This window comes from Papio anubis, chromosome 8 (genome assembly GCF_008728515.1).
Source record: "Papio anubis isolate 15944 chromosome 8, Panubis1.0, whole genome shotgun sequence".
NCBI classification, from domain to species: Eukaryota; Metazoa; Chordata; class Mammalia; order Primates; family Cercopithecidae; genus Papio; species Papio anubis.
The window spans coordinates 56151985-56436485 of record NC_044983.1 but is presented as its reverse complement, the minus strand read 5'-3'; the positions used below and the strand labels follow the sequence as shown (position 1 = coordinate 56436485).

The 284501-nt window shown below is 40.7% G+C and overlaps 2 protein-coding genes, 1 long non-coding RNA gene and 1 pseudogene across 7 annotated transcripts; 2 read left to right on the top strand and 2 right to left on the bottom strand.

Annotated features, from left to right (window-relative positions):
- Positions 1-44153: 44153 nt before the first annotated feature.
- Positions 44154-146507, bottom strand: RAB2A (RAB2A, member RAS oncogene family). Of its 2 annotated transcripts, XM_003902796.4 has the most exons (8): positions 146128-146507; positions 106803-106874; positions 93838-93905; positions 81818-81900; positions 81295-81387; positions 74377-74488; positions 47517-47585; positions 44154-45482 (listed from the first exon to the last, which is right to left on the bottom strand). In XM_003902796.4, exons 1-8 carry the CDS (start codon positions 146171-146173, stop codon positions 45387-45389), a joined length of 639 nt encoding a protein of 212 aa, XP_003902845.1. In that variant the 5' UTR covers positions 146174-146507; the 3' UTR covers positions 44154-45386. The 2 variants fall into 2 exon arrangements, with proteins under 2 accessions (XP_003902845.1, XP_021798050.1); XM_021942358.2 differs by lacking the exons at positions 44154-45482; positions 47517-47585 and adding an exon at positions 48211-49407.
- LOC103886832 lies at positions 129118-133222 on the bottom strand (annotated as a pseudogene).
- A 589-nt stretch (positions 146508-147096) lies between the features above and the next one.
- Positions 147097-211329, top strand: LOC110743951. 2 transcript variants are annotated; one of them, XR_002523820.2, is made up of 4 exons: positions 147097-149649; positions 154800-154923; positions 195735-195896; positions 211186-211329. It is a non-coding gene; the product is annotated as an uncharacterized LOC110743951 (long non-coding RNA). The 2 variants fall into 2 exon arrangements; XR_002523821.2 differs by lacking the exon at positions 195735-195896 and having other exon boundaries at positions 147098-149649.
- Positions 211330-260696: 49367 nt separating this feature from the next.
- LOC110743950 lies at positions 260697-272591 on the top strand. 3 transcript variants are annotated; one of them, XR_004185824.1, is made up of 4 exons: positions 260697-261459; positions 264049-264749; positions 264847-264970; positions 272035-272591. XR_004185824.1 is itself a non-coding variant. In XM_021942356.2 (3 exons), exons 1-2 carry the CDS (start codon positions 264329-264331, stop codon positions 264909-264911), a joined length of 486 nt encoding a protein of 161 aa, XP_021798048.2. In that variant the 5' UTR covers positions 263975-264328; the 3' UTR covers positions 264912-264970; positions 272035-272591. The 3 variants fall into 3 exon arrangements, 1 of the variants encoding a protein (XP_021798048.2); XR_002523819.2 differs by lacking the exons at positions 260697-261459; positions 264049-264749 and adding an exon at positions 262564-263965; XM_021942356.2 differs by lacking the exon at positions 260697-261459 and having other exon boundaries at positions 263975-264749.
- Positions 272592-284501: the final 11910 nt, after the last annotated feature.

Genomic DNA, 284501 nt, shown 5'->3' with positions numbered 1-284501 from the left:
AGGGATGGTTGGTCACAAAGCCAATGCCAGGGTAGAGTTTCTGGGGACCAGGCAAGATCAGCTTGAATTGTTACTTGGAGCTATGAAGCTGCCATTATCATGGTCCTTTGTTAAAATATATAACATGAGTTGTATATGAATATATGTAAGATAGGTAGGGATTCCTGGTCATCTCAAATCCTTTTTTTGGAAATAAATGTGTTAGCAACAACAAATAACTAAACATGTCTCCTCTTTCTTCTATTCCATTAAGTCCCTGAATGGCTGGTGTTAATCAGGCCAACAACTGTTTTTGCTCTGATGATCTTGGTAGTGCCAATATATATAGTGGGAAATTAATATTATCACTGCAAGTTTTTGGATAATTGTAGACCAACCTATGCCAAACTTAAAGTTGTACTTTAATACGTTAAGTGAGAATAGGTAATAATTTAAAGTTGCCTAATATCCTATCTTGTGTGCAGACCTCAGAACACTCCTCATTTAACTCTGGTTTAGATACTTTCCAATAACTTGAACTTGGTCTTTGCAGATTATGTACATACAACTCTCATTTTACAGGAGAAGGATGGGAGGCTCAGAGAGGTTGCCCAAGGTCACCCTGCTGTGACAAAGATGGGATCCAAACCCAGATCTTCTAACCCCCTGATCAATGCTTTCCCCAAATGGAAATCTAATAACTGCCAGAAGACGGCTTGCCTTTCTGGTGATCCACTGTGAGCTGAGCTCGTTTACTTCCAATTGTTTATACTTTCCTCTGTTGTGAAAGGGGAAAAGTCACATATGATGGGCAAGTCTGCACTGTGATTGCCACAAGATGTTGCCATAGGCTGCAACTCTAGATAAGATTGACTTGAGAATTATGTAGCCATTTGTGATTAATTCCTTCTCTTGGGTAGAAACACTGACTATTCTCTGGCTAACTGCTTCACACTGAAATACAGCAGTCATGGGTACCCACATGCTCAACACATTTCTCAGATTTGTAAGAGGTTAGTTCAGCCAACACCTAGCACAGAGTCTGACACACAGGTGACACTGCACAAATACTAGTAAATGTGGCGTGAAGGTCTTGGGATGACTGGATACAGAAAGGCAAACATCATTTTTAAAAATATTCTGTGTACTTGAGTCTGAAAGCAGAAACATCCTAATTTTATCTTAATTTGTATTTTAATATAGTTAACTTCCTCCGGAGTAATTACTTTTTAATATGTTTATAATGTGTTTACATGATTGAGCTGCTATACTGAGGCTTTTCATCTAGAAACCTAACAAGAATTCTTACTAGGCCATTTTCTAAGCTCCCCTCTGGAGACTCTCCAGGTATGTCATGCATGCTGCTGCTCTCAGTTCATATGCTAGAGCCCCGTGAGGTCAAAAAGACAGAAGCTGACTTGGCTGCAGAACTGCAAATCCTCCACCCTTTTGGGGGCCAATATAATTACTTGTTACTTGACTATTCACTAATGAAAACTGACAAGTATTTATTTATTAAGCTTTTCCTATGCAGAAGGTACTGTACTGGATTCATGGAAGAATATACGAAACACACATATTTTCTCCACTGCCCTCAGAAAGAGTATATTGAATCCGAGATACAAACCATGATGACATACCTAATCAAATAAACTATGGTTTATCTTTATGATAGGAACTATGCAGGCATTAGAAAGGATGAGGTAGATATTTATGTGCTGATGTGCTGTAATCTTCAAGCTATGCTATTATACAAAAAACAACAAAAAAGTCTAGGCTCAGAAGAGTGTTATATGGTTTGATCATAACCATGGGGAAAAAAGAAAGGATTTACAAATGTACATGCATATACACATATATTTGTACATATGTACATATATATGTATTTTGTTTGCAAATGCATAGTCTATGTCTAAAATTATACACAAAGAACTAGCAATAGTGGTTGCCTCTAGGGTGAAGAATTGTGGATGCAAAAATACTTTTTTCCTGGGCTCCTCTTTTGTATAGTTTAAATTTTCTGTGTGCACATATTACTTTCAAATTTAAATAAAGTTTATAAAACTAACGATAAAAGACTGTGGTAAGCGGCAAATGAATAGCATAAGACAACATGAGAGGCTCTCAGAGGAAGGAAGGCTTGCTATTGGCTAGGGCAGGCAAGCAGTTCACGGAAGAGGAGGGGTTTTCAAATGAGCTCTACAGGATGGCTAGAATTTAGGGACAGAGAGGAGTGGTAGGAGAGCAGGGTGGGACACCAGTGTAATTAGAAAACAAAATATGCAAACATAGTCTTAGGTGAACAATTGACCTTTGCCTGAGGCAAAGGAATGTGGTGGTATTTTATTCACTTAATGTATACACCAGTTCATTCCCAAATGCATATTAAGAAGCTTATAAAGCGGCTGGTGAGGTAGCTCACGCCTGTAATCCAAGATCTTTGGGAGACTGATGCGGGAGGATCACTTGAGGCCAGGAATTTGAGACTAGCCGGCTAACATAGTGAGACCTTATCTCTACAGAAAGAATCTTAAAACATTAGCTGTGTGTGGTGGTGGGTGTCTGTAGTCATAGCTACTCAGGAGGCTGAGGCAGGAGGATCATTTGAGCTCAGGAGTTCAAGGCTACAGTAAGCCATCATCACACCACCGCACTCCAGCCTGGGCAACAGAGTGAGACCCTAAAAGTAGAAAAAAAAAAGTTTATAACATAACTTTTACTATGGACAGAAAGATGGTGTACCAGCTCTTTCGATACTACTTCTTTCTATAACGAAATTTTATAAATGTCATGTGGGAATTCACATAGAAGACAGTGCGTTATGGCACTGGGCAGGATCAATGTGATCCAGGAGAATGCTCAAAAGTGTCTTGGCTGAAGGCCTTTCAGGATGCAGGTGTCTACTGGTCTACTTTACCAGAGTTCTTGGAAGAGTAGCTGAGAATTATTTGTGTTGTTGCATGTTTGTGTGTTGGGTTTGTAATGAGAGACAGAGAGCAGGCGATACGAGGGCAGAGCCTAGGTGGCTGGCATTCTGCATCACAGGTCCATGACAAGTCCCATGTTTTAAGAATCAGACAAACAGGTAGAAGTGTACACATCTTATTATGAAATAATAATAAGAAAAGAAAGTAGCAACCAGTGTTTTACCAGGGTGACAGACAACTTTCCCATCCCCTGGTGTCTCCCGAGACACATCCAGCATTATCCTCAGAGAGAAACTTTGCCTTACTCCAGCACTTGAGTCACTGTTGACTCCAGTATTCAATGCTAAGAGAGAATATCAAATATGACATTGACCTAAGCATGTTCAAGTCTGTCAATTTCCATGACTGTGGAATAAATGTCTAATGCTAAGCAATATGAATTGTGTGGTAGGCTGGAAATGTAGATTAGGACCAGACTATGTTGAACTACTCTTAGTAGTTTACACTTTATTTAATGGGTAATGGGTCACTATTGAAGGTTTGTGAATAAGAAAGCACAGAAGAAGATGCCGCTAATGCAATAGGTGATTTGTCAAGTGGCAGTATATGGGATGGAACTGAGGGAAAAGAGACCAGTGGGAGGTAATTGTAATACTTTTTAATTTAATTTAATTTTGTAGAGACAGGGTCTTGCTATGCTGCCCAAGCTGTTCTTGGACTCCTGAGCTCAAGTGATCCTTCTACCTCAGTCTCCCAAAGTGCTGAGATTACAGGCATAAGTCACAGGCAATTATAATACATTTAGAGCCTGTATTAGGGTAGTGGATGGTAGAATCAAAAGGAGAGGGTTTGAATACTCTAGAAGGAGAACTGGCAGGTCTTTATGACTGAATGTGGGAGTTGAGGGAAAAGGGGAAGATGACTGAGATCTGGACCCCAAAAACAATAGAAATGATAGCAGAAGCAGAGAAGGTGTCAGGAGGGAAAGCTTGTGTGGAAGGAAGATAAATTTGCTTTTACACATGTTAATTTTGAAAGATGGCAGAATATCCAAGTGAAATGATGCAGCATTAGCTGAAGGTAAAAGAATCAACCGAATACCAAGTAAGCAAGTGTAATTTCTTATTTTTTTGTATAAATTTATGGGGTACAAGTGCAATTTTGTAACATGCATAGCTTCCCCAGTGGTGAAATCAGGGTATATCCATCACCTGAGTAGCATACATTGTACCTATTAAGTGATTTCTCATCATCCACCCATCTCACCCTCCCGAGTCTCCAGTGTCTATACTTCCACACCCTATGCCCATGTATACACATTATTTAGCTCCCACTTATGAGTGAGAACATGCAATATTTTTCTTTCTCTGTCTGACTTGGTAAACAGGATTTTTTTTTTTTTTCTAGACAGAGTCTTGTTCTGTCACCCAGGCTGGAGTGCAATAGTGTGATCTCGGCTCACCGCAACCTCTGCCTCCTGAGTTCAAGTGATTCTCCTGCCTCAGCCTCCCAAGTAGCTGGGATTACAGGCAAGCGCCACCATGCCTGGCTAATTTTTGTATTTTTTGTAGAGATGGGGTTTCACTATGTTGGCCAGGCTGGTCTCAAACTCCTGACCTCAGGTGATCCGCCCACCTCGGCCTCCCAAAGTGCTGGGATTATAGGCATGAGCCACCACTCCTGGCCAATTTTTGTATTTTTAATAGATGGGGGTTTCACCATGTTGGCCAGGCTGGTCTTGAACTCCTGACCTCAGGTGATCCACCTGCCTCAGCCTCCCAAAGTGCTGGGATTACAGGTATGAGCCACTGCTTCCGGCTGGTAAACAGGATTTCTAATGGCAGTACCTAGTATTACCTATGAAATCTTGCCAAAAAAAATGAACTTGAATCAGATCAAGCCTCTGAATCTAACTACCAATTCACTGCAAATTTGGGTGAGACAAACGTGTTAACAAAATGGGAAATCAATAAACAAAACCCAGAATGTGGGATATTACACAGAACTACTGATCCGACGTTTTCAACAAATAAATTTCAAGAAAAAAGGAAAAAAGAGGGAAAGAGAATCTAAAGATTAAAAGGCACTTAAAGAGCCACATCAACCAAGTATGACTTATTGGCCTTATTTGAATCCTGATCTAATAAAGCAGCTCTTAGAAAAAAAAAAAAAGTACTACACAACTGAGGAAATTTGATGTCACTGAATATTTACTGACATTAAGAAATTCTTTTTAATTTTTAGATATATTTTCATAATTGTGGTTAGAGTTTTTTTTAATGAGTCTTTATATTTGTAAGATATATACTGAAATCGTTACAGATGAACTGATATGATTTTTGGCATTTGCCTTAAATAATCCAGTGGGATAGGCCAGGCGCGTTGGCTCATGCCTGTAATCCCAGCACTTTAGGATGCTAAGGCAGGTGGATCCCTTGAGCCCAGGAGTTTGAAACCAGTCTGGGCAACATGGCAAAACCCTATCTCTACGAAAAATACAAAAATTAATCGGGTGTGGTGGCATGTACCTGTAGTCCCAGCTGCTCAGGAGGCTGAGGTAGGAGAATGACTTGACCCCTCAACCTCCAGGTCAGGACTGCGGTAAGCTGTGATGGCACCACTGCACACCAGTGTGTGAAACAGAGCAAGACCCTTGTCTCAAAAGTAAATAAATAAATAAACAACCCAATGAGGGTGGGAGATGGGGACAGGTGGGGTATAGAGGAAACAAGAGTGGCCAGAAATTGATGATTGTTGGACTTGGGTGATAGTACCTGGGGAAGGGGGTTGTCATTATACAGTTCTTCCTATTTTTGTGTATGTTTAAATTTTTTCCATAGTGACAAGTTTTTAAAGTAAGTAAAGGAGAGAGTTCACCCCATGAAAGTCAACACTTCCCTGTGAAAGTGAATGTCTATAGACAGGTAAGCAGGTATCCCAAACTGAGTCCTGGGAAAGTTTCATATTTAAAGTGAAATTAGGAAAAGAGGAACTACAGGTTTCCAGAATAGTAGCAATGCGCTCTGCTGGCAAAAAATCAGTGCTTTGGAATTCAGTAAGCCTGGGTTTGATTCCACCTCTCACTCTTACTAGATCTGTCATCTTAAGCACATCACTTAACCTCTGTAAGCCACCAATTCTGTTTTCTTATCTGTAAAGTAGGGATAATAATTTCATCTACCTCATAGAGTTATTTTGAGTTTAAATGAAACATGTGTATACAGCAACTTATATTCTACCTGTCACAAAATAAGTGTTCATTAAATGTTTGCTATATTATTATTTTATTACTGAATACAATGATCATAAAAGGTAAGGAAAGAACCATAATATGTAGTTTGACAGAAAGCAAGATTAAAAAAAAATTTTTTTGAGACAGAGTCATGCTCTGTCACCCAGACTGGATGGCAGTGGTGCAATCATGGCTCACTGCAGCCTCAACCTCCTGGGTTCAAGCAATCCTCCCACCTCAGCCTCATGAGTAGCTGGGAGTACAGGCGTGTGCCACTACACCTGGCTAATTTTTGTATTCTTGTAGTGATAGGGTCTCCCCATGTTGCTGAGGCTGGTCTCGAACTCGTGGGCTCAAGTGATCTGCCTGCCTAAGCCTCCTAAAGTGCTGGGATTACAGGCGTGAGCCACTGCGCCAGCCACAATATAAAATTTTGATGAATGGGCAATGGCAATGGTGCCATGTTACAATCAAATAGTCTGATGCCTTTACCAGATTAGGTAAAATAGAGAATTAGATAATTCGAAGTTTACTGATGATATCATGGTGTTCATTTCATAGAGATGTGTCGAGTACAACTAGGTGACAAAAAATTAAGCTAGGAGTGGTGGGAAGCCATGGGAGCAGCGGGTACTGTGAATGTCCTTATTTGGTGATGAAAGCAGAGAAAGGAACAGAGCAGCAAAGACTCCTTTCAAAGTAAGGAAGCTCTTGCAAGTCTGCAGGAAGAAAGAAAGCGGCTTACAGAGCACCAGAAGATGCTGAGGCAGGAGCGGTGCACCCTCAGCCAAGGAAGAGACAAGGAGGGCTGGTCCTGTTGTGAGGAGGAGATTCAGAGAAGTCGGTTTACAACGGAATAGGTTTGGCGAATAGAAACAGCACAAAGCCAACAGAGGAATCAGCATTTCCGAAGACACCGTGGAAGGAACTGCGAAGAAAAAAAATAATGGAAACAGAAATGATCGGATGGGGAAGGGAGAAGCGCAGAGATGTTTGCCAAAGGGCGAGAAAAGCGTTGAGATTTGGGCTGGGGGCTGAAGGTGGCAAGGGTGGACGGGCTGGCTCTAAACCAAAGCAGACTCTATGGGGTGCAGGCCTGGCTCCCACGCAGCGGCAGCCAGCACTCTGTCCTGCCGTGGAGATTGTTTGTGGCCTGTGAAGCCATCTTCTCTTGGGCGATTGGAGAAGGGCGTCAACTGACACCGGGTAATAAATGTGCGTTCACAGTGGCCCGTGGTGGAACAGAGCCCTCCAGCTGCCCGGGGTGGAACTGCAGGTGCCTGGTGGAGAGCGGAGCACACTCCCCGGAAAGTCCAGGGAAAAACAGTACAAAGCAAATCCAGCCAGTGAGGCTCAGGGGTCATAATCAAAAATGTCAACATGTAAAATCCTTTCTTTGTATATAATTACTGAGCCTTTCACTCTACTTATACCTTTATCTCCACTCCCTTTCAGCTCACATCTATGTCTCATCCCAACAAGATCACAGCGCTGGATTCTTACACTACCTGATAACCCCTGGAAATGCAGTGACTTGCTTGGAGTAAGAACTACTGAGTCTAAATGTCAGACCTTACAACAAAGGAGATTAAGATTGGGTAGGAATACCTTTGAAATCTAGATTCATCTGGATTATGATGCCATAGTTAGATATCTTTTTAAATGTAGATACATATGGCCTAACTCTCTTTTTGTCCTCCAATATTCACTGCTCCTCTTCTCTCACACTATAGAATTTTTAGCTGGAAATTTGGTTTCCCAAAAGAAAGACTGTGTATCTCAGCCTCCCTTGCAGCTAGGTGTGATTAAGTTGGCCCGACAGGATATAAACAAAATATTGTTTGTAAGCTCCTGGGGAGCTTTCTAGAAAGACAGTTGGTGTGAGCCTTCTACCCTTTTTTTATTCCTTCCTCTACCCTGCTGCCTGGAATTTAAGTCTAGTCCCCATCTTGGACACAAAGATAGTGGCACAGCCTCAGGATGGGGAAGCAAAACTGAAAGAGAATTGATCCATAAGACTTGCAGTGAACACATATCAGACCAGCACTGTCTGTCCTTGAAGTTGTACAGGATTAGGATAAAACTTTCATTTTTTTCTTTTTTTTATAGAGACAGGGTCTCACTCTGTTGTCAGACTGGAGTTCAGTGGTATGATGATAGCTCACTACAGCCTCAAACTCCTAGGTTCAAGCAATCCTCCTGCTTCAGCCTCCTGATTATCTACAACTACAGATGCACACTACCACTCCTGCTCATTTTTTAATGTTTATGTAGAGGTGGGGTTTCAATATGTTACCCAAGCTGGTCTGAAACTCCTGCCTCAAGTTATCCTCCCACCTCAGCCTCCCAAAGTACTGGGATTACAGGCATGAGCCACCACACCCAACCTAAAATTTCTATTTTGTTTATGCTAATGTTATTTGGCAATTTTCTGTACTTGCAAACCTAATTCTAACTGATATACTAAGTATTAAACTAGTCAACGGGAAGAAAAAGATAATGCAAAAGGTAATGACTTGATATTAAGAATATCAATAATTAAGAGAAGCAGTATTCTAGGCAGTGGGATTTGTTGGAGCAGATACTTGGGACAGAGGGAGCGTAGCACTTGTTCATGCAGAACAAAACATGACAAAACAGTGCTCTCCTACACAGCATTAGTAGCCAACTAAAGTGTTGTGGAATGAAGCTTAAAGAGTGAAGTTTTAAAGGTTAGAAGAATAAGTCACCAATGGACTGGTAGAAAAGGACTGATAAACCTCACTTTGGGTTGCAGACAATAAAGCAATAGGCAGGGGTCCCAGTAGACATAACTGGGTAACCCCCCAGCAGCATTCATGAGCTCATGCAGAAGACAGGATAGATGAAGAGGAGAGGAGTACACAGTGAGGCATCAGGATGGGGCAGGTACTTGGGGAGAAGCTGAAATAATGGGGGCCTCCATGAGGTTCAAGCAGGTGAAATAAAATCAGTCAGGCAGGAGGGATGGGAAGCTGTGATTACAGGCAGCACATGGATGTACTTCAGAATTGGAGCAGTTCCAGTGATGTCCCCAGTGAACATGGGAGATTGAGACTTGGGGATGGGACAGCAGCTTGAGGGTGGTGGGAAGAAGCTGTGGCAGAGTTTTGCTAGATGAGAGGTAGGGGACTATGGATATTAGACCAGGTCCGGGAGTGTGTATTTGAGGGCAAACGGGGAGCATTGCCTGGAGAGGAGTACAGAGGAGGTCCTGTCTTTCAGGGAGAGACTGAGGCTGGGTCACAACTCAAACAGCTACACAGAAAAATCAGGTGCAAAGGATTAGGCAAATCACTCAAAACATGTCTTCAGCCAGGGTTCCTACCATGGTTTAATATATCTTTTTACTGTGGTAAAATATACATAACATTTACCCTTTTAAATTGTATAGTTCAGTGGTATTAATTATATTCCCATTGTTGTGCAACTATCACCACTATCCATTTCCAGAACGTATCCATCATCCCAAACTGAAACTTTGTACCCATTAAACACTAACTCCCCACTCCCGCCTCTCCCTCATCCCCTGGTAGCCATTAAAATTTTTTTTTATTATTTATTTATTTTGAGATGGAGTCTCGCTCTGTCGCCCAGGCTGGAGTGCAGTGGCACGATCTCGGCTCACTGCAAGCTCCGCCTCCCGGGTTCACACCATTCTCCTGCCTCAGCCTACTGAGTAGCTGGGATTACAGGCACCCACCACTACGCCCGGCTATTTTTTTGTATTTTTAGTAGAGACGGGGTTTCACCGCATTAGCCAGGATGGTCTCAATCTCCTGACCTCGTGATCTGCCCGCCTCAGCCTCCCAAAGTGCTGGGATTACAGGCGTGAGCCACAGCACCCGGTCCCCCCGGCAACCTTTATTCTACTTTCTGTTTCTATGAATTTTGCCTATTCTAAGTACCTCATATGAGTGAAGTCATACAATATTTGTATGACTTTTGCATCTGGCTTATTTCACTTAGCATAATATCCTCAAAGTTCATCTATTGTGTAGCACGTGTCAGAATTTCCTTCCTTTTAAGGCTGAATAATATTTTACTGTGTGTCTATACCACATTTTGTTTATTTATTAATCCATCAATGGACATTCGGGTTGTTTCCACATTTTGGGGGCAGCTAGGATTTATTTATTTATTTATTTATTTATTTATTTATTTATTTGAGTCTCGCTCTGTCACCCAGGCTGGAGTGCAGTGGCAGTGATGTGATCTCTGCTTATTGCAAGCTCCGCCTCCCAGGTTCACGCCATTCTCCTGCCTTAGCCTCCTGAGTAGTTGGGACTACAGGTGCCCGCCACCACACCTGGCTAATTTTTTGTATTTTTAGTAGAGATGGGGTTTTACCGTGTTAGCAGGGATGGTCTTGATCTTCTGACCTCGTGATCTGCTCGCCTCGGCCTCCCAAAGTGCTGGGATTACAGGTGTGAGCCACCGCGCCTGGTCTGGGGGCAGCTAGGATTTTGACCACCTGTGGTACAGGCTTAATTATAGTGAAAGGACTGAGGGGAAAGGGAGATTTCACAGAGAAAGGGAGAAACCCAGAGTGAAAGAGGGAAGTAATACACTGTCTCTTTGTACAAATGTGGAAATGGAAGTTGGAAAAAGCCTGAATGACTCAAAGTCACAGAGAACTCAAGTCTTCCAACGTTGGGACTGCTTTTCCTTCTACTTTACCATCAAACTGGTTGGAACTCAGCTGAACTCCATGACAGGCAAGGAATATGGGTAGGGCCAGAGAAGCAGACCCCAGAACCCTAAGAGCAGAGGCTGGAACCCCAGGCCATGATGCCAGAGCAGCTCAGAAACAGAACTAGAGAGACACTATTCCAAGGCAAAGCCATCAAAGCTTCTTTGAGCTCACCTCACTTGGTCATTGATCCTTTCTGCATCTCTGCCTTTGCTGCTTACTTTCCCTTCTCTGACAGTTCCATCTTGTTCCTTTTCTTGCTCTCTGCAGGATAAGAGCAATCTCTGCTGAGCAGGTAAAAGATTATCTAGGTATCAAAGTACCATCTATACCCCTCCTAGAGAGATTCACATTTTAAGGGGCAACTTTAGAAAATCCAAAACTTTAGGGTCCAAAAGAATCAGCTCTAATGGTAGAATGGCAGAGCATGAGGGTGATGGATTCAGGCCTGAGTCCTCCGCTCCTTGCTGGGAGAGCATGTTAGAAGGGTGCAAAGATGAGCAGCTGGGGGAACTACCCACCCAGCTCTCCTTCCCTTGTGAAGAATAGAGGCTAACTAAAAAATGGACTAGGGTTGGTTTTGTTTGACTTTTCAGAAGCCAATTTTAGCCCCCTTGAGAAAAAAAAAAAAGCATCTTATATTTATTTTACCATTCATGCAGTGTGCACTAAAGCACTCTGCACATAGTAAGTTATCAGTCAAACCTATTATGATGACTAACTGCTGGCCAAATATATCAAACTTGGATGAAGATGTCAGGATAATATAGAAGAATTGCTTTCATTGCTACTTGATCCCTCAGATTTATCATGGGTCAATAATAGCACATAAATATAATCAATGAAGAATATTTTTCTTCTTTCTCAATCTTTGACAGTATTGAACATGATATCCTTCATTAAATACTTGCCCTATTTTGTTTATTTTTTTAGTTTCTTCTTTATATATAAATGTCACCTTGCTTTTATAATACTTAAAGCATAACAAAATCTAGACTGTACCAGATTCCTCTGCAAATACTACAATCTTTTTTTGTCTCTAATAATGAACTCTGTTTTGTCTTTAGTAATCATCTATCACCCATGAGCAAATGCAAGTACATATGAATCCCCCTTAGAGAATCAGAGTTGTGAAAAGGCAACTTATTTCCCTTTCAGATTTCTTTATACTTCTTGTATTATATATGAGAGATATATATGGTTATTATTGTGATTTTCATGAGAACCAAATGTCTCCAAGTCCAAAGTAGAATGTGTACAACAGTATCTGTAACTACTATTTGACCAGTGTCTTAAGGTTTACGGAGTACATTACTCTCCTTTGATCCTCGTATGAGTACTGTGAGGTGGTCAAGATGGCAAATAGTTGCCCAATTTGTAAATGTGGAAACTAAGTCTCAGACATAATTTGCAGAAGGTAAAGCTCGCTGACTTAGTCCTCAGTCTTTTAGTCCCACATCTCACCCTGTTTCTACTCTCCCTTTCTCTAGGCATCGTATCTGCCTATCTCTACTAGGCTGGCAGTGTCTTTTCAATGCCCAATTAATGGGAAATTTCTGCTAAACCAACAAATGCAGCAAATGGCAATAGATCTCATTTTCAGTATGTTTCTTTCAAGTAGTCACCTAATCAGGTTTGGCATGCTTATACATAAGCCTGAAATGTACTGTATTTCCATTATAGATATACTCTTAAAACTAGCTATTAAAAATGTTTCATTATAAACACTTTTTAAAAATCCTTTACCATTCCATCAAGTTTGGAAATAAGATTTTTTAACAGGTTTAAAAAGTGAAAAATGCAGTTAGCTAAAATGTAAGTGAAGTGTAATCTTAGGACTTTTACCAAATTAGAGTATCTAAAATGTTTTCTAAATTCAAAATTATTCAAGTCTACCTCCAAAAGAAAAGCCATTTCTCCAGCATTTATTTTTCTCTTATCATTTGTTTATAATAGTTATTTGACAGGTCCTATAAACAGATAAAATGCATGTTTGGAGAATATTTTTCTATAGAAACAGTAAATAACTATAATGCCTATTTCTTCTGCTTGAAATATTGTTTTCATTAGATAAATTGAGCAATATAAGATCTTATGTTAATTATAGCACAGAGCATAGAAACAAATTTTTCTAACTCAAAGTGCATTATTACTTTATTTCTATATTTCATTTATTTTTTGCTTATTTTATTAAACTCTCCCCACTCATTTTTTATTTTTTATTATTTACTAAGTTCTGCTCCCTTCCACAAAGTGTAACAAAGTAAACAACCTAGTAGTACAGTAATGAAAAAACCAACAAGGATCTCCTTCAGAGTTAGGCTGAAGGGAAACAATTTGCAGTAGTTAAGATTTATTCCCCTATCCTCCCTTCTAAATATTACATAGCTCAACAAAGAATTCTTGTTTAACTTTATTGGAAAGTGTGTAGCAGAACCATGTTTAGAAATACTACAGATCCAAAGGAACATACGTTATCATTGCTAGCTGGGAGGGAGCACTGGGAAAATGAGAATTTCAATTTGTTACACTGACATCTCATATAAATAGAAATATTAACAGTACCAGGAATTGTTTCAAAAGCAATTTCTTAACCTATCGATAATTACTAGCCTACAAATTAATAATAAGCCCAGCTTACTGCTCTTTTCTTCTGGTCCTTCCTTTAATCCTTATTGGGGTAGGAGTTTCAGCTGTTTTAAAGTTTCAGCATTTGAGCTTAAAGTGAACATTTCTGCCCATGTGCATTGAACATCGAGCCTCTGTTCCTGATTTCATTTCATAAACCCACACACTTTCTGCTAAAAGAGATTTGTAATTGTTTGTGGTGTAAAACGTCCTATCAGTTTTAAATTTATATATATATATATATATATTTTAAAAACATGCTATTCTTATAAACTGGAAAATTTTAAAACTGAAAAATACAGCAATATAAAATGAATCAATCAACAAAGATCTCAGGCTACTTGTTTGGTTTTCTGCGCCCATCACTGTGTATCCTAAAAGTGCTCTTGGGCTCTGCCAGTATTGTCAGGACCGTCCTAGAAAATGGGAACAATGCAGCCCACGCTCCAAAGGGCTGGCGTGGGATGCGCCCCCGGTCGGACGGCTGCCCACGGCAGTGCAAGGCTACGGGTGCGCTGCAAAGGAAGGGGTTCCACGGGCGCCCTTAACGCTCACGCTGGGGAAGGAGGTGCAGGAAACGAAGGAAGCGGGGAGGAGACGGAGAAGTGCTGCAGCAGCTTGAGTCGGCAAGCTGAGAGAAGTGAAAGCAGTCCAGGTTGGGCGAAACACGAAGAAGGGCTGGAGTAGCGGCCCAAGGTAAAAAGATCCAGGCCAGACGAAAGCGGAAACTGGATTAGGAGGGCCCTATTAAGCGAATTTAAGGAGATAGGACTTTAGCCCGAGAGCAACAGAGAGCCCATTAAAGATTGTAAACAGGAGTGACACGATCGGATTTACATTAAAATAAAGCATCTGACTGGCTGCTCTGTCGAGACGGGGGAGGGGCAAGGGCGGAGGCGGAGAGAGCTGAGAGCCGTCGCCAGAGGTCCAGGTGGGAGACGCCGCGCCCCGCACCGAGGCATGAGAGCGGCAGCAGCGACAACCAGGCGGCCTGAAGTGCAGACGCAAAGCGGATCCCGGGGCTAGGTGAATTGGGGTAGAAGGATAATGACCAGACTGTAGTGTTGTCTTTGCTGAGTCGGGAAACACGCGAGGCTTGTAGGGAAGGTGCCGAGCTCCGCTGAGAACGCCTAGATTTTGAGATTTCTGTGGCATCCAAGTTAAATATGCCTGGACTTCAGGACACGGGGGTTCCGGAAGCAGGATGACGCGTCAGGAGGGGACGAGACGGTCCAGAGCATGCCCGGGAGAGAGGGCGGCCCAGACGGCGCCCAGGGACCCCCACTCCGCGCCGGCCCGCGCTCCAGCCCTCCCTCCCTCCCTCATACACGCGGAATCTCAAAACATGCGGTGAGACAGGCGGGGTGTTCATTGGTCTAATTTTGCAGGTAGGGAAAATGAGAGCTTGGAGTAGGGGCTTATGCATGACCACCTGGCAGTGAATCTCCCAGGCAATACAAGCCCCACTCTACCCTCCTACAAATTCCGTGCATCCGATTGTTGAAACACATTCGTTCTCAAATTTTTGGTAGAATGCATCACAGAAATGGCTTTTGCTTTATAAATGCCTTTTGTTCCTCTTTCTCCCAATCCCATAATAAAATATCAAGTGACCAACTTTCAATTTTAAATATCACCAGGCATCAGAAATATGTAAGCACTTTTCTCTTAAACCGAACGGAGGAAAATCTTAGAACGTGTGTCCACCAGTCAGTGCATAACTTCTCTAAGTTCTCTGTCCTGCATAAATAAACCTTGACAGCTCTGGCTGTACGCTTATTAGCTCAGCACATCCATCCCCGCTTTTCCCGTCTCCAGGACACGCCAGCCCCTCCCGCCCGCCTCGGGCTGCACCACCTGCTCCGGGCGCCTCCCCGCCCCCGGCCCGCCCGCGCCGGTTCTCACGAGCGGCCAGCGCCCTTCCCCGCCGCTCCCGCCCCTTTCACTTCCGCACAGCTTAGAAGTCGGGGTGAGTGCCTCCGCGCCCACCTTCCCAGCCCCTCCGGCGCTCCCAGTTTTCCACACCCGCCACCAGCCGCCGTGCCCCCCACGAAGTTCTCCCTCCCGTGCCGCCCCCTAAGAGGACTTCAGGGGCGGTCCCGGGACATCTGGCGCTGATTGGCTGATCAGCGGCGCCCCGCCCCCTGGGCACGCGCAGGAGGTGGGGCGGGCCTGAGGAGCGCGCGCCGCGCGGCCCCGCGGGCTGAGCGTTCGTGACCCGCGTGCTGGCCCCGGCGTCCGGATCCCGGAGTCTGCGAGGCTGCGGCGGGTGGCGGCAGATGCCGCGGCCGCCGCGGTGTGACCCTGGGCTTGGGGAAATTTTTTGGCCTAGAGGTCTCCTGTTGTCCGGCGGCGGCGCGCCGGGCGTCCCGCGGGGACTGGGAGCTGCCCGAGGGGCCGCCGCCGTCGCCCGCCCGGTAGCCCGGATGTCGCTGCCCCCTGCGGCGGGGCCGCCAACGCGCTGCTCGGCCCCGGGAGGAGGATCGTCTTAAAGGGACAGCGCCGCGTTCGGGCGGAGGGGGCGGCGCGTCCTGCCCTCCGTGCGCGACCCTGCCCCGGGGGACGCCGCGGCGCCCGCCGCCCAGACCCTTTCCCCGGGCCGGGCGCAGTGGGAGCGCCGCGCGCTCTGCCTGGGTTGGCCGCAGATGGCCGACTGAAGCCAGGTTTTCCTCCGGCCGGAGCGGTGGCCGGTGGCGCCGCGCGGGGCAGGGAGGCGCCGGCCTGTGATTGGCCGAGGCCACGGTGAATGCAGGACATTGTCTGGTCGCGGCCGTCTCAGTCCCTGCCCGGCCGCCCCTCCCTGGATCAAAATGGGTGCGGAGCGAGGGTCTCGGAAAGCCCCGACTGGGGGCCATTCAGTGGTGGGAACACCGTAGGGGAAAATGTAACTTTTTTGAGATTCTGAGACTGGCATAAAGGTGCTGATTTAAAATACAAGCTCAGCTTTAACAAGGAGATAAAATAGTTGGATTTGACATAAAGGTTTCCTTTAAACTAAGATGAAAAATATTAAGGTAGTTGAAAAGGATCAAGTGTTATGAAAGTGACTTGGTTTTGTCTTCAGGATTCCTTTAATTAGGACCTGTGATAAGTCATCTGAATGTCCTTTGTAAAATGTTAAGCAAAAGTAACTATAATATGTATGGTCTTAGTTTCCATGTGTGTAAAGACGCGAGACTGGTTAGCTTTCCCAGTTTGCTTCCATTGTTAAAATACTGATTCTGACTAGAGTTGAAATCTTGATGTGTCCTATGGATTGAATCGTATCTCAAGGCCTTGGAGTAGATGAGACCTTTGAAAGAGCCCTTGAGGTGATGATAGTTCTCCCAAGATTATCTTTGAAAATACCTGGGTGTTATTTAAGTGAGGTTGTAATCTTATAGAGTGTAATTGTGCAGTAAATGAAAATTAGGCTGGGCACAATGCTGTAGTCCCAACTACTTGGGAGGTTCACTTGAGCCCTGGAGTTTGAGTCCAGCCTGGACAACATAGTTAAACCCCTGTCTCTTTTAAAAAAAAAAAAAAAAAAAAGGGAAATTAAAACAGTAGAGGAATATGTGAAGACACCCGCGAAATAAGAGATACACATGATAAATGAGAATTTTGAATAAAGTAAACTTGGTATTTGCTTTAAAAAAACGGGTTAGAAAAAATATTGTAAAGTTAAAAGCAGACATGTAGAGAGATTTTTTAGCATCAGTTTAATATCTTTTTAAAACTAAAACAAACTGATTTTATTTGAATAATCAACAACAATTAAGGACTTAGAAATGACAAATGAAGGAAAGACTTCAGAAAGAAGATAAATTTAATGACATGATTCATTGCAAGAGACATGACCTCATTTCTTATTAGAGTGATTTCCACTAAACCAGATTTGATGTTAATTAAGTTTACAGACTTTCCTCAAATTTATAGTAATGCAATATGTCTTTTTTTTTTTTTTTTTTTGTATGGAAAAGAGAAGAGATATAAGGAAAATTGTAAAAAGTTACAGCTTCCTCAAATGATAGTTTTCTAGACGCCTCACCCTCATCCCTCATAATACAGAAATAAAAGAAGCAGAAATAGCGTGATTTCTGATAGCTGTCCCTGGAAGTGAACCATAAATAGTTGTGTGAGTGAAGCAGATTTAGTTTTATTTAAACTCCTAGCACTTAAATTCTTAATTTTTATAATTAAACTGGTTTTACTTAAAAGGTACTGAGTGATTAAAATTTAGAAATTAAGCTCAGTGAAATAAAAAGTTGTTTATAATAAACCCAAACATTAGGCAATATGTATAGGCTATCAGTTACAAAATGCCTCAAAAAAATAAGTTTGAGACTTTTCCAGCATGTGTTTTCCTTAGGATTTTTGCTTTGGTATTCAATATGTAACTTATATAGAGTGATAATATTTATGGAACACTTGGTATATGCCAAACACCAATCTAAGTATTTTATTTAATCTTCACAAAGATTTTAGGAGGCAGGTACAATTATCCCATTTTAAAGATTTGGAAACCGATGCTCTAGAGGTTAAGTAACTTGCCCAAGGTCTGACGGTCGGTGGATATAGAACTGGGATTCCAGCCTAACTGATTGCTCAAAGCCCTGTGGCTGTGTATTTTCAATCACTCACTAAACAGACTTATAACTATAGATATGAATATTTATTTTTCAACTTAGAGATTATTAATTCGTTTTGATCAGACCTCTTGGACAGTTTACTAATTTAAACATTTTTGCAGTAGCCTTTTCATTCATTTATATTTCAGGTGGCTGTGTGAGTATAAGATGGCCATCTGTTAAGTCAAGCACCTGTGTAATTTTTAACAGTATTATCCCCTCGAATTTTCTTCTTCTATCCTCTCTTACTGATTGATGGATTGATTGAGACAGGGTCTTGCTCTGTCATCCCAGGCTGGAGTGCAGTGTCGTGATCACAGCTCACTGCAGCCTGGACCTCCCAGGCTCAGTTGATCCTCCTGCATCAGCCTCCCAAGTAACTGGGACTACAGGCACACACCACTACACCCAGCTAATTTATTCACTTTTTAAAAGATAGGGCCTTTTCATGTTGCCCAGGCTAAGTCTTGAACTCCTGGGCTCAAGTGATCCTCCCGCCTTGGCCTCCCAATGTGTTGGGATTACAGGCATGAGCCACCACACCCAGCCTTCTGTGCTCTTTTAAACAGACCCTTGGCATGGATAGTGGTGCCTGGGTAAGTCTTTCCACTTCCTGTCTCTCTGTTCCCTTTCCCCCTCTTTTTCTTCCTTCAGACCTATTGCTCCATAGAACTCTATGCCTATTGGCTGTGGTTATGGCATCTAATGTGTCAGTCCCAGAAGAGGTGTTAGCATACTCAGTCACTTAGTTGTTGGCTGAATGCCTACAAGTCACCCAAACCTTCAGAAGATGGAGAAGGGAGGAGGAACCGAGAGGGCAAGAGACAGGAATGTTGGAGGTTCATTAGCATGGCTGAGAGGAAGGACTGTGTTTTTAAAATTTTCTTTTGCCTCTCTTCTTCAGTCTGTACCTTTGGCTAAGACCTGGCACATCACTAATGGCAATCGAGGCTAATGGGTTGCTACCCCTTACAGTTCCTGTGCTCTCTCTTTAGGCACTGGTTCTGTAGTTTTTGACCATTAGAGCGCTCATCTGTAGCTCTGCTGAAGACAGGAGAAAAAAAGAGTGTGGTCAATCTCAGATCAATCCCAGTTGTTGCTTGTTTACAGCGTCTATAAGGTGGGTTAAGAAGTTAGAAATAAAATTATTCTGAAGGGGATCATTTGTGACTTATTAATCCATGTGATTTTCGATGCTCATTATCACTGAAAATTGAGTTGGCTAAGTCTGTTTAACTTTTGTGATTAAGGATCAGTGTGAGGATTTGATGTTCGGGCTGAGAGGGAGAAAAAGATTGTATGCACACATCCTCCCACTTATCACTTAGCTCTCTTTATCTTTGGCCAACAACTGGTTCTCTAGCTCCTGTACAGTGAAGTGACATTTAGGGAACAGCATGGAGGAAGGCACAGCAGCTGGCAAGCCCGACCCATCGAGTCACCCTGCCATCGGGGTGACAGGCATGGCTGTGCCCAGTGTCTTAATACCCGAGGTGCTCCGGGGCAGTGGAGACACCTCTTCAGGCCCTACTAAAGAGAACCACCTGGCCTCTTATTAGCTAATGGGTATGTCTTTTTTTTTTTTTTTCTGGAGTTCCATAATTAAGCTTTTACCATGTGGTATTTCTCAAACCCAGATATTAAAACATATTACAAATATTTAAAAATATTTTAAATCTGATAACAAGCACCTAGTTTCCCAGATCTTTTTTCTAGTATTTCTTAGGGCTCAACAGGTGGCCACTCTTCCTTGCCTCTAGCGCACGGCCTGCCTCTGGCTGTGCCATCATCTCCTCTCAGGCTAAGGGAGGGCCTGGCTTCCCACTGCTACTGGGCCCTGGGAGCCTTGCCGTGTTGATTCCCTTAACTCTGCCCACACTTCTTAAAAGTCTTTACAAAACCCCCTAAGGAATATGCCTTTGATGACCTCCTCAGATGGTGCCCGATTCAGACACCCATCATGATCCAGCCCCTCCTTCACCTCCAGTCTATACTGTGGTCTTTGCTTTCTGCATCCTTGCTTCTGACGCATCAGACTGCTGCCCTAACCCACCCACCACTCTCAACCTTGCATATGCTGTTCTTCTGCCAAGAATACGAAGACTTCCTAGAGCCCCTTCCACGTGGGCTGCCTCTATTATGCCGTTACCGCATTGCATTTTAAAATTATTTTTACATGTCTTTAATTTTTATTTTTTTAGAGCTGGTGTCTTGCTTTGTCACCCATGCAGGAGTGCAGTGGCACAATCGTAGCTCACGGCAACCTCAAACTCCTGGGCGCAAGTGATCCTCCCAGCTCAGCCTCCCAAGTAGCTGGGACTGCAAATGCCTGGCTACCATATTGAATTTTAACTGCTGCCTTGCCTTTCCAGAACGGGAAGTTCATTGAGGTCAAAGATGGTGTCTTACACATCTGTACCTTTTTGGTGCTTAGCACAAAGCCTCACTTATGGTAGAACATGGGAAAGTAATAGCTGAATAATAACTGAAAATAAGTTTCTTTTTCTGTTGATTCTTTTCCTAAATCAGTTTTTAGAGTTTCAAAATTGAAATTTAAAAAATTTCAATCTTGTCAGTATTTATGTACATGAAATTATGTACTTTAATCAATGTGTACATGATAGCATGCTTTTACAATACTGTTTACAGCAGATGTGCTCCTGAAAGTTCCATAGATTAATATTTGAAATTTAAGTGTTTTTAAATGTAATTTGATTTATTAGTGAAGATTTCTTTGTGGATAGTAAAGAATCATTCTGTAAGTTATATGACTTTTTCCTGTATCAGATTTGCCTTAAATAATCCTATGTTGAACTCATTATAAATAGGTTTGACTCAGAAGTATCGTTTTAGTGGTTTTTTGCCTGTGAACAGAAGAATAAGAACCACAGTGTAATCATCATATTTTTCTTCATGGGAATTCCACCATCTGTGTGTTTTGGGCAGTGGGAGAAGGGGAGGACAAACTTCTCCTCGGTCTCTCCCTGTGTTTCTCTAGTTCTAGCAGGGACGTTTCTGTAATTGGTTTTCAACATTTGCTGAGAGTCTGTTTCCTCTTAACATTCAACATGTTTAACAGAAGTCTTGTAATAGTTCCAAAAATAATAAAACCAGTCCCAAGAATAAAATTGATACATTCACAACATATTGGTGTGGTTTTTTTTTTTTTTTTTTTTTTTGTCATGGCTTTGGTTTTGTTAAGTTCTTTTTAATAATTCCTAGTGTCAAATCACGTGAAGAAATAAAAAGGTTTTCTTCACAGTAATAAAGCCCAGTGAAGAAATGCCATCGATGGCTTGTGCAGCGGGGGGAGTTGTTGGCCCAGAGGCAGTCACAGGACTGTGTTGAAGGCACTCCCAGTACAGTGTGGCCATCTCAATGTCTAGCACTTCTCTGCAGTGATGTAAGTGGATGGTTATGGTTACATGTAATGCTGTAGCCTAGGACGAATGAGAGCTGATGCTTCTGATATATCATTAATGCTGCTGTTAATCTGCTGAAATCCATTCCTCACATTGTCAAATATTAACATAAAAAAGCAACACCTACTTATATTTCATCCCACCCCACCATCACCCCTAATACAGCGATTAATGTGTCCCAACAATAAATTTCTCTGCTTTAATAATTAGATGTTTGACAAGTGAAAATAATTGGACTTCCTTTATAATTATTATTTAATTTAACATTATTATTATTATTATTATTATTAAAGCATCTTTAAGTGTTCAGGGCATCTGGACTTAGGAAGAGCTTTAAAATCCCAGAGAGAGATGAGAGGCAGCTGCCAAGCAGGTAACTGGGGAGCTGATAACAAAATCTCTTTGATTTCATGCAAGGCATTTTAATTGTTTCTTCATCAGTAAACTGGAGTCCAAAAGACCTAAGACCTTGGCAATAAAAGCAATAATTCTGGTGAAATGTGGTCCTCTGTGTTGCTGTTAGAGCATGCATCCCAGAGCCAGCAGGATTCACACCATGTTTGGGAAACTTTCGTCCTTTCCCTAAATCTGTCCCTTGCACTCTTCTAAATGAGCCCAGTTTTCCCCGGACCTGGATGGGTTGTGAACAAAAAGCCTTGTCACAAGTGTGGTTTCAAGGCCAGCAGCATCCTCGTGGTTGTACTGGGATCGTCTGACCCAGATCTAAAGACATCTTCAGGGGACTCACATGCACCCCCCATCACAGGAAAAGCTGGGCTGAGAGCAGACCCCAAACGAGACCAACCAGAAGCCCCCATAGCTCTCACAATGGGAACCCCTTTGTGTATTTTGTACGCCATTTTGCAGGTTTCCAGAAAGTGGAAGGATTTGCAGTGGAATGAAAAGGAGTATGCACCTCACAGAGCTCCATCAATACTGCGGTTCTGGCCAGGCGCAGCGGCTCATGCCTGTAATCCCAACACTTTGGAAGGCTGAGGCGGGCAGATGGTTTGAGACCAGACCAGCCTGAACAACATGGTGAAACTTCATCTCTACTAAAAGTACCAAAAAAAAAAAAAAAAAAAAAAGCCGGGCATGGTAGTATGTGCCTGTAATCCCAGCTACTCGGGAGGCTGAGGCACGAGAATAGCTTGAACTCAGGAGGCGGAGGTTGCTGTGAGCCGAGATCGAGCCATGGCACTCCAGACTGGGTGACAGAGTGAGACTCTATCTCAAAACAACAAAAACAAACAAACCAAAAAAACAAAAACAAAAACACCCTGTGGTTCAAATTCAAATTATATCATCGCCAAGGTAAAACCAAAAAAACAAATGGTGGTGGGGGATTGTCATTCAGTGTGTAAGCATTACATTTAAATCTGTGTTTGTTTCTTAGGGCTGCTGTAAAAGTATCACGGACTGGGTGGCGTGAAGCAATGGAACTGTATTCTCTCACAGTTCTAGACAAGAGTGGGAAATCCAGCTACAGGCAGCACTGTGCTTCTTCGGAGCTGCTGGCTAGAAACCTTCCTGGCTCAGCCTAGCTTCCAGGGTTCCTGCAATTGGCATTCTTTGGCTTGCAGCTACAGGGGAAGAGGGCACAGAGCAGAGAGGGACACAGCAGCTTGGGAATGTCTCTTGGAGCGACTTTATAACCAGACTTCAGGCGACTCCCTTCGGACTCTGCGTCCCGGAGCCTGTGTTTGTAACAAGTCCCAAGTGACTCTGCTGCAGGGAGACAGCCTCACTTGCAACCCACCCCACGGCATCAGGATACTGGGGAGGTCTCCCCAACGTTCTGCAGCCCACACCCATGCCCTGCCCAGAGTGCACCCCAAGTGTGCACTTACATGAACAATTGGGAGAAGTGTGAGAATAATGGATCCGAGCTGGAGGAGCCCAGTTCCAGGGAAAGCAATTAGGAGTTTGCTGTGAGAGTATAGTGACAGGTGACAAAGGCCCTCAACAGCGTCATGAACACTTTCATTGTTGTGAAGTCCATACACTAACCCCAAGCCTTGTGAACTAGAGATGGTTCATTCACTTATCAAATATTGGAGTGCCAAATATATGCAAGGCACTATATTCAGTGCTTTGAGATTTGAGAATTTTGCCGTAGTTCTTTTTTAAGCAAATTACATAAATTTAGGAGATTAATATAGAATTGCACGTTTAAAATTTTTATTATGCTAAGTATGGAGATTTTTTGAAAGTGCCATCATAAAAGACTTTTTCATTGTTATTTTATTTTTTATTTGTATTAATTTATTTTTAAATAGGTTAGTATTCAAGAGTCTATTAAACAGGCTGGGTGTGGGTGTGGCTCATGCCTGTTATCACAGGACTTTGGGAGGCCAGGGTGGGTGGTTCACTTGAGGTTAGGAGTTCCAGACCAGCCTGCCCAACGTGGCAAAACCCCATTTCTACTAAAAACACAAAATTAGCCGGATATGGTGGCGTGCACCTATAGTCCCGGCTACTCAGAAGGCTGATGTAGGAGAATCGCTTGAACTCGGGAGGTAGAGGTTGCAGTGAGCTGAGATTGAGCCACTGCACTCCAGCCTGGGTGACAGAGTGCAACTCTGCCTTAAAAAAAAAAAATCTATTAAACAAATTAATAGAGTATTTTTATTTTTTAAATTAACAGGCTATTTTTTTTAGCAACTTATAGAAAAGTTTCCATGTACCGTCTTACGCACCTATTATTAATATCTTGCGTTAGTGTGATAATTTGTTATAATTGGTGAATGCGGATACATTATTACTAACTAAAGTTAGGAATTTACATAAGGGATCATTCTTTGTGTACATTCTATGGGTTTTGATACCTGCAAAATGACATGTATCCACCACTACAGTTTCATACAGAATAGTTTCACTTCGCTCAGGTACAAAGGATGGTGGTGGAAAGTAAATGTCCCTTGCACAGAGGCAACCTGTATTATTATACTAGAAAAAAAAAGCCATTTTAATATAAACAACTTGGAAAAACATAATCTTAGAGAAAAAGAGTTTTTTTCCACAAAAAGAACAGTTGGGAAAACTATGCTTATATATTTTTCCTTTCTTTATTCATTCACTTTGTCATTTACCAATGATTTTTTTATACCCCTATGAATGAGGCGTGATTTCAGATGCAGGAACCAGAGAACAAAGCAGTGAAAAACCCATAGCCTGCCTTCTTGGAGTTGAAGTTCTTGTGGGAGTTGGATCAGAAACTGGGACACCTCGTGGAGGCACATGTGAGCAAATGGGGAATCCCAACAGAAGCCAAGGAAGAGAACAACTACCTGGGCCAAGAGTGAGCTGGGTTTATTCCAGGTACTTAGATACAAAAATGAGCACACGTTTAGAAATTGACCACCTGCCTGGCTGGATGTGGTGGCTCGCGTCTGTAATCCCAGCACTTTGGGAGGCCGAGGTGGGCGGATCACCTGAGGTCAGGTTCGAGACCATCCTGGCTAACACGGTGAAACCCTGTCTCTACTAAAAATACAAAAAATTAGCTGGGCGTGGTGGTGGGTGCCTGTAGTCCCAACTACTCGGGAGGCTGAGGCAGGAGAATGGCATGAACCCGGGAGGCGGAGCTTGCAGTGAGCCGAGATCACGCCACTGAACTCGAGCCTGGGCAACAGAGCGAGACTCTGTCTCAATTTAAAATAAAAATAAAAATAAAGAAATTGACCACCTGCCTTGTCCAAGACTGGTCAGACAGGGCCAGTAGGACAACTAGTCGAACGTCTTGTGTAGGTCTGAACTGGACTCGGGAAACAGAGTCTGACAATAGGGCTTGCTCTTGGCTTGAGTACTAACGCAAGGTGAGGCGGGAATACTAAAGCACTAAAAGGATAGTCGTTTTTTATTTTTTTGTTTTTTTTTTTTTTTTTTGATGAGGGGGTTTCTATTTATGCAAAGAAAGCAGCTGAATCTGCCTGCCGTTTGCATGCTTCTCTGTTCATCTTTCAAGCATCTGGCCTTGCCTCTGATTCCAAGCGGCAATTGAGCTGCACTGAGTTACAGCTCTGCCCACGGCTCTCCCATCTGGAGATCTGTTGGGAAGGGTGAGCCACAGCTTTAAACCTTTACACAAATGAATAGAGTATTCTTTTGATTGTTTTTTGAATGAATAGATTACTTTTTTTTCTTTTTTGAGATGGAGTCTTGCTCTGTTGCCCAGGCTGGAGTGCAGTGGCACGATCTCGGTTCACTGCAACCTCCACTTCCTGGGTTCAAGCAACTCTCTTGCCTCAGCCTGGTGAGTAGCTAGGATTACAGGCATGCGCCACCATGACCAGCTAAGTTTTGTACTTAGTAGAGACGGGGTTTTACCACGTCGGCTAGGCTGGTTTCTAATTCCTGACCTCAAGTGATCCACCTGCCTTGGCCTCCCAAAGTGTTAGGATTACAGGCGTGAGCCACCGCGCCTGGCCTAGATTAGTTTTGTTTTGTTTTGTTTTTTGCAGTTTTAGGTTTATAGAAAAGTTTCCATGTACCTCCTCTGCCACCCTCATTTCCCCTATTATTAACATCTTGCATTCATGTGGTAATTTGTTGTAATTGGTGAATGTGTATTGATACATTATTACTTACTGAAATCAGTAGTTTTAAGCTCATGCCTATATTCCCAGCACTTTGGGAGGCCGAGACGGGCGGATCTCTTGAGGTCAGGAGTTCAAGACTAGCCTGGGCAACATGGCAACACCAAATCTCTACTAAAAATACAAATATTAGCTGGGCGTAGTGGTGGGTGCCTGTAGTCCCAGCTACTCAGGAGGCTGAGGCAGGAGAATTGCTTGAACCTGGGAGGCAGAGGTTGCAGTTAGTGGAGATCACGCCACTGCTCAAGCGTTCCACCCGCCTCAGTCTCTAAAAGTGCTGGGATTACAGGCATGAGCTACCATGCCCTGCCCCTTTATAGGTTTTGATAATTGCAAAATGACATGTATCCATCACTGCAGTATCAAACAGAATAGTTTCACTGCCCTAAAAATCCTCCGTGTTCCACCTATTCATCTCTTCTCATCTCCCCAAAACCCCGAGTAATTATTGCTTTTTTGACTGTCTTTATAGTTTTGCCTTTTCCAGAATGTCATATAGCTGGAATCGTACAGTGGAGAGCCTTTTCAGATGGGTGTCTTTCACCCAGCAATATGTGTGTAAGATCCCTTCGTTTCGTTTTGTGCCCAATAGCTCATTTCTTTTTATTGCTGAATAACATTTCATAGTAGGGATGTACCACCGTTTTTTATCCATTTATCTATTGAAGGACATTCTGGTTGCTTCCAAGTTTTGGCAATTATGAATAAAGCTGCTGTAGATATTCACGTGCAGGCTTTTGTGTGAACATAAGTTTTCAACTCATGTGGGTAAATACCAAGAAACGTTGTTGCAGAATCATTTGATAAGAATATGTTTAACCTTTACGCTTGTTTTTGCAAACAAACTTTTATGTAAAGTGTTTAATGCAGAAAATGTAGCATAACATTTTATTTTAAAACAATATGTTGCATGCAATTTCTTTTTTGACAGGAGTTTGCCAGTTTAGGAATTTGCCACACAAAGCTAAACACTTTAATGTCCAAAACAATATTTGGGACATTTGGTTTTTTAAAATTAGACTTTGTTTTTGAGAGAAATTTTAGTTTCATAGCAAAATTAAGCATAAAGTACAGAGGTTGCCCATATGCCCCTAGCACCGTTTTTTTTTTTTTTTTTGAGACAGAGTGTCACTGTTGTCTAGACTGGAGTGCAGTGGCGTAATCTCAGCTCACTGCAACCTCTGTCTCCTGGGTTCAAGTGATTCTCCTGCCTCAGCCTCCTTACTAGATAGGATTACAGGTGTGTGCCACCACACCCGGCTAGCTTTTGTATTTTTAGTAGAGACAGGATTTCGCCATGTTGGCCAAGCTAGACTTGAACTCCTGACCTCAAGTGATCCATCCACTTCAGTCTCCCAAACTGCTGGGATTACAGGCATGAGCCACTGCGTCTGGCCTAGCACCTACATTTTTACAGTCTATCATTTATGAAAATATAGTTGCATGTGGTTTGGCTAATGAAAATGTTGACTTTAAAAAAAAGCAAAACTTCACAACTTTTAAAATTCAAATGCAATAGAAGCACACAGAAACAAGTACAAGCAAAGCAGACCTGACGAATGTAACCATCAGTTCTGGCCAGGCGTGGTGGCTCATGCCTGCAATCCCAGCACTTTGGGAGGCTGAGGCAGGCAGATCACTTGAGGTCAGGAGTTTGAGACCAGCCTGGGCAACATGGTAAAACCCCATCTCTACAAAAATTACAAAAATTAGCCAGACATGGTGGCGTGCACCTGCAGTCCCAGATACTAGGAGGTTGAGGTGGGAGAATCACTTGAGCCCAGGAGGTGGAGGTTGTACTGAGCCGAGACTGCTCCACTGCACTCCAGCCTAGGCGACAGAGGCCAACTTTGTCGCAAAAACAAACAAAAATATAATTTCTCCTTCTTTCTCACTCCCACCCCCTTGCCTTGGTCACTACTCAATACAATGTGTAAACTTACAGACATAGCTTTTCTGTGCTTCAAAAGTGAAGTTAAGGGTTTTTGTTATTTTTTTTCTCAGTTCACTGGCAGTTTCATTTGTGTTATTATTTTTACAAAAATGGGATTCTACCATAAATATTGTTCTGCAATTTTTTTTCTTTAAATACAGTACAGATGCTTTTTAATTTATGATAGAATTGTGTCCTGATAAACTCATCATAAGCTATCCAATAATTGTTAAGACCTCAGAAAATAAAATAAAGTAAAAAATGTCATTATAAGTTGAAAATATCATGTTAAAAATTCACTTAATACACCTAGCCTACCAAGCATCATAGCTTAGCCTACCCTGCCTTAATCTGCTCAGAACACTTACATCAGCCTACAGTTGAGCAAAATTATCAAACACAGCCTATTTTATAATAAAGTGTTGCATATCTCATTTAATTTATTGAATTCTATATTGAAAATAAAAAACAGAATGATTGCTTGGGTACTTGAAATATGGTTTCTACTAAATGCATATTGCTTTTGACACCATTGTACAGTAAAAAAAATCATTAGGTCAAACCATCGTAAGTTGGAAATTGTCTGTATGAACTTTCCAGCTGAGTGCATAATGATTGCATAGTATTCCACAATCCATTACCCTATGATAGAAATATAAGTAATTTTGTTATTCCAAATCATGCTTAAGTAAACATTCTATACACACATCTTTATGCATTTGTGCTAAAATTTCTGTAAGACGAGGCAGAAGTATAGAATTGGGATTATTGGCTCATTTCATACACACACAGACACACACACATGCACACACATGCACACACATGCACACACACTCTCATCGATTTAAATGGTTCTCTATAAGTTCCAGCAACATAAGTAAATCTCTACATGCTGGATGGTATTTTTTGCCACCTTCAAAGGCAAAAATTGGAATCTCATTATTTCAAGTTATATTTTACTGATCTTGAACATCTTTTCATATGCTTGGAAATCATTTGAATTTCTTTCTTCTGAAATTGTCTCTGTTCATGCTTTTCACCTATTTTTCTTTTAAAATAATTTTCACAAGTAATATACAACAGTTCATATAATACAAGTAATATATTAATGTAATGTCCTTATAAAATTTCAAACAGGGCCAGGTGCAGTGGCTCATGTCTGTGATCCCAGCGTGCTGGGAAGCTACAGTGGAAGCATCACTTGACATCAGGAGCTGGAGACCAGACTGGGCAACATTGTGAGACCTCATCTCTATAAAAAGTAAAAATGAAAAATTAGGTGAGTGTGGTGGTGCATGCCCATAGTCCCAGCTACTCAGGAGGCGAAGGTACGAGGATTGCTTGAGCCCAGGAGTTGAGGTTACAGTGTGTTACGATTGTGCCACTGCACTCTAATCTGGATGACAGAGGGAGACGCCATCTCTTAAAAAATAAGAAATAATTTTAGAAAAGATTTGAACAGCACAGAAGAGTATAGAATTAAAATGTAAAAATTCTGTATCCAGAAATCAGCTACTCTAGTCAAAATTTGGGATGTATTCACCTATAAAGTTTTTTTCTGCATATGTGATACATACATACATGTATACAGACATGTGTATGTGTGTAACTATGATCATAAAAATCTATTATCCTGCATCATGCTTTTTGAACTTAATGGATTTATATATAAATTGTTTTACTTAACAATATGTCATACATAGAGAACCGTGATTTATTTTTATTTATTTATTTATTTTTGAGACAGAGTTTGGCTCTGTCACCCAGGCTGGAGTGCAGTGAAGCAATCTCTGCTCACTGCAACCTCTGCCTCCTGGGTTCAAGCGATTCTCCTGCCTCAGGCTCTTGAGCAGCTGGGACTACAGGCGCCCATCACCACACCAGCTAATTTTTTTTTTTTTTTTTTGTATTTTTAGTAAAGATGGGGTTTCACCATGTTGGCTAGGCTGGTCTCAAACTCCTGACCTGAGGTGATCTGCTCACCTCAGCCTCCCAAAGTGCTGGGATTTACAGGCATGAGCCACTGTGCCTGACCAAGGTTTTTTTTTCCAAATTATTTTATTTTATTTTATTTTATTTATTTTTTTGAGATGGAGTCTTGCTCTGTCGCCCAGGCTAGAGTGCAACGGCGCCATCTCGGCTCACTGCAACCTCCTTCCCCAGGGTTCGAGCGATTCTCTTGCCTCAGTCTCCTGAGTAGCTGGGATTACAGGCACCCACCACCACACCTGGCTAGTTTTTTGTTTGTAGTAGATACAGGGTTTCATCATGTTGGCCAGACTGGCCTCAAATTCCTGACCTCAGATGACCTGCCCACCTCGACCTCCCAAAGTGCTGGGATTACAGGCTTGAGCCACTGTGCCCGGCTTTGGAGAACCCTGATTTTTAAACCATCCTTTAGTATTCCATGTGGTATAGACTGAATGTTTGTGTCCCACCCCCAAATTCATCTGTTGAAACCCAACCCCGAAGTGAGATGGTATTAGGAGATGGGGTCTTTGAGAAGTTAGGTTTGGATGGAGTCCTGAGGGTTGGAGCTCCCATGATGGGATTAATGTCCTTTTAAGAAAACAAAGAAGCTAGAGCTCGAGTTCTTGGCCATCTGAAGGTACAGTGAAAACGAAGCTGTCTCCAGACAACAGATATGCCAATACCTTGATTTAGGACTTCTCGGCCTGTAGAATTGTGAGAAATAAATGTTTGTTGTTTAAGATGTATTTTTGTTATATAGCCAGAACTCACCAGAACATCATTAGATTTTTCTTCCTTTTGTTTCCTTTCTTTTTAATCAACACATACATATTGCAAGTGGATAAGGCATTCTTATAGTGCTTTATAAGTATTAGCCCATTTAATCATCATAACCATCCCATAAACAGGTATTAATTTGATTAAGAAAACTGAGGTATGAAAAGGGTAAGTACCTTGCTCAAAATCACATGCTGGTAAGTTGCAGAATCAATTGAAATTTTACTTTAAAATTACCTTATTGATAAGTTCACGCTGTTTCTAGTTTCCTGCGGTTTCGCATGGTGCTGCAGTGCACATCCCAGGGAACCAGCAAGCAGCCTGGAGAGGAGCAGGGAGTCAGGTTCAGGGGGACTGAGAAGGTCAGAAGCACCAACACAGTTAGGAGAAAGAAGGGCTGAAAGCCTTCTTTCTGAAGTGTGGTATGCGGGTGGCCTGCAGAAAGAACACATTCTCACAGCATCCAGGAGCAGAAAGAACAGACCACGGAGCCAATCAAGGACAATTTATCTTGAGAACAAGGTTAAAGTAAGTCAATAAGGGCCAGCTTGCCGGGCAGGGTTTCAATGTGGAAAAGTTGCTTTATTGAGCCACAAGCTATGATCCTAACAGTCGTTATTGCTCAATGATTTGGATGATATGTATGAAAGAATATTATATTACATTATCAAATAGCACGTAAATATGATTTGATATATTTACCTGGTGAATTTGCTATATTTACTTAGCATTTGAGAATTTTCATTTATATTGAATTGATTCATATGCATATGGAGTGAATATTTGCTGTTTCTTCCTGAATGACATTTTATAGCTAAAATAAGATAAATACTATTTTTATATATTTTTACTTTTTTTGGAGACAGAGTCTCACTCTGTCACTCAGGCTGGAGTGCAGTGGCGTAATCTCAGCTCACTGCAACCTCCGCCTCCTGGGTTCAAGCGATTCTCTTGCCTCAGCTTCCCAAGTAGCTGGAATTACAGATTGCACACTACCATCATCATAACTATCCCATAGAACAGGTATTCCTTTGATTAAGAAAACTGAGGTATGAAAAGATTAAGTTAATTTTTGTTTGTTTGTTTTTTTGTTTGTTTTTTGAGACAGGGTCTCGCTCTGTCACCCAGGCTGGAGTGCAGTGGTGAGATCTCGGGTCATTGCAACCTCCACCTCCCGGGTTCAAGCAATTCTCCTGCCTCAGTCTCCCAAGTAGCTGGGACTACAGGCGCCTGCCACCACGCCCGGCTAATTTTTGTATTTTTAGTAGAGACGGGGCTTCACCATGTTCAGGATGGTCTCGATCTCTTGACCTGCTGATCCGCCCACCTCGGCCTCCCAAAGTGCTGGGATTACAGGCGTGAGCCAATGTGCCTGGCCAAGAAAGGCTATTTTTTAAGATAATAAGCTAAGAGATGTATAGAAAGCAAGAAATTGAAAATAAAAATAGATAAGAACTGATGAAAATCAGAGTTAGTAGAAATTATGGAATATCTTAGATTTGGTCAAACAAAAAATAAAAACAGGCAAGAATTTCCTTCCTAAAATGAACGAAATTTTGAAAATGTAGAAGCAAAACAAATTTTAGATTTTGAAAACAGAGATCATTAAAACAGAAGTGTTTCTGGAATAAATGTCATTATCTCTAAATATTTTTTAAAAGTCCTTGTTGCATGGAGGCGTATCTTGCTCCTGGATGAGAACACTTGCTATTATAACAATATCAGTTTTCCCCAAATTAAACCATACATTTACCTCAACTTTCTAAAATCCCAAGAGAACTATGAGGGTCTCAAGTGGTGGCACTAGCATAGAAATACAGAATCTATGACACAATAAAAACTTGAGAAGCAGGTTCAAATATGCATATAAAAGTTGCCTGAAATTAAAGCATTTAAATGTACTGAGGAAAGGATTAACTGCTTAATAAATGATATTAAAACAAAACACGAGCTCATCAAGTTGCCAAAAATATATTTTTCAAATAAAAATTTCCACTATTGGTAATAGAGTGCAGGAAACAGAACATTCTCATGGTCTGATAGGAGTATAAATCGGCACATTTCCGGAGGGAAATTATACAGATATAAAATCTTCAACAATGTCTCTACTTTATGAACCAGTAATTCAATTTCTAAGAATGCGTTCTAAAGAAATCTAGTATTTTATTTTATTTTATTTTTTACTTTTAGAGATGGGGTCTCACTCTCTCACCCAGACTGGGGTACAGTGGCACAATCATAGCTCACTGCAGTCTGGAACTCCTGGGCTCACGTGAAAGAGTTGTTGATGTGTCCAAAGATGTATCTCTGAAGATAATAACTGAGTGTTGATTGTTTTGCATAAATTATTTGTCAATCTAAATAGTCAATAGGAAGACATGATTAAATAAATTATCGAACACCCTCACAATGAAACCTTCACTCAGTGAACACCGTCACTGTGCAGCCATCAAAATTATATAGCATGACAGTGAGCTAACATCTGTCCAGTGCTTAGCATTTGCCAAGCAGATTTCTAAGAACTTGACGTGCAACAACGTGGTTCACCCTCCGCACACATCTGTATGAGGCCGGGCGATGATTACTTTCATATTATAGCTGAGGAACCCAATGAGGGGGTGCAACTCCTTGCTAGTAAGTGGTAGAGCCCGAATTTGAACACTCCTAATCATTACAACTATGTAACAACGTTGAAAGATTTTATGCAACATAAGTGGGGAAGGAGGCAGTGTGCTCAGTGTGACCTGATTTTGGTGAAAGAAGGCATGTATATGGCCGGGCGTGGTGGCTCAAGCCTGTAATCCCAGCACTTTGGGAGGCCGAGACGGGTGGATCACGAGGTCAGGAGATCGAGACCATTGTGGCTAACACGGTGAAACCCCGTCTCTACTAAAAAATACAAAAAACTAGCCGGGCGAGGTGGCGGGCGCCTGTAGTCCCAGCTACTCGGGAGTCTGAGGCAGGAGAATGGCGTAAACCCGGGAGGCGGAGCTTGCAGTGAGCCGAGATCCGGCCACTGCACTCCAGCCTGGGCGACAGAGCGAGACTCCGTCTCAAAAAAAAAAAAAAAAGAAAGAAAGAAGGCATGTATATATAATCATAGAAGGAAATCAGAATGAAATCCAGAAAGATGCTGAGTGTTTTCTCTGGGGGGTGGGATTCTCAGTCTTTTGAGCAGAGGCTGTTGGTACTCTCGCCCACCCTCGTGTCACCACCTTGAGTGCCCTTATTACAGGCAAGGAGTTTCCTGGTCTCTCTGCCCAAGGGCATCTCTGGCCAGTGCCCAGGGCAGACCAGACTGCTGAGGAGCTGATGTCCCAGGAGTACCCCCTACAGATGACAGAAGGTCCCCTTTGCTGGCTGTGTCCTTCCCACTGTCTCAGAGGGTCCCCAGGAGAATGAGCACCAGGGACCCATAGCAGTAATATTTATAGCAGTGACAACACCTTCGTGAGCTTTATCTGTTCCTCTCCCATCTCATTTCTGCTTTCTTTCGCTGTGCTTCCTGGGATCACCTCCCGGCATATTGGCACACAAATCATCTCAGCGTTGGCTTTGTGGAGAATTCAGACTTGGTGAGTAGTTTTTAAATGTTCTCCTTTCTTCAGGTTTTTGTTTGTTTGTTTGTTTTTCCAGCAAACATGTTGCATTTTAACAAGTTAAAAGGAAAACGAAGTTATTGTTAAAAAGGCATTTACTGGATTTCTAGTTAAACAAGGTGGATTGAACACATGCATTTATCTCCTTCACAAGACTGCAGAAAATGCCATCAAGGGAATATAATATACAAATACACAGGGCAAAGAGAATAGGAGAAGAGATAGCAGTGTACAAGAAATGCCAACAAATATTTGACTTAGCAGAGCAAAATGTCGGTGAACAGAGTTGCAGTCGTGAGGGAAGGTGAGCCAAGGTGTGGGGCTGCCTCTGTGTCTCCTCCAAACACCACACAGCCAGAGATTCAGCCTCCATCCTTCCTCACACGGGAGATGGAGATTGAGTTCGGGTGCCATTGGCTTCGGACAAGGGATGCCTAGTGCCAAGGAAGGAGTGGGTAAGAAACAGGGCTGAGAGCTCTGGGGAGGGAATTGCGAGGTGGGTACAAAATGAGGAGGGGTTGCTTTCTTATTATAAGACTTGTAATACTATCTGGCTTCTAAAAAAACTGTGTGCTTGTATAATGTTCATTTTAAAATAAAATATTGAAGGAATGTTTTTATTTCAATTTAGAAAAATCAGACAAGTGCTATTTAATCCTCAGATGGACACACAGGCACAATGTCTATGGCAGCGCTGGTCACAACAGCCAAAAGGTGGAAATTGCCCAAATGTCCATTGGTGGAAAAATGCATAAGCAACTTGTAGTATAAAATTCAGTTGTAAAAAGGAATGAAGTACACGTACAGCTACAGTGTGGATGAAGCCTGGAAATATGCAAAATGAAAGGAGCCAGGCACAAAATGTCACCTATCATAAGATTTTATTTATATGAAGCATCCGGAACAGGTAGCTCCATAGAGACAGAATGCAGATGGTGGTTGCCTGGGGCTGGGTGGAGGGTACTGGGGCGTAACTTCTGGAATGGGATCCCCTTTGAAACTAGACAGAGGTGGTGGTTGCACACATTGTGCATGTACTAAATGCCACTGAATTGTCCACTTTAAAATGGCTAATTTTACATTTTGTGACTTTCGCCTCAGTTTGAAAAGAAAGAAGGGGACAAAAAAGCATTCAAGACTGATAAAGGACTATGCGCGGTAGCTCATGCCTGTAATCCCAGCACTTTGGAGGCTGAGGCGGGCGGATGGCTTGAGCTCAGGGATTCGAGACCAGCCTGGGCAACATGGCAAAACCCCATCTCTACAAAAAATACAAAAATAAGCTGCATGTGATGGGGTGTGCCTGTAGTCCCAGCTACTCAGAAGGCTGAGGCAGGAGGATTGATTGAGCCCATGAGGTTGAGGCTGCAGTGAGCTGAGATTGCGCATCACTGCACTCCAGCCTGGATGACATAGTGAGACCCTGTCAAAAAAAGGAAAGAAAGAGAGAGAAAGAAGAAAGAAAGCAGCAGGTATAAAAGGAAGAAAGAAAGAAAGAAAGAAAGAAAGAGAGAGAGAGGGAGGGAGGGAGGGAGGGAGGGAGGGAGGGAGGGAGGAAGGAAGGAAGGAAGGAAGGAAGGAAGGAAGGAAGGAAGGAAGGAAGGAAGGAAGGAAGGAAGACAACTAAGTGGGAAGGCAAGAAGAATTAGGAATGCTGGACACTACTGCACTTGCCATGTTTTCAAGAACGTTACTGGGCAGACCAGTGATTCTGCCTCGCAGGATGACATATGGCCCTCGGACCAGGCGACACAGTGGAGACGTGCATGCCAGCCTCGTGAAATCACGGAGGCTCAAGGAGCAAAGGGCTCACATGCCTAATGAGTGTTGAACAGGTGGTAAGACACCCACAGTTAGGAAGGGGATTGATTATTCCACGTGCTGAGCTTTTCTCTAGATTCAGCAGACACAGATGAAAACAAGGAACACGGAGGGAGCATTCTTCAGAATCTCTTTATACCTTGCCTGTTTGTGTCACACATAGTGTTCCCTAAATCCCAGCTTCATCATAAAGACTCCCTGGGCTGAGGAAGGAGCTGAGGGCTTCCCTTTTTAACCCTCTAAAGCTTGTAATCTACAGTCACATTTTTTATGAGTGGAATTGTGCTCCAGCCCAATTCATAATGTTAAACTTCTAAACCCCAGTACCAGAAAATGTGACAGTATTTGGAGATGAGATCTCTACAGTGCAGTCAAGTTAAAATGAGGTGACCAGGGCAGGCCCAACTGCAGTATGACTGGTGTCCTTATAAGAAGGGGACGTTTGAACATAGGGACCCACACAAAGGGAAGATAATGTAACCGGACAGAGACAAAATGGCCATCTACAAGCCAAGGAGAGAGGCCTTAGAGGGAACCAATCCTTCAACACCTTAATCTTGGACTTGCAGCCTCCAGAACTGTAAGACCATACATTTCTGCTGCTAAACTCCCCGAGTCTGTTGTACTTTGTTATGGCTGCCCTAGCCAAGCAATACTACACTGTATAATAATCCCTGCTCTTCAACCTTCAAATGCGTATTACCTGTACAAATATCTCACTCATCTTGTATTGGGTAATCTTGTGAAATAAACTCATGATCATTTTAGATAATAAATTTTTATAGGATAGATCCTAGGGATAAATAATTTTTTGGCTACAGCCTCTAACGGAACCATCGCTGATTACAGTCATTAGTAAATGCTTTTATACTACTAACTGCAAAGAGGATGTTGAGTATCAGTGCTTTAACAGAAATCACCACCTGCTTGAGGAAAAGGTATGACATGAAGCATGGATAACTCACACCTGGGCAGCTCCCAACACAGCACACACACACACAGGCAAAGAGGCGGCACGGGGCTGGCACGGTGGTCATTTACCACGTTCAGTAAATGTGAATTCTGTGCGGCAGCAGCATCTCCTGGGGACTGTAATGTGGCCATTTTAATGCAAAATTAATTGTCAAATATAAGACTGCAGCGGCCTTCTCCCGAGTGATTACCTCACCCTCCAGCAAGTCATCTTCGCTCTTGTCATCGATGCTCCCTACCTTGTTAGCAATATTCAAATGATCACAAATGACTTCAGGATCTCACACATAAAACGCAACACCTCCTGGTCACTCACACCCATTCTAGAATTTGTTCTTACTTGCTTATTTCTACAATAGGAAGGGAATCATTTCTGGAATCTGTGTTATTTCTCCATTGTCATTGTCATCATCATAATCATCGTAAGATGACACTTGTGTACATTTGACCCCTGCTTGAAATTTAGACTGAATTCTGGGCATAAGTCACATTAGAAAATGTGTCTCTAATATTATAGCAATAAAGTCCTATGTGGTACATATGATTTTTTATGGAATCTCTTATGTCCTGATATTTGATATTCTGAATAGCCTCTTGGTATACAGATTATTGTGAGGCTGGAAGATGTAAATATAATACTCCTAGATATTCACTTTGCTTCTGCCAAGTTGAGTTCTACACATGCCAGGCAGTGCAGCAGCTTTACCCTCCCATAGCCCCTGGCTGTGACGTGCCGTTTCACTGCAGGTACGCAGACAGCCCAGCAGAACAAATGTCTTTGTTTGCAGGGTATAAGGGGTGTATTCGTTTCTATGACTGCCATAACAAAGAGACTCTTTGGCTTAAACCAACAGAAATTTATTCTTTTACCATTTTGGAGGCCAGAAGTCAAGGTATCTGCAGGGCCATGCTCCCTGTGAAACCTGGGGAAATCCTTCCTTGCCTCACCCCAACTTGTGGCTGGCAGCCAGCAATCTTCAGCGTTCCTTGGCATGCAGCTGCCTAACTCCAGTCTCTGTGTTGGCCTCACCTGGCGTTCTCCTTGTGTGTCTGTCTTCACCGGGCCATCTTCTTATAAGGAAACAGTTATGTTGGATTGGGGGCCCACCCTACTCCAGTAGGACTTCGTTTTCATTAATTGCATCTTCCATGTTCCTATTTCCAAATACGGTCAGATTCTGAACTACTGGGTGGTTAGATATCATTTCATTTCTTTTTTGTTGTTGTTATCATTGATAGAGACAGGGTCTTGCTATGTTGTTAGGGATGGTCTCAAACTCCTGGCCTCAAGAGATCCTCCTGCCTCAGCCTCCCAAAGTGCTGGGATTACAGGCATGAGCCAAGTTAGAATTTCAACCTATCATCTTTTGTATTCAACCTATCTTTGCATTGTAGACACAATGCAACCCATAAAAGGGGCATGCTACAAACTTCATGCTTTTTAGTTTTGAGGGCAACTTATAAGGCAGCATTTTTGTTTGTTGAATGAACACAAAATCTTATTTATAGGGAAGTGCATAAAACACATAGGTATAGTTTATAGACATATAAAGCAAATATCCATGTAAGTCTTATTCAGGTCATGAAACAGAACATAGCTAGTCCCAGATAATCTCCTTGTGCCCCTCCTATCCTGCTAGAGGTAACCAATATCCTGACTTTTGTGATCATAATTTCCTTGCTTAACTTTAAAGTTGATGAAATGATGCTATATGTATTCTTTTCTGTATATTTTCACTAGCAAAATTCATTCGTTTAAGTAAAATAAGGGTTACTAATTTAAAAATATCATTCATGTTGCTAAATGGTTGCAGTTCAACTCATTTTCATTGCTGTATGTATTATCCCACTATATGAATATACTATGGTTCATCCCTTCTATTGATGCACATCAAGGTTGTTCCCAGGGACTATTACTTATGACACTGAATATTCTGGCAGAAGGATCCTGGTGCACATGTGGATGAATTTCTCTAGGGCATGTTCTGAGAGAAGGGTTTGCAGGCTATTTTCTAAAGTGGTTGCACACATTTGCTCTCCTTCCAGTAGTATATGATATGAGCATTTCCTTTGCTTTACAACCTTGCCAACATCCAAACATTTGATGTCAGACTTTTACATTTTGCCAGCCCATGGATTATAACTCTTTCACTGTGAGCTTTAAAAAAATTATATATATTTAGAAATATAGATAACCACGTTGCAAAATTATTAAGATGGTGTCTTGTTCTGTCACCAAAGCTGGAGTGCAATGCCGTTATCATGGCTTACTGCAGCCTCAACCTCCCAGGCTCAAGCAATCCTTCCACCTCCACCTCCTGAGTAGCTGGGACCATGAGTGCACACCACCACACACGCTAGTTTTTTTGTTTGTACAGATGGGGTCTCCCCGTGTTGCCCAGGTTGGTCTCAAACTACACCAAGTTTCCATATACTTGTCATGCACCTCCCCTAATATTAGCTTTTTTTTTTTTTTTTTAGATGGAGTCTCGCTCTGTCACCAGGCTGGAGTGCAGTAGTGGCACAATCTTGGCTCACTGCAACTTCTGCCTCCTGGGTTCAAGCAATTCTCCTGCCTCAGCCTCCCAAATAGCTGGGACTACAGGTGCATGCCACCACACCCAACTAAGTTTTGTATTTTTAGTAGAGACAGGGTTTCAACCATGTTGGCCAGGATGGTCTCAATCTCTTGACCTTGTGATCCACTTGCCTTGGCCTCCCAAAGTGCTGGGATTATAGGTATGACCCATTGTGCCCAGTCAATATTAGCCTCTTATGTAACCATAGAACAATGATCAGAACCAGGAAATTAACACTGATTAAAATGCTGCTAATGAATCAGCAGACCCTATTCCTGTTTCACCGGTTTTCCCACTAATGCCCTTTCCTGGATCCAGCATCCCACACTGCATTTCGTTGCCATGGCTCCCTATCTCCTCTAGTCTCTGACAGTTCCTCGTTCTTTCTTTAACTTTCATGATGCCCAGTTGTGAAGTGTTGGATACTTTGTAGAATGTTGCTAAATTTGGGTGAAAGGTTTCCTCATGACTGGGTTGAGGTGACCCATTTTTCGCCATGGAATAGTGTTTTTCTCAGGGCATCCCATTGGGAAGTACGTGGCATCCTCACATCTTCCTAATCACTTGATAAGCCATGGTGTCTGCCAGGTCTCTCCACTGTTGTATTTATTCTTTTGCAATAATATTTTGTGAGGAGATACTCAGACTGTATGCATAGCCTTTCTCAGGCTTTTGCCCATGAATTTTAGTATTGATTCCTGCCTTTAACAATGACTGTGTTGTAGATTTTCTGTTTACATCATCCCTTTTCTCTTTACTAACTGGTCGCTAATGTAAGGAAGAGCTGCGTCTTTCCCATCTACTTAATCATTCATATTAATATAAACTTATGGATATTTATCTCACTCCCTGGTTTATGATCCATTACTAGCATGTTAGTTAGTGTCCTTTGGCCTGACTCCCCTCTGCCCCATCATTTTACGAACAATTCCTTACTTTTCTCTGGTATCGCAGGATATTCCAGGCTCATTTTCTAATTTCACTGCCCCAACCCAGGAAATCAATCATTTTTCTTATGAACCCCAGTTTCCTTTATTAGAGAATGCTATTTAGAAACCAGTAATGGGCAGTAGGCATTATGCTCATTGCTACTGGGCCCTCTCAGCAGACAAAGGTGAAGAAACATGTTTACTCACAGTGCATCTGTAAATATAAAATCCACGAGTTCATGATCTCCTCAATTGCAACCTACCACCACAAGGTTCACTCTAGCCTTTCTCAACTTATTTGCAATGCATTTTTGATGAGGAACTTTGCTCTCATTATCCACAATGTATTTACTTATTTGCTCAGTCTATGTGAAAAGTAGCTTTGCATTGTTAACCCATCCCCTTTACTAGCTACAGCCTTTGTGATCGTTCATTTTGTCTTCAGTCTTACAGTAAACAGTGATAATACTATTTTCCAAAGTTATATATGTTGGTTTTCTTCCCTACCCCTTCAGTGTGGTGTTACTCATTTGACAAGTTCATTAATAGTTTGTATTTTACCGAGTTCCTGCACTTCATGGTTGACTTTATGTTTGGGTTATGTGAAACATAACCATAGTTGAGTCAGAGCCATACAAAAAATGTACCCTGAAAGAAGCAACATTCTCTTGTCCCAACCATCCTATTCCCAGCCCTGTTACTTTTCACCCTGTACCCACCCAGTGTTTGTAACTAGTTTTCTAGTGTATTCTAGAGATCTTCTTCCTCATCCTTCTTTATAGCTGTGTAGGACTCCACTGTGTGGATGGACATAGTTCATTGAATCACTATAGTTTACTGAATCACTATAAGTGGAAATGACATGTAACTCATTTCCAATAATTTCTAATTACAACCAATGCTGCAGAAAGTAACCTTGTGCATATGGAGCTTTTGCTTTATTGGAGAATTATCACTTGGGCAGATTCCTACAGGTGGGATTTCTGGGCTAACAGCAAGTGTATATGTAATTTTATTAAGTATTGTCAAGTTCCCCTCCAGAAAGGTAGTTCCAGTTTGCACTTCTACCAGCAACACACAAAGGTGCCTCACCAATACAAGGTGGCATTGTATTTGACATTTCTTCCAGTCTCATAGGTGAGAAATGGCATCTTAGCTTTAATTTGCATGTTTGAATTTTTAAAAGTAAATTTTATTGTGTTTAAAAGTATACAACATGTTATGGGATACACATAAATAGAAGAAGGTTACTAGAGTGAAGCAAATTAATGTATCCATCACTTACATTATGTTTGAATTAACAATGCATTTTAGGGACATTTTATATCTTTTCTTGTAAATTGCTCATTTTCCTCCATTTTTCTATCAGGAGTTTGGCACTTTGTTCTTCAATGTTTAAGAATTGGCCTCATAATTTTGTAAAACTAATTCATACTAATACATAGACTGACACTTAGTTTTTGGCCGGGCGTGGTGGCTCACGCCTGTGATCCCAGCACTTTGGGAGGCTGAGGCGGGCAGATGACCTGAGACAGGAGTTCGAGACCAGCCTGGTCAACACAGCAAAACCTCATTTCTACTAAAAATACGAAAAGTAGCAGAGTGTGGTGGCAGGTTCCTGTAATCCCAGCTACTTGGGAGGTTGAGGCAGGAGACTCACTTGAACCTGGGGAGATGGAGGTCACAGTGAGCCAAGATGGCACCACTGCACTCCAGCCTGGGGGACTAGAGTGACTCTGTCTCCCAAAATAAAATAAACAAAATAAATAAAATGAAGTTCTCTATCATGACTTCAACCAAGAAAGTAATAATACCTGGTCCATCCCAACAGAGGATGAGATGATCTACCGTGGTGTTAGGCTTCATTTTAATGTAAACATAAAGCACACCTAAACTCTTGAGAAACACAGGTAGACACTCTGGTTTACCTATTTGTACAGTCAATTCCTGTTTATTATTAAACAGCTTTATCTCTTTGTGTATCTTTTACTCATATAATCAAACCTCATGCTGCCAACCTCAGGACTAAATAAACTGAGATGCGGCTTTACTATGTATGAGAGAATAAATGTTTAAGGTGTTCCAAAGCCAGATGTGAATCAGTTTTTCTGAGTGATTGGAAACATTTTGGTACGATTTATATCCCAACCCTTTTTGACCATTAGCAGATAAATAGGAACTATTTTCCTGTTAACAGGCTATTTTAAAATATCATTAAAAACAAATTGTATGCAGTTGTATATCCTGTTTCAGTTGTATATCTAATTATATGCCACATTCTTTCAAAAAATTGGCTTTTCATTCGGTTGTCTTAAATTTGGAAGACGAATGGTAACAGTATCTTTATGAAGATCACAATTTTGAAATGTTACATGTTGAGTGAGACACTGAAAGCTGTGTTTATTTTTTCAGTGACTGATTTTCTATGTCCATAGATGCTATAAAAGTTGATCAAAGATCAACTAAAAATTCAATTACAGTATTACAAATTCAACTGCAGGTACCAATATTACATTATTTGACAGGGATAATAAAATGAGCAAAGAGTGGAAATCATAGACAATAACACTGCTTTCTCAATTAACAGAAAGGATTCATAACATATTCCTTAATGGTAGATGCGATTTGTAGAGAATGTGGAAATGAACTATTGAGAAGTCCACCTGCTGCCCCAGACTGAGGCACATTAGGGTGGTTGTGGGAGGAGTTATATTTGAGGGTTCTACTTTTCCTTAGGGTATTAAAATACATGTCCTGGTTTGTTGTTTTTGTCATTAATTTCTCTTCTTCAAATAAAAGAATTAGGGGAGAAAGCATGGAAAAGAAACACATTAAACTTCCGGAAAAGTTAACAGAAGCTTAAAAATAACAATTTCCAAAGAATCATTCTCTTCTTGGTATAGAGCAGAACCTGTCCTAGCTGCCTTAACTTTTTCTACTCATTGGTAAAGAGAGTGATTAGTAAGACCAGTGTATTTGATATGGCCACTTGAAAGAAAAAGGCTGTACTACAAATACCCACCAAAATAGATTTTCTCTCACCTTTCCCTCTGCCCTCAAGGAGATAGTTAAAACAAAACTATGATAGCATTTGGTGATTTCCCACAGGAGTACTGTCAAACTTTTAACAGAGTATTGCTGAATCTTCAGGGAAGACCTGTAGAAAGTTGAAGGCCGTGAGTGAAATGAAAGTAGTTTCAGAATTAGAACTTCTTTATGATTTTTTTCAGGCATAAGTGCTTTTGTGCTGGTTCAAGAGTAGAAAACACTTGCTTATATTGCTTACACCATCAACAAAAAGAATTTCAATATAGTGAGATTTGTCACATTTTAGCAAAATTTTTAAAAAGGGTTGAGTGTTAAAACATTCTGACCCTTTTAAAAAACATGCTTCAACACATGTAAAAGCTGTAAGGGGACTAAAAATACATTAAAAAAGAGGTGGTCATAATAAAAAAAAAAGAACACTTTTATACATAGGATTTTATTTTGCACTGCTATAACAATTTCATTATAGACCAAGGGAGAAAAAGAAAAAAAGGATAAAACCACCACACTGAGTAAATTACTAAAGCTTTTCTACTTTGTAACAGTATTTTTCCATCTGATAGATTTATTGTCATATCCCCTTCAAAACAGACAAGATGCTTACCATATTTAAAGATTATAGAGGTTGCCACCGAAAGAAAAATTTTACACAGTCACTGTACATCAAGGTTGAAAAACTGTCCTGCATGAAAAATATACTTAGAAATCATGTGAATAAAAGAAAAAAGAAAACATTATTGTGTTTAAGGAAAGATTAAAGTCCTCATAATGTGCCATCGAAATGTGGATACTCATTCTTCTTGGAGTCGCTAAGATGTAGGAATTTCTTGCTTCTGCCCTTTTCACTCATTATACTGTGTTTTTCTCCAACAATATTCGTTAAGGCAAACAAATCCTTTTCTGAAGAGGTCTTAAGGAAATTGTGGACAAAGCAAACTTTTGGCATTAAAACAGGTTAACATATACAAAGCCTTTAGTAATATACATTAAGCATATTTCTCTTGGACTAGTGACAAGAAAAGATGAACATGCTTGTTAACAATGTCAAAAAGTTTAAAATTCAGTGTCCAAGCAATTCCTAACAATGCTTCTGTAGCTTTAAGCTCTAAACAGTATAGAATTTATGCAAATGCATTAAAGAATTCAAGCTTGGCAAATTACACCCAAGCAGGTTATTAAACTATATATACAGAAAGTAAATGATAAATACAGAATTAAAAGAGTCCTTCTGTTCCTTATAGCCTTGAAAATTGACAAAGTTTTTGAGGACAGTTCTATAATATTAAACATTAGGTAACCACAGGTGTTGGGAAACCTAACTACACAAACCGATTTAAAATACTCAAGATGACTTTGTAGTGTTTAATACAATTCAGTTCGTAGTTAAGGGCACAAGACAACATTTAACAAAAATAATCACATCAATTGACCTAGAAATCAAATGCAAATAGATATGAATACAATCTCCAAAATCTGTCTTTTAAGTGAACATTAACCATTTATTCAAAGTTATACAAGAATTTGAAGGATTAAAGTCTTCTGTGACATAAAGCCATTTCAAATAGTTTCATGTCTCAGCTGAGCAGGAGGAGAGGGGGTGAAAGAATAAGTGAGTAGGCCCCGTTGGGCAGCTAGACAGTAAAAACAGACTCAACAGCAGCCGCCCCCAGCCTGCTGTCCTCCCTGATTGCCTGCATGTGTTGCATTAGTAGCAGCATGCTGAGGGCCAATTTTAATGCCATTTGCCTGAAATAAAAGAGAACAGAACAATAAATATGACCAGACACAACCAGCGATACAGTTTAACTAGATTCTTAAAAAACTCATTTAATTCTTTATAATACAATTTTATCAAACAACTGAGAAAAATACAGTAAGTAGATTTTAGCAACAATTAAAACAATCTCTCTTAAGGGCTGTTCCTTCCTTTTAAAAACACTGTGGAAATGTTCCTGAAAGTAATTCTTTATCATACCAGGTTCGGGGTAAACAGATATTGGATAATGCTGCTTTTCAGGAAATTCTCGTAATGCAGAAATCGTTTAAAATAATTATTGCAAGTAATCTTTAAAGCATAAAAATATCCAAAGTCCATGCTGCTTTAATACAAGGTAAAATCTTTTCACTAGACAGTGTTTCTGTTCCATGTTGAATCAGCTGTACAGGCTAAGGGCATATGAGTGTTCTGTGTCATCAATAATTTCTATGATCCCCAAAGACATGGCAGCTTGCCAAGAACCCACACACAGAGTAGTTCTTTCATTCATCAAACTCACACTTATGTCTTAACCCTCATTCCCTCAAGTGGATTTTACCTAAAAATACAACACTTTGAGAAAAGTAATACAGTAGCTTCAGAAATTAAGCTCTTAAGGAAACTTTACGTCACAGTAAATCTCAGATTTATAGTGCTTGGCAGTTGTTCTGCAACAGTAGTAGCCTTGGGGTTTCTGGCACTAGCTCAGTATTGACAGCAGCTGATGTGGTTTCTTTTCGCTCTTTTGACTCCTCTTTAATAAAAAGCATGCCCTATGGCTCATTGGTTTTGCCCCCTCTGGGCTGGTAGCAACTTCTTGAGGAGTCAAGGAGTCAGCCTTGGCATTAGGCCAAATAAATAGCACGGCCTGTTGGCTCCTGACAGCACATTACAATCAAAGCTGCATAAGGCACAGTAAAGCAGTCAGCTACTATATGAAACCAGACAGAAACAATGAATGTACTCTTTCAGATAGAGGCCCAATTACTGTTCAATTTATATGGCATTAGTCTCTGAATGGTGTCACCTTTAAACTAACTCAAGAAGTACTATCATATAAGCGCAGAAGATAGGATTGAGAAACTATATTACTCCAAATTAAACAATGAAAAAATCATGTACTTTTTGGAAACCTTAGGCAAACTGCTGTTTGTTTTAGCAGAGACTACTGAAGTAACAGAGAGCCTCATTAATGTGTAGGATGAGACAGACATACATAATGGCTTTCTAACACAATGCTTTTCTAAGTGCAACTGGGGAGAAACCAGGGCTTTTCCTTCAGAAGCCAGAAATCTTAATACAGAATGGCAAAAATATTTATGTGAAAATAATTATGCTACATCCACATAAACATTTTGAAATAAATACAGATAAATGCAGAGTGGGGATGTGGGTCAAGTGATGATCTTTGGTGAACACTGAAATAGATGCTTCAAAGCTTTACATTTTATCCTAATAATGTTGACCAAAACAGTATGAAAATAACATTACAAAAAACCCTATGCCAAATGCCAATTATACACACACACACACACACACACACACACACACACACACACACACAGATATATATATTAATTTAGTCTCCTGAAAACATGCTATACTATATTGGGAGTAATTTCCAAATTTGGTATTTCCCTCTTTCATACCAGATAACAGAAAGCATCTTGCATTAGTACATAGTACATGCATTTATATACCAGAACATTATTCCCAAAGCAGATGACACCATATGGTCATGTGGATAAAAGTGGATTTTCTTTTCTCTTTGGGGGATTTATATTATTTTGCATTGCTTGCAATGAATGGATAGGGTCACTTACTTTAATCCATTTCCATAGATAAACTGTTGTTCTACTAGAACATATTTAACTACTATACCACATATACCAATTTTTCAGTTGGATGATTGTAAACCAATGGTGTTAACTGATTATCATGATTGATTTTAGGATTAAAAAAAATATAAAACAATGAAGTGAATTCTAAATTAATATTGACCAACAATATTTATATGTATATACCTCATTATTAATGTCAAAGACTCCTTCTTGAATTTTTTCATAAATTTCTTTTGCTGTATTAATAAATGCCTGAAATATAGAGAAATTGGTTCATATTATATAAAACCAAAGCAATAAAATAACATTATATATGCTCTATAGAATATCATAATGTTCAACATATGAAAGTCAGTTGATGTAATACATATTCATAAAGAACAAATAAAGATCATATTAATATAACATATTAATAAAGAACAATCAATGTAATACATTATATTAATAAAGAACAAGCCCACATGATCATCAATAGATACAGAGAAAGCATTTGACAAAATCCAACATTTCATGATAAACTCAACTAGAAATAGAAGGGAACTCCTCAACCTGATCTAAAGAATGGCATCTAAGAAAAACTATACCTAACATCATATTCAAAAATGAAGGCTGAAAGCCTTCCCCCTAAGATTAAGAACAAAGGATGTATGCACATGCTAATTAGAATTACAAACAGCATTATTCACAATAACCAACAAGTGCAAACAACAGAAATGTTCATTAGTCAATAAAAAAAAAATTGGGATATTCAATTAGAATATTATTTGGCCATAAAAAGGAATGAAGTACTGATTCATGCTACAATGTGGATGAACCTTGAAAAACTGTGCTAAATGAAAGAAGGCAGACACAAAAGGCAACAATACTACAACTCCATTTATATGAAATGTCTAGAATAGGCAAATCCATGGAGACAGAAAGTAGATTACTGGTTGCCAGAAGCTAGATGGAAGGGAAAATGGGGAGAGAATGCTAATGAGTATGAGGTTTCTTTTTGGGGTAACTAAAATGTTCTGGTATTAGATAGTGGTGATAGTTGCATAACTTTGTGACTAGACTAAAAACCATGGAATTGTTTGTTTATTTATTTATTTATTTATTTATTTATTTTTGAGACAGAGTCTCACTCTGTCACCTAGGATGGAGTGCAGTGACGTGATCTCGGCTCACTGTAACCTCCACCTCCCAGTTAAAGAGATCCTCCTGCTTCAGCCTCCTGAGTAGCTGGGACACAGGTGTGTGCTGCCACACCCAGCTTATGAATTGTATATTTTAAAAGGATCAATTTTATGGTATGTGAATTATATCTCAAAATAAAACATCATGACCATGAGAGGAAAAAAGAATACTGGAATATGAGAACAGCACATAGAGAAAAACACATATGTAAACTGCATAATCCTCCATGTAAAAACTAGCTTACTTTTGGAGAATACAGTTCCACACAGGGCCTTTTTTGCCATGATAATATATTATTTAGTATATAGTTTAAGAGAGCAAAATTAAAGGATGCTTCTGATAAAGAGATAAAAGGCAGCTCAACTTCTTTGCCATTAAATTGTCAAAATAAAAAACTAGTGTTGGAATACTGTAGATCAAATTAAGCCTATAAATACCAAAATTTATACACAAGCATTCTCTATGTAAAATATTTAGAAATTCTATATAAATATTACCAATGCTATAGAAGGCATATACAAACTCTGAATAGGCTCTAAACTATCAGATTTGACAGATCACAGATAACAGTACCAATCAATATAGTAAAGTCCTCTTCAATTAGCATTCTATAAAAATTCACAAAAGAAAGCTATACTCCATTACCACTGATACAGACCTAATTCAAAGTTTAAAAAGTAAACAGGATTCATGGAGAGGAACAAATCATACCTTTCATCTTTTCTACACTGGAAACATTTGACTGCTGAACTTGCCATCAGAGCTTTTGTTTCCTAATTAACAGGACTGATATGTTTTCACCTTTAAAGGCCTTACAGCTCCCCAGAGTAATCAATCTACTGCAGCTCAATTACTGCACCAAGCACACACCAGTCAGTGAAGGAGATTTGAACGTCTGCGGCAGGAGCACAGAGATATGAATATGCATAAACTCTAAGTGGCTGATCGAATCATCACAGAGGGTCATGAGAATTTGCAGCAAAATAATGAGAAGAATTAATCACTACAGATTCACAAGGCACTTAGGATGCAAGTGCGCTTTTCATGTATGTGCTGGAGCTAAACTGAAGAGGGAACTGGCTTTCAGCCAAGTATGAATTGATTCACATTCTTCAAAATTGAGGTTATCCCTATAAATAAGGAAAAACTTAACTTTATTTCCAATAACACGTCAATTACTGTGATGGCTTTAGAAATCAAGCTAACTAAATACTGAAGTCAACAGATACATAAATTCACAGGGCTGGAGGTGCTTCCAGGAGCATCCACATGTGCACATTTCACTACAACATTACATAGAACTACAAGGCCCCATAAGTGAGTTATACTTCATACAAACAAGCACTTTTATACTACAAAAGTTATTATTAAATGTGTCAATTTACATAAAAATTGCATTTTTGCCCATCTGGTAATAAATCACTTTAAAAACGGGCTTAAGAAAGTGATGCTATATAAAATTTCATAAGTCACTACTAATTTTATTACCTAAATAGTAATGAATACTTTATTAAGCACTTTTAAGCATAGTTGTACCAGATGAACTGAGGATGTACATACAGTATTTTTTATCTGAAAGGCATGCAATTAACTTCATTATAACTGAAATATAACAAATAGTAACAAATAATCTTTGGATAATGCTACATTACTTGGTCGTTCAATCTCTGATTACACATTACAGACAGTAAAATCAAATATTTTCTACCTCCTAAGCATATTATAGAGGATACAATACAAATGGGTTTTACATACTTCATGACAAACATTAATATTTAATATATATTACTAAGTGATTAATGACTAATTTTAATGAGTCCTTGGTGTTTGAAACCCAGCCTGACAAATGTAGACATTAATATACCTGTTTTAAAAGTATGTGGCTATTTGTAATAACACTAGGCTTTGCACAAACATACAAACAATAAAATACGTGGCTATGGACTTTGAAACTGCTGAGTTCCTAAATATAATGAACATTAACCAAATACTATCAAGGCTTATGAGGTCAAATAAAAGTTCTAAGGTAAGAGCCTTGGGTATCACAGACAAAATCTCCTCCACTTAAGATGCAAAACATTTCCAAAAAGATGAGAAATATATATGTATACAATACATTGGCTGGGATTTTTAAAAATTGATCATTTCACTGTATTCATTAAATATCAATCCCAAATAAAAACTTTTTAAGGTATGGATGTTTCTAATCCATCTTCAGATCACTGCATTCCATATATATATATAAAGTACAAAAATACATTTTAAGTATTGCTTGGTAAATACCTCAAGGCAGTACTAATGTTCTTCACAGAATTAGTTTAATTTGAATGGTTAAGCTATTCCCTTAAAAATACCTTATCTATAGATATTCAACATATTGTAGTTTTGAATCTCTGGCACAATACCTAAAATAGCATAGGTACTTAAACTGCCTTTGTTAAACTCAATTACCCTTAGCAAGGAAATACCTACAGGGTAAGGTAGGCTTACATGAAATTGCTGGTTTCTTTTTGCTTATGTGCATCTCTTTGGGGGCAAGTTCTTTTAAGACTTCATTAAGGGACAAGCAGGAGGCAAAACTAGTAGGTTTTAGAATAGGAAAAAATATTTGTTGACGAACTGATGTCAAATGACTTCATTTGTTTCAATGATTTCATTGTTTGCACCATGAAACAAACAATGTCTAGGCAGATCCACGATTATGAAGTGTAAACAGATTTCTCTGCAGCCAACTGAATTTCGTGCTCCTCCTGCTTCCCCATGTGGCAGGTGCTCTGTTGCAGTATCAGAAGCCTGCCTCTCTCATTTTATCACTAGCCCTTCATTTTCCCCAGGCTTTAACTGGCACGTTCAGTCCTTTACCTTCCTTTTCTTCATTAGCCATTCATTCTCTTGCTTTCCACCTCAAACACTAATCTTTCAGTGTTTGGCAGCATTTAATCTGAATGATACTGATAATACCTAAACTTATGGCAAAATTTCAGGGACTTCAATAGCACAGTTGAAACAAACGTAACCACAAAGGGCTATAAATGTGTTGTAATTCAAATAAACATTCAGTAAATACACATGTTAATGTGTATCTTGCATATCACTGACATTTAGCCAAGGGCACCTATTAAACTGCTGTCACTGGCCAGGCTCACACCTGTAATCCCAGCACTCTGGAAGGCCTAGGCAAGAAGACTGCTTGAGGTTGGGAGTTTGAGACCAGCCTGGACAATGTAGTTAAGACCCCTGTCTCTATTAAGAAAAAAATTGTTGCTACATATTCAGAACTTCTGTAGGTACCATGGAAGATACAAAGATGAGGAGAACTATTGTTGCTGAACAACAGGAACCATTTAGGTAGGAATAAAACCATTTAGTTGGCAGAATTCTAAGCCCAACGGCTCAGATCTCCATAAAGATGGAAGAAAAAAACTTTCTGCACTGATAGGAGAATGCAGGGCAGGATTAAGGCAGGTCTCATGGATATTGTGCTAACAGGACCTTTAAAATAGACTGGAGAGAATGGAGGCAAAGGAGAACATAAGATACCATTTTATTTTTATTATGGTTGGACAGTTTTTAAGGCAAAATATTGAAAATAAATGGGCTTCAACAGAATATTTAAATTACTTCCTTACGTAACATGCTGCCACCTGGTGGCAAGACAAAAATTAGGTTAAGACCAGTATTTTGGACAGTTTAATTATCTTGAACAGATGCTACATAGCAGGGTATCTTGTAAACAAGTGACTTTTAGTTCTTAGAACTGAGAAATATGAGGTAACTAAAATGTGGTTTAATTTTCTTCTCAACTGCTAAAAGTCAATGCTATGAACATTACAGGTATCCATTTGCCTAAGTTAATAATAATATATACTAAGTACTTACTATGGGACAGTCACTATACTGATTTATGAAGGTTTTCATTATTTCTTAAAAGAAATTCTAAGTATGTAAACAAATAAGAAAACTAATGTTAACTTTCTTTTGCTTTCAAGAAAATCTATAGTTGTGGGATGAAGTTAGACCTTTAAAATGAGCAGAATTACTGAGAGCTCTAGAACCAGGCTCTCCAGGACCAAACCCCAGTGCCACTTCTTACCAGCTGTGTTGCTCTGGAACCAGTGCTTAGCCTCTCTGTAAAATGAGGATGATAATGTGGGAAGTATGTGCTTTTTGTTATGTTCAATTACAACTGCAACATAAACAAAACAAATGAAAATTCCTTTGACTTGTATTAAAGGTAAGTGATCCTAATAAAGGAAAGATAAATGTAGCCTACTTCATAGGATTGTTAGAAGGGTTAATGTAAAGCATTGAAAACCATGCTTGACATGTAGTAAGCACTCAATAGGTGTGTCAGCTGTTGGCATGAACGTTTGGATGCAAAGACACATGGGGAACAACAGGAGAAGGGAGTACGGGTGCTAAATGTGTATGTGCCCTGCAGACACTACAGATTTAAGGAGAGAAATGGTGATCAATGCTCTACAGTCAATTCAAGTATCTTGATTAAATAGAGCTAAACCTTAAAAAAGTGAATTGGCAACATATAATGTACACACTGAGCCCCCCAAAATAAATTTAATAAGACTTAGATATTGGGCAAAAATAGGAGAATCCGGTGAAAAGGACAGCAGACTAGAATTTCATATTAGGGAGTTTAAATAAGAAACTTCTTCAAATTCTGTGACTTCTTCAAATTCTGTGATTCTATCTGATTTAGGGTCAGTGAAGAAAAACTCACACATCATCCAATAGTGGCTTTTAAATCGTATTTCAAGGCAATTCTGCAGGGGCCACCTTTTGGAATGAGATGGGAGTAGGGACAGCCCTGTGGAGGGAGAACCTCTGCCTCTTCCCCACCTTTTTCTATAGCATCACTAGTTCCAAAGTAGAGCTGTTGTGCTGTTACTTCTCTCATACAGTTTCTTTGTGTTTCACTAGAAGGAAAAGGGCCATTGCTAAATCTACAATCTATAATTTTCTCATTTTGTAGACATGACTGAGCGGCAAAAGGAGAAACGACTTGCCCAAGACCACACAAAATTATAGCAGAAGCAGGATTAGAATCTAATATTCTTCTCACTACATATATCTTTGCTTTATTATAATCAGTTATCTTTAATACAAGTCAAAGGAATTTTCATTTGTTTTATGTTGCAGTTAAAATTGAACATAAAAAGCACACACTTCCTATATCCTTTAAAATCCTTTTAGCTAGAAATTATATTGGATTTCTAGGATTATTTTTGGAAGTATATAAAATTTGTATTATTTACATCTTTTGTCTCTTTCCTACCCTTTACAAAAATTAATATCACTAGTATCAATGTTAACTAAAGGAAAGTAGGGAGCCTAAACACATCTTAATTTTAGCAGGGAAATAAAGAGGGGAAGCAACTAGAACTATTTGATTAGAAAGGTTTGGGGAATATGGCATTTAAGAATTTGCTGTTCCTAGAAAACCAAATACCACATGTTCTCACTCACAAGTGGGAGTTACACAATGAGAACACATGGACACAGGGAGGGGAACATCACACACCGGGACCTGTCGGGAGGTTGAAGAAAAGAGGAGAGAGAGCATTAGGACAAATACCTAATGCATGCGGGGCTTAAAATCTAGATGACGGGTTGATAGGTGCAGCAAACCATCATGGCACATGCATACCTATGTAACAAACCTGTATGTTCAGCACATGTATCCCGGAACTCAAAAAAAAAAATAGTTGTTTATTTTAGGGTTTGTTGCTGCAGCATAATATAGCAAAAGCTGAGCAATGCAGATGAGTAATTGGTTTTCTATGTAAACTTAATAGTTTTAAAAATCATAATTATTGCAGCATTTTACTCTTCAGTACTGAGTATACTAAACTAACGATTAACATTTTGTAATTCAAGTGATGGACTTAAACTTAGCTCATGAAGAAAAATTTCACTCCAAGTTATTCTTAGAATGCTTATCTATATTCAAAAGTAAATATTAAAATATCTTCAATTAAAAAAAAGAATTTCCTGTTCCTACTTTCTGTCAGAGGTAACGTAAAAATGTTTGATTCCTTAGCAATTTAGTTCTTCCATTTAATAAGCATTTACTGAGTGCTTGATTTGTACCAGGCACTGAGGACACTCAGGTAAGTATGAATACCTTAAATCTCAAGGATGTGGTATATAGGATAGATATGAATCCAATACGGGAACATAGAAGAAAAACCTTCAGTTGCTTAGATGAGTAAGGTGGCGTGACCACTTCTGAGAGAGGAAAGTCCTTCAAGGGAAGGCCTGAAAGGTAAACTCCAACTCATTCATTAGGAAAATTGAGGGGAAGAAGGGCATTCTGGACAGAGGAGAAGATTTTAAGTTCAATTCTGTTGGAAGCTGGGGATAGCCAGGAATGTGAGACAAAGTTTGAGATGTGGCCCTATAGGCAGAGGAACCCTGAAAAGGTAAAAAGAGCAGGCAAAATGAGAGGAGTTTGGAGAATGAATCACAAGGGGGCGACGCTGGCCACAGGGAGACTGAGGAGTCCAGAGCAATAATCCAAGAAAGAAATGAGGGCCTGACCAATTCAGATGGTGGCAACGAGAATGCATGGCACAGCTCAAACCTAATATCCGTTGTGAAGAAATTAACAGGACTTGGTAAGTGACAGGGTAAAATGGTGATATGTTTATGGATGACTCCGCTTTTGGTTTAAGTGATGAGATAAAAGGGTATACCATGAATTGAGATAAATTAAAAAGGAAGGAAATCAGTTTTCAAGGAAGGAATGAAAAATGTCTTTTAGACATGTGGAATTCTAATACGTTGTACACATGGGAAAGTCTTGGTAGATGGCAATCTATGTAATTGTGCACCTATATGGGGATATAAGCTACAGAAATATGTGAGTGTGTAAGTGTATGACATGCATTTATTAGCATAATTTTCTTGGGTAATGTTTAGCCACCCTGGTTTAGAAGTACAGAAAATAGATGCAACTTTCAAAGTCAGAGTTTGGATCATCTATGAAGTTCCGGGGATGATGGCCAAATTAGAGGTGAAGAAGCTGATGCCAGTCAGCCAAGTCTACCAAAATGTGGAAGAGAGTGGTAAATATTTATTAAACTAAGCTATCCTCAAGGGATACTGGAAAACTGCTGAGGAAGGCCAGGTCAGATTTCCAGTGAAGTCCTGTGGTACGCATTCATGAGCTTAACACTCAGAATCGGTTTAAGGGTGCAACAAAGCCTTCAGTTTACAACCTCATTACAGCTATATAAAAATACTCATTCCACCACTTACAACAAAGCCCAAGACAAGATGGTCCCTCAATGCAAATGAAGTCTACAGACTTTCAAGTACTGAGACAGAATGCAAGTATTAGCAAGGGGCCTTGAAATTGGTAGTCTTCCTAGTTACTAATGTCTTAGTAAGTCACGTGTTCTCTCTGGACATTAAAATTCATCTATCCTGTCAATTTAGGTGGCTTGGTGGGTTACTGCAACCTGTCTTAGGGTTAGCTGGTTGTATTTTCAGCTATTGTCTTGATGGCATCTAGTACTTCAGCAGCATAAGCATAAGGCTTCTGGGAAGGGTGGGGGTTTACCTGGCTTGCCATTATGACATTAACATCTCTCCATCTGAAAAGGCCTTTTCAACCCACAAAGATTCCAGGCAGCTACTGAAGGAAGAAGCACCTGATTAGAGGCCAATTTGCTCATCTGGATTTTTTTTTTTTGGAGACACAGGGTCTCCCTTTGTTGCGCCAGCTGGAGTGCAGGGGCATGATCTCAGTTCACTGAAGCCTTTCCCTCCTGGGCTCAAGTGATCCTCCTACCTCATAGCTGGGAGGACAGCAGGCGTGTCCCACCATGCCTGGCTAATTTTTTATTTTTTTGTAGAGACGGGGTTTTGCCATGCGGGCCAGGCTGGTCTCAAACTCCCGGCCTCAAGTGATCTGCCCACCTTGGCCTCCCTAAGTGCTGAGAGTATAGGTGTGAGCTACCATGCCCAGCCTCATCTGGAGTTTCTAAAATCTCATGTTTTAAAATGCTTGGGCAAAGATAAGGTTTAGGACAGAATTCCACCTACATGTCACAAATGGGACCAAAGCATAATCAGAATGAAAGACTAAAGGAAGAAGAACATCGTTGAAGCAAATATATACTTACTCATCCAAACTTTTGTTATCTAACATGTGGGGGTTGCAGAAATGACAAGAGTCTGTGTCTTTAAAGAACTCAATCCTTATGGTGGGCTGACATGACAAACAAGTGCAATGATATCATGCCAAGGTGAATTCATGCCCAGGATGACACAGGAATGAGTAGAAGAAAAAGTCTGTCAATTCAGATGCTGTGTGTGGTGGCTGGTGGTGGAAGGAAGACACGCTGGTGTCATGGAACACACTCCAGAGAAGGGATCAGACTTGACCATACCCTTGGAGGATCAAGTCGGAAGGAAGGGCATTTCAAGTGCACAGAATACTTTTTTGTGGAGGAGAGAGAACACTGTAAAACTGATCGACTCTTAGTTTACTATGGAGAGCATATGGTGTGAAGGGTTGGCAATCAAAGCATCCTGTATGCCAAGCTAAGGAGTTTGATGCTGAAGCTGTGGGGAACCACTGCATGGTTAATAAAATTGGAGAGAGACATTCAATCTTCATTTTTAACAAGATCCCAGAGGTCACAGGGTAAAAGGACTGAAAAATGAAGACAGGAAGTCCAATTAGGATACAATTATGACAGAGGACAATTTAATAGGAAGAAACAATAACAGGTGAAAAGTGATACGTATTAACTGAATAAATCAATGTGAAGGGGTAAGAGAAAGAACACTATAGAATACAGAAGATTTGCAGACTAGAATAGCGAAGGGCTGTCAGTTCAGTTGGATGTGTTAAATTGGAAAGGTGTGAAGATCACTCAGCACAACTGTCTAGGCAGCAGCTGTCAGGGTGGAGCTGAACATACAGCCTAAAAGGGTACCTGAAGTAACAGACTTAGGTGATATCTCAAAGTGGAAAAAAGAACTGGTAAAGAATATCTGGGGAAGGCCAGTGAGGTGGGGGTAGGGGTAGAGGGACAGAGGGACAGAGGGAGAGAGAGAGAGAGAGAGAGGGGGGAAGGGGGAGGAAGCGAGAGAGAGAAAATGGTGTCATGGAGCTAAGAAAGTTTACTGAAGAGTAGTCAAAAGTATCAAATATTCCCAAAGGACTGTTTAAGCTAAAAACAGAAAAGCAGAAGGAAAAAAAAGCTATAATTCTTGCTTTTTGAGTGCCTATACAGTCATTGCTGTTACATTTTCTTCTAGCCTTTACGTATTATGAATATGTTTTTATTATTCTTTTACTTATTATCTATTTTGCAAGTTTTCTTTCATGCAATTACTTTTTTATAATAAACTTTTTCTAAAAGTAAAAATAAAAACCAAACAAACCCAGAAAAGTATTTGTTACGTGTGGCTTTTAGGAAGACCAGGATGACTCTGGCCATGGTGGAAGAAGTCAGACTATGAAGAGAAGTGTGAAAAAGAACAAGGAAATGGAGACAGCTCTTAATAGAAGCCAGAAGGAAAAACATTCAGGAGAAATGGAGTGAAAGTATTTTATAAGATGGCTGAAACTTAATTACATGCTGGGAGCCAAGAATCAATAGAGAAGGAAAGGGTGAAGATAATGAGATGGCTTGAAGCAATAACATCTCTGAGAAAATGGGAGGAGACAGCACTCCACCTGATTCTTCTGTGACAGAACAGACTGGATTCCTCTACAGCTTCTGTATCTCCTCAGAGTGTGACCCCTGGATCAGCAGGATCTACATTAGTTGAGGGCTGGTTACAAATGCAAGCTCCCAGGCCACAGCACAGATCTACTGAAGCAGAATCTGCATTTTAACAGAATTCTTAGGTGATCTGTATGTACATTAATACTTTGTGACGCTCTGGTCAAAAAGACAACTGACTTAGGTAGGCTGGGCATGGTGGCTCATGCCATAATCCCAGCACTTTGGGAGGCTGAGGTGGGAGAATTGCTTGAACCAAAGAGTTTGAGACAAGCCTGGGCAATATAGAGAGACACTGTCTCTACAAAAAAAAAATCTTAAAAAATAAATAAATAAATAAAAAAGACAACTGACCTGAAAAAAAGAAAAATCTTATGAGGCATTCTTAGTTTAGCTTAAAAAAAAAGTAGTCTCCATGCACCCACCACAAAATATATGTGACCATGAAATAAGAGAGTAAGCAAAATAACACAGACATCAGTCCATGGTATGTTAAGAGGTGTTATGCATCCCCCACAGATTCCAATTTTAGGCATTTCAGAGACTTTACAGGAGCTCTTCCCATCACAGGCCTGGAGGCCTAAGAGGGAAGAATAGTTTTGTAGGTCAGGCCAGGGCCCCACCACCCTGTGTTGCTTCAGGACACCGCTTGTGTATCCTAGCCATTCCAGCTCCAGCTGCAGCTCAGTAGAGCCCAGGTATAGCTTGGGCAACTGTTAGAAAAATTTGCTGACTTTTTAAAATCCAGATTTCCCAAGTATTATTTGTGTATACAATAAATATCTATGTGGTTATATATTAGTGTTATGAATGTAGTATATGATAGTATTCTCTCTATGATCCTGTCTTAAGAAATTCTTCCCTCTAAGTAATACCTAGTTTAGGAAGACTAGGGCATTTTATTTTTATGCTCTTTGGAAATAAACTTCAAAGTGTTGCCTTGGGTGCCATTTTACATTTAAGATACTAGTTCAAGATAGGCAGCATAAATCCAGGTAAGAGCAAAACAGTTGGAATATCAGAGGTATAATTAAAGGATCTGGGTACCAATATCATCTGGACAGATACTAAAACATTTAAGAGTATTCACTGCAGGATTTGCAGGTCAGAGGCAGCTCCAAAGATTAGTACTTCCTAGTCTTTACTTTCTCCTTGCTCAGGGCATCACTGAAACGAAGCGTTTTATATACATGTATTAGTTTCTTTCACCTATGAGTCTTTACTCCTTCCCAGCTCAGGGCGTCACTGAAATGAAGCATTTTGTTTGTTTGTTTGTTTTCTAAGACGGAATCTCTGTCGCCCAGGCTGGAGTGCAGTGGTGCGATTTGAGCTCACTGCAACTTCCACCTCCCTGGTTCACGTAATTCTCCTGTCTCAGCCTCCTGAGTAGCTGGGACTACAGGCACAAGCAACCACGCCTGGCTAATTTTTGCATTTTTAGTAGAGATGGGGTTTCGCCATATTGGTCAAGCTGGTCTTGAACTCCGGACCTCAGGTGATCTGCCTGCCTTGGCTTCCCAAAGTGCTGGGATTATAAGCGTGAGCCACCACCCCCAGCTTGAAACGAAGCATTATATATATATGTATTAGTCCCTTTTGCCTATGAGCCTGTAAAATAAACAGCTAGTTACTTTCAAGATACAATGGGGACACAGGCATTGGGTAAATACTCCCATTCCAAAAAAGAAAAATTGGCCAAAAGAAAGGGGCTACATACAGGTGCTATACAAGTTCAAACCCAGAAGGGCAGTCACCAAATCTTAGAGCTCCAAAATGATCTTTTGACTCCATGTCCTACGTCCAGGGCACAGTGGTGTGAGGGGTGTGTTCCTAAGGCCTTGGGCAGCTCCACCACTGTGGCTTTGCAGGGTTCAGACCCCACTGCTGCTCTCACTGGCTGGCACTGAGTGCCTGTGGCTTTTCCAAGCGATGGGTGCAAACTGTTGGTGTATCTACCATTGTGGGGTCTGGAGGACGTGGTCATCTTCTCATGGCTCCACTAGGTGGTGCCCCAGTGGGGACTCTATGTGGAGCACCAAGCCTACATTTTCCCTCTGCACTGCCCTAGAAGAGGTTCTCTGTGAGGGCTCCACCCCTGCAGCAGGCTTCTGCCTGAACATTCAAGGTTTTCCATACATTCTCTGAAATCTAGGCAGAGGTTCCCAAGCCTCAACTCTTGGACTCTGTGCACCCACAGGCTTCCCACCACATGGAAGCCACCAAGGCTTGTGGCTAGCACCCTCTGAAACAGTGACCTGAACTGTACCTGGGCCCCTCTGAGCCACAGCTGGAACTAAAGTGACTGGGATGCAGGGAGTAGTGTCCCGAGGCTGTGCAGGGTGGTTGGGTCCTGACCCTGGCCCTGACCTACAAAGCCATTCCTCCTTCCTAGGCCTCTGGGCCTGTGAGGTAGGGGCTCCTGTGAAGTCTCTGATAAATGCCTTCCCCCATTGTCATGGCTATTAGCATTTGGTTCCTTTTTACTTATGCAAATTTCTGCAGCCTATCTGAGTTTCTCCTCTGAAATGGGCTTTTCTTTTCTACCACGTGGCCAGTCTACAAATTTATCACCTTTATGCTATACTTCCCTTTCAAGTCTAAGTTCTAGTTTCAGGTCACTTCTCTGCTCACACATATAAGACAGGCTATTAGAAGCAGCCAGGTCGCATCCTGAATGCTTTGTCGCTTGAAAATTTTTCTGCTAGACACCTGAAATCATCATTCTCAAGTTCCAAGTTCCACGGGTCCCTAGGGCAGGAGCACAATGCAGCCAGGTTCTTTGCTAAAGCATAACAAAAGTGACCTTTGCTCCAGTCCCCAGTAATTTTCTCTTCTCCATTTGAGACCTCCTCAGCCTGGACTTCATTGTCCAGATCATCATCAGCATTTTGCTCACAGTTCAAGCAGTCTCTAGGAAGTTCCAAATTTTTCCTCATCTTCTGAGCCCTCCACACTCTTCCAACCTCGTCCCATTACCCAGTTCCAAAGTCATTTCCACATTTTGAGGTATCTTTATAGCAAACCCCCACTTCTCAGTACCAATTTTCTGTATTAGTCCTTTCTTACACTGCTATAAAGAAATACCTGAGACTGGGTAATTTATAAAGAAAAGAGGTTTAATTGTCTCATGGTTCTGCAGGCTGTATAGGAAGCATGATGCTGGTATCTGCTCAGCTTCTGGGGAGGCCTCAGGAAACTTACAATCATGGCACAAGGCAAACGGGGAGCAAGGCACTTCACATGACCAGAGCAGGAGAAAGAGAAAGAGGCGGGAGGCACTACATGCTCTTAAGCAATCAGATCTGGTGAGAACTCACTATCATGAGAACTGCACCAAGCAGTATGGTGTTAAACCATTCATAAGAAACTGCCCCCATGATCTAATCACCTCCCACCAGGCCCCACCTCCAACAATGGGGATTAGAATTCGATATGAGATTTGGGCAGGGACACAGATCCAAACCCTATCTGTCTGTCTGTCTGTTATCAATCAATCATCTATTTTTCTTTCTTCTCTTCCCTCTCCCTCTCTTTCTCTCTTTTTAAATAGAGACACGGTCTTGCTATGTTGGCTAGGCTGGTCTTGAACTCCTGGTGTCAAGCAATCTTCCTGCCTCAGCTTCCCAAAGTACCAGGATTACAGGCATAAGTCATGGCATTTTGAGTCATTTTTAATATTAATATCATAGCATCATCCCTCCTATTACTAAGTGAATAAAGGGGATTCATATATTATGCTGAGTGGGTGCTTCATTTCCTTGAGTTGAACTGTGTTTTATTATTCTAATTCAGTATTTCTCAATCTCAATACTGCTGACATTTTGGACCAGATAATTCTGTGTTATGAGGAGCTATCCTTTGCATTCATTTACCAGGTTGCCTCTTTTCCCCCTCAACAGATCCTTCTTGGATGAAATCATAAAGCTGATTAATAGGAAATCTATAGATTAATAGTAAACTTATTTCCAGCAACAACACAGCTAGTGCTGGAACAAAACAGTTGTTATCTTGTGCTGTAAATTATCCAGTCCCTTATAGGGAACTGTAACAGTTAAACTTCATGGTGTCCACTTGTATTACAGTAACTGGGTCTTGGTTAAAATGTATAAATAGACTACAGCACAACATCAAAAGGAAACAGATCCAATTCTAAACATCATCAATGTGCCATTTATATTTAACCTTAACAAATAATAATAGTCTAAAAAATATTTTAAGAGAGTTCCCTGTGCATTAAAATTTCTCTACACATGGTTGCCAAGGATCAGCTGGGATGTGAATAATTCTCAACAGATTATAAAAAAGAGGATGATGACCTTCCCTGAAAAGTCCAAACACCAACCACCACTGTCACTAGAAAACGGGAATGTGTCATTAGAATACCTGCCTTATTCTTAACCCATCACATGATCGGCTCTCACAGAAGAGAGTCCTCCAGAGAGCAAGCTGAGGATAGATCCTGTCTGAGCCCATATCAGTTTCTACCCACTGTGCTAAACTGCCTCTCCCATACAGCTCTGCTTATTCTCCTAAGGAACAAAAGGATGGCACAGTTAGGCAAATCTGAGTCCTTGAAAAGCAAAAACGTAAGGCACAGCACTTAGAAAAACTTCCCCATAATTACTATAATTGCTGTTTTTTCCAAGTCCAAGGGTCAACCTGATCAAGAATCAATGGGCCATGCATGCCTAACATTTACCTCCTTGGATCTAATTCTGCAGGATAATTCTTGCTTAAATCTCTGAGTTAGTATATTGTAATATGTCAGCTGCATAGTTTGGTCTTGGCTCTCCTGTCATAGGAACTGATGGTGAATGCCTATCAAAAGGCAGATACCAAGTAAGTACTGGTTTAGTTCTCCTCTTTCCTACTTCTCTAAGGAGAAAGAAATCCTTTTGTTAATCTTCCTTGATCCCGAATAAAGAAACTAAATACTTGTTTTCCAACATTACTTGTTGAATGAAATAAAAGGGATGACACTAAGACTTTATATTAGATATTAAGCAATTACTGCTTAGTTATATATGATAATGGTATTGTATTATATTTTTAAAAATTACTTATACTGAAATATTTATAGGTAAAAATATTTCTGGCATTTGCTCAACAGATGGGATATAAGACTCAAATTGTCTACATGGTGATAACCTCTAAAACTAGATGATGTCTATAAAGGTTTAGCTTTTTAAGTGAGAGTACTGATTATGTTAATTTGAAACAGCAGCCTTTCCAGGCACAGTGGCTTGAGCCTGTAATCCCAGGACTTTGGGAGGCTACGATGGGAGGATATCCTGAACCCAGAAGTCTGAGACCAGCCTGGGCAACATGGCAAGACTTTGCCTCACAAAAATACAAAAAAATTAGCTGGGCATGGTGGCACACACCTGTCATCCCAGCTACTTGGGAGGCTGAAGCAGGAGGATCACTTGAGCCCAAGAGGTTGAGGCTACAGTTCAAACCACTGTACCCCAGCCTGGGTAATAAAGCGAGACCCCATCTCAAAAAAACAAAATAAAACAAGGCTTAACGACAGTTCTATCAACTTCATTTTGAGCCTACCAAAATGCTTTGATATATATGATGTAGAAAAATAAGCTAAAGAATAAAAGTGTATTGTCCAAAAAATGCCTTTTACTTAAAAATCTGACACGCAGACATTGTGAATGAATGCGGCTTGTTTTGTTTATCTTCTAACCAGGACTTTCTTATTTCATGTTAGCACAATTTCATCTTTAGCTACTTCTGAGAAATGTTAATTAAGAAAGTCTATGCATAATATGCTGGGCGTGGCAGCTCATGCCTGTAACCCCAGCACTTGGGGAGGCCAAGGCAGGTGGATCACTTAGGAGTTTGAGACCAGCCTGGGCAACATAGTGAAACCCCGTTTCTACTAAAAGTACAAAAAATTAACCAGGCGTGGTGGTGCATGCCTGTAGTCCCAGCTACTCAGGAGGCTGAGGTGGGAGAAGCACTTGAACCTGGGAGGTGGAGACTGCAGTGAGTTGAGATCGTGCCAATGCACTCCCGCCTGGGTGAGAGCAACACTCCATCTCAAAAAGAAAAAAAACCAAAACAGACAATAAAGTCTATGCACCATAAAAATTAATTATTATTTGTTAGGCATGTGCTAAACATATATGGAGGGAACTATTTGTATAAAAATTTGCCCTGTGCAGAAATGCGACATAAAGAGCTCTTGTGAAAAAGTCATATCAGCAAAAATTTAATAATTTGAAAAAGAAAATCAGTATTTCTCAAGAATTCATAAAAATACCAACAAGCTCCTATAGCCATATTCCATATTCTAACATTAGTATTTTATTGTGGTTGGGAGGCTTCTTCCTGATGAATTTTCATTTTTAAAATTGTCATCATGGTATTAAAGGACTGAATTTAATTAGTTTAAGTTGGATGTACACAGTTATTTTTTGATTAAACTTTTTAAGGTAATTATAGATTCACATGCAGGTGTAAGAAATAATACAGAAGAATCCCGTGTAACATTTATGTAGTTTCCCCCAGTGGTGACTTCATATAAAACTATAGTATTAATACATTGTTACAAAAAAATTTTATCATTTCAAGAAAGTTACATAGATGGGATAATACAGGATCAACCTTTTGAGAATGGCTTGATTCATTAAGCACAGTTCTCTCCAGATTTATCCAGATTGCTGTATAGTATCTGTACTTTCCCTCTTCTTATTGTTGAGTAGTATTCCATGGTATAGAGGACCACACTGTAACCACACAGCCACTGAAGTGTCGTTTAACCCAATGTCTCTGGTCTGTTTCCAGTTTTTGGCCATTCTGAATAAAACTACTGTGAACATTTGTGTACAGGTTTTTGAGTCAACCTAAGTCTTCATTTCTCTGGGATAAGTGTCCAGGGGTGCAACTACTAGGATGTATGGTAGTTGCATGTTTAGTGTTTAAAGAAACTGCCCTTTTTCCAGACTGGCTATGTTATTTTACATTCCCACATGCAACGTAAGAGTGATCTGGTTTCTCCACATTCTCTTCAGCATTTGGTGTTCTCAGTATTTTTCATTTTAGCCTTTCTGACATTCTGACAGGTATGTGGTGATAGCTCATTGGGTGTTTTTCTTTCTTTTTTGAGACAGGGTCTGTGTTGCCCAGTCTAGTCTCAAATTCCTGGGTGCAAGTGATCCTCCCGCTGCCTCAGACTCCCCAGTAGCTGGGATTACCGGCTTACACCTACCAGGCCTGGCTCACTGAGGTCTTAATTTCCACTTCCCTAAAGGCTAGTGATTTCAAAGATCTTTTCTAGTGCTTATCTGCCATTTGTAGATCCTTTTCAATGAAATATCTGCTCATATCTCTCTTGCCCATTTTGTAATTGCATTGTTTTTTACTACTGGGTAAAATTACTCAATACTTATGAGAATTTTTACTTCTAGCCACTAGTCTTTTGTTGGGTACTTGGTATGTAAGTATTTTCTCCCAGTCTGAAGATTTGTCTTTCCATCTACTTATACGGAGTCTTTAACAGGGCAAAAGTTTTTGAAGCCGAATTTATCACTTTTTCCTTTTATGAATCATCCTTCTGGTGACACGTATGCCAATGCTCAGATACTGAAATTTTTGGGGTTTTTTCCTCCCCTAAAAGATAAATACGTCAATATTTTACATTTAACTCCAGGATTCATTTTGTGTTAGTTTTTTTAAGGTGTGAGACTTAGGATGAAGTTCATTTATTTTGCCTATGGATTTCTAACTGCTAGAGTTCCATTTGTTGAAAAGGCTATCTTCTTCCATTTAACTATTTCTGAACCTTTGTTAAAAATTAGTTGTGCCTATTTGCATGCATGTTTCCAGGTTATTTATTCTGTTCCATTGATCTATGTGTCTATCCCTTTACTAGTATCACACAGTCCTGATGATTAGCTATGCAAAACTTGAAATCAATGGATGGATTCATCCCATTTTGTTCTCCTTTTCTAAGTTGTGTCAGCTACATTAGTTCTTTTGCCTTTCCATATATATTTTATAATAATATTGTCTATATCTATAAAACATCATACTGGAAATTTGATATGAATTGTGTTAAACATTTATATCAATTTGTGAATAAGTGACATTCTACAAGATTGAATATTCCAAACAGTAGGCATAGTATGCCTCTCCATTTATTTAGATCTTCTTCTACTTCTTTAATCACTGTAACTAGTTCTGCAGTTTTCAGAGTGTATGGCCTGCACATGCTGTTTTTAGATTCACACCTAAGTATTTCATTTTTTGTGTGCTTAAAAATGATGTATTTTGAGTTTTGGCATTCATGTTTTCATTGCTAAAATATAGAAATATGACTGATTTTTATGTCTACCTTGTATCCTGCAACCTTGCTGAACTCACTTATTAGTTCATTTTTTTGTTGTAAATCCCTTGAGATTTCCTACGGAGACAATTACATCATCCACAAATAGAACAGTTTTTATTTCTTCCTTTCTCAGTTGTATGCCTTTTATTTCTTTTTCTTTTTTTTTTTTTTTGCTTTACTGCACTGGCTAGAACTTCCATCAATATGTTGATTAATGGTGAGAACAGACATTCCTGCTTTGTTCCTAATCTGAGGAACAAAGGCTTCAACCTTTTGCCCTTACGTATAACATTAGTTGTGGGGTTTTTTTCGGTGTATGTTTACGTGCTCTTTAACAAGTTGAGGAAGTCCTCTTCAATTCCTATTTTTTGGAGAGTTTTTAAACATGGATGGGTGTTGAATTCTGTCAAATCGTTTTTCTGCATCAACTGCTATAATCACGTGGTTTCTCTTCTTTATCTTACTAAATGGTGGAGTACACTGATTTGTTTCTGAATACAGAGCAAGCCTTGCATCCCTGGAATAAACCCCATTTGGCCATGACGTATACACTTTATACACATACACACACACAATTTCACATATTGTTGAAATTCTATTTTCTGGTATTTTGTGGAGGATTTTTGCTTATATATTTATAAATGCTATTGGTTTGTACTTTTCCTTTTTTTGTATTGTCTTTGGTTTTAGTGTTGGAGTAGTATCAGTTTCATAAAGTAAATAGGGAAGTGTTACATCTATTTTCTGGAAAAGATGGTCTAGAATTGGTGTTCATCCCTTTTTTAAATGTCTGGTAGAATTCTCCAGTGAAACCATTTGGACCTAGAGATTTCTTTTATGGGAGTTTTAAAACTACGAATTCAATTTCCATTAAAGTTTATAGGGCTATGCAATTTTTTTCTTTTGTTTGAGATGTAGTTTTGCTCTTGTCGCCCAGGCTGGAGTGCAACGGTGCATCTTGGCTCACCGCAACCTCTGCCTCCTGGGTTCAAGCAATTCTCCTGCCTCAGCCTCCCGAGTAGCTGGGATTACAGCCTCCTGCTACCATGCCCAGCTAATTTTTGTATTTTCAGTAGAGACAGGGTTTCACCATGTTGGCCAGGCTCAAATTAACTTTTTCATACTGGCTGAGTGTAGCAATTTATGTTTTTGGATAAACTGGTCTATTTCATCTAAGTTGTCATATTTATGTGGGTAGAGCTATTCACAGCATTCCCTAATTACCTCTTTTATATCTGGAGAATCTGTAGTAATAGCTTCTGTTTTGTTACTGACATCGGTAACTTGCACCTTTTCTGTCAGTTTTGCTAGAGGTCAATTTTACTGAAGTTTTTAAAAAAATCCAGCTCTAAGTTTCACTGATTTTTGTTTTCAACTTAATTGATCCCTGCTCTTATCTTTAACATTTCCTCCCTTCAATTTATTTTGGGTTTTTCTTTTTTGGGGTTTATTTTGCTTTGGGTTCTTGAAGTAGGAGTTAAAATTATTTTCAGACTTCTTTTCTTTTTTATTACACTTTAAGTTCTGGGATACATGTGTAGAATGTGCAGATTTGTTACAAAGGTATATACGTGCCATGGTGGTTTGCTGCACCCATCAATCTGTCATTCACATTATGTATTTCTCCTAATGCTATCCCTCCCCTAGCCCCCGGTGTGTGATGTTACCCATCCTGTGTCCATGTGTTCTCATTATTCAACTCCCACTTATGAGTGAGAACATGCGGGGTTTTCTATTTCTGTGTCAGTTTGCTGAGAATGATGGTTTCCAGCTTCATCCACATCCCTGCAAAGGACATGAACGGATCCTTTTTTATGGCTGCATAGTATTCCATGGTGTATATGTGCCACATTTTCTTTATTCAGTCTACCATTGATGGGCATTTGGGTTGGTTCCAAGTCTTTGCTATTGTGAACAGTGATGCAATAAACATATGTGTGCATGTAATTCTATAGAATGATTTATAATCCTTTGGGTATATGCCCAGTAATGGGATTGCTGGGTCAAATGTATTTCTGGTTCTAGATCCTTGAGGAATTGCCACACTGTCTTCTACAATGGTTGAACTAAATCACCCTCCCGCCAACAATGTAAAAGTGTTCCTATTTCTCCACATCCTCTCCAGCATCTGTTGTTTCCTCACTTTTCTTCATTTTTTTTCAGACGAAGTCTTGCTTTGTCGCCCAGGCTGGAGTGCAGTGGCGCAATCTCGGCTCACTGCAAGCTCCGCCTCCCGGGTTCATGCCATTCTCCTGCCTCAGCCTCCCGAGTAGCTGGGACTACAGGAGCCTGCCACCATGCCCAGCTAATTTTTTGTATTTTTATAGAGATGGGGTTTCACCCTGTTAGCCAGGATGGTCTCAATCTCCTGACCTCGTGATCCACGAACCTCAGCCTCCCAAAGTGCTGGGATTACAGGCATGAGCCACCACACTTGGCTAAGTTTCCTCATGTTTTAATGACTGCCATTCTAACTGGCATGAGATGGGATCTCATTGTGGTTTTGATTTGCATTTCTCTAATGACAGTAATGATGAGCTTTTTTCATGTTTGTTGGCCACATAAATGTCTTTTGAGAAGTGTCTGTTCATATCCTTTGCCTACTTTTTGATGGGGTGTTTTTCTTGTAAATTTGTTTAAGTTCTTTGTAGATTCTTGATATTAGCCCTTTGTCAGATGGATAGATTGCAAAATTTTTCTCCCATTCTGTAGGCTGCCTGTTCACTCTGATGATAGTTTCTTTTGGTGTGCAGAAGTTCAGTTTAATTAGATCCCATTTGTCAATTTTGGCTTTTGTTGCCATTGCTTTTGGTGTTTTAATCATGAAGTCTTTGCCCATACCTATGTCCTGAATGGTATTGTCTAGGTTTTCTTCCAGGGTTTTTATGGTTTTAGGTCTTATGTTTAAGTCTTTAATCCATTTTGAGTTAGTTTTTGTATAAGGTATAAGAAAGACTTCTTCTTTTCTATTGTGTGCATTTAATGGTATAAATTTCCCTCTTGTAACACTGTTTTAGCTGTTTTCCACAAATTGGTATGTTGTATTTTCATTTTCATTCAGTTCAATGTATTTTTTGTAATTCAAGACTTGCTCACTGACACACAGAAGCATACTGTTTAGTTTCCAAGTATTTGTAGATTTTCCTATTTTCTGTTAAACTCATTTCTAGTTTAATTCCATTCTGTTTGGAGAATACATTCTGTATGATTTCAATACTTCAAAATCTATCGAGGTTCATTTTATGGCCCAGGACATGGTCTATATCTTGGTACATATTCTGTGGGCACCTAAGGGATGCTGAAGTCTCCAACCATAATTGTGAATTTCTCTATTTCTCCTCCCAGTCTATCAGTGTTTGCTTCACATATCTGGTACACGCACGTTTAGCATTGTTACATCTTTCTGGAGGACTGATTCTTTTATCATTATATAATGTCCCACTCTGATAATTTTTTTTTTTTGCTCTTAAGTTTACTTTATGTGATATTAATGTAGCTACCTATCATTTTCAACCTAACTGTACTATTATATTTGAAGTGAGTTTCTTACAGATACCATATAGCTGAGCCATTGTTTTTAAAATTCTCTCTGCCAATCCCTTTTGATTTGTGTATTTTGACCACCAACATTTAGTTATTGATATATGAGGGCTTACATCTGCCATTTTACTTTTTTTCTATTTTCTTTCTCCTGCCTTCCTGTAGGCTAATCAAATCTCTTGGCATTCCTTTATTCCCATGGCTTATATTATTTCTGGAATACACTGATAATCACATCAGACAGTGTTTGTTTACTTCAAACATCAAACATAATTTGCAAGACTTGAAGAAAAAAGTCTATCATATTTATCCATATTTTTATTTCTTATTTTTCTTCTTTTATGGTTTTCTAAGATTCTTTCTTCAATCATTTCACTTCTATTAGAAAACTTCCTTTAGCCATTCTTTTATGCAAATAATCTGCTACTAACAAAGTCTCGGTTTTTCCTTCTCTAAGAATGTCTTGATTGCACCTTCATTTCTAATTTTTTTTTCTTTGCTTGGTAAAGGATTCTGGGCTGATAGTTCTTTTCTTTCAGCTCTTGAAAAACACTGTGCTACGTAAGTTTATTATGGCACTATTCACAATAGCAAAGACTTGGAACCAACCCAAATGTCCATCAATGGTAGACTGGAATAAGAAAATGTGGCACACATACACCATGGAATACTATGCAGCCATAAAAAAAGATGAGTTCATGTCCTTTGCAGAGATATGGATGAAGCTGGAAATTATAATTGTCAGCAAACTATCACAAGGATGTTCTCACTCATAGGTGGGAAATGAACAATGAGAACACTTGGACATAGGGTGGGGAACATCGCACACCCAGGCCTGTTGGGGGTGGGGATGCTGGGGAGGGATAGCATTAGGAGAAATACCTAATATAAATGACTAGTTGATGGGTGCAGCAAACCAACATGGCACATGTATTCCTATGTAACAAACCTGCACGTTGTGCACATGTACCCTAGAACTTAAAAGTATAATAAAAACAAACAAACAAACAAAAACCACTGTGCTATTTTCTCTGTCCTCCATGGTTTCTGATGATAAATCTGCTATCATTAGAACTGTTTTTCCCCTATAGGTAGGGTGCCATTTTTTTTGCTGCTTTCAAGATTTTTTTTCTGTCTTTCATGTTCAGACATTTGACCATACAGAGGTTTGTCATCACGTGGATTTGTTTGGGTTTAACCTCTTTGGGGCTGTTTTCAATCTGTAGGTTTATATACTTTTTGCCACATTTAAGAATTTTTCAGCCATTACTTCTTTGAGTATTTTTCACAGCCATTCCTTTTTCCTCTCCTTCTAGGACTTATGATGAATCGTATAACATCAGCTTTTGCTATAGTCCTATAGGTCCCTGAGGCAGTGTTCATTTGTTTCCTCAATTTTCTCTCTGCAGTTTAGACTAAGTAGTTACTACTATTGTTCTATTATCCAGTTCACTATTTCTTTCCTTTATCTCCATTCTGCTGTTGAGCCCATTCACTAAGTTTTTTTTTCCAGTGTACAAACAGCTTTGAAAGAGTTTTAAAATTCCTCAATTACTGTATTTTTTCAGTTTTAAAATTCCTATTTGGTTCCTTTTTTCCATTTTGCATTCCTTTTGCTCAAATTGTTTGTTTGCTAAGACTCTTTTGTTTCAAGCATGTTCCTTGTTTGTTGAGGCATTTTCATGATTGCTGTATTGAAATCTTTGTAAGATAATTCGAACATCACTGCCATTTCACTGTTGGCACCTATTACCTTTTTTTTTTCATTCAATTTAAGATCTTCCTGGTTCTAGGTATGATGAATGATTTTCTATTGAAACATGGGTATTTTAGATACTATTTTATGAGACTCTGGGTCTTATTTAAACCACTGCTTTAGTTCGCTTCCTCTGACTCCACTCCAAAAAGGGAAATGGTGGTGGTAGGGTGCTACTTCGTTATTGCCTGGGGATGGTGGAAGCAGAGCCACAATTTTTTTTGTGATGTTTGGCTACAGAATGGTTACTTTCTAAGAGTGTTCTGACTTGTGAACACTGTTTTGACCTGCCTATTTCCTGGTTCTCTGGCTAGAAAACTTTTTTTCTGCGCCTGTCGACCTTTCTAGGTTGCCTGTTTCTCTAGCACCCAGTCTTGGGTATGTGGCAAAAAGAAAACTAAGGGAAATCATCACTATGTCATTCCTCTGGCACCAAGTTCTATAGCTGGTGTGTAGTAGGCTATACCATCTAGGCTTATGTAAGTACACTCTATGATGCTCACATGACAATGAAATCACCTGGTGACATATTTCTCAGAATGTATCCCTGTTGTCAAGCAACGCATGACTGTATAATATTTTACCTAAGAAAGAATTCTTCATTGAAAATATCAATGCTGTAGAATTACTGTGGTCAATTTCTATGTTCAAGGGTTAATCAGAAGAGCTCCAAGTATCATTCTTTTTTTTTTTTTTTTCTTTTTTTCTTTCTTTATTATTATTATTATTATACTTTAAGTTCTAGGGTACATGTGCATAACGTGCAGGTTTGTTACATATGTATACTTGTGCCATGTTGGTGTGCTGCCCCCCTCAACTCGTCAGCACCCATCAACTCGTCATTTATATCAGGTATAACTCCCAGTGCAATCCCTCCCCCCTCCCCTCTCCCCATGATAGGCCCCGGTGTGTGATGTCCCCCTTCCCGAGTCTAAGTGATCTCATTGTTCAGTTCCCACCTATGAGTGAGAACATGCGGTGTTTGGTTTTCTGTTCTTGCGATGGTTTGCTAAGAATGATGGTTTCCAGCTGCATCCATGTCCCTACAAAGGACACAAACTCATCCTTTTTTATGACTGCATAGTATTCCATGGTGTATATGTGCCACATTTTCTTAATCCAGTCTGTCACTGATGGACATTTGGGTTGATTCCAAGTCTTTGCTATTGTGAATAGTGCCGCAATAAACATACGTGTGCATGTGTCTTTATAGCAGCATGATTTATAATCCTTTGGGTATATACCCAGTAATGGGATGGCTGGGTCATATGGTACATCTAGTTCTAGATCCTTGAGGAATCGCCATACTGTTTTCCATAATGGTTGAACTAGTTTACAATCCCACCAACAGTGTAAAAGTGTTCCTATTTCTCCACATCCTCTCCAGCACCTGTTGTTTCCTGACTTAATAAATATTTACTGACTGCTTACTATGTTGAAGGCACATGCTAGCTGTTTCCCAAGACCCTGACCTCTGTTATCCTTACAACAGTGATTCTTAAATCATTTTTCAGAACTACTTTCTCTAGTTGCTCTTATAAGCTGTTCTTATCCAGAAATCGGGAACTAAGCATTACTTTGGATAAACTACGACTTTTCTTAGCTTCATTACCTCTTTTTATAAAATAAGAGTAATACATTTACCTTAGAAAGGATCAACTATGTAATCATCTATTTATAATATGTATAAACACACTGCCTCCAAACACATACAGCATAAAAGAATACACTGTGTTCAGAAAAGTTCCAACAGTTCAGGTTGATCAATGGAAATAATTGAAATAATACAAATTTCATCAATAGATGAAACAGAATTCTCATGCTTTGTAAAATATTACACAGCAATACTATAATACTTTAAGCAGAAGTGGTGATGTGATAATATATTGACAGTTAAAAAAATAAATAAAATTAAAAAAATAAGCAGAAGTGGATATAAATAGCTACAAATGTTCTGGTGTCTTGAAACATTTCCAAATTTCATTAGCGTGTTCTTTATTTCCCTCCCATGCAACACAAAAAAGATTTCCCTACCATGCAACCCAAAGAACTCCAATACCTTATATCTGTGAGTACAGTGGGTTCCCAGAGAAGAAAGCCATTTTGCTCAACGTAATTTGAAAGAACAGAACTACACTATCCTCCTCCATTGGCCAGACTGACTTTATATGAATGTGATTAAAATATAACTCTCGGAAATTATAGGAAATTGTTTAGAAAAAGGGAGGGAGGGAAAATATGTACAAAGATGTAAGAAAGCATTCAGGCTTTAAGAGAAGGCTCAATATGATTTAAGAGTCTGACAGAAGGTAAATGTTGCAAGGCATTTCAAGGGGAAGAAATTTTCCTACTTTATGATGTTCAAAGGCCATCCGACTAAAAACTTAAAATAAATAATAAAATGAAGATATGTAAAACATTTCTATTAATTATAAAGATGAACATTTTAAAGGGCCTCTTATTTACCTCTTCTACATTGGAAGCAGTCTTAGCAGACGTTTCCATGAAGATAAGTCCATGTTCTCGTGCAAAAGCTTCACCTTCTTCTTTTTTTACTTCTCTTCTAGATTCTAAATCACTAAATATGGGAAAGAAAGGGTCACATTATTAATCAACATGGTACAAATAGAAGCATCTGTGGAAAGTGTACCATGGAATTCAAAGTTGTGATGACCATTCTTTTAATTAATTTTTAACATACTAACTGTATTATTTAGGGTATTATGAGGGTTAGTATTTAGAACACTGTCTAGTTTCTTAAGAACAATCCAACAGAAGAAAGAGTCTGTGTTAGAGTTCTAGAATGTTAGAACTAGCTGTAACTTAAGGGAGCCTCTAGTCTAATACCTTGTATCTTTGAGTACAGTGCGTTCCCAGAGAAGAAAGCCATTTTGCTCGACATAATTTGAAAGAGCAGGACTATACTATCCTCCTCCATTGGCCAGACTGACTGAGTTTCTATGAATGTGATTAAAATATAACTCTCAGAAACTATAGGAAATTAGTAAAATCCAAAGTACTAAAGATACATTACATCATTGATCCCAGTTTGTTTAATTCCCAGTTTCTTCTTAAAGCAAAATTGATATAGACAGAGAGGGAGAAGGAGGGACGAAGGACTAGAGAGAGAAAAGGAGAAAGGGAGGGAGAGAGCAAGTATAAGCTAGAAATTTCCGATGAAAGCAGGGTATTCATTTTTATCATACTAGAATTGTATTAGTGAGGTGGGGCGGGGGGGGGGGGGGAAGTAGCAGTCGCTTTTAAAGCATGTTTTATTTTAAAAGTTAAAAAACTTTACCATTTATTTCTTTTTACATAGTATTTACTATTACATGTTTATACATGAAAAAAGATGTATGATAATATCCACATACTTCCAGCTAGTCTTGACATATTATTTGCTAGATTTCAGGTTTCTTTCCCCTTAAGAAATAAAATCAGCAGAATCATCACCTGTGTGTCTCTGATCCCACTCTCCTCCCTCTTACCCTAAAGGTAACCATTACCTGAATTTGGTGTTTTCATTCTCATGCATGTTTTTGCATTTATACTCATGTTTATAACCATAAATGGTATATCTTTTTCATGTCTTTAAAAATTCAGATGTAGCTACTGTTTTACAACTTGTTAACTTTGGTCAACGTTATGTTTTTCAAATTTATCCATATAACACATGTAGATCTAGTTTATTTTTTAACTGGTGTATTATAGTCTACTGAATGATGCAATACAACTTAAATTCTCTATGAGACAAAGTTATTTAAAATTTTTCATTATTACAAACAATGTTACAATAAGCATTTTATATATATATTTTTTGTGTATACATGTGCCAAGGCTTTTCCAGGGCAGTTTTTAAAAATTTTTTCAGAGACAAAGTCTCACTATGTGGCTCAGACTGGTCTTGAACTCCTGGACTCAAGTGATCCTCCCACTTTGGCCTTCCCAATTGCTAGGATTACAGGACTGAGCCACTGTGCTAAGCCTGGGTAGGATTTTTCAAACTGTGTCATGACTCAATGAATCGTAAAAATCACTCAGTAGGAAATAATCAGAATTTTTTTAAAAAAAGAAACAATAGGCCAGGTGCAGTGGCTCACACCTGTAATCCCTGCACTTTGGGAGGCTGAGGCGGGAGGGTCACCTCAGGTTAGGAGTTCAAAACCAGCCTGGCCAACATGGTGAAATCCCTTCTCTACAAAATACAAAAATTAGCTGGGTATGAGGGCGGGTGCCTGTAATCCCAGCTACTCAGGAGGATGAGGCGGGAGAATTGCTTGAACCTGGGAGGCGGAGGCTGCAGTGAGCAGAGATCATGCCACTGCATGTACTGTTTCATGGAACTTATGTATAAAGGTATAATTTATGAATATTTCGTTTTATGTGTAGGTGTATACACAATTTATTTACTAGGTCATGATGTAAAATATATTTCTTACCATAGGTCAAGTCAAAAACTCAAAAGCCATAGTACTTGACTATATAGTTAGTGCAAAGTTTTAAAAATACCTCAGTTTTCCAGGCATTACATCATATTGTTGTCTTAGTTCACTCCCTCTGAATCCCACTTAAGTTGCTTAGGTTACTTAAGTATCTTTCTTTTTAATTTATGCCCCCTTTTTGTTTAGGGTTTGCATTGTAATCCTTATACTGTTAAAAAACTTTCATCTTTTAAACGTCTGCTTCCTATTTCTTATATAACCAATTTATTAATACAATGCCATAGTAAGAAAAATCTGTGTCATCTGTCGCTCTGACTAGGTCACTGCCCTTCACTGGCTCCCTACTGCTTAATGCCTCTAATTCAAAAATTGCTCATTCCCTGCTTTGATGTCTACCCACAATTCAATTCATCTAAAAATAATCATCTCATTTATTTCTGTTCCTTCTTGTTCATTATACTCCTGATTTTAAAGGTCACCCACCTACGATCATCAGAAACATCTCTTGTTTACATACTATGCTTTGTTTATTTCTTCTCACATTTGAACTATCAGCTCCTAGTGGTCGGCAACCAAATTTAAGCCACCTGTCACTCATCATGCTCATCATGTTTTAGACACAAGGAAAAAATCGGTAAAATAAAAGGATTAAAAATTCTCTTTACTCTCCAAGTATTTTCCTCTTATTATTTCATACCTTGAATGGCAGAGTAACTATTTCCATCACAGAAAGACTAAAGCTTCCCTCCAATAGCTTCATAACCTTAAAAAGATTTAGTGAGATGATTTAAATGTGGAAAAGAATACCCAAGAAAGGCCTTCAGAGAATATAATGGTTTCTTCTCTACACAAACAAGCAATGTTTACCTTTTTATAATGTAAATATCACTTAAGTAAATGTTTTCTCTTAACAGCAAATCTCAATTTCTATTAAAAGAACACTCTAAAATCTATACAGTGTAATGATGTTTTACATTATAGTTTTACAGCTTTTTTGAGGTGTAATAGACATAAAAGAAGTTGTACTTAAAAGCAAAATTTGTTTAGTTTTAAGATATGTATGCCTGTGAAGCCATCCGTCTCCCAAACGTTTCCTCAGACTCCACTGTAATCCATCCCTTCTTGCCACTGCATCCTAGGCAGCTGATGATCCGCTTTCTGCCACTACAGATTAGTCCGCATTTACTAGGATTTTTATATAAACGTAATCACATGGTATTTTTGGTCTGAGTTTTTTACTCTGTAATTATTTTGAGAATCATCCATTTTGCTGCATGTATCAATAGTTCATTCCTCTTTATAGCTGAGCCGTAGTCTGTGGTAAGGCTATATCACTATTTTTCCATTCATCTGTTAATTGATATTTGAGTTGTTTCCAGTTTGGGGCTATTACAAATAAAGCTGGTATGAGTATTTGTACATAATTCTGTGGACATATGAAGACATATTTATGTTGTGTAAACATCTGGGAGTAAAATGGCTAGGAAATACAGATGTGTGTTTAATTTCTTTTTTTGAGACAGGGTCTTGCTCTGTGGCCTAGCCTGGAATACAGTGGCGTGATCACGGTTCGCTGCAGCCTCGACCTCTCAGGCTTAAGTGATCCTACCCCCTCAGCCTCTGGAGTAGTAGCTGGGACTTTTAAGTATGCACCACCATGTTCTGCTACTTATTTTAAAAATTTATTATTTTTGTATAGACGAAGTCTCCCTACATTGCCCAGGCTGGTGTCAAACTACTAGGCTCAAGTGATCCTCCCGCCTCGGCCTGCTAATTTCTAAAGAAACTACCAAATTGTTTTCCAAAGTGATTGTATCATTTTATGTTCCCATCAGTAGTATATCTTCTGTAGCGAACTGCTGGTTCAAATCTTTTGTTCATTTTTAAAAACTGGACGTCTTCTTATTAATGAATTATAAGCATTCTTCATATATTCTAGACATAAATCCTGTGTCAGTTATATGTTTCACAAATATTTCCTCCCAGTCTGTAGCTTGCCTCTTCATTTTTGTAACTGTTTTTCTTCAAATTTATTTATTTAAATTGATAGATAAAATTGCATATATTTATCATGCAGAACATATTGTTTTGAAGTATATATACACTGCAGAATGGCTAAATCTAGCTAATTTGCATTATCTCACAGTTATTTTTTGTGGTGAGAACACTTAACATCCACTCTTTCAGCATTTTTCCAGAATGCACTATATCACCATTAACCATGTCACGATGTTGTATAATAGTGTAACTGTCTTTTGAAGAACAAAGTTTTAAATTCAGTTAAACAGCAATTTATTGATTTTTTTCTGTTTAAAGTTCATGCTTTTTTCTGTCCCATTTAAGAAATGTTTGCCAAAATAGGGTCACTAAAATTTGTTTTCTTTAGAAATTTTAAGTAGTTTTAGCTCTTACACTTAGGTCTATGATCCACTTCCAGTTAATTTTTGTATATGGTATAATGTAAGGGTTGAGGTTCATATTTTTACACACGACTATTAACTGATTCAGCACCATTTGATGAAAAGATTACCCCTTCTTCAACTAAGTTAGCATCTCTGTCAAAAAATTAATATATCATATATATCATTAATATATCATGAATCTACTTCTGGAATTTCTTATTCAGCTCTGCTGATCTATGTCTGCTTATGCCAAACAATATTAAATTGATTATAGTATAATAAATCTTAAAATTTGTAGAATAGTAAATTCTCTTCAATATTGTGCCTCTTTGTCAAAGCTGATTCGGCTATTCGGTGGACTTTGCATTTTCATAGAACTTTAAAGTAAGCTTGTCAATATCTACACTCCGAAAAAAAGTCTGCCAACTTTTGATAGTTTGATTAGGGTTACAATGAAACTTTTTTTTTCCCCTTGGAGACAGTCTCGCTTTTTTGCCCAAGCTGGAGTGCAGTTGGCGCAATCATAGCTCACTGCAACCTTGAGCTCCTGGATTCAAGCAATCCTCTCACCTCTGTTTTCTAAGTAGAGCAAAAGGCGTGTACCAGCAAGCCTAGCTAGTTTTTTTTTTTAATTATTATTTTATTTTTTGTACAGACAAGATCTTGCTACATTCCCAGGTTGGTCTTGAACTCCTTGCCTCATGTGATCCTCCTGCCTTGGCCTCTCAAAGTGCTGGGATTACAGATGTGAACCACTGTACCTGTCCTTCAATGAATTTTTACATAAATTTGAGAAGACATCTTATATTTAGTCTTACAATCCATGAACATGGTTATATCTCTTTATTTATTTAGTCTGTTTACAATATTCTCTTTATCTTTTTTATTTATAGTGATGTCAACCTTTCTTTCCTGATATTGCTAATGTTTGTCTTTCTCCCTGATCAGTATCTATTTTATTTTATCTTCTGAAGAACTAGCTTTTGGTTTCATTGGTTTTCTCTTTCTCTTTTTTTTCACGGGCAGGAGGCTTTCCTTGAGTTTGATTTGCTCTTATTCCAGTTTCTTAAGGCAAAACAATTATGCTATTTTCTTTGTTTTTTTTTTTGAGACAAAGTCTTGCTCAGTTGCCCAGGCTGGAGGAATACAGTGGCATGAACAGAGTTCACTGCAGCCTCAACTGGGCTCAAGTGATTATCCCACCTCAGCCTCCCGAGTAGCTGGAACCACAGGAATGCACCATCATGTCTGGCTAAATTTTACAATTTTTTGTAGAGACTGAGTCTCCCTGTGTTGCCCAGGCTGATCCTGAACTCCTGGGATCAAGCAATCCTCCACCTGGGCCTCCCAAACTGTTGGGATCACAGGTGTGAGCCACTGTACCTGGCCCTAGGCTGTTCATTTAAACATTTTCTTAATAGTACTATTTTAATTGCATCTCACACATTTTCAAAGATTGCAGAGAGAGAAGTTAACTTGTGGGAATAAATGCAAATAATTCCTGTCTATGGAAACGCAGACTGTGTCCTGTGGAATAAAATTAATACCCTGTTAATATTGTTCAGTTTTGCATCCATCTTGTAAATGCATTTCAGTATTCCTTATTTGATTATAAATGTGTGGTACTTTGAGTTCCCTTCTGAACTGGTTGAAATATCTTACCAGTTTCCTTATCTTGTTAATTAATGAGATAAAAGTTTTGAGATGTCCTCATTATCACATAAGTCATGATTTTGTCTATCTAATATTAATATAACCCTAAAGAAGGAATGGGCTGGGTATGGTGGCTTATACCTGTAATCCCACTACTTTTGGAGGCCCAGGTGGGAGAATCACTTGAGGTTAGGAGCCTGAGACCAGTTTGGGCACAAAGTGGGACCCTTTCTTTATAAGAAATAAAAAGACTAACTGGGGGTGGTCATGCATGCCTATAGTCTCAGCTACTTGGGAGGCTGAGGCAGGAGGATTCCCTTGAGCCCAGGAGGCCGAGCTGCAGTAAGCTATGATCACACCACTGCACTCCAGCCTGGGTGATAGAGATCCTGTCTCAAACAAAAGAAACAAAACAAAATAAAACAAAAAGAATGGTGCCTAGCATTTTGAAAATACTAATATTTTCTTACCACTGTAAGTTTCTACAAAAATTAGTGAAAACTTTCCCATACTCTTGGAAGTTTATGGAAACTGGTCAAGCAAGAAGGTTTTCTCATATTTTAAATGGACAGCACAAAGATGTTCAATCCACCTGCTCAAATAATCAGTAGGTTTTAACTTTACATCAGGAATCTGATGAAACTCCTTCAGATTACTTTTTAAAGTACTTCTTTACACAAAAACTATTTCAAATAATAACAGTAATAATTTCCAAGAAAGTTTATTATCATCATTTTAAAAATCAAAAGAAACACCTTAGAATTTCTGAAATTTTATAACTTAAGAGGCTGGTAACTCACAGTTGAACACATGTTAAGGAAAGTAGTCAAATAAACAGTACAGTCTTCATCACTAATGCAATGTAAACTCTAAATTAGCCTTTTTACCTTTTATTTCCAATAAGCATAATGACCATGTTGGAATTGGAATGCTGGCGGGCATCTTCTAACCAGGTTGTCAAGTGGTTGAATGTATCTCTCCTAAACATAAATAATAATTTAATTACTATGTTCAAAGCATTTCCCTCAGTATACAACAAACAATATACACATTATTAAAAGAGAATCATTTTTAGCCACATCCACTTATGTAACGAGAAGTAGTTTTAAGCACCATATCTGCGTTTAGAGTTCACTGATTACATTTCAGTTTATAAATTTAATGTAATCACACTTCAGAAAATTCCAATGAATAAATAATATTGCCAATTTCAATTTGAAGGTGCTAATTCAAATAAAAACAATTCAGGTGCAGGTTTCTGTAGTAAATTTAAATTGGACTCAAGACACAGTTTTAAAGGTGAGTAGCCAGGGCAGAAAGGCTAAGCTGTTCTTTCATCACTGTTAACCACATTTATTTAGAAAAATTCTCTGTATCGACTACTGAATTGCAAAGTTTTCAAGTTCTCACCGTGTAATATCGTAAACTAGTAAAGCTCCTGCTGCACCTCTGTAATACGACCTTGTGATGGAACGAAAGGATTCTTGCCCTGCCTGTGACGAAAGAAAAGGTTGGAGAGTTTCCTTTAATACAATGTCCTCTATATTTTTATATTATTCATATACAGAATACAGGCAGGTAGGGAAGGAGTGCATAAAGGGAGAGAAGAAAACTTAACTTCATCAGTCTTAGGAAAAAGTTACAAAATACCACTATTGCTCAAGATTGCTCAAGTCAACCAGACGCACATGTAGTGCACACACAGTCGCTCCTGCAACCTCTCCACCCCGCAAGACCTCTAAACCCTTTTTGGCAATCCCTGACAACCCAATTTACTGAATGGCTTCACAATACATGAATCATTATTAAAGGACAGAATGGACTCCTAGCAACTAAGCTCTGAAGACAAATTTGAAAGGAAGCAAATAACCCAGAGCCTCACATTTGAATTCAATAACCCACTCCCTGGGGCAGCTGTTGACACTAGAATAAATAAAGCCCATTGTAAATAAATGATGAATGACATCTTTACGCCCACCATCTGCTGGTGTAAAGGTTGTTGGAAGGCCAAGGATGCAGATTTTATCAGTTATATCATAAACTGCAGTGAGCTTTCAACAGTCATCAAATGGAATTCTTTGAGCAATCATTTTATTATGAAAAACAAAATGGTTCTGAATTTAATTTATATAAGTTTTTTCTCCACACTTAATCAATTTTCTCTGTATCTGATACATAACGCTTGTCAAAAGGCAACAGGATGTAAAAGTCATCTTTATATCCACTTGTGAAACAGACACAAGAGATTATGCAAAGCTAGGTGATTTCTCTTTTACTCGTGGTACTAATTTCTGTTTTTTTAAGAATTGCTGGGGAGGAATGTGACTGTTGTCTCTGAGTTTAAAACTGGACAGCTCTTATATGAAGTTATTTTTCATTTTTAATCCCTTCTTTTTCTATTTTTGCAAAACTGTAAGCATTTTAATTAAGTAAACGTAAAGCCAATTTTAACGATTTTTATATTCAAAATCCCCTAACTTGAAAAATATTGACGTTTACACATTCTGAGTTCTGATCTTGCAATGGAAATATTTAGCCCTTCCCACCCTCAGAATGCGCATGTTTAACACTCAACACTCTACAATACCTTGCTCTTCTTGGCCCTTCTTCTACACTCCCTCCCTCCCTGACCCTCTGCATGTGGCTAAGTGTGTGCTAGGCACTGGGTCTGGCACATAGCAGGCATTCAGAGAAAGCCTGTTGAGTGAAAAAATGGAAACACAGGCCGGGCATGGTGGCTCATGCATGTAATCCCAGCACTTTGGGAGGCCATGGCTGGTGGATCACTTGAGCCTGGGAGTTTAACCCATTTATGCCTAGTCTTCCATTATTGGAATGCTAAGCTTGTGGGAGTTATTTATATCCTACTGCTCAAGGTCACTGACAAGGTCTGATTTTTCACAAAAAAAATTTGCAACCTCCTGCATAAATGGGTTAAGACCAGCCTGGGCAACATGGCAAAACCCTGTCTCTACTAAAAATACAAAAATTAGCCCAGTGTGGTGGCACGCCAAGCTACTTGGGAGGCTGAGGGAGCAGGATCTTCTGAGCCCAGGTGAGAAGGTTGCCGTGAGATGTAACTGCACCACTGTACTCCAGCCTTGCTAACAGAGCAACACCTGGTCTCCAAAAACAAAAACAAAAAACCAACAAAAAAGTGAAAGAAGAAATCCTAATGTCTTAGTTATACGCATAAAATAATCAGTACTCCATCCCATGTAGCTGAGTGGACATCTGTAAATCCTAACATGCTAAGATTCAATGCAAATAACTTCTCCCATGTGGAAACTAACAATTAGACCCTCTCTTGGCCAGGCAATTTTGGTAGTTAGAATAATATCATGCTAAATTAGATAGTGAGAGAGCCATCACATAAAAGGGCTTTACAAAAATAGCCAAATCATTTCATAGAGCTTAGGTTAAACTGAAGACAGCTGGGTATAGTGGCTCATGTCACTTTGGGAGGCTGAGGCAGGAGTATTGCTTGAGGCTAGGAGTTCAAAACCAGCCTGGCTAACATGGCGAGTCCCCATCCCTACAGAAAAATTTTCAAAATTAGCTGGGTGTTGTGGCTCACACATGCAGTCCCAGCCACTTGGGAGGCTGAAGCAGGAGGATCACTTGAGCCTAGGAGTTCAAGGCTACAGTGAGCTATAATCACACCACTGCACTCCAGCCTGGGCAACAGATGAGACCCTGTCTCTTTAAAAAAAAAAAAAGAAAAACAACAACAACAACAACAACAAAACCCCAAAAAACTAGAAGATACCATGTTTTTATTTTAAATTCATTGTTTTTTAAAATTTATTTTTTATTTTTATTTTTTTACAGAATTTTTTTAATAGAGACCAGGTTTTACCATGTTGCCCAGGGTGGTCTCAAACTACTGGACTTTAAGCAATCAACCTGCCTCGGTCTCCTAAAAGTGCTGGGGTTACAGGTGTGAGCCACTGTTCCAGGCCAAATTCACTGTTCTGAAGGCACACTGGCAGGAAATATCTTCTTTCACTGCTTAGCACAGGAAAACTAAGGACTAGATCTTTAGGGATTAATTCCACTGTAAATCCTATGTATCAAGAAAGGATTCTGTGTTAGGTACAGTAGTTCCCCCCTTATTTGAGGTTTTGCTTTCTGAGGTTTCAGTTCTTGGTGGTCAACTGCAGTCTGAAAATATTAAATGGAAAAGTCCAGAAACAATAATTCCTAAGTTTTAAATTGTACACTCTTCTGAGTAGTGTGATAAAAGTCTCCCACTGTCCTGCTGCTCTGTGCTCCTGGGGATGTGAACCATCCCTTTGTCCAGCCTATCTTCACTGTATACACTACACTATCTGCCTGGTAGTCACTTAGTACAGGTTGAGCACTCCTTATCCAAAATGCTTTGAACCAGAAGTGTTTCCGATTTTAGAATATTTGCATTACACTTATCAGTTGAGCATCCCTAATCTGAAAACGAAAATTCAAAATGCACCAAAGAGCATCTCCTCTGAGGGTCATGTGAAAGCTCAAGAGGTTTGGGATTTTCAAATTACGGTGCTTAAACTGCAGCTGTCTCTGTTATGGGATCAAAAAACTAGTATATATAGAGTTCAGCACTATCTGCAATTTCAGGCATCTTCTGGGGGTGTTAGCATCTATTCTTCATGGATAAGGAGGAACTACTGTAATACAAAAAAGATACGTATTTTGTTAGTTCAAAATAAAAATCAGGTTTACAGCTCAAATATCGCCCATGGCTGATCATTAAGCAAAGGTAAAGTCCTTTAAAACAATCTCTCCAGGGACATTCTGTGCGATGAATTAAAATGAACACATTGCTAGAAAAGCACTACTATAAGATCTAAAATTTCCAGTTTAGAGCCTAGATAAAAGAGTAAAAGACAAAATAAATTTAGGAAAAGGAGAAAGGCAAACTTTCATAACCATTCTCATTCCTTCTGAACTGTTTTGCAAAGAACAAAACATGTTCCAATATGGAAATAACTTACACAATAATCTACACTTCTGTCCATTACAAAATTAAACAAAAACTAGAGTAAATAAAAAAACACAATTCCCACTGAAGACTATGACTGTAGCTATGCATCTTAAGATCTATGGTTATTTCATAATAAATAAAGATGAATATTCAGAAGAGTTTACAAATTCTTGAGAACTTACTTACCTGAAAACTATCACAACTCTGGCCTATTCTCTTATGGCTTCTCTAACTATAAACAAACTGTTATAAAACAACTAACTGAATAAAGTTAGCCCAAAGGTTAACTACCTTGACGTATTAAAGCAAAGTAATCTGATTTTTAAAAAGTACCTTAGGCCGGGCACGGTGGCTCACACCTGTAATCCCAGCACTTTGGGAGGCCGAGACGGGCAGATCACAAGGTCAGGAGTTGGAGACCAGCCTGACCAACTGGTAAAAACCTCTCTCTACTAAAAAATACAAAAATTAGCTAGGCGTGGTGGTGCACACCTGTAATCCTAGCTACTCCTACTCAGGAGGCTGGGGCAGGAGAATCACTTGAAGCCAGGAGGCGGAGACTGCAGTGAGCCAAGATCATGCCATTGCACTCCAGCCTAGGCAACAGAGCGAGGCTGTGTCTTGGAGGGGGAAAAAAAAAAGTACTTGAATATATAACTATCCAAACTCAGCCTGACCTACATTGTTTTAAGTGAAACTTTTTGTTAACTTAGGGCTGGGCGTGGTGGCTCATGCCTATAATCCCAGCACTTTGGGAGGCCAAGGCGGGCAGATCACGAGGTCAGGAGATTGAGACCATCCTGGCTAACACGGTGAAACCCCGTCTCTGCTAAAAATACAAAAAATTAGGCGGGCGTGGCGGTGGGCGCCTGTAGTCCCAGCTACTCGGGAGGCTGAGGCAGGAGAATGGCGTGAACCCGGGAGGCGGAGCTTGCAGGGAGCCGAGATTGTGCCACTGCACTCCAGCCCGGGTGAGAGAGCGAGACTCCGTCTCAAAAAAAAAAAAAAAAAAAAGTTAACTTAGGAATTGTGAATATTGTGTTTGATCCTCTTCATTATATCACTATAAACTGTTGGTTAAAGGGGATTTTGGAAGCTTGAAACCAAACAGGATACAAAATTCTTTGTATGTAATAGTCAGATTCCTGATAGTAGCTTAGAGTGTAAAGAAAAACACATTTAATCAAACAGGAATGATGCCTAAGTGAACAGCACCACAAAACAAACTTGGGGTGGAGTGGCCAGAGTGGACAATAAGTTCTCTTGGCTCACAACATAACTGTTAGATTTACTTAAAAATCCGCAAGATTAGCTAGGTGTGGTGGCTCATGCCTATAATCCCAGCACTTTGGGAGGCCAAGGCGGATGGATCACCTGAGGTCAGGAGCTCGAGACCAGCCTGGCCAACATGGTGAAACCCCGTCTCTACAAAAAATACAAAATTAGCCAGGCGTGGTGGCATGTGCCTACAACTCCAGCTATTCTGGAGGCTGAGGCAGGAGAATCACTTCAACCCAGGAGGCGGAGGCTGCAGTGAGCTGAGATTGCGCCACGGCACTCTAGCCTGGGTGACAGAGCTGGACTCTGTTCCAGAACAAAACAAAACAAAACAAAACAATTCACAAAATACTCAGACATACAAAAAAGTAAAGCAGAACAAGTCTGCCTAAGAGATAAAGAACATGCTCATTTTTAGTGATGCTTAATATTAAATCAGAGTCATGGAACATCTGTGCAAAAGAAGTCTTACACCTTCATCTTTCATGTGAGGATTGCCAAACCAAAATTGATCCTTTGCATCATAATTTTAAAACTTATTTCTAACTGCCAGATAAAGAATCCCCCAAATTGGCTTTTCCATGCATCTAAGTCTTTTGGTGAATAGCAGTATTTGTAGTAACCATGCTGGCAACTAGTAGTCATCTTTACCTCTTCTTCCTCTTCCACTCCTATAAAATATAACTTTATACATATTAAGCTATAGTTCAAAAATCTCTAAATACCCTGAATTAAAGTTCTAAGCTCTTGAGAATCAGATCTCTATTTATCTCACATGAATTTTTTCTTATTCAATCAAAGTCTTATTCATACAAGTCCATTTTTTTCTACTGATATCTTGTCTATAGTCTGAAAATTCCTGCTTTTGTGCCTCTGCTTAACTCCTTGCCTGAAAAACTATTTTCTTCTCTCTCCACCTATCCAATTTCCATTTCCTTTGAGGACCAGCTCAAGTCCCTAATTCTTTCACAAAGCTGGGAAAGCTTGTCTACCACAGCCCATAGTTATCCTTTTCTCCTCACAAATCCAAAAGCACTTTCATGTGGTCATTTGGTTCTAATACTATTGATTAGACACAATGAACATACTATTCAATGCTTATCTTTTTTCCTCTTCAGTTATCCTTGAGGGATAGCTTAACTCAGAGTACTAAAGTATATTTATAGTAGGCACTCAAATATGTTACCTGGATTGATCCCAAAGAGCCAATAAAGTGAGAAAATTAAGATTTGTGAGAATCAGTGTTAGAGTAATACTTCTCTTACTTGCATTGCTAGTTATTTATCAAACAACTCCAGCTATGTAGAACACAGATGAGAACCAAAAGAAGGAAAGAAGGATTTCTAAACAGCCAAATAAACTGTCCCTTGCCCAAGCATTAAATCTCCGGTACTTTACTTAAAAGACTCAACTTAAAAATTCGGACCTCTACCAAGGAACTGCTATCATTGAGAGGAAAGATTTTGAAATCTACATGCATGTCCAAAACTTCTATTCTGGGTGACAGTAAGATCAGTAAGAATCAAAGTGATTTTTAGGCTGTCTTAGTGTCCACAGCAAGGGTGGTGAAAAAGTCAACCTGCACTATTTAGCCGTGGGATCCTGAGAAAAGTAACAATGGGTGGAAATACCTAGAAAAAACAGCAGAAGTTGAATGCTTTAAAAAATTTGAGGATATTTACTCTGGAAAAAAGGCTTAGCTGGGTGCAGTGGCTCACGCTGTAACCCCAGAACTTTGGAAGGCCAAGGTGGGCAGATTGTTTGAGCCCCGGAGTTTCTGACCAGCCTTGGGAACATGGCAAAATCCCATCTCTACAAAATTAAAAAAAAATTAGCTGGGAGTGGTGGCGTGTGCCTGTAGTCCCAGGTAATGGGGAAGCTGAGGTGAGAGGATCACTTGAGCTCAGGAGGTGGAGGCTGTGGTGAGCTGTGATCACACCACTGCACTCCAGCCTGGGCAACAGAGCAACATCCTATCTCAAAAAAAAAAAAAAAAAGAAAAGAAAAAAAAAGATAAAATAGGATATGATCACCGATGTCCGAATTCTTTTAGTGCTGCCATGTAAGAAAAACTGGAGACCACAGGTGGGAGGTAATCGCTAAAGTACAATGAAACGTCTAAGACAGTTTCCTGTCCCTGTAGTTCTTCAAGAAAATGTCGATGAATTGCTGCCTAAGGAGGCACAACAGTTGGAGCTCTAAGCCACTCAACTCCTGGCTGTGAGGATGATGGGGGAGAGGAAGGAAGTGACAGTAATGGGAACAGAGAGGAAAGGCAGAAGTGGAGGCAGGATTGTTTCCAGCCTTCAGGATTCCAGGTCCTCTCCCTGGCTCACTGCATCTGGTCATCCATCCTTACTGATGCATTCAAACAAAACAATATTCAATTTTTAGAAATAATATGTCAAGAGTATAAAGTAACACTTTTTTTCAAAGGAGAAAAAAATGTCTGTGATTTGCTGAGAAGAAACTTTTAGCATGTTAGTTTTCATATAATTTTGTCAAAAGTCTCACTAACTCTTACTTGATATAAGATATGTAAAACAAATATTTCCAGGGAAGCTGAGTAGATAAATGAACTGAACTAAAACGTTCATATTACAAATTTTTTTGGAGGGGCTGGGAAATCAAATGTATTTGGATATGCTAGAAGGCAACTGAAAGAGTGATAGAAGGCAAGAGAAAAAGTAAGAGAAAAAGAACAAGAGCAGGACGAGGCAGTAATGGCTTGGGTCTAACAGTGAGAACACACCTCTGCCTTTTTTCTGCCAATGAACAGAACCGGGGGCAACATATTTTTTTTTTTCTGAATTCCCCTGGCAGAAGAATAATATTTACAGTTTGGCTTTGGCTTTTAATAAATGAAAAAAAAGTAACTCAGTACAGGGCCAAGTGTCAGTGCTTTAAGGGAGGCACCGATAGACTTTTTTTTTTTTTGAGACTGAGTCTCGCTCTGTTGCCCAGGCTGGAGTGCAGTGGCACGATCTTGACTCACTGCAAGTTCCACCTCCCGGGTTCACGCCATTCTCCTGCCTCAGCCTCCCGAGTAGCTGGGGCTACAGGCACCTGCCACCACGCCCGGCTAATTTTTTGTATTTTTAGCAGAGACGGGGTTTCACTGTGTTAGCCAGGATGGTCTCGATCTACTGACCTCGTGATTCGTCTCCCTCGGCCTCCCAAAGTGCTGGGATTACAGGCGTGAGCCACACTGATAGACTCTTATCACTGCTTCCAGCTGTGAAATTGATTGACGGCCTTAAGGCCTCCAAGGAGTATCTGCTGTCAGCTATCCTAACTATTTGCAAAAGAAAGCAAAGGTGGTGGATGTGAAAATTTTGCAAGGAAAACTCCTTAAATTTTTTGAAGATAAAAATGACAAACATCCTGTAGGCCAGGTGCAGTGGCTCACGCCTGTAATCCTAGCACTTTGGGAGGCTGAGGCGGGTGGATCACCTGAGGTCAGGAGTTCGGGACCAGCCTAATCAACATGTAGAAACCCTGTCTCTACTAAAAATACAAAATTAGCCAGGCCTGTAATCCCAGCTACTTGGGAGACTGAGGCAGGAGAATCACTTGAACCCAGGAGGCAGAGGTTGCAGTTAGCTGAGATTGCACCATTGCACTCCAGCCTGGGCAACAAGAGTAAAACACCGTCTAAAAAAAAAAAAAAAAAAAGACTAAGATACTAAGAAAACTTCAGTTCTATAAGGCTGATGAAACAAATAACAACATTTGGCTAATTTTCCCCTGAAGGACTCTAGGATGGTTTTGTAAACATCTTGGGCCATGAATAGACGTAACCCTTGCTACCAAAAATGCAAATGGCTATCCAAATGTATAGACACACATTAATGGTATGGAAAATCCTGTTTCACTCAGATATAAACTAAGTGTGAGACCAATCTTAATGTGTATTAGATTACATTTATTAAAAAGTTTTGGAAGTTGGGTATGAAAGTAAGAATAAAGTCAATGAAAATAAGAGAAAAGCCTGACCAGCCTGGGAAACATAACGAGATTCCATCTCTACAAAAAATTTAAAAAATTAGCTGCACGTGGTGGGATGCACGTGTAGTCCCAGCTACTCAAGAGGCTGAGGTGGGAGGATTGCTTGAGGCCAGGCGTTTGAGGCTGCAGTGAGCTGTGATCATGCCGCTACACTCAAGCCTGGGCAACAGAGTAAGACGTCTCAAAACCAAAACCAAAAACAAAGAAAAAACCCAACAAAAGAGGAAAACTTGTAAGAAAGACAAAGACTCAAGAAACAACCTCCAAAAGAAATAAGTTAAATTATTTTAAACAGTCCTTTAAATCTGGATCAGGCCATTCGTTCGGGAGCTCTCCATGTAGAAGTTGGAAGTGGTCGAATTATTTCTTGGGCGTTATGATGTCTTTAAAGGGACCACAGTCTCTCTCAGAAATAGAGGAAAGAAAACGAGCCCTCTGCCCTCCTAGAAGAACACAAACACGGGTTTTTCTTCTATTCCCTTCTCATACTGTCCAGCAAAAGAAATTATTTTAGATTTCTTTTGTAAGTTTATTGTTGTGCAAAGAAATCAACTCAAGCAAAAACAAAAACAAAAAAACACCCACAAAAAACCAGGCTTCTATCAAAAGAATGCATGATGAGTTAATCTACAAAACAGACAACTAGGAAATGAATGGCTTACTCAAGTTTCAAAAAACAAAGATTATTTAAGGGACTACTTTAAGAACAGAAGAACAAGTGAATAAAATAACCTACAGACAATGAAGTGGTTTATGCCCAAAATATCACATAATTATCATTACTATATTAACCTTTCCTTTTCAAAACTATGTACTATAATTTAGTAGATGACATCTCCTGAACACATCCAGTGACCCTACAAGTTGCTTAGACAGAATGAGATTCTCTATTCATTCATTAAAATTTACCAAACGCTGTATGTATCAGTCACCAAGCTAAGAATGCAGGATACAAAGCTGCCTAAGATATAGGTGGATCCTTCCCTCATAATGCTTATTCTAAGAAGGGTAGCTAATGTGAACAAAAAGCTATGACAATGGGACCAGAACTACAAGAGATATATGCACAAAATACTACGGGAAGAATAAGTTATTCCCATGAGGGTCAAAAAGGCTTCAAAAAGAGCTGATATCTTAGTTGCCTTAAATGGAAAAGAAAAAAAAAGGCACTTTAAGCAATGCAAGTATTTATGCAAAAATATAAGAAATGAAAAATATGTTTATTGAAGAGTAACAGTAGTCTGGTTCACACTACACAATGCAAAGATGTGTGTTACACAAGGTTATAAGCTAAAAAGAGTAACTTAGTTTATGTAAATCAGTTCTGAATAAGAGACAGAAACTCAGCCGGGTGTGGTGGTGCACGCCTGTAGTCCCAGCTATTCAGGAGACTGAAGTGGAAGGACTACTTGAGCCCAGGAGTTCGAGGTTGCAGCGAGCTATGATTGCGCCACTGCACTACAGCCTGGGTGACAGACACCCTGTCTCAAAAACAAGAAGAGAGAAACTCTTTTAATACAGAAGTAGAATATACTTCTTTTTGGTTGGAGATTATTAATTTTAAATTTCTAGGAAAAAAGGGACTTTGTGTATTTTATTTTCCTCTTTTCCACAGAGTTTTGAGATGTTGCCTGAGACAATGCAAATCAAAAGTTTTGAGATGCTTTAGGCTCACATGGGAAATCCCTAAGAAATAGTAAAAGTGTGAATCTTCACTGAGGAAGAAGAGGCAAAAAAGCACAAGAACCAAGAGTTGAGTGGACAATTCAAGGACAGGACAAGACAGACATGTAGGGTTATCATTTATGGGACAACTGTGACACATAGGAAGATCAGGAAACCCAGGTCCCACAGCAGCCTTCAGTAACTTGCTTGGTCTAGGGAATCCAGTCTGTGAGACTGGATGTTCTCTAAGGTTCCTTCTTTCACTGGCTACTACACATGACAAGTGAGAAACTAAGACTGAGTGACTGAAGAAAAATAGGCCACAGGTATATGATGATTTATATCTCATTTACTGGTTTAGAGAATATGGTCTTTGACACAACAGGAGACCTTTCAGGTTTTCTTAACTGGGGTTCTGTGAAGAATTATCTCCTAATGCCCTAAAGCAGTGGTTCTCAAAGTGTGATCCGAGGATTCTGGGAATTCCTCAGACTCTTTAAGGGTCCATGTGGTCCTCCATTTCCCAACTGACTATTTGTGTGAGGCTGGATTTTCTTAACATACTTCAATTAAACAACATATGTAAGGCTCAGTGCAGAAGCAGATATGAGAATCCAGTGTCTTCTATTCAGCAGACAGATATCACTAGTCTCACTAGAAAAATGTAGTTGTTTGTTTTGGAAAATATAGTTTCCATTACAATTGTATTATTTACCCTAACAAGTAATTTATTAATTTAAAATGAATTAATGATTGAATATTTGATACGTTTCCCATTTTTAATTTCTAATATGGTAAATACTAATACCTTTAAGCCATATAAGCTAGAGCTCTTTGGGGGTCTTCATTAATTTTTAAAAGTATAAAGCAGTTCTGAAACAAAATGGTTTGAAAATTGCTACCTTAAGCCACCCAATGTATATAATACAGTCACTTCACTTTTATGCATCTAAAATGGGAGAACAGAGAAAACAGTCACTCAAAATATTTTCTGTATATTATGGTTCAGATGAGGAATCACGATTAAAAACAATATTGTATAGCATATAACAGGTACTCAATGAACACGGGTATGACAGAATTAGGATAATGGATTAAGAGCAACATGACTTCAAGTTGTTAGGACCAAAATATTTAAAATAATAAGCTTGAAGAATAAGTTATTGTATAATATTGATATTCTTATTTTACTTCCTACGTGTACTTGAGACACGCTGATTGTTTTTCTTAAAAATACAGTTTCTAGAGCATTTCAATTTAGACCACATAACATGAGCATTCACTCAGATATGCTCACTAACACCAACACCCGGGGCCCATCTATTGAAAACAGCGCATAAGAAAAACCAATCTACTCCAGCACCACATTTCACCTCAAGGCTGCAGGAAGTTAGTGTCTAACAAACCATAACAGGCATATAATAATATTAAAACAAACGTACAATGTACTTTCATAAAGCAACTTTACTGAGATCACACAGTGCATTTTTCCTATACTTACCGTATCCCATATCTGAAGTTTTATCTGTTTCCCGTCAATAGTTATCATTCGAGCACCGAACTCTACACCTAAATGGAGTACAAAATGATTTGTTACAAAATTAGTGGGAATATATCTCACTTTTGAGGATTCAAAACAGAATGTTTACTTCCAAAACATGCTATGCTAGGTAATATACAGATAGACTTTAACAAATGCAGCTCCTATACTTAGAAAATATATAAGCTAAGAAAGAGGTGCTAATAAGACATAAGCTAAGAACATAATTAAAATACTAAGATACTGAAATGTGGCAGAGTCAATATTAAGAAACCAACTGTGATCTTCATGTTTTGCAGGCTCAGTAACATAAAAATTAAAAAAGAGATCATCCAAGAGCCATAATTATTAATCACAAATGTTAAATATTAAAATTTCTTAAAAATTACATTAATTTGGTATAAAAATCACCAAAAAGGGACAGATACATTTCAATATCATAGTATTGGTTCCAAGCATGAGTAATTAGCAAGGAAAGAAATCTCCAAATCTGCCATTAGCTATAACCAACGTTTTAACATACTTCCCAGACAGTGCTCCATGAATACACATGCAAAAATAAGTATATAATTCTGCATAAATGGGAACATAAAAATTCTGATCTACAATTTGCTTTTTATTTATTTAATAATACATCACAGACATTATTCTGTATCACAAACATCCTTGCAAATCAATAAACATAAAACTATGCCATTATTTTTGATGTCTGCATAATATTCTTTTGTGTACAGATAATTTACTAACTTGATACTTTATTGCTACAGATTTAGGTTGTTCTCCTATTTTCACTAAATAATGAATGCTAAAATGAACTTTCTGCATACATTTTTCAACTTACTATAATTTTAGGCAAATTATAAGAAATCGGATTACAGGTCAGAAGGAACACAGACTTCACACCCACAAGTTTACTACTTTGGCTTTTAACTTGCATTTATCATCTTTGGAAAGTACTCATTCAGTCATCAAAATAGTAGAAAAATAGGGGATAATTTTAGAAGGGCAAACAGTTGTGAAGACAACTCTGAAAGTAGTATATCTCTTATATCAAATCATTACTACCTAGAGTATGTTCAATCAGTATTTAGATCAGAGTCAGGGTGAAGGGAGGACACACATGGTAACCACAAACCAAATGTTATCCTGGCAGAAAAACAACTTCTAGTTTCCCAGAGAAGAACACACTGCCCAATGTCGGAATTCCAATTCAGCATCTCCCATAACTCCCCAACTGTGATTAGAAGGGTGAGAAACAAAGGTAATTTGTCCCATGACATAAAACCTGATGAGCTTTTACTCTACATTATAATAGTTATTCCATCCTACAGACCTGATGAATACCAAGAAACTAAAAATGATGTTTATGTTTCTCAGGCCCAGAAATACAAGAAAGCTAGAGAAAAGAGATTCAGGGGTCATGATGTATCAGACTGAAAAATGAAAAATTGACAAATTATGCCACATAAAACCATTACAGTGTTTACATATATATGCACCTACATATGCATATAGATTCATGACATATCTATGTGAATATATATATTCATATCTGTTCTATGCCACAGGGTGGAGTCATACACAAAACCCATTAATGACATGAAAAATGAAATTAGTTGGGGGAAGAAACCAGTTGCTAAGTAAGATACAGATGTTCTTTGAAATACTCCGTATTGAAAATGAATATATTGAAGCACAAAATTCTGCATGTCAGCGAGATATCAGACAGAGTAGAGGCTTTTTCATGAATCTATTGTTTCTATGTACAAATGAGACAGAGAGAGAGAAAAATTTATTTTTATTTTTCCTTTCACTGTCAGGGATGGGCTGGCTTTTAAGCACAACCCAAAACTATCTACATTGCTCATAATGTCAAATTTAACAAAAAACAACTACAGACTAGAAACAGACCAACCCATGAATGCTCCTGGTACCAAGGGTGAGCAGATAAGGAAGGCAAGGCTAGCAAAAGCAAGCAGATGCTCCCTCTCTGGAGCTGGTATCTTGAGCAGAGGGCTAAAGATATGGAAACTGACTTCTGATCATTCCATCCGAGCAGATGAGAAGCTAACACAACTGCTCCTGCTGCAGGAGAGCTATTAATAGTTTCTGCTTCCTGACCTCCAAGATGCTTTGTTCCTGCCCAATTCCAAGACAAAGTTTCCAACTTACTGTAGGTTCCATATATAACTACAGATATTCTAGAATATTTCCTTTGCTTACCCTAGCTAGAATTGGGTTTTAGTATGTTCGTCTCTTTACTCAAATTAAGCAGATTACCTGGACCCAGTGGCTCAGTATGGCCTGTAATCCCACACTTTGAGAGGCTGAGACAGGAGGATTGCTTGAGCCCAGGAATTGGAGACTAGCCTGGGAAACATAGGGAGACCCAGTCTCCATGAAAAATTAAAAAATGAGCCAGGTATGGTGGCATGTGCCTGTGGTCCCAGCTACTTGGGAGGCTGAAGCGGGGAAGGATCACTTGAGCCTAGGAACTCCAGGTTGCAGTGAGCCATGATTGTGCCACTGCTTTCCAGCCTGGGCAACACAATGAGACTTTGTCTCAAAAAACAAAAACAAAAACAAAAACAATTAATAAAGCAAGCAGGAAGAAGTCGTGAAGCTTAAAATCTTTAAACAATGATTTTGCCTCCAAAAATACATCCAATTTTAAATAAACCTGTTAAGTGAACATCAAGAATGTTTTTAAACCAGGGATATGTCATAATACAATAGACATTTTAACTTCACTTATCAACCAGGTCAGGATGGATAAAGAAAAACAAAACAACAACAACAACAAAACACAAGAAGCAAAGAGACCAGTTAAAAGGCTACTGTATTATATTTAGGCATGAGGTTAAAAAATGGTGGTGGGAAAAAAATACACATCTCAAAAAGAAAAACTGACAAGTGTTGTTGATTACTGAAAAACTATGATTTCTGTTTTCCTATCAAATGAAGCAAAAACATACTTTAATTTCAGCTTCAGAAATATAGCTCTTTCCCATTTACCTTCCCATAACTGGGTTCAATGTAGGTTTTACCCTTTAATTCTATGTGACAAATGAAAACACTGAATCCTAGTCTCTTGGAAGCCTCAGAAACAAATACAGAAACCAAAAACTTGACTTCTTTTCTGGAATATTAACATTTTTAAATCCTTTTCCTTGGATGTATACATGCTTGCGAATTCCATTTAGAAAGGTTTCCTTCTCTTTTTTTATGTGATAAATTGTTATTCTCTATGCCTTTGAGGCCCTCTTCCCAGATCCATTTTCAATTAACAGCCAATTTGGCTGCTAGATAAATTTCTGTGAAGTCAAAGTCAAGACCTCATTTACCTGACATTGTCAGGGTGTAATGCTTATTTTCTCAGATACGTTATTCACTTACAAGCTTCCAGAATCAAATACTCTGAATAGGTACACTTTTTAATTGTCTCCAATCATTATCATCCTTGCATCATTTACTGAGCATTCATAATCAATATCTACTAGGTTGTGTGACCCTGGGCAAGTTATTAAGCCCCTTCTTTGTCTTAGTTTTCTCATCTGTAAAATGGTATTCATAATACCTACCTCATGAGTTTTTTTAAGATTAAAAGATGATTACATATGAAATAGAACAGTGTCTGGCACACAGTAAGTATTTAATATGTCAGGTATAATTATTATTATTCCATATTATGCACTAGAATGTCTAAACTACCATCCACATGACTAATGATGACAGCCCCTGTGAGAAAGGGCCATCTGTCAGAGACAGGTAGTCACTGGTACAGATATGTGCAGAGGCAGAATGTGGCTCCTTACCGAGGTAAGGCTGGGGCGTGCCCATTCAGGCCTCCTTGTAATGTCAAGGCCAGAACTTCCAGGCTGCTGGGGTACTAGGTGGGGTGCTAAGCAGAGAGCACAGCTAGGTGTAGAGCAAACAGCCTTCCTTACCAGCATGGTAACATATGGACTCCTATCCCCTATTCCTGTTCCTGGAACCTAGACACTGCAGAAGTTGAAAATGGAAGACTTGTGGGAAGACTTGTTCAAAATGAGACTTGTGGCCTGATTTTTCCTAATTCTAGAAACAAAGGAAAACTAGATACAAAAAGCAATGTCCTCAATTTTCTATGTAAAACAAAACAGCAAACACCACACTTAATGGCAAAACCCTAGAATAATTCAAATTATACTGAGAAAAATATTACAATATTTTCAATTTGGAAATTATTCTAGAGACTTTGGTCAAAAATTAGAGTAACAAAATTAAGAGAAACAGATTTTGGCTTAGGAAAAAATCATAACTTACAGATAGGACTAAACAGTCTACCTAGAACATGCAAAATAATTTAACAACAGTGATGAAAAAAATTTACTTACAATAGCAACAAATCTACAAAATCTCAAAACAAACTTAGAAAAGCATAAGGCCTATATGAACAAAACTGTAAAATTTTACTGAACAGCATTTAAGAAAGTCTGAATAAATGAAAATATATATTATGTGTATAAACAGGTAATCAATGCTGTAAAAACATAAATTATCTCCAAATTAGCTCATAAATTGAACAAAATTATTTTCAAATTTAAAAGCCTCACTAAAAGTCTTGCAACTTGGCAAAGTTCCATCTGGAAGAACAAATGCACAAGAATAATCAAGAAAACCTAGAAAGGAAAGAAAGAACACCAACTGGCATGAAGCACACTACAAAGTTACAACAACTACCTCAGTATGATATTGCCTCATGAAATAGAAAAAAAGACGTGGGAGGCCAAGGCAGGTGGATCACAAGGTTGCGAGATCGAGACCATCCTGGCCAACATGGTGAAACCCCGCCTCTACTAAAATTACAAAAATTAGTTGGGTGTGGTGGCACGTGCCTGTAATTCCAGCTACTCGGGAGGCTGAGGCATGAGAATTACTTGAATCCAAGAGGTGGAGGTTGCAGTGAGCAGAGATCGCACCACTGCACTCCAGCCTGGCAACTAAATGAGACTCTGTCTCAAAAAAAAAAAAAAAAAAAAGAAAAGAAAGATGAACAAAACATATTTTGGCACCATCAAACAGGCTTGCTTACACACAGGGATTTAACATATTACAAAGGTAATAGGACAAGAATGAATGGCTTATTTAATGGTGTGAGGCCACGAGCTATATAGGGATTAAAGAAAATGATAGCAGCCATAAAAAAGAATGAAATCGTTTCTTTTGCAGCAGCAGGGATGGAGGTGAAGGCCATTATCCTCAGTGAACTAACTCAAAAAATCAAATACTGCATGTTCTTGCTTATAAAGTAGGAGCTAAACAATGGGTACACACAGACATAAAGATGGAAATAATAAACACTGGGGACTCCAAAAAAGTGGAGTTTGGGAAGGGGGTGAAGGATGAAAAATTACCTATTGAGTACAATATTCACTATTTGGGTAATGAGTATGCCAGAAGCCCAGTACCCACCAGTACACAGTATACCCATGTAACAAACATGCGCATGCACCTCCATATCTAAAATAAAATTTAAAAAAAGAAAGTGATATACATGACCACATACCAAATAGAATGCAAATTTAAAGTTACAGAAGAATATTTAAGACATTATATGTAATTTTTGCAAAGAGCAAGGCTAGGAAGCCACAATAGATTTGAGTTAAAAAAAAAAACAAAAAACAAAAACAACTAGTTATCCCTTAATAATAAAAAGTAGAAAAAAAAAAAAAAAAAAAAAAGACAAAGATATATGACAAGTAAAATCAAAGAGAAGATAAATAGTTCTTAAACATAGGAAAAATGCTCAGCCTCACTAAAAAAGAATGAAAAAGTAAAAAAACAAAACAAAACTTTTTTGTCTCTAATTTACAAATATTAAAAACTGAATGAGCTGTAGTAGAAGGAAGGATGAGAAGGAATGGGCACTTTGATACATCAGCAGGGAGGGTGCAAATTAGAACAGCTTTGTGTGTGTGTGTTTAGGAATACATTTAAAAGCTTCAGAAGGCACTAACACACACCACTCAGTGGTTGCTGGAGGGCCAAAGTTATATAGGGAATTTAACTCTCTCCAGATTCTTACAACATTTTCACAATGATCACACTCTGAGAGGAAAATACTTCCACATTTTAAAAATCAGCTACAGAGAGGGCCAGGCACGGCGGCTCATGTCTGTAATCCCAGCACTTTGGGAGGCCGAGGCAGGCAGATCACGAGGTCAGAAGATCAAGACCATCCCGGCTAACACCGTGAAAACCCATCTCTACTAAAAAAAAAAAATACAAAAAATTATCCAGGCATGGTGGTACGTGCCTGTAGCCCCAGCTACTTGAGTGGCTGAGGCAGGAGAATCGCCTGAACCTGGGAGGTGGAGGTTGCGGTGAGCCAGGACGGTGCCACTGCACTCCAGCTTGGGCGATAAAGCGAGACTCGGTCTCAAAAAAATTATTTTTCAGCTACAGAGACTTTTTGAGAGCTTAATGAGAAGTTCGAGAGGTCTTTTAAACTATTATTCTAACTTCTTGGCAATGTTGTTCTAGGCAACTCAAGTTACTAGAAAACTGAACCTCAAATAAATGAGGTGTATTTTAAAACTGATTTCCTGTGGTGAGCCTGACGGAAGCAATCACGCTTCAATTCTATTACTTTGTCCTAAAAGTATACTTTCATTTCCACCAATCATTCCTTTCTTTTTTTTTTTTTTTGTGAGGCAGGGTCTTGCTCTGTTGCCCAGGCTGGAGTGCAGTGGTGCTATCATGGCTCACTGCAGCTATCATGGCTCACTGCAGCCTTAAACTCTTGAGCTCAAGCAATCCTCCCACCTCAGTCTACCAAGTAGCTGGGGCTACAGGTGTGTGCCACCACGCCTGACTAGTTTTTAAACTTTTTGTAGAGATGGGATCTCACTCTGTTGCCCTGGCTGGTCTCAAATATCTGGCATCAAGTGATCCTCTTGCCTCTGCCTCCTGAAGTGTTGGGATTATAGGCGTGAGCCCAGCAATCATTTCTTATAGGTTGACTGGTTTAAGGAAGTCGGGGAGATAGGTAAGAAGGTGAAATCAACATATAAATGGCCTAGCCACTAGACTAACATTTGTCAAACTGTCCATTTGTAGGTAGTGAATTAAATGTAGTGGAAATTAGCGGGCTATGCATTATTTGTAAGCAACATAACCGAACAGTATAACATAAAGGAATGCAAGCATTAAGCCCTGCAATGGCAAGTACAGCTTTATGAAGTGTTCCTCCACTAAGTAGGTAGAATATTTAGCAAATATTTTTAGAGTCCCTAGTATGTACCAGGTGCAGATACAGCAATAAACAAAACAGAGAACCATCTGCTGTCATGGACCTTACTTTTTATTGGTGGGGTAAAATCTATTTACTTATATTTACTTGTATAAAACGTTAAGGAGAACAATAAATCTAGGTGGGAGGATGGGTATGAATGTGTGTATATAGGTATACAGATTAAAAGCTGGAAAAGAGAGCCATGAAAAATAACCATCAAAAAGGGAAAAATTAATGATGCCTGAAAGCAAAAAGAACTACTAAAGCAGTGTCCTTCAGTAGGCCCTGGCTAAGAACTTAAGTTTACCCACAGCACCAAGGGAAAGGCTTAGTTTATGGGCACAATGCAGGTAGGTGGGTCAATGCAGTGGTAGAAACCTGTGAAAACCCTCTTCTACTTGCCTCTATTTTCTGAGTGAAACCGAAACTGGGTTATCAGCTGAGAGTAAAGATAGCAAAGATATCTTGCTTAAAGAGCAAGAAAGTCTGATATCGTTCTACAGGAAACTAAAGGGTGCATATAATGGAAATAAAAGTACAATTGTCAGGTAGTACTAAGGGTTTACTTGACGTGAGTGTCCAAGAAATTAAAATGAGACTAGTTAGTATGGCTCTGTACTTTTCTCCAGACATGTCTAGCTGTACATGTTAGGAATAGATGATTGGATTTAACCTATGGTTTAGCCACAAGACTATGATACAGCATGAGAGGGACAAGAAAACTGTGGGTATATGCAGGAATGATTAAGGAGGAAAGTAGGAACACAAGAGAGATGAGAGTGAAAAGATGGTAGAATCAATGGCATAATTTTGATGAGGAGAAAAAATTGTTAGCATTAGGGACTAAACAAAGTGAGCAGGAAGGACAGGATAGAAAGTCAAATAGTCAATGCATGAAACTAAATTCTGAAGTGGTTCCAGATACTGGTAATGATGAGTCCTGAGAGTAACTATGGGAGGGAGTAGCTGAAGCAGGGTGGAACCAAGATCACTGGGGACAGGGGGAGAAACATAAAGCCACTGAGAGGCTAGGATGTGTGCACCAGGCAAAGAACATAAAATGTATTTCCAGCTGGGTAATCAATATTTAAAAGTCATTTCTCCAATGTTTTTAACCTTCAGTGCCCATATGAATCACTTGGAGATCCTGTTAAAATGCAAATTATGATTCAGTAAGTTCTTTAACAAGCTCCCACACGATACTGATGCTGCTGCTGGTCCAGCGCAACAGCACACGAACCATCTTTTGAGGAGCAAGGCTCTAGTCTGAACCTTCTGAATTGTGTCCATGAAGCTATTTATAAACTGCTTCTATGATTCATTTCTTAACAATTCTCACTGAGAGAGATAGTCAAAGGTTAAAGAATATTTGTACACAGCCTTTTAAAAACTTTCATGGTCTTTTATTTTCTCTTTTCTATCATTTAATACCTTCTTAGTCACAAACCAACCTTAAATTTTTCCACCCTCATTTATTCATCCAGCAAAGGCAAGTATGCAGCAGAGTAAAGATACTGTCTTACTACTTATTTTACCAAAAATTCTAATGTTCTTTTTAAAAATATGTGACAATAACTGCTAACTTTTTTTATGTCTGAAAAATATATTGCTGTGATGAGTGTCAAAAATGTTAAGGAGGTCTTGCGCCAATGAAGGCAAAAACATGTCTTAACAATACTGCTTCTACTGGCCTGTATTTAGCTTGACTGAAGGAATGGTGGTACTGAATACCCTTTTAATGTATGTATGCAACTCTACATAAGTTGTAGTGGCAAGAAGCACCCCTTTACTCTTCCTCTTCCAGAGTTGGCTTTTACTTTAAAAAATGACTTTCAGTGAAAACAATGTAATTATCATTATCAACAATGAACATTAAGCACCTATCAGCATTCTGAGAACAGTTTTATGATCCTAAATGTTCTGTTTGCTTCAGATAATTTTTTAAAGTATCATTACCTCAAATATCCTGAAACATCTTAAATATTGAGACTCTGTAGAGTGAATGTATAGAGTACATTTATGTTCACTTTATAGGATCTAAAATAAGATTTCAACTTAAAAAAATAGTTCATGATAGCTACCATCTTCGTTCTGTAATAACAGACTGTTGCTAAAGCCATGGTTGGACTATGACCCCAACAAAAAACAATCCATTTTATGAATGTGTACGGGGTGTAATTTCCCTTAACACACAGCAGGTAAAAAGACGGGACTTCCTACATACATCCTCCATAAAATTTACTTTGCCTTTTTAGGAGGACTGATCCTGATTATGAATAATGAATTTCTAACGCATGAGCTACTAGGAATCCATATTGGTGCTGAGCATTATATTGAAACTGTGCCTATACAGTAGTTGTTCCTTTCCTGTTAACAATGTTTCTCCATAAGTGTGGGTATATAAATCTTACTTCCTTTAAATGGGAGCTATAGTTTGGGATATGGACAGTTGTTCAGAAAAGAACTGTAATAAGCAAATATGTCAAGCAATGGCATCCTCTGAGAAGAGAAAGACTGAGGGTATGAAAAAGTACTAAGTGTTCAGGCAGGAGCAAGCAGCAAAGACTTGATGGCACATAGTGTCTACACGTGTTAGAGAAAAGTAGGAGAGAAAGCAAGAGAGGCAGACTGAGAAGAATCATGAGCTCAGGAGTCAATGGTTTATAAACAGAGTAGAGAATTGATCATTACAGGGGACAAAAGATAAGGACATGGTGACTAGCTAGAATAGCTAGGTGTGAGGGAATTCTGGTGGTGGCTATGTATGACTACTCACCCAGATTGCTCCTACGACTACCAATTTGGAAACCATGTTGTATAAAAGTGATTCTGGGCCCATGAAGAGAGTGGACAGAACAAGAGAGAAGTGGGCCTGAACCAAATTGAGCCAATGAACTCTCTTGCCTAGGAAACTTAGAACTGAGTTAAAGAGAATCTCTGCTCTCCTGAATGGTATATGAACTTTGGAGCTATTGACAATGGCCATTTCCCATCATGGAGATAGGGAAATCAAAAACAATGGTCAAAAGGGAGAGAGAAAAATGAAACCGGCATGAGAAGAGAATGGGAGACAATGAGGGAAGGATGGAAGACTGAGAAACAGAATTTCCTGTGTTCCCTCCTTAAAAGCTCTGAGCTCTGGTTCCAGGCTGACCCAGCTGGCTCCCTGCCCTCATGTTGAGACATACCTGAATATTAAAATAATAAATTGCCCTTTTGTTTAAACCCATCTAGGTAAATTTTTGTCATTTACAACCAACTGTAAAAGTTAGAAAAAAAATGGTATGCCAGTCAGTGCAACCAGAAAAACAGAAACTTCACTTTAAGTACGTAGGGTACAGGGAATTTAATGTAGGGACTTGGTTATAGTAAACAAAGAGCCCCCAAAAACCCAAAGAAGAGATGGGGAATAAGCCCAGAGATTACAAACAGCAGGAAGCTGCTACCACCCCTAGGCTAGAAAGACAAGAGGGAAAAAGGTTATCAGAGCTCAGGAACCAGACCACTTGGGCCTGCCAGGCAGGGGCTGGAGCCAGAGGAATGGAGAACACAGTCAACCCAAAGAGAAAAAGATCCTTGGTTTTTCTTCTCTTTCAGCCTCCTATTTCCCGGTGCCTGCCATTAGCAAACCTAGTGTGAAGCCAGCTGGCAGTTTATACGAGTTATAGTTTCCCAAACAACTCTCGGGTCTACTCCTTTATCTCTCCCCACAAGTACAGCCTATGGCAGAGGTGTCCAATCTTCTGGCTTCTCTGGGCAACACTGGAAGAAGAATAACTGTCTTGGGCCACACATAAAATATACTAACACTGACAGGTGATGAGCCAAAAAAAAAAAAAAAAGCAAAAAAATCTTATAGCGTTTTAAGAAAATATATGAATCTGTGTTGGGCCTCATTCAAAACTGTCCTGGGCTACATGCAGGTCATGGGTTGGACAAGCTTGGCCTATGTTAACTTCTGACAGTAGGCTCAGGTCCATCTTCTCCACTTGGTGTGCCATACTAACTTAGAACTTTATACATAAGAGTCAAAGAAAAGGAAGAACACTGTTGTTTAGTATCCTATACTAAAAACAACTGTTTTGCTAGTTATCTTAGAACTGAGTCATGCCTAAAGTTGGCTAGTTTCAAACCTATTAAGCAAAGAGCAAATTTGCCTCTATAGGAGGTGGGGAAGAGAGTTCATTAAACAGGCCAGTGCAGTGGCTCACACCTGTAATCCCAGCACTTTGGGAGACTGAGGCTGGCAGATTGCCTGAGCCCAGGAGTTTGAAACCAGCTTGGGCAACAAGGCAAAACCCTGACTCTACCAAAACACGAAAAATTAGCCAGGCGTGGTGGCGCATACCTGTAGTCCTAGCTACCTGGGAGGTTGAGGTGCGAACATCACTGGAGCCAGGGATCTGGGGGCTGCAGTGAGCTGTGATTGCATCACTGCACTCCAGCCTAGTCTACAAAATGAGACCCTGTCTCAAAAAATAAAACAAAATGTTACAGTTATTAGGACCAGCATGAGTTACCTGTTTCACCCATCATTATTGTATACACTTAAAACTATCAAAATTAAAATAGAATATGGATAGTCTTAATGACAGTAGTTGCTAACAAAAGATTTCAATATATCCACAAAGTATTATACCTGTAGCTTAGTTGAAAACTATTAGTTAATAATGTTATTCATGAGCTCTATCTTTGATTTGGTATTTTAAAAACACACAGAACATAAGGATCAACATGCTATAAATGGTAAATTAATAATGTCAACAGAAAATGAGCAGTCAGTAGCTAAAAAGATTCATTAAGCAGTTCGTTGTAAAGAATGACTAGATTTCCAATGATCTGTTTCTTCATATTTGACTAATTTACAGTTAATGGGCTACAGCCACAAAAGAATAATCCAGCTAGATTCTTCAGCTTTCAGAATATAAAATGTAATTTTTAAACAAATAAAAATCCTAAATAGTAAGATTACCTAAAGTTTTTAGCTTTTCACTCATCTTAACTTTTTCCTTTGCATATTAATAAAATGGAAAATCATTATTTTAAATAATAACTGCTAATATTTGTTGACTATTTCTTACCAGTAACTATTTCATTTACTCTTTATAACTGAGGAAAATACAAAATGCCCAGTGGTACTTTTTCTCAGTTAATAATTATAGGAAAGTCTAAAGCACTTTCACATTGCCAGGCACTTTAATGCTTTACATTTACTAACTCACTGCTCACAGTAACTTCATGTGATTGGTACTACTACTATTCTCATTGAACAGAAAGAGAAACTGAGACATGAAACAGGGAAGTGACTTGCATAGCAAGTTAGTAGCAGAGACTTGATTCAACTTCCAGCAAGCTGAGTCAAAGTTTCTGCTCTTACCTTGCTTGGATACTGTCTCTTAATTGTTTCATCGTTAATTACAATTGAAATCTTAAAAACTACTGTCTTTCAGCATGCTAACCAGTTCTACAAAGCTGGGTAATATTTATTTTTACTACACATATTTTTAAAAAGTGACAGAGACAAAACTGCATAACAACAAATCCAGTTTCACGGATTTTAGCATCATCACTAGTAGAATGGACCTTCTAGCATTTTCCATTTAAACTACCCAAAACTTTTAATGCTTCTCATCCCTTTTATAAAACTTACCAATAGTAAGGTCATGCACTGGCTGAAACCTCTTGTCTGTAAACTGTAGCAATAAGCATGATTTACCAACACCTGAAAGTTAAACAAAAAATAAATAAGAGACAAAATTCACAGAAATTAAGACACTACAAAAAGGATATGGAAAAGAGGCAGCCAGGGCTTCTGGTGCATTGTGAATAATCTACCATGATTTCCTCAGTACTCTAATTTATTGCAAAATAAGAAGACTAATGATTTAGGTGGAAGCTATAAACCAATCTAAAGTACATTTTCTTTCTTACAGTCTAAAGTTCATTTCTTACAATCTAAAGTACATTTCTTTCTTATACATTCAATATTTCAATGTGAAAGATAAATGTGGCAGCTAAACTTGTAGACGACAACTAACCAGGTCCTCCTGGTAGCCTCTACTACGGTAGTGTTTTTGTGCACTTTTGTTCTTTGTGTAACAGTGAAAATATTTAAAGCATAGTAATAGTTCATTTTATCATACTCCCCTATGAACAAACAAATAAATAAGCTAGCAATAAGTGTCTGAGATCTACTTTTCTGGGAAAAGTTCCTTGCTCTGTTTTCTCGCTAATTCATTTCACGAGCAAATGGAATCTGAATTGCATTCCTTCACTCTATTAAAATTGACCCCATTAAGGTCATGAATATAACTTCCACATTTCTAAATTCAAAGGAAAATTTTCTATATTCATCCTACTTGTCCTCTAAGGAAAACTGGATACTGAATACCATACCCCCTTCTTACTCATTTTCAAGTCCTCTAAGAAACACTTCCTCATCCTCATGCTAGACAAAGGCTGCTTAATTGATAGCATCCTGCACTTCTACAAAATACTAAAAGCAGTCACCATTCATTCATTCATTCACTCACTCACTTACTCAAAGTCTTTACTGAAAGCTAAGTATCACTACACTAGGACTTTAAAATACAGTAATGTAGAAAACCAACATGGTTCCTGTGTATGGAGTTACAGTCTAGTTACAGGTAGAGAAATTAAACAAAATGAATACCGAAATAATATACTGTATATGAATAATTTGAAATAATTATAACGACTGATCTGAAAGAGAATAAAGTGCTATGAGAAAGGGTAACAAACTCAGTGCAGTGGCTCAAGCCTGTAATCCCAGCATTTTGGGAGGCCAAGGTAGGCCTTAAGCCCAGGAGTTCAAGACCAGCCTGGGCAACAGAGGGAGACAGTCTTTTAAAACAAAAAAAGACCAAAAAAAAAAAAAAAAAAAAAAAAAGATCGGTGTGGTGGTGCGCATGTGTAGTTTCAGTTACTCGAGAGGCTGAAGTGGGAGGATAGTCTGAGACCAGGAGTTGAAGGCTGCTATGATCACACCACTGCCCTCCAGGGTAGGTAACAGAGTGAGACTCTGTCTCACAAAACAAACAAATGATACTTAATTTAGACAAAAGGAATGAAGAAAATCTTTTTTTTTTTTTTTTTGGAGATGGAGTTTTGCTCTTTCACCCAGGCTGGAATGCAGTGGCATGATCTCAGCTCACTGCAACCTCTGCCTCCCAAGTTCAAGCAATTCTCCTGCCTCAGCCTCCCAAGTAGCTGGCATTACAGGCACACACCCCCAAGCCTGATTAACTTTTGTTATCTTTAGTAGAGACAGGTTTCACTATGTTGGTCAGGCTGGTCTCAAACTCCTAACCTCAGGTGATCCATCCCCCTTGGCGTCCCAAAGTGCTGGGATTACAGGTGTGAGCCACCATGCCTGGCTGGGATAGAGAAAACCTTTCTGAAGAAATGACAGTGAAAAGAAACTGGAATTTCAAAACATGTGATCTTTAGTTTTCTTCTCTGTTGTATTACAAAAGGCCCAAAGTCAAACTCATTTTATCCAATTTTTAACTCTTTTGAACAGACTTTCAGGTGTAGGACAGAAGACAAAAGAACAGTTTTTTTTTTTAAGTTAAAAGAGTTAGTTATCAAGTACACCAAAAGAATTTACTCTATATCCAAAACCTAGCATGAAAGAATAGTATCTTTTAAAAGATGTGAAAGTTCAAAATAGGTGAGCAATTACTTAACATCCCCAATTTTTTCATGTGGTATAGAAAAAATATATATAGTTAGAAATCACAAGTTTTCTTGAGGGACTTCAAGAATCATCTAAGAGTTTGGTAATCATTTAAGTGATAGAAGAACCAGAAAACCCTTTCCCACCTCACAAGACAATATGTATCACTCTAGTAATACTAATCTTACTCTGACTAAGTGCTGGTTAAATACAGAAAATGCTTATTTCTTTGGTTCCTCATTTTTCAGGATTCCATATTCCAGCTCAGGCTGGCCACAAACTCTTGACCTCAAGAGATCCTACCACCTTAGACTCTCAAGGAGCTGGGACTATAGGTTATGTGTCACTACACCTACACCTAAGTTTCTGTGTTCTTAAAAAATTTTTTTAAAATTTTAATTGACACATAATTGTACTTATTTATGCGACAGTGATATTTCCATACATGTATACAATGTGTAATGATCGATCAGGGTAATCAGAGTATCTGTTCACCTCAAACATTCATCATTTTTTTATGTACGTTGGTAACATTCAAAAATCCTCTCTTACAGCTATTTGAAAATATACAAGAAGTTATTAATCATAGTCACCCTATAGTACTATAGAACAGGAGAACTTATTCCTGCTATAATTTTGTACCTGTTAACCTAACCACTCCCTATCCTCACCTTTCCCCTACCCTTCCCAGCCTCTAATACCCACAATTCTACTTTCTGCCTTTATGAGCTCAACTTTTTAAGCTATTACTTATTGTGAATATGAGAACATGCAGTATTTACTTTTCTATACCTGACTTATTTCACTTTACATAATGTCCTCCAGTCTCATCCATGTTGCCACAAATGACAGGATTTCATCCTTTTTTATGACGAATAGTATTCCATCGCGTATATTTACAACATTTTCATTATCCATTCATCTACTGGTGGACACTTAGGTTGATTCTACATCTTGGCTATTGTGAATAGTGCTGCAACAAACATGGGAGTGCAGATATTAACACTACTTTGATATAATGATTTACATTCCTTTGGATAAATACCCAGTAGTGGGATTACTGGATCATACGGTAGTTTTATTTTTAGTTCTTGGAGGAATCTTGATATTGTTTCTCTTAGCGACTATAATTTAAATTCCCACCAGCAGCATATAAGAATTCTCTTTTCTCTGAATCCTCACCAGCATGTTATTTTTTGTCTTTTTGATAATAGCCAGTCTAACTAAGATGAGATGTTATCTCACTGTGGTTTTGGTTTGCATTTCCCTGATGATTAGTGATGTTGAGCATTTTTCATATACTTGATGGCCATTTGTGTGTCTTCTTTTGAGAAATGTCCATTCAGATCCTTCCCTCATTTTAAAATCATTTTTGTTTTTACTGTTGAGTTCCTTGTATATGCTAGATATGAATCCCTTGTAAGATAGTTTGCAAATATTTTATCCCATTCTAAAAGTTGTGTTTTCATTCTATTGTTTCCTTTGCTGTGAAGGAGTTTAGTTTGATATAATCCCATTGGTCTATCTTTGCTTTTGTTGCCTTTTTGTTTGCTTCTTGTGCTTTTGAAGTCTTATCCATAATATCTTTGCCTGGATCAGTGTCCCGAAGCATTTTCCCAGCATTTTCTTCCAGTAGTTTTATAGTTTTGGGTCTAGTTTTGAAAGACCAAAGTATTTCACCCATTTTGAGCTGATTTTTGTATATGGTGAGAGACAGGGGTCTAATTTATTCCTGCACATGGCTATCTAGTTTTCCCAGCACAATTTATTGAAGATAAATATATTCGTGCCCATAAACTATATCTATATAATGTATCAGCTTACAACCTCCTTGAAAATAATCTCTTCTGGCTTTGTCAGGCTACAACTAGCTCTTTGATGTCTTAATTCTATGACAACCAACTCCTCTTCTTCCACGTAACCCTGAAAATACTGGAGGTCTTCCTTAACCCTCTGCACTCTACCTTTTGTTGTCACTTGAGAGCACGAATCCAGACCCGTGGCCTCAACCCATGTTCTTCTTTTTCTTTTTTTTATTTTGAGATGGAGTCTCGTTCTGTCGCCCAGCCTGGAGTGCAGTGGCGCGATCTCAGGTCACTGCAACCTCCGCCTTCCGGGTTCAAGCAATTCTCCTGCCTCAGCCTCCTGAGTAGCTGGGACTACCGGCGCACGCCGCCATGCCCAGCTAATTTTTTGTATTTTAGTAGAAACGGGATTTCACCATGTTGCCAGGCTGGTCCTCAACCTACTTTTATAAATTAGTCAGTGATTATCAAATCCACCACCTTAACTTCACTCCAATTATTTCCAACTGCCTACTAAACATTTACACTTCAATACCTTCAGCTCCAAAACTCAGACTTCTGGAACCAATTTCATTCTTTTTCATTCTCTTATTCATCATCCTCCCAATCAACCTGTGATTCACCCTACCCATGACAGAAGAGACCAAAACACAGCTTCTCCTTCAGTATTTCCTAATCTCTGGAATTGTTTCCCAATGGATCATACTTAAAAGAAACTTGGAATCATCCTTAATTACTCCTCTTCTTTCATCATCCAGCTCTAGTGGTTCATCCATCTCATCAATTCTCTCCGAAAGTCTTCATAAATTCCATGCTCTACCCTCCTCTGAATCATCAGTGCTCTAGTTCTGGTTCTCACTAAGAACCAGATCTTTCTTCCTTCAGCCTTTCTAATCTATTTTGTAAATCACTGTGAAAATGTTTGCTAAAATGCAGATACAGTTAACTCACTCTCATGTTACGCTGACTAAAATATAAAAATTCAAGATCTTCAAAATAGTACACAAAGTCCTTTTTGAGCTGAAAATTATTACTCTAAGAGATTAATACTAAGACAACACAGTCCAAAGACTCTATAGTTAGCAACAACAAACCATCTCTTGTCCCCTGAAATGATATCATATTTTTTTGCTGGTACCTTTTACAAAGGAACTTTTCACTTCCTGGCAAATTTAAATTCATGCTTTAAGACTTAATTCAAAGTTTTATATGTCCTCTTTGGTAGAACATTCTTGTTCCAAAGATTCTACCAATCCCCAAGCAGAACTAATGGTTTAGCCCCGACAATCATATACGCCAATGAATCAATCAATTTCAGCCTTGGGTTCCCATAATACTATATACATGCCTCAAAACCCTGATTAGAATTCCAGCTCTGTCACTTATTAGCTGTAACATAGGGTACTTGACCTTTCTGAGCCTCAGAATTCTTGTCTATAAAATGGAGGAAATCTCTACCCTCAATGAACTGTTGTAAGAAGCAAATGAAATATATAGATATAAAAGGGACCCTGTACAGTACTGGTAACCTGAGTGTGTCCTGTTTATAACAATTATTTGAGCTATACACTTAGGATACATGCATTTTTCTGTGTGCCTAATATACTTCAATAAAAATGAAAACAACAAAATGATGGTCTTTTTGATGCATCAATTTGGCTAGGCCCTACCCTAGTTATGCAGTCAAACACTAATCCAGGTGTTGCTGTGAAGGCATCATACATGTAATAAAAATCCATAATCGGCTGACTTTAAGTGCGACGGGGGCTTCCCAGAGAGAAGAAATAATTCCGCCCGTGAACAGCAACTTTAGCCATACCTGTGGGTTACAGCCTGTCCTGAGGATTTCAGACTTGTTTGTCTAGCCCCCACAATCACATAAACCAAATAAACCAATCAATTTCAATTTCAACTCCCATCTCTATCTATCTAATCACATGCACACATATATCCTACTGGTTCTGCTTCTCCAGTTGGACATTGACTTTTTTTCACTTTTTCTTTTTTCAACCCCTATCTTTATTATCCCAGATACTGAATCTTACAAACAACTGTCACCACTCAAAAAGCACAGTGTGTAGAACAGAAAGCCCTCAAATAAAGCTATTATTTTTGTTAATTGTATCATGCTTTATAGGCTCTCCTATAACAGAACGTGACCCCCCAAGTCACATAGTATATGAGCTCTATTAGGACAGAAATCACTTGCAAGAGTGTGTCCCTAGCACAGAGCAGGTACAAAGCAAGCCTCTATCTGTCCTCATACCTTTTTTACTAGAAAACTTGTCTAAGTTGTTGACTGATAACAGAGAGAAAATTTGCACATACAGCTAATTCTAAATTTCCCTTACTACCTCTAGAAGATGGGAGGGGTTTAACCAACTGTGTAACTTTCCATATATCATTTCATCTTTTTGGACATAATTTTACTATATGTACAGAGAATCAGAGAATTGAGCCAGACAATCATCAAGTTTCTTTCTAACTCTACTAATTGGCCCTGATGATTTATTACTTAGAGCTTTAAAATTTAGTAACATTTTCTTCTCATGGATAAAGTTAACATCTGAGTATCTGTTTAAATAGAAATGGAAAACAATGAATCCATCACGTCACAAAGTATACTAATACGAAGAGAACATAGAGAACTCTTTTCCCTACAACTTATAAGAGTGATAGGTCACTGAGCATGGTGGCTCACACCTGTAATCCCAGTACTTTGGGAGGCTGAAGCAGGAGGATCACTTGAGACCATGAGTTCTAGTCCAGCCTGGGTAACATAGCAAGACCCCATAGGTATTTAAAAATTAGGCTGGGCGTGGTGGCCCATTCCTGTAATCCCAGCACTTTGGGAGACTGAGGTGGGTAGATCATGAGGTCAGGAGTTCAACACCAGACTGGCCAACATGGTGAAACCCCGTCTCTACTAAAAATACAAAAATTAGCCGGGTGTGGTGGCAGGCACCTGTAATCCCAGCAACTAGGGAGGCTGAGGCAGGAGAATTGCTTGAACCTGGTAGGCAGAGGCTGCAGTGAGCCGAAACTGCGCCACTGCACGCCAGCCTGGGCAACAAGAGCGAAACTCCGTCTTTAAAAAAACAAAACAAAACAAAACAAAAACAAAATCCCAGCTACTCAAGAGGCTGAGGCATCAGAATCACTTAAACCTGGGAAGTGGAAGCTGCAGTGAGCCAAGACTGCGCCACTGCACTCCAGCCTGGGCAACACAGCAAGATTCTGTCTCAAAAAAATAAAAATAAAAATAAAAATAAAATAGCAAGGCGTGGTAGCACATCTGTGGTCCTAGCTACTCAGGAGGCTAAGGAGGGACGACTGCTTGAGCCTAGGAGTTTGAGGTTGCAGTGAGCTATGACTGAGCCATTGCATTCCAGCCAGAGTGACAAGCAACACCTTGTCTCCAACATAGAATAAAAATAGTAAAAATAAAAGATGTACAGCTTCTACTGAATGTCACTTTTGCACCACTGCAAAGTTGAAAAATTGCTAAGTCAAACCATCATAAGACAGAGACCATCTGTAGTTATCTTTTTAGTGCCTCAGTTTCCTAATCTGTAAGAAGTAGGTTAATAACACCTATTTAATAGGATAATTGAGAACATTAAATAAGTTAATCCATTCTAAGTCTTAAAACAGTGTCTGGCACATAGTAAAGTTTCAAAAAAGAATTAAACAAATGTTTGTTGCTACCATCAATAGTAAACCACTATTACTATGTCTGTTTACACTTTAGGCTCCCTAAAAGCATGAACCATGATCTATTCATCTTCAGCATTAGCCACATGTATCTCCAGTGCAAAGACAAAGGCTCACAAACTCGCGGAATGGGGTGAAAGACTATAAACTTGCTTTTTTCCCAACATGTGAGCACAAATGTGTATGTGTATACAGGAGAGGAAGAGAAACAGAATCAGTTGCAGGGTATTAAATGCTATGGTACAAAGAAAAAGCTGAGCAGGGCAAGGATGTAGGACCTGAAATGCTGGGGTAGGGGGAAGGAGGACGGTATGTTACTAAACCAGGTAGCCTCTCATGGAGAAGGTGAGATTTAAATGAAGGTTTAAAGGAGATGAGGAAATAGGCCAGTGGATCACTGAGAGAAGGGTATTATTCCACACCAAGGAAACAGTTTAGAAGAAAAGTTCTAAGGTGGCACATTTTAGAGAAACTGCAATAAGGCCAATGAGGTTAAAGCACAGGAGGCGGGGAGAGTCATGCCCCTAGGAACTAGGATATAGGAATGACAGGGGCCTAATCACAGAACCTAAAGAACTCTGTGTTTATTGAGACAAAATAGGGGATTCACGGGAGAGTTTTCAGCAGAGGAGTAAAATAATTTTACTTAAATTCTAAAAGGCCTACTGGCTGCTACAATGAGAACAAATATAAGTAGAAGTAGATGAAAGCAGAAGCAAAGAAGGCAGGTGTGGTGGCTCACGCTTTCCCTAGCACTACGGGAGGCCAAGGCAGGTGGACTGCTTGAGCCCAGGAGTTCAAGATCAGCCTGGACTACATGGTGAGACCCTGTCTCTACAAAAAAATACAAAAAACTTAGCCAGGCATGGTGGTGCACACCTTAGTCCCAGTTACTTGGGGGGCTGAGGTGGGAGGATCACTTGAACCTGGGAGGTAGAGGATGCAGTGAGCCAAGATCGCGCCACTGCACTCCAGCCTGGATGATGGAGTGAGACCTTGACTTAAAAACAAAACAAAACAAAACAAAAAAAACCATGAACCAGTAAGGAGCTTTCTCAGTAAGACAAGAAATGGTGACTTGGACCAGGGTGGTTGCACTGGGGGTAGCTCAAAGTGACTGAATTCGTGAGGCAGAGCCAAGAGAATGTGTTGACAGTGTGAATTTTTTGAGAAAGAGAAGTGAGTTAAGAATGATTCCAATGTTTTTGCCTGATCAAACAGTGAGTTCAATGAGATGGGAGATGTAGGTAGAGCAGATTGAGAGTGGACAGATCATCAGTTCCAGTTTGGTTATTTTGAGTTGAGATGTCTATTAGTCATCCAAGAGAGAAAGCTGAGTAGACAACTCAATATGTGAGTACAGATTTCAAGAAAGACGTTCAGGATGAAGATAAGCCACATGTAAAGAGGAATCAGCAAAATAATAATAATAATAATAAAGACAGACATAGCCTATGTTTGTTATTTAATCACAGAATTAAACAGAATGAGAACAAACAAAAATGGATTTTGAGTGAAGGCTGGCAAATTCCAAACCCCCCCCCCCTTTTTTTTTTAAAAGGAGGACAAATAGAAAGCCTGTATTTAAATCTTTAACAACAACAACAACAACAACAACAACAACAACAACAAAAACTTCTGGAAAGGAATCCCCTATAAACAGTTGTTTTTGCTACTTTTCTAATAGAAATGGAAAATTAAAGAAAAAGCAACTATCTAGTCTTTTAAAAAAAGTTATGCTGGGATCTCTGATAAAAACCCAATTTGAAATGGGGAGAAAAAACTATCTCCTGCCAATGGCTTTCATTCTGCACCAAGAACAAGGCCTGTGCACATCCTCTCCCTTTCTCTCCACGTAGACAGACATTCCACATTACAGATGCTGTCCTTTGTCATTCCAGTGAAGTAGCTCCAATCTCCAATCATTTTCTATCCATTGGTAGTTTTCAATCCACACCCAAAAAAAAAAAAAAAAAAAAAAAAAAGACCCAAAAAACAAAAACAAACAAACAAAAGCAACCCAAGCTGATGCTCAGGCCTCACACCTCCAGAGATTCTGACTGAATTGTGTAGTCGTTAAAAGCACTACCTGGGTGATCTTGGATAAACTACTTGGCCTTTGCATACATCACTTTCAAAAATGAGGATAAGAACAGTATATACTTCACAACAAGAGTTGTGAGAATTAAACCAGTTACCATATATAAAGCACTGAAAACATGTAGGAAGCACTATGTAATAACTTACCAGTATTATTATTTAATTAAACAAACAAAGACAAAAATCCAACAAGGATTACCTCTTCACTTGAAGCTTCCTCTAGATGTCCATGTAGTTTATCTTTTCTTTACATCCTAGAGAAGTACTATATTCCTTTACCATTCAAAACTAGATCTCAGCCCTCTCTCCCTGTTTGGAGATCTAGCAACCTGTTTTTCTTGCATCTTTATTACCTGCTTCTCCATGGAAATCTTCTGACACATGCATTCAAGTCTCCCATCCTCGAACACACTCAAGAGAAGATTGGTCAAGTCTTGTACATCAAATTCTCTCAGCTATCACAAATAGGAAATATCACTAACTAGAATCTTAAACCTGAAGGTTTGAGAAGGCTTAAGAAAAAAGAAAAAGTCCAACACAAAGAATTACCCTGAGATTTTGGAGAGTACCTGTACAGATGACAAAGGTTATTTATTTGTTTTCCTAAACAAACAGAAAGCCATGCGCACCCTCCACCTCTTCTAGTATTCCTCTGGATGTGATCTTTCCCTTAATGGACTTCAGAACACTTTATCTCTGAAACGATAATTATTATGTACTAACTTTTATCTTACACTACAGTTATTTAAATGCCTGTTTTTACAACATTTATAAACAAAGTTCCTTTAGGGCAAGATCTGTATTCCTATTCATCTTTTCATTCTCCAAAGCACCTAGAATGATCTGTTCAGCTAGTATTGATGAATTATTTGTTCAATGAATAAAAAGCAGATGTGCAAAACATTGTTTTTTAAGGCCTGATGTGGATATCTTGGATATACATAGATCATCACCACTCTGTAATTAATACAAATCACTACACTTATTAATGCTGCTATTAGAGTTGGTACCATACCTTACCTTCTTCCTTTACTCAGGGTCGGAGTCACTGTCCCTCAGTAGGACACCATTGTGAGAGCTGAATATTAAACATCAAGTCAATGAGATAACAATTATGAGTAGTACTCATTAAAAATCAGATTCCTGGCTGGGTGTGATGGGTTCACACCTATAACCCCAGTGCTTCAGGAGGCCAAGGCAGGAGGACTGAATGCTTGAGCCCAGGAGTTTGTGACCAGCCTGGGCAACATGGCACCTCTACAAAAAATAAGCTGGGTATGGTGGTACATAGCAGTAGTCTCAGCTACTTGGAGGATGAGGTGGAAGGATCACCTGAGTTCAGGAGGCTCAGACGTTATCGTCCCACTGCACTACAGCCTGGGTGACAAAGTGTGAAACCTTGTCTCCAAAAGTAAAAATTAAAAAAAAAAAAGACAGATTCCTGAAGCCCCATCTCAGAGATTTAGTATGTCTTTGGTGGGGCCCAAGAACTAATTAAGTCCTCTGGTCATTTTAAGGCAAAGAGTCCTTACGAGTAGGTGCTGGGTATTCTACTGAAGTTCATTTTCCTTGTCCTAAACCAACTTCCCACTAATTGCAAGATTTGTCAATATTAGTGATGATTCTATTTTTACAATCAGAAGCCAAACAGCTTTAATTTAAAATATGTGAAAACGAGGTCAGGCATGGTGGCTCACGCCTGTAATCCCAGTACTTTGGGAGGCTGTGGTGGGCAGACTGCTTGAGCTCACGAGTTCAAAACCAGTCTGGGCAATATGGTGAAACCCCGTGTCTACCAAAAACACAAAAAAACTAGACATTTTGTAATTATATTACAAACTGAAAAACCATGAAACATGAAAAAATAAAGTCTGCCCTTTTCAGAGTATTAATAAACAACAGGCTTTACAGTTGTAACACCAGTGTTCAAATCCATCTGGATAATTTCTTAACCTGTGACCTCAGGCAAGTTAGTTACGGAAACTGAGCTCTACTTCCACATCTATAAAATTGCAAAATGAAAATACAGGCCGGGGCTCACACCTATAATCCCAGCACTTTGGGAGGCGAAGGTGGTAGAATCACTTGAGGCAAGGAGTTTAAAAACCAGGCTGGGCAACATACTGAGACCCCATCTCTATTTAAAAAACAAAAAGAAAAAAAAAGGCACGAGGGGAAAAAAAAAAGAAAAGAAAATACAGCATTCCTATTTCAGAGGAATGCATGAGGCTCAAGTGATAAAATGTAGTAGTATTTTGCAAATTCAAAGTTTTAATACAAATGTTAAACTGAGGATTCTTCAAGACGAGTATAGCTAAGAGAGCATTATCTCCAACTAAACTCACCTGACCACATTAAAAAACTTAAATGAATTGGGCTGGGCATGGTGGCTCACGCCTGTAATCCTAGCACTTTGGGAGGATGAGGCAGGCAGATCATTTGAGGTCAGGAGTTTGAGACCAGCCTGGCTAATATGGTGAAACCCTGTCTCTACTGAAAATATAAACATTAGCCAAAATAGCTTGAATCCGTGAGGTGGAGGCTGCACTAAGTGGAGATCATGCCACTACACTTCAGCCTCGGCAACAGAGCGAGAAACAAGAAAAAAAGAAAAAAAAAAGAATTGAAGGAAATATCTGCAATTTTATCACTTTTTTGTTTTTTTTTTGAGAAGGCATCTCACTCTGTCGCCCAGGCTGCAGCGCAGTAGTGCGATCTCAGCTCACTGCAACCTCTGCCCCCCGAGTTCAAGCGATTCTCCTGCCTCAGCCTCCCGAGTAACTGGGATTACAGGCACCCGCCAACATACCCAGCTAATTTTCGTATTTTTAGTAGAGACGGGGTTTCACCATATTGGACAGGCTGGTCTTCAACTGAACTCATGACTTCAAGTGATCCACCTGCCTCAGCCTCCCAAAGTGCTGGGATTACAGGCGTGAGCCACCATGCCCAGCCATCACTGTCTTTTTAAACAGAATGATTTCGGGATTGTTTTCATGTTGTTGGTTTGCCATATATTATCCCCTTGCATCCAAGGGAATAATTTTCATTTCATCAGCTGTATACTCTCTGGCGGTTTACTGTAGTAAACTGGATAATGGCCCCCCAAAAGATATGTCCAAGTCCTGACCCTAGAACCATGAATGTGACTTTATTTGGAAAAAGGATCTCTGCAGATATAATTAAGAATCTCTAGATGAGCTCATCCTGGATTTAGAGTGGAGCCTAAATCCAAATGACAAGTGTCCTTCTAAGAGAAAGGCAGGAGACAAAGACACAGGGGAGAAAGCAAAGTGAATGAAGACAAGGATAGAGAGTACAGTTCTGCTGCCAGAAGCCAAGGAACGCTTGGAGCCACCACAAGCTGGAAGAGACAAGGCAGGATTCTCCCTGGAGCCTTCTGAGAGAACGCATCTAATATCAGGTGTCTGGCCTCAAGAACTGGGAGAGAACAAATTTCTGTGATTTTAAGCCACCAAGTTCATAAGTTGTTACAGCAGCCCTAAAAACCTAATACACTAATCAAGAGTCATCTTTCATTCCTAAGACTCTTACGTTGTTAGTTTCCCAAGTCTTGTCGATTCTGTCTATAATAATTCCTACTGTAATCAGTAAGTTACTCAAACACAAGAAATATTGAGTGGTGTGGGAAAAGGAAATTGGGAATACGGAACATTTATTTGAGAAGGCTGTCTAGCGAAAGCTAGGAGGGAAGAGAAGAAACAGTTATTCAAAGAATATTAATTGAATGCATCATGCCTACTATATTTCAGGCATCAAGCTTGGTAATAAAAATAAAGTTCCCAAGAAGATGTAGCTTTAAGAACGTAAAACATCTTTCTCCTGGAAACTGCAAAGTGTAGAAAAAAGTATGCTAACAAAACTGAGAGTTGCTACAGTATCAATTAAAAAAAGAAATAGACAATATGAAGAACTAACCTTCTATCCTCTTTCCCTTGATGCAATCATCTACTACTATTTGTTTCTTTCTTTTACAGTATTAAAGTACACCCAATATTAAAACACTTCTGGGATGAGACCAAAATCACAAAAATGAGTAAATGACACATAAACTCAGCTGAAAGCCTATGTTCCTATATGTCAGTATCTCTTAAACATTGGGCCTCTGCATACATTTATTCAGTGTTCTTTCTTTTCCTTTTTTTTGACGGAGTCTCGCTCTGTTGCCCAGGCTGAAGTGCAGTGGCACGATCTCGGCTCACTGCAGCCTCTGCCTCCCGCGTTCAAGCGATTCTCCTGCCTCAGCCTCCCCAGTAGCTAGGACTACAGGCACTTGCCACCAAGCCCAGCTAATTTTTTTGTATTTTTAGTAGAGATGGGGTTTCACCGTGTGAGCCACAATGGTCTCGATCTCCCAACCTCGTGATCTGCCTGCCTTGGCCTCCCAAAGGGCTGGGATTATAGGCGTGAGCCACCACACCCAGCCTATTCAGTGTTCTTTCTCTAATAATAACCAGCGACTTCTTTTGTCTACAGCTACTCATCTTTAAGATTTAACTCAAGTGTCATATCGTCGAGGAGGCTTTCCATAACACACACCTCTCTTTACAAAGGTAGAAGTATCTTCCTTTGTATTCTCCTGATTTTTATTAAAAATTTTTTTTCTCCTGATTTTTATTTATTTTTGGTGGTGGTGGTGGGGGGGTGCTGCTGCAGGCCACATCTGATTTTTTCAAAGATGAAAATTATCTGGCTGTGAATGTATAAAATAATTTATTTAACTGTCTGGTTTCAGGGGAAAAACACAACAGCCTCTGCTGTCAATGCCAGAAGAGAAAGAACACTGACAAGTTTCTGTGATTATCTCGCTCAGCTTGGGTGTGACGTGGACTCCAGGAAACCAAATCTAGACCTGTGTTTCAATCACTAGATGAAGTAAGCCTCACTGAAGGCCTACACTTTAAAAATAGACTTATGAAGAACTGTAAGCATATGATGTATTCAGAAACTACTTACTAAGCACCTTAAATGGATACACAATGGTTAATGGAGTTTGTTCTTGTCGCCCAGGCTGGAGTGCAATGGTGCGATCTTAGCTCACTGCAACCTCTGCCTCCTGGGTTTGAGCAATTCTCCTGCTTCAGCCTGCTGAGTAGCTGGGATTACAGGTGCCTGCCACCACGCCCAGCTAATTTTTGTATTTTTAGTAGAGACGGGGTTTCATCACGTTGGCCAGGCTGATCTGGAACTCCTGACTTCAGGTGATCTGACCGCCTCCCAAAGCGCTGGGATTATGTTTTATCCTGCACTCTTTATGAAATCTTTACCTGTTTTTTTTTTTTTTTTTTTTTTGAGACGGAGTCTCGTTCTGTCGCCCAGGCTGGAGTGCAGTGGTGCAATCTCTGCTCACTGCAACCTCCGCCTACCAGGTTCAAGCAATTCTCCTGCCTCAGCCTCCTGAGTAGCTGGGATTACAGGTGTGCGCCACCACGCCCAGTTAATTTTTGTATTTTTAGTAGAGACGGGGTTTCACCATGGTGGTCAGGCTGGTCTTGAACCCCTGACCTCATGATCCACCCGCCTCAGCCTCCCAAAGTGCTGGGATTACAAGCGTGAGCCACCGTGCCCGGCCCAAAATCTCTTTACCTTTAACTCCCTTAAAGTTCTAATTTTTTCCCTTAATTTTCACCAATGTCCTTTTGTTGTCTCAGGATCACATCTAAGAAACCATATTACATTTATTTAACTGTCAGGCCTTCTTAAGGTTCCTCTTGGTTTTAACAGTTTCTCATGCTTTCCTTTTTTTGATGTTCTCGGCAGTTTTGAGGAGTACTGATTAGGTATTTTGTAACATGCCCTGTGTTGAAATTTGTCTAATTTTTTCATGATTAGACTGGGATTATAAGTGTTTGGGAGGAAGATGACAGAGAAAGATTACCATTTTCATCACATCATATCAAGGGTACATACTATCAATGTAACTGATCACTGTTGATTTTAACCTTCATAACCTGGCTAAGGCAGTCTGTCAGGCTTCCCCAATGCAAAGGAACTTTCCCCCTCTTTTCTATACTGTATTCTTGGGAAGGAAGTTACTATGCACAGCCCACACTAGAAGAGTTGACTTCTGCCCCAGAGTTTTCACATAGGGAAAAGTTTTCTCCCCATTGTGTCTTACATAATGTCACCTCTCATCACCATATCCAATCTTCTGCCTTTCCACATTGTTTTAACATTACCATATGTAGGCATTACTTTTACATTAAAAAAATGGGCCAGGCATGGTGGCTCACACCTGTAATTCCAGCACTTTGGGAGGCTGAGATGGGCAGATAACTTGCGGTCAGAAGTTCCAGACCAGCCTGGCCAACATGGGGAAACCCCATCTCTACTGAAAATACAACAAAATTAGCCAGGCATAGTGGCACACACCTGTAATCTCAGCTACTTGAAAGGCTGAGGCATGGGAATCGCTTGAACCTGTGAGACGGAAGTTGTGGTGAGCCAAGATTGCACCACTGCACTTCAGCCTGAGCGAGAGAGGGAATCTGTCTCAAAAAGAAGAAGGGAGGGAGGGAGGGGGGCAGGCAGGAAGGCAGTATTTGAGGTATACACTTTTCAGAAATGGAAAAGTGCCTGAAAATTATCTTCATTTTTAACACTTTTCACTCCCTATGATATCCTTCACTAAATCCTGATAATTCTAGCTCTCATCTGTAACCTCCTTTTATTTTCATTACCACTGCCTTAGACAAGGCCTCTAGGAACCTCTTCTCTGGAACATTTTAATTACCATCTAACTATATACCCGTACCCTTTTAATCTATCTTACATGTGACTGCACCAGGAATGGATGAGAAAAAAAGAATGGATGAGTCAGAAGAAAAGGATTACATTTAACATCTAGTATGTCTATGCCACTATATTACAATATGAATATATACGGCATTTGGTTTTAAAGTTAATTATAATTCTAGTTGTATAATCTTTCTTTTAAAAATTTCAGTGCATTCCACTGTCTACAGAATAGAGTTCAAACTCTACCTTAACCTGTCACATGTACCTCCCTAGGTCTACCATGTTTAATGGATTTATCTTTCTAGCCTTATTTCTCCTAACAGCCTGATACAGGGTCCATACTAAAGTCAAACTGGACCATTCATATCAAGGACAGTACAAGGTGTGGAACTTAGCAGACAACTGCCTTCCTGTTTACTCCTATTTCTATATTTTGATTTTTTACCATTTCTACTTGTCAGAACCAGTTCAAATGTTATTGTACCCTATTTTCCAAGGAGGAAAAAGGCATTCCCCTTCTTACAAAATGCCATACTTTCTTGCAGTTCCTCAGTCAGAGTCCTTATCATATTCTACAAGCACAGCTAGACTATAAACCCCTTAAGGGCAAGCACACATCAAATCTACTTTTTAAATCCTTCACAATTGTACTTAGTCCTACGTTTTATATTTGGTGAACTTACACCTTCTACATTTCAAAATACACGACGAATTTAAGAGATAACAAATACTCACTGGACTAGATTTGAATCCTGTGTATGACACTGAAAAAGTTGCTTCAGGTCTCTAGGTCTTGTTTGCTTATTTGTGTAATGGTAATTATACTACATCTTATTCATTAGTTATTGTGAGAAATAAAAGATAATATGTAGCAAAAGAGATAATGCATCTAGGAAAAATTACTTCTTTTTCCTTTCCAAATACCTAAAGACAAGCTCACTTTATCTGCTAAGGCCAAATTGCTCTAAACGTACATACTTGATTAAGCACTTATCATATGGTACTTTTATTATCAGTTTACATATCTAGCTTCACTCCTCAGGAGCAGTCACATTCGCCTTTTTGTATTTTGAAAACGACCTTGCACAGTGAACTGGCTTAAAAGCAGATGCTCAGGGAATGAATTAATGCATCTCATGCTCACTGGAAAGATCACAAAGTAATAGACTATTCTATCAAACAACTCTAGTCTACATCTCAAGAAAAAAAACTACCAATTTCTAAAAAAAAAAAAAAAAAAATTCAATAGTGGATTTTTCAGATGGGAAAATGATGCTAGAGAATGAAAACACGACTGCATTAAATTAGAGTTGTATCTGTATTATTATCTGCCCCTAACTTAAGTGTTATTTTCCTTTGAAAAGGTAGTGAGTACAGCCATGTGCCAGTTATCAATTGACTGCCTCCTTGCTCCAAATCCACCCTTCACTGTCCTTCAAGTGAGACTGAAACCTTCCTACCTTGGTAGGGCACAGGGCATAACAGCTTCATCAGCACTCAGCACCCCTCTATGGCCATCTGCTCCCAGCACTCCTTCAGGTTGCTTTCCATGGAGTTCTCAGGCTACACACACACCATGGAAGGGTTCCCCAAGCATGAAGAGGGCAGCTGTCCAGCTCATTTCAGTCCCTTAATGTCTCTGACATCCAGTAGGCCTCAGCTGTGCCCCTCCAATGAAGTCTGAATGTCAGATCTGTTCATTCCTTCCGTGCTCTGCATAGCCTTAGTGGTAGTGACTACTACCCTAACTGCTGTTACTATAGTCTTCAGAGTTCTCTCTACCTCTCAGCCAATTCCCCCATTACTCTAATCCTACGTTACAGTTAAGGATTGTTTACATTAGACTTTCTCTGTTCAAATTCCTGTGTAGTTTCGGTTTCCTAATTGAACTCTAAATGATACAACTAGCATGAATAATAATATCCTGCATTAGATAAGCCAAATTTAATTTGGTAAAGTTGAGGGTATTTGAATATCGGTAGAATTTAAATTTTCTTAGGAAAGACATAGTTTGTCTTTAAGTGCAGTATTTTTGCAAATACAAAGCTAGATATGATTTAAATCTTAAAAAACTGGAAAACAGAGCATTCAATAATTTTATTAGGGAATACGTTACAGAGGTATTAAACCTGATAGCAAGTAAGAATGTGGCGAAAATGGCATCCCTATTCCTTTCTTCCTCCCAACTCGTGGAACTTTCCTCACTAGTTTATCTTAATAGTGGAAAATGGCTAGAATGTTTAAGAAAAATCAGGAAGAATAAAACTGGGCTATATGGCCAAGCATGGTGGCTCACGCTTGTAATCCCAGTACTGGGAGGCTGAGGTGGGAGGAATGCTTGAGGCCAGGAGTTTGAGACCAGTCTGGGCAACATAGTGAGATCCTGTCTCTATAAAAAATCAAAAATTAGCCAGCCGCGGTGGTGTGCACCTGCAGTCCCAACTACTCAGGAGGCTGAGGTGGGAGGATTTGCTTGAACCAGGGAGGTCAAGGCTGCAGTGAGCCATGATCATGCCACTGCACTCCCACTGGGCAACAGAGTGAGACTCTGCCTGAAAATAAACAAATAAAATAAAAAAGAAAACAGTTATAAATACCTTTTAGAATTGTAGGATGTCAGTTTTGTTGGAACTAGAGAGGTCCTCTGGTGTGATGTTTTTTAGACAGCCATACTGGTCAGGTCATGAAACCAATTTAGTGGATTGGAACTAGCATTAAAAAAGAATTAGATGGGCCAAGTGCGGTGACTCACACCTGTAATCCCAGCACTTAGGGAGGCCGAGGTGGGTGGATTACCTGAGGTTAGGAGTTCGAGACCAGCCTGACCAACATGGTGAAAAACCCTGTCTCTACTAAAAATACAAAATTAGCTGGGTGTGGCAGCACATGCCTGCAATCCCAGCTACTTAGGAGGCTGGGGCACGAGAATTGCTTGAACCTGGGAGGCAGAGGTTGCAGTGAGCTGAGATCATGCCACTGCACTCCAGCCCAGCCAACAAGAGCAAAACTCTGTTTCCAAAAAAAAAAAAAAAAAAAAATTATAACAAAATAACAAATACATATACGATTAGAATAAGCACACTTAGAAATTTTTGTTTTGGAGATATATATGCATTTACACACATGAACCCTAGATTGCAATGTAAAATATACTTTATTCTGTGGCTTATAAAAAACAAACCTAGAAATTACTGTGCAGTGTCTAACCCAACTCATATACAACAAAAGATCTCATCCACATTTTTGCTAGTACTGACGGTAAAATAAATAAACTGGGAAGAATCTGGAATACTTCTGTTCTCTTTTAATTGATATTTAAGAGGACAGAGATATTTACAAGGACAGAGATCAAAGGAAAAATCTGATTGAATCATTTGTTGTCAATTTAACATAAATAATAAGAGGCAGAAACTCAAAATCAAGTTTTTTTTATTCTAAGTCATAGTTTCTTTTCCCACTGGTCCACTCAACCTCCTGAATTTGTTCTTTCCCAGATACATGCTGCTATTTGCAATCAATAAATTTGCTAACTAAAAAGAAAGTTATCTCACTTTCCAGCTAGCAATACTAGGGATGAAAGGAACATTCTATAAGTAAAATGATTCTGACACTGCAGAAATTTAATAAAGAGAAATGTTTTTAAAAGAACACTATTTCCACTATGCTGACTTTATCCCAAATAATAGTGTTCCAATTAGGTTACCTATGTGACTTAATATACACAATTAATGTTGGTTAGGCTGTTGAATTGTAAGTACCTGAAATATATACCAAAGTCAAAATTAAATATTCTTTCTAAATTCATACTTTTAATGGAAGGTAATTTGGCAGTACCTATCAAAATGCAAAATGTAATTACCAGTGACCCAGAAATTTTACTTCTTGCACAAATGCACAAGAAGGCTAACGGCAACATTGTCTATAACGATATTCATCAACGCAGGTGTAGGTGGACATTTGCTGTTTCTCGCTACCTAACATCAGAGCACTCTTCTTTGAGATCCTTAGCAGCTAGGGCAGGGAGACATGTGTCCTAGACTGAGCCAATCAGATACTCCTATCTAGAACTTAGAATCTTGAAAAAGTGCTGCAATATCAAGGACCATCAACAGACAATACATAGTGGCTACAGTGGAGATGAGAGCAGTGGAGGCCAGTGGTATGCATCCAGCATCCTCTCAAGCAGGCCGTACTGACAACAGCAATTTGGCTGTGCCTTGCCTTTCTTCATTTTGCCCATCTTCAAACTTGATTTTATTGCTTTCCTGTCTGTGAACCATCCAATCTTTCCAATAAAATCTTCTGTTTACATTAACCAGAATTGGTTTCTGTTATTTGCTACCACAGACCTCGACTAACAGAAATCAGAAGCTGATAAATTGTGGTTCATCTATCTAGAGTTTTTAAAAAATGAGAGAGATTTACATGTGGTGATACAGAAAGACACTCAAGATTTACCCTCAAATGAAAAAAATAAAACTGTAGAACAGCAGTGATTGTATAATCTCACTGGTAGAATTGGGACACATGTACACATACACAGGCTTAGAGAGGTACAGAAAATTTCTGGAAGGATGTTTACCATGCTTGCTTACATATGTAAAGTGTGAAGAGGAACTTTCATCAACACTATATAAGCAGTACTTTTACTGACTTCATCTAACTACCTCCATAGTGTCACTGCATTTAAATAACCAGCAAAACTTCTAGTGTGACCACATATAGCTACTATAAATGTTGATCTGGTAAGAAAATTACAAGAAAGCCTGCAAGTAAAATAATGCACTGTGAAACAGAAAATTTTGATTTCTTTCTCCTCCCTGTGTCTAAAAATCTCTGAAGAATACTACTAAGTAGTACTTTTTAGTAAGACTTATTCATGGCTAAGGCTGAAAATTCACATAGCCACACTTAAGTCCAACATGATTTTTCTATTTCTCCTACAAATTCTCCAAGAAAAGAAACTTTAAGCCAGAAAGAATGGGGGGAAAGGCCAAGCAAGAAAAAAAAAATTAAATGGTGAATGAGGCTCATTACTGTACAAATATCTGAGTTGAGGGTAGAAATTTGCTCCACTTAGAGAATGGGGAAGGGAATAACGCTCCTTAATGCAGATATCCAGAGGGTTAAGCAATCCCTTAAACTATGACACACAATGGTCTTCACAGTATAGTCCCAAGATTCCTTAGTGTTACTCATCATATCCCTTTCCTCCAGTCCTGATGAAAATCCTTTACTGCCACATTTTGTACATCACTCCTGGTATAAAGTCATTAAACCTTCTTGGCAAAATAAGTATGAGGAGCCCAGCCCAGTATTTCTCACATTATATAAAGATGGGGCAAAAGCACAAACTGATTCTACTGATTAGGTGGACAATTATTCAAACAAGTTATACCAAGTCTGTACCTATCACTTGATTTTTCATTTGTTATTTATGTTTTATTTTAAAGAGACAGAATTTTACTACACTGCCCAGGCTGGAGGGCAGTGGCTACTCATAGGCATGATCATGGTACACTGCAGCCCTGAACTCCTAGCCTCAAGCAATCCTCCTATCTCAGTCTTCCAAGTAGCTAGGACTACAGGCACATTCCACCACGTCTGGTTATTGATTTTTCATTTGGAAAATGGGATTAATAGTTACCTACTAAGATTACTGTGAGAACACATATGAATGTCACAACATAGTACCAGCATACAGTAAGCGGGTGCTCAATAAAGGTTTACTGACAATCTGAAATCTGTTATAAGCCATTCACTCCACAGTTAGAAAGTACCCTGTCCACATACCTTTAGTACTTTGTACATATTTTTATTACATTTTCTTGTAGTTATTGTGGCAAATTGGTCTTCCCTGTAGGGTAGGACAGTCTTCATTTTTTGAACTCCAGCACAGGGACTGCCCACAATAGTATCTTTTTTTTTTTTTTTTTCCTGTGGGAAACTGGGGCAGTTTTATTGACAATGGCAAGGTACAAGACTCCACACCTAGGTATGTGGGCGAGGTAAGGCCTGATCCTCCTCCGGACCCTTGGAGGAAAACTTCTCCTGCAGTTTCTTCCACATGCTTTTATCCATTTCCTTAAGCTCTTCCAAGGTGTCTGTGGACAGGATCACCTTGTACTCTTCCAACGACAGGCCACTGAAGCTGGTGTCTCTGGGGCGAGGGTACTTGTGTTTGTAGTAGTTTGTATGGAGTCGCGCTAAGCTCTGGTACATCTGATCACAGGCCTCAGGCTCTGCAACCTGGGTATTCTCTCCCTCCCGAAAGGCCTGTGCTACCCGCTGTCACAGGTAAGTGCCCAAGTCCCGGCCCCGTTTGGTCTCGTCCACTGGCCATTCCTCACAGAGCTTAAGAAAAGGCCGGTACCAGCTAGCCACCATTTTGGGCCCCCAGTAGTATATTTTTGTTGTTGTTGTTGTTGTTGTTTTGTTTTGTTTTTGAGACAGAAGTCTTGCTCTGTCGCCCAGGCTGGAGTGTAGTGGTGCGATCCCAGTTCACTGCAACCTCCGCCTTCAAGTGATTCTCCTGCCTCAGTCTCCCGAGTAGCTGGGATTAGGCACCCATCACCACGCCCAGCTAATTTTTATATTTTAGTAGAGATGGGGTTTTGCCATGTTGGTCAGGCTGGTCTTGAACTCCTGATCTCAAGCAATCCACCCGCCTTGGCCACCCAAAATGCTAGGATTACAGATGAGAGCCACCACGCCTTGCCCACAATAGTATGTTAAATTTCTTTAAGAAGAAGAAGAAAAATAATCAACTGTGAATCTCTATTCTTTGCATAAACTCCATCTTCCAAGCCTTCATATGTGTCAATCAAACTCCTACGCCAGCACAAATTAACTTACCAGTGAACAACCGCTTTCCATTTTATGAAGAGTCCAACTGTAAGTCTTCTACTCATGGTCCTGATATGAGTCCCTCTTTTATATGTCAGTCACCTAAATATCTGAAAGTCATTATTATATTCTCCTTTAAGTCTTCTTTTTCAGGTTAAAATGATTCAGATACTCAACAATTCCTAAAATGTCATGAATGTTATAGCCTTCATACCAGTGTTACTGGTCTCCTGAGCACGGACTCCTGTTTGCAGATATTCCTTTAAAACAAGATTTTCAGAACTGAATTGCAGTTGAGGCCTGACAGGGTAGAACCTGCCTTATCCGTACACTATACTTTTACTAATCTAGCATCACATTTATTCTTTGGTTCACTTTATTACTTATCTGACTCATATGAATCAAGTAATGTAAAACTAAGTTTTTAGACATGTGTGGATATCGAACCAGCTGACCTCCATTTTGTATTTGTATGATTATTTCACAAGCAAATACTGGGTTTTAACTTCATTTTTTATTTAATTCAATTTTGCTACAATTTGGACAATCATTCTGCCTACCAAGGTCACTTTGGATTCTGTCAGTTAAAATCCAAATTATATATTAGCTCTTTCAACCAAACTGAACTGCGTCCAAGCTGTTGCTAATATCAGAAGTAAAAAATTCAGGACTGCATGTAGCAGCATGCTCCTTCCAGCTTGCCTACATGGCAGTCTTTTATGGATACAGTTCTTAAACCAGATGAAAATCCATGTAGCAGGCTGGGTGTGGTGGCTCATGTATGCAATCCCAGCACTTGCAGAGGCCAAGGCGGACAGACTGCTTGAGCTCGGGAATTTGAGACCAGCCTAGGCAACATAGTGAGACCTTGTCTCTACAAAAAATACAAAAATAGCCGGCTGTGCTGGCATGCACTTGTAGTCCCAGCTACTCAGGAGGCCGAGGTGGGAGGATCGCTTGAGCCCAGGAGTTGGAGGTTGCAGTGAGCTGAGATTGTGTCACTGCACTCCAGCCTGGGCAACAGAGCAAGACTCTGTCTCGGAAAAAAAAAAAAATCCACATAGCTATGAAACCAGTAGAATTTCTTCATCTCACACCCAAGTTTATCCTGAGCAAGTATAACAAATACCTTTACATAGAGGACTGGTGACTCAATTCATCAGGCATACATTATTATTGCTTTAATTTATAACTTTTTAGCTATTTATTAGTTTTTGTGTCAAGTAAGGCCTTGAGCATAAGTAATCTGGGACACATATACTTTTACTTTGCCCTCTGACATAGTTAAAACTGAACTAATAATACTTTATCCAAAGAAAGAAGATAACCACTGACAAACAGATTTATTTATATCAAAGACTTCTATAGAGCTACAAAACTACTTCTTTCCAAAGGGGTTCAAAACTGACTGAAATCATTCAAGTGGTACCACAACTACCAAGAGTGAGTGTAGAAGAAATCAACGTAGGCCGGGCACGGTGGCTCATGCCTGTAATTACAGTACTTTAGGAGGCCAAGGCGGGTGGATCACCTCAGGTCAGGAGTTCAAGGCCAGCTTGACCAACATGGTGAAACCCTGTCTCGACTAAAAATACAAAAAAATTAGTTGGGCATGGCAGCCAGCACCTGTAACCCCAGCTACTCGGGAGGGTGTGGCAGGAGAATCGCTTGAATCCAGGAGGCGGAGGTTGCAGTGAACCAAGATCGCACCATTGTACTACAGCCTGGGCAACGAGAGCAAAAATCTGTCTAAAAAATAAAAAAAAAAATCAAGGTAGAAAACAACTACTGGCTTTCCCATCTCTTCCTTGAAGACTAGTGAAAAGTAGTACCTCCTTGATATTCTTCTCAATCTCAAGTGGATCGTGAGGACACCTGAGATAGAAAAGAACTTTTTCTTTTATTGAGTCAAGGAGGACAACAGAATCAAGGAGAGCCATTCTGTGGTTAACACATGATCAGCAGAGTGAACAGCTTTTTTTCTATAGGCAAGACCAACTCCACTAAATTTTAGAATGCTCAACAGGTAGGAAACATTATCTCTAAGGTATTACTATTAACAAAGCACTTTGTAGCTTACAAGGCACCTTCACATATTATTTACTATAAGCTCACAAAAATCCTGTGAGGTAGCTAATCCAGGCATTGCTATTGGTTTTTCCAGATGAGAAAACTAAAACTGAAGGGGTATGAACTTTACTGAGGTCACAAGTAAACAGTACAGACACCACATTGATCGAGATATGCTAATTACAAATACCAGGCTCTTGGAAAACTTTCAAGAGTGGTGTCTAAGCTAAAATAACTGGAAAGGACGGCATAGTAGTTATTTCTAAAGAAAGACAAACGCAAACGGGTCATCCATCAATTTTAATAATGCAGGGGCAGCAGAGCAAGCATGAATACACTACTGACACTGATATATCAACTGTAAATAAATTAAGGAAACAAATGACTAACACTTAAATTTTAAAAACAGCTGTAAAGCTAGGGGTAAAAAACAAAACCAAACCCTGAGCCTTGGTGAATAACTCTACAGGGTGCACTAGGCAGATACTATACCTGTTTTAGAAACAGAAAATTTCAGAATTTAAATTAATTGTTCATGCGCACTAGTAAGTTAGTGGCAGGTATCTTCTCTTCAGTAACCTCTCTACTGGCCTACAAGGAATAGGTGACCTATCCATGCTTGGAAAAATCTACTATATTATTTCCTGTGCAGGACATGTGCCCGTCTAAACTCAAAAGCCCATCGCAAGTGGGCATGCCTGTGATCTACACCTTGATCTTTGTCTACATGACTGAACCAGGGTGGTACTTGATAGTAGAAATAAACCCAAATCCATCAGTGATTTCAATACATATGAAAACATTAAATTATCCTGTTAAAATACAGCCTCTCAGATTGACATTTTTAAAATATAGAAATGGGCTACAATAAACAGGCTTTTTTTAAAAAAAAAAAAGGTGATAAAGGACTAGGCATGGTGGTTCATACTGTAATTCCAACACTTTGGAAGGCTGAGGTAGGAGGATCACTTGAGCCCAGGAGTTGGAGACCAGCCTGGGAAACATGGCAAGACCCATTTCTGCAGAAAATTTAAAAATCAGCCAGGTGCAGCCAGGCACAGTGGCTCACATTAGTAATCCCAGCACTTTGGGAGGTTGAGGCAGGCAGATCACGTGAGGTCAGGAGTTTGAGACCAGCCTGGCCAACATGGTGAAACCCTGTCTCTACTAAAAATACAAAAAGTAGCCAGGTGTGTTGGTGTGTGCCTGTAATCTCAGCTACTCAAGAGGCTGAGGCAGAATGGCTTGAACCCAGGAGGCAGAGGTTGCAGTGAGCCAAGACTGTGCTACTGCATTCCAGCCTGGGTGACAGAGCGAGACTCTCTCAAAAAAAAAAAAAAAAAAAAAATTAACCAGGTATGGTGGCATGTGCCTGTGATCTCAGCTACTTGGGAGGCTAAGATGGGAGGATCCCTTGAGCCCAGGAGGCAGAAGCTGCAGTGAGTCATGATAGTGCTATTGCACTCCAGCCTGGGTGACAGAGCAAGACCCTATCTCAAAAAAAAGGTGACACAGAACCAGAATGAGTCAACTGATTACTTTGGAGAGAGATTTACATATGCTGGTAAAGCCAAAGATGTATATACCTTCCACCCACAAATCCGCTGCAAGATATATTTCTAAAACTCTTAGCATCCAGCTCAAGGAGGCAGGCACAAGAATAATGTATGCAGTATCGTTTTTACAACAAAATAAACAACTTTAAAATGTCCGTAAGAATGGAGAAAACTGCAGTACAAACAACAGAACATAATCAAGCAATTAATATCAATAAAATACAATGAAATGTATTAATATAGACAAACCCCCAAAGTAATGAGCAAAAAGGTTTCAGAGTCAAGTGTAATGTTTACTTCCTAAACAAAGCACATATGAACTAAATATGCAAAATTAATATCAAATACCTGAATTCAAAAAAATCATACTAAGAAATAAGTGAAGGGAAACCTAATGACAAAGGAATAACTTCTCAGTAAGATGTATGGGTCATAAATACCTTACAAATTAGCCCCCAAATTCATGTGGGGAGGGGAGAAATAATCTGACAGAAGAACAAGTAAAATCCATTGTCATAACATGAGATTTTAACATCTCTCTCCAAAGGTCAAAAAGAAGTAGACAAAAAACTATATAGAAGATACGATCCACGCTAATATCAAGTCTGATCTAACAGACATGAAAACCTGAACTCACTACATACACAAGAATATACTTTTCAAGCACATATGAAACATGTACAAAAACCAATCAAGTACTCGGCTACAAAATTAGTCTCACACACTGAAGAATCAGCACATATAGTCTACAGTCTCTCAGTTTAATAAAGTTAGAAATCAATAATGAAAAGATTCTTTAAAGAAAAGAAGAAAAAGACAAAAGAAAAAAAAAAAAGAAACATGCTTACTGGGTCAAGAGAGAAGCCATGAGAAGAAAACAAAAACTTCGGAGTAGCCAACTGCTCAAGATCTGTTATACAGTTTTACTTGGATTCCTGTAAGTCCTCTTTAAATTCTTATCATAAACCTCTTTTCTTGAGCTATTTGGAGTGTGTTTCTGTTCCTTCACAGAACAAAATCCTACCCAGTCTTTTAAATCATTACCAGGAGCCAGGCACAGTAACTCACACCTGTAATTCCAGCACTTTGCAGGGCTGAGGCAGGAGGATCACTTGAGGCCAGGAGTTTGACAGACCAGCCTAGGCAACATAGTGAAACCTCATCTCTTAAACAAGATAAATCATAAAGTGGACTTGGATGGCCATTCACTCTAAATTAAGCAAAACTGCCAAAAATATAGACATCCGAAATAAAAGGAATCTTCATAAACAGTCTTGATAACGTAAAAAACTTGCCATAAAACAACTTGATGCAAACAAATAAAAACACCAACACAGGCTAGGAAAAAAAACAATTAGAGACAAGGATAACATGCTCCTTCAAGTATCAGCTGGCCAAAAACAAGCAAGCTAAATGGGGGGCAGTGGGAGGATCAACATATTAGAACACAGAGGTCAAAAAAAATTGTTTTTCCTATTATTAGCATTACTTACACACTATACAGCACTGGTGAGATTTGGATGAATTTTTCAAATACATATGGGGAAATTATAGAAACATTCAAAGCAGCAGGATAAAAAATAAAGATATAACCATTTTTTATTCTAGTTGTTGTTACATGTATGATATCATTTATTCATTCCCATTTTATAGATAAGGACACCAAGACTCAGAAAGATCAAATGGGTTGCCCACAGTCACATGGCTGGTAAATAGCAGAGAAAGTACTTTATCCTACTTTTATATAGGATAGTTCTGCATTATTATGCATGAACGGAGGTCCTACCTATTTAAGGGAATTGAAGGCTATGTACTCTCACAGCAACTCAACCGATCAAACAGTAAGCCAACAGAAGAGGTATGATGTGAAATTTATGGGAATCAGGAACTGTAATATGGGGAAGAGAGCATGAACTTTGGAGTCAGAAAAACCTGGGTTCAAGTTCCAGATTGGTCAGTTACTAGCTGTATACAAGAAGACTGTATGTGGTAACAAGTGTCCCTTTCCTCACCTATAAAATGGTGTCTTCCTCAGAGATTCAATGAGTTATGCCTCTAGAGAAAATGCCCTATAAAACCAGTTGTATATTTATACTCGCGATACTGTATTATTTTTAAAAGGAATCAGAAGCAAAGCTTCTTTCAAGACCCACAATGTCAGTAGTTACTAAGTATATACATGAACGTACTTCAAAAAAAACAATGAATACTAATATTAGGATAAATTAGCAGGATTGTCTCTTTGCACTGGTTAGTGCTAAATTCAGTGTCCACTTCAAAGAAGTCTACACAACCTCGTATCATAGATTTTTAGTATAAATGTCCTGATATGGTTTGGCTTCGTGTCCCCATGAAAATTTCATCTGGAATTATTATCTCCACGTGCTGGGGGAGTGGCCAATCTGGTTGTTTGATAAGGCATGGCCCTTCCTCCATTGTTCTCTCTCCTGCAGTCTTGTGAAGAAGGTACCTGCTTCCCCTTTGCCTTCTGCCATGATTGCAATTTTTCTGAGGCCTTTCCAGCTATCCAAACTGTGAGCCAATTAAACCTCTTTTGTTTATAAATTATCTAGTCTCGTGCCATATCTTTATAGCAGCATGAAAATGGACTAATACACGTCCTTTCTGATATTACTTTACTGTTTCTACCATTTGTTCCTTAGCCCTTGAAATTGTCTGGCTCTGTGTCCCTACCCAAATCTCACATCAAATTGTAATTTCCAATGTTGGTGGAGGGGCCTGGTGGGAGCTGATTGGGTCACAGAGGTGGATTTCCCCCCCTTGCTGTTCTCAGTGACAGTGAGTTCTCACGAGAGCTGGTTGCTTAAAAGTGGGTAGCACTTCCCCCTTCACTCTCTCTTTCCTGGTCTGACATGGCAAGATGTGCTTGCTTGCCCTTCACCTTCTCTCATGATTGTAAGTTTCCTGAGGCCTCCCAGCCACGCTTCCTGTACAACCTATGGAACTGTGTGTTAATTAAACCTCTTTTTCTTCATAAATTCCCCAGTCTCACGTAGTTTTTTTTTTTTTTTAGACGGAGTCTCGCACTGTTGCCCAGGCTGGAGTGCAATGGTGCCATCTCAGCTCATTGCAACCTCTGCCACCCGGGTTCAAGCGATGCTCTTGTCTCAGCCTCCTGAGTAGCTGGGATTACAGGTGCATGTCATCACGCCCGGCTAATTTTTTGTATCTTAGTAGAGACGGGGTTTCACCATGTTGCCCAGGCTGGTCTCGAACTCCTGAGCACAGGCAATCCACCTGCCTTGGCCTCCAAAGTGCTAGGATTACAGGCATGAACCATCATGCCCAGCCTCAGATAGTTCTTTATAGCAGTGTGAGAATGGATTAATGCAGCCCTTTATGGTAGGCAGAATAATGCCCTCCAAAAGATATTAACATCCTAATCCCCAGAACCTGTGAATATTTTACCCTACACGGCAAGGGAACTTTGCAGATTTGATTAAGATTAGACCTTGAGATGGGGAGATTAGCATGGATTATCCAGGTAAGCCCAATCTAATCACACGCATCCTTAGAAGTGAAGAACCTTTCCTACAACAGAGAGACATGGGATGGCCCAACAAGAATAAGAAAGATGAGACACAAGAAGGACGTGACCCACTGTTGTTGGTTGTGAAGATGGAGGAAGGGGACCATGGGCCAAGGAATGTGGGTAGGTGGGTGGACTCTAGAAGCTAGGAAAAGCTCTCAGATGATAGCCAGGAAGGAAATGGGGTCTCAGCCCTACAGTTTCATGGAAGTGTATTCTGCCAACAACCTGAATGAGCCAAGACTCTCTAGAAGGGAACCCAGTCCTATTGAAACCTGGATTTCAGCCCAGTGAGACATCTTAGACTTCTGAACTATGTAAGATAAATTCATGTTGTTTCAGTTGCTAAGTTTCTGGTAGCTTGTTATGATAGCAATAGAAAACTAATATATGTACACACACACACACACACACACACATATATATACACGTATATATCCTTACTCTCTCATTTACATTAAAAAACTAAAAAAATTATATAAGTGCCCTTAAATCCTGTTTTGAAACAAGGAGGAATAAATTGGTCAATGCATGCAGTCTACCCAGCAGAACCTACCTGGCACACATTCATCATTTACTGAAGCACTAACTCTAACTCTGTATCAGGCACCATCCTTCCTTTAAGGAGTTGGCTACAGCATGCAGCTATCAATATTCATTTTCTCCCTTAGATTTGGCTAAAAACACAGTGACTCTCAGCTATACCTGAAAATAAGAATACTTTAAAGTGAGAACTGGGAGAAACCTAAAGCTACATTGTGACTATGAAAAGTAAAAATTCAGAAGATATGGGGAAGGAAAGAGCAAACAAAGGGGAATGGAGCCAGACCACCCTGTAATCAAGAGAATGGCCCGTGGAGTCAGACACCCCTCGATCTTTGTTCTACCACTGTATTTGTTCGTTTTCACACTGCTATAAAGACACTACCTGAGACTGGTAATTTATAAAGGAAAGAGGCTTAATTGACTCACAGTTCTGCATGGCTGGGGAGGCCTCAGAAACCTTATAATCATGGCAGAAGGGGAAGCAGGCACATACTACATGGTAGCAGGAGAAAAACAGAGTATGAATGAGGAACTGCCTTATAAAACAACCAGCTCTCAAGAGCACTCACTACCACCAGATCAGCATGGGGGAATCGCCCCTATGATCCAGTCCTCCCACTGGATCCCTCCCTCGACACGTGGGGACTACAGAAATTAAAACTTGCGATGAGATTTGAGTGGGACACAGAGCCAAACCATATCAACCATCTACTAAGATAACTTGCCCCAAATGGCACAACTCAGTTTCTTCATCTGTAAAACAGTAATCTCATATATCTGTTGAATAATTAACAGATAATAAGTTTTTGATATGGTGTAGGAACTATAAAAAGTGTGGAGGATTACTCATGAGAATCTGCTATACAGACCACAGTGCCAAAAGCTAATGTGATGGAGAATTCCATGCAAATTCAGTCTGGCTACACCTTAGGGATTAAATAAAATCCCCCAAAGCAGAAAATTTGACAGCAGAAAAAGATGAATCAATTTTAGAAAAATAAGCAAAAAAGGCCCATGGCTAAACCAGCAGTGGAATTTTACAGTACTACCATCACTACAAACAATATTTTTTAAAAATACTGATGACTAGGACTCCCCGGAGAGTGACTAAAACAGCATTTCCATGGATGAGAACCAAATATTAATAGTCTGAGTTGAGAAACACCGCAGAAATTAAAAGGGGGCTTCTATCTGTGCATGACAGGAAAAGAATCTAGAACCTTTTTGCCAGGCATCTCTTACTTACAAGTAACAGCTAAAACTAGAGTACTTTAAAACTTGCAAATAATCAAGGCTAACGAAATCAAATGGGACAGTTTCTTGGAGAAAATGTAAAGTTAGAAGGGAGACAAGAGAGGTCTGCATATAGCTGCATCTTTTGTACCAAAGGACACAGTCTCACAGACTGAGGACGAGCAGAGAATAACAAATAAAGTAAGCACAGCTGGGCCAGAAGGAAAGGGAAAAACAGCCGAGATGGCAAAATTAGGGCTTGCTCAAATAAAACATCAAACTGGCTGGCTACTGCAAGAGGAGGAGAGCTGAAGAGTTAAAACGAAGGAGGGGAGCAGTTGGGGTGATAAAAGACAAAATTTCATGCTGGACAGGAATGGCATAGGACAGAAAGGATAGAATACCAATTGAGAAGATAAGGAGGGAGAGTCACCAGAGGAGTTTAAGAAAGGTAAATAGGAATGAGAACAACAGGGACAATGGCCTCTATGATTCACTATAAAGTCTCAGGCACAGTATAAATATTAGGTGGAGGAAGTAGTAAATAAACTGGGTTAGAAAACAGACAGCAAAGAGCTAGTTAAAAATCCTGAAGGACCACCAATAACATACAAAAATTTAAGGATAACAAAAGTATATCATCTAAATTGCAAATGATGTTAAAAGATGTTTCAGCTCTCATTTGATAAATGAAACAGCTAAGCACATCTAAAAACGGGCAAAACTAAATAATATAGTTTAGGAATCTGTAAGTGATACAACTACGAAGAAAAGCAGGGGAGGATTAATACAAAATTCAGGCTAGTGGAAAACTGGTTGAGAAAGAGATGTATGTAAGAATGTGGAGTCCTTGGCTGGGCATGGTGGCTCACACCTGTAATCCCAGCACTTTGGGAGGCAGAGGCGGGCAGATCACAAGGTCGGGAGATCAAGACCATCCTGGCTAAAATGGTGAAAGCTCGTCTTTACTAAAAATACAAAAAATTAGCCGGGTGTGGCGGCATGCGCCTGTAGTCCCAGCTACTTGGGAGGCTGAGGCAGGAGAATGGCGTGAACTCGGGAGGCGGAGGTTGCAGGGAGCTGAGACTGCGCCACTGCACTCCAGCCCGGGCGACAGAGAGAGACTCGATCTCAAGGGAAAAAAAAAGCAAGAATGTGGAGTCCTTTTGCATGTGTGTTTATTATTATTCTTTAAAACTATTAAACTGCATATATATTACATATATTCATTTATATGCATGCTATATCTCATAATAAAAAAGCTTTCATAGAATTTTTCTACCTCTGAACTTGCCAGTTTGTTTTTTGAAGATAACTCTAACAAATCTGCTTATATAATAAAATAAAATGACTAGTATTTCTGGCCACAGGTTTTGCAACATTCAGCTCCACCTCAAATTTAGTCAATCAAAATCCCTAGGGGTTGGGTTGCTGAATTTTTTTTTTTTTAAACAAACACCTCAGTGATTCACAAGAATCTAAAGAATCTCAAATTTGAGTCTCCCGCAGAAAGGTCTTCCTTCTGTTTTTCTCTAGAGCTCCTGAGAATCTAATCCCATTCCTTCCCCAAATCCTCTAGAACTTTGCTCCTTCCCTCCCCTTCTCTTGTATTTAACCTTTCAACCTCAAGTCTCTCCTATCTTAAAATACAAACACGCACTCACATCTACTCTTCAATAAAATAACCCATGCATGGTTCTACTTGTAACTTTCCAATAACTCTTCTGGTAAAAGCACCAATACTACGTGTGATATTGTTTAAATTTTTTTAAAAAAACAAAGTAGGAGGACCCTACAATATAAAAAGCCCCATTTCACCAACACCAACTCTTCCAGTGTAATCAATATAAGCATATAATTCTACTCTCCTCCCCAGAAGTAACAGTTAAGTGTGTAGTCTTGGGACTTTTTCTATTTACACATATAAAAATCCACAGTTTTTTTAAACAATATAAATGAAAATACACCTTAGTTCTCCCCCTCATTGATGTCTGAATCAAACACTGTGGCAAAGCACTAATGTCTTCCTACCATTTCAACCAAAAGTCCCTAACCTCTACTGCACATGACACTAGTAACCACTCCCTCTCTATTCCATGACACTGTACTGCCCAGGTCTCTCTTGCTTTTTTGATTATTCCTTGTTAGTCTACTATGCTGATAACTTTCCCCATGTGCCCCATGAACACTAGTATTTCCCACCATTACATCCACGCTTTCATCTGTCAATGCATTCAATGAACAATCACACCTACTTCATTCCAGGAAGACAACTTTGTCAGATCCCCATTTGTCAATGGTTTTGCATGTGAACCAATGCTCCAAATCACTTGCATCAAAGAAACAAACGCTGCCTTGCCAGGGTGGCTCACACCTGTAATCCCAGCACTTAAGGAGGCTGAGGTGAGTGGATCACTTGAGGTAAGGAGTTCGAGACCAGTCAGACCAACATGGCGAAATCCCATCTCTACTAAAAATACAAAAATTAGCTGAGAGTGGGGGCGGATGCCTGTAATCCCAGCTACTGGGTAGGAGAATCACTTGAACTTAGGAGGTGGACATTGCAGTGAACTAAGATCACACCACTGCACTCCAGCCTGTGTGACAAGAGCAAAACTCTGTCTCAAAAAAAAAAAAAAAAAAAGATAAAAGAAAGAAACAAATGCTTGCAATTTTGGCATGATACATAATTTCACTTTGCAACTAATTCAAACGACATTATGATCAGCAAGCCCCTAAGCCAATCAGGAGGATGCGAATCAGAAGTAAGCTTGAGAAATTAATTTTTTAAAGTGATAACTTATTAATAATTATTTTCACGTCATGATAATTTTTCTTCCCTACATAACCCTGTAATTTCAAAAGCTCAGAAAATGAACTCTCAGGTAATAGGGACTCCATTTTATGTTATTAGCTCCCAAATCTCTATCCCAGATTACTCTCTCCTGAGCCAGAAATAAACTTTCAACTACATACCAGACATTCCCCCATGCCCACTCTGGCAGTGCCTACTCATCATTCCAATTTCAGCTCAAACATCACCTAGCGCCTCCCCTCAAGGATCCATCCACTTATCTATTAAATGAATCTGACACTCAGTGGTGTACCCTTGCATCTAAGACAAAGCCAAAGAGCTTCCTAACTAAAAAGATTATTTAAAATGCAAGTGGGGCTGACAACAGTGGCTCGTGCTTGTAATCTGCCACTTTGGGAGGCTGAAGTGGGAGGATGGCTTGAGCCCAGGAGTTTGAGACCAGTCTGAGCAACACAGTGAGAGCCCATCTCTACAAGAATTTAAAAATTAGCCAGGCGTGGTGGCATGTTCCTGTGTTCCCAGCTACTTGGAAGACTTACGGTGGGAGGATTGCTTGGGCCCAGGAGACTGAAGCTGTAGTGAGTGAGCCGTAATAGTGCCACTGCACTCCTGTCTGGGTGACAGAGATCATGTCTCAATAGATAAATAAATAATATAAAGTAAAATAAAATAAAATGTAAGCGGTGGGTATATACATAAGACAGAAAAATAAATAAAAAATAAAATGTAAGTGGGACTGGGACTGAAGAGAGGCGAAACAGAATGAGGGAACAGAGGAGGGGACCAGCATAAAATGCAACAGGGAGTGGTAGGATTTGTTAAAATCTCAAAATAATGCATAAAAAGGAGTTGGCCAGGTGACAAAAATCTTTGACATAACTTTTTTTGATAGGGAAAAACAAGAAAGGGTGCTTCAGATATTAACAGAAATAAGAACGCAACCAAATTTGTGCCTTTGTTTACCTTGCTGAGCATTGAGCGGCAGGGAGGGTTATTGATAAGGTTAAAATGCTAGGCAGATGCTAGAGTTTCAGGAGCAAAAATTACTATAGGTTTGTATTTTTTCTCTCCTTCTATGCTTGAAAATTAACTGCTTATTAAATAAATAACGGCTTATTAAAAACCACTTTCCACTTTACATCTAGATTTAAATGACACATTTTACTAAATGACTCAGAAACAAGACGGGAACAAGGAAACAATTTAAAGCTACATTTTAACTGCATTTAGTCTTACAGTAAGAAAACAACTCAATAGTATCATCATGATCATGTAAAAGTTTTTAAAACCTCTTCTACTAAGGAGGGAACTCTGTAAAGGAAAAATGTGCATTGTTCCTTTCCCTTGAGAAATCAAAGTACTTTCACATTTATCCTCATTTTATCTCACATACTGAGAGAAGGTTATAGGTTAGGGAAACAGGGAAACGAAAAATTAAGTGATTTCCTTCATTCTAAGATGCATGTTTTTGACCTTGACTTTTTAAAAAATCAAGGTGGATCCCACATTACTGATTTTAAAGCCACCTTTTCTAGGGGAGGGCCACACTGAGTGTATCTTACAACTATGGGTATCCTCTGAATTCAAAAAATATGGTAAAGGATTTTGCCCAAATTAATAAGCAAGAAAGTGGCAGAACTGGGTAAAAACAACAACAACAACAAGAAATCTCTGTTAAGCTATTAATATATACAAACAGGAATATAGCAGCCTGTTTGGCTCCTCTCTTATTAATTAAATATACAGGGCCTACCTTTTACTAGGCTCTTCCTGAAAGAAACACAGAGCCATACATAACATCTTTTCTGCCTTCAAGAAGTATATAATGGTGCCTACATAATAGAGATGCCTATACAAATATCTATAAAACAAAAAAGTCTGGGATCAATATCAGAAGAATGACACAGAGTGAGAAACATAAATTCAAAAAAGGAGTAGTCACTTTCAGCCAGGATACTGTGAAAATCTTCACACAATAAGAGCTTAATATATGTTGACTGTGAAGACATTATGGAAAACTCAGATAAGACTTTGAAGGACTGATGGATTTTCCACAGGGAGAGATTGTGCCAGAAAGCACTCTAAGAATAGAGAGTAGCAGGGCCCAGGAAAAAAAACACCGAAATCAGCCACGGGGTCTCAAATGGCAGAAGCAAGGTGGGGAATAGTGGGAAAGAAGGCTAGAAATGTAGATAGGGGCTAAAATACAGAGTTCACTGAAGGTCAAACAAAAAATTGTGAGCAAACAGGAGTAGCCTTTTGACATTCATGCTTCAGGAAGACTAAACTGACAGTAAACTACACTGGCTGAACTGGAGTGGGGAGAAGTACTGCTGCAGACAACACAGTGTCAAGAATTCCATTCCTGAACTAGGTCGTATCAGCAGCAATGACAAGAAAGAAGTGTCTTCCCTTCGAACTGCGTGGGGACTGCTTTTGGATAAGAGCAAATTCCAAGAGAACAGAGCATTAACTTGTTAGGATTTGTAGCCCCACTACTCCCTGCACAATACTTTATTTACCCACAGTAGAGCCTCAAATAAAAAACTGAAAAATGGCAATCAGCAAAGTCTGATTTGAATCTTCACCACTAATGAGATAGCCAAAAGGCCATAGTCACAAGCTTCTATTGCTCAAACCCAGTCATATTACAGTTAATGTGGCATTCCTCTCCAATCTTGTTTTTACAGACTAAATCAAATTTTGCCAGAAGGCTTTAGAATTCTCCTTCCTTCGTCCAAATACACCACAGCATTTTTCTTTTAAAGTTTATAAATCCAATTTCAACACACACACACACACACACCAGAAAACCTTGCTGAAAACTCATTTATCTAGCAGAAAGTTTTTCTTTCAGGCAGCAATCAACATGCCTTTTTTTTTTTGAGACGGAGTCTCTGTGTCGCCCAGCCTGGAGTGCAGTGGCGCGATCTCGGCTCACTGCAACCTCCACCTCCCGGGCTCAAGTGATCCTCCTGCCTCAGCCTCCCAAGTGGCTGGTATTACAGGGGCCCGCCACCACGCCCGGCTAACTTTTGTACTTTTAGTAGAGACGAGGTTTCACCATGTTGGCCAAGCAGGTCTCGAACTCCTGACCTCACCTCAGGTGATCCCCCACCTCGGCCTCCAAAAGTGCTAGGATTACAGGCGTGAGCCACCGCGTCCGACCAACATGCTCATTTAGTTACTTATAGAGCCTGCCACATCATTAGTTCAACTACAAACTGCTGCTTACATTACCAAAGTTGTGCAAAGGCTCCAAAGTTGTGCAAGAGTAACCACTGAAATCAGACTCTGGTATATTAATAGTTGCAACATCTAAACAATCTTTATGTTTATTATTAGATTCAAAGTAATGCCAAATCACAGGTATTAAAAATATCTACGAAGAGTTTGTTTACGTTTCTGTGGAATACACTAGGATGTCATTTTAAGTGAGAATAACTGAATTTCTTTCTGCTTCAAATGGGCATGAGCTCACCTGAAAATTAGCAGTTGACACTGAACTTGACATATCTAAAACATCAGCGTCCCCAACAGACATACGTAAGTACACACCCAGAGCACTGAACGACTTTACATTACTATTAAATAACCCCAGTTCACACGTGGCAAAAGTGCACAGAACTCGTTCATGCTTTCCTAACCCCGAAAGGGATTCTTCAGCCGTCAAGTAATGAGACGTGACTTATTCCGCCTTGAGAGTTAAAGGTGTTAAAAAAGCACATATATGTATATATTATATATATTTTAAAGCTTTCCTTTTCTCCTTCTCAGTTGCCTGTCCCACACCAAAAAGCGCCTTGCCCAGGCCTTGACAGATGCGTGCAGGTGGAGGAAGGTTGTTACTGGTCAGGAACTAAGACCCGGGTCCCAACACCTTCTGCTCGCCTAGGATTCCCTTTTTCTTTCTTCTGGGGCCGCGAAGAGACCTAACGCGAGGGGCCCTGGGGGTGGGGTGCAGTCATGTGAGTCGGGTCCCGGCGGCCCTGCGCTAGGCCTCCCCTCCTGTCACACACTTCCTGAATCGAGTGTCGCAAACGGCTGCCGCGGCCCTCAGCTGCAAGACTGGCCCGGTCGGGGGCCGCAGACCGGGCCTGGCCAGGCCGCGGCCGCTCGCAGTGCCCACGTCACCAGCTCCAGCACTGCGGAAATGGAGCGGCGCGGCCGGGAGGGAGGCGCCGGGTGGAGTCCGCGTCCCCGCCACCGCCAGACGCCGTTTGCCTCTCAGTCCGGGTCCGGAGGCCGCCGACACTCGCCCGACCGCGCCCGGGGCCCTCACCTGTGTCGCCGATTATGATGTACTTGAAGAGATAGGCGTACGCCATGGCCGCGGCCGCTCAGTGCCAGGGCACACGGCTCCTCCTCCCGCTACTGCTCCTCCTCCGCGCCCCTAACCCCGGCGCCGCTCAGCCTCGAAATGCCAGGCCCCGCCCGCCGCCGCCGCCGCTGCTGTCAGCCGCCGGGAGTGAGGGGCTGTGAGGAAGCCGGACGAACTGACACCCGCAGAGCCGAAGGAGACAGCGCCCGACCGAGCCCAGCCGAACAATAACAGCCACCGCGGCACCTCCGCCCCGCCTCCGCGTCGACCCGGAAGTGCTGCGGCCGCCGGCGCCGCCGGAGGAAGGGGGAGGAGCCCCGCACGCTGGCCGCGCCCAGGCGGCCGCAGCAGCACCGCCCCGCACCGAGCAGGAGTTCCCCGGTCCGCTCTGTCCCTAGGCAAGGCGAGTCCGGGCTCTGGTCTTTCCGCGACGTTTGAGCGGGCGAGCCCGGCGGCCAGGAGACGCCGGGAACGGGACTGGTGGGGATGCAGAGGCTAGGTTCTGTCGCCTTCCGCCCTGCGGTGGGGGCGCGGGGCACGTGGGGGGACGGCAGAGGCGGTGTTCGGTGCAGGGCCCCGCCCTTGGCTGCTGAAAATGTGTGTGAAAATGTGGGAGGCACACGGCGAGGGGGTGGGGGTGGGGTGTTATTTCTGTGTTTGGCATCGGGGCTTGAAGGTGAAAAATGGCAGTATTTATAAATGGGAAACCGTAAATCTGGGACTGCGAAGTAAATCATGGTATGCGCATACAGTGGAGTACTACGTTGCTCTCACCTGAGGTCAGGAGTTCGAGACCAACTTGGCCAACATGGCGAAACCGCGTCTCTTCTAAAAATACAAAAATTAGCCGGGCGTGGTGGCGCTCGCCTGTAATCCCAGCTACTCGGGAGCCTGAGGCAGGAGAATCACTTGAACCCGGGAGGTGGAGGTTGTAGTGAGCCGAGATTGCACCACTGCACTCCAGCCTGGGCGACAGAGCGGGACTCTGTCTCAAAATAATAATAGTAAATAAAAATGAATAAAGCCTCTGGATCTGTCCTGGTTTTGAGGGCTGCTCAAAAAAAAAAAAAAGCCTAATTTAGGTTAAGCAAAACCGAGACAGTCTGTATATGTGTGTATATATAACATGCACCACATGTAATATATGAATTGTATACAATTTTTATGTGTAACAAATAGTGGGAAAACATTTACATTCCTATATATGCATAATCAATCTGAAAGGAAAGGTAACTGGTATTAAGAGAAAGGAGGGAATGGAATTGGGGGGAAAAATGTACTTTTCCCTGAATTTTTTTGTGCAGTTTGATGCTTTTTGCAGTGTTCATGAGTTACCTATTAAGAAATACTGTTAAAGGAAAAAAAAATGACTATGCATTCGAGTAATAGTTATTGAATACTATGTTTCGTGTACTGCCAGGCATAGCAACTAGAGGCCCTGCATTTCTATGTTCTGTTTTTCTACTTTCCTTTTTAAATCATCCAGCCCAAAATGTCACCACTCTGTTCAAAAAGAGCACAGGTTATGGAAGAGGAGGTGGAGAATAGAGTGTCAGGAAAGATTACTTAGAGATTATGATTTCTGAGCCAGGAATATGAATGATGTATAGAGTTTCTCAAAAGAACAGCAGTTTGGGGAAGGGAACCAAAGTTTATGGACAAGGAACAGAATGTGCAAAATTCCCGGATCTGTTGAGAGAATTTGAAGTTGCGGAAGGAATCTAATTGACTAACTCATATCCTCATAACCCATAACCTCATATGGAAGGAGAATCATTGCTGGGGAAAAGTGATTGGGATTTAGTGGCCCTGGTTCCTTTTGCCTAATACTCTTCTCTTTGGGGCCTCTCATTATATAATTAGTACTGACACCATCATGCTGGTTAGATGTGGAGAGTTGCTATGTGCTTTGGTTGGCCTTGCCAAATATGAACTCACAAGGTTTTTCTGGAATATTTGGAAGGCATTTTACTAAAGGGTGAGGAGGAATGGCATGGAAGAATTTGACATGAAAAGCTACCTGGAATCGCAAAATTTGGTTCATTCACCTTTAGTTTGAGGAAGGGGAGGTCCCTGCCCAAGGCCTCCAGGTTTCAGATGTCATTTTGTCCCTCCCACTTGAGTGCCTTCACCCACGTCTTCCTGGGTGATAGAGGAGAAACTCAAGTCTTCACTCTCACAAGATAGAGGGACATGGCCTTCCTTCACCAACAGCCTCAACTGGACAACGCTGTCAGGATGTCACACAAATGCCTGGCATCCTAGGAGTCAGGAGTATTCTTGCATTGTTAGAGGAGGAGAGTACCTGGAGAGGTCTCTTGTGCCAGGTTATGCAGGGCCTTGTATGTTATGTCACCATGCATTTAGAACTTTACCCAGTAGACACAAGGGAAATTGTGACAGGAAACAGGGTCAGAACTGGGTATGTAGCAGAAATCATAGAAATGGATATAAAGCTATAGAGGTAATATGTTACAAGGAAAATAACTTAGGAAACCCGGCTTCTGGTCTTGGCTGTACCTGTAACTGATTGGATTAATGTGAGGAATCGTTTAGCCTCTTAAAGCTTCAGAGCACAGGTTGCGACAGTTTGTGCCTGCAGTCCCAGCTACTTGGGAGGCTGCAGAGGGAGGATAGCTTGGGAGTCGAGGCTGCAGTGAGCTAGGATGGTGCCGCTGCACTCCAGCTTGGGCTATAGGTTGAGACCCTGTGTCTTAATGAATAAAATAATTATTTAAAAAATAATTTTAAAAAACTTATGAATGGTTCAGTGCACTTGTCTATAAAGTAAAGGAGTTAAGTGTTTCTTAAAAGGGCTATTCCAAGCATGAAGTCTTAATTTTCTGCTTAACCAGCCTCCAAATCTAAAGCCATCTGTAAAAAAGGTAGTAATCCTCTTGTGAAAATGCAAGGGCCATAGATGTCAAATGCATATTGTTCTGATTGATTGATTGAGAGGAGGTCTCGCTCTGTCATCTAGGCTGGAGTACAGTGACCCAATCATGGCTTACTGCCGTCTTGACCTCCTGGGCCAAGGTGATTGTCCTGCCTCAGCCTCTTGAGTAGGTGGGACCACAGGCACATGCCACCACGCCCCGATCATTTATAATTATTATTTTTTGGAGAGATGGAGACTCCCTGTGTTACCCAGGCTGGTCTTGAACTACTGGCCTCAAGCAAGTCTCCCACCTGAAGGACAGGATTTTCAAGTTCTTTTCTGGGCTTCAGTTTCCTTATTTGGAAAATGTGGATAACTGCTTCACAAAGTCCATTTAGTATCAACTAAGATAATGTATGTGAAAATACCACGTAAATTATGGAAAATGTATACCTAATACATAAAACTCTTTGTGCTGCATAATTTTTAGAAATTACCTTGAGGGACTGAGTGCGGTGGCTCATGCAGGTAATTCCAACACTTCGGGAGGCAAAGGCTGGAGGATCCGTTGAGCCCAGGAGTTCAAGATCTGCATGGGTTACATGGTGAGATCCTGTCTCTACAGAAAATTTAAAAGGAAAAAAGAAATTACCCGGAGGAAGTAAAGGCCTAATCACTATATAAATTCATGGTTTAAAATTAGCTTCGTTCCTGGCTCTATTTTATGTCTCTACCTTTTTTTCCTATGTATGACTCATAATATTTTGTTATATTTTCTATAAACCTATAATCTCTTTTAAATCCTCTTGGAAAAAATACAGGGTATAAATAAAAATCACATAAACCTCATTTAAAACATGTTCTTTAGCCCATAAAATCCAAACATTTTTCAAGAAAAGTTCCCTAGACAAAATAAGAGAAATAAACCTCTCTTCCATTAAATATAGTATACTTCCTGGGATTTTTCATTCAGTTTGATTTTCGGCTATTTTCAGTCTCTCTCTTAGGATGTATTGTGATAACTCTGTCTCTCAGCCTTCCATCATATGTGGTCTGAATGTCATAACTGTGGAACTTCAAAATTGTAACACTACATTCTTCAGTGTCTCCTAATCAAATTCTCCATGACATTGTACTTTTGAGTACAATGCTATGTTAGAAGTTTGCATTTGCTTCTCCCAACCAAACTTTCATGTTTGTATTTTCTCTGGTTTTAATTAGTCTCAGGCTTTGGGAAGAGGGATAGGGTGGAGTGGAATGGGAGAAGGTGGTTGGGAATACTGTAATCTTGAGGTTTTTGCCTTCGTTTCCATGGTTCCTTAGCCAATCCTTCTGAAATGGTATGCAAAACTGATAGTGATGTATATATTTGCACATGTGCACTTTTATGGGAGAGATTCTTCCATGACCTGGAAATAAGAACAATTGTGAAATGCCTTCCTTCAGCCCTCTCCAAATACCGTAACAGAACTAATTTTCCAGCAAATACTTAAACTCGTTACCAGTTTTTTGTTGTTGTTGTTTTGTTTCTTTGAGAAAAAAGTCTCACTCTGTCACCCAGGCTAGAGTCCGGTGGTGCAGTTTCAGCTCACTGCAACCTCCACCTCCCGAGTTCAAGCAATTCTCATGCCTCAGCCTCCCAAGTAGCTGGGACTGTAGGCACACACCACCATACCCGACTAATTTTTGTATTTTTAGTAGAGTTAGGGTTTTGCCATGTTGACCAGACTGGTCTTGAACTCCTGGCCTCAAGTGATCCACCTGCCTTGGCCTCCCAAAGTGCTGGGATTACAGGTGTGAACCAACACACCCAAACTCAGTACCAGTTTTGGAAGAAGAAATAATTAGATTCAAATCCTGACTTTACCACTCAACATCAGTTGAGTGATCTTGGATAGATTACTAAATGCTCTAAGCCTTAGTTTCCCCTCTGAGATGACATATATAAAATGTCGAGTACTATGTCAAGCACACAGAGGACACTTCTGAAACATTGAGGTTGTTTCCCCCTTCCTTTCCTCTCCTCCTTGTCGTCCTCCACCTTCAACCTGTTAATAAGAACTGTAGCTGTGAAGGAAATACATCTCTCCCTCTACCCCAGCTCACCCAACTGGCAATAACAAAAAACCACAGGAGGCTGGGCGCAGCGGCTCACACCTGTAATCCCAGCGCTTTGGGAGGCCAAGATGGGTGCATCACCTGAAGTCAGGAGTTCGAGACCAGCCTGGCCAACATGGCGAAACCCCATCTCTACTAAAAATGCAAGAATTAGCTCGGTGTGGTGGCACGCACCTGTAGTCCCAGCTACTCGGATGGCTGAGGCAGAAGAATCATCTGAACTCAGGAGGGGGCAGTTGCAGTGAGCCGAGATTGCACCACTGCACTCCAGCCTGGATGACAGAACAAGACTCAGTCTCCAAAAACAAACAGACAGACAAAAACCATAGGAGTTAAATGAGCCCAGCAAGGACCCTGCCTTAAAGGAGATTAGAGTCTTCTTGTGCTAAGTCATAAATAGCTTTGGCCTGATGAAGGCTACAGAGAGGTGCTCTATTATTTTAGAGAGTACAATTTTTGGGGGGGAAATGAGGGTAGGTTTTGTAGAGGGAGAGTCTCTTAAGCTGGGTCTTCAAGGGCATTATCTTTTATAGCTATTGCCTTAGCCCAGTCATTCCAGGTGCTTCAACAACCCTCCTTATTGTGCTTTGTTTTTCTCATCTACTTGATATCCCATTTCTAGTCTAATTGGATAACATTCTTAGTAATATTTCTTGTTTTGCTTTTCCATTCATGACCTATTTCTGGTTAGCTTATTATTATCCCAATATTCATTGTTTCTGGTTCAGTCATCTGGTTCCATGTTGAAGCCAGAAGTGACTGTTTTCTCTTTTCCATTCCGTTCTGCTCTTCCTTCAGAAAGCTACCTGAAGAGTCAAAAATTGGTGACAGCAAATTCACATCCTCAGTCAAAGTATGTGTAGGTAGGAGAAAAAAGTTTCTTTTATATGTAGGCTATTCTTTGTACCAATGGACTGATCATTAGTAATGGAAAGGACTGACATAAGTGTATGGAACAGAAACAATGAGTATTGGGATAATAATAAGCTAATTTTATAAAATAGTGCATTGAAAATATAACTATACGGCCAGGCATGCTGGCTGACACCTGTAACCCCAGCGCTTTGGGAGGCTGAGGTGAGAGAATCACGTAAGCCCAGGAATTCAAGACTAGCCTGGGCAAAATAGTGAGACCCTGTCTGTATAAAAAATACGTATATTTTTTGAGATGAGGTTTCTGTCACTCAGGCTGAAATGCAGTGGTGCAATCATGCTCACTGCAACCTCAGCCTCCTGGGCTCAAGTGATCCTCCCATCTCAGCCTCATAAGTACCTGGAACAATAGGCACACACCACCACACCTGGCTAACTTTAAAAAAATTATTTGTATAGGCGGGCACGGTGGCTCACACCTGGTATAGCAGCAATTTGGGAGGCCGAGGCGGGTGGATCACTTGAGATCAAGAGTTCAAGACCAGCCTAGCTAACATGGTGAAATCCCATCTCTACTAAAAATAAAAAAATTAGCTGGGTGTGGTGGCATGTGCCTGTAATCCCAGCTACTTGGAAAGCTGAGGCAGGAGAATCGCTTGAAGTGGGAGGTGGAGGTTGCAGTGAGGCGAGATGGTGCCGCTACACTCCAGCCTCGGCGACAGGGCAAGACTCTGTCTTAAAAAAAAAAAAAAAAAAAAAATTATTTGTGCAGATGGGGTTTTGCTGTATTGCTGAGGCTAGTCTCAAACTCCTGAACTCAAGTGGTCCTGCCACCTTGGCCTCCCAAAGTGCTGGGATTACAAGTGTAAGCCACTGTGCCTTAAAAACTGTTTTTCCCCGTCTCTACTAAAAAATACAAAAAACTAGCCGGGCGAGGTGGCGGGCGCCTGTAGTCCCAGCTACTCGGGAGGCTGAGGCAGGAGAATGGCGTGAACCCGGGAGGCGGAGCTTGCAGTGAGCTGAGATCCGGCCACTGCACTCCAGCCTGGGCGACAGAGCGAGACTCCGTCTCAAAAAAAAAAAAAAAAACTGTTTTTAACTATTTTAAAAAATTACTATATAAGCTGGGCACAGTGGCTCATACCTGCATTCCCAGCTACTAGGGAGGCTAGGGTGGGAGAATCCCTTGAGCCTAGGAGTTTGAGGCTGCAGTAAGCGATGATTGTACCACTGCACTCCCACTGCACTCCAGCCTGGGCAATAGAGTGAGACCCCATCTTAAAAAAAAAAACACTATATAATATATATTGAATTAATAATTAATATAGAACTTAAAAGTGAATTAAAAACTAGAATAATACTCTTAAATTATTTTTTCTAAATCCTAGAGATTTGCTTAGTGCATTCAACAGAGAAAATAGTCAGGAGAAAGGCTCCGTTTTGGATTCCAGAAAGTCTGAATTACAGTCTCTTCCTTGCCACTAACTAGCTGTCCTTGAGAAAGTCCTCTTCAAACTTTCATCATCTGCTCAAAAGAGATAATAATTCTGGTTACTTACATAATAGCATTTCTAGTAATAGATGTGAAGACACTCTGAAAAGTACATTATTGCTAGGAGAGAATATATATACCAAGTTGCAGGTGGATTATTTTCTACAAGTGAATCCAAGTATATTAAGAGGACAATTCCTACAGAACCAGTTAATATCAGTAGTATTTTATCACCTGCATTGTTGAATTTTTTTTTTTTTTTTTTGTTAGTGGAGACCAGATCTTGCAATGGTTTCAAACCCTACTCTTCATTTGTCTTTAATATGTCCTATGTTTTATGTTAAATAGTAGATGTTCTTTGCTTTGGAAAATTTGGGATTGGAATGGGAATGAGATATTGAAAATATACTTCATCTGGTGCTAAAGAGAGAACTACTCATTACTCTTTGTTTTTTGTTTGTTTGTTTTGGCTTTACTTCTTCTTGTGGAGCAGGGCTACCCCTTGGGCAATGTGCCCAGAGTAGTGGTACTTGTTACTCTTAGAGATGTCTCAATTAATTTTAACCTCTATCCCTAATTGGTGTTTAAATTTTGATAAAGAAAAATTCAATTTCTCTTTATTTTCCAAGAAATGGTAAGCTATCTTTGTCCCTATGGGAGATGTGGACAGAGAAAACTTTCTGTCTCTGATGTCTTTTGTGTGAGACAAGATCTTAGGAAATAAATAAGTGGTGCAGGGAATTGTGAGATTACATTTCACCCCCTTTTCTGTCTCCTCCCTCTTTTATATAATCTTTATCTCTGCTTCTAACATTCTCATTATCAGAATTTCCAACATATGTAATGAGAGAGAGAAAAACTGCCACCACAGGATCAAATTTCATTTCTAATATGGAGAAAATAGGAGTCTAGTTTTCCAAACGTTTTTATTTTAAAAAAGAAAAGTTAAGCTATTAAAAGGATAAGTCTGTTCTCCAAAAAGTAAAATTATATCTTAGGACTCATATTTAAAAATCTGTAAGGTTAATTCAGGTTTGTGGCAAGAATAATTGCTGTACTTCCACTGCTCTTTTAAATTTCCCAATTTATGGAATCTGGAGATCAATTCTCAGAAACCTCTACAAATGTTCAGATTACGAGAAAATACTGCACAACCTTGAAACAACAATAAACATTTGATCTCTCACAATTTTTGTGCATCAGAAATCTAGCAGCAACTTACCTGGCTGATTCTGCGTTAAGGTCTCTCATATGTTGCACTTAATTTTTCAGCCAGGGCTGCAGTCATTTGAAGGCTTGACTGGGGCTGGAGGATTTTCATCCCAGATGACTCACTCACCCAGCTGTTGGCAGGAGACCTCAGTTCTTTGCCACACGGACTTCTTTGTAAGACTATGTGAGTATCCTCATGACAAGGCAGTTGATTTCTTCCAGAGAGGGTGATCTGACATAGAACAAGGCAAAAACCTCAATGTCTTTGTGTGACCTAGCCTCAGAAGTTGCATATCATCACTTCTGGTGTATTCTGTTAGTCCCACAGACCAGCTGTGATAAAATGTAGGAAGGGACTACACATGGGCATTTATGCCAGAGGCAAAGGTCATTGGGAGCCACCTTGGTAGCTGGCTGCCACAAATCTGAATAGATAAAGAAATAAAAACATAATCTAATAAATGTCGTCTGAAGTCAGATACATCTTGAGTCAAATCACTTTCATGTAATCTATCTAAATACAGTTTTATTATAAACAGATTAGTCTATAAAGAAGTTTGTTGTGATTTTGGTTTTATATACTACTAGAAATATTGTATTGTATTTTATTTTTTTTGAGATGGAGTCCCACTGTGTCACTCAGTCTGGAGTACAGTGGTACAATCTTGGCTCACTGTAACCTCTGCCTCCCAGGTTCAAGCAATTCTCCTGCCTCAGCCCCACTGGTAGCTGGGATTACAGGCAAGTGCCACTACGCTGGCTAATCTTTTCGTATTTTTAGTAGAGATGGGGTGTCACCATGTTGGCCAGGCTGGTCTCAAACTCCTGACCTCAAGTGATTTGCCTGCCTCAGACTCCCAAAGTGCTGGGATTACAGGCATGAGCCACTGTGCCCAGCCTGCTAAGAATATTTTAAATAAGGAACTGAAAAATAATTATTTTAGGCTAGTGCTGTGGCTCAAGCCTGTAATCCCAGCTACACAGGAGGACTGCTGGAGGCCAGGAATCCCAGACCAGCCTGAGCAACATAGCAAGACCCCATCTATAAAAAAATAAAAATAAATTAGCCAGGCACAGCGGCATGTAGCCTTAGCTACTTGGAAGGATCACCTGAGCCCAGGGGTTTGAGGCTACAGTGAGCTATGATTGTGTCACTGCATTGTAGCTGGGGTGACAGAGTGAGACCCTGTCTCTAAACAACAACAGCAACAATAATTGTGTAGTCATTAGCAAGCAATGAGTTTCTGATTAAAAAAAGAAAAAAATAATTGTGTAGTCAGAAAAGGAAGATAAAGCATATTTTTTTCAGTTTTTAAAAAAAGTTACATGCAAAGCAATTGTTTTGAGGCTAGAATACAAAGACAAAGTAGCTCCTAAAAAGGATTTTTTTTAAGAATAAATGCTGTTTGTTTCCATTCCACGTCCTTAGGGATTCATGTGAACAACAGAGTAAACCATTTATTTATACTTTTTCATGAACTTTGAATCATTTTTTAGAAACTGAATGTTTCTAAATGCCTGTGAAAACTCTTATATCCAAATACTATAGCAGCTATTATTATTATGAATAACATTGTATATTGTGCAGCATTTTGCATTTTAAGTTTTAGGCTAACAAAATTTACACTAAATGGAGGTGGTAGGAAGCACTGCCTCTAGTTAAGCGAGTTTAAGGTATAAACCAGGAGGGAAGCTTCACTATCATTTGATTCCCCAAAAGTACCTTTTCTGATACTACAGTTTAGTAATCTTTGTTAGAACTGCAGGCTTATGTAATTTTGAAACCTTATCTTGCAGTTTTTATTACCAGACTTACTGAAGAACATTTTTTGCTCTTAGTAAATGGGCATTTTAATTTTCTTGATACTGTATCTGATACAAATTATAATACGAAAGTGTCTGTTTGAAAGAGTGGAGTATTCAGCATCGATACACTATACTTTTTGTTGATTTTTCCATTAGAAAAATCAATTATAGACAAAAACCTCTTTAGAACTAGATCCTTCTTCCTCTCTTTGAATTAACTGCATGCATTTCTGAAAGGTTCTTCTTTCACTTCACCTCAAAAGACACTGAATCCAAACACCAGTGGTGAGATTGTCTGATCTGAACTCTGAGATAAGCTATTTTGCTTTTAAAAAACAAAAACCAGACAGGTTATTGAATTACTAATTGAAATACAAAAACTAAATTACTTACCTTTTCTTTCTTAGAAATAAGCAGAGATGAAGAAGTATACATGTAACATGTTTTGTTATAAATGACCCAGTAGATAGGAAATTGAAAGTGGACTCAGTTTACAGGGATCCTTCAAGTAGTGTTAATTCACTCAAGAAAAATGTAAAGTTACTTAAGTAAATAACAATGTAATGATTTATTTAATGTAATCATATGAGAAAGAATATTTGAGACCTGTCATTCAGATGCCAGGCCCTCTGCCAAGTGCTATGGATAAAGAGAGAGGTAGACTTACCATGAACCTAATGAAGCTTAATTTCAGGGCCCCTAATTTGCAGGAACATCTTTTAATACAAATGTGTTCACATGATCAATTTTCTGTTTTTGCAAATAAAAAGTCACAAAAGTAAGATATTTAAACCTTAATCAGTGAATTCTATTGTCTCTCTTTAGTCTTCACTTCCATCTATGACACTTTCCCTTGTATTGAGAGGTGTTAGAGAACATCCACAGGTTTTTTTGTTTGTTTGTTTGTTTGTTTGTTTTTTTGGTACTGATTAAGGAAGAGTATTGTTGAAGATACATTTAGTTTTGTAAGATATATTAATTTGATCACTTACACGTGTAGTTTAATTATTGCAAAGAGTTATCCAGTATAGAAATGGCTTCCAGAGATACTGCAATCTCTACTGTGCTGATTCACACTGCATCATATGATATAGAGGTTGTATCTTAATATTAGCATGTTGTACTGGATTTGCTTTTTGTTACTAAATTACTAAATAACCTTAGAGGCTAAAGACAATACAGCATTGTGAGATAATAAGGGAGTGTTGCCTTTAGCCTCTAGGGTTGTGGTAAATCTGGGCATGGTGTCACTGGAGTCTCTACTCAGGATCTCGTAAGACTAAACTCAAGGTGTTGGCTTGGTTGCATCCTCTTCTGGCACTCAGAGTTCCTTTCCAGGCTCACATAGTGTGGCCAGATTCATCTCCTTGCAGTCATTATTCCCTTGTTGGTTCTTACCTGGGAGTTGCTCTCAGCAACTAGAGGCCACTTGAACAACTTACCACATGACCTACTGTATTTCCAGAGCTGGCAATAGAGAATCTCCCTCAATTTTAATCCTTCATTCTTTGAATCTCTTTCTCAGGAAGGGTAGTGTTCCCTTTAAGGACTCAGCTGATAGATCTGGCCCACCTAGGATCATCTTTCTATCTTAAAGTCAACTGATTTTCATTATTCACATCTACAAAATCTCTTCACAGCAGCACCTAAATTACTGTTTCAACAACTGGAAAAAGATATGTGTATGCCAGGGTGCAAAAATCTTGGGAGTCATCTTATATTTCTACCTACCACACCTGCTGTGCCCAGCATTGAAAGTATATGGTTAATGAGTTTTACCTATTATAAAGCTTTTCAACTCAGAATGTGTATTTTCAAAGACTTGGAAGAACATTCAAACATAAAGAAAATGAAAACATTTTCCAAAAGCTCACACAGCTAGAATACACCATTTTAGCGGCAATGTTTCTATTGAAACTAGTAAGAATTTATAGACTCCTGATTTATTTATTAAAAACCTTGATGTGTTTATTTATTAGAACAAAGAGTTCATAAGAAGTTAACAGCATGTGCAATGAAAGCAATAAAGATGAATGATAAAGTGAATTAAAGCTAGGTACAGTGGTGCATCTTGCTTGTAATCCCAGCACTTAGGGAAGCTGAGGTGGGAGGACTGCTTGAGCCCAGGAGTTTGAAATCAGCCTGGGCAACAGTGAGAACTTGTCTCTACAATAATAATAACAAAAAAAAAAGTTAGCAGGCCACTGTGGCATGTGCTTGTAGTCCCAGCAACTTGGGAAGCTGCGGTGGCAGGATTGCTTGAGCCCAGGAGACTGAGACTGGCTACAGTGAACCATGTTCCTGCCACTTCACTTCAGCCTGGGTGACAGAGCAAGACCTTTTATTAAAAAAAAAAAAAAAAAAAAAAGACTCAGTGCCTTTCTTGAACTCAGAAGAAAGGGGCCTCTGCCCCAAACCCTGCATTTTAGAGTACCTTGCCCATCACAAATGTCAAAGCACAAAGATATTTGTTTTTCTTTTTGACATCATGGTTACAGGAAGCTGGCTGAGAACAGTAGAAAATGGCTTGGAGGAGAAAAAGCTGTTTCAAGTTGGCCACCCCAATCACCTAGATGGGTGTCCAGGCAAATCAGGGCCCCTAGACACTTGCTCTTCTTTTCCTCTTCTGCTTGGCTGATGTTGTTTTGAGAGGTGAACTTCTAGGAGGGCCAGAATTTTTTTTGTGTGTGAAACAAGAGAAAGAGTATCTGCTTAATCTAGCGCCCCAAGGAACTTAATCAAGTCACTCCTGTTCTGGCATTTGGGTGGGTCCAGGCAGCACCCAAGAGTCCAGGACATCACCAGTTCCAGCTCGGTGACAGACTTTGTATGGAAGAACTGGGAAGGAGAAAAAAGTAAGCATGATTTCTGTATATTTTGCCTGATGAACAAAGTAATGCAATTAATTGAGGTAGGAGAAGATCAGGTATATGGGAAAAAGGAGAGTGAAGCAAAGATTCTGTTTTGGACATGTTGAATTTTGATGCCAGTAGGCTTCTAAGTGATCTCGGATGAGCAATTGGACATTTGAATATGGAACTTGGGGGAGTGGCCTGAGATTGAGATAGAAATACTGCATAGCTGGTATAATTGTGGGGGCCAAATGTTTTTTCAAGTATTTGCTAGACATTTGTAGTTCCTCTATTGTAGATTACATGCTTGTGTCCTTTACCTATATATCTACTGAATCTCTCACAGTTATTCTTAAAATTTCCTAAAAGTTTAATGCAATAAAAAATGTTTAACAAACTACCTTAAATCATCTAATTTTTACAGCAAGCCTGGTACAGGTTTTTAAATTTTTGACTAATGAGAGTTGTGACCTCCACAGACAAATTTTAAAATCGTCAGCGTATAACAAATAAGAAAAACATATTTGTCGTCCACAAGGAAATGATGTATGCTTTATGTTCACAAAGCAAGGATATATTGTGTCTCCCAAGGCAGCTCACAGGCTGCTATGTATAGTAAATCAGGCTTAGAAACCTGATTTCTCTGTATATCAGGAGTGAATCCATCTTTCAGGAATGGACTTACATTAACCTAGTTTATGAGTCTGATTTTTAAAAGCAGAAGGTCAAATTGCGATGCAAAATCATTGTCCCAGCGACAGGGATATTTTAAATTTGTGCAACTAGCTTTTTGTTATCCTGGACAATAATGTCTATGGAATATTTAATGACCTTAAGCTAAGAGAGCGTGAGTCACCCATCTCACTTTAGGGATGATCTTTCTAGGGAAAAACATCAATCAGCTCATTCACTCTCTTGCTTCATCAGCCCTAACCACACCCTGTTGTCTCACTCTGAACAGCGCCATTTATCTCTTTGGCCTCTACAGGCATTTATAACCCTGGCCCTAATGGCTTTGCCCAAGTAGCAAATACTTTGATGAATGAAAAACTCCCATGAATCATGTTTAAAACAAGTTTTTTTGTGGTTGAAGTTCTTGAGATCTAAACCATGAGTCATGTTTTAATAGCAAATACTGCTTTTTATCTCTGAGACCTTCCTTTTTTCAGGGTTTAAGGCTGACTAGCCCACTCGTGATGACAGTCATTTTAGATAATTTAACAAATTCAATCAAATTACTATCCAGTTCTGGCCCTGAGATCCAATCTGGATCTTCAGGTCACTCCCATCATTTTATTTTGCAGTATATTAAGCCTCCAGCTTCATTAATTACTGACCATATGACCTGGCCATGCCGCTGATTCCATGCGTATTTCAGTTTCTTAATCTGTAAAATGGGAAAAAGAATATCAAAAGTGATAGGATTACTGTGCAGTGCTGAGGTTGTGGGAAGCACATGGATCATTCCATGTGGCAGGGAAATCCCCTTCACGGGGCAGCTCACCAATTGCTGGGTAAGTTCCTGAACCCATCATTGGAAGGAGGCACGGCATTCTGTTTCAACTGGCCATTCTCAGGCTGAGCACTGCCATACAAGTGTATGCTGGGCATTTTGAGTTGTTAGAATGATGGCAAGTGGAGGTCAGGGATGCTAAACATCGTAAGATGCACCTGAGAGCCCGGCAGAGCAAAGAACTGGTCAGCCCCAAGTGCTAGTTGCACCTGCTGCTAAGAAATACTACTGGAGGGCCAGGCATGGTGGCTCATGCCTGTAATCCTGGCACTTTGGGAGGCCGAGGCGGGCAGAGTGCTCGAGCTCAGGAGTTTGAGACCAGCTTGGGCAACATGGTGAAACCCCGTCTCTACAAAAAAATTCAAAAGTTACTTGGGCATGGTGGCATGCGCCTGTAGTCTCAGCTATTCGGGAGGCTAAAGCATGAGAATTGCTTGAAACTGGGAGACTGAGATCATACCACTGCACTCCATCCTGGGCGACAGAGAGAGACTGTCTGAAAAAAAAAAAAAAAATGACTGCTGTAGGCAAGAGAGTCACCCTTGAAGCTCAGTGGCTGCATGGGAGGATATGGGTGTTGAAAAACGTCTAGAAGAAAGTGGGAAGTAGGAGCAGGGAAGGCAACCAACAACAGCTATTATAGATGCAGATTTTGGAGGCAGACAGCCTGGGATTTAAAACTTTGCTCTACTACTTTTGAACTGTGTGATCAAGCTAATGAAACTTTAAAAGCCTTACTTTCTTTAGTAAGTAAAAAATGAAAAATAATACCTGCCCTTTAGATTGCCGAGAAGATTAATGAAAGAATGTATGAGTCTGTCAAATGTCCTGGTCCACAGAAGGGGCTCAATGTCTGCATTCCCTTTGTTCCTGCTAGGATGTGCATTAGTTTATAGTGCAGCCACTTGATAGCATCTGAAGGGATCAGTACCTTGCTATTTCCAACAAATGTGTTTTGAGGTGCTAATATCTTCTAATGAGGGTGTGAGCTGTCATTTAAACCATTAGATTAGGAATATTGCAGATGGTCCCAGCACAATGTGATATGTCACAGATGGCTCATAATAGCTAGTCTGTATTAATAAGCAAGACTAGACATATCAGTTTTAGCTCTGGGTTTTTGTTTCCTTCTTAAGTATACTATTGTGGTATAAAATAAATGTATGCACACGTTTGCTTCTCTCTCTCGCTACACACACACACACACACACACACACACACACACACACACACATTTTTTTTTCCTTATATAGGCGGAGACTCATTATGTTGCCCAGGCTGGTCTCAAACTCCTGGGCACAAGTGATCCTCCCACCTTGGCCTCCTTCCTAAAGTGCTTACAGGTATAAGCCACCATGTCTGGCCTGTTTTATAATTAGGCAAAAATGCATAAGAAAATGATCTCCATTCTGTTTTTTAGGCTGGGTATGGTGGCTCTCACCTATAATCCCAGCACTCTGGGAGGCCGAGGTGGGTGGATTGCTTGAGATCAGGAATTCAAGACCAGCCTGACCAACATGGCGAAACCCTATCTCTACTAAAAATACAAAAATTAGCTGGGTGTGGTGGTGGGTGCCTGTAATCCCAGCTACTCAGGAGGCTGAGGCAGGAGAATCACTTGAACCCAGGAGGCAGAGGTTGCAGTGAGCCAAGATCATGCCACTGTGCTCCAGCCTGGATGACAGAGCAAGACTCTGTCTCAAAAAACAAACAAACAAACAGAAGAAAAGAAAATGAATAATCTCCATTCTGTTTTTTAGTGCATCTGCTTCCCTTCAAACACAGGCCATTATGGACACTGTTCTCTGTTTGGAAGTTAACTCATACTTTTATTTCTTCCAGATTCTATGTAAATTATTGATTCCTCTGGAAAAGCGTCCTTGATTTTCCAGATTAGATAGGTCTTTTGTTTTTGTTCTTACAGTCTTGCATTTTTGTTGTTTATTGCTACTTTATAAATCACTCCAAAATCCTGTGGTTTAAATACTAACAGGATATCATTTCTCATAATTCTTTTGGTTGATGTATTGGTCTGTTCTCACACTGCTATAAAGAACTACCTGATACTGGGTAATTCATAAAGAAAAGAGGTTTAATTGGCTCATAGTTCCACAAGCTGTACAGGAAGCATGGCTGGGGAGGCCTCAGGAAACTTACAATCATGACAGAGGCGAACGGGAAGCAGGAACAATCTTCACATTGTGAAGCAGGATAGAGAAAGTGAAGGGGGAGGTGCTCCACACCATTAAACAACCAGATCTTGTAAGAACTCACTCACTCTCACAAGAACAGCAAGAGGGAAATTTGTCCCCATGATCCAATCACACTCCACCAGGTCTCTTCCCCAACATTGCAGATCTCAGATGGAGAGATTTGGGTGGGGACACAGCTTCAAACAATATCAGTTGACCAGGTGATTCTGCTTCACGGAGTGTTGTGTCAGCTGGGGTACTGAGATAGGTGCAAGGTCACAAGGCTGGTATATTGTGCTGGCCACCTACTGGGAGCTCAGCAGGGGTTTTTGGCCAGGCTCCTTGGTTAACTCTTACATGGACATCTTTATATGGCTACTTGGCTTCTTCACAGACTGGCAACTGGATTCTAAGTGCATTCCAAGAGGCCTAATCCCATGTGCAAGTGCATCAAACTTCTGCTTACACTATGTTTGTAATGTCCCAATGGTGAAAGTTAATTGTATGGCCCAACACCAGGACGTGGGGGCTACGACGTACGGCGGAGTCAAAGGAATGAGAAAAGACAGGTTAAGAGTACATAAGGTGGGTCCAGGGGGCCAACGCTGATATGGAGGCTGTGAAGGCCCCCAGCTCTGGGATCCCACACTATTTATTGGTGATCAAACAAAGAAGCAGGTGGTGTGGATGTGTGGATGTGGAGGTAAACAGGTGAGGGTGTGAGTATGTGAGGGTAGAAAGGTAGCAGTGCATCAAGCATAGCTGTGACAGTTTAGCATTTTCTTTGATGCACATAGAATATGTTCTGCTGCTTGAAATAATAGAGAACATGTTTATGAGTCTGGGAGAGCAACCAACAAGTCTGTGTACATTCCAGAGGCCATGAGGGGTTTTATGCCCTGAGCTCTGAATTCCATCCAAGTCATGAGGGGTTTTATGCCCTAGGCTTAGATTTGTGGTGCAGCAGGGCAGGCTTCCACCCTTTGGCACAGAGCTTGGTGTTCCAAAGGCCATGAGGGGTTTTAGACCCTGGACCCTGGACATCTTCCAAGACTCTTATATTATGACAGACAAGCCAGTCCTGCCTCAGCTCTTCTACCAACATGTCTTCCTTTTCTTTTTTTGCAAAACCGCCACAGCTATCTTTGCTTGTTCTCGGTGGCAGCTTTCTCTCCAGAGGTGGCTTCCACATCTGCAGACTATATAAAGACAAACAACACAGATTAAAAACACAATCATTATTGAAATCACAGAGCCTCCAAGTGTCTTGATCCATTTTAGCGGGTTAATAGCTGCTAATCCATCTGCAGCTCCTTCAAGCCCTTCAGTTCCTGGCATTGGTGTCAGATGTGCCTGAGAGGCTTGAAATACTTGTTCCTTCAATTTTGCAATATCCAAAGATAAACTTCCAGTAAGACCTTTTAAATGTCTCTTTACTTTTTCCCACTCATGCTGTTTTATTATACAGATGAGGAGTCATGTAAAAATTAGAGGTATTTCAATCACATTGCATTTGAATTTTACTTTTTAAATTTATGATTTCCCATTCAAATCACTGTCTGACAGAGATCATTAATTTGGTTAACTATTTTTTTTAATTATTTGAGTTTGAGAGTTCCATGGTTTTGTGGAATTCTTTTGTCACTTATTGACAAATTTAACAGTTTGTACAAATGAATGTAGAGCCACACCAGCTACTGCAGTAGTAGTAGTAACAGCAGTGAGCCAATTATAGCAACTATGAGAGCAACTATAAATCTTTTTGAATGGGATAAAAGTTTTTTAAGAATTTCAGTTACTATATGAATGGATGGAGATGCCTCCTACAGTCTATTTAAAGACATAGGGATTCAGATTCCTTCCCTGGCTTTAATTATTAGGATAGTCTGATTTTTATTAAAAGTTGAATTAATACATGTAAAAAATGACATAAATGACATTCAGGGCATGAAATAAAGTGTGTATTTATATCAAGAGTAACATTTCCTACTGCTAGCACAAAAGGTGACTGGACACAACTTTGAATCCAAAAAGTCCTGTTAGAAAGAAAAGAAAGAGCATATTTATTTTTACCTCCCTCCCCTTTATACTTGTTATATTTACCCTATCAAATTTTGATTGAACTTTGAGCCATGGCTAATTTCCATAATTCAGAATGTTCGTGTTCTATGGCAGGAGATACTATTTTTGGACTAGGGGTGACAATGCCAGTAGGACTCCATGTGATAGGGACCTCAGCTTTTGTCTGAATATATTGTGTATGATTTAATTGCCAGTGGTTCCACTGGCTTATTACATTTGTTCTATAGGAAGGTCTTCTGGTGCAATTTTTTTAAAGATCCCTTTAGAAGACTAATTAATGATGATTCCATAGGAATTATTTTGTAGCACTTCAGCCTTACTTGCTATACAATCTTCCCAAACTCAAGTATCCACACCTTTAAACTAAACTCTATTTTGTTTATATTTGAACTTATTCAGATGGAACTACAGAGTTTTAGGATGGGAATGATTATATTTTAAACTATGCCCCAAAAATCATATGCAAAGCAACCCATGATTTATTTTTTTGGGGACTACTGCCAACCGGGCCTGTGTGTCAATCTGTAAACATCCAACAGCAGGTCCCAGGCATACTGGGGGATATTTATATTCTGTGGATATATTTATTATTATCCCTTCCTCATTAGGATGCATTGGCCCTCGGTTATCTATGGGCATAGGCATCCAGGTACTGACGTTGGTGTACACCTCAATAACAGGATCCATCCAACTCACAGACCTAATTAAAGGAGGAAATGGGGAAATGGGATATATGCCCAATAAGTGGAATTCTGAGTTGCTCCTATAGTAAGAAGGCTTGCTGCCACAGTGAGTACTGCCAGCATGGCCACCATCAGGTTACTAGTTGTTTTTAGTTTGTTCTGTGCTTTCAAGTTGTCCTTTGCCATCTGCGCCAACTTCTTGATTTATCCCCATGTTGGACAATTTGCCTGACGACTATTCTTGGTTTTCTCCTTTGTCTCTGAGATGTTTATTTGCGCCATCACTCATATCGGGAGTTTTGGCTCTTCCCAGAGTCTTCTCTTCCTGCTGTAGCTCATGATAGATCTTCAGATATTTGGTGGGCACCCATACAGGCACCTGATTGTTACCTGGGGAGACACAAGCAAATCCTTTTCCCCATATAATTATCCATCCTTTGAGTAAGTTTAGTTAAAGGGCCTGGGAGATTAGTATGTGCTCTTATATGAGTGATATAGAAAAGGGAATGCCTTTGTCATACTGCTTGCTGTAAAGAATGAAATAAAAGGTTAAGTTGATCATTAGTCACATTTTGAATTAAGGCACATTCAATATTTTGCGTGGCTTGCACTACATAGGCTGAATCAGAAACAATGTTTACTGGCTGTTTAAAAGTTTTTAACACTGTTTTCACAGCTGCAAAGTCAGTTTGAAAAACTTGTTGCTGAAGTCCCACAAATGAGGCCTTTCCATTACTAGATCCATCAGTAAAAACAGTAATGGCCCTTTCAATAGGGATTTTTTGAGTAATGGAAGGCAATATCCATGATGTTAATTTAATAAATTGGAATATTCTGGATTTAGAATAATGATGATCAAGAATGCCAATAAAACCTGCCAAATTAACTTGCCATTCCTAAGAATTAATATACGATTGTTGAATTTGTTGTTTAATGGAAATATAATTTGATTCAGATCATAGCCAATTAACTTTGTTGTGCGCAGCCTTGCTTGTCCTACTAATACACCAATTTGATCTAAGTACAGAGTGAGCATTTTAGTTGTATTGTGAGGTAGAAAAAGCCACCCAACCAGATCAAGATCATTCTGTTGAACAATAACTGCTGTAGGTGAATGTTTAGTAGGAAAAAACTAAAAACTGTAATGGCTGCATAGGGTCAATTCGAGTCACTTGTGCCTGTTGAATTTTTTCTTCAATTAATTGAAGTTCTTTGGGCAGATCACGAGGTTAGGAGATCGAGACCATCCTGGCTAACACAGTGAAACCCTGTCTCTACTGAAAATACAAAAAAATTAGCCAGGCATAGTGGTGGGCACCTGTAATTCCAGCTACTCGGGAGGCTGAGGCAGGAGAATGGCGTGAACCCAGGAGACGGAGCTTGCAGTGAGCCAAGATTGTGCCACTGCACTCCTGGGTGACAAAGCAAGACTCTGTCTCAAAAAAAAAAAAAAAAAAAAAAAAAAAAAAAAAAAAAAAAAAAAAATCAGAATCACCTCATAAGGCAGAAAAGAGGTGAGACATAGCATAAATAGGAATGCCTAAAGTTGGATGAATCCAATTAATGTCATCTAATAATTTTTGAAAATCATTTAGAGTTTTTAAATTATCTCTTCTAATTTGAACCTTTTGAGGCTTAATAGTATTTTGTTCTACTTTCATTTCTAAATATTAAAAGGGAGAAGAAGTTTGGATTTTATTGGGAGCTATGATTAACCCTGCTGCAGTTGCAGCCTTTTCTAACTGTTTATAGCACAGCATTAATTCCTCCCTAGTTTCAGCTGCGCATAAAATATCATCCATATAATGGATAATATAACATTTTTTGAATTGTTCTCTAACTGGCTTAATAGCTTTTCCAACATAAGTTTGACAAATACTTGGGCTATTTAACATGCCTTGTGGTAATATTTTCCAAGGGTATCTGTCCACTGGTTCTTTTTCATTTATAGCAGGAACAGTAAAAGCAAATTTTTCATAATCTTGGGTAGCTAAAGGAATGGTAAAGACACAATCTTTTAAATCTATTACTATTAGAGGCCAGTATTTTGGAATCATGGTTGGAGAGGGCAGCCCAGGTTGCAGCATGCCCGTGAGTTGAATTACAGCATTAGCAGCCCTTAAATCTGTTAACATTCTTCATTTCACTGATTTTTTCTTAATAAAAAACACAGGAGAATTCCAAGGAGAGAAAGTAGGCTCTATGTGTCCCTTTTGCAATTGTTCCTGCACCAATTTTATTATTATTATTATTATACTTTAAGTTCTAGGGTACATGTGCACAAGGTACAGTTTGTTACATATGTATACATGTGCCATGTTGGTGTGCTCCACCCATTAACTTGTCATTTACATTAGGTATATCTCCTAATGCTATCCCTTCCCCCACCCCCTCCCCACAATAGGACCCGGTGTGTGATGTTCCCCTTCCTGTGTCCAAGTGATCTCATTGTTCAATTCCCACCTATGAGTGAGAACACGCGGTATGTGGTTTTCTGTTCTTGCGATAGTTTGCTGAGAATGATGGTTTCCAGTGCATCCATGTCCCTGCAAAGGACACGAACTTATCCTTTTTTATGACTGCATAGTATTCCATCATGTATATGTGCCACATTTTCTTAATCCAGTCTGTCGCTGATGGACATTTGCGTTGATTCCAAGTCTTTGCTATTGTGAATTGTGCCGCAATAAACATACGTGTGCATGTGTCTTTATAGCAGCAAGACTTACAGTCCTTTGGGTATATCCCCAGTAATGGGATGGCTGGGTCAAGTGGTATTTCTAATTCTAGATCCTTGAGGAATCACCACACTGTTTTCCACAATGGTTGAACTAGTTTACAGTCTCACCAACAGTGTAAAAGTGTTCCTGTTTCTCCACATCCTCTCCAGCACCTGTTGTTTCCTGATTTTTTAATGATTGTCATTCTAACTGGTGTGAGATGGTATCTCATTGTGGTTTTGATTTGCAATTCTCTGATGGCGAGTGATGACGAGCATTTTTTCATGTGTCTATTGGCTGTATGAATGTCTTCTTTTGAGACGTATCTGTTCATATCCTTTGCCCACTTTTTGATGGGGTTGTTTATTTCTGGTAAATTTGATTGAGTTCTTCATAGGTTCTGGATATTAGCCCTTTGTCAGATGAGTAGATTGCAAAGATTTTCTCCCATTCTGTAGGTTGCCTGTTCACTCTGATAGTAGTTTCCTTTGCTGTGCAGAAGCTCTTTAGTTTAATAAGATCCCATTTGTCAATTTTGGCTTCTGTTGCCATTGCTTTTGGTGTTTTAGACATGAAGTCCTTGCCCACGCCTATGCCCTAAATGGTATTCCCTAGGTTTTCTTCTAGGGTTTTTATGGTGTTAGGTCTAACATTTAAATATCTAATCCATCTTGAATTAATTTTCGTATAAGGAGTAAGGAAAGGATCCAGTTTCAGCTTTCTACTTATGGCTAGCCAATTTTCCCAGCACCATTTATTAAATAGGGAATCCTTTCCCCATTTCTTGTTTTTGTCAGGTTTGTCAAAGATCAGATGGCTGTAGATGTGTGGTATTATTTCTGAGGGCTCTGTTCTGTTCCATTGGTCTATATCTCTCTTTTGGTACAAGTACCATGCTGTTTTGGTTACTGTAGCCTTGTAGTATAGTTTGAAGTCAGGTAACGTGATGCCTCCAGCTTTGTTCTTTTTGCTTAGGATTGTCTTGGCAATGCGGGGTCTTTTTTGGTTCCATATGAACTTTAAAGCAGTTTTTTCCAATTCTGTGAAGAAACTCATTGGTAACTTAATGGGGATGGCATTGAATCTATAAATTACCTTGGGCAGTATGGCCATTTTCACAATATTGATTCTTCCTATCCACGAGCGTGGTATGTTCTTCCATTTGTTTGTGTCCTCTTTTATTTCATTGAGCAGTGGTTTGTAGTTCTCCTTGAAGAGGTCCTTTACATCCCTTATAAGTTGGATTCCTAGGTATTTTATTCTCTTTGAAGCTATTGTGAATGGGAGTTATTCATGATTTGGCTCTCTGTTTGTCTGTTACTGGTGTATAAGAATGCTTGTGATTTTTGCACATTGATTTTGTATCCTGAGACTTTGCTGAAGTTGCTTATCAGCTTAAGGAGATTTGGGGCTGAGATAATGGGGTTTTCTAAATATACAATCATGTCATCTGCAAACAGGGACAATTTGACTTCCTCTTTTCCTAATTGAATACTCTTTATTTCTTTCTCTTGCCTGATTGCCCTAGCCAGAACTTCCAACACTATGTTGAATAGGAGTAGTGAGAGAGGGCATCCCTATCTTGTGCCAGTTTTCAAAGGGAATGCTTCCAGTTTTTGTCCATTCAGTATGATATTGGCTGTGGGTTTGTCATAGATAGCTCTTATGATTTTGAGATACATTCCATCAATACCGAATTTATTGAGAGTTTTTAGCATGAAGGGCTGTTGAATTTTATCAAAGGCCTTTTCTGCATCTATTGAGATAATCATGTGGTTTTTGTCTTTGGTTCTGTTTATATGCTGGATTACGTTTATTGATTTGCATATGTTGAACCAGCCTTGCATCCCAGGGATGAAGCCCACTTGATCATGGTGGATAAGCTTTCTGATGTGCTGCTGGATTCGGTTTGCCAGTATTTTATTGAGGGTTTTCTCATCGATGTTCATCAGGGATATTGGTCTAAAATTCTCTTTTTTGTTGTTGTATCTCTGTCAGGCTTTGGTATCAGGATGATGTTGGCCTCGTAAAATGAGTTAGGGAGGATTCCCTCCTTTTCTATTGATTGGAATAGTTTCAGAAGGAATGGTACCAACTCCTCCTTGTACCTCTGGTAGAATTCAGCTGTGAATCCGTCTGGTCCTGGACTTTTTTTGGTTGGTAGGCTATTAACTATTGCCTCAATTTCAGAGCCTGCTATTGGTCTATTCAGGGATTCAACTTCTTCCTGGTTTAGTCTTGGGAGAGTGTAAGTGTCCAGTAAATTATCCATTTCTTCTAGGTTTTCTAGTTTATTTGCGTAGAAGTGTTTACAGTATTCTCTGATGGTAGTTTGTATTTCTGTGGGGTCGGTGGTGATATCCCCTTTGTCATTTTTTATTGCGACTGTTTGTTTCTTCTCTCTTTTCTTCTTTATTAGTCTCGCTAGCAGTCTATCAATTTTGTTGATCTTTTCAAAAAAACAGCTCCTGGATTCATTGATTTTTTTGAAGGGTTTTTTGTGACTCTATCTCCTTCAGTTCTGCTCTGATCTTAGTTATTTCTTGCCTTCTGCTAGCTTTCGAATGTGTTTGCTCGTGCTTCTCTAGTTCTTTTAATTGTGATGTTAGGGTGTCAATTTTAGATCTTTCCTGCTTTCTCTTGTGGGCATTTAGTGCTATAGATTTCCCTCTACACACTGCTTTAAATGCATCCCAGAGATTCTGGTATGTTGTATCTTTGTTCTCGTTGGTTTCAAAGAACATCTTTATTTCTGCCTTTATTTCGTTATGTACCCAGTAGTCATTCAGGATCAGGTTGTTCAGTTTCCATGTAGTTGAGTGGTTTTGATTGAGTGTCTTAGTCTTGAGTTCTAGTTTGATTGCACTGTGGTCTGAGAGACAGTTTGTTATAATTTGTGTTCTTTTACATTTGCTGAGGAGTGCTTTATTTCCAACTATGTGGTCAATTTTGGAATAAGTGTGATGTGGTGCTGAGAAGAATGTACATTCTGTTGATTTGGGGTGGAGAGTTCTGTAGATGTCTATTAGGTCCGCTTGGTGCAGAGTTAAGTTCAATTCCTGGATATCCTTGTTAACCTTATGTCTCGTTGATCTGTCTAATGTTGACAGTGGGGTGTTAAAGTCTCCCATTATTATTGTATGGGAGTCTAAGTCTCTTTGTAAGTCTCTCAGGACTTGCTTTATGAATCTGGGTGCTCCTGTATTGGGTGCATATATATTTAGGATAGCTAGCTCTTCCTGGTGAATTGATCCCTTTACCACTATGTAATGGCCTTCTTTGTCTCTTTTGATCTCTGATGGTTTAAAGTCTGTTTTATCAGAGACTAGTATTGCAACCCCTGCTTTTTTTTGTTTTCCATTTGCTTGGTAGATCTTCCTCCATCCCTTTATTTTGAGCCTCTGTGTGTCTCTGCATGTGAGATAGGTCTCCTGAATACAGCAAACTGATGGATCTTGACTCTTTATCCAATGTGCCAGTCTGTGTCTTTTAATTGGACCATTTAGTCCATTTACACTTAAGGTTAATATTGTTTTGTGTGAACTTGATCCTGTCATTATGATATTAGCTGGTTATTTTGCTTGCTGGTTGATGCAGTTTCTTCCTAGCATCAATGGACTTTACATTTTGACATGTTTTTGCAATGGCTGGTACCTGTTGTTTCTTTCCATGTTTAGTGCTTCCTTCAGGATCTGTTGTAGGGCAGGCCTGGTGGTGACAAAATCTCTAAGCATTTGCTTGTCTGTAAAGGATTTTATTTCTCCTTCACTTATGAAACTTAGTTTGGCTGGATATGAAATTCTGGGTTGAAAATTCTTTTCTTTAAGAATGTTGAATATTGCCCCCCCTCCCCGGCCCTTCTGGTTTGGAGAGTTTCTGCTGAGAGATCTGCTGTCAGTCTGATGGGCTTCCCTTTGTGTGTAACCCGACCTTTCTGTCTGGCTGCCCTTAACATTTTTTCCTTCATTTCAACTTTGGTGAATGTGACAATTATGTGTCTTGGAGTTGCTCTTCTCGAGGAGTATCTCTGTGGCTCTGTATTTCCTTAATTTGAATGTTGGCCTGCCTTACTAGGTTGGGGAAGTTCTCCTGGATGATATTCTGCAGAGTGTTTTCCAACTTGGTTCCATTTTCCCCGTCACTTTCAGGCACACCAATTCGACATAGCTTTGCACATAATCCCATATTTCTTGGAGGCTTTGTTCATTTCTTTTTACTCTTTTTTCTCTACACTTCTGTTCTCACTTCATTTCATTTGTTTGATCTTCAATCGCTGATACTCTTTCTTCCAGTTGATTGAGTTGGTTACTGAAGCTTGTGCATTTGTCACGTAGTTCTTGTGTTATGGTTTTCATCTGTATCAGTTCTTTTAAGGACTTCTCTACATTGGTTATTCTAGTTAGCCATTCATAAAATCTTTTTTCAAGGTTTTTAGTTTCTTTGTGCTAGTTATGTAGTTCCTTCTTTAGCTCTGAGAAGTTTGATCGACTGAAGCCTTCTTCTCTCAACTTGTCAAAGTCATTCTCCATCCAGCTTTGTTCCATTGCTGGCGATGAGCTGCGTTCCTTTGGAGGGGAGATGCACTCTGATTTTTTGAATTTCCAGCTTTTCTGCACTGCTTTTTCCCCATCTTTGTGGTTTTATCTGCCTTTGGTCTTTGATGATGGTGACTTACTGATGGGGTTTTGGTGTGGGTGTCCTTTCTGTTTGTTAGTTTTCTTTCTAACAGTCAGGATCCTCAGCTGTAGGTCTGTTGGAGTTTGCTTGAGGTCCACTCCAGACCCTGTTTGCCTGGGTATCAGCAGCGGAGGCTGTAGAAGATAGAATATTGCTGAACAGCGAGTGTTGCTATCTGATTCTCGCTCTGGAAGCTTCGTCTCAGGGGTGTACCCCACAGTGTGAGGTGTGAGGTTGGTCTGCACCTAGTGGGGGATGTCTCCCAGTTAGGCTACTCAGGGGTCAGGAACCCACTTCAGCAGGCAGTCTGTCCGTTCTCAGATCTCAACCTCCATGCTGGGAGATCCACTGCTCTCTTCAAAGCTGTCAGACAGGGGCATTTACCTCTGCCGAGGTTTCTGGTGCTTTTTGTTTATTGTTTAGCTATGCCCTGTCCCAAGAGGAGGAGTCTACAGAGACAGGCTGGCCTCCTTGAGCTGTGGTGGGCTCCATCCAATTTGAGCTTCCCAGGGGTTTTGTTTACCTACTTAAGCCTCAGTAATGGTGGGTGCCCCTTCCCCAGCCTCACTGCCACCTTGCAGTTAGATCTCAGACTGCTGTGCTAGCAATGAGGGAGGCTCCGTGGATGTGGGACCCTCTGGGCCAGGTGTGGAATATAATCTCCTGGTGTGCCATTTGCTAAAACCCTTGGTAAAGAGCAGTATTAAGGTGGGAGTTACCAGATTTTCCAGGTGTTGTGTGTCTCAATTTCCTTTGGCTAGGAAAAGGAGTTTCCTTCCCCCTTGCGCTTCCCAGGTGAGTTAATGCCTTGCCCTGCTTCAGCTCTCGCTGGATGGGCTGCACCCGCAGACCAGCGGCAACTGTCCGACATGACACGCTCCAGTGAGATGAATCCAGTACCTCAGTTGAAAATGCAGAAATCACCCGTCTTGTGTGTCACTCACGCTGGGAGCTGGAGGCTGGAACTGTTCCTATTCAGCCATCTTGGGCGCAACCCCCTGCACCAATTTTTTTAAAGCCTGTAGTTTTTCCTGTTTCAGTGGCCATTGCTCCACCCAAACCGGTTTGGCAGTTAATCAAACAACTGAAAGAAGGATATTTTCCGCCTGTAACATTTATTCTTTTTCATGCCTGTAAGCACACAGTGAGCAGCTGAACAATGGCAACATTCTTCATTACTGCTGGATTTTCTAATTGACCCTAATTAGGGCCAACTCCCATTAGCTGTTCAAAAGAGTCAGCCACAGGCAGCTGTTATTGTGTGTCTTCTCTTACCTGAATTTGAGCTTCGTCAGCCCACCAGGTTTTAAACTGTAAGTACTGAGATGGAGTGAGAACAGATTTTGTTAAAGTATCCCAGTCATATGGTATTAATCTATTATCAAGAGCCACATTTTTTAGTAAAGTTTGTACAAAAGGAAAATTTTGCCCATATTGGCTAATGGCTTGCTTGAATTCCTTTAACAACTTAAAAAGAAAAGTGGCCCAATTAGCTATATTCTGTCTTTGGGTTATAGTAATTGGAAATTGCCATGCTTCAAGGTCTCCCTCGGCTGTAGCCTTTTGAATAGAATTTTGTATAGCACCACCAATCGCTCCAGGTTTTAATGTTGCAACTACAGGAGCAGTACGTTTTTCAGCTAATTCATTTTCTCTCCCATTAGGGAGAGAGGGAGGCTTAATTCAGCAGGTGGAACCGATGGGCTAGTAAAATACACCTTTTTCAGGTTCCCTTTCTTTTCTTTAATTTACTCTGGTTTCTGGTCCTCACATTCAGAATCTGAAGTTAGTTTTTTACACTTGTCTGCCTCTTCCTCATCTGAATCTGCCTCATGATCTGTTTGAAATGGCTCAGGAGCTGCCTTTGTCAACACCCACACTGACCAAACAGAAACTGGAATTTTGGCTCCTTCTTTATGTGCCTTTTTAAAATATCTGCCAATTCTTTTCCATTCATCCAACTCCATTGTCCCTTGTTCTGGGAACCATGGGCAAAACTACTCTACTGTATTAAAGAGTGTTAATAAATTCTGAGTGCTAACTTTCACTCTACCTCTCCGTAATAAATGCCTTAAGAAATTTAAATAAGCAGAATGTTTACTTTCATTTTGTCCCATTGTTACCCTTGTTCTTCTGAGCACCCAGCTTACCCACTGAGCTTCTTTCAGTTGTTCTCAGGTGTCCTCTGACAATGCATCCTCCACTTCCACACGCTCTAGCGTTCCTTCCCCGGGGTCTTCATAGCCCCATGTTGGGCGCCAAAAATGTTGGGGTGATTAGACCCAACACCAGGCTCCGGGGGCTACGAAGTCCAGAGGAGTCAAAGGAATGAGAAAAGACAAGTTAGGAGTACATAAGGTGGGTCCACGGGGCCAATGCTAGTATGGGGGCTGTGAAGGCCCCCAGCTCTGGGATCCCACACTATTGGTGATCAAACAAAGAAGCAGGTGGTGAGGACATGTGGATGTGGGCGTAAACAGGTGAGGGCATGAGGACATAGGGGTAGAAAGGTAGTGGTGCATCAACCATAGCTGTGATGGTTTAACATTTTCTTTGATGCCTATAGAATATGCTCTGCTGCTTGAGATAATGGAGAACATGTTTACAAGCCTGAGAGAGCAACCAACAAATCTGTGTACATTCCAGAAGCCATGGAGGGTTTTATGCCCTGAGCCCTGGATTCCATCCAAGTCATGAGGGGTTTTATGCCCTGAGCTTAGATTTGTGGTGTGGCAGGGCAGCCTTCCACCCTTTGGCACAGAGCTTGGTGTTCCAAAGGTCACGAGGGGTTTTAGACCCTGGACCCCGGACATTTTCCAAGACTCTTTCATATTATGACAGACAAGCCAGTCCTGCCTCAGCTCTTCTACCAACACAAGTTCATCAAACTTCTGCTTACACTATGTTTGTAATGTCCCAATGGTGAAAGTTAATTGTATGGCCAAACCCAGTGTCAACACGGAAGGGAATTACTCAAGGGCAAAATACCAGAAGGCATGATTCACTGAGGCCACAAAGTCTACCACATCTAGTGAATCTTTCCTTTATAACACTCAACATTGTTTGGAATTATATATTTGCTTGTGTTATTTACTATCTATCTCTCAATAAACACTAAAATCCATGAAAACAGATATTTTTTAAAAATTTTGTTAATCATTGTGGAATGGAAACTAAAATGCAGTTTAAAAGTTCTGAAGGCTGGGCATAGTGGCTCACACCTGTAATCCCAGCACTTTGGGATGCCAAGATGGGAGGATCACCTGAGGTCAGGAGTTTGAGACCAGCCTGACCAACATGGAGAAATCCCCTCTCTATTAAAAATACAAAATTAGCCAGTCATGGTGGTGCATGCCTATAATCCCAGCTACTTGGGAGGCTAAGGCAGGAGAAACACTTGAACCAGAGAGGCAGAGGTTGTGGTGAGCTGAGATTGAGCCATTGCACTCCAGCCTGGGCAAAAAAGTGAAACTGCATCTCAAAAAAAAAAAAAAAAGTTCTGAAGATGCCCAAGTGGGTGAGAAACTAACAATAGACGCCATCATGCAAAGCTTGCAATAGGAGTTGTTCAAAACTGTTCTGGCCGGTGTTGGCAGCTTCACACTGTTTTGGAGAGAGTTGCAAGTATGCTGTGTTCTCTCTCCCAGCATGGGAGAGGGGACTGAAGTACATCTCTCTTACCTCAAGTCAAGTAAGAGGATTTCAAAAATGACTTGGAGAACTTAACATATGACCCTTGAATTTGGGTGCACCATCCAGGGAGAAGAGCCAGAGATTGGGTTCAGTGATATGACCAAGGATTTAGTCAATCATGCCTTCATAATGAGACCCCAATAAAAACTCTGGACACCTAGGCTTGGAGGAGCTTCCTGGTTGGTGAATACAGTGATGTGCTGGGAGGGTGATGCTCCCTGACTCCCACAGGGGAGAGGCATTGAAGCTCAGTGTTCCCTCTCAGACCTTGCCCTATGTAGTCTTTTATTTTGTTTTTAAAAATTTTCCCTGCTTTTTCATATCTTGGTACTTATATGTATTCTTCGCAATAAAACTGTTATTTCATATGTAACATGTTTCTGAGTTCTGTGAGCCATTATGGTGAATTATCAAGCCTGAGATGGTTGTGGGAACCCTCAAATTCGCAGCCAGTCAGAGTATGAGTGACCTAGGATCCCCTGAAACTTAAAGCTGGTGAGAGCTATCTTGTGGAGGACTTTGACCTTAACCTGTGGAATCTGTGCCAACTCTAGATGGTTAGTGTCTGAAATGAATTGCAGTACATTCAGTGTTGCCCCAGTTGGGACTGAAATGAAACACTGTGTAATTAGCCATCCAAATAGTTATTTGTTTAAAATAATTTAAAAATTGGGCTGGATGCAGTGGCTCACACCTGTAATCCCAGCACTTTGGGAGACTGAGGCAAGCAGATCACTTGAGGTCAAGAGTTCAAGACCAGCCTAGCCAGCATGGTGAAACCTTGTCTCTACTAAAAATACAAAAATTAGCCAGGCATTATGGTGCATGTTTGTAGTCCCAGCTACTCAGGAGGCTGAGGCAGGAGAATTGCTTGAACCCAGGAGGTGGAGGTTGCAGTGGGCCAAGATCATGCCACTGCACTCCAGCCTGGGCAACAGAGTGAGATTCCATCTCAAAAGACAAACAAACAAAAAGAAATAAACAAAAAATTGATTTCTCACAGTTTTGTAGGTTCCTTGGGCTCAGGTGATTGGTCCTCACTTTGAGCTCTGCTATGCAGGTGCGTTGAGACAGCAGCTGAAGCCTGGGCAGATGGTGCCTGGGCTGGGCTGGCTGGAGCAGCCTGGACTGGCTGGGCATCTCTCTCTCTTCATAGTTAACCTGGCCTTTCTCACAGCAGGGTGATCTCAGCGCAGTCAGACTTCTTATATGGTGGCTGACTTCTCTGCGATTGAGTGTTCCAAGAGACAGGACTTGGAAGCTGCAAGTTTCTTGAGAACCAGTCCTGAAAATGAACATAGCTTCATTTCCTGTCAGGCTATTGGGCAAAACAGTGAGAAAACCCACCTAGACTTAAGGGGAGGGGACATAGAGCCCCACTGCTCGATGGAAGGAATATCAGATAATTTGTGGCCATATTTAATCTGCTTCATGTTCTTTTGGCATTTGACAGTGTTCATCACAAATGATAATGACTTCATGTGGTCTGGTTTTTCTTTTATCTCAGACTATTCTTCATTGATCTTCAATTCTGTGATTTCCCTCACTACTTAAACATCCCCTTCCCTTTTCTCTCTTATTGCTCATTTGTGCTCAATACTATAACCACTCTTATGACACCAATCACTACCTTTAGGCTGATGATCTCCCAGATCTCTAAAGATAGTTTCTCTGGTCTTCTGACTCACATAGCGAAGGACCTTTACATCATCTGTTGACAGCATCTGAGCAGGCTTTGTGCCCTTTAGAGACACAACTTGAAGGTGGCAGGATCTTTCTTGTATTGTTGTCCTGGGAGTGACCTGCTTCCATCCAACTGTGCCCACATTCTTGGCAACCTGCACATTTCCAGGATGACCTAGGTCATATAACCCAAAAATTCTATTCAAGAGGTGTGGGAAGGCTGATTGGCTATGTGAACAAGAATGATTTATCTGAACATTTAAAAAATACTTACTATGTGACCTGCATTTAGTGATTTCCAGGTCACTCAGCTATAAGAAGCACAGACATGGTTGGCATGTTTCTATTAATTGTACTTTGTCATAATTATGCCTTATCATAATTGGACTTTTGTAGTTAAGAAATGAACATCTCTATCAGCCAATTCATGATCCACAGCACTCATTCCTATTTAAAAAAAAAGCACAGCTGGATCCTTTCTAACAAAGTATGCAGACATGACATTGAATAGTAAAAACGAGCTGGTAGTTGTCCCTGAGAACATACTTAAAAAGGGATATAAATTTGAAAGACTCACTCACTTAAAAAAAAAAAATAGACTATTGATATGGTTTGGCTCTATGTCCCCACACAAATCTCATGTCGAATTGTAATTCCTAGTGTTGGGGAGGGAACCTGGTGGGAGGTGATTGGCTCATGGGGCAGATATCCCCCCTGCTTTTCTAGTGATAGTGAGTGAGTTCTCATGAGATCTGGTTGTTTAAAAGTGTGTAGTACTTCTCCCTTAGCTCTCTTTTTCCTGCCACTATATGAAGATGTACTTGCTTCCATTTTGCCTTCCACCATTATTGTAAGTTTCCTGAGGCCTCCCCAGCCATGCTTCCTGTACAGCCTTTGGAACTGTGAGTCAATTAAACCTCTTTTCTTTGTAAACTATCCAGTCTCAGGTAGTTCTTTATAGCACTGTGAGAATGGACTAATAAAACTATGAACACTGTTTAAGTCATATCACTGATTATTTCCAAGGTACAAGGACATATGTTCTCGAATGGAGCATTCTATAATTATGCTGAATTTGGGACTAATCTCATAATCAGTCTATTCTACAAGTATTTGAGTTTATGGATGTATCATAATTTGGCACCCCAAGTCTGATGCCATCTTCAGTGAAATTCAACAAACATTGATAAGGCTCTGTGCTCAGTGCTGTGGAGGACAGAAAGATGCCTAAGGGGTTCAGGTTAATGGAAGGGAGAGGAGTGACAGTTAACTGTAAGACTGAAGCTAGGAGTGAGTGCCAAGGAGGTATGGGCAGTGTTGTAGAGTGCAGGGGAATTGACTGCTACTTCTCATTTGAAAAGAGGGAGAGATGGGGAGAACATTCCAGACTGGCAGAGGAACAGACTGAAGGAGGCATGGAGCAGGAGAGTTCAGGCTGTGGTTGGGAATAGGGAGTAAACCCTTCGCTTGATCACAGAGTATATAGGGGTGACTTCCAAGGAGAAAATTGAACAAAAGGGTGGGCTGGGATCATGGAAAGCTTCTTTCAGAGAGAGATGAGTCATCCAGGCTTTGGAGCATAATTGGAACTTGCTCCCAATACAGTACCATGACTGTATCTCTCATGGAGTACCATATCATGAGCTCTTGATTGCATGGGTGTCTTGTCTCACTTTCCCTTTAAAATAAAAACCAAAAAAACAAAAATTCCATCTTTGACTGAATCTTCTAGTAAGTTTTCCCCTAAATTGGCAAGCCAATAAGAAGAGGTTAGAATCCCTGTCTCTAATTTCTCCATCTAGAATTCGTTCTTCAAAAACCCTCTACTCCGCCTCAATCAACAAAAACCTACTTAAAAAAAATTATGGCCGGGCACAGTGGCTCAAGCCTGTAATCCCAGCACTTTGGGAGGCTGAGGCAGTCGGATCACGGGTCAAGAGATAGAGATCATCCTGGCCAACATGGTGAAACCCTGTCTCTACTAAAAATACAAAAATTAACTGGATGTGATGGCATGTACCTGTAGTCCCAGCTACTTGGGAGGCTGAGGCAGGAGAATTAGTTGAACCTGACAGGCGGAGGTTGCAGTGAGCCAAGATTGCACCACTGCACTCTAGCCTGGCGACAGAGCAAGACTCTGTCTCAAAAAAAAAAAAAAAAAAAAAAAATACACGGGATACATATTTAATAAAGAAAATTTTAAAAATACAAATGGGCAAAAGTGTAATGTTAATATTCATGTGTCATCCAATGCCTCGAAAGTAATTATAGGTGAAATTTGCTGTTTTTCTGTTCTTTCCTCTGTAAATGTATTCATGTATTATCTATCTGAGCACACAAAGCTGGATTTATGAAAATGAATATTGATCAATACTATATGACTTGCTTTACTTATCAATACTATAGGACTACTATTCTATGTCTTTAAATATTTTCTACAATTTCATTTTTTTTTTTTTTGAGACAGAGTCTTGCTGTGTCACCCAGGCTGGAGTGCAGTGGTGTGATCTCTGCCCACTGCAACCTCTGTCTCCCAGACTCAAGTGATTCTTGTTCCTCAGCCTCCCAAGTAGCTGAGACCACAGATGTGCACTACCATGCCTGGCTAATTTTTGTATTTTTAGTAGAGACGGAGTTTCACCATGTTGGCCAGGCTGGTCTTGAACTCCTGGGCTCAAACAATCTACCCACCTCAGTCTCCCAAAGTGCTGAGATTACAGGTATGAGCCGTCATGCCCAGCCCTTCTATTTTTTTTTTTTCTTTTTCTTTTTGAGGAATGGGGTCTTGCCATGTTGCCCAAGCTAGAGTGCACTAGCTATTCACAGACATGATCATAATGCACTATAGCCTTGAACTTTGGGCTCAAGCAATCCTCCTGCTTCAGCTTCCCAAGTAGCTATGACTACAGAGGCATCAGCCACCATGCCAGGATAACTTGAATTTTTTAAAGGTCAGATTTATTGAGGTATAATTTACATACATTAAAACTGTTTTAAAGTGCTCAGTTTGCTGATTTTGACAAATACATACAGTCATGTCAGCACCATAGAAACCAAGTTACAGGATATTTCTGTCATCCCCAGCCTCCCTTGTCCTCTCCAGCCCCTGGCAGCTATGGATCTAATTTTCTCTCCTAGTTTTATCTTTCCCAGAATGTCATAGAAATGGAATCATACAGTATGCAGCTTTGTGTGTGTGTGTGTGTGTGTGTGTGAGAGAGAGAGAGAGAGAGAGAGTGTGTGTCTGGTTCTTTTTCACTTCAGATTAGGCTTTTGAGATACATTCACATTGTTGAATGTACTAGTAGTTCATTTCTACTCACTGCTGAGTATTATTCCATTGTGTGGATGTGCCATAGATGGTTTATCCATTCACCAGTAGATAAACATTTGAGTTGTTTCTAGATTTTGGCAATCATTAGTAAAGCTGCTATAAACATTTGTGTGCAGGTCTTTGTGTGGACCTACACTTTTATTTATTTTGGATAAATTCCTAGGAGTGAGGTTGCTGGGTCCTATGATAAGTACATGTTTAGCTCTGTAAAAAACTGCCAAACTGTTCTGTGGTGGGCAGATCTATGCAAATGTACCCCAAAGTCCAACGAGGCTAAGAGGCAGAAAAAAGAGGCTGACAAACCCAGTTTCTTATAAAGAAACATTTAATAGGGACTGACGAGCAGAAGCCATGCCTGTGCCTGGGGCAGCAGCAAGAGAAGAAGGTGGATCCCAGCACCATTACACCCAAGACCCAGGGCTTATGTACCATAGAATAGGGTGGTTCAAAAGGGATGTGTAGAACAAATAAAGTATAACATCAAGGTTGTTTGACCTAAGGACAGGATTTACAGTGAGTACCTGCTTTGACACAAAGAACAATAGATAAGCTGGCAATCTTAGTGGCCTTTCCAGAACAGGGGTTAATCAGAAGCCAACATGGTGGATTAACTTTCAAGATGGAGTTGCTTTGGTCTGCACACAAACTGTTTTCCAAAGTGCTGCTACCATTCTGTGTTCCTACTAGTAATGTAGGAGAGCTCTAGTTGCTCTACATCTTCACCAGCATTTAAACAAAATTAGCCATTCTAGGCTGGGGGCAGGGTGGCTCACATCTGTAATCCCAGCACTTTGGGAGGCTGAGGTGTGTAGATCACTTGAGGTCAGGAGTTTGAGACCAGCCTGGCCAACATGGCAAAACCCCATCTCTACAAAAAATACAAAAACTAGCTGGGGGTGGTGGCGCACGTCTGTAATCCCAGCTACTCAGGAGGCTGAGGCAGGAGAATCGCTTGAACCTGGGAGACAGAGGTTGCAGTGAGCCAAGATCATGCCACTGCACTCCAGCCTGGGCAACAGAGCAAGACTCCATCTAAAAAAAAAAAAAAGAATTAGCCATTCTAGTACATGAGAAATGGTATCTCATGGTGGTTGTAATTTGCATTTCTTTATGTCATTAACATCTCTTATGTGATAAAAATGCCTGTTCAAATTTTTTGCCTTTTTTTGTGTGTGTGGCAGGGGGAAGTTATTTGTCTTATTATAGAATACAACCTTACTTTTATAATTATATAAACAGACTCAATGGTAATCCAGATTTGGAGAGCCTAACACTTATACAATTAGGGGAGCTCTCTTTAAGGAAAAGATTATAGGATTATTTATATAAAATGTTAAGGCCCTCTCTCGGTATGTATTTGTTTTGTTTTGTTTTGTTTTGTTTTAGAGATCTGGTATTACTATATTGCCTAGACTGGACTTGAACTCCCAGGCCCAAGGGATCCTGCCATCTCAGTTTCCCTGAGTAACTGAGATTACAGACATGAGCCACCACACCTGGCTCTCACCCAGTATATTGAAGGGGTCCATGCAAGTAAGGAGCCCAAAGCTTAATTTTCAATAGCTTCATGGTAAATCTGCTCTGGATAGAACATAATTGGTATACCTAATACCCTTTTCTAATTTATCTTTTTATTTTTTTACCATTAAACCCACATTCAGATGAATAGCTTATAACTAAATCTTGGCATAGATACATATTCACTTCCTTGAGATAATTTTATAGTAGCAGAATAGCTGGGTCAAATGGTATGATCCTATTAAAAACTTTTGATACAAAGATTCATATTATTTACACTTCTAACAGTATATGAGCATCCCTTTCACTCTCACCAAATCGGACCATAATCTTTGCTTTTGTTTTCTAATGATTCCATCTCTCATTGACTTCACTCAAGTTTCTACCTCCCCTATGTTACTCAAACTGCTTGGTACATTACCAAAGACCAAAGACCAAATCCAGTGAGTTCTTTTCACTTTTCATCTTCTAATTTCTGTGTCATTTAATATTGTTGACCATTGCAGCATTTTGGGGGAAAGAGCAGGTACAATGTCTGTGGTTCTCCTGGGGTCTCTGGGGTCACCCTCCTTGCCCTGCTGCCCTGGCCCTCTCTTGCTTTGCCCCACCCTAAGAATCTCAGGGTTCTTCCTGGACTCTTTTTTCCTTTTTCTTCCCTACCTACCTACCTACCTGCCTACCTACCTACCTACCTGTGCTGTCTAATTTTATGTAACAATTTGGCCAGTCCATGTTGCTGCTCTACTTTCAGGTAATGCCTGCCTTCCCTATACAGGCTGTGGCCATCCCAAGCTGCACATCAGGCTATTTTTTGGATATTGATGATACTGTTAAACTGAATGTCATGGTCCTTGTGCAAGGATGACACACAAGTTCGTGAAGCATTCCATATTTTATAAATAAATTTTGAATTAAAATTATTTAAAAAATTAACTGAATGTGTTCTCTGTCATCTTCACCCAAAATATCTGTCCGGTGACCATTTACTCATCTTTCAAGACTTAGAAGTCAGCTGTGGTACCAAGGCTTTTCTGACCTTCCCAGATAAAATCAGCATTTCTCATACTCACTTTTTTGTTTGTTTGTTTGTTTGTTTTTTAGAGACAGGCTGTTACTCTGTCACCCAGGCTGGAAGGCAGTAGCATAATCATAGCTCACTGAAGCCTTGTATTTCTGGGCTCTAGTGATCCTCCTACCTCAGCCTGCTAAGTAGCTAGGACTACAGGCATGCCACTACACCTGGCTAATTTTTAAATTGTTCTTATTTTTTAAAAAGATCAGTGTGGTAGTATAATTTCTTTAAATTTTTTATAGAGACAGGGTTTCACTATGTTGCCTAGGCTGGTCTTAAACTCCTGGCCTCAAGCAATTCTCCTTCCTTGGCCTCCCAAAGTGCTGGAATTATAGTTGTGAGCCACCAAGCCCAGCAACCAGACTCACTTTGAATGTAGCATCTGAGACACTTTATTGCACTTATTTATTTACATGTGTGGCATCTAAATAAATAGCAAATAATTCCTGATTAGACTGGGAATTAATTTTTCACTTTTATATGCTGAGTATACAGCAGAGTCTGACTCAATACAGATATATATTTGTGCCTAATGAATAAGCAAATGAATTAATTATTGTAGAAACAGCATTGTTCTAGGAATTCAATTACACAAGTCCACTCCTAGATAAACCTACTACTTATTAATTTACTTGCTCTATAGGTAGCCTTGGGATTCACTGGAAAGAAGCTGGTAAAAACATGAGCAAGTGACAGAATTTGTGACTGTTATGTGGGCAGAATGTATTGTGACTGTCGTGTGGGTCTCTAAAAATTATGTGTTATCAATATTCATCTTATGACAGTAATCCATGTTGTGTTGATGTCAAAAGGTTTGGACTCTTAAAAGAGCTGAGGCTAAGAGTAATTCATGCTGCAAAAGTAATACACATCTTGCTACTGATCTGGAGAGAATGAAAGCAGAAACTGTATAAACAGAAGTCAGGGAGGCTGAACACAGTGGCTCACGCCTGTAATCCTGTTAGCAGTGGCAAATCTCTATGGGTCTGCAGCAACTTGATTCTTGCCTCCTAGGAGGAAAGAATTCAACCAAGGGACATAAGGCAGAGGGAGAGACTGAGTCAAGCTTTAGAGCAGGAGTGAAAGTGTTATAAAAAGTTTTAGAGCAGGAACAAAAGGAAGTAAAGTACTCTTGGAAGAGGGCCAAGTGGGCAACTTGAGAGATCCAAGTGCCTTGTCTGGACCTTTGACTTGGGGTTGTAAACATTGGTATGGGCATGGTTCTGGGGCTTTGTGTCTCTCCTCCCTTGATTTTTCCTTGGGGCGAGCTGTCTGCATGTGCAGTGGCCTGCCAGCACTTGAGAGGGGCCACATGTTCAGTGTGTTTACTGAAGTTGTGTGCATGTTCATTTGTGGCATTTTCCCCTTACAGTCAAATGTTTCTAGAAGAACATCATATACCAGTTAGACTCCTCCATTTTGCTTCTTGGCACGTATGCTTGAGCCCACTTGCCCAGCACCTGAGATCTTATTGGGAAGCTGCTGATCACCAGCTTCAGGTGTTTCTAACTATTGGGAGACCGTCCTTCCCTGGCACCAGCTGCAACTAATTATTATTTCAGAGCGGCAGTTTAACAACTGCCTGAACATCACCTGGTGGTCGCCTGGTATACCCGGGGACTGGGGGGCTCTCATGTCCTGCTCATCTCTGCCTAGCTACCTAACAATCCCAGCACTTTGGGAGGTTGAGTCCGGAGGATCACTTGAGCCCAGGAGTTCAAGACCAGTTTGGACAACATAGTGAGACCCCATCTCTACAAAACAATTTAAAAATTAGCTGGGCATGGTGGCATGTACCTGTGGTCTCAGCTATTTGGGAGGCTGAGTAGGAGGATTGCTTCAGCCTGGGAGGTGGAGGCTACAGTGAGCCTGATTGCACCACTGCACTCCAGCCTGGGTGACAGAATGAGACCCTGTCTCAGGGGGGGAAAAAAAGTCAGGGAGCAGCATCCTGTGATGGTGGAACTGACATTAGCTTCTAAACTGCACAATCTGGGAATTTGTATAGGACTGAGAAGGAACTTCCCTTTGCCTCTCACATACCTGGGGAGGCAAAGGATTGCCTTGTGCCTTCACACATGGTGCATGGTAATGAGGCTGCCCCAGCATTGATAATTATCCAGAAACCCTAGGTAGCTCTTGGGTTTCCTGAATCCATTCTAGGCCTTCAGGTAAATCTGCTGTTTAAGAAGAAACTTGCAGCTGGGCATAGTGGCTCCCACCTCCCAGCATTTTGGGAGGCTGAGTCAGGAAGATCACTTGAGTCCAGGAGTTTGAGACCTGCCTGGGAAACATAGTGAGACCCATTTCTACAAAAATATTTAAAAATTAACGAGGCATGGTGGTGTATGCCTATAGTCCCAGCTACTTGGGAGGTTGAGGTGGGAGAATCACTTGAGCCTGGGAGATTGAGGCTGCAGTGAGCTGTGATTGTGCCTCTACACTCCAGCCTGGGTGACAGAATGAGACCTTGTCTCAAAAAAAAAAAAAAAAAGAAAAGAAAAGAAAAGAAAAGAAAAAACCTTGCATTCAAGCTTGCTTTCACCCAACCACTGGAGGAGAACAAGTGAAAACAAAAGGCAGGATTCTCAACTAATCTTTGTGTTCATTCTTTGGTGGCATAATTTTCTTGAAAGATTAGCCTACTTCTTGAAGCATAGGTCAGAATATCCTCTTTTCTTCCAGGGGTCTTATAGTTCAGGCTTAGATATTTCATAACAACCATCCCAGTGATGATGGTGGCAAAAGCACAACAGGAGCAGCAGTCACTGTTTTAGTGGACTGTGTTTTCTGGGCACTGGTCTAATCATTTTGCCTGCATTACCTCAGGCAGTGCCACTATGTGATAGATATTTTTATATATCCATCTTACAGATGAATAACCAACTCAGCAAGATAAGGAAATTTGCCAAAGCCATACAACTAGTAAGTGACAGAAGTGTAAAATGAACCCAGGAGTGTCTGGCTCTAAACTCCTCTAAACCACATAGTCTTCTCTATTTCTCCTGAACTCTGATGATTCTATAGCATATACTCTAAGATTGATATCGATGATTTTACATCGATATGAATATTTGAGTTGACTGAACAAATTTATGTACACAGTCATGTACAATAAGAAAATGTATAACAACTTGAAAAAATATGTCCTTGGATTTTTCTAATTAAAAAAAAATTCATCAGGCATGGTGGCTCATGCCTATAATCTCAGCACTTTGGGGGGCCAAAGCAGGTGGATCACTTGAGCTTAGGGGTTCGAGACCACCCTGGGGACCATAGTGAGACCTTATTTCTACAAATAATTTAAAAATTAGCAAGGCCTGGTGGTGTGCTCCTGTAGTCTCAGCCACTCATGAGAGGATTGCTTAAGCCCAGGAGGTTAAGGCTGCAGTGAGCAGTGATCAGGCCATTGTACTTCAGCCTGGGTGATGTAGCAAGACACTGTCAAAAAAAAAAAAAAAAAAAGAAGAAGAAAAAGTTCAGCCAGCCAATCCAATCCACAGACAAAAACCTCTCAGTGGCCTGGCGCAGTGGCTCACGCCTGTAATACCAGGATTTTGGGAGGCCGAGGTGGGTGGATCACCTGAGGTCAGGAGTTCAAGACCAGCCTGGACAACATGGCAAAACCCCCTCTCTACTAAAAATACAAAAACTAGCCAGCTGTGGTGGTGCGCACCTGTAATCCCAGCTATTCAGGAGACTGAGGCAGGAGAATCGCTTGAATCCAGGAGGCAGAGGTTGCGGTGAGCCAAGACAGTGCCACTGCACTCCAGCCTAGGCGACAGAGCGAGACTCTGTCTCAAGAAAAAAAAAAACAAAAAACCTCTCAGATTGGTTTCTGTCCTAAGCAGAACTACATCCTAAATATTGCTGCAGGTTCTCAGATGTGTGAGTCATCTGGCGAATCATTTTTCACCTCCAATGTGCAATCCATTCCCAAATTCCTTATCAGTTAGAGATTAAAGCATGAGCTTTGAAAGTCTTAAAAATTATTTACCATATGTCTCACTGGTTAATTAGATGCATATTTTTCCTAGCAATGGTTCTGACCAACCACTGCTTCAAATGTGTTAAATTTCCAGTGAGGTTGTTTTTTTTTGAGACAGTCTCGCTCTGTCGCCCGGGCTGGAGTGCAATGGCCGGATCTCAGCTCACTGCAAGCTCCGCCTCCCAGGTTTACCCCATTCTCCTGCCTCAGCCTCCCGAGTAGCTGGGACTACAGGCGCCCGCCACCTCGCCCGGCTAGTTTTTTTTTTTGTATTTTTTAGTAGAGACGGGGTTTCACTGTGTTAGCCAAGATGGTCTCTATCTCCTGACCTCGTGATCCACCCATCTCGGCCTCCCAAAGTGCTGGGATTTACAGGCTTGAGCCACCGCGCCCGGCCCCAGTGAGGTTGTTTATCCTCCTACTTCTACAAGTTCATTTCTTCTAAGCTCTGTCTCTTACCAAATGCCTCGGGTTTTTTGTTTGTTTGTTTGTTCTGTCCTTTTCTCGTGTTTAATGATCCTTCACTGCCAACGTGTGTGAATCATGGGTAATGACAAGCCTGGAAGGTGAAGGAAAGATGTTCTTGTTTTTACCCTGCCGTGGTTGTTCCAACACTGATTTGGAGTCAGCCCTCCCACCTACACCCCCTTGCTGTGAGGATACCTGATTTTTTGGTTAAAATAATAAAATATGCTGAGTTATGGGCATTAGATGGCGGTGGGAAAGATTAAGCTCATTCTCTGCCTAAACATCTTATTAATCAAGGGAGAGACAATTCAGCTGGAAGGACATGTTGTTATCCATAAGCCCATGGGGCCAGCTATTACTTCCAGTCTTGGAAATCACAAATACCTCCAGTTTGCTGACACTCCCGACTGATCTTTATCTCCTTGAAATTGGTATCCTGGTTCCAGATACCTGTTGCCATTCATGACTGACTCAGAATTCTCACAGGATCCAATCACAAAATTTGCCCTTAGGCAGAGCCCTAGCCAGCAGATGTGGCACTTGCGGCAGAAAGTACAAAACCTTCCTCAAGTTAGTTTTGTAATTTTAGGCTGGGCACAGTAGCTCATGCCTGTCATCCCACCACTTTGGGAGGCCAAAGCAGGAGAATTCCTTGAGCCCAGGAGTTTGAGACCAGACTGGGCAACATAGTGAGACCTTGTCTCTATGTATTTAAAATATAATTAAAAATAAAAATAAAGACAACTTTATAATTTTAACTAATCATTCTTACCAATTAAGTGCTGACATTTATAAAATCACTATTTAAGGTGGTGTGGTTGCTACCTTTTGGGGACCTGGCCAAAGCTTTGTCACCTCACCATTACTGTGTGTCCCTGTGCTGGTCTCTGATGTGCAGCTTCAGTCTCCTTTAGGAACCAGGATTGGTTACCCCCACACCCCAGGAGTGCTGACTTCGGCAGCCCTCTGCTGTCAGTCCCTTCAGAGCAACCTCAGCTGAGGAAAGCCGTGTTGCCCGGGATGGTGCTCCCATCCTAACAAGGTGCACATCTGACTAATGGACCCCAGGGTATAAAGGCCTCCTCTCTTGCTCCAACTTGGGACTGCTTTGAAGGTCTACCGTAGCTCTAGCACTCCCGTGGTTGTGGTGGTGGGCGTTAGCTGAGGCTGCCAGTGGGAGGGCATTGCAGCCTGACTTTTCCCTTTGCTTCATCCTGCTTCCATGATCTCTAAGACACTTGCTAATAAACATCCAAACAACCCACTTACAACAGCCCCCAAGCACCAAGCTCTTCCCTCATACATGAGAGAGTAGCACTGCTGAATGGAGCCAAGCAGTCTGTCAGTCCAGTGATTTAGATATCAATCAGGAAAAATGTACACCAGTGAAGAAATGACATGTGTGGCTTTACCTGCCCAGCAATTACTCCCTTCTTCTGGTAACAGAACCCATGTGTTCTTTAGGGACTCAACTACTGCCCTTCCCATGCGTGTACTCCAGGTGGGTTGATTTTACTCCAAGCTCCAGGGATGGGCATGTCGCCCAGGGCTCTGTGTAGAGCACCTATCCATTTTCTCTGGCCACAGTGATTGACTCTGGAATGGACATGAGAGCCAAGGTGGCCTAATGCGACTCATTTCCAGGACTTTGCTTTCAGTGTGGAAGACGACTCATGTGTTCACACCATGCTGGAGGAGGTGAGCCTGGAGCTGCTGGGTGGTTCAAGAAAAGCCTGCCTGAGACTAAAGACGGAAGAAAGCAGCAGGGCGCAGTGGTTCACACCTGTAATCTTAGCACTTTGGGAAGTGAGGTGGATGGATCATTTGAGCCCAGGAGTTCAAGATCAGCCTGGGCAACTTGGCAAAACCGCATCTCTATAAAGAATACAAAAATTTGCCAGGCATGGTGCCTCATGCCTGTAGTCCCAGCTACTCAGGAAGCTGAGGTGGGAGGAACACTTGAGCCTGGGAAGTTGAAACTGCAGTTTGTCTGAATCATGCCACTGCACTCTAGCCTGGGTGACAGAGTGACACCCCATCACAAAACAAATAAGTAAAAATAAATAAATAAAATATTTTCAAGAGACGACGTCTTGCTATATCATCCAGGCTGGTCTCCAGGCGATCCTCCAGCCTCAACATCCAAAAGTGCTGGGATTATAGCAGTGAGCCACCAAGGCTGGCCATTTCAGTCTTTCTTTATGGGTGTGTTAGGCCTAAGGAAACAGGATCTCTCCAACCTTCTCCCTGCCTCCTTTTCACCTGCTACCAGGCAAGATTCTAATCATTCCCTTCCTATCTGATTGTGGGTCATAAGACTCCACACCCCCATGACCTGGGGGAAGGGATGCTGACATCATGAAGCTTCCATAAAACGCAGCAGGACTGAGTTCAGCAAGTGTCTCCATGGTGGATCTCATGGAGGTCCCTGGAGGGTGGTATGTCTAGGGAGGGCATGGAAGCTCTGCACCCCTTTCCCCATACCTCACTCTATGCATCTTTTCATCTGTATCCTTTGTAATAAACTGGTAAATGTGTTGCCCTGAGTTCTGTGAGCTGCTCCAGCAAATTAATAGAACCCAAAGAGGGGGTCCTGGGACCCCCAACTTGAAGTGGGTTGATCAGAAGTTCCAGAGACACTTCTTGGTGCAGTCTCGAGAACCGAGCCCTAAACCTGTGGGATCTGACACTACCCCCAGGAATTGAATTGGGGGACACCCAGCTGATATCCACTGCTTGGTTGTGGGAAAAACTCCTCACTCATGTAGTTACAGAAATCTTCTTCTGCGTTGATGATTATTGTGCTTTGAAAGCAGAGGAAAAACATGGTTTGAGAGAGTTCTTCCCTAAACAGCAGAGAATAGAGAATATATAAATTTCATAGCTTGTTGTACCATTCAAACAACTATGAAGATGGGTAACATGATAGTAAAATGCCAAGAAGTTATCCTTCTTGAAAACTGAGCTTAGTACAGTCTCAGTGTCCTCCTTCACATGCGACTATCTTTGCCAAGATTTGCCCTTCCTTTTTGCCAATTAGTTTAAATTCTCAACTCCATTCTCTACTCTGCCCAAGGTCACTCTTTCCTTTTTTTTTCTTTTTTTTTTTTTTGAGACAGAGTCTTGCTCTGTTGCCCAGGCTAGAGTGCAGTGGCATGATCTCAGCTCATTGCAACTTCTGCCTCCCAGGTTCAGGGGATTCTCTTGCTTCAGCCTCCCAAGTAGCTGGGATTACAGGTACATGGCACCACACCTGGGTAATTTTTTAAAAATATTTTAAATATTTTTCTCAGAGATCGGGTGTCATCGTTTTGGCCAGGTTGGTCTCAAACTCCTGACCTCAAGTGATCTACCTGACTCGGCCTTCCAAAGTGCTGGGATTACAGGCATGAGCCACTGCTCCTGGCCCCAAGGTCATTCTTAGAAAACTGTTGTTAAAGTTTAAATGCTATAAAATCAATTCTAACTGGACTGCTGTAAAAAAATTCTATTTTTTCAAGATGTGTAGTACAGCCTCTCAAATTTGTGTAACAAGGAAGAGAAATGTGTATGTAGCATTAAAGCTTAGGTTTAAACATTTTTTTTATCCCTGGGTTTTCTGGATGTTAGAACAAGTTACACACAAAAAAACTATTGTCTCTTACAGATTTTTTTTTTATTTTGAGGCAGGGTCTTGCTCTTTCACCCAGGCTGGAGTGCAATGGTGTAATCATGGCTCACTGCAACCTTGACCTCCTAGGCTCAAGCGATCCTCCCACCTCAGCCTTCCAAGTAGCTGAGACCACAGACACGTACCACCATGCCCGGCTAATTTTTACAAAATTTTTTGTAGAGACACAGTTTCACCATGTTGCCCAATCTGGACTGGAACTCCTGGGTTCAAGTGATTCTCCTGCACTGGCCTCCCAGAGTGTTGTGATCACATGCATAAGCCACTGCGCCCAGCCCCTTATAGATATTCACTGTTAAAATAACCTTATATTTTTGTGCCTTCATTATTAGTCAGGAATCTTGGTTGCAAGGAACAGAAATCAAACTCAAATTAGATTTAGGAAAAGAAGGAGGTAACTGAAAAAGGGAGAGCTCAACTGAGGTGATGACCACATAGTCTCTCTGCATCCCTCATCTCTGCTTTTCTCAGCATTGGCTCCATCTCAGGCAGCCTCACCCTTGTAGGGATGAGATGAATGGCTCATAATCACTTCACTTCAAGATTATTTTATATTCTCAGCAATCCTATGAAGTGGTTCAGGGGAAGGAAAGATGTTTTCTCCTCATTAATCCAATCGAAGTCTCAGAATTGAACTTCACGGCTTTAGTTGTACTCTATCCCTTCCTGTCTCAAACTCATTTAGTAACAGGGGACTATGATTCTCTGATTCTGTGTGGTCCAGGTCAGCCCTTCTCCTGAAGTAAGAGAATGGAGTCAGCACACCTGAACCACATGAACTGAATTCAGATATTGTAATTCCCAAAGGACAGTTGGGAGTGCTATACCTGGAAGAAGGGGATTGAGAACTGGGCAGACCTCAAAAAATGATGTTCAATACAGACTGCAAAATAAGAATTAGGAAAGTGAATCTTGACTTTTTTTTAATTTTTACAATTTGGGGGGAACAGGGTTCACTCCATCACCCAGGTTGGAGGGCAGTGACACAATTACAGCTTACTGCAGCCATGATCTCTGGAGCTCAAGTGATCCTGTTTCCTCAGCCTCCCAAAGTTCTGGGATTATAGGCATGAGCCACTGTGCCCAGCCATCATGACTCCTTTTAAAGCTTATTTATGTTAATAAAGTCTGTTTTATTCCACCTAGTACAAAACATATATTGATTGATTGGTTTTGGGAAAGAGGAAAAAAAGGTAAAACATAGAATAAAGCTAAGGGTGAAGTTGCTACTCAGAAATACCACAGAAATGGGTTGAAAATTTGGTTGTGAGATTCATGGCAATCAAAGTAAAGAGGGAAGCACCTTCAGTTAAAAGAGTCCTAGGGCTAAGATAAAAATGAATAACTTACTTTGGAAGAGCACAATCTTTTTTTCTTTCTTTCTTTTTCAAAGATGAGGAGAGACGGGGAGGAAAGGGAGGAGGAGCAGGAAGAGGGGATGAGGAGGTGAGAAGGAAGAAGAGGAGGTGCAGAAGGGGAGGAGGGGAGGAGGAGAAAGGAGGAGGAAGAGAGGAGGAGTGGATAAGGAGGCAAAGAAGGGAGGAGGGAAGGAGGAAGAGAAAGAGGAGGAGAAAGCAGGAATAGAGAGAAGGTGAAGAGGAGGAGAGGAGAGAGAAGGGGAGGAAGGAGGAGACGACAAGGAGGAGGAGGAATAGAAGGCAAGGGGAAATAAAGAAAAGACGAGGAGGAGAGAGGAAGGGAGGAGGAGGAGGTGGGGGAAGGAGAGAGGAGCAAGAAGAGAGGAGGAGAGGAGGTAAGGAGAAAGGAGGAGAGGGAAGGAGGAGGAATAGGAGGCAAGGGGAGATGAGGAAGAGAAAGAGGTGGATGAGGAAGGGAAGAGAAAGGAGGGAAGGGGAATGAGAGACTAAGGAACACAATGTGTTTTGGAACTGAAGCCTGGGAGAAAAAAACCCCACCCTCATGCTTAGCATATCATATTCCTATATGATATAATGGATGTCTTAGGTTCCTGGAAGTGAAGTCTAAAATAGGGTTTCTTGCACAAATAATTGAGAGAGAGTTCTCAGGAGAAAGCTGGAAGGAACTGAGGAAAGCAGGATGAGGCAGAGGAAGAATCCCAGCAAAGATGTGATTTCGGCTGACGGCAACCTGGTCTCATGAGGACGCCTCTGAAGTCTGAAAGGCACCATGAAGTTGTCCTGTCTTGAGGCAAGAAGCCTGAGCTTTTGTACCTTTATACCCTGGAGTGGGGTCTGGTATATAATTTTCCAGACATCTCCAGGTGACAAGACTCCTGATAGTTGAGAGCAGTTTTCTGAAGAAGAGTTCAGATTTGAGCTGTTACTAGCTGATGTGCATGGATGCTATGGATGGGTAGAAGTGGTGGGTGCATTAGCCTGGTAAAGGGTTGTGGGTAGGGTACCAACAGTGTCTTCTAGAGTGAACAACATCCCATTGATATGCCTGACAAATGCGCAGGGAGAATAACAGCTTCTTGAAGGGTCTTCCTAGGCAAGGCAGGAGCATGGGACCAGCACAACTCACCAAAAGCAATTCTATTAAGTGCCAAGACAATATGATGAACTGTAAGTCTCAGGGCAGACTTATTTTGACTCAGAGACAGAAGTTAGAATATCTTAAAAATGGATGGACTCTTCATGCTTTAGATAAGCTTCCTTGAACACTAAATCTCACATCTAAGCTTTTTATAAGAAATGAGTCACCGAGAGTTTTGTCAAGAACTTCAGCTGCACATATTCCACAATACAGACAGGGGTAAATCCATAGGCTTTGACGATAAAGCCAAAGGTGTTCATTTATCACTTCTATGTCATTTACTTTGTATGAGGTACTAGTCTAAGTGTTTGGCAAATATTAACCCATTTGATCATTATGACTCTGTGGTAAATTTTACTATTATTCTCATTTTGTAGATGAGGAAATTGAGGCACAGAGTTTAAGTAAATAGATCAAGACATATGGTTAATAAATGGCTTAGGTCATTTACAAAATAAAGTGAAATCTAATTATGACTGTTAAGATGCTTAATTAGGAGTAAAGTTAATTTAATTTTATATTTCTAGCTCAATTTCAAAGTGACCCATCAGAACCACGTGGAAGTACTGAGACTTCTAAGAACATTGAAGCCATAGCCTGCAAGAAACAGAATCAAATTAGCTGATTAGTGCCTTTTGCTCACCTTTGTGATAACAATTTTTGTGATTGAAGTGATAAGAAACTCTCAAGTGAGTAATGGGAGGTCATAGATAACTCAAGTTACAATTAGAACAAATTTGGGAGAAATCTTTTTTGAGTTACAGAGCCATATGAGAGCTTACTGAAAGTGGTGGATCTTCTTTCTAGAAAAATGCACATAAAGATTCAAAAATGACCTTATCCATATAGTTTCAGGGGATTCATGGACCCCTTAAAGCCTCTGGAACTTTTGAAAGAGTCCTTAAAATTAAAATCTTAGCCTTGTTGGTGACCTCAAGGATTTCCGAGACAAGACAAGATGTGTATGACATTCCCCTTCAAAGAAGCCCTGGGAAAGTTTATGTGTCTTTGGTGAACTCTGGATTTATTGAGCTGATGGAGCTTTTGGTAACACATGTGATGTTGGTCCTTTGCACATTCATTCATTCTCGAGGGGAGTAATCACATGGTTACTTTCTTACTGTACATCCTTTCTTGCTGTACTTTAAAGCCTCCTTGTGGCAAGGACAAAGCTTGCTCATCTTTGTAGACTCTACAAGTGCTTATTAGGATACCTCACAGAGTAGGCGAGGAGAAATGGAAGCAGGACATTTTGATGCAGACATTTTTAAATGGGGAACATCTGAATGTATCAAAATTTGACAGTGACTCTTTTCTTGACTAACACATGAAGCAAACATTACTAGCTTTCACTCCCTCATCCCATTTTCAAGCCTTGCTTCATTCCCTAGGGAGCAAGTATCTGTTATGCACAATTTAAATGCTTGATATCCATCAAAACACCTGCATCAAGATGAACAGAAGAACATGTACTGTTTATATGTGAATTGACTGATTAACTCTAGGCATATTACCCGTTCTATTTATTTAGATGTTCCAGTTTCCCTAATTGCCTTCCCAAGCTCAGACTGACTTAGTACCTCACATTTCCCACTCTGCAGGTACAACCTATCAGTATTCGTCATGACATGGTTAAACAGCAACACCAGGCAGTCAGTTAAGTTTCAGCAGTCATTGGAGGAGGTGTTTACAAGCACAAGATACCAGTACTACTACTATTACAAATGTTTATTGAAAATGTACTACAGTATGAACCATTATTGCATTTAGCTTTCCCAATAAGCTCAGGAGATAGGTCAGTGGATATTTAACTTTATTAGAAATTATCCATTTTCCAAAGTGTTTAAAGTATTTTACAGTCCCATCAACAATGTGTGACAATCCCAGTTCCTCCACATTCTTGCCAACCCTTGGCATTATCAATCTTTTACATTTCAGCCTTTCTGGTGAGTGTATACTGACTGGTATCTTTTAGTGGCCTTAATGGGCATTTCCCTGTTTATCAAGTTTATTGAACACCTTTTCTGATGCTTCCTGGCCATTCATATATATATGTGTGTGTGTGTGTGTGTGTGTATGTGTGTGTATGTATATATATATAGCCAGTGTGTGGCCTAGACTTCTGCACATTATTTTATTGATTTGTTGGTTTCTTTTCATTGATTTGAAGGAGTTCTTTATATATGCTGAATATGAGTTCATTTTTAGATATTTATATTACAAATAATTTTGCCCTGTCTTAGCTCAGGTTGCTATAACAAGAAACCATAGCCTGGGCTGGGGGCTGAGAAGTCTAAGATCAAGGTGCCAGAAGATTCAGCTCCTGGTATAGGCCTATTTCCAGGTATATAGACAGCTACCTTCTCATTGTATGCTCACATGGCCTTTTCTTTGTGTCTGTACTTGGAGGGGGGAGGGGAGGGGGGGGAGAGAGAGAGAGAGAGAGAGAGAGAGAGCTCTTATATCTCTTCCTTTTTAAAATTTATTTTATTATTTTTTTTAAGAGATAGGGTCTCACTCTGTCACCCAGGCTGGAGTGCAGTGGCATGATCAACCTCCTGGGCTCAGGTGATCCTCTGCCTCAAATTCCTGAGTAGCTGGGACTACAGCTGTGTGCCCCCACACCTAGGTAATTGTTTATATTTCTTTAGAGATGGGGTCTTGCTCAGTTGCCCAAGCTGGTCTCAAATTTTTGGCCTCAAGTGATCCTCCGTGTCAGCTTGTCAAGTAGCTGTGATTATAAGAGCAAACCACTGTGCCTACTCTTCCTCTTCTTCTAAGAGTACTAATCCCATTATCAGGGCACGACCCTCATGATCTCATCTAAACTTAATTACTTCTCAAAGGCCCCAGCTCCAAACCAACCATCACATTAGAGGTTGAGCCTTCGACATATAAATTTGGAGGGACGCAAACATTCAGTCCATAACAATCTATGTGGCTTGCCATTACATTTTCTTAATGGTGTCTTTTGATGAGAGATTTTTAATTTTGATGAAATCCAATGTACAGTTTTTGCTTATATGGCAATGCCTTTGTGTCCTAAGTTATCTTTGTCTCCCCCACAGTTGTGTAGATAGTCTCCTATGCTTTGTTCTGGAAACTTTAGAGTTTTACCATTCAACTTTAGGTCTATGATCCATCTCAGTTTAATTTTTGTGTGTAATGGCAGGTAGGCATCAAAGGCTCATTTATTTCTCATATAGATATTCAGTTGCTCCAGTTCCATTCATTGAAAACTCCTTCTGCTTTGTATTGACACCTTTGTCAAATAACAAGTGACAGTCAATTTCTGAACTTTCTTTTCTGTTTCATTGATTGATTGATTTCTCTGTATTTCAATATTAAACTGTTGAGTTACTGGAGCCTTAGAGTAAATCTTGAACTGCTCCAATTTTGTCCTTCTTTAAAATGGTTTCGGCTCTTCTAAGTTTTGGCTTTTCATTGCCATGCAAATTTTAGAATCAGCTTATCAATTAATACAAAAAAGCCTACCAGTGTTTTGATGGAGATTTTGTTGAGTCCATAAATTAATTTGTAGAGAGTAGGTATCTTTTTGAATTTTTTATTTGAAAAATTTTTTTGCAGGTGCAGTGGCTCACACCTATAGTTCTAGCACTTTGGATGTTTTTGTTGTTGTTGTTTTATAGAGGCGGGGTCTTGCTCTGTTGCCTAGGTCTTGAACTCCTTGCCTCAAGTGATTTTACTGCCTTGGCCTGCCAAACTGCTGAGATGACAGGCATGAGCTACCACACCTGAGGGCTGGTATCTTAACAATACTGAGTTTTCCAATTCATGAATATGGTATATTTCTTGGCAATGTTTTCATCGTAAACAATTTTGCATATTGCTTAAAAAATTTATTCCTAAGCATTTTACAATTTATGATCTCTTAAATATATTTCTTTTCTTTTCTTTTTTCTTTTTTGAGATGGAGTCTCACTCTGCTGCCCAGGCTGGAGTGCAGTGGCGTGATCTCAGCTGGCTGCAACCTCTGCCTCCCGGGTTCAAGCTATTCTTCTGCCTCAGTCTCCCAAGTAGCTGGGACTACAGGCACACACCACCACACCCAGCTAATTTTTGTAATTTTAGTAGAGACGGGGTGTCACTATATTGGCCAGGCTGGTCTCGAACTCCTGACCTAGTGATCCACCCACCTTGGCCTCCCAAAGTGCTGGGATTACAGACGTGAGCCACCGTGCCCAGTCTGTCTTAAACATATTTCTACATAATTTTCAAATTATTGTGAAAAGTATATAGAAATGCAATAGATTTTTAAAAAATAAATAAAGACAGGATCTCATTATGTTTCCCAGGCTGATCTCAAACTCCTGGGCTCAGGCCTGTCCCAGCCTCCCAAAGTGCTGGGATTACAAGTGTGAACTACTGCACCAGACCAAAATGCAGTAGATTTTAAAATATTGACCCTACATCCTATGACTTTGCCAAATTCTCTTATTAGTTCAGTTTTGATTATTTTGGGTTGTCTAGGTACACAATTATGTTATATACAAACAAAGACCATTTTACTTGTATTTTGGATATGTGTATATATTTAAATTGTTTTGTGCCTGGAATGTGCCAGTTGTTGCTGGGAGCTGGGTCTATGGTGGTGAATAAAACAATCTTTGAAATGCCTTCCTGAATCTCATCACCTATGCCTCATTCCATAGTGAGTTTTTTAAAAAAAGTTAAATGTTGTGTTTTCTTTATACAATCCCAAGTTGTTTATGTGTTATCTTCCTCACTAGTGAACTAGTTGAGGGTAGCTGTTCTATAATTTTCACCTTTGTAATCAGAGCCTAGCATAATGCATTACTCTTGGTAGGTTCTCAAGAAATGTTTATTGATCTGACTCAGCCTCTGTTGGTATGATTTAGGAGAGTCCATCCAAATTGGCCAAACTTGACATTTACAGTAGGCAAATGTAAATCATGTTTCCTATGAATAGTTGTACTTAGGGAGCAGGCATACTGATGAAATAGGTAGTATTCTGTTGTGGGAGCCACCTAAGGCACCAGCACTGCTGTGTGGTACTACTCCAGAAAAAGTCATTTATTTCATGGTCTATGAAAATGCAATGCACAGCTTTTTGGCTGTGTTCTGAGAACACAGTCTGAACAGCAGCCATATTGAGAGACAGGACTAGCTGGATTTCCTAGGCCAACTAAGAATCCCTAAGCCTAGCTGGGAAGGTGATCCACCTTTAAACACGGGGCTTGCAACTTAACCCACACCTGACCAATCTGAGAGCTCACTAAAATGCTAATTAGGCAAAAACAGGATGTAAAGAAATAGCCAATCATCTATTGCCTGAGAGCACAGCGGGAGGGACAAGGATCAGGATATAAACCCAGGCATTTGAGGCAACACCCTTTGGGTCCCCTCCCCTTATATGGGAACTCTGTTTTCACTCTGTTTCAGTCTATTAAATCTTGCAGCTGCACTCTTCTGGTCCGTGTTTTGTTAAGGCTAGACCTGAGCTTTCGCTGGGCATCCACCACTGCCATTTGCTGCCCTCACAGACCGGCGGCTGACTTCCATCCCTCCTGATCCAGCAGGGTGTCCACTGTGCTGCTGATCCAGCGAGGCGCCCCCTGCCACTCCCGATCCGACTAAAGCCTTGCCATTGTTCCTGCATGGCTAAGTGCCTGGGCTCATCCTAATCGAGCTGAACACTAGTCACTGGATTCCACAGTTCTCTTCTGTGACCCATGGCTTCTAATAGAGCTGTAACACTCACCGCATGGCCCAAGATTCCATTCCTTGTAATCTGTGAGGCCAAGAACCCCAGGTCAGAGAACACAAGGCTTGCCACCATCTTGGAAGTGGCCTACAGCCATTTTGGAAGTAGCCCCCCACCATCTTGGGAGCTCTGGGAGCAAGGACCCCTGGTAACAATATCAGTACTCTTTCTTGACCAAGGCAAATCATCTCAATTGGCCACCTTCTATTATTATGCAGTGCTCTTTGTCATTGACCACCTTTTTGCATCCTATATACTACTGTTTAAAACTGTATTCCTTTCAAGCTTTCTATCCTTCTTCTTTATCAACATAGTACCTTGGGTGTAGTGAAGAATTAACTTCACCCAAAGAGAGGTCTGGCCTTTGCCCTCAACTACTTGGCTGTGATCTCTAGGCCTTCAGAATATTCTGCCTGATGGGAGTGTCTTTGTTTGCCTGGGGGCTTTAGCCACCAGACAGTCTAACAATGTCATTTATGATGGGGGCTTCAGGCCACAATGTATGTTTTGTCTCCACCAGGGACTGGGGACTAAAGGCAATAGCTTGACTTCTGAAAAGGGCTGGACTGAAGGTCAGCCACATGGGCAGTATGAAGGAGCCCCAGCAAAACTGAACACCAGTGACTGGGCAAGCTTCTCTGGTTGGCAGTACTCTGCATATTGTCACACATCAACTGTGGGAGAAGGTCACACTGTTCATGTCTCCACAAGGGTAGGACAGCTGGAAAACTCAATGTCTGGACCTCTTCCCTGGGCTGATTTTATTGTGTATCCTTTCATTACAATAAGCTGTATCCCTGAGTATAACAGCTTTCAGTGGGCTCTGAGAGTCCTTTTAGTGAATTACTAAAACTAAGGGTGGTTTGGGAATCCCCCCTTACTTGTACTTGGTATCAGAAGCAAGGATGGCAACTTGTGGGGACTGGTCCCCCTAACCTACATAGTTGGCCTCAACTCCTGCCAACTCTATCTCTCTCTCAAACTAAACCCTAGAGTACCTTGTAATTACTTACCCTTCTTTGAAGAAAGTTACATGCCTGATTTCGTCCTTTTCTCATTTCTCATTTACACTTCAGCTAATTGTGATTAGACTTGCTGTCACTGTTCCACTCTAAATGATCTGACAGAGATCATGAATAACCTGTTTGCAGCTCAGTCATCTATTTGGTAATTAAACACATTTTTATTTAGTGTCACCACAAGTCAGGTATAATGTTGGGCCATGAGAGTTCAGTGATTACCAAAATAAAAGCATTCCTTGCCCTCACAGCACTTATAGTCCAGTAGGGGGTTCAGGTAAGCCCTCAGAAAACAGCATGTTAAGGTCCACGTTATGGGAAATAAGGGAGCTATGGCAGACTACCGGGTGGTGGTGGTTGGGGGGGTCCCAGCCACCTCTCCTTAGCAGTTGACACTATTTTTTTTTTTTTTATTTTAGATGGAGTCTTGCTCTGTTAACAGGCTGGAGTGCAGTGGCACTATCTCGGCTCACTGCAACCTCTGCCAACCTCAAGCAATTCTCCTGCCTCAGCCTCCTGAGTAGCTGGGATTATAGGCACGTGCCACCACACCCAGCTAATTTTTGTACTTTTAGTAGAGACGGGGTTTCACCATGTTGGCCAGGATGATCTCTATCTGACTTTGTGATCCACCCACCTCGGCCTCCCAAAGTGCTGGGATTACAGGTATGGGCCACCATGCCCAGCTGAGCATCTGACACTATTAACTAGCGCCTGGTTCTTTCTCCTGGGACTCCTATTTTTCTATTTCTTCTCACTTCCTTTGCTTACAACTTTTTCTTTGCGTACCTCTTAAACCCTGGTGTTTTCTGGCATCTGAGCTCAGAATTCTTCTCTCTCATCTTTCTACACTCCTCTAATCTTTTTACACTCTCTCGAGTAGGTCTCCTTCATTTTGACCGCTGTAATTCCCACCCAAACACAATGATTCTGCATCTTTATCTCTCACTTAGGCCACACCCCTGAGCTGTAGACATGTGTCATCAGCTCCCTTCTGGACGTTGTTGCATGACTCAAATGGAACTTCACACATTTCCCCTCAGAACAGCTCTGCCTTCTGTGTTTCTGACATTGGTGAATAATTAGTGTCACCATCTACCTAGGCACAGATGCCAGAGACCTGGCTGTCGGCCTCCACTTCTCCCTCTCTTTACTGCCTCATCCAGTCACCAAAGCCTTTGAGCCTACAGTGTTACAGACATGTGCTGTTTTCCCCATCCCTGGCAGCTGTGGTGCAGGCATATGACACGTATTTGGCCAATTGGTTGCTCACTTTGGATTTTAAATTTGGTTTCCCTTCTTCTACCCATGGCCCTTCAGTTTTGTTTCCAAAGAATGCTTTTCAAAAAATATTAGTCAGGCTAGGCATAGTCGCTCATGCCTATCATCCCAGCACTTGGGGAGGCAGAAGCCAAGGGATCACTTGAGGTCAGGAATGTGAGACCAGCCTGGACAACATAGCAAGACCCTATCTCTACAAATTAAAAAAAAAATTAGACACGCATGGTGGTTCACACTTGTAGTTCCAGCTACTTGGAAAGCTGAGGCAGGAGGACTGCTTAACCCCAGGAGTATGAGGCTGCAGTGAGCTGTGATTGTACCACTGTGCTCCAGCCTGGGCAGCAGAGACCTTGTCTCTTAAAAAAAAATAGATCATGTCACTCCCTGTTCAACATCGTCTAATAATTTTCCCTCATATTTAGTATCAAATTCAAAGTCATGATTGTTGCCCAGAACAATGTCCTACATGATCGACTCGTAGCTCACTCTTCATGTTCACTCTGGCCATTTTCCTGTTGCTCAACTGCTCTGTAGTCCCCATGTTGTGCCTACAGCCCGCCAAGCACACTGTGGACTCAGACAGCTGTTCCTTTTGCCTGACATGTTCTTCTCACTGATTCTTTTTTTTTTTTTTTTTTTTTTTTGAGACAGGGTCTCTCTCTGTTGCCCAGGCTGGAGTACAGTGATGCCATCTCAGCTTACTGCAGCCTCAACCTCCTGGGGTCTAAGTGATTCTCTCACCTCAGCCTCCTAAGTAGCTGTAACTACAGGCGTGCACTACCCCCAGCCCTGGCAACTTTAAAAAAATTATTAGTAGAGACACGGTCTCTCTGTGTTGCCTGGGCTGGTCTCTAACTCCTGAGCTCAAGTGATCCTCCCACCTTGGCCTCCCAAAGTGCTGGGATTACAGGTGTGAGCCACTGCGCCCGGCCCTTCTCACTGTCTCTTATGTGATTCACTGTCTTACTGCAGGTCTTCACTCAAATGAAAGACTTTCTGTGACCATCCTACTGTGTAAAATAGCCACCACTCTCCCAAGTCATTCTCTGATCCATACCCTACTTCATTGTTGTTCAAAGCACTTCCCACGGTCCAATGTTGTATTGTTTACTTATTTGCTTACTGGTCTATTTTCTACCTCTCCAACTAGAATGTAAACTCCACAGTGGCCATGGGACATGCCAGCAGCACCTCCTTGTCATCTAACGACCAAAATCATGCAACGCATTGATGCCCCCTTGGGGGAAGGTGCAGTGCAGCCTCCGACTGAGAACCAGTGCTAGAAGTGAACTGGACACAGGGGAAATTGTGGTTAGAGATGCAGATGCTCCGTTTATTATTATTATTATTATTATTATTATTTGTAGAGACAGGGTCCTGCTATGTTGCCAAGGCTGGTCTCTAACTCCTAGGCTCAAGAGATCCTCCCCCATCAGACTCCCAAAGTGTTAAGATTACAGGCATGAGCCACCATGCCTGACCCCATTTTTATTGGCCCTGCAAGATGCTTTGTTTTGATTGTTCATTTTCACTTCTGCCTCCTTCAGTAAACCTGTGAGTGTCCTGAATGGGGATCAAGATTTGTTTGAGTGTATGATCTAATTTGAATACACACGTGTGTGTGCGTGTGTGTATTTCCCCCGCTATTGGACTGCTCAGCCTTCACAGCCTGTTCTTCCCCACTCTGATACACCAGGTGTCCTTCAGCAGGTGTAGTGAAACAAAGCAGAGGCTTTGATGTCACCCACGCTTGCCCTCATGTGACTCCCGGCCCAGCCCTGAGCCAGAATCTGCTCCTGTTATTAAGGGTATGATTGTCTTCATTTTACAAATGAAGATATGGAGGCTCATATTCTTCATCTACAACTCATTGATGGATAACCAGGTAGCCCTTGCAACCTAACCTTTGCTGTTGCCTCCATTACGAAAAGCTCTATGCTCAGCCGTCAGTCATGATTTTAGAGAGGGCTCCTCAGGTAGCGAGAAAAAATGCTGACCGACAGTGTCATTATTTCAGGTCGAGGTGACTAATAGCCCTGCAGTCCTCTCTGCACTCTGTACTGAGGGAGAACGACCTTTGATTTGTGGCAGTCGCAGGGGCTGGCAAGGCCTGCAGTCATTTGCAGCTGATTCTGCTGCTTTGTGTCATGAGACATTAAGTGACTTGCTTGGATTCACTGGACGAATTAGTGGCATAGCTGGGATTGGAACTCAATATTCCCTTCTCCAAATGATGGGGTTCCCTCTGTGCTTGGTGTCTTCTTGACTTCTAATGTGTCTGGAATGCATAATTGTTAGAACCCTGGACATCTGTAACCTTCACCGGTCAACTGTAATCACCCCAAGCACCCTGATGGATTCACGGAGCACAGAGGACGATCCCAGCAAACGTGTTTATCGTGTTTGTCACCAATGAGGACTTTTGCTGCCATCTCTTGTACCTTGGTGACTTGGGCTAGAGCATGCATAAACCTCCAGGATTATTTTTATCCTTTTAGTTTAAGGTTTACAGAGAATGAACAACTCTTGGCCTATTGTGTTAATCTTAACTCACACCTACTTTTGGCCCTGTGACTGAGGCATGAAAATATGAGTTTTTTTCCCTTTAGGCCTAGAACAAAGCTGCCACCTTCCCCCACAGTGGTGTTTTTTAAATGCTTGGTTATGACCAATTAGAGGATTATAAAATCAATTAGTGGGGTGACCAGCACTAAAAAAATAGAACAGGATATAAAATAAAAAAGTAGTAGTAGAGTACTGTTCTGTGAAATCTTTTATCAGTAATGTGTGCATATGAATGAATGTGTACATGTGTATATGTATATGTGTGCATGTGCATGTATACTGGATCACAGTTTAAAATGTATTTCTCACTATACTTTGGGGTAAAATAATAGGTGCTTTCAACTTGCAGGTGATAATTATGACTTGGCAGGATGTATCCAAATGACATACCACTCCAGGTAGATTAGAGTCTCTAGAGGGAGGGGCTGGGTGTGTATGTTTTTTAAGTTCCTCAACTGATTACGGCATTATCGTTCTTGCTACCTCCCCAACTCTCTGTCTCCTCTCTCTCTCTCTCTCTCTCTCTCACACACACACACACACACACACACACACTCCACAGTTGTTGCAAACAACCGTATCTTATTCATCTGAGTATCCCCCTATGACTGAAGCAGTAGCTGGCACTCCCTAGGCACTCAATAAATGCTTATAATTGTCAAATGGCAAATGTTTGAAGGCTAAAAAGTGAAATTTATATAGTTTTCTTTCATCATGCCCAGCATACATTTTGCACTTGGTAAATGCCACTCAGTGTGGTCATAATGACTTATGGAAAACAAAAATACAATACCGAGAAGCCAAATGGCTAAAACGCGCAGGCGTAATGAATAGCCATTGGACTGAGCTGGCCTTCACCACCCCAGAATAAAACTCTTTCCCCCTCACTGCACTTGAACAAACCAATCCAAACCAGGAAACCACAGAGAAGGAGTGGCTGCCACCTCCCTAAGTAATAGAGTAGATCTCCTCTTAACCTTGGTGACCCTCAAAAACCAGTAAATTCCTTCTTTTATCTATCCTAAATCCTTTATATTACCCTTTAAGCCAATTTTCTGTTGTACTGTATTCAATGGGAATTGAAAACAGCTGGTCACCATCTGCTGTAGATTAATTCTTCATGTACTTGAAGCCTATAATTAGGTCATTCCTCAGCCTTCTCTTCTCCAGGCTAAATATCTTATTTCCTTTAGCCTTTCCCAAAAGGTTTTATTTTCCAATTATTTAATTGTCTTCATAGTGTTACTCTCAATACCAGGCTCCCTGTCTCCACACACCTCAAGTTGAGAAGGCTGATCAGTGTGAAGGGTCATGGGCATTTAAAGTCACCACTGCCACTTTCAGGAAGTCCTTTTCTGTGAGTTGTTTATTTTCTGAGGGCCATTTAGAAATGCACAGCAGCCTTCAACTGAACAGGACCGTGTCACCCTGAAATTGGAAACAGGAAGCAGAATATTATTCTTTGCTTCTACCCTAATTTCAAATACAGATAAGCTGGACCATAACCTTGATTTTGCACCCCAAAGTCTGTGAGTTAGCCAGTGTAAATCTGTGGGATGTAATTGTCATCCTCAATTATAAATGTGTCATTGTAATAGCATTCTTTTTTTTTTTTGGATGGGGGGGATGGAGTCTCGCTCTGTTGCCCAGGCTGGAGTGCAGTGGCACCATCTCGGCTCACTGCAACCTCCGCCTCCTGGGTTCAAGTGATTCTTCTGCCTCAGCCTCTTGAGTAGCTGGGATTACAGGCACATGCCACCACGCCCACTAATTTTTGTATTTTTAGTAGAGACTGTATTTCACCATGTTGGTCAGGCTGGTCTCAAATTCCTGACCTCATGATCCACCCACCTCGGTCTCCCAAAATTCTGGGATTACAGGTGTGAGCCACTGTGCCCAGCCTATAATAGCATTCTTAAAACGGATTTTTAACTTGGCTAATCTCAGGTGGAGAGAAGTGTTCAGTGTTCATCCTATTTTTTTTTTTCGATACGGGGCTCGCTCTGTCACCCAGGCTGGAGTGTGGTGGCAAAATCATAGCTCAGTACAGCCTCGAACTCCTGGGCACAAGCGATCCTCTCACTTTAGTTTCCTGAGTAGCTGGGACTACAGGCACGCACCACCATGCCTGGTTAATTTTTAAAAAATTTTTTTGTAGAGATGGGGATCTCACTATGTTGCCCAAGCTGGTCTTGAACTCCTGACCTCAAGCAATCCTCCCACTTTGGCCTCCCAAAGTGCTGGGATTACAGATGTGAGCCACTGTGCCTGGCCCAAAGTGTTCTTTTAAGTCCAGGAAATATTCTGCTGGTGGAATGTACCCAGGGAGGAAGAAAGCATGTCCAAGCACCATTCTCGAAGGCAGTGGCTCTCCTCCTTTCTGGAAGTATGTGTATGTGACACATTCCCTAATGTCCAGATTTTGATGAAATACAGGAACATGCATGGATCAATAGATTTTTGAGATGATCAAAATTATATCTTTATTTCTGTGGCCCTCTGTTCTTTCTATCGAAACTGTGTTGGAATTTTATAGCATGACTTTTTGGTTGGAAAAAGTTACCCCCTGGTTGTCTGTCCTTAGAAAGACTCCATCATGACTCAGAAATGATGGCCAGATTGTGATGTTTTTTACCTTACTCTATTAAACATCTCCTCTAGCTGTACCATGCCTTATTCAGAAACAGTCAAAAATGCATGGCTTCTGTTTACTGTGCACAATCCCTTCATGAGGTAGATATTATCACCACGTCAAATATATATATATATATATATATATATATATATATGCATGCTTATGGTTACTTAGGTGGCAGAGCTGGGATTTTGATCCAGCCCTGATTGGTCTCTCTGGTGTCATCAGAGTCACCTTTAGCATGCTGCTAAAATACAGATCCCTGGATCCCAGGCTCAGATTCTGACTTAGGAGGCAGGACTCAGGAATCTTCACTTTCAGTTTCCCCAGCAAAGTCTTACGCATTGAAAAATGCTGTCTAACTATTAGATGCTGGGGCACCTGTATTAAAAATTCTAGACCGTTGTGTCTCAAACTCTGTTGAATGTCTACCCAGGAGTCTGGTTAAAAGAATCCTGGATTCCCCTCCACAGCTACTGAATCAGAACTGAGAAAAATGAAGTTGGATGTATTGTTGACGTGCAACCCAGAGGAATTGAAGGCACAGTGTAGTTTGAGGAAACCACTAGTGTGAGTCTTCCTGCCAGCGGTTTCCAATCCCAAGCACTTCTGGATGTTTGGGTGGGAGATGGAGTCTGCTAGGGTGAAAGATGGGATGGTAGTGGCTTACAGTTCTTGGCTTCCTAAGTGTGTGAAGAAAGGCTAAGGAAACAGTGGGAAGATGAGCCTTGAGAATGCTTGCTGCTTCACCAGGCAACTACTTTTTTTCTCAGAGACAAGGGTCTCCCTATGTTGCCCAGGCTGGTCTTGAACTCCTGGGCTCAAGTGATCCTCCTCCCTCGGCCTCCCAAAGCATTAGGATTAGAGGCGTGACCTGTCCCAACTATCTCTTAAAGAAGGATAAAAAGGATACAAAGCCATGGTTTTGAAAGCCAAGTATTGCATTTGCTAGCAGAAGTATAGTAAAGGGATAATCACATGTTATGATGTTGTAGCAGGTACTGTTGCCATGGCAACATAGCGGGGACTTACAGAGGAGATAGACAGAGGAACAGATGGGACGGGTGTTATTCCATTGAGAACTTAGGGGACGCAAGAAGGTTTACTGAAATGAGCAGCATAAAAAAATACTTGGCACACAGCGAAAGCTAGTCCTAGAAGATGAAAACTCAGAAGACTTGGTTCTATGAATATATTTTAAATCTACAAAATGTGTTTTAACAACAGGAGTCAAAGAATCCTCATAGCTGTCTGAGAAGTCTTCATTTGACAGATCTCAATTGCAAGCAGCTCTCTGCTAGCGAATCACATAATGTACCATATGTTCTTGGTATAATGTATGTGGGAAAATGAGTATGGTGTTTGTGCTGAAAAGTCAGAGCCCCACAAATATAATTAAGCTCTCACTAGATAACCTAGAGATAATTGACTGAATTCAGCATAGCAATTTCTTGAGTCAGTATTTACTAGGTAAGTGGATGGAAATAATTTAAGGTTCATGCATATTTGTATGTACATTTCAGTATTATAATAATTATAGGCAATGTTTAAAAACAAATTGAATTTTAATTCCCTAGATTAACATTGGCTCCTATTTATTGAGTTCATTTTCACTTTGAGCTAAGGAGAAATTATTTATTTATTTATTTATTTATTTATTTAGAGATGGCGTCTTGCTCTGTCGCCCAGGCTGGAGTGCAGTGGTGCCATCTCAGCTCACTGCAAGCTCCACCTCCCGGGTTCATGCCATTCTCCTGCCTCAGCCTCCCGAGTAGCTGGGACTACAGGCACCTGCCACCATGTCTGGCTAATTTTTTGTATTTTCAGTAGAGACAAGGTTTCACCATGTTAGCCAGGATGGTCTTGATCTCCTGACCTCGTGATCCACCTGCCTCGGCCTCCCAAAGTGTTGGGATTACAGGTGTGAGCCACCAAGCCTGGCCGAGAAATTGTTATGTAACACTTCAACAGCTACTCTTCATCAGCACCTCAAATTCACCTAATCAAAATTATGGAAAATAAAACACAACAACCTCCTTTCTCTCAATAACTAAGCTTTATTAGTTCCTTAAATACATAATTACTACATTAAAATAATTTAAAAAGAGGCTGAGTACGGTGGCCCATGCCTGTAATCCCAGCAATTTGGGAGGCTAAGGTGAGAGGATTGCTTGAGCCCAGGAGCTCAAGACCAAGCTGGGCAAGATGATGAGACCCTGTCTCTTAAAAAAAAAAAATTAGCCAGGCATAGTGATGTGCACCTGTAGTCCCAGCTACTCGGGAGGCTGAGGTGGGAGGATTGCTTGAACCAGGAGTTCAAGGCTGCATTGAGCTAAGATCCATGCCACTGTACCCAATCCAGGTGACAGAGACCCTGTCTCTATTTAAAAAAAAATAAATAAAACACATGGATTCCATACAAATGTTTATCTCATTACTTTATCAAACAGGTTTTCTGCCATGGTGAGCATTCAACAGATGCTGACCTCATTTGGGCAGGAGAAAGGGAATTCCTTACATTTTTCTTGTTTAAATTGGTTCTTGAACCAAAGTAAGGAGGAAGGAAGGAAGGGAGGGAAGGAGGGAGGGAGGGAGGGAGGGAGGGAGGGAGGGAAGATGCCCTCCAAGTGTGACTAAATTCCCCCCAGAATGCTCCTTGGGACAAAGTGCTGAGAGACTGAGTCCTCCCTAAGGATCCACACCTTCCCAGTTTACTTTGTGCTTCTCCACAGATGCTGTGCATTGGACTCTTCATTGGACTCTTCCTCACTTGGGCTCCCTGCGATTTTCCAGATCAGATGTCTCCATTTGCTTCCTAGCCTTCTAAAATGAAACACCTTCCAAGGCAGGCAATAAAGGGATCTCTGTGCTCCTCATGTGTTTGGAGGCCTCTGCTTTTTCCTGCTCTGTGCATAGCCTTGCAAAGGCTCTGCATTTCTGTGTTCTGCACTGCTCACAGATTGCATCTTCAGCCTTCCCAGAATGAACTTCTTGAACTGCTCCCTCCTGTGTCCACACTTCCTGAGAAGGGCAGCTACGGAAATCCCACCCTGAAGCCCGGTAGCCTTGCTTGGGACATCGCTGAAGAGTTGAACTCAGCACAGGGCTATGTGGGTCCAAACCTATCTATTCCCCACCACCAAAATCTCACCCTTTTCTCACGCCAGCACTAAGGAAAGCTGTTTTGGGGAAAAGTGAGATCCGCTTTTACGGTGGCTGACTACGTGAGGAAATTATGATTCCCTGACAGAAATAGATTGGTATAGACATGGCCAGAATGAGAAATAATCTAATTAATGATCCATGTGCTCATTCAGTCTCTTCAGTTCATCTGTGTTTACAATCACCAAATCATTCCCGTGGACAGAAAAGTCTCAAAACAGAGGTTATCTATAAGAAGAAAAGGAATATCGCAAATCCTGGGATGGACCTCTTTATGAGGCAGGAGTCCGCTAGTTGCAAAAAACAGAAACTGATCTGAGTTGGCTTAAACAAAAAGGGGGATGTTTGTTTTAAAGGTAAGGGAGTGTCTCTGGAAATCCAAGTGCAGAAATGCAACCTATGCTCAAGCTGGAAGCAGGGAGTGGAAATCCAAGTCTGATCTCTCTATGTCGGCCTATGCTGGTCTTGCTCTTTCCTCTCTCTTACACTGATTTCCATTGCTTCTCTTTCTCTGTATGGGAAAACGTGGCAACAGTCCTGGGATTTTGCTTCCTGCATTCAGGAGAAAGCCACATTGAAGTAATATTTCTTCTGAGAAGGGGTGTATTAACTCAGATTGGGACACATGTGCACTTTTGATCCAATCAAACATAGTTTGGGGGAGGATCATACTACAAAAATGACTGCTAAGAGTCCTGCTGGCCATGCGGATGGCAATGGGATTAGGGGTACAGATAGGGCATTCCCAGAGCTGGGTAAATGAGTTCGAATTGGGCAAACTACAAGACTACCCTCCTTGCCTTGCACAAACAGACACTTTTTTTTTTCCTTATGCGTTTAAAGATTTCCCACTAACATGATCTAACTGATACAATTAATATAAATATCCATTTATTCACTATACACCTCTTCCTTAGGCAGGATATCCCAAATTTATGTTCTGCCACTGCATCTAATTATTCAGGATTAGAGATCAGGGTTTCTTGGTGAATTCCATACCTCTTCCAGTTAAGTCTTGTTTCTGTCTACACATGATATCTCACTGTCTTGCAACCCATAGACTATTTAAAGATACACACTTCTTGCCGGGTGTAGTGACTCACAGCTGTAATCCTAGAACTTTGGTAGACCAAGGCAGGTCTTTGTCGCCCTGCTACCCTTGGACTCCCTTCTTGGCAGTATGAAGGTGTGCAGCTACTATGCATTTCACATTTGCCTGCTGCTCCAGTCTTAGAACCCTCCCTTAACCTCTGATCTTACTCTAGTCGTGGAACCCAAAGGATCCTTTACAAGCGCAGGGGATACTTCACAGTGGGGGAGACATTTTTCCTTCCTTGTCTTTTTTTTTTCTAGACAAGGGTCTCCTTCTGTCACCAAGCTGGGGTGCAGTGGTGTGATCATAGCTCACTGCAGCCTTGACCTCCCTCACTCAAGCAATCCTCTCACCTCAGCCTTCCAAGTAGCTGGTACTATGTGAGTGCACCGCCACACCCACCTAAGTTTTATATATATATATATACATATATATATATATTTTTTAATAGAGATGAGGTTTTGCCATGTTGTCCGGGCTGGTCTTAAACTCCTGGGCTCAAGCAATCCTCCCTCCTTGGCCTCCCAAAGTGCTAAGATTATAGGTGCGAGACACTGTGCCTGGGCTGCCTTCTTTGTTTTTAACTACATTTTCTAGATTATTTGTTCCTGGAGCAACTGACTAATCTGGAGACTAAAGTTGGAAGAAAGCATATTCCCCAGAGACAGTGGAGAGTCCTCTGACACTTTTCTCTTAATGGTCATGACTCTGAAAAACCAGTCCTGGACCAGAAGTGAGGGTGTCATGAAGAAATGTTGCTTTGGGTAAGGGAAAACTGAAATCCAGTTTCCCCGCTACCATGGGTAACCTGGTGGGGCTGTCCTTTGTAAGAAAGGTGAGTATCTCATGCTTTGGTCGTTGCCTGTCTCCTGGATCTCTCTCCCTCTCCTTGCCTCTTCAGCTTGCTTTTTCCTTCAGAGAACATCTCCTGAGTTCCTCTTCTGTGCTGAGTGTAGTGCTCTGCGGTAGGAATGGAATGGTGTACACAAGCAGATATTGTTCCTGTCTTCATAGAGCTCAAAGCCTAGTGCAGGGGGAAAATTGATGAATCACATATAATCATTGTGGAAAGTACTTTGAGAGAGAGGAAGAATGTATATTGTAGAGCAGAGCAGGGCTGCCTTTTTTTTTTTTGGTGACAGGATCTCATTGTGTTACCCAGGCAGGGTGCAGTGCTGTGATCATGGCTCACTGCATCCTGGAACTCCTGGGTTCAAGTGATTCTCCTACCTCAGCATCCTGAGTGGCTGGGACAACAGGGGTGCCACCATGCCTGGCCAACTTTCAAAGATTTTCATAGGGATGGGGTCTCACTATGTAGTCCAGGCTGGGTCTTGAACTCCTGGGCTGAAGTGATTCACCCATCTTGGTCTGTAAAAGCTCTGGAATTACAGGTGTGAGCCACCACATTTAGTCTCGGTAACTTTATCCATCTATTTATTTATTTTAATTTCACCGAAGCAGTTGAAATTAACTTTGAAATTGAGGTCTGAGCAGTGAATAGGAGTGAGCCAGGGAGTTAGATGTGGTGGTGATGGTGGTGATGAACAGGCAGTGAAAATAATCTAGGTAGCAAATGTCTAAAAGATGTCAATGGTGTCTCCCTTCTACTAAGATCTACTTAGGATAGACGCTAACGCCCAACCCACATTCTGCAGAAGTTCAAAGCCTACCTCAAGATCTCAGAGGCTGATTCTTGGGCTTGTGCCTGCTATACCTGTAGCACTCTACCCTTTCCTCAATTACCACAAAAATCCTCTCACACAAGGAATTTACTTATAAACGAAACTTTCTTCAGGCTTTTGGTGTCACCAGGAGGCATCCCATTGCACACGCTGCTCAGCCAAATTCAGCAGAAAAATAAATTAGAGATTTTTTTCTTCAAAGTCCTTTGCTCATTCACTCCCGGGAGGTTCTCACTTTCCCTTACCCCTTGAATGACTCCACATCCTCCACCCTTTTTCTTATTTTCTCAGGCTTCTTCTTTCATTTCTTCTCCCTACTTCCTCTCAGGGACAAATCCTCAAAATTCCTCTCATTTTCCAAGTACTCAGGGGCTCATCTTTTACCAGTGGTCTCTTGGAAAGACAGCCCCTTGATTGTGATGGTGGGAAATCCAGACTGTTGAGGAGGATTATGAGTAACGAACTTTCTTGCTCTCCCCATATCATTCCATAGATATTCTCAAGTATGGGGATACCTATAATATTAGTTATCCATGTAAACAGATTTATTTTGTTCCTGCTACTGCTCTGCTATGTATTACTACTGCTATTGTTACTCTTCCTCCTGCTGTTACTACTACTACTTACTGAACACTTGCTGGACAAAGCACTTAAAGTCTATCATTTCCTCTAATTCTTACAAAAATGCCATCAAATAGGTATTATCTCCATGTTACTTTAAAGAAATTGAGGCTTAAAGACTTTAAGTAACTTAAGGTCACTCAGCTAGTAAATGGTGGTCAATCTTAAAGCCATATATTTAATCATCATAATAGAATGTTGCTGTTACAAAGCAACATTTTTTGACTTTTTAATATAGTGATAAATAATGCCACACACACTCTAGCACAGTCTGCAACTGAAAATATGTACTTTAGTTGGAAAACATCTTCATATTGGGAAAACATCTTCAAATCTATAATGAAAGTCAGTGAGAAAATATATTTGAAAATTTAGCTATCTGTTTTTTTTTTCATTATACTACAAGTTCTGGGGTACATGTGCAGAATTTGCAGGTTTGTTACATAGGTGTACATGTGCCATGGTGGTTTGCTGCACCCATCAACCTGTCATCTATATTAGGTATTTCTCCTAATGCTATCCCTCCCTTTGCCCCCCATCCCCTGACAGGCCTCGGTGTGTGATGTTCCCCTCCCTGTGCCCATATGTTCTCATTGTTCAACTCCCACTTATGAGTGAGAACATGTAGTGTTTGGTTTTCTGTTCCTGTATTAGTTTGTTGAGAATGATGGTTTCCGGCTTCATCCATGTCCCTACAAAGGACGTGAACTGATCCTTTTTCATGGCTGCACAGTATTCCATGGTATATATGTGCCACATTTACTTTATCCAGTCTATCTTTAATGGGCATTTGGGTAGGTTCCAAGTCTTTGCTATTGTGAATAGTGCTGCAGTAAACATACGTGTGCATGTGTCTTTATAGTAGCATGATTTCTAATCCTTTGGGTATATACCCAGTAATGGGATTGCTGGGTCAAATGGTATTTCTGGTTCTAGATCCTTGAGGAATCGTCACACTGTCTTCCACAATGGTTGAACTAATTTACCCTCCCACCAACAGTGTAAAAGTGTTCCTATTTCTCCACATCCTCTCCAGCATCTACTGTTTCCTTTTTAATGATCACCATTCTAACTGGCATGAGATGGTATCCCATTGTGGTTTTGATTTGCGTTTCTCTAATGACAAGTGATGATGAGCTGTTTTTTCATGTTTGTTGACTGCATAAATGTCTTCTATAGAGAAGCGTCTGTCTATATCCTTTGCCCACTTTTTGATGGGGTTGTTTGCTTTTTTCTTGTAAATTTAAGTTCCTTGTAGATTCTGGATATTAATCCTTTGTCAGATGGATAAATTTCAAAAATGTTCTCCCATTCTGTAGGTTGCTTGTTCACTCTGATGATAGTTTCTTTTGCTGTGCAGAAGCTCTTTCATTTAATTAGATCCCATTTGTAATTTTTCGCTTTTGTTGCCATTCCTGTTGGTGTTTTCGTCATGAAGTCTTTGCCCATGCCTATGTCCTGAATGGTATTGCCTAGGTTTTTTTCTGAGGTTTTTATGGTTTTAGCTCTTGCATTTAAGTCTTTCATCCATCCTGAGTTAATTTTTGTATAAGGTGTAAGGAAGGGATCCAGTCTCAGTTTTCTGCATATGGCTAGACAGTTTTCCCAACACCATCTGTCAAATAGGGGAATCCTTTCCCCATTGCTTATTTTTGTCGAGTTTGTCAAAGATCAGATGGTTGCAGATGTGTGGTGTTATTTCTGAGGGCTCTGTTCTGTGCAGTTGGTATATATATTTGTTTTGGTACCAGTACCATGCTCTTTTGGTTATTGTAGCCTTGTAGTATAGTTTGAAGTCAGGTAGTGTGATGCCTCCAGGCTTTGTTCTTTTTGTTTACGATTGTCTTAGCTATATGAGCTCTTTTTTGGTTCCATAGGAAATTTAAAGTAGTTTTTTTTTTTTTTTTTTTTTCTAATTCTGTGAAGAAAGTCAATGGTAGCTTGATGAAGATAGCATTGAATCTATAAATTACTTTGGGCAGTATGGCCTTTTTCATGATATTGATTCTTCCTATCCATGAGCATGGAATGTTTTTCCATTTGTTTGTGTCTTCTCTTATTTGATTGAGCAGTGACTTGTAGTTTTCCTTGAAGAGGTCCTTCACATCCCTTGTAAGTTGTAGTCCTAGATATTCTGTTCTCTTTGTAGCAATTGTGAATGAGAGTTCACTCATGATTTGGCTGTCTGCTTGTCATTGGTGTATAGGAATGCTTGTGACTTTTGCACATTGATTTTGTATCCTGAGACTTTGCTGAAGTTGCTTATCAGCTTAAGGAGATTTTGGGCTGAGACAATGGGGTTTTCTAAATATACAATCACGTCATCTGCAAAAAGAGACAATTTGACTTCCTTTCTCCCTATTTGAACACACTTTTGTTCTTTCTCTTGCCTGATTGCCCTGGCCAGAACTTCCAATACTACATTGAGTAGGAGTGGTGAGAAAGGATATCCTTGTCTTGTGCCAGTTTTCAAAGGGAATGGTTCCAGTTTTTGCCCATTCAGTATGATATTGGCTGTAGGTTTGTCATAAACAGCTGTTATTATTCTGACATACGTTCCATCAGTACCTAGTTTAATAAGAGTTTTTAGCATGAAGTGTGTTGAATTTTATCAAAGGCCTTTTCTGCATCTATTGAGATAATCATGTGGTTTTTGTCATTGGTTCTGTTTATGTGATGGATTATGTTTATTGATCTGCGTATGTTGAACCAGCCTTGCATCCCAGGGATGAAGCCGACTTGTTTGTGGTGGATAAGCTTTTTGATGTGCTGCTGGATTCAGTTTCCCAGTATTTTTTTGAGGATTTTCACATCAATGTTCATCATGGATATTGGCCTGGAATGTTTTGTTGTTGTATCTCTGCCAGGTTTTGGTATCAGGATGATGCTGGCCGCATAAAATAAGTTAAGGAGGAGTCCCTCTTTTCCTGTTGTTTGCAATAGTTTTAGAAGGAATGGTATCAGCTCCTCTTTGTACCTCTGGTAGAATTTGGCTGTGAATCTGTCTGGTGCTGGTTGGTAGACTATTAATTATTGCCTAAATTTCAGAACTTGTTATTGGTCTATTCAGGGATTCGACTTCTTCCTGGCATTGTCTTGCAAAGGTGTATGTGTCCATGAATTTATCCATTTTCTCTAGACTTCAAGTTTATTTGTATAGAGGTGTTGATAGTATTCTATAATGGTAGTTTGTATTTCTGTGGGATCAGTGATGATATCCCCTTCATCATTTTTATTGTGTCTATTTGATTCTTCTCTCTTTTCTTATGTATTAGTCTGGCTAGTGGTCTATCTATTTTGTTAATCTTTTCAAAAAACCAGTCCTGGATTCATTGATTTTTTGAAGGGTTTTTTCGTGTCTCTATCTCCTTCAGTTCTGCTCTGATCTTAGTTATTTCTTGTCTTCTGCTAGCTTTTGAATTTGTTTGCTCTTGCTTCTCTAGTTATTTTAATTGTGATGTTAGGATGTCAATTGTACATTTTTTCCCACTTTCTCCTGTGGGCATTTAGGGCTATAAATTTCCCTCTAAACACTGCTTTATCTCTGTCCCAGAGATTCTGGTACACTGTGTCTTTGTTCTCATTTATTCTAAATACCATTTATTTCTGCCTTAATTTTGTTATTTATACAGTAGTCATTCAGGAGCAGTTGTTCAGTTTCTACATAGTTGTGTGGTTTTGAGTGAGTTTCTTAATCCTGAGTTCTAATTTGATTTCACTGTGGTCTGAGAGACTGTTTGTTATGATTTCCATTCTTTTGCATTTGCTGAGAATGTTTTACTTCCAATTATGTGGTCAGTTTTATAAGTGTGATGTGGTGCTAAGAAGAATGCATATTCTATTGATTTGGTTGGAGAGTTCTGTAGATGTCTATTAGGTCAGCTTGGTCCAGAGCTGAGTTCAAGTCCTGAATATCCTTGTTAATTTTCTGTCTTGTTGATCTGTCTAATATTGACAGTGGGGTGTTAAAGTCTCCCACTATTATTGTGTGAGAGTCTATGTCTCTTTGTAGGTCTCTAAGAACTTGCTTTATGAATCTGAGTGCTCCTGTATTGGGTGCATATATATTTAGGATAGTTAGCTCTTCTTGTAGCATTGATGCCTTTACCATTATGTAATGCCCTTCTTTTTTGCCCTTCTTTTATGATCTTTATTGGTTTAAAGTGTGTTTTATCAGAGACTAGGATTGCAACCCCTGCTTTTTTTTGCTTTCCGTTTGCTTGGTGAATCTTCCTTCATCCCTTTATTTTGAGCCTGTGTGTGTCTTTGCATGTGAGATGGGTCTCCTGAATACAGCACGCTGAGGGGTCTTGACTATCCAATTTGCCAGTCTGTGTCTTTTAATTGGGGCAGTTAGCCCATTTTTATTTAAAGTTAATATTGTTATGTGTGAATTTGATCTGTCATTTTGATGCTAGCTGGTTATTTTGCCCATTAGTTGATGTAGTTTCTCTACAGTGTCGAAGGTCTTTACAATTTGGTATGTTTTTGCAGTGGCTGGTACTGATTTTTCCTTTCCGTATTTAGTGTTTCCTACAGGAGCTCATGTAAGGCAGGCCTGGTGGTGACAAAATCTCTCAGCATTTGCTTGTATGTAAAGGATTTTGTTTCTCCTTCATTTATGAAGCTTAGTTTGGCTGGATATGAAATTCTGAGTTCCAGATTCTTTTTTTTAAGAATGTTGAATGTTGTTAAAGAGAGCCCCCACTCTGTTCTGGCTTGTAGGGTTTCTGCAGAGAGATCCACTGTTTGTCTGATGGGCTTCCCTTTGTGGGTAACCTTATCTTTCTCTCTGGCTGCCCTTAACATTTCTTCCTTCATTTCAACCTTGGTGAATCTGACGATTATGTCTTAGGGTTGCTCTTCTCGAGGAGTATCTTTGTGGTGTTCTCTGTATTTCCTGAATTTGAATGTTGGTCTGCCTTGCTGGATTGGGGACATTCTCCTGGATAATATACTGAAGAGTGTTTTCCAACTTGGTTGCATTCTACCCATCACTTTCAGGTATACCAATCAAACATAGGTTTGGTCTTTTCACATAGTCCCATATTTCTTGGAGGCTTTGTTTGTTCCTTTTCATTCTTTTCTCTCTAATCTTTTCTTCGTGATTTGTTTCATTAAGTTGATCTTCAATCTCTGGTATCCTTTCTTCCATTTGATTGACTCGGCTATTGATACTTGTGTATGCCTCACGAAGTTCTCGTGCTGTGATCTTCAGCTCCATCAGGTCATTTATGTTCTTCTCTACACTGGTTATTCTAGTTAGCAATTTGTCTAACCTTTTTTCAAAGTTCTCAGCTTCCTTCCATTGGGTTAGAACATGCTCTTTTACCTTGGAGGAGTTTGTTATTACCCACCTTCTGAAGCCTACTTGTGTCAATTAATCAAATTCATTCTCCGTCCAATTTTGTTCCCTTGCTGGTAAGGAGTTGTGATCCTTTGGAGGAGAAGAGGCCTTCTGATTTTTGGAATTTTCGGCCTTTTTGTGCTGGCTTCTCCCCATCTTTGTGGATTTATCTACCTTTGGTCTTTGATGTTGGTGACCTTTGGATGGGGTCTTTGAGTGGATTTACTATTCCTTTCTGTTTGTTAGTTTTCCTTCTAACAGTCAGGCCCCTCTGCTGCGGGTCTGCTGGAGTTTGCTAGAGGTCCACTCCAGACCCTGTTTGCCTGGGTATCACTAACGGAAGCTGCAGAACAGGAAAGACTGCTACCTGTTCCTTCCTCTGGAAGCTTCATCTGAGAGGGGCACCTGCCAGATGCCAGCCAGAGCTCTCCTGTATGAGGTGTCTGTCGATCCCTGCTGGGAGGTGTCTCCCAGTTAGGAGGCACGGGGGTCAGGGACCCATTTGATAAGGCAGTCTGTCCCTTAGCAGAGCTCGAGAGCCATGCTGGGAGATCCGCTGCTCTCTTCAGAGCCAGCAGGCAGGAACGTTTAAGTCTGCTGAAGTTGTTCCTGCAGCCGCCCCTTCCCCCAGGTGCTCTGTCCCAGGGAGATGGGAGTTTTATCTATAAGCCGCTGACTGGGGCTGCTGCCTTTCTTTCAGAGGTGCCCTGCCCAGAGAGGAGGAATCTAGAGGGGCAGTCTAGCTACAGCGGCTTTGCCGAGCTGTGGTGGGATCTACCCAGTTTGAAATTCCCAGAGGCTTTGTTTACACTGTGAGGGGAAAACCGCCTACACAAGCCTCAGTAATGGTGGATGTCCCTCCCCGCACCAAGTTGGAGCATCCCAGGTCGACTTCAGACTGCTGTGCTGGCAGCAATAATTTTAAGTCATTGGATCTTAGCTTGCTGTGCTCCGTGGGTTTGGGATCCACTGAGCTAGACCACTTGGCTCCCTGGTTTCAGCCGCCTTTCCAGGGCAGTGAACAGTTCTGTCTCACTGGTGTTCCAGACACCACTGGGGTATGAATAAAAACTCCTGCAGCTAGCTCAGTGTCTGCCCAAATGGCCACCAAGTTTTGTGCTTGAAACCCAGGGCCCTGGTGGTGTAGGCACTGGAGGGAATCGCCTGGTCTGTGGGTTGCAAAGACCATGGGAAAAGTGTAGTGTGTGGGCCAGAATGCACCATTCCTCATAGCATGGTACCTCACAGCTTCCCTTGGCTAGGGGAGGGAGTCCCCCAACCCCTTGTGCTTCCCAGATGAGGCAATGCCCCAACCTGCTTCTGCTTGCCCTCTGTGGGCTGCACCCACTGTCTAACCAGTCCCAATGAGATGAGCCGAGTATCTCGGTTGGAAATGTAGAAATCACCCTTCTTCTCTGTTGGTCTCACTGGGAGCTGTAGACCGGAGCTGTTCCTATTCAGCCATCCTGCCAGCCACCCCAATCTCTGCTTCTATATTTTATATCACAGCTTGGCCATTGTTTGGGGACTCTGTCTCTTTCCTTTTCTTCAGTTTGCAAACTCCATGGAAGGATTCTGATTGGGCTGGTTTGAAAGCCCACTCTTGGATCCCAATCATCTGTGGCCAGATTGGAGTCAACAGTGAAATGGTCACTCCATTCAACTTCCACAAGTGGAGTGTGTAAGAGAACATTTCCTAGAAGAAGGGATGTTGCTGTTACCACAGATCTCAAGAGCAGAAAGAGAGGCAGGGATGGGGGCTGAATAACCAAAAAACTGATGTTTCCCACACAGGCCTGCTTTTCACGACCCCAGCATGTACCACGTACCCTCTCCTGTTAAACTTTCCCTCCAGATTTCTTCCAGTCCACTAAACTACTTGTCTTAGTCCATTTGGGCTGCTATAATAAAATGCCTTAGATTCATAATTTATAAAGGAGAGAAATGCATTGCTCACAGTTCTAGAGACAGAGAAGTCCAAACTCAAGATGTCAGCAGATTCAGTGTGTGGTGAGGGCTTTCTCTCTGCTTCAAAGATGGCACCCTCTCATATTAGAAAACAGCAAGTGAGCTGCTTCAAGCCTCTTTAATAATGGCATCAATCCCATTCATGAAGGTGGAGCCCCCATGACCTAATTGCCTCCCAAAGGCCCCACCTCTTATACTATCCCATTGGAGATTACATTTTAAACATATGAATTTTGGGGAGACAAACATTCAGGCCACAGCACTACCTTTCTATTAAAGCACGAAAAAAGACTTCATCAAAGACCTAGACATAAATAGCCCATTTCCATCAATAAATTAAATGAGTTCCTGTGAAGGTTTCCTACAACTGATATTCAGATACATCAGTTTTACTTGAGCCTTATTAGTCCATTTTCATCAACCTTCAGGGGAAGTTAACTGGAATGAAGTGACATGACTGAATCTAAAGTTCTTACTGAAACAATCTTTTTATGTAATAATTTCACCAGGATGTCTATCCATGATACTTGTTTGTGCTCTCTGCCCCCCATGTACACTAAAACAGACACAGTAGGTCTCCTGTCATTTCACAGTATGGGGTGCCAGTGCCTTTGGTTCATGCATTTGTTTCTCCAGTGTACCTGCTGTAGGCTGATATTCACTGGTGTTGCATCTAATGACCATCAAACCTTTGGAAATTCATCAACTTGTAATAATCAGCCCTAGCCTTAACATCACTTTCCTTTGTGATTTTTGTGGACAATATGTGATCCAGGAAAAATTAAAAGACATACAAAATTGTATCTATATTTTGCCAGAAATAAGTCACAAAGTAAATGACAATCACATACACTTACACACACTCACACAGACTCTCTCATACACACAGAGATACACACTTACCTCTCTCTGTGCTTCACAATAACAGCATTAAGTAGTTTCAGATTATCTTAGAAGAAAATATTTTTTTCTAAACAGAAGCGTTAAGAAATTTTTACTGATTTTTTTTACAAGGGGTCTATAAACACGCTCAGCTTCTAATAAAGCTAGTATTGATTCTATTCAACCACATGATTTACTTCATCCTAGTACATATGAGAAAAATCAGAGTCTAATGATACTACAGATTTATAGAAGATGGTATAGCACACCAACAGAAAAATTGCACTTGCTGCACTACAAATGACTGCTTTTCAAAATACAGTAACTTTCCTAATCACAGCCACAGAACAAAGCAAACAAAATTCCATCTGTTAAGCAATACCCAAAGTGAAATCCATTTTCATCTCAACCACATAAATCCCTTTATTAAAAAGAGACACAGCCATGGTCATTGGCAAGCGCATCTTTGTGCATCAGTTTCACTATTTGCAGTTCATTAGCCTCTAGAGGTGACACATTTGCTAGGAACCATGCAAAGGAAAGTATGACATGGTTCCCACACCGTGGGGCTTACAATCAAGAAGAAACAGCTAGGAAATATTCAACAAGACCAAAAATAGGAGTAAAGAGCTGGCACAGAGAGGAGAGAAATTCAAAAAGGAAATTTAAGCCATGGAGAGAAAGGGCATTGAAATTTGAATTCCTCTTCAGGGTTAAATTCATCATCCAATATTAGAAAGCAACTCAAATGCTTGAGGAAATACAGTATTCCAGTGGACCAGAAGAAAAAGTTGGAAATAAAAGAAATGGTAAATTCCTTCAGGTCAGAGGTGGTAGTTTAATCTCCACAGTCTTTAACCGAAGAGTAGCAACAAGAAACACAAAGTAGGCTCCCAATAATTGTCAAATAAAAGGATCAGTGAAACCACTCTTCAGAGCTGTATTGCTTAAAGATTTTTCTGAAGCACATTGTGCAAGCTAAGTGGTCTGTAGACAAAGGGCTTTGTGGTCAAGTAAGTTCACTAGTGCTGTCCAGTGTCACTTACAAGATGCATGAAGCCCCTGGGCATATTAAAGCCTCAGAGAAATCAAGCAGTAGAGAAAGTTTTTAAATGTATTAACCCTATTTCTCTCAACTTATATGATCTCAGAATCTTTCTGGAGTTTTTTGGTTTTTGTGTTTTGTTTTTCATTCATCACCTGTTGGTAACCCAAGACTCTATTCTAAGGCACAGACTTAGAGAAATACTGCCTTTAAAAGCCTTAAAAAGCAAGGGCAGAGAATATAAGAAATGATTTTTTAGAAAGACTTAGTTTTAAGAGGTCAAAGACTGTGTCGATTTGACTTGCTGGTTGTATCTCCAGAGCCTAAAATAATAGCCAGACAAAAAGTGGTCAGTAAGCATTTGATGAGTGAATGAATGGAGGAAGAAGGAGAAAAGGTTAGGATAATTGGTTAACCTAATGGGTCCTGGTCTGTTAGCCAAGATAAGAGAGATAATTAGTCTGGTAATTGACAAGTTGAGGTTGTGGCAACTGTAGAAAATCTAAATGGAAATTTCCAGTTGGATGGATGGCACTCAAACCAAACTCAAGTTCTGAGATAGAGCTAATCAATTTGGATTATTATCTATCTTAGTCTAATCAGGCTGCTATAACAAATATATCATAGACAGGGTGGTTTAAACAACAAACATTTATTTCCCACAGTTCTGGAGGCTGCAGGGTGCTGGCATGGTTGAGTTCTGGTGAGGGCCTGCTTCCTGGTTCGCAGATGGCCATCTTCTCACTGTGCCCTCACACAGTGGAGAGACAAGAGAGCTCTCTGCAGTCTCTTTTATAAGAGCACTAATTCCATTCAAGAAGGCTTAGCCCTCATGAACTAATCATCCCCCAAAGTCTCTACCTCCTAATACCATCACAGTGGAGTTTAGGTTTCAACATATGAGTTCTGAAGAGACACAAATATTCAGCCTTTAGCAGTGTCCTTTAAAATAGAAAAGAAAAATGAACCAAGAATACATGCCTGAAAAAACAGTTAGTTGCCAAGGAGTAGTTAATGTCATTGGAAGGGGTTCATCCACTGTTCTCCCACATATTTTCCCACCCTAGCCCCAGTCTCCCCTCTGCTCTTTGTCTTGTTTTCCCTACCTGAGAAAATGGCACACAACTATCTTGCCCCACAGTGCAGAAACCTGAGGCTCACCCTCCGTTACAAGGCCTCCCTCATCAAGTTATTGACTCCAGCCAGAATCCTGACTTCTGTTGGATGTTGAATGATTAGCACCAATACATGGAATAAATAATACCAGGGACAATACTATTCTGTCTTTAGATCTCTACAGCACATTTTCAAAGATGCTGTCTCTAATTCTGAAAAGAATCCTGTATCCTACATCATTATCTCTCAGAGGAGAATACTGAAAATACATAACTTTACTCAGCACACACGACCAATGAGAAACAGATCTAGGAATGGAAACAAGGGGACAGTGTGTTGTCTCTTTCATAATTAATTAAAATATATGCATGTAGCACTTAAGCCCTAGAAACTCTATGGAATCAAAGAAATGCAAGGCTTAACCATTTTCAAATTCTGGCTCCTTGAAAACATAAGCAAACCAACTTGAAGATAAGCAGAGCAGAGATTATTACTTACCACAATAAGGCAGAACTCTTTCTTGATGCGGTCTTAATATCACATTGCAGAGGACAGGTGAAGTTGGGATATTTATAAGGTTTTGAAGTCCAGACACTAAGACATTTTTCAGTGTTGGGGCTTAACTGGGATTGAGTAACGATCATGGTACAATAGTCTAGGATCAGTGGACAAAGCAATGAGAAAGCTTTGGTGCACAAGAACTGGAGAGTAAATAGTCCCTTAAGGCTATGTATTCTGCAATGCTCATTTAAGTGGATTTTTGCAGAATGGCCCTGGTATAAGCAATAAAGTTATTATTTTTTTTTTTCTGAGCAACAGTCTCCTAGAATAGTAAAGACATGTTGATGAAAACAACTCCAACAAATTTACAAGAAAAAAACAAACAACCCCATCAAAAAGTGGGCAAAGGATATGAACAGACATTTCTCAAAAGAGGACATTCATACAGCCAACAGACATATGAAAAAATGCTCATCATCACTGGCCATCAGAGAAATGCAAATCAAAACCACAATGAGATACCATCTCACACCAGTTAGAATGGCGATCATTAAAAAGTCAGGAAACAACAGGTGCTGGAGAGGATGTGGAGAAATAGGAACACTTTTACACTGTTGGTGGGATTGTAAACTAGTTCAACCATTATGGAAAACAGTATGGCGATTCCTCAAGGATCTAGAACTAGATGTACCATATGACCCAGCCATCCCATTACTGGGGATATACCCAAAGGATTATAAAGTATGCTGCTATAAAGACACATGCACACGTATGTTTATTGCAGCACTATTCACAATAGCAAAGACTTGGAATCAACCCAAATGTCCATCAGTGACAGATTGGATTAAGAAAATGTGGCACATATACACCATGGAATACTATGCAGCCATAAAAAAGGATGAGTTTGCGTCCTTTGTAGGGACATGGATGCAGCTGGAAACCATCATTCTTAGCAAACTATCACAAGAACAGAAAACCAAACACCGCATGTTCTCACTCATAGGTGGGAACTGAACAACGAGATCACTTGGACTCAGGAAGGGGAACATCACACACCAGGGCCTATCATGGGGAGGGGGGAGGGGGGAGGGATTGCATTGGGAGTTATACCTGATGTAAATGACGAGTTGATGGGTGCAGCAGACTAACATGGCACAAGTATACATATGTAACAAACCTGCATGTTATGCACATGTACCCTACAACTTAAAGTATAATAATAATAAATAAATTAAAAAAAAAAAAAAAAAAAAAAAGAAAACAGCGGGGTAGTAAAATTAGTAAAGACAAACAAATAATACAATCATGTTAACATAGACAACAAGTATGTGAGTATAAATAATTTTAGTTCTCACCACCAAAGTGGTATTGTATGGAAGAAAGAACAGAAATCCACACCTAGATTTGAAAAAAACACTTCCCACATACTACCTTTATAAGCTTGGCCAAGTTACTTAACCTCTCTGAATACCATCACACAGTGTAATCTTATTTGAGATGCTTTGTAAAAATAATAATAATAAATAAATGCAATCCATTAGACCCTAAGAAAGAATGAAAATAACCTAAACCAGCAGTATTTTGAGGCAATGGTGGAATATTCAGGTGGATCTAATTTCACACTCTGGTGATGAAAACATGATAAAGGAAAATATCTCTACCAGTAAGCTAACATTTTCTAGGATCCATGCCTTTACATTTTTTTCCCCTTTGAGTGCCCTTTTTTTTGATGGAATGGAATAACACAGAATCTTTTAACTATATCAAAGGGAAGGAGGGAAAGGATGAGGCAATTCATTACAACCTATTAATAAACAAATTTTACCCTGCTTGGCAAGATTATATTTTAAATCAAATGTTTGAGCTAATTATAATCATACTAAGCTCCACTTAAGTTCTACTAGTGTGCTGACCCTTTACCCTGTTGAACGTCAGCTAGTCCCAGGCCCTAAAGCAGATATACCAGCACTACCTCCTTTAAAGTGTTAACTGAGCTAGAACAAAACTCCCTTTTACAGAAGTACTGATTTTCTTATTGCTTTCAAATATGGAAAACATGTGGCAGATCAAATATCAATTCCATGATCCTCAAATGAAACATGAGACTCCAAGAAATGTAAGAGACCAACTTAATGAAAATGATGCAAGAAAATGAATGAGAAAATATTTCCTTTTTGAGTGACAAAACACCATAAAGAAAATGTTAACGAAGCTAGTTGTTCAATCATTGAAGTGGTATAACTTGTGACACAAAAGAATTTGAACTAAAAATCCTGTCATCCTTTGGAGAAGGAAAAAAGCAATAAAGTGGTTTTGCACTATGTGGCAGCCTATCCCCAAATCTGAATTGGAAATAGAGACTTTAGAGAATAAAGGCTCTGTTACCATTGACAAAACTGAAAGGTTAGACACCGAAACTCATCATATTGACTTTGACAAAATTCACATACTTTGTTATGACAATAAATTCATTAAATTAAAACTGAAATTGGGGCTGGGCACAGTGGCTCACACCTGTAATCCCAGCACTTTGGGAGGCCGAGGCAGGCAGATCATGAAGTCAGGAGATGGAGGCAGGCGAACAGAGTGAAACCCATCTCTACTAAAAATGCAAAAAACTTAACTGGGTGTGGTGGCGGGCACCTGTAGTCCCAGCTACTCGGGAGGCTGGGCAGGAGAATGGCATGAACCCGGCGGGTGGAGCTTGCAGTGAGTGGAGATCGCACCACTGCACTCCAGCCTGGGTGACAGAGCGAGACTCTGTCTCAAAAACAAAAACAAAAACCAAAAAACAGAAATTGGAATTGAAATAGTGCAGACACCAAGAACCAAAAAACATTATAGAAAGTAAGGACCCAAATTTCTCCCTACAGGAGGTAGAATTGAAAATGATTTCTGTAATGAAACATGAAGAGATGAAGTTTGGGAATACATCAAAGAACCTTTTTCTATTTAAAAGACGGTTTAATAGAACACAAATATCAATGTCCTGGAAGGAGATACTTCCTGGCTAACCAAAACGTTGTGTTCATGGCAATCAAATGTTAATTAGAATTAAGGAGTAAGAGGTAAACATCTGAAAAAAAAAAGTTTTAAAACTTATTCAAGCAAAGCTTCAAGGGACTTGAGAGTGCTGACTTACTTCTCATGCTCTGGTGTTTAAAAATATTGTAATCATTTTCTACTCATGAAATTATTAGGTCAGTGCAAAAGTAACTGCAGTAATTGGCAAAAGCTGTGATTACTTTTGCACCAATGTACTACATTGTGCTGGGTCAGTCTTAACGTAGCAAAATTGCTGCCCACTCATGTGATCTGATCTGAAGAAATATCAAAACCCACCAGCCAAAATATAGCCCTGCCAGTCTGCCATTGCCTTATTCTCCCATTCTCTTTGGCCTGCAATTCACTCAATAACTCATTGACTATAACTTATTGACTATAAGGCTTTTGGGGGCCCCTGAGAGTAATTAAGTAGACACGATTGCTCTTCTCGAGGAGTATCTTTGTGGGGTTCTTTGTATTTCCTGAATTTGAATGTCAACCTGTCTTGCTAGGTTGGGGAAGTTCTCCTGGATAATATCCTGTAGTGTGTTTTCCAACTTGGTTCCATTCTCGCCATCACTTTCAGGTACACCAATCAAACGTAGGTTTGGTCTTTTTACATAATCCCATATTTCTTGGAGGCTTTGTTCATTCTGTTTCATTCTTTTTTCTCTAATCTTGTCTTCACACTTTATTTCATTCAGTTGATCTTCAATCTCTGATATCCTTTCTTCTGCTTGATTGTTTCAGCTGTTGATACTTGTGTATGCTTCACAAAGTTCTCAGGCTGTGTTTTTCAGCTCCATTAGGTCATTTATGTTCTTCTCTAAACTGGTTTTTCTAGTTAGCAATTCCTCTAACCTTTTATCAAGGTTCTTAGCTTCACTGCATTGGGTTAGAACATGCTCCTTTAGCTTGGAATAGTTTGTTATTGTCTACCTTCTGAAGCCTACTTCTGTCAATTCATCAAACTCATTCTCCATCCAGTTTTATTCCGTCACTGGTGAGGAGTCTGATACTTTGGAGAAGAGGCATTCTGGTTTTTTGAATTTTCAGCCTTTTTGCACTATTTTTTCCTTATCTTTGTGGATTTATTTACCTTTAGTCTTTGCTGTTGGTGACTTTTGGGATGGAATTTTTGCATGGTCATTATTTTTGTTGATGTTGATGCTATTGTTTTCTGTTTGTTAGTTTTCCTTCTAACAGTCAGGCCTCTCTGCTGCAGGTCTGCTGGAGTTTGCTGGGGGTCCATGCCAGATCCTTTTGGCCTGGGTTTCACCAGTGGAGGTTGCAGAACAGCAAAGATTGCTGCCTGCTCCTTCCTCTGGAAACTTCGTCCCAGAGGGGTGTGATCTACCATGCCCTGCCACAAATTTACTATTTTTAAAAGTAATTATTTTGGCATAATATCAGAAGTTTGACAATGCACCTGTTAGGGAAGCTATGGGGAACAGGTAGTGCCATATATTCCTGGCAAGAATACAAACAGACACAATCTTTATAGAGGAGAATTTGGTGATTTCAAGCAAAATTCCGTATTGATTTACTCTTTGACTCAGATATCCCATCTATAGGAATTTAGTGTAAAGATACTGATATGGCTTGGCTGTGTTCCCACCCAAATCTCATCTTGAATTGCAATTCCCATAAAACCCATGTATCTAGGAAGAGACCTAGTGGGAGGTGATTGGATCATGGGAGCAGTTTCTCCCATGCTGTTCTTGTGATAATGAGTGAGTTCTCAGGAGATCTGATGGTTTTATAAGGAGCTCTTGCCCTTTCACTCCTCACTTTTCTCTCTCCTGCTACCACACGATGAAGGTCCCTGCTTCCCTTTGGCCTTCTGCCATGATTGTTAAGTTTCCTGAGGCCTCCCCAGCCATGCAGAACTGTGAGTCAATTAAATCTCTTTCCTTTATAAATTACCCAGTCTTGTAAAGTTCTTCATAGCAGTATGAAAATGGACTTGTACAGATATACTTGCAAAAATACAAAATTACTAATAGGCTATTAATTGCAGTGCTATTTGTAATAGTAAAATACTGCAGGCAAACCAAATGCCCATCAACAGTGTTCTTGTTGATAAACAATGGTGCATCTATCTGGTAAAATATAATAAAACTATTAGCAAATGGCTGGGTGTGGTGGCTCACACCTGTAATCCCAGCACTTTGGGAGGGTGAAGCAGGTGGATCTCCTGAGATCAGGAATTTGAGACCAGCCTGGCCAACATGGCAAAACCCCTTCTCTACTAAAAATACAAAAATTAGCGTGGCATGGTGGTGCATACCTGTAATCCCAGCTACTTGGGAGGCTGAGGCAGGGAGAGCTGCCTCAGGAGGCGGAGGTTGCAGTGAGCTGAGATTGCACCACTGCACTCTAGCCCGGGCAATAGAGCAAGGCTCTATCTCAAAACAAAACAAAACAAAACAAAACAAAAAAAACTGTAAGAAAATAATGTAGAAGTTTTCTCTCTCTCACACACATACATATGTGTGAAAAGAGCTAAGTGCAAAAGAGTGTGCATTATATACTTTACTTGGGTAAGGAAAAGAAAAAAATCTATAATATTTGCTTATATATTAAAAAACAAACAATGAGAGGGTAGAACCTGAAAGCTAATAAAAATAGTTACCTATGGGGGCAGAAAGAAATATGGGGAAGTCATGGACCGACACTAGACTTTTCTAAATATACCCTATTTACCAGTTTCACTATGGAACCATGTAATGTCTTACATTAAAAAATTAAATAAAAACTCAAACAAGGCATACCCCCCAAATTAACAACAAATGGAAACACACTTACCTAACCGATAGGAAGTTGGTGGCATGAGCACACAGAGGACTTATCTTAAGTGACTTTAAAGCATAGTATTTTAACTCTGCATTTTGTTTGTTTGTTTCTGAGACAAGAGTTTTGCTCTGTCTCCCAGGCTGGAGTGCAGTGGCACAATCATGGCTTACTGCAACCTCTGCTTCCCAGGTTCAAGTGATTCTTGTGCCTCAGCCCCCTGAATAGCTGGGATTACAGGAGTGTGCCATCACACCCAGCTAATTTTTGTATTTTTGGTAGAAACAGGGTTTGACCATATTGATCAGGCTGGGCTTGAACTCCTGACCTCAAGTGATCCACCTACCTTGGTCTCCCAAAGTGCTGGGATTACAGGCATGAACCACTGTGCCTGGCTTAACTCTACATTTTGAAGGAGCTATATCCCAAGGGAAAAAAGATCCACCAAAAAAAGCTTTTGCTACCTTCAGTGGTTTTATTTTTAGCAATAATACATTAGTCTATATTTTAGACTTATTTGAGGTATTATTATTTTTAAAGTAGAAATGTGAATATATACAAAATTAGTAGTAATTATGTGAATGTCATTAGGACCTAAGATTTATAGTATAAGATAAATTAAATACAAATATAAAATAAAAGAATTTAAGTCCAAGATGGCCAAGTAGGAACAGCTCCAGTCTGTAACTCCCAGTGTGATCAATACAGAAGATGGGTGATTTCTGCATTTCCAACTGAGGTATCTGGTTCATCTCATTGGGACTTGTTGGACAGTGGGTGCAGCCCATGGAGGGCCAGCTGAAGCAGGGCGGGGTGTCACCTCACCCAGGAAGTGCAAGGGGTCGGGGGATTTCCCTTTCCTAGCAAAGGAAAGCCATGAGAGACCAAACCGGGAAAACTGGGACACTCTAGCCTTAATACTGCACTTTTCCAATGGTCTTAGCAAAATGCACACCAGGAGATTATACCCTGCGCCTGGCTTAGTGGATCCCATGCCCATGGAGCCTTGCTCACTGCTAGCACAGCAGTCCAAGATTGAACTGTGATGTGACAGCCTGGCTGGGAGAGGGGTGTCTGCCATTGCTGAGACTTGAGTAGGTAAACAAAGCAGCTGGGAAGCTCAAACTGGGTGGAACCCACCACAGCTCTATAAGGCCTGCCTGCCTCTGTAGACTCCACCTCTGGAGGCAGGGCATAGCTGAACAAAAGGCAGCAGAAACTTTTGCAGACTTAAACGTCCCTGTTGACAGCTTTGAAGAGAGCAGTGGTTCTCCCAGCATGGTGTTTGAGCTCTGAGAACAGATAGACTACCTCCTTAGGTAGGTCTCAGACCCCCATGTAGCCTAAATGGGAGACATCTCCCAGTAGGAGCCGACTGACACCTCATACAGCTGGGTGCCCCTCTGAGACAAAGCATCCAGAGGAAGGATCAGGCAGCAATATTTGCTGTTCTGCAGCCTCCACTGGTGATACACAGGCAAACAGGGTCTGGAGTGGACCTCCAGCAAACTCCAACAGACCTGCAGCTGAGGGACCTGACTGTTAGAAGGAAAACTAACAAACAGAAAGGAATAGCATCAACATCAACAAAAAGGATATCCACACCAAAACCCCATCTGTAGGTCACCATCATCAAAGACCAAAGGTAGATAAAATCACAAAGATGGGGAGAAACCAGAGCATAAAAGCTAAAAATTCTAAAAACCAGAGTGCCTCTCCTCCTCCAAAGGATCTCAGCTCCTCGCCAGCAACAGTACAAAGCTGAACAGAGAATGACTTTGACGAGTTGAGAGAAGTAGGCTTCAGAAGGTCGGCAATAACAAACTTCTCCAAGCTAAAGGAGGATGTTCGAACCCATCACAAGGAAGCTAAAAACTTTGAAAAAAGATTAGATGAATGGCTAACTAGAATAAACCGTGTAGAGAAGGTCCTAAATGACCTGATGGAGCTGAAAACCATAGCATGAGAACTACATGACACATGCACAAGCTTCAGTAGCCGATTCGATCAAGTGGAAGAAAGGGTATCAGTGACTGAAGATCAAATTAATGAAATAAAGCAAGAAGAGAAGTTTAGAGAAAAAAGAGTAAAAAGAAACACACAAAGTCTCCAAGAAATATGGGATTATGTGAAAAGACCAAATCTACGTTTGATTGGTGTACCTGAAAGTGATGGCGAGAATGGAACCAAGTTGGAAAACACTCTTCAGGATATTACCCAGGAGAACTTCCCCAACCTAGCAAGGTAGGCCAACATTCAAATTCAGGAAATACAGAGAACACCAGAAAGATACTCCTCGAGAAGAGCAACTCCAAGACATAATCATCAGATTCACCAAGGTTGAAATGAAGGAAGAAATATTAAGTGCAGCCAGAGAGAAATGTCAGATTACCCACAAGGGGAAGCCCATCAGACTAACAGTGGATCTCTCTGCGGAAACTCTACAGGCCAGAAGACAGTGGGGGCCAATATTCAACATTCTTAAACAAAAGATTTTTCAACCCAGAATTTCATATCCAGCCAAACTAAGCTTCATAAGTGAAGGAGAAATAAAATCCTTTACATACAAGCAAATGCTGAGAGATTTTGTCACCACCAGGCCTGCCTTACAAGAGCTCCTGAAGGAAGCACTAAACATGGAAAGGAAAAACTGGTACCAGCCACCGCAAAAACATGCCAAATTGTAAAGACCATTGATGCTAGGAAGAAACTGCATCAACTAACGGGCAAAATAACCAGCTAACATCATAATGACAGGATCAAATTAACACATAACAATATTAACCTTAAAAGTAAATGGGTTAAATGCCCCAATTAAAGACACAGACTAGGAAATTAAATAAAGAGTCAAGACGCATCACTGTGCTGTATTCAGGAGACCCAGCTCACGTGCAGAGACACACATAGGCTCAAAATAAAGGGATAGAGGAAGGTCTACCAAACACATAGAAAGTAAAGTAAAGCAGGGGTTGCAACCGTAGTCCCTGATAAAACAGACTTTAAACCAACAAAGATCAAAAGAGACAAAGGCATTACATAATGGTAAATGGATCAATTCAACAAGAAGAACTAACTATCCTAAATATATATGCCCCCAATACAGGGGCAGCCAGATTCATAAAGCAAGTCCTTAGAGACCTACAAAGAGATCTAGACTCCCACACAATAATAATGGGAGACTTTAACACACCACTGTCAATATTAGAGAGAGATCAACAGGACAGAAGGTTAACAACCATATCCAGGACTTGAACTCAGCTCTGTACCAAGCAGACCTAATAGACATCTACAGAACTCTCCACCCCAAATCAACAGAATATACACTCTTCTCAGCACCATATCGCACTTATTCGACAATTGACCACATAGTTGGAAGTAAAGCACTCCTCATCAAATGTAAAGGAACAGAAATCACAACAAACAGTCTCTCAGACCACAGTGCAATCAAATTAGAACTCAGGATTAAGAAACTCACTCAAAACCGCACAAGTACATGGAAACTGAACAACCTGCTCTTGAATGACTACTGGGTAAATAATGAAATGAAGGCAGAAATAAAGATGTTCTTTGAAACCAATGAGAACAAAGACACAATGTACCAGAATCTCTGGGACACATTTAAAGCAGTGTGTAGAGGGAAATTTATAGCACTAAATGCCCACAAGAGAAAGCAGGAAAGATCTAAAATCAACACCCTAACATCACAGCTAAAAGAACTAGAGAAGCAAGAGCAAACAAATTCAAAAGTTATCAGAAGGCAAGAAATAACTAAGATCAGGGCAGAACTGAAAGAGATAGAGAAGCAAAAAACCCTTCAAAAAATCAATGAATCTAGGAGCTGGTTTTTTGAAAAGATCAACAAAATAGATAGTCTGCTAGCAAGACTAATAAAGAAGAAAAGAGAGAACACTCACATACATGCAATAAAAAATGATAAAGGGGATATCACCACTGATCCCACAGAAATACAAACTACCATCAGAGAATAGTATAAACACCTCTACACAAATAAACTAGAAAATCTAGAAGAAATGGATAAATTCCTGGACACATACACCCTCCCAAGACTAAATCAGGAAGAAGTTGAATCCCTGAATAGACCAATAACAGGGCTCTGAAATTGAAGCCATAATTAATAGTCTACCAACCAGAAAAAGTCCAGGACCAGACAGATTCACAGCCGAATTCTACCAGAGGTACAAAGAGGTGCTAGTACCATTCCTTCTGAAACTATTCCAATCAATAGAAAAAGAGGGAATCCTCCCTAACTCATTTTATGAGGCCAACATCATCCTGATGCCAAAGGCTGGCAGAGACACAACAAAAAAAGAGAATTTTAGACCAATATCCCTGATGAACATCGATGAGAAAACCCTCAATAAAATACTGGCAAACCGAATCCAGCAGCACATCAGAAAGCTTATCCACCATGATCAAGTGGGCTTCATCCCTGGGATGCAAGGCTGGTTCAAAATACACAAATCAATAAATGTAATCCATCACACAAACAGAACCAAAGACAAAAACCACATGATCATCTCAATAGATGCAGAAAAGGCCTTCAACAAAATTCAACAGCCCTTCATGCTAAAAACTCTCAATAAATTCGGTATTGATGGAACATATCTCAAAATAATAAGAACTATTTTTGACAAACCCACAGCCAATATCATACTGAATGGGCAAAAACTGGAAGCATTCCCTTTGAAAACTGACATGAGACAGGGATGCCCTCTCTCACCACTCCTAGTCAACATAGTGTTAGAAGTTCTGGTCAGGGAAATCAGGCCAGAGAAAGAAATAAATGGTATTCAGTGAGGAAAAGAGGAAGTCAAATTGTCCCTGTTTGCAAATGACATGATTGTATATTTAGAAAACCCCATCGTCTCAGCCCAAAATCTCCTTAAGCTGATAAGCAACTTCAGCAAAGTCTCAGGATACAAAATCAATGTGCAAAAATCACAAGCATTCCTCTACACCAATAATAGACAAACAGAGAGCCAAATCATGTGTGAACTCCCATTCACAATTGCTACAAAGAGAATAAAATACCTAGGAATCCAACTTATAAGGGATGTGAAGGACCTCTTCAAGGAGAACTGCAAATCACTGCTTAACGAAATAAAAGAAGACACGAACAAATGAACATTCCATGATCATGGATGGGAAGAATCAATATCATGAAAGTGGCCGTACTGCCCAGGGTAATTTATAGATTCAATGCCATCCCCATCAAGCTACCAATGACTTTCTTCACAGAATTGGAGAAGACTTCTTTAAAGTTCACATGGAACCAAAAAAGAGCCCACACTGCCAAGACAATCCTAAGCAAAAAGAACAAAGCTGGAGGCATCACACTACCTGAGTTAAACTATACTATTAGTTTACAGTAACCAAAACAGCATGGTACTGGTCCGAAAACAGAGATATAAACCAATGGAACAAAACAGAGACCTCAGAAATAACACCATACATCTACAACCATATGATCTTTGACAAATCTCACAAAAAAAAAAAGAAATGGGGAAAGGATTCCCCATTTAATAAATGGTGCCGGGAAAACTGGCTAGCCATATGTAGAAAGCTGAAACTGGATCACTTCCTAATGCCTTATACGAAAATTAATTCAAGATGGATTAGAGACTTAAATGTTAGACCTAAAACCATAAAAACCCTAGAAGAAAACCTAGGCAATAGCATTCAGGACATAGGCATGGGCAAGGGCTTCATGACTAAAACACCAAAAGCAATGGCAACAAAAGCCAAAATATACAAATGAGATCTAATTAAATTAAAGAGATTCTGCACAGCAAAAGAAACTGCCATCAGAGTGAACAGGCAACCTACAGAATGGGAGAAAATCTTTGCAATCTACTCATCTGACAAAGGGCTAATATCCAGAATCTACAAAGAACTTAAACAAATTTACAAGAAAAAATCAAACAACTGGCCGGGCGCGGTGGCTCAAGCCTGTAATCCCAGCACTTTGGGAGGCCGAGACGGGCGGATCACGAGGTCAGGAGATCGAGACCATCCTGGCTAACATGGTGAAACCCCGTCTCTACTAAAAAATACAAAAAACTAGCCGGGCGAGGCGGTGGGCGCCTGTAGTCCCAGCTACTCGGGAGGCTGAGGCAGGAGAATGGCGTAAACCCGGGGGGCGGAGCTTGCAGTGAGCTGAGATCCGGCCACTGCACTCCAGCCCGGGCGACAGAGCCAGACTCAGTCTCAAAAAAAAAAAAAAAATCAAACAACCCCATCAAAAAGTGGGCAAAATATATGAATGGACACTTTTCAAAAGAAAGCATTTATGCAGCCAACAGAGACATGAAAAAGTGCTCATCATCACTGGTCATCAGAGAAATGAAAATCAAAACCACAATGAGATACCATCTCACACCATTTAGAATGGTGAACATTAAAAAGTCAGGAAACAACAGGTGCTGGAGAGCATGTGGAGAAATAGTAACGCTTTTACACTTTTGGTGGGAATGTAAACTAGTTCAACCATTGTGGAAGACAGTGTGGTGATTCCTCAAGGATCTAGAACTAGAAATATCATCTGACCCAGCAATCCCATTATTGGGTATATACTCAAAGGATTATAAATCATGCTACTATAAAGACACATGCACACTTATGTTTATTGCAGCACTATTCACAATAGCAAAAACTTGGAACCAATTCCAATGTCCATTAATAACCGACTGGATTAAGAAAATGTGGCATATATACACCATGGAATACTATGCAGCCATAAAAAAGATGAGTTCATGCCCTTTGTAGGGACATGGATGAAGCTGGAAACCATCATTCTTAGCAAACTATTGCAAGGACAGAAAACCAAACACCACATGTTCTCACTCATAGATGGGAATTGAACAATGAGAACAGCTGGACACAGGGTGGGACACATCACACACCAGGGCCTGTTGTGGGGTGGGGGGATGGGGGAAGGATAGCATTAGGAGAAATAGGTAATGTAAATGATGAGTTAATGGGTGCAGCAAACCAACATGGCACATGTATACATATGTAACAAAACTGCACATTGTGCACATGTACCCTAGAACTTAAAGTATAATAAAAAACCAGAATTTAAGTAAAACTCATATAATTGTGAATATCAATATGGAATTGATTTTTATTTTTTTAAAGAGATTATGTCTTGCTTTGTTGCCCAGGCTGGTCTTGAACTCCTGGCCTCAAGTGATCCTCCTGCCTCAGCCTCCTGAATCACTGAGAATACAGGCATGAGCCACCACATCCAGCCTCAGCTTTCTATTTCTAAAAGTTTTGGGCTGGGTGCTGTGGCTCATGCCTATAATCCCGGCACTTTGGGAGGCTGAGGTGGGCAGATCACGAGGTCAGGCGATCAAGACCATCCTGGCTAACACAGTGAAACCCAGTCTCTCCTAAAAATACAAAAAACTAGCTGCGTGTGGTGTCAGGTGCCTGTAGTCCCAGCTACTTGGGAGGCTGAGGCAGGAGAGTGGTGTGAACCTGGGAGGCAGAACTTGCAGTGAGAGGAGATTGCGCCACTGCACTCCAGGCTGGGTGACAGAGCGAGACTCTATCTCAAAAAGGAAAAACAAAACAAAACAACAACAACAAAAAACTCTGTATTTCTAGCAACTGTATTTCTGTCAACTGAAAGCTCTAAAGGCAATGACAACCCAGTAGCAATGAGTGCCTCTAGTGTTGAGATTGTGTTCCCTGAATACCATTTTCTTGTAAAAGGAACCAGCACTCTTTTGAGAAATTGCTGACTCCAAATATGGAGCAAGAAACAAGATAAGCCTAGGATATCTATTTATGTGAGATAGTAGGGAAGTGCTCAAATACTACTGGGGTAATGTTAAAAGCACACAAGAGCAAATGGTCAGAAATGGGACTAATTGAGAGTTAAAAAAAAGTCTTCAATGAATTGATATAATTCTTATATATAAATCTATAAATTAATATGAAATTGAAAGTGACATTTTATTTATCATTTTTTTGAACTTGCTAGGAGACCAAATTAGTATTTTTAACACAGATACATGAAAAGAATTAAGCAGGTATACTGCCTTTTGTAGGTTACCTCTGTTTCAGGGTAAGCAAATAGTTGATGAGAGAAAATTCCTTATGGAAAAACTTCAACTAATAAATGTTGGGGAAACGGTATAACTTTCAAAGCATTGTTTTACAGCTCTATTGGAATAATGGATCTAGGCAATGGTCATCAGTGGCTACTAACACTCTCATGTGTACAGTCGACTGCACACTTTATAAGGGATGAATCAGACTGACTCACCTGAACCTATTGATCAACCTTCACTTCTTTAATAATGGGACAATCAGATATTATATGCCTTTTGATGAGATTAGTTAGGAAATACACAATATCATCTATTAAGTGCTCCTCAAAAAAAAAAAGGAAGAAAACGAAAACACTTCATCTAAATCTGATTAAACCTTTAAATATAATGAGAATTGACAGGATACACAGGAGATAGAGTAACATGCTAACCAATACCACATGAAGGCAACCAGCTGAATCCAAAAAATGAAAAATTCTATACATTTCTCCAACAAATAAATGGCAATACAATGAACCATAAAATGAACACAAAATACAAAATAAAAACAATGAAGAGAGTTGAGGGAACAGTGATGGGTATAAAGAGATATAAACCATCAATAGAATGCAATGCATGAATTTAAAAAAAACCTGATTTGAATGAACCATGTGTATGAAAATTTTAATTTAATTAATTTATTTATTTTTAAACTTTATTTTAGGTACAGGGGTACATGTTCAGGTTTGTTATACAGGCAAATTGTGTGTCACCAGGGTTTGGTTTACAGATTATTTCATCACCCAGGTAAGCATATTACCCAACAGGTAGCTTTTTGATCCTCACCCTCCTCCCACCCTTGACCTTCAAGTAGGTCCAGTGTGTATTGTTCCCTTTTTTCGTATTCATGTGTACTCAATGTTTAGCTCCCAATTATAAGTGAGAACATGTGATTTTTGGTTTTCTGATCTTGCGTTAGTTTGCTTAGGATGATGGCCTCCAGCTGCATCCATGTTCCTGCAAAGGACATGATCTCGTTCTTTTTTATGGCTGCATGGTATTCCATGGTGTATATGTACCACATTTTCTTAATCCAATCTACAAATGATGGGCATGTAGGTCGATTCCATGTCTTTGCTGTTGTGGATAGTGTTGCAATGAACATACAAGTGCATGTGTATTTGTGGCAGAACAATTTATATTCCTTTGGGTATATACTCAATAATTGCTGGGTTGAATGACAGTTCTGTTTTAATGTCTTTGAGAAATTGCTGAACTGCTTTCCACACTGGCTGAATGAACTTACATTCCCACCAGCACTGCATAAACTTTCCCTTTTCTCTGCAACCGTGCCAGCATCTGTTATTTTTTTTGAATTTTTAGTAATTGCCATTCTGACTAGTGTGAGATGGTATCTCATTGTGGTTTTGATTTCCATTTCTCTAATGATTAGTAATGTTGAACATTTTTTCATATGCTTGTTGTTCACCTATAGGTCTTCTTTTGAAAAGCGTCTATTCATGTCGTTTGCCCACTTTTTAATGGGGTTAAGCAAATTAACAAACAAAAAACAGACTACAACATCATTACTTCAAATAGCAAAATTAACAAAAATGCTTCAATATTTTTAATACCCAATCTGTGTTCAATTTTCCCTAAATGTCTCAAAACATTTTTTATACTGGGTGTGGTGGTACACACTTTTAATACCAGCTACTTGTTTTAATGATGGTATGGTTTGTTTTTGGCTTGTTAATTTGACTAAGTCTCTTATAGATTCTGGATATTAGACCTGTAGCAGATGCAAGTTTGCAAATATTTTCTCCCATTCTGTGGGTTGTCTGTTTACTTTGTTAATAGTTTCTTTTCCCATACAAAGGCTCTTTAGTTTAATTAGGTAACATTTGTCAAATTTTGTTTTTGTTGCAATTGCTTTTGGCATTTTCACCATGAAATGTTTGCCAGGGCCTATGTCCAGAATGGTATTTTATAGGTTTACCTCAAGGATTTTTAAAAAATAGTTTTAAGGTTTTATATTTAAGATTTATTTATTTATTTATTTATTTATTTATTTATTTATTTTTTAAGCCCCCAGACAGTCAGGCAGAATATTTATTTATTTATTTTAGAGGAAGTGTCTCACTCTGTCACCCAGGCTGGAGTGCATTGGTGTGATCCTAGCTCGCTACAGCCTTGAACTCCTGGACTCAAGCCATCCTCCTGCCTCAGCCTCCCAAATAGCTGGGAGGCATCACCACACCTGGCATGAAAAACGTTTTGAGATATTTAGGGAGAATTGAACACAGATTGAATATTTACAAATATTGAAGGATTTTTGTTAATTTTGCTATTTGAGATAATGATGTTGTGGTTTGTTTTGAAAAGTCCTTTTGTTAGCATTGTTGGTGTTACATTCTGAAGTATCAATAAATAACATAATATGATGCCTGTGTTTGCCTTAAAACAATTTCACAAATTTTTTTTAAAAAGGTGACAGGAATTAGACGATACAAAGATGGCAAAATGTGATCATTGTTGAAGCTGGAAAATATTACACATGAATTCATTATACTATTCTCTCTAAAAATAATCATGTTAGAATTGATAAAATATAATATTACTGTCTAACTGTATGCAGAACAATAAAATTGTGCCCCTACCTCTCACCATATACAAAAGTTAGGATGGATTAAAGACTTAAATGTAAGACCTCAAGCTATAAAAAATCCTAGAAGACAACCTAGGAGATACTCTTCCAGACATTGGCCTAGGCAAAGAATTTATGACTAAGTCTTCAAAAGCCAATGCAACAAAACGAAAAATTGACAATTGGGACCTAATTAAACTAAAGAGCTACTGACAGCAGAAGAAACTATCAACAGAGTAAAGAGACAACCTATAGAATAGGAGAAAATATTTGCAAACTATAGATTTGACAAAGGACTAATATCCAGAATCTGTAGGGAACTTAAACAAATAAACAAGGAAAAGTCAAAAAAACCCATTAAAAAGTAGGCAAAGGACAAGAACAGACATCTCTCAAAAGAAGACATATAAGTAACCAACAAACATATGAAAAAATGCTCAACATCACTAATCAGTAGAGAAATGCAAATCAAAACCTCAATGAGATACCATCTCATACCAGTCAGAATGGCTATTATTAAAAGTCAAAAAATAGCAGATACTGTTGAGGTTACAGAGAAAAGGGAAAGCTTATACACTGTTGGTAGGAATGCAAATTAGTTTAGCCCTTGTGGAAAGCAGTTTGGAGATTACTCAAAGAACTAAAAATGGAATTACCATTTAACCCAGCAATCGCATTACTGGGTGTACACCCAAAGGAAAATAAAATTGTTCTACCAAAAAGAAATTTGCACTTGTATGTTTATTGCAGCACCATTTACCACAACAAAGACAGGTTCTCTTCAACGGTGGTTTGGATAAAGAAAACATGGTACATATATACTGTGGAACAGCACACAGCCACCATAAAAAAGGATGAAAGCATGTCCTTTGCAGCAACATGGATGCAGTTGGAGGTCATTATCCTAGGCAAATTAATGCAGAAACAGAAAACCAAATACTGCATGTTATCACCTATAAGTAGGAGCTAAACATTGGGTACATATGGATACAAAAGTGGAGAGAGTTGGGAGAGGTGCATGGGATAAAAAACTACTTCATGGGATAAAAAACTACGTTCACTACTTGGGGGATGAGATCATTAGAAGCTCAAACCTCAACATCATGCAATAAATCCATGTAACAAACCTGCACATGTACCCCCTGAATCTAAAACTAAAAAATAAAGAATACAGTTAAAATTTTTTTGTACAATACAAATTTCAGCTAGAAATTTTAAAAACCACATTGTTCCTTTTTCTATTCTACTTTATTTTGTTCCTTTCTTGTCTTTTTTTTCCTCTGAGAAGTTTGTAAATTTCATTAATCAGAATCCTATTTCCATTTTTCAGTAGTTCATATTTTATCATTTATTAACTTAATAAAATCATGTTTATCAATATCTCTACATACCTTCCTGTGAAGCAATACAAGGTTCTAGGAATGTTTTAACTTCAATTACTGTCCACTACAAATTTATATATTATTATTGTCCAGTTGATTAATTCCATCTTAGTTTTATAATCTCATTACTTATTATTATTGTATTAGACAAAGTTTTCATTAGATATTTATTAATTTCTGTACTCATCATTTCCTTTTACATTTAATTTATTTTGTTTTCCAGTTCCTTCTTTCCTAAGATATCCACTATTAATGTTTTCTTTAAAGATCTATTAGCTAAATACTTTTGTCTTCACTTTTCCAAAGAAATCTTTATTTCATTCTAATTTTTTTTTTTTTTTTTTTTGAGGTAGAGTTGCGCTCTGTCACCCAGGCTGGAGTGTAGTGGTGCAATCTTAGTTCACTGCAGCTTCAACCTCTCAGGCTCAAATGATCCTCCCACTTCAGTCTCGCAAGTAGCTGGGACTACAGGTGAGCACCACTATGCTCAGATAATTCTTTTTTGTAAACTTTTTTTGTAGAGATGGAGTCTTGCCATGTGGCCCAGGACAATCTTTAATTTCTGGGCTCAAGTGATTCTCCTGCCTTGGTCTCCTAAAGTGCTGGGATTACAGATGTGAGCTATGGCTCCTGGCCTCACCCTAATTTTTGAGTGAGAGTTGGATGTAAGTGGTTTTTTGTTTTTTGACTTTTGTTTTTTGGTTTTTTGAAGATGTTGTTCAGTAGCCTTCTATCTTCTGTTATTGTTAATAAGAAATCTGCTATTGATTTGTTATTCCTTTGTTACTAATTTATATTTACTCATTGTTTGCTTTTAAAATTTCTTTTTAACTGGTGTTCTACAGTGTAACTATGATATATCTAGATATGAATTTATTTATACTTATCTTGCTCAGAAATTTTTATACTTTTAAAATCTGAATTATTGGATTTCACTAATTTTGTACAATTCTCAACAATTATCTACTTGAAAAATTTTTCTTTTTCATGTTTTCTGTTTTCTACTTTTGGAATGTTCACATTTTCTACATATTTGTCACTTTATGCTGCCTTGTTGATTAGTTCCTCAGATGTGTTTACAGAGTATCTGGAAAGAGTGTCAAATCTGCTGTTTAACCTATCATTGAGTGCTTAAAATTTAGATAACAGCATTTTACATTTCTGAAAGTTTCCATTTTTAACCTTTAAAATATTTTTTCAGTGTCTTATTTTCTTCTTATAGCTCAATTCTTTCGAAAATATCTATAGTCATATATAGTGGTTTCTGTGTGATTATATGTTATCTGAAGTTCATGGGGACTATTTAACCATATATTTTACTTTTGGCAGACTTTTGGTTTTGTGTTCTGTAATGCTGGATTGCGAGCTCATCTTCAGCAGGCTTTTAGCAATGGGAAGACTGTGAGATCCAGATCAAGTCATCCATAAGAGTGGTTTTGTTTACTTATACTAGATTTCAAGGAAGTATCACCAACCTAGGACTACATTTTTTGTGTGTGTGTTTTGGATATTTTGATTTTTAAAATTGATTCTTTTGAATAGTTAATGTAAGTTGCAATGTGAAAGAGGTTTCTTTCCATCTCTGTACACACAATTTACCCTCCCAGATGGAACTGCTGTTGGCAGTTTCATATTCTTTTCTTCATTTATTTAACAAATGCTGAGTGTCTATGTTCCAGGCCTTGTTCTAGGAAGTTGGGATACATCAATGAACAAAATAGACAAAAATTCCTGTTTCCAGAAAGTTTACCTTCTAGGGGAGTGTGTGTGTGTGTATATATATACTGGGAGAGGGAGCAGAAAATAAATAACAAACACAACCAATAAGTAAATTGTATAATATGATTGACAGAGTGATAGGTGAATGGGACAAGTAAAGCAGTGTTAGAAGAATAAGAGTGCTGGGGCCAGGGACCAACTGCCTTAATACATGATATCCTCATGGTAAGTCTCCTCGACTTGATGAGACTTGATCAAAGACTTTAAAAGGCAAGTCATTAGCAAGTGGATAACTGGGAATGCATGTTCCAGGCCAAGGGAACAGCTCGACCAAGGGGTACAAGGAAGGAACATGCCTGGCATGCTCACAAAATAACAAGGAGCCTAATGGGCTGGAGTGGAGGGCAGGAATGGGAAGTAGTGAAATATCTAGAGGTACGGGAACCCAGATCATGCAAACTCTTGTAAGCCATTGGGAGCACTTTGGCTCTTACTTTGGGTGACGCTGGAAGCCATTGCAGGAATTTGAGCCAAATATATATATATATATATATATATATTTTTTTTTTTTTTTTGAGATGGTGTCTTCTGTATCACCCAGGCTGGAGTGCAGTGGCATGATCTTGGCTCACTGCAACCTCTGCCTCCTGGGTTCAAGCGATTCTCCTGCCTCAGCCTCCCAGGTAGCTGGGATTACAGGCATACATCACCATGCCCAGCTAATTTTTGTATTTTTAGTAGAGACAGGGTTTCACCATGTTGGCCAGGCTTGTCTCAAATTCCTGACCTCAAGTGATCTGCTTGCCTCGGCCTCCCAAAGTGCTGAGATTACAGGTGTGGGCCACCGCTCCCAGCCATGATCTTCTATTTTTAAAGGCTCACTCTGGTTTCTAAATTTATATTTATTTATTTATTTATTTATTTATTTATTTTTGAGATGGAGTTTCGCTCTTATTGCCCAGGCTGGAGTGCAATGGTGTGATCTTGGCTCATCGCAACCTCCGCCTCCCAGGTTCAAGCAATTCTCCTGCCTCAGCCTCCTGAGTAGCTGGGATTACAGGCATACACTACCACGCCCAACTCATTTTGTATTTTTATTAGAGACGGGGTTTCTGCAAGTTGAGGCTGGTCTCGAACTCCTGACCTCAGGTGATCCGCCCGCCTCAGCCTCCCAAAATGCTGGGATTACAGGCATGATCTGGCTTCTAAATTTAAATTACAGTGTGTGAGTGTGGTGGGGGGAACAAAGGTAGAAGCAGGGAGACCTATGAGAAGTTGGTGCAGTGATACAGGTTGTCTTATATTCTTTCATGAGATGGTTAGTTTGAGGAGGCCACAAAATGGGACACAATAGAGGCATGGGAAAATATAGTTTATTATCCTCACAGGTCCTAGAGAGATAGACTCACTACACACCACAAGAGGGTCACACAGGAAGGGCACCAAAGGAATAAGCTCAGCCAAGCAGTGGGGAGAAGGGGAAGAATGAGGACACTGGGCCTAGTAATTCCGGGTTAGGGTAGAATATATAAGAAAAGTTGCAAGGTGACTTCACTGGTGGATTTGAATATCACTGGTCACAGTACAGGAAGGGCAAGAAGGAGAACTTGTGTCTTGCATCAGTCTTATCACATAGGCTCACCTAGTTGCCTGGGTGGAATGCTCCCAGGCTATTCATGGGGATGTTGAGGCAGCTGGAAAATATGACGTTTCAAAATTACAACACACAGGAATTCTTATGATGATGATTTTGTCCAGGGTGGTGGCCATGGAGAAAGTGTAATGCAGTAGAATTCCAGACGTATCTTGAAGATAGATCCAATGGTCTTTCCTAATGAATTGGATGTGGGATGTGAGAGCAAGCACAGACTCAAGGATGACTCTAAGGGTTTAGAACCAAGCAGCTGGAAGGATGGATTTACTGTCAGTGAAAATAGGGAAGGATGTGGGGGAACAGGCTTGAGAGGATATAAGAAAAGTTTTCAATTTTAGATGTCTCATGCGTCTAAGTAGAGATTTTGAGTTGGCTATTGAATATCCAAGGCTGGGATGTGGGAGACAGGTCTGGGCCAGAAGTATAAATTTGAGAGCAACCAGTTTAAAGTGATCAACAAGACTTGAAGCCGGGTGAGATCACTAATAGAGTGAGTATCACTAGAGGAGAGATGAGGATCAAAGACTGAGCCTGGGACACATTTTTAGGTAAGATGGTCTGTGCACATGCAACATATATGTACATGGCTATTATTACCTTTTACATTAGTGGTACTCTATTACCTGCACTGCTTTGTATATTACTCTTTTTTTTCTCACCATAGATCTTATTCCACACTGTTCCATGTTTATGTTATTTTCTTAGGCTCCATGCTCCAGAACCCTCACATAGGGTAAATTTCAACCACAAGCTTAGGTGAGGGCAGGCCTATTGTTTCAAATTATCAGGGAGGGGTTTTTTTTCCGTCAGAGCTTGTATTAGGATAGACCAGCTTTCTTGTCATCTCCTTGTGTTTGTGGGCAGGTTTTTCTAGTCTTTACTTTTCTTGCTGTTGTTGTTGTTGAACACCTTTTCTTTTTGAATTTTAAAAATTTAACTTAATTTTATTTTAAGTTCTGGGATGCATGTGCAGGATGTGCAGATTTGTTACATAAGTAAACATGTGCCGTGGTGGTTTGCTGCACCTGTCAACCCATCACCTAGGTATTAAGCTCCGCATGCGTTAGCTATTTATCTTGATGCTCTCCCTCTCCCCCAACCCTCCCACCTTTACTTTTCCTGAGGTGTAGGAGCCTTTTCCTTTCTCATGAGATATTCTGTGCATTCAAGGGATTGTTATATTCCATGCAGTATTTGTGCATGGGGCTTTTCTTTTAAGTTTAGTCTTCTGTATAGCCTTAAGTATACCCACTATCCAATCTTTGCTGTGGTCACTGTCGTAGTTCAGGCCCCCTTAATTTATTGTTTTACTACTTCACAAGCCTCCTGGCTGAACTCTTTTTGCCAGTCTCTCCTCTTTCATGTTTTCATCAGATGGATTTTTTATGATGCAAATCTGAAGATTCTATTCCCTGGCCTACAGGTTTGTTTGTTTGTTTGTTTGTTTGTTTTCGACTTTCTCTCCCCAGAAAGAAAAATCTCAGTGTCTTCAGTAGGGTTTGTAAGGGATCTTTGCTTCTTCTTTTATTTAACACTCTCTACCCATGGTTTTGTTCCATTTAACCTAAGTGGTTTGTTTGTTTGTTTTGTTTTGTTTTGTTTTTGTTTTTGAGACAGAGTCTCGCTCTGTCACCCAGGCTGGAGTGCAGTGGCACAGTCTCAGCTCACTGCAGCCTCTGCCTCCCAGGCTCAAGCAATTCTTGAGCCTCAGCCGCCTGAGTAGCTGGGATTACAGGCCGCCACCATACCCAGCTAATTTTTGTATTTTTTAGTAGAGATGGAGTTTCTCCATGTTGGCCAGGCTGGTCTCAAACTCCTGGCCTCAAGTGATCTACCTGCCTTAGCCTCCCAAGGTGCTGGGATTATAGGCGTGAGCCACCATGCCTAGCTGAACCTAAGTGTTTTTTAAACACATCATGCTCTCTTATGCTTTCTTACCTTTGCTTAGTCTACATTATTATCCTGGAAGGATTTTTCTGCCTAGTTATCACCAGATGGCCTCTAGGACTGGCTTCAAATGCCTTATTCTTTGAAAGGTCTGTTTTCAGAATGGATCAGGTTGCTTTCCTTTGGCTTCCAACTCCTTGCTCCGTAGTTCCAGTACATACTCTTATTATTATTCGCATTCCTCACATTGTGATGGGAGCTTCCCCATTTAGAAGGAGCAAATCTTGAGACAGGAACTGTCTTCTCATCCGCAGTGCCTAGCACTGAGTGTGTCCTGGTACATAACACGTACTCAATAAACATTTGTTGAATGATTGGAAATATGGAGACAGGAATGGAATGTATTGTGTCTTTACAGAATTGAAGATTTTGTGTTGATTTAGAAGGAAAAGATGCTAAAAAATATAGAGATTTAAACATGTTTTGAAAAACCCACTTTTTTGTGTTAACACCTAAATGATACCTGTATGGAATGGGAATTGTTAAATAATGACAGGAAATTGAAATTACTACACTTGTTCAAATCTAGCAAGAATAGAAGCCTATTCAAAGCAGAGGAACACTTTATGTACCTTAGGACTCTTTATATAAATATAATGTAAAACAAATCTTCAGGGTGCATTAACCGTGGCCAAAAATGATAAAATGATGAAATAGCATTTGCAGTTTAGGATGGGAGGGTGATGTGCAAAGCTGAGGCCATCGGGACTGTTGAGATTGTGTGATTCCTTCTGCTTTAACTGACTATAAGCTCCCTTAGGGCAGGGGTCACATGGTGCTTGATGCCTAGCAAGTGCATAATATGTGTCATTGAACTAAAATGTTCTTGAGAATACTGTGAGATATTCTTTCTTTTTTTTTTGAGACAGAGTCTCACTCTGTTGTCCAGGCTGGAGTGCAGTGGTGCAATCTCGGCTCACTGCAACCTCCACCTCCTGGGTTCAAGGGATTCTCCTGCTTCAGCCTCCTGAGTAGCTGGGATTATAGGTGCCTGTCAACCATGTCTGGCTAATTTTTGTATTTTTAGTAGAGAGAGGGTTTCACCATGTAGGCCAGGCTGGTCTCGAACTCCTGACCTCAGGTGATTCACCCACCTTGGCCTTTCAAAGTGCTGGGATTACAAGCATGAGCCACCCTTCACCACTGGCCTACTGTGTGTTATTATTAAAGAATATGAGGTATGTTTTAGCAACAATGTCTAAGAAGGGGATTTTTAAATTCTAATTTTTATTTATTATAAAGGTTATGATAATGATATGATAGGAAATATTCTAATGACAAAAAATCAGAAACATTCACATAACGCTTATTATGTGCGAGTTTTCTAAGCAGTTTTATGTACAATGACTCATTTAATCTGTACATCAACATTACTAGATAGGTATTATTACTTTTTCTATTTTACAAACTGGAAAACTGAGGCACAGAGATTAAGTAACATTTCCAATGCCTTACAGCTGGTAAATGGTAGAGCTGGGATTCAAATATATAATATTTTATAAGCAGGTATTTAGATTTTTGTTTAGTGCATTGTAAACACTTTCCCAAAGTGTTACAGATGTCTAAGCATTATAATTTTAAATGACTGCATCACATACTACTAAGCTGGGCATCATAATGGGCTTGATTGTTTCATAATTGTTGCAATTTGGGTTGTCTTTAATTTTTTTCTATTGTGCATAATACTAAAATGTTCATATCAATGCACATAGCTTTTTAAAATTTAAGTATGTAGGCAACCCCCTTTAGGTCCCCTCCCATTGTATGGAAGCTCTGTTTTCACTCTATTAAATCTTGCAACTGCACACACCTCTAGTCCGTGTTTGTTAAAGCTCAAACTGAGCTTTTGCTCACCATTCACCACTGCTGTTTGCCACTGTCACAGACTTGTCACTGATTCTACCCCCCCAGATCCGACAGAGTGTCCACTGTGCTCCTGATTCAGCAAGGTGCCCATTACTGCTCCCGATTGGGCTAAAGGCTCGCTATTGTTCCTGCATGGCTAAGTGCCTGGGTTGGTCCTAATCGAGCTGAACACTAGTCGCTGGGTTCCACGGTTCTCTTCCGTGACCCACGGCTTCTAATGGAGTGATAACAGTCATCACATGGCCCAAGGTTCCATTCCTTGGAATCCGTGAGGCCAAGAACCCCAGGTCAGAGAACAAAAGGCTTGTTGCCATCTTGGGAGTGGCCCACCACCATCTTGGGAGCTTTAAGAACAAAGACCCTCCGTTAACATTTGGTGGCCCATATGGGGATTCTCCAAAGCAATGGGAAGTGTTTCCTCCAAGGCAAAAAAGCTCCTAAGATGTATTCTGGAGAATTGGGACCAATTTGACCCTCAGACACTAAGAAAGAAGCAGATTATGTCCTTCTGCAGTACCGCCTGGCCACAACATCCTCCTCAAGGGGGAGAAACCTGGCCCCTTGAGGGAAGTATAAATTATAACACCATCTTACAGCTAGACCTCTTTTGTAGAAAGGAGGGCAGATGTAGTGAAGTGCCATATGTGCAAACTTTCTTTTCATTAAGAGACAACTCGCTGTTATGTAAAAAGTGTAATTTATGCCCTACAGGAGGGCCTCAGAGTCTACCTCCCAGCCCCAACATGCCCCTGGCTCCTTCCACAACTAATAAGGACCGCCTTCAACCCAAACAATCCAAAAAGAGATACATAAAGGGGTAAACAATGAACCCAAGAATGCCAATATTACCCGATTATGCCGCCTCTAAGTGATCGGAGGGGGAGAATTCGGCCCAGAGTGTGTGTACCTTTTACCCTCTCAGACTCGAAGCAAATTAAAATAGACCTAGGTAAATTCTCAGATAACCCTGATGGCTATATTGATGTTTTACAAGGGTTAGTTAGGACAATCCTTTGGTCTGACATGGAGAGACATAATGTTACTGCTAGATCAGATGCTAACCCCAAATGAGAGAAGTGCCTCCATAACTGCAGCCCCGAGAGTCTGGCGATCTCTGGTATCTCAGTCAGGTCAATGATAGGATGACAACAGAGGAAGAAGAATGATTCCCCACAGGCCAGCAGGCAGTTCCCAGTGTAAACCCTCACGGGGACACAGAATCAGAACATGGAGATTGGTGCCGCAGACATTGGATAACTTGGGTGCTAAAAGGATTAAGGAAAACTAAGAAGAAGCCTATAAATTATTAAATCATGTCCACTATAACACAGGGAAAGTATGAAAGTCCTACTGCCTTTCCGGAGAGACTAAGGGAGGCATTGAGGAAGCATACCTCTCTGTCACCTGACTCTATTGAAGGCCAAGTAATCTTAAAAGATAAGTTTATCACTCAGTCAGCTACAGACATTAGAATAAACTTCAAAAGTCTGCCTTAGGTCTGGAGCAAAACTTAGAAACCCTATTGAACTTGGCAACCTTGGTTTTTTATAATAGAAATCAGGAGGAGCAGGCAGACTGGAACAAACGGGATAAAAAAAAAAAAGGCCACTGCTTTAGTCATGGCCCTCAGGCAAGTGGACTTTGGAGGCTCTGGAACAGGAAAAGGCTGGGCAAATCAAATGCCTAATAGGGCTTGCTTCCAGTGCGGTCTACAGGACACTTTAAAAAAGATTGTCCAAATAGAAATAAGCTGCCCCCTCGTCCACGCCCCTTATGTCAAGGGCATCACTGGAAGGCCCATTGCCCCAGGGGATGAAGGTCCTCTGAGTCAGAAGCCCACTAACCAGATGATCCAGCAGCAGGACTGAGTGTGCCCGGGGCAAGCGCCAGCCCATGCCCTCACCTTCACGGAGCCTTGGGTATGCTTGACCATTGAGGGCCAGGAGGTTAACTGTCTCCTGGATGCTGGCCCGGCCTTCTCAGTGTTACTCTCCTGTCCCGGACAACTGTCCTCCAGATCTGTCACTATCCGAGGGATCCTAGGACAGGCAGTCACTAGATACTTCTCCCAGCCACTAAGTTGTGACTGGGGAACTTTACTCTTTTCACATGCCTTTCTAATTATGCCTGAAAGCCCCACTCCTTTGTTAGGGAGAGACATCCTAGCAAAAGCAGGGGCCATTACACACCTGAACATAGGAGAAGGAGCACACGTTCGTTGTCCCTTACTTGAGGAAGGAATTAATCCTGAAGTCTGGGCAACAGAAGGACAATATGGACGAGTGAAGAATGCCCATCACGTTCAACTTAAACTAAAGGATTTCGCCTCCTTTCCCTACCAAAGCAGTACCCCCTTAGACCCGAAACCCAACAAGTACTCCAAAAGATTAAGGACGTAAAAGCCCAAGGTCTAGTAAAACCATGCAATAGCCCCTGTAATACTCTAATTTTAGGAGTACAGAAACCCAATGGACAGTGCAGGTTAGTGCAAGATCTCAAGATTATCAATGAGGCTGTTGTCCCTCTATGCCCAGCTCTACCTAACCCTTATACTCTGCTTTCCTAAATACCAGAGGAAGCAGAGGGGTTGATAGTCCTGGACCTTAAGGATGTCTTTTCCTGCATCCCTGTACATCCTGATTCTCAATTCTTGTTTGCCTTTGAAGATCCTTCGAACCCAACGTCTCAACTCACCTGGATTGTTTTACCCCAAGGGTTCAGGGATAGCCCCGATCTATCTGGCCTGGCATTAGCCCAAGACTTGAGCCAGTTCTTATACCTGGACACTTGTGTCCTCTGGTAGGTGGATGATTTACTTCTAGCCACCTGTTCAGAAACCTTGTGCCATCAAGCCACCCAAGTGCTCGCCACCTGTAGCTACAAGGTTTCCAAACCAAAGGCTTAGCTCTGCTTATAGTAGGTTAAATACTTAGGGCTAAAATTATCCAAAGGCACCAGGGCCCTCAGTGAGGAATGTATCCAGCCTATACTGGCTTATCCTCATCCCCAAACCCTGAAGCAATTAAGAGGGTTCCTTGGCATAACAGGCTTCTGCCAAATATGGATTCCCACATATGGCGAAATAGCCAAGCCATTATACACACTAATTAAGGAAACTCAGAAATCCAATACCCATATAGTAGAATGGACACCTGAAGCAGAGGCAGCCTTTCAGGCCCTAAAGAAAGTCCTGACTCAAGCCCCAGTGTTAAGCTTGCCAATGGGGCAAGACTTTTCTTTATATGTCACAGAAAAAACAGGAATAGCTCTAGGAGTCCTTACACAGGTCTGAGGGACCAGCTTGCAACCTGTGACACACCTGAGTAAGGAAATTGATGTAGTGGCAAAGGGTTGGCCTCATTGTTTATGGGTAGTGGCAGCAGTAGCAGTCTTAGTATATGAAGCAGTTAAAATAATACAGGGAAGAGATCTTATTGTGTGGACATCTCCTGATGTGAACGGCATACTCACTGCTAAAGGAGACTTGTGGCTGTCAGACAACCATTTGCTTAAATATCAGGCTCTATTACTTGAAGGACCAGTGCTGTGACTGTGCACTTGTGCAGCTCTTAACCCAGCCACATTTCTTCCAGACAATGAAGAAAAGATAGAACATAACTGTCAACAAGTAATTGCTCAAACCTACACCACTCAAGGGGACCTTCTAGAGGTTCCCTTGACTGATCCCGACCTCAACTTGTATACTGATGGAAACTGCTTTGTAGAAAAAGGACTTCGAAAAGCGGGGTATGCAGTGGTCAGTGATAATGGAATACTTGAAAGTAATCCCCTCACTCCAGGAACTAGCACTCAGCTGGTAGAACTAATAGCCCTCGCTTGGGCACTAGAATTAGGAGAAGGAAAAAGGGTAAATACCTAGTCCTCCATGCCCAAGCAACAATATGGAGAGAAAGGGAATTCCTAACTTCCAATGGAACACCTATCAAACATCAGGAAGCCATTAGGAGATTATTATTGGCAGTACAGAGACCTAAAGAGGTGGCAGTCAGTCTTACACTGCCGGGGTCATCAGAAAGGAAAGGAAAGGGAAATAGAAGGGAACCGCCTAGTGGATATTGAAGCCAAAAGAGCCGTAAGGTAGGACCCTCCGTTAGAAATGCTTCTAGAAGGACCCCTAGTATGGGGTAATCCCCTCCAGGAAACCAAGTCCCAGTACTCAGCAGAAGAAATAGAAAGGCGGCCCTCATGAGACAGTTTCCTCCCCTCAGGATGGCTAGCCACCGAAGAAGGAAAAATACTTTTGCCTGCAGCTAACCAATGGAAATTACTTAGAACCCTTCACCAAACCTTTCACTTAGGCATTGATAGCATCCATCAGATGGCCAAATTATTATTTACTGGACCAGGCCTTTTCAAAACTATCAAGCAGATAGTCAGGGCCTGTGAAGGGTGCCAAAGAAATAATTCCCTGCCTTATCACCAAGCTCCTTCAGGAGAACAAAGAACAGGCCATTACCCAGGAGAAGACTGCCAATTAGATTTTATCCACCTGCCCAAATCTCAGGGATTTCAGTATCTACTAGTCTGGTACATACTTTCACTGGTTGGGCAGATGCCTTCCCTTGTAGGACAGAAAAGGCCCAAGAGGTAATAAAGGCACTGCTTCATGAAATAATTCCCAGATTTGGACTTCCCCAAGGCTTACAGAGTGACGATGGCCTCGCTTTCAAGGCTGCAGTAATCCAGGGAGTATCCCAGGCATTAGGTATACGATATCACTTACACTGCACCTGGAGGCCACAATCCTCAGAGAAAGTTGAGAAAATGAACAAAACACTCAAATGACATCTGAAAAAGCTAACCCAAGAAATCCACCTCACATGGCCTGCTCTGTTACCTATAGCCTTACTAAGAATCTGAAACTGTCCCCAAAAAGCGGGACTTAGCCCATAGGAGATGCTGTATGGACAGCCCTTCCTAACCAATGACCTTGTGCTTGACTGAGAGATGGCCAACTTAATTGCAGATATCACCTCCTTAGCCAAATATCAACAAGTTCTTAAAACATTACAGGGAACCTGTCCCCGAGAGGAGGGAAAGGAATTATTCCACTCTGGTGACATGGTATTAGTCAAGTCCCTTCCCTCTAAGTCTCCATCCCTAGACACACCCTGGGAAAGACCCTACCCAGTCATTTTATCTACCCCAACTGTGGTTAAAGTGGCTGGAGTGGAGTCTTACATCACACTTGAGTCAAACCCTGGATACTGCCAAAGGAACCTGAAAATCCAGGAGACAACACTAGCTATTCCTGTGAACCTCTAGAGGATCTGTGCCTGCTCTTCAAGTGACAACTGTGAGGAAAGTAACCAGAATCGTAGATCCCCATGGTCCTCCCTTGTCATATTTTTCTCTTTACTGTTCTCTTACCCCATTTTACTCTCGTCGCACCCCCTCCATGCTGCTGTACTACCAGTAGCTCCCCTTACCAAGAGCTTCTATGGAGAATGCGGCTTCCCAGTAATATTGATGCTCCATTGTATAGGAGTTTTTCTAAAGGAAACCCCACTTTCACGGCCCACACCCATATGCCCCTGCACTTCAGACCATACATTTCAATCCCTGTATCTTAAACCTCCTTGTTAAGTTTGTCTCTTCCAGAATTGAAGCTGTAAAACTACAAATCGTTCTTCAAATGGAGCCCCAGATATAGTCCATGACTAAGATCTACTGTGGACCCCTGGACCAGCCTGCTAGCCCATGCTCTGATGTTGATGACATCGAAGGCACCCCTCCCAAGGAAATCTCAACTGCATGACCCCTACTACACCCCACTTCAACAGGAAGCAGTTAGAGCGGTCATCAGCCAACCTCCCCAACAGCACTTGGGTTTTCCTGTAGAGAGGGGGGACTGAGAGACAGGCCTGGCTGGATTTCCTAGGCCAACCAAGAATTCCTAAGCCTAGCTGGGGAAGGTGACTGCGCCTACCTTTAAACACAGGTCTTGTAACTCAGCTCACACCCGATCAATCAGGTAGTAAAGAGGGCTCACTAAAATACAAATTAGGCTAAAAGCAGGAGGTAAAGAAATAGTCAAATCATATATTGCTTGAGAGCACAGGGGGAGGGACAGTGATGGGGATATAAACCCAGGCATTCAAGCAGGGAGTGGCAACCCCCTTTGGGTCCCTTCCCATTGTATGGGAGCTCTGTTTTCGTTCTATTAAATCTTGCAACTTCAAAAAAAAAAAAAAATTTAAGTATCTTCAGGGCAAGTACAGTGGTTCATGTCTATAATCTCAGCACTTTGGAAGGCTGAGGTGGGAGGATTGCTTGAGCCCAGGAGTTTGAGATCAGCCTGGGCAACATAGTGGACCCTGTCTGTACAAAAAATAAAAAATTATCCAGGTGTACTAGTGCTTGCTTGTAGTCTGGCTACTTGGGAGGCTGAGGTGGGAGGATCACTTGAGCCTGGGAGGGTGAGGCTGCAGTGAGCAGTGATCTTACCACTGCACTCCAGCCTGGGTGACAGAGACCCTTTCGCAAACAAACAAGCAAACAAATAAATATTTTCCTTAGCATAAATATCTTAAAGTCAGAGTAGTTGTAAAAGAATGTAAATGATTCCATTACTCTTGATGTATAATAAAAAGAATTATGTAAATATGGGCTGCTAACAGCAACATATAATAATCTAACTCTTCCCAACTGTGCTTGCAATGGATATTAATCTCTTAATTTTTGTTAGGTATACTTGCTTACTTTTTAATAGGCATACAATAGGATTTCTTTCCTTTTAATTTTCATTTATTTATTAGGCAATTCAAATACTTTTCTTTTCTTTTTTTTTTTTTTTTGAGACGGAGTCTTGCTCTGTCACCCAGGATGGAGTACAGTGGCCGGATCTTAGCTCACTGCAAGCTCTGCCTCCCGGGTTTACGCCATTCTCCTGCCTCAGCCTCCCGAGTAGCTGGGACTACAGGTGCCTGACACCTTGCCCGGCTAGTTTTTTTTTTTTTGTATTTTTTAGTAGAGACGAGGTTTCATTGGGTTAGCCAGGATGGTCTCGATCTCCTGACCTCATGATTCGCCCGTCTCGGCCTCCCAAAGTGCTGGGATTACAGGCTTGAGCCACCGCGCCCGGCCCAAATACTTTTCAATAAAATATTTGCTCATTTATTGCCATATTTGCTGCAAATATATTTCCAATATGTTTTCCTTTTAAATTCTAATTTTGATAGTTACCTTCACAGAAATTTAAAACTTTCACAGGGTCAAATTTGTTTGTCTCTTTAGTTATAATGTCTCCTATTTCTTGATTTTTAAAATGTTATCACATATTGTGGGTCATTTGTTTAATAGCCAGAATACTATTTTGATTTTGAATTTTAAAAGGATTTTTTTGAGACAGAGTCTGGCTCTGTCACCAGGCTGGGTGCAGTGGCGGATCTCAGTCACTGCAAGCTCCGCCTCGAGTTCCGCCATTCTCCTGCCTCAGCCTCCCGGTAGCTGGGACTACATCCGCCACCCTCGCCCGGCTAGTTTTTGTATTTTTTAGTAGAGGCAGGGACTGCACCATGTTAACCAGGATGGTCTCGATCTCCTGACCTCGTGATCCGCCCGTCTCGGCCTCCCAAAGTGCTGGGATTACAGGCTTGAGCCACCGCGCCCGGCCACAAAAGTTTTAAATTGTTAGGAAACTATAAATGTCTCAGAAGTGCCTAAAAGGCTCTGAAGGAAATGTAGTTGGAGCTACATAGAAAACTGTAGTGATTGCTCTGTGACTTACCATATCTAAACTATGCTGTAGCAGTTCACAATTTAATGCCCAGTGTTAATTGAATTTATTTATAGTTCAAAGACCCTGAATCCTTTCCTGTAGCACAGATCTGGCCCGAGACAATAATATCTCCAGTTTTATAGGCTTCAAGCTGTTTTACAGTGTGGAACATTGGAAATGAACTGGCACATACACACCCAACACTGTTAAACTGTTATTTGTTTAAATTTAAAAGGTGGCATGTGGCAATATTGGGATGTTATCAAGGGAGGTTGGCTGTGTGAATGCTTACATAGCTCCTCAGTTGGCATTTACCTTCTGCAGATTCCACATGATAGCAGGTCAGCTTTTCAGCTTTGCAGCTTCAAATGTTATAAATTTTAAGGATACTTGGTGGGAATCCGGTTCTCTGGGGGCAAAACTCCCATTAACCAATATGACAAGAGACTGATGTATAAATCAAAGTACCAGTATCATTTTGCAATAAAAACCTTGAGCTTTCTTTTGACAGATATTTCAGGCAATATGATGAGCCTATTATCTCTCTCAGCACCTTTCCTAGGAGAGTCAAAATTATACACAGGAGGTTCCCTGATGAATATAGAATAGGAGAAAAGTGAAGGAGTTGTCTAATTTAGATAATAAATCAGTGTGTTTCAGAGGCCATATATATTTATGTCCGCTGACTGTAGTACTAGTCTCTACAGGCCACCCTGCCTCCTCCCTTCATTGAGTTTGTGTGGGTACTAACCTGCCCGGTCTTCAAGTTTACCTATTCTGTGTGTGAGGTTGCCTGTGCTTTCAAGTTCAAACAACCTTTCTCGTAACATAATTCAACAGAGTTGACCAAGTTCCTGCTTACCTGATTGCAGTCACAATTTAAGTCCACTTTCCAGTGGTGATCCTTGGGTCCCCTTTACTGCATCTTGGGTGTTTTCAAACGTATTTCAACAGTCTTGGTGAGACCAGACCACGAAGAACTGGAATCGTAGATCCCCTATCTTATATCACATATAGACTTGCTGATTTAGCTCTTTGAGGACAAGCTTTTCCCCATGTTCTTGGGTGGGAGGTCCCTCCATGCTACTGCTCTTGGCTCTCTGCATAAGGTGCAGGGAAAATGAGGGGTTTCCATCCCTGCGTCCAAGTCCAAATACCCTTAATTCCTGGCATCTCCTGTTTGCCCCCTCTTGGGAATGTTCCTTAGGATAAATATCTTAAGACGCTTGGCCTACACCTCTCTTTTTTGGCAAATGTCAAACCACACCGATTTGGGGCTTGGTTCTCCCCCGGCAAAAGTCCCACGTGAACCCTCCTGAGCTGAAGCAAAAGGCCCAGACCTGTCTGTGGGCTACCTGAGTCCCCAGATGCTGCATCCCAGCTGTATCCCTGGTCTGTCCTGGTCTCCCTCTTGGGCCCCCTGGTTGCTCCTGTCATGTGAGCCTGGCTCCAGGCTGCACACCTGGCTCACCAATGCCAAACAAGCTCTGCCAGCTGCTGCATGATTGTTGACACTCAGGGGTGCACTGGCTGTTTGATCACATTCCGGAACACTCTTTGCTAAAACCGACAAAGTAAAGTATTCCTGAACATATAATGTAGTACTTTGGGGGGAAATTTAAACATTTTAGTAGTATATTAAAAATAGTAAATTTCAGAATATTTCACAGTGCCTAGAGCAATGACCTAGTAGACCAGGGAGCTAGCACACAAGAAACCAGTATTGCAAAAGTGAATTGGTTTTCATTGTAAAGATATAAAATGCAGCTACTGTGCACAAATATAATCCCCAAACAATAACACTTTTGTTATCGGAACTCTGTTAAGTAATCAAGAACTTATGAAACTTATCAAATATTACAGCTGGAAAATTCATCATCATCATCTTTATTTATTTATTTATTTATTTTTATTTTTATTTTTTAGAGGCATGGTCTTGCTATGTTGCCAGGCTGGCTTTGAACTCCTGGGCTTAAAGGATCCTTCTGCCTCAGCCTCGCAAGCAGCTAGGACTATAGGTGTGTGCCACAGTACCCAGCTCATCTTTTTCTTATTGTTACATAATAAATTAAGTGGTCGTAGTGCATATGAAATGCACAAAGAGATTAGTCAAACAATAGCTTGTATAATATATATTAGAGATTGTGTGTATATGTATATACTAGTATATATAAATATGCTAGTATTGATTATATTATAGTGTAGCAATGGTTTTATCTGCCTGAATCAGTGGAGACAGACAAACGGGACAATCAAGGCTTGTGGAGATATGTAAGAGCCCTCTCTTACAGAATGGGTTGTCATCACATTAGCTCAGTGGTTCTCGTGAACTTTTGGCTGGAGCATCACTTCAGTAGTGCAAAACTAAGCAGTTAAGAGTATTTGCTCAAAAATGTTCTATCAGAATTCCTGAAAAGAAAATGATGAACTTGAAAAATTAGTTGAAAAAATAATAATGCTGTTGACTGTACATCATAGTGAATCTGACAACCATTTTTTTTTTGAAAATGCGCCCTTTGGAGAATACAAGCATGCCCCGTACTGGCATAGCACTTTTAAGCACCTTCATGTCTCCGATCTCCTTACAGCCTTGTGATACATGTGAAACTCATGTTTTCATAGACAAAGAGGTTCCCTTTCTAAGAAGCACATCTGGGACTCTAATTTCAGGACTTTCCCTCCATGTGGTGGCCACTCCTGGAGAAATGATGCTTGTGTGTGACTAATGAAAGGTAGGCTTCCCACAGACACACTTTTCTTGCTAAGAGCCTATTCCTTCAGGCTGTTGTATTTTGTTGTTAACAGTGACTATGACAAGCGCTAACAGGATGCTCCCTCTGTGTTTGAGAATAACTGCTTTTCGGTGTGTGTGCTAGGCGTTTGCTTGTTTGCTCTCAGGCCCAGTGTCTGTCCTTTCTCTCTGCTCTGTGTCTCTCTGGATACACTTCCCAGCCTCCTGTATCTTCTGACTTCTACCTCCTCTGGGCAAGGAGAGGCACTGGTAGGAGACTACAGGGTGAGGGGAAAAGAGTAGCCTGGGCCTTTCTCTCCTTCCTATCTTCCTGGTGTGGTATCTCCACATCCAGCAGCAGCTAATTCTCCGTGGCATTAGCTCCCCTGCCCCACCATGCTCCAGCACCTACTGGGGTGCCTGGATTGACTCCCCGGCTCTACAAAACAGCCATCTTCCTTTGTCCTTCCAGCTGCCTATCTCTAGATGGCCTCTGTTCTGTATGGCAACTTAGCTCTTCTATCCCCTGTGGAACTAAATCCCTGCCTTGAAATCTGTCTGCTGAGAGACCTACAGTGGTTTTGTTTCATGACTAGACTGTGCTGCTTCAATTCGATATGACTTTTTACCTTCACAGCATTCCTGGAAGGAGGTAATATTATTATCTCCATTTACAGACAAGGAAACAGAGGCTTGAAAGAGAAAGAATGTGCCCAAGCTCATACTGTCTATAAGTGGGGGCTCTGGGACTCCAGAAATTGTGTGTTGTGCTTGCCTCCAGAGGACAGGTGACACGGAGAGAGTGCTTCCTTGTGTCAGGTCCCAGGGCCTGACTGTGCCTGCATGTACCATCTCGTGGTGTCTCCACAGCAACCTCCCCAGTGACCGATGAGGAAATGGAGCTCAGAAGCATTACCTTGCCAAAGGAGCTGAGTTGGTAGGCAGGTAGGCAGCAGAGATGGGATTCAAACCTATTTTTTTTTTTTTTTTTTTTTTGAGATGGAGTCTCACTCTGTCACCCAGGCTGGAGTGCAGTGGCGCAATCTTGCTCCCTGCAAGCTCTGCCTCCCAGGTTCGAGTGATTCTCCTGCCTCAGCCTCCTGAGTAGCTGGGATAACAGGAGCGAGCCACCACACCCGGTTGATTTGTGTATTTTTAGTAGAGATGGAGTTTCACATATTGGTGAGGCTGGTCTCGAACGCCTGGCCTCAGTTGACCTGCCCGCTTGGGCCTCCACCTGTACAGTGCTGGGATTACAGGCATGAGGCACCACACCCCACCCAAACCTATTCTTTCTACTACTACTAGTTCTTCCCAAAAGTTAATGTGTATCACCATGTGGAATGTGGTTGAAATGTACATTCCCAGTTCCCACTCCAGAAGCTCCAATTTGGTAGATTTGGGAAGGGTGTAATAGGCATTTTGCACAACTCCCTAAGTGATGCTGAGGTCACATGGGACCAACCCTGCTTATTCTGTATGGCCTTCCTGTTCTACGGGTGACGCCCTGTGTGGCTGGTGCATGCCTCTCCTTGCTGCCCTCAGTTTCCCTGTCTGTAGAGTGAGGGGCTGGACCAGAGAATCTCCCAGGGCCTCCCAGGTTTTAGCTGAGTCCCCTAAACCTGTGTGCTGCAGAGATGCAAGGCACATGATGTTGTGCTTCCAGGGGGATTGCTGCGTCCACTGTGCCCTCCCAGATCAGCAGCCAGACAAGGAGAGCGGGGTTTTCTCAGGCACCCCCAGGCCGTGAGGCTCCACAGGAGCCCTCTGGCTTGTGGGTAAAGGAAAGCCCTGTTTATTGGTTTGCAGCAGTTGGCAAACTGACATTTAAAAAAGGAAGTGAATTGTGAGGTGGGGATTTTAATTCAGGGAAATATTTGAAGAACTCAGTGTTTGCTCAGAGAGGTCATTAAATAGGTTTTGTTCCCACACCCTCTGGAAAAATGATGCTTCATTAAAATGGCAACACGAGGTGTAGTGAAAATGGTGAAACTGGGAACGCTGAAAAGACACATTCACTAGATTCCACTTAAAATGTAAAAAGAGTGTAAAGAAAACAAATGGACATTTTCCTGAGGCAGCTGAGCGATACAAAACACAGGCATCTTTGTCTCCTTCTTGAAAACTTCCACAATGCGTTCTCCTTTCTTCCTCTCCACTAATCTGTACTTCCAAGAGGTGTTGAGTTTCGGCCAAACTTTCTGCTCGGCTCGCATCAAAGGCTGCCCTCTTGTGAATAGCCAGCTCTCACCTAATGATCTCCCTGCTCACTCCTGACCAGGATGCAGGTCATTCCCCAGAATAATTAGCTCACAGGCAGAGTTTCCAGGCGCTTCCAGGAGCATCAATCACCGGGATGAATGGGAAGCCCGTGTGTGGGAACTGCAGGGGGAGCTGGGTACAGAGCCACCCCAGCCTTGTCACCCTGCGGCTGTCCTTGCCATGCTTCCTTGGACCCCCATCTACCCCCAGTTTTGGGTGACAGGACGAGTTGGGCCAGTTACCAGGTAAGTGAAGAGGGCTGTGGAAGTATCAGCCCTAACACCCCACCAATGCGAGCCAGGCTGAGCTTCTGTTTCCCTTGTGACAGGATCTTGTCGCCTGGTTCTGATGGTGTCTTGGTTCCCGGCTGGGGTTTTGTGTTGACCACGACCGTTGCCTGCTGTCGGGGAGCTGCGTGTGTTTCACAACAAACAGGGAGCCAGGGAGACCACCCTGCGGGGCTGCCCCTTCCCTCAGAGCTTTCTGCTTGGGTCGCTGGCGTCTTGCGGTGCCTTCATTCGTCTGTGGTGTGAGGTGCTAGTCCAGGCTTAGGCGCTAACAGTGAATGAGAAGGAGAATACGCTCTGGCAGTGCGGCGGAAGGTCAATATGGAGCCTGGTTTGCTCTTAGACTCTTTCCAAGGCCGATGGGCTTCCTCTTCCCTCCTGACCAGGGGTTTTGATGCTCCTGCCCTGGGCTGTCTGGTTCCTGCTCCCAAGTCTTCAGAAAGATCCCAGGGCCTGGAGACCGTGAGTTCAGGTTCAGATGCCTTGCGTGGCCTGTGGATCCTGGGCCTGGTCTCTGTCCCCGGGCCCGTGTTCAGCACCCAGGGCGGAGTCCCTTGCCCAGCACTGGGCAGAAGGAGGGCCTCCTCAGGGCAAGGGTCTGCCATCAGGGGGCTCTGGCAGCAGCTCCCGGGCACTTTCAGATTCCCGCAGCGCAGAGAGGTTTTCCTGGGGGAAGGGAGGACTCTGTGGCTGGAGAAACCCTGCAGCGAACACCCAGCGACCAGGTCTACAGCAGCACCAGGTCTGTGCTGCCCCCTGGTGGTCACAGATTTTACTATACGCGGCCCACAAATAAAATGAATTTCTCTTCAGTGGCCCGGTTATCTTCTGTCGTGTAGGAGGAAGCCCCGAGCCACGGAAATTCGGTAAGGATCGGATAATGGCAATGAAATCACAGCTCTAAATCTTTTCATGGAGTTGAAGACAGACATTTTACTGTGGGAGCCATCTCATCTTTATCTGGTAAGAGCATAACCTGCTAAACAATGCCAGAATAAAAATAACAAATTCAATGTATTTAAGTCGGTTTTGACAATGAGGAATTGAAATTAAATTCATTAAATGTATTTTGACTTTTACCCAAGTTTTTCTTACAGCTCCATCTCATTTTTCCCTCCTTACATAGTTTGGGGAGCAGAGAACAGTCTATTTTCCACTCCCATGTAACTGACATGGAGACAGAGGCCTGCGGTCCCTTGGGGGATTAGTGGCCGACGCAGGTGTGCAGGCCACGGGTCCCTCAGTCAGAAGTGGGATGTGAAGCAGGGAGCCTGGGAGAGCTTTCATTTTGGATTAGTGGTTTCCTCTCGACTTTTCCTCATTTTTGTCACAGCACACTCGGAACATTTCTCATCAGCTGTGTACACTATGTCAGGCATTTCAAATATGTTTCTGGAAGTTGTCAGTGCTGTTCTCTATGAGACCTGAAGGAAAAATTCAATGTTTGCAGTAAATAAAGTACTAAAATTATATCAGCTATTAAGAGGATGGATTATTTCCAAGTTGCTTAGCCATATTGGTTGAGCGTTGAATGCAGCAATAGTGCCAACATATTAAGCACAAAAATCTTGTATTCCTGCATACTGGAAGTTCCCTGGAAGATGGTGGCGCAGGGTCAGCTGGGCGGCGATGTCAAGGGGTGTTCAGTGGACTTCAAGAAGGAGTTTATGGAGATGCAAGAGAAGGTTCTGAAAACTTTGCTAGGATGGACCCTTTGTCGAATTAGTTCTCAGGGAGGCTGATTTGGAGGAGACCGGTGACATCAGAAGCTAGAAATAGTGTTTCACAAACATTGAGCTTCCAGGGAATATTCATTCCTCAAACTGAAGACACACGTGTATGGGTTCTGTCTTCCCCTCTGTCTAAGTCTCTGTTTTGGGTGAAATTGGGTCCTCACCCCAAATTCACATGTTGAAGTCCTAACCCCTGTACTTCAGAAAGTTGATTGCATCTGGAGATGTTTTTACAAAGGTGATGAAGTTGAAATGAGGCTGTTAGGGTGGGCTGCAATCCCACATGACTGGTGTCTTTATATGCAGAGGAGATAAGGACATAGACACACACAGAGGCGGGGAAGATCATATGAAGATCCAGGGAGAAGATGGATCTGTACTGCCCTAGGAGAGAGACCTCAGAAGAAACAACCCTGCCGATGTCTTGATTTTGGGTATCTAGCCTCCAAAACTTGGAGAATATATATTTCCATTGTTTAAGCCACCTGATCTGTGGAGCTTTATTTCAGCAGCCCTAGCTGACGAATCCAGTGTCCTTTTGAACTTAAGGAGCATGACTGGATGACCCATCCATTCAGTATCAGCACCAACCAAGTAGAAACCACCAAAGCAACTGAGCGCGGTGGCTCAGGCCTCTAATCCTGGCACTTTGGGAGACCGAGGTGGGAGGATCACTTGAGCTCTGTAGTTTGAGACCAGCCTGGGCAACATAGGGAGACCCTGTCTCTAAAAAAATTAAAAAATTAGCTGGGTATAGTGGCATGTGCCTGTTGTCTCAGCTACTTGGGAGGCTGAGGTGGGAGAATCGCTTGAACCTAGGAGGTCGAGGCTGCAGTGAGCCAAGATTGCTGCCACTGCACTCCAACCTGGGCCACAGAGTGAGATCCTGCCTCAAAAAACAAAAACAGGCTGGGTGCAATGGCTCATGCCTGTAATCCTAGCACTTTGGGAGGCTGAGGCGGAGGGTTGATTGAGCCCAGGAGTTAGAGACGAGGCTGGGCAAGATGGCGAAACCCCGTCTCTACCAAAAATACATACATGCAAAAATTAGCTGGATGTGGTAGGGCATGCCTGTGGTCTCAGCTACTCAAGAGGCTGAAATGGGAGGATGTTTTGAGCCTGGGAGGTGGAGGTTGTAGTGAGCCCAGATTGCACCATTGCACTCCAGCCTGGGTGACAGGGTCAGATCCTGTCTCAAGAAAACAAAAAACAAAAAGCAAACCCAAACCCCAAACAAACCAACCAAACAAATAAAAACAACCAAAAAACCCATCTGATATGGTTGGCTGTATCCCCACCCAAATATCATGTTGAATTGTAATCCCCATGTGTCAGGGGAGGGACCGGGTGGGAGGTGATTGGATCATGGGGGAGAACTTTCCCCTTTCTGTTCTCATGATGGTGAGTGAGTTCTCATGAGATCTGGTAGTTTGAAGGTGTATGGCAGTTTCCTCTTTGCTTTTTCTCTCTCTCCTGCTCTGCCCTGTAAGATGTACTTGCTTCCCCATCACCTTCCACCATGATCGTAAGTTTCCTGAGGCCACCCAGTCATGCTTCCCCAGTTTTGTGGTGTCCTGAAAAGGAATCCAAATAGTTTGGAAAATATCCTCAAGTCTAAATGAATCATGCAGCCAAGTTTTATGAAACCAGCCTACAAAGTTATCAATTGTTCCACGAAAGAAAATATTTACTTCTGTTACTCCTAGTTTTGTTTTAGCTCTTCTGAGATATCTGGGGTTTAGCTTATGGATTGCATGATTTGATGAAACTCTACACAACAGTTAGCAAGGAAATGAACCTTAGTGCTGAGAACTTAGGGTCCAGCCGATGGTCCGGGTACTGCAGTGTATCTTTCACTCATGGTGGTGGTGAAGGTAACACTGATGATTAACCTAACCTCTACCAAACACTTCCTGCCCATGGCCACTAAATTCAATGCTTGACATATTTCATCTATGTTTCACAGAAATGCTAAGACCTGAGACATGGTATAAGGGAGTGGTTCAGTTTTGGTTACACTCAGCGATGTGGCCTTGAGCAAATTGCTTCACTCTCTGTGCCTCAGTATTCTCATTTGTAAAAGGTTGTTGGTAACGCAGGTGAGGCGCTTGAAGCAGTGCCTGGCACTGACGAAGGTTTTCCTAAGTGTTGACCACTAGTATTTTTCTTCACACCCTCAGTTGAGGAAACGAAGGGCGGTGGAGGTGTTAAGCAATGTGTGTAACCACTTGTATGCCATCACGTGGGGGGAATCTGGCAGCACAAGAGGCTGCATCACTGAGACTCTGCACCGCCTCCCAGTTGGGCATGCTATCCTTGCAGGTACTTGTCTCATTCCTGCTGAGATGCACAAAGGTGACTTTAATGTACGTGGCCCAGCTGGGCGCGGTGGCTCATGCCTGTAATCTCAGCACTTTGGGAGGCCGAGGCAGGTGGATCACCTAAGGTCAGGAGTTCAAGACAGCCTGACCAATATGGTGAAACCCTGTCTCTACTAAAAATACGAAAACTAACTGGGCTTGGCAGCAGGTGCCTGTAATCCCAGCTAGTCAGGAGACTGAGGCAGGAGAATTGCTTGAGCCTGGGATTTGGAAGTTGCAGTGAGTCATGATCGTGCCACTGCACTCCAGCCTGGGTGACAGAGCAAGACCCTGTCTCGAAAAAAAAAAAAAAAATGTGTGGCCCATGCTCTTTTACCCCCAACACTTCAGTGTGCATTCTCCAAAAACAAGGTCATTCTCCTCTATAATGATAAAATCAGGAAATTTACACATTTAATCTATAGGTCTTATTTGAATTGTATTAACTGTTTCCCTTATGTACTTTTTAGGAAAAGAAAATGGTTATTTTCCTGGTCCAGGTGCCAATATCCAACCCGGGGTCTCACATTTCATTTCACTGTCATGTCTGTCTTTCTTCTGTCGGGAACAGTTCATCAGCCTTTTCGTTTTTAACTTTTATGACCTTGACTTTTAGAGTACAGGACATTTACTTTGTGGACTGCCATTCAATTTGATAACAGATTTGTTTTTAATGTGCACTTTCTGGAAATATGATATTGTTCCTCAAAGAAATGAAAAAATGTTGGGAATACATGACACATCATAACAGACACCAGGTGGGAATTTTTGAGGTTGGATAGGTGTGAATAACATTCAAATTGAACTGTAAAATGGATATCATGACTGACCCTGCTATGAAAGTTGTTCATGGTTTGTATTGGTAGTTCGGTTGCCTTATATAAAATTATGGGTTTGATGTATGTGGTCTCTAATATTTTGTCAAGCTCTGGCAGTATTCTAATGTGAACTTTTGACACATTGTTAATGATGCTATATGATGCTATTTACATGCTTTCTTTTTGTTTTGTTTATTTATTTTTTCGAGACAGAGTCTCGCTCTATCGGCTGGGCTAGAGTGCAGTGGCACAATCTTGGCTCACTGCACCCTCCTCCTCCTGGGTTCAAGTGATTCTCCTGCCTCAGTCTCCCAGGAAGCTGGGATTACAGGCACCCACCAACATGCCCAGCTAATTTTTTGTATTTTTAGTAGAGACAGGGTTTTGCCATGTGGCCATGCTGCTCTTGAACTCCTGACCTCAAGTGATCCACCTGCCTTGGCCTCCCTAAATGCTGGGATTACAGGTGTGAGCCACCATGGCTGTTTGAACCTTCCCACACTGGTTTCCCGTGGTAAGGAACACCTAATTCATATCACTTTAAGACACACCTTAGTTAATATCCCGTATATCCAGCTGTTCAATTCCCTCTAACTTTATAGTTTTTATTCCACTGTCTTCATGTACTCAAATGCCTTATTCTGAGCATGCCTCTGCCACATGGCTGATTTGGAATGTAGTAAAACCATCACATGCTAGGACTGGGATCCAAAATATTTCCTCCGTAAAGGAAACCACCAGCCACTGGGGGCAGCTCTATGTGTAGAACTCTCAGCTCACTGTCACCTCCGGGGCTGGCTGTAGCTTAGTCTTCCTAAGAAATCCATTGCTGTGTATATACACCTGGCAGCCACTGGACCACCTGCTGAACCACAATGCAGGCTTGGGTTGGCCTTGATGACATTGTTCCCTGGGTGGATGTTCTCAGGCACATTTTGTAGGACCCCTCCTACCCCCAACCCAAGGGGCCTATTTGCTCCATGTTTGCTTTTTAGGGTAAAAGAGAGAGGTAAAAGGCCCATGGTAATGTTAGACTTTGGAAATAAGTCTCAGAGAATAATGATGCTGAAAAGAAAGATAAAATTTTGCTGACAATTATAATACATAGCGAAGGTGTAGAGTTTCTAGTTCCCATTGAAATGGAAAAGAATTGGCTCTCTACTTGGAGGGTGAGAAGGATGGAGTCTAGGGAAAAAGGGATGTTTGAGTTCCAGATAGCCATTTGTGTGTGATAGTTATAGAGTGAATGGAAATTGAATGGTTTGCGCTTTACAAAGCACTTCTAAGTATCCATCCATCCATCCATCCATCCACCCATCCATCCATGCATACATTCATCATTTATTTATTTAGCATATTTCATGGTTCATTCTAGATCATGAGAATGCAGAGGTGGAAAGAGGAAAATCTCAGTCTATTTGGTGGTACAGGCAACATGAAAGGTCATTACAATGCGATGTGCCAAGAACTATAAAGAGGCCATCGATGGCCGGGCACAGTGGCTCATGCCTGTAATCCCAGCACTTTGGGAGGCCAAGGCAGGTGGATCACAAGGTCAGGTGTTTGAGACCAGCCTGGCCAACATGGTGTAACCCTGTCTCCAGTAAAAATACAAAAATTAGCCGGATGTGGTGGCACATGCACTTCCAGTTACTTGGGAGGCTGAGGAGGTTGCAGTGAGCCGAGATCACACCCTGCACTCCAGCCTGGGTGACAGAGTAGGACTCTGTCTCAAAAAAAATAAATAAATAAATAAATAAATAAATAAATAAAATAAAATAAAATAAAAAACCACTGATAACTGTAAGGAGGCCTTTAATGGGATATTAGGGATCACAGAAAGACTAAGTCAGGAAACACAGAGTGGAGACAATTAGTCTGGATTTTGCAGAACATGTAGGAGTTTGCTGTGTGGAGAAGAGAAAGAGAGCATTTTAGACACAGGCAAAGGCCTGGAGTTACATATGAAAAGGAGCTAATCTCTGGAGGCTGGGATTTTGACCAGTTGTTTGGGTAATTGGAGCCATTTTGATTAGGCAAAATCAGCCCAGATGAAGTAGGAAAAGGGAGAAGAAACTCACCTGACCCCCTTCCTGTGCTTTTGCTGGGTTTCATTCTTTTGTTGTCAGAGGGAATGGGCTTGGAAAGTGTGTGATGGAAGAACAAAATGAATAACACTTTGAGAGAGTTGTTTTCACCCAGGCATGCATTTCAGAATCTCTTTGGGAAGTTTTTGAAATGTACGTGGCCAGGCCTGACATCTGACTCCGAGGCCCAGGGTGGAGCCAGCACTGACCTGCTCTGCTGAGCTTCTCCTGGTGTCCTTGGTTGGGAACACCTGTCACGTGGGTTTCCTCTACTGGGAGAATCTGCCTATCGGAAGAAAGGGCACAGATGCTATACAGCCATCTCTGGAGACAGTGCCTGTGGAATTTTTCAGGGTAACCACACCCTTTATTCTGCTAGCTGGGTGAGAATTCTAATGATAGCAACGTCTGCCAGTGTTCCTAGGAATCTCAATTTCAGAAGATACTTTCAAATAAGATTTTCGAATCTCTTCTAGAGTTCCAGAGTCTGTTTACATCCCATTCCTTTGTTAATGTTTATAGTCGGGTTTTATCATCATATGAGAGATGGGGAAGAGGCTGACTGGGGCCTCCTTGCGTGCTGACAGTGCTTGATTTCTTGCCTGGATATTGGTTCCATGGGTGTATTCATGTTGTAAAAATTCAGTGAGTTGCTCATTGAGCATTTGTGCACTTTTCAGTAAATATATGATACTGCATTTAAAAGTCAATTTAGAAACAAATGAATATATTTAAGAGTTGAAATTATAGTGCCATGAATGCAGAGACCGTTTTCCCCATGGCTAAGTCCCCAAAGGCTGATGTACTCCTAGGATAACTGGCCCCGTGGCTCTGTGCTTTGCCAAGGATGCAGTTTGGCACCCCAGCAGGGACACAGGGTCACCTGTGCAGAGAACCTCCGTGGGCGGGGGGAATGGCAATCTTGGATTTCCTGACTTTTGTGCATTGATGGTTTCACTCACAGAGTTACTTTAACCCAGTTTCGTAGACTGAATGAAACCATTGGCAACTTTCTGATTTGTTTTTCAGCCTGAGTCGAAGCTGGTAAAGAGGCCAAGAATTCCCAAGCTTTCCCAGGCAAGTGGGGAAGAACACTGGGATGCCTTTTCCTCCTCCTCTGTCCATCTGCAGGCCAAGTGTGCATCGGTCACAGGCAAACTCTGAATCGAGCTTTGTGCAAGTCTCTGGAAAGAGACCCAAGATCGTGTGAGGAGCAAAAGTGACAGTGCTGGTGGCAGCGACATCTGCAGAGCCAGCCCCATCCCTGTCTGCAGCAGAATACGTATGGGAATCCTTTGTGCGAACAATCCACCCAGAGTAGAATGGGGCTTTTGACATCAGCTGAGACCCAGGCTGCCTTACAATGAGAGGCCTGTTGGTCAAAGGAAGGACTATTTAATGAACTGAGAATCTGAGGCCAGCTCTGGCCATCTGCACTTAGAATCATTAGAGCAACTCTACTGTAACTGGCAACATTGAATAATGCAACAAATTCATATTTCAAAATTGTGAACTTTAAAATTTTGTGCTTGTGTCTATTATGAAAAGCATTATATAAACATTTGATACTATCATTTTATTAGTAAGGAAGCCTGAAAAAGTGTCTCTCTTTTGACTCTGAGGTCAATAATGATAATGGTTTTTCACCTACACTGGGATAGAAATGTTCTGTCAAGGATATGAAAGCACTTTATGAGGATGAAATTCATTAAAGCCCTTAATAATCAGGTAGGGAAGACAGGTGCTCACAATTGTCACCACTTGATGAGTGAACACACCGAGGCTCGGGGAGGACAATGACTCAGGAACAAGGTCGAATCGCAGGTGGGGGGTGAAGCTGATCCCTAACAGCATCCTCCAGCCCCCAGCGCTGAGGAAGAACATGGAGGGCTTGCATCGACTTTTCCTGGCAGGCTTGTGATTCCCAGCCAGAATGCAGGTGGCAATGTTATGATTCCTGGCATAACCTTCAATGCTTCAATGATAATCTCTGCCAGTGCCAGGCACCAGCTGAGTGTCACTGTGCAGCTCCCAGGCTTAAGTGATGCATGCCGAGGTTTTCAGAGCAGTCTCTCATTTATTAGTTGTGTTGGAAAGAAATCTCTACTACCTAAGTGGGTACCTCTGGATTTTAACAGCTGTGGTTTATAAGAGATTTGAGAGGGGGTTTGTTTTCAAAGTGCCTTTCACAAAGTAACACCTTGGATTGTAGTTTACATTCCATTCCAGTAGGATAACTTGCAACACTTCTGTGCTCAGAAATCCAACTGTGCAAGAAAAGTCAGGTTATATTTTCATACAGCCCATTTTGGCAAATATGCCTTCACACCACTTTCCCTCCTCCTCACCACTATTGGCAATAGTCCAAATGGAAGAGTTTTATGTCAAATGTTGAGTATCTTGGAAGCTGTCCTGCACAGACACGACTGCTTGGCTGCGTGTTGGACAGTCGTGGTTGGACTGGGAGACCAGGAAGGTCCCTTCTAGCATGAGATGTTATGACTCTAGAACTAATTAGTTTCAACTCATAACATGAAATGCTACTAGCTACCATTTGGTAGGCTTTTTCTGTGTTCCAGGCTCTGTGCTAAGATCTTAACATTACTCTAATTACAAAATCCCTGCCAATATTAACCTCGTTTTACACAAGAACAAAGGGGTTTAGGGAAATAAAAAACTTGTCCAATGACACAGATTTAAGATTTAGCAACTGATAGCCACATGGAAATGGATTACAGATTATTCTAATTTGACGCTCTAAACCCGCAATTTAACCAGAATGAAATTTAGGGCTGTGTGCTGTGGCTCATGCCTGTAATCCTAACACTTTGGGAAGCCAGGTGTATCCCTTAAGCCCAGGAGCTTGTGAGCAACTTGGGCAACATGGTGAAACCTATATCTACACAAAACACAAAAATTAGACAGGTGTGGTGGTGTATGCCTGTAGTTCCAGCTACTCGGAAGGCTGAGAGAAGGGAGGATCGCTTGAGCCTAGGAGGTTGAGGCTGCTGCGAGCTGTGATAGTGCCACTGCACTCCAGCCTGGGCAACAGAGGCAGACCCCATCTCAAAAAAAAAAAAAAAAATGTAGGTACCTTGTGATTGCCCTTCTCTGAGATTAGCTCATGGTTCCAGCTCTCAGGGTGGCGAGTAATGATTCTGTGGTCAGATGCAGTTTTGAAGTCAGGCAAGAAAACCTTTAACAAGAGCTAGAGATGTCCTGTCTATGAATTTCTCCTCTAGGCTTAGGGATAGCCCTGGGATTCCTGTCATGCCAGTTAGAGATCCACTCATGGTAAGCAATACAAATGCCCAGGAAGAGACAGTGCATTAATTGTCACCGGTTAGCAGCATTGTGTGAATTAATGTGATTTAACACATGCCCAGAGGGATGAAACTCTAGCTCCATAGGGTAGGTCCTGATGACTCCTGGAGCGGGCAGCCAGTTCAGCCAGCTCAGCTCACGGGGAGCTCTGAGAAGCCTCTCAATGCCTGGCATGCAGCCCCTGCTCAGGAGTCATGTGTCACTTCACAGTCTTGCTTTCCAGTGGGTCAAAGCCTGATGTTTATGAGAAACAAATACTCAAAATTCTGACTTGTGCGAATACAGAACACATGCAACAAAACGACCGCAATCTATTTTCAACATGCGGTCCGAGAAGTCAGGTTTAATATGACTATGTAATATATAAAGAATATATTTTCCACAAAAGGAAAATGTAAATAATAAAATATGTCTATTTCCTTCTTTTGTGGAAAATTACTCCCACAATTTGGTCCCAAGGGGGTCTTATTTGTCATCAGGTCTGTGGCTAAATGTCTTATAAAGCAATGATTCTTTCTTTCCAGAGGGGTACAGGAACAGTCTGCACTGACTGCTTTTACCTGTAAATGTTTTGAGAATTCAGAAGTCACTTTCCTTCCACAATAGGTGCTAGGCATTTTGTTTAAATAAAGCAAAAACCTTTCTGTCATAAAGAAGATGTTAATAACTATAGTGTTCTTAAAGCTATGCGAAATATACAAGTACAATCTAACACTCATGGTGAAAAATACAGTAATTAAGAGCAATTCAAGTTTTTTTGTTTTGGTTTAACTTTGGAATTAAAATAAACTCAAAAACAAAAAAAATAGAAAATGGTTTTATTACATGTCAGATTATTGAGATATAAAGTATATACCAGATACTGCAAAAAAATGTTTCATCTCATTTTAATGGGCACTCAATGCCCCTTAAAAAATCAATACCCAATACAGATTTCATCCATGAAGCTAATATTTTCTCAGATTTTATGAGGGCTGTTTTTCAGCTCTGATGGTTTCAAAAACACTTTGAGGCTCAGGTGGAAGCTGTGTGGTGAAGACGGGCTGCCTCCTACTGGCTAGCAAGAAGACGGGGTTTTCTGAGCCCAGCCCAGGGCCAGTGCCTCCTGCATAACTACACTTCTGTGAAGGGGGTAGGACCAAATGCTAACCATGATGGCCTTTTGGCTTCTGCAAGGAGATCACTGAGACTCTATGGATCACACAAAGTAAGCAAGGAAAATGAACTCCCATATGTACCTCTCTCACTGCCACTGTACCATTTGAAAGATGTCCTAAAACTTCAAATGCATGCAGGCAGGTGAGACCTATTCCACCTTTAAGACCTATGAACTATTATGAGATTCTTTTTGTTCAACAAGTGAGGGGAGCATTTATAAAATGGTAAAAAAATTATCTTGGAAAGCATCCTCACTAGTAGAAGTACCTCATTAAATAGAGGTACAAAGGGTGGGGCAATTTAGGTGGGCCAAGGTTGGAATTGCATCCTGACCCCACACCCGGTCCCGTGTGTCCTGAAGTGTGTGCAGGCCCCTAAGAGTCTTGCTCCTGCTGCAAGGCTTAGGCTAAGGGCATCTCTTGATGAGGATATGTGCTCCGAGGCCAGTGCTGCTGGGGAAACTTCTGCAGCTTCAGTGCCTCCTCTGGATTTGCTGACCTTCTAGACCCATTGGCCTTCCCTTGTCCTTTGTAAAATTTGAGTCTTTGCTGCCTTTCTGAACACTAGGATTGCCATGGTATATAGAAAGGGGAAAGCATTGGAGGTGAAATCAATCCATCCGTCAATCAACAAATCCATTTTGAACTCACAGAATAAAATGTCCAGTGCAAGACAGGCTGGCTAAAATAGGATTTTGGAGGAGTTATACTTGAAATTTAATTATTAATCTATGTATCTTTGACACTGACATTTCACCCAAACATCCGTTTAATATCTCCGATACCTGTCATGTTTCTTCTGTTTTTGTCTTATTAATTATCTTATTAAGGTAATAGTGTAAATCTTTCAAAACTCTTTTAGTGCTGGCTGGACAAATGAATCCTAAATTAGGGAAAGCAGGTATATTTTGACTGGTACTTCTGTTATGGCAAACTGACTAGCTACAAATTGGACCTTGTGTAGCTATCCCATCTCAATCCTCTTTATGATTTCTTTCTATGTGCTTATCAATAGACCCACAATTCTCCTATTTACTCAGACACAACATTTGGGGACCTATCACTCATTCATTTATTCATCTACTTGTTTTCTTAATCAATGAATATTTATGGCACACTTATTAGGTCCCAGACATGGTTCTAGATGCTGGGAGGATAGCAGGGACCAAAACTGATCATCTCTGCTTTCTTTAGCTTGTAGATTAGTAGGGTAGAAAGTCAATAAACTTGATAAATACATTTTATATCGGATAGTGATATATCTTCACATGGCCTCTCCTTCTGGGTCTCTGTGTCTTCTCTTCTGTCTTTTATCAGGATACATTGGATTTAGGGTCCATCTGGATAATCTGAGATGTTCTCATCTCAAGACCCATAACTTAATTTAATCTACAAAGACCCTCTTCCCAAGTAAGGCACAACCATAGATTCCAGGTGTTAGGATGTAGATATATATTTTTTTTTGGCGGGGGGGCACCATCCAACCCACTACAAAGAAGAACACTGGGACAATTTTTTTCAATTTAAAACTAGAGCTTATTGGGGAGGCTTTTCAGAGAAGGTGAAATTTGAATAAAAATGTGAAAGGAGCAAAGGGTCTGCAGACTCCTGGGGCAGCTCATGCAGGTGGCAGGAAGGCAGGTGTGAAGGATTTGCCTGCATCGTTCAGGAACAAAGAGGCCAGGTTGTGTGCATTGCAGGCCCGGGTAATGATATAGAATTTTAAAAATTTATTTTAAGCCAGGCATACACCTGTAATCCCAGCATTTTGGGAGGCCGGGGTAGGAGAACTGTTTAAGCTCAGGAGTTTGAGACCAGCCTAAGCAACATAGCAAGAACTCATCTCTACAAAAAAAAAAAAAAAAAAAAAAAAAAATTGGCTGAATGTGGTGGTATGCACCTGTAGTCTCAGCAACTCTGGAGGCTCAGGCAGAATGATCACTTGAGCCTAGGAGGTTGAAGCTGCAGTAAGCCATGATCGTGCCACTGCACTCCAGTCTGAACGACAGAGTGAGACCCTCTCTCAACAATTTTTTTAAAATTTCATATATATTTTTTCATTATTTTTCTTTTATATTTCAGAGATGGGGTCTTGCTATGTTGCCCAGGCTGGAGTGCAGTGGCTATTTTTTCTTTTTTCTTTTTTGTATTTCTAGTAGAGATGGGGTTTTATCACGTTGGCCAGGCTGGTCTCAAACTCCTGACCTCAGGGGATCTGCCTGCCTTGGCCTCCCCAAGTGCTGGGATTACAGGAGTGAGACACCAGGCCCGGCCTTGCAGTGGCTATTCACAAGTGCAGTCATAGCTACTTGTAGCCTTGAACTCCCATGCTCATGCAACCTGCCTCAGCCTCCTGAGTAGCTGAGACCACAGGCATATGCACCAGCACTGCAGGCTGACACGACCTGACTTCTGCTTAACAGCACAATGCTAGCTGCTGTGTGAAGAACAGACAGAAAAGCCAAGGAGAGAGGCAAGAAGATCTGCTCAGATGCGATAGTCACACAGGAGTGGATGGTGGCTTGAACCACAACGGTCGCTGCAGAAACAGTTGGATTCTCCCTGTGTTTTAAAGACACCGTTGACAGGATTTGCTTATTGATCAAATGTGGGGGTGAAGGAAAAAGAGGAGTCAAGGATGACTCCACATGTTTGGCCTGAGCAACTGGAAAAAATAAAGTCATTACTGAGATGTGGAAGACTGGGGGCATCTGAAGCTTAGTTGTGGACACTGCAGGCCATCCAGATGACATGGCTAGGAGGGAGTGGGGTATGCAAGTCTGCGGGACAGGGGAGGTCTGAGCTGGAGATGTACATTTGGGACTTACAAACCTAGAGAAGATACTTAAAGCCACGATATGGGGTGACACCACCAAGTGTGGAAAGGAAAGAGAAGTGTGCCAGGAACTGTGCTCTGGGACACTGCAGTCCTTAGCGTACAGAGGAACCAAGGAAACTGAGAAGGAGAAGGTGGAAAATCAGAAAGTATGGTGTAGGTCAGACGTGGTGGCTCATGCCTGTAATCCCAGCACTTTGGGAGGCCGAGGTGGGTGGATCAGCTGAGGTCAGGAGTTTGAGACCAGCCTGATTAATATGGGGAAATCCCATCTCTACTAAAAATATAAAAAATTAGCCAGATGTGGTGGCATGCACCTGTAGTCCTAACTACTTGGGAGGCTGAGACAGCAGAATTGCTTGAATCCAGGAGGTAGAGGTTGCAGTGAGCCAAGATCATGCCATGCACTCCAGCCTGTGTGACAGAGTGAGACTCAAAAAAAGAAAGCAAGGAGGGCCGAGTCCGGTGGTTCTTACACTTAACACAACACTTTGGGGGGCAGAGGCGGGAGGATTACTTGAGCTTAGCAGTTCAGGATCAGCCTGGGCAATACATTGAGACTCTGTCTCTACAAATAATAATTTTTTTTTTAAAAAAAATAGCCAGGCATGGTAGCCTGCACCTGAAGTCCCAGCTACTAAGAGGCTGAGGTGGAGAAGGCTTGAGCCTGGGAGGTGGAAGCTGTAGTGAGCTATGATTGCGCCATTGCTCTCCAGTCTGGGTGACAAAGCAACGCTTTGTCTCTAAAAAAAAAAAAAAAAAAATTTAAAAAGCATGAAGCAGGGAAGGCAAGAGAAGAAAGTTCTCGATTTTCTACTCATTCATCCTCTCTCCAGATATGGCCCACGCACATCCTCCAATGCAGCTATTTCTTCCTTTCAATCATTTCTTATCCCTCTCCTGTTCTTCCTACACTCATGCTCTTCCCCATTTTCTAGCACTAGAATCAGTTTGAGGTACAAAAGGTGAGATTTCATTTTTAAAGTTTTGAGAAAAATAAAGAGGAGAAAAAGAAACCCCAATGATGGGATTTCAGACCCCCATTCTTCCACCACGGGCATACTGGTTCCTCCTCTTTTTATTCTGTCTGCATGGTGAGGGTCCTTCTTGATCGGCTGGTGGAGGAGGAGAAAGGCCAAGCTTAGTTTGTGGACAGGTCAGGGTGGGATAAGATGCAAGCCGACACTTGACTGCTGCTGCACTGCAGCTTCTCTCAGGCTGGCCCTGAAACACAGAGGTGACAGGAACGCCAAGGGGTGGTGAGTTGGGCCGTGCGCCTCATCATCCACTGAGCGCTGAGGAGAGTGGCCGGGATTCCTGAACTAGGGCAGACGGCTGGGCTGGTTGGCCTAGGCATGCAAGGAGAAAGCCTGGACCATCAGGGACAAGCAGGTCTGGGGCAGAAGTGAGTGGCTGGGCACCGGCATGAAGATCTTGGTTTCTCTCATTGGAGCCTGCCAGAGAGCATCCACCATGCCTGAGGCACTGAACAAGCAGGAAGAGAAGGGCTCACTCCGCAGAAGCCAGCCAGCCTTGTCATTGGCCACCCCAGTGCTGGTGGCATGGCAACACTGCAGATGGAATAGCCACGGTGCCAGATTCCAGGCAAGGCATGGGCCCACTCTGGAGACTCCGGTATGGTGCGATCCCTCTAAGCGACCGCCTGGGGTAGGTGGATCACATTGGACTCTGTTGCATCTGGGTGGAAGAGAAAAAATAGGAAAGAAAAAAGATGAACACCTGACAGGATGTCACTGACTGATAGGGAGTGCGGTCACCACTACTCTTGGTGTCTTTATTTCTGTGTCTGTATCACAAACAGGAATGCACATTTACATTTTATTACACTTTTCAAAATATCCACTAGGTGGAGAACTTGCACCAAGTTTGCCACAAACAGTGTTGCCCATCTAGAATCAAGGGAGTTGCATTTATTTATTTATTTAACCACTACTGAAATAAAATGATAGGTTCCAGCCGACAATGAAATGCATTTATGATTCTTCTCTGTGGCCTAAGCTTTTCATACATTTTAGGCCTGAAAACATTATACAGAATTACATTTCTCTTGTGATTGACTGTTACTGTGGAATGTTTTAAGTAGGAAGAGATGAACTGTGTGAGGACAAGACTAACATTTTCACATAATTGTTTTTGCTGAACACTGCCTCTTGATTACTTTATTGTGATTTATTCTAAGCTTTAAAAAATTTTCAAGGTGGTCTTCTTTTTTTTCTGAAAGTGACTATTGATTGAAAGATAACTGCAGATTAAGAAAACAATTTTACTCATTAAAAAGCCTTATCCATTGATGTGCTTTTTACATCTCAATTTTCAAACACCGGGCAAAGGAATTTCTTTCTCCATGCGTTGTTATTCTTCCTGATTATGGAGAAAGTTTTATGGAGGTCATAGAATGTAGGTTAATAGAATTTAGTATACTGCACGTTCCTGGTTGCCGCTCCAAGCAGTGGGAATGTGGCCCCAATTTAGGAGCCAGCCAGCCCTGCTGCGAGAACATTGTACCAGGAATCCTTGCTGGCTCTAGAGGCCGCTGCTGTGCAGGCCTGTGTAGGTCCAGAGCCAAGAGCAGCATCTAGTTAGGGTCAGCCCTACCCACAGTCACAGCAGGGTGTCCTGAAAATAGCCTAGACCTCGGTCTCTAGCTCTTTAGAGCAGGGATTAGCAAACCAGCCCTTAGGCCAAATCCAGCTCACTGCCTGCGCTCCTAAGGCCCTCAAGCTAAGAATCGCTCCTACAAGCTAACATCTGCCATGGATTTAGGGAGAGGGAATGCTAACTTCCAATCACAATTAGGTGAACTGTTTTTCCTTCCCTGCCACATCCATTCTTCCCATTAGTAGACTTGTATTACAGAAAGATTATACTCAATTATTATTGCTATGTTTTGAATTTTATCAATTAAAGTGTGTGGGAATTTATTTTCTCTCTTATTATATAAGTACATACATAATGTCCAAGATTTTACCTCTTGACCTACAAAGTCTAAAATAGTTACTATCTGGCTTTTACAGAAAACGTTTGCTGACAGCTGCTTTAGAGGGATATTAACTTTTTGCTCCTCCTAAAATTATAGCTAAAATAGTGTGTGAAGCAAGTGAAGCTTTTCTGGAGAGAAGGTACCGGCTTTCTTTGATCTGAAAGGTGGCTATGATTAGCTACATGTTAAGAACCACCTGTCCCACTGGACAAAGGCCTGTCTATGCCATATAGTAATAATAATACTAATGGTAGTAGTAGTAGTAACTCAAAGGATTATGGGGCCAATACACAAAGATTGATCATGCATGCAAATATCTGTCTCCACCGTGAATTTAGGGGACCAAGTGGAGGGCTGAATTGAATTATTAAGAATTTGAGGACAGTTCTTTAGCCATAAACACAAAATACACAGATGCTCCTGAATCTATGATGGGTTATCTCCCAAACCCATCATATGTTGAAAACATTAAGTTGAAAATGCATCTAACACTCCTCACCTGCTGAACATCACAGCTTAGCCTTGCCTGCCTTCAACACACTCAGAGCACTTACATTATCCTACAGTTGGGCAAAATCATCTAACACAATGCATATTTTAAATAAAGTGTTGAAGATCTCACATAATTTATTGAATTTTTACTGAAAGTGAAAAATAGAATGGTTGTACGTGTACTCAAAGTACAGTTTCTACTGAATGAGTCAAAAACAGGAGTTACTCCCTCCGCCCCACCTTTTCTTGAGACAGGGTCTCACTCTGTCACCCAGGCTAGCATGATCACAGCTCACTGCAACCTTGAACTCGTGGGCTCAAGCGATGTTTCTGTCTCAGCCTCCTGAATAGCTGGGACTACAAGCATGAACCACCACGTCTGTCTAATTTTTAAATTTTCTGCAGAGACAGGGTCTTGTTATGTTGCCCGGGCTGGTCTTGAACTCCTGGCCTCAAGAAATTCTCCTACCTTGGCTTCCCTAAGTGCTAAGATTACAAGAGTGAACCACCACGCTTGGCAGGGGCACCCTTTTTTGATGGACTTAAAGAAAAGCACAGACCTTAGCACTGAATATGCTTGTCATGTGTGTCTGTAACTGAATGGTACATTGAATACGATTAACTGGGCATTTAAAACAGGTTACAATTAAATGTATGCAATGAGAGTTACTGAAGTTATTTATTCTTACAAATTTGAAGCTAACCTAACTATGATAGTACTCACAAGGAGTGAAGATATAAATTCTGTTATTTGGCATTTTCTGTGTCTCCTAGGGCCTATTCTGTTGTTCTAATAATGACTGCAAGACTCTGAGAGCTAACGCCTCTTGGAAAGCAGAGAGGGGCAGAAAACCCTCTGAAAACCAATAGTGAGTCCTTAGAAAGCATGTTCAGTATTTTAGTTCCATTCAGTTAGAATTTCTGGGAAGCTGAGCCTGTTCTAGGCTTTTCAGATCACACCCACATGAATATTCAAATAGTCTAAATGAATGTTGACCAAACACACCCTTCATCTTTTTGGTGGCATGTGCCTGTAGTGTCGTGTCAGCTACCCTGGAGGCTGAGGGAGGAGGATTGCTTGCACCCAGGAGTTGGAGGTTGCAGTGCACCATAATAGAAGTTGTGAATAGCCACTGCACTCCAGCCTGGGCAACATAGCAACACCCCATCTCTTAAAAAAAAAAAATCAAAACCCCAAAAAATCCCACAATGCCTGCTTCATTTCTGGAGGTGGCTCAGGTTTATCCTTTTTGCAAAGATGGATGAAAACACTGGGTCTTTAACCCACCCACTGGAAAGAACTAGGGCAGAAAGGAAAACAGACAAGACTATTACCTGTCATCCAAGCCAGCATATTCTTGCCCAGCAACCTGGGAAGTGCTGTCTCAAATGACTGTCTTTTTCTTTCTTTTTTTTCCAACAGGATACTTGCTCCACCTCATAAAAAGGAGGAGGATTTGCACCCCTTCTTTGATTGAGCTGTTTATTTTGGTGTGATTTCTGGCGAATGCCTCTGAGGACTTAGCTGAGTGATTTGGATACAACATCGCCGACTGTTCCAATTTAGGAAACTCTCATGAGATTGCACGACTACGAAGACTCTGCAGAGAGGCGCAGCCCCACAGCGTTCGAATGCTCTAATCTGAGTTCCGCTCTGCAAAGTTCCTTCTAATCCTCTTGTACCCTGCTGTGGCTAGCAGTCTAGGGAAGGGCAGCAAGAGCGAAAGCTGCAGGATACAGATTTAATTCAATCTAGCAAACATTGACTGAGCACCTCTGGTGTGCCAGACACTGGGCCAGGTTCTGGGGCTATAAAGATTAATAGGATATGGTCCCAGAACTCAAGGAGGCCATTGTTTACAGGCAAAGAGCCACAACCACAGTGGATAATAAAACAGAAACAGGGATGGAAGGGAGTTTGCCACTGAAGGAATGACATGGATGTGTCTTTAATGATAAGGAGACCTTGATAGGGAGAGAAGGGCAAGTGGCCATCTGAGGCAGAGAAAACCTCACAAAGTTAAGGAGGTGTCAAAGTCCATGATATTTAGGGTAAAAGTTGGAATTACTTTGTCTTGGGGAGAGGTGGGAGAAAAGACTAGAAATGCGCGGCAATTGAGGGGCAATTGTTTGTTCATTCAACAAATACGTACTGCTGGGATATAAAAACAAAAAGAAACAAACAAATCCCTACCTATGTAGAGCTCACCTTTGGAGGCAGGAGGTGGAGTAGGGTGAAGACAGGTAATAAATAAAAAACCCAGGCAAATGATATAGTATATGTTTCAGTTTGCTAAGGTTGCCATAACAAAGTATCACAAACTGTGTTGTTTAGGCAACAGAAGTTTACCGTCTCATAATTCTTGAAGCTGGAAGTCCAAGATCGAGGTGTCAACAGTGTTGGTTCCTTCTGGGGGTGGTGAGGGAGGATCTATTCCAGGTCTTGTCCCCAGCTGCTGGTGGCTTGCTGGCAATCTTTGGTGTTTCTTGGCTTGTAGGAGCATCACTTAGATCTCTGCCTTCACCTTTGTGTGGCATTCTTCCTGTGTGTCCCTGTATCCAAATTTCTTTTTATGTAAGAACATAACTTTATTGGATAACTGTATTGGATTAGGGCTCACTCTAATGACCCTATCTTTAGTTGATGATCTACAAAGATCCTGTTTTAGTCCACTTTTGTGTTGCT

Bases quoted from the DNA above. Each gene is read 5' to 3' on its own strand.
- RAB2A (XM_003902796.4), bottom strand. From the start codon at position 146,173: ATGGCGTACGCCTATCTCTTCAAGTACATCATAATCGGCGACACAG. The intron at 74,489-81,294 runs GTAAAAAGGCTA...TCCCATATTTAG, and splicing joins ATGCTTATTGGAAATAAAAG to TGATTTAGAATCTAGAAGAG. The intron at 47,586-74,376 runs GTAAATAAGAGG...TCTATATTTCAG, and splicing joins CTGCTTCCAATGTAGAAGAG to GCATTTATTAATACAGCAAA.
- LOC110743950 (XM_021942356.2), top strand. From the start codon at position 264,329: ATGGAGCCTGGTTTGCTCTTAGACTCTTTCCAAGGCCGATGGGCTTCC. The intron at 264,750-264,846 runs GTCTGTGCTGCC...TCTGTCGTGTAG, and splicing joins CAGGTCTACAGCAGCACCAG to GAGGAAGCCCCGAGCCACGG.